Source organism: Puma concolor, chromosome B2, assembly GCF_028749965.1.
Source record: "Puma concolor isolate L17-30 chromosome B2, mPumCon1.1.hap2, whole genome shotgun sequence".
NCBI classification, from domain to species: Eukaryota; Metazoa; Chordata; class Mammalia; order Carnivora; family Felidae; genus Puma; species Puma concolor.
The window spans coordinates 31,301,059-31,569,434 of NC_141671.1; the positions used below are offsets into that span (position 1 = coordinate 31,301,059).

General features: G+C 51.8%; 20 protein-coding genes and 2 long non-coding RNA genes across 54 annotated transcripts; 11 read left to right on the top strand and 11 right to left on the bottom strand.

Annotated features, from left to right (window-relative positions):
- Positions 1-627: 627 nt before the first annotated feature.
- On the bottom strand, positions 628-3,268 carry ZBTB12 (zinc finger and BTB domain containing 12). The gene is made up of 2 exons (XM_086705852.1): positions 2,896-3,268; positions 628-2,379 (listed from the first exon to the last, which is right to left on the bottom strand). Exon 2 carries the CDS (start codon positions 2,357-2,359, stop codon positions 980-982), a length of 1,380 nt encoding a protein of 459 aa, XP_086561978.1. The 5' UTR covers positions 2,360-2,379; positions 2,896-3,268; the 3' UTR covers positions 628-979.
- Positions 3,269-28,736: 25,468 nt separating this feature from the next.
- On the top strand, positions 28,737-40,553 carry C2 (complement C2). Its single transcript, XM_025917057.2, has 18 exons — positions 28,737-29,035; positions 29,168-29,374; positions 29,986-30,171; positions 31,902-32,075; positions 32,162-32,260; positions 32,457-32,590; positions 33,686-33,824; positions 34,432-34,572; positions 35,229-35,318; positions 38,182-38,322; positions 38,448-38,542; positions 38,639-38,750; positions 38,868-39,033; positions 39,143-39,219; positions 39,361-39,452; positions 39,657-39,783; positions 39,944-39,993; positions 40,147-40,553. The coding sequence occupies exons 1-18, from the start codon at positions 28,771-28,773 to the stop codon at positions 40,321-40,323; spliced, it is 2,472 nt and encodes an 823-aa protein (XP_025772842.2). The 5' UTR covers positions 28,737-28,770; the 3' UTR covers positions 40,324-40,553.
- Positions 40,554-40,806: 253 nt separating this feature from the next.
- Positions 40,807-47,296, top strand: CFB (complement factor B). Its single transcript, XM_025917080.2, has 18 exons — positions 40,807-41,113; positions 41,215-41,448; positions 41,854-42,039; positions 42,185-42,358; positions 42,602-42,703; positions 42,804-42,940; positions 43,239-43,377; positions 43,704-43,835; positions 44,386-44,487; positions 44,576-44,713; positions 45,191-45,288; positions 45,413-45,530; positions 45,777-45,930; positions 46,036-46,112; positions 46,310-46,422; positions 46,527-46,659; positions 46,740-46,789; positions 47,087-47,296. Exons 1-18 carry the CDS (start codon positions 41,050-41,052, stop codon positions 47,240-47,242), a joined length of 2,307 nt encoding a protein of 768 aa, XP_025772865.1. The 5' UTR covers positions 40,807-41,049; the 3' UTR covers positions 47,243-47,296.
- Positions 47,297-47,298: 2 nt separating this feature from the next.
- NELFE (negative elongation factor complex member E) lies at positions 47,299-53,329 on the bottom strand. Its single transcript, XM_025917239.2, has 11 exons — positions 53,157-53,329; positions 52,633-52,715; positions 51,155-51,224; positions 50,906-51,051; positions 50,342-50,416; positions 50,182-50,219; positions 49,663-49,994; positions 49,399-49,543; positions 49,190-49,244; positions 48,842-48,944; positions 47,299-47,610 (listed from the first exon to the last, which is right to left on the bottom strand). Exons 2-11 carry the CDS (start codon positions 52,705-52,707, stop codon positions 47,513-47,515), a joined length of 1,137 nt encoding a protein of 378 aa, XP_025773024.1. The 5' UTR covers positions 52,708-52,715; positions 53,157-53,329; the 3' UTR covers positions 47,299-47,512.
- Positions 53,330-53,341: 12 nt separating this feature from the next.
- On the top strand, positions 53,342-64,668 carry SKIC2 (SKI2 subunit of superkiller complex). The gene is made up of 28 exons (XM_025917059.2): positions 53,342-53,477; positions 53,557-53,660; positions 54,275-54,384; positions 54,480-54,597; positions 54,685-54,799; positions 54,917-54,991; positions 55,275-55,328; positions 55,428-55,618; positions 55,797-55,925; positions 56,150-56,295; positions 56,870-57,016; positions 57,148-57,232; positions 57,422-57,528; positions 58,093-58,239; positions 58,317-58,413; positions 58,597-58,809; positions 58,892-59,002; positions 60,738-60,968; positions 61,682-61,819; positions 61,986-62,123; positions 62,268-62,372; positions 62,716-62,863; positions 62,959-63,085; positions 63,236-63,446; positions 63,602-63,712; positions 63,787-64,005; positions 64,198-64,338; positions 64,427-64,668. Exons 1-28 carry the CDS (start codon positions 53,456-53,458, stop codon positions 64,625-64,627), a joined length of 3,741 nt encoding a protein of 1,246 aa, XP_025772844.1. The 5' UTR covers positions 53,342-53,455; the 3' UTR covers positions 64,628-64,668.
- A 57-nt stretch (positions 64,669-64,725) lies between these two features.
- On the bottom strand, positions 64,726-67,133 carry DXO (decapping exoribonuclease). Of its 3 annotated transcripts, none has more exons than XM_086705868.1 (7): positions 66,840-67,133; positions 66,224-66,592; positions 65,818-66,053; positions 65,510-65,729; positions 65,257-65,392; positions 65,021-65,115; positions 64,726-64,938 (listed from the first exon to the last, which is right to left on the bottom strand). In XM_086705868.1, the coding sequence occupies exons 2-7, from the start codon at positions 66,577-66,579 to the stop codon at positions 64,788-64,790; spliced, it is 1,194 nt and encodes a 397-aa protein (XP_086561994.1). In that variant the 5' UTR covers positions 66,580-66,592; positions 66,840-67,133; the 3' UTR covers positions 64,726-64,787. The 3 variants fall into 3 exon arrangements, with proteins under 3 accessions (XP_086561994.1, XP_086561995.1, XP_086561993.1); XM_086705869.1 differs by having other exon boundaries at positions 66,812-67,133; XM_086705867.1 differs by having other exon boundaries at positions 66,741-67,133.
- A 6-nt stretch (positions 67,134-67,139) lies between these two features.
- On the top strand, positions 67,140-73,102 carry WHR1 (winged helix repair factor 1). Of its 2 annotated transcripts, XM_025917355.2 has the most exons (7): positions 67,142-67,351; positions 67,484-67,620; positions 70,787-70,882; positions 71,216-71,355; positions 72,171-72,268; positions 72,376-72,523; positions 72,669-73,102. In XM_025917355.2, the coding sequence occupies exons 1-7, from the start codon at positions 67,252-67,254 to the stop codon at positions 72,712-72,714; spliced, it is 765 nt and encodes a 254-aa protein (XP_025773140.2). In that variant the 5' UTR covers positions 67,142-67,251; the 3' UTR covers positions 72,715-73,102. The 2 variants fall into 2 exon arrangements, with proteins under 2 accessions (XP_086562010.1, XP_025773140.2); XM_086705884.1 differs by lacking the exon at positions 70,787-70,882 and having other exon boundaries at positions 67,140-67,351.
- A 543-nt stretch (positions 73,103-73,645) lies between these two features.
- Positions 73,646-88,611, top strand: LOC112853684 (complement C4-A-like). Its single transcript, XM_025917248.2, has 41 exons — positions 73,646-73,803; positions 73,943-74,141; positions 74,601-74,802; positions 75,012-75,082; positions 75,163-75,251; positions 75,463-75,545; positions 75,727-75,823; positions 75,984-76,089; positions 76,190-76,322; positions 76,811-76,926; positions 77,032-77,208; positions 77,360-77,542; positions 77,676-77,861; positions 77,977-78,135; positions 78,412-78,538; positions 78,716-78,790; positions 79,069-79,266; positions 79,358-79,469; positions 79,561-79,631; positions 79,907-80,046; positions 80,162-80,371; positions 80,619-80,670; positions 80,787-80,876; positions 81,013-81,222; positions 81,401-81,476; positions 81,639-81,795; positions 81,895-82,011; positions 82,118-82,289; positions 82,488-82,720; positions 82,794-82,961; positions 83,333-83,392; positions 84,388-84,481; positions 84,561-84,747; positions 84,870-84,960; positions 85,097-85,171; positions 87,034-87,136; positions 87,297-87,386; positions 87,470-87,568; positions 87,669-87,752; positions 88,034-88,166; positions 88,330-88,611. Exons 1-41 carry the CDS (start codon positions 73,739-73,741, stop codon positions 88,469-88,471), a joined length of 5,232 nt encoding a protein of 1,743 aa, XP_025773033.1. The 5' UTR covers positions 73,646-73,738; the 3' UTR covers positions 88,472-88,611.
- Positions 88,612-91,210: 2,599 nt separating this feature from the next.
- CYP21A2 (cytochrome P450 family 21 subfamily A member 2) lies at positions 91,211-94,549 on the top strand. Its single transcript, XM_025917287.2, has 10 exons — positions 91,211-91,689; positions 91,774-91,863; positions 91,967-92,121; positions 92,211-92,306; positions 92,421-92,522; positions 92,621-92,707; positions 92,863-93,063; positions 93,279-93,457; positions 93,535-93,638; positions 93,729-94,549. Exons 1-10 carry the CDS (start codon positions 91,491-91,493, stop codon positions 93,992-93,994), a joined length of 1,479 nt encoding a protein of 492 aa, XP_025773072.1. The 5' UTR covers positions 91,211-91,490; the 3' UTR covers positions 93,995-94,549.
- On the bottom strand, positions 94,024-152,398 carry TNXB (tenascin XB). Of its 9 annotated transcripts, none has more exons than XM_086705785.1 (43): positions 152,193-152,397; positions 141,113-141,523; positions 138,911-140,749; positions 138,310-138,425; positions 133,603-133,759; positions 133,157-133,420; positions 131,561-132,310; positions 130,024-130,392; positions 128,658-128,951; positions 126,587-126,877; positions 125,927-126,232; positions 123,693-124,052; positions 120,330-120,632; positions 118,779-119,078; positions 117,040-117,327; positions 116,469-116,777; positions 115,630-115,938; positions 115,210-115,512; positions 114,465-114,815; positions 112,620-112,943; positions 111,875-112,225; positions 109,966-110,262; positions 107,856-108,185; positions 107,111-107,461; positions 104,737-105,069; positions 102,879-103,202; positions 102,141-102,491; positions 101,255-101,542; positions 100,591-100,866; positions 99,062-99,349; positions 97,939-98,262; positions 97,304-97,639; positions 96,894-97,016; positions 96,632-96,775; positions 96,372-96,491; positions 96,125-96,268; positions 95,897-96,027; positions 95,632-95,764; positions 95,384-95,535; positions 95,187-95,283; positions 94,934-95,095; positions 94,691-94,854; positions 94,024-94,317 (listed from the first exon to the last, which is right to left on the bottom strand). In XM_086705785.1, the coding sequence occupies exons 2-43, from the start codon at positions 141,510-141,512 to the stop codon at positions 94,213-94,215; spliced, it is 12,957 nt and encodes a 4,318-aa protein (XP_086561911.1). In that variant the 5' UTR covers positions 141,513-141,523; positions 152,193-152,397; the 3' UTR covers positions 94,024-94,212. The 9 variants fall into 9 exon arrangements, with proteins under 9 accessions (XP_086561911.1, XP_086561910.1, XP_086561918.1 ...); XM_086705784.1 differs by having other exon boundaries at positions 107,856-108,206; XM_086705792.1 differs by lacking the exon at positions 131,561-132,310.
- Positions 152,399-157,825: 5,427 nt separating this feature from the next.
- Positions 157,826-167,110, bottom strand: ATF6B (activating transcription factor 6 beta). Of its 6 annotated transcripts, none has more exons than XM_086705837.1 (19): positions 166,958-167,110; positions 166,501-166,580; positions 166,289-166,367; positions 165,947-166,038; positions 165,286-165,421; positions 163,602-163,694; positions 162,840-162,925; positions 162,562-162,697; positions 162,342-162,473; positions 162,063-162,196; positions 161,206-161,391; positions 161,022-161,113; positions 160,420-160,599; positions 160,142-160,252; positions 159,878-159,959; positions 159,599-159,669; positions 159,264-159,375; positions 159,039-159,123; positions 157,826-158,510 (listed from the first exon to the last, which is right to left on the bottom strand). In XM_086705837.1, the coding sequence occupies exons 1-19, from the start codon at positions 167,061-167,063 to the stop codon at positions 158,281-158,283; spliced, it is 2,223 nt and encodes a 740-aa protein (XP_086561963.1). In that variant the 5' UTR covers positions 167,064-167,110; the 3' UTR covers positions 157,826-158,280. The 6 variants fall into 6 exon arrangements, with proteins under 6 accessions (XP_086561963.1, XP_086561962.1, XP_086561961.1 ...); XM_086705836.1 differs by having other exon boundaries at positions 159,599-159,666; positions 166,949-167,097; XM_086705835.1 differs by having other exon boundaries at positions 166,949-167,097.
- A 464-nt stretch (positions 167,111-167,574) lies between these two features.
- Positions 167,575-169,182, bottom strand: FKBPL (FKBP prolyl isomerase like). The gene is made up of 2 exons (XM_025917307.2): positions 168,994-169,182; positions 167,575-168,737 (listed from the first exon to the last, which is right to left on the bottom strand). The coding sequence occupies exon 2, from the start codon at positions 168,646-168,648 to the stop codon at positions 167,599-167,601; it is 1,050 nt and encodes a 349-aa protein (XP_025773092.1). The 5' UTR covers positions 168,649-168,737; positions 168,994-169,182; the 3' UTR covers positions 167,575-167,598.
- A 14,123-nt stretch (positions 169,183-183,305) lies between these two features.
- On the bottom strand, positions 183,306-187,105 carry PRRT1 (proline rich transmembrane protein 1). Its single transcript, XM_086705883.1, has 4 exons — positions 186,781-187,105; positions 185,343-185,881; positions 184,533-184,718; positions 183,306-184,390 (listed from the first exon to the last, which is right to left on the bottom strand). The coding sequence occupies exons 1-4, from the start codon at positions 186,797-186,799 to the stop codon at positions 184,214-184,216; spliced, it is 921 nt and encodes a 306-aa protein (XP_086562009.1). The 5' UTR covers positions 186,800-187,105; the 3' UTR covers positions 183,306-184,213.
- A 495-nt stretch (positions 187,106-187,600) lies between these two features.
- Positions 187,601-197,212, top strand: PPT2 (palmitoyl-protein thioesterase 2). Of its 7 annotated transcripts, none has more exons than XM_086705882.1 (10): positions 187,622-188,515; positions 189,058-189,307; positions 189,447-189,640; positions 189,893-190,046; positions 190,508-190,603; positions 190,692-190,799; positions 191,555-191,638; positions 191,758-191,842; positions 194,641-194,695; positions 194,869-195,689. In XM_086705882.1, exons 3-10 carry the CDS (start codon positions 189,455-189,457, stop codon positions 195,010-195,012), a joined length of 912 nt encoding a protein of 303 aa, XP_086562008.1. In that variant the 5' UTR covers positions 187,622-188,515; positions 189,058-189,307; positions 189,447-189,454; the 3' UTR covers positions 195,013-195,689. The 7 variants fall into 7 exon arrangements, with proteins under 7 accessions (XP_086562004.1, XP_025773110.1, XP_086562008.1 ...); XM_086705879.1 differs by having other exon boundaries at positions 187,625-188,515; positions 188,874-189,108; XM_086705880.1 differs by having other exon boundaries at positions 187,625-188,515; positions 189,058-189,108.
- EGFL8 (EGF like domain multiple 8) lies at positions 196,627-199,386 on the top strand. The gene is made up of 9 exons (XM_025917259.2): positions 196,627-196,703; positions 197,190-197,317; positions 197,529-197,651; positions 197,754-197,863; positions 197,962-198,057; positions 198,165-198,335; positions 198,409-198,488; positions 198,571-198,724; positions 198,994-199,386. Exons 2-9 carry the CDS (start codon positions 197,217-197,219, stop codon positions 199,077-199,079), a joined length of 921 nt encoding a protein of 306 aa, XP_025773044.1. The 5' UTR covers positions 196,627-196,703; positions 197,190-197,216; the 3' UTR covers positions 199,080-199,386.
- Positions 199,306-206,622, bottom strand: AGPAT1 (1-acylglycerol-3-phosphate O-acyltransferase 1). Its single transcript, XM_025917274.2, has 7 exons — positions 206,357-206,622; positions 202,312-202,520; positions 201,961-202,094; positions 201,492-201,667; positions 201,260-201,355; positions 201,063-201,135; positions 199,306-200,548 (listed from the first exon to the last, which is right to left on the bottom strand). Exons 2-7 carry the CDS (start codon positions 202,509-202,511, stop codon positions 200,364-200,366), a joined length of 864 nt encoding a protein of 287 aa, XP_025773059.1. The 5' UTR covers positions 202,512-202,520; positions 206,357-206,622; the 3' UTR covers positions 199,306-200,363.
- A 2,433-nt stretch (positions 206,623-209,055) lies between these two features.
- RNF5 (ring finger protein 5) lies at positions 209,056-211,464 on the top strand. Of its 2 annotated transcripts, XM_025917092.2 has the most exons (6): positions 209,056-209,279; positions 210,212-210,230; positions 210,326-210,438; positions 210,549-210,603; positions 210,679-210,796; positions 210,903-211,464. In XM_025917092.2, the coding sequence occupies exons 1-6, from the start codon at positions 209,140-209,142 to the stop codon at positions 210,998-211,000; spliced, it is 543 nt and encodes a 180-aa protein (XP_025772877.1). In that variant the 5' UTR covers positions 209,056-209,139; the 3' UTR covers positions 211,001-211,464. The 2 variants fall into 2 exon arrangements, with proteins under 2 accessions (XP_025772877.1, XP_086562018.1); XM_086705892.1 differs by lacking the exon at positions 210,212-210,230 and having other exon boundaries at positions 209,180-209,279.
- A 184-nt stretch (positions 211,465-211,648) lies between these two features.
- AGER (advanced glycosylation end-product specific receptor) lies at positions 211,649-214,812 on the bottom strand. Of its 3 annotated transcripts, XM_086705848.1 has the most exons (11): positions 214,529-214,799; positions 214,247-214,353; positions 213,923-214,115; positions 213,677-213,741; positions 213,446-213,533; positions 213,163-213,345; positions 212,920-213,047; positions 212,578-212,719; positions 212,284-212,307; positions 212,044-212,170; positions 211,649-211,920 (listed from the first exon to the last, which is right to left on the bottom strand). In XM_086705848.1, the coding sequence occupies exons 1-11, from the start codon at positions 214,578-214,580 to the stop codon at positions 211,821-211,823; spliced, it is 1,209 nt and encodes a 402-aa protein (XP_086561974.1). In that variant the 5' UTR covers positions 214,581-214,799; the 3' UTR covers positions 211,649-211,820. The 3 variants fall into 3 exon arrangements, with proteins under 3 accessions (XP_086561974.1, XP_086561973.1, XP_086561972.1); XM_086705847.1 differs by having other exon boundaries at positions 211,649-211,945; positions 214,247-214,812; XM_086705846.1 differs by having other exon boundaries at positions 214,247-214,810.
- Positions 214,813-215,137: 325 nt separating this feature from the next.
- LOC112853778 (G protein-signaling modulator 3) lies at positions 215,138-223,251 on the bottom strand. 3 transcript variants are annotated; one of them, XM_086705897.1, is made up of 12 exons: positions 222,848-223,024; positions 222,530-222,638; positions 222,134-222,333; positions 220,047-220,093; positions 219,037-219,110; positions 218,552-218,799; positions 218,263-218,453; positions 217,945-218,080; positions 217,676-217,829; positions 217,195-217,283; positions 217,002-217,088; positions 215,138-216,875 (listed from the first exon to the last, which is right to left on the bottom strand). In XM_086705897.1, the coding sequence occupies exons 1-12, from the start codon at positions 222,887-222,889 to the stop codon at positions 216,783-216,785; spliced, it is 1,470 nt and encodes a 489-aa protein (XP_086562023.1). In that variant the 5' UTR covers positions 222,890-223,024; the 3' UTR covers positions 215,138-216,782. The 3 variants fall into 3 exon arrangements, with proteins under 3 accessions (XP_086562023.1, XP_086562022.1, XP_086562021.1); XM_086705896.1 differs by lacking the exons at positions 215,138-216,875; positions 217,002-217,088; positions 217,195-217,283; ... (4 more) ...; positions 219,037-219,110; positions 220,047-220,093 and adding exons at positions 221,161-221,911; positions 223,119-223,251 and having other exon boundaries at positions 222,848-222,892; XM_086705895.1 differs by lacking the exons at positions 215,138-216,875; positions 217,002-217,088; positions 217,195-217,283; ... (4 more) ...; positions 219,037-219,110; positions 220,047-220,093 and adding an exon at positions 221,161-221,911.
- Positions 223,252-224,546: 1,295 nt separating this feature from the next.
- Positions 224,547-247,250, bottom strand: NOTCH4 (notch receptor 4). Of its 5 annotated transcripts, none has more exons than XM_086705796.1 (30): positions 247,036-247,250; positions 246,136-246,217; positions 245,652-245,944; positions 243,783-244,130; positions 243,583-243,705; positions 243,228-243,464; positions 242,958-243,113; positions 242,455-242,649; positions 240,942-241,055; positions 239,627-239,740; positions 239,417-239,539; positions 238,508-238,667; positions 236,896-237,041; positions 236,462-236,614; positions 236,129-236,246; positions 235,824-235,911; positions 235,316-235,469; positions 234,329-234,513; positions 232,111-232,363; positions 231,771-231,883; positions 230,436-230,959; positions 229,494-229,877; positions 229,213-229,388; positions 228,455-228,674; positions 228,229-228,301; positions 227,987-228,125; positions 227,163-227,458; positions 226,786-226,933; positions 226,159-226,256; positions 224,547-225,787 (listed from the first exon to the last, which is right to left on the bottom strand). In XM_086705796.1, the coding sequence occupies exons 1-30, from the start codon at positions 247,091-247,093 to the stop codon at positions 225,083-225,085; spliced, it is 5,976 nt and encodes a 1,991-aa protein (XP_086561922.1). In that variant the 5' UTR covers positions 247,094-247,250; the 3' UTR covers positions 224,547-225,082. The 5 variants fall into 5 exon arrangements, with proteins under 5 accessions (XP_086561922.1, XP_086561921.1, XP_086561924.1 ...); XM_086705795.1 differs by having other exon boundaries at positions 228,220-228,301; XM_086705798.1 differs by lacking the exon at positions 243,228-243,464 and having other exon boundaries at positions 228,220-228,301.
- LOC147580853 (uncharacterized) lies at positions 225,782-231,409 on the top strand. 2 transcript variants are annotated; one of them, XR_015250738.1, is made up of 3 exons: positions 225,782-225,892; positions 227,990-228,106; positions 228,413-231,409. It is a non-coding gene; the product is annotated as an uncharacterized LOC147580853 (long non-coding RNA). The 2 variants fall into 2 exon arrangements; XR_015250737.1 differs by lacking the exon at positions 225,782-225,892 and having other exon boundaries at positions 227,453-228,106.
- A 17,683-nt stretch (positions 247,251-264,933) lies between the features above and the next one.
- On the top strand, positions 264,934-268,018 carry LOC147580854 (uncharacterized). Its single transcript, XR_015250736.1, has 3 exons — positions 264,934-265,155; positions 266,492-266,691; positions 267,895-268,018. It is a non-coding gene; the product is annotated as an uncharacterized LOC147580854 (long non-coding RNA).
- Positions 268,019-268,376: the final 358 nt, after the last annotated feature.

A 268,376-nucleotide genomic window follows, 5' to 3' on the forward strand; every position in this document is an offset into this window, starting at 1 on the left:
CATGAGGCCTACAGGAGTTGTGCGGAGTGTAGAGCAAATGGCATCAGAGAGAAGCTGTCTAGGGTGGGATAGTCATACACATGCAGTTGCCAGACAGAGTATAAAGAAAAAATAAAGTGTTTTTTTTTATTATTTTTTATTTTGTGGAAAACAAAAGCAGAAAAACTAAAACCCCAAACTCCAGAAAAAATCCTAAAAAATACGTTTTGTTTTCTTAAAAAATACTGTATAAGTCTCTACTCCTCTCCCCCCCTCCCCAAACAGACCTCCATGTATCCTTTCATCTAAGTGCCCTACCCCCCACCCCCACCACTGTTCATCCTTCTTGCTATTGTCCCCCACTTCATATCTACCCAGGACCCTTATCCCCATGTTCTCTTACCTGGCACCTGACATGGTTCTCCCTAGTTTTGGTGAGTCTTTACCCATAATCCCATTCCCCCAGCATGCAAGAACTGTCTCCCTACTTCCTTTTCTGGAATTCAATAATCCTTTCCCCCTACCACTCCCTCTCCCAAGGATCTATTCTATGCAGGAGCACATAAACTGCCTCCTGCCAAATTCCCTCCCAATTCCCACCCCCCCACCCCCCATCTCAAGATATATCAGAACCTCTCCCTGGGCAGCCTTAACCAGGAATAAAGCATTTTTGTCTTTTTTTTTTTTTTTTTCCTCATTCCATAAGACCCTTTCCCTCCCTCCACATATCCATGCACGTCTAAGAGAAGAAAATCTTTCTCTGGGAGCCCATATTCTCTTGGTCTTCTCAAAGAACCCTCTCCCTCTCCATTCTTTTTTTTCTGAAAAGGCAGGGGTCCTCTCTCCAAGAAATCTTCAGCCCCTCCCTCAGGATATATCCGCTCAGGTTCCCCACGTACCTGCCTGTTCCCGACCCTCCCACCCCCCTACCTATTCTCCTGGGCCAGGGAGCTCCCTTCAGCCCAGGGACCCCCGCCTCCTGGCCCCCGAGCCTGCCCCACTAGCGGATGAGGACGTTGATCTCTGCCACACTGGCCTCCAACACGTTCTCTGCCGTTGTCTTGCCATGCTGCTCCTTGAGGTGCCGCCTAATGGCAGGCTTGTGAGCGAAGCGCACGTCGCAGTAGGAGCAGCGATAGGGCCTCGCTCCAGAGTGTAGGTTGAGGTGGTCGTGCAGCGTGGACTTCTGTGTGAAGCACTTGCCGCAGATGCCACACGAGTGCGACTTGACGCCGCGGTGCACGTTCATGTGGCGGTTGAGGTTGCTGCTGTGGTTGAACTGCTTGCCGCAGCGTGGGCACATGAAGATGAAGTGCTGCGCCCGCATGTGGAAGACCAGCTTCTCCACGCCCTGGAACACTTCCGGGCACTTGGTGCACTTGATGTTCTTTAGGGGGTTTCCACTGGAAAAGCCCCCGGGCAGGGGTCCCCGGCTGCTCCCTGCCCCCAGGCTGCCCCCCGCCCCCCGGGCAGCCATGGCCACCGCTGCTGCCTCCACCAGGCCCGAGGTGGCCCCCACGCTGGCTCTGCCTCCAGGGATCAACAGCAAACCCTCCCCTTCTGCGTCCTCGGACAGGCTATAGCAGGCTTTCACTACACCCTGTGGTGGGGCCACAGTGCTGGGGGGCACGCTGCTCTGGGCCAGCTCCCCAAGGTGGCTGCCCACCGAGCCTCCGATGCTCAGGCCTCCTCCCAAACCTCCGGGAGGTTTGAGCCGGTGTGCCACCTCCAGGGCTGACTCCACTTTGACAATGCAGATGTCAGACACGTCCTCGTCCTCGTCCTCATCTTCTTCCTCGGCCTTCAGCTCCAGATCCTCATCCAGAGGGAACTCCAGTTTCACAGGCCGTAGGAGTGGAGGGGGCAAAGGGGGTGGGGGTGGGGGCTTGGGGGCTGGCTTTGGGGTCCTAGCAGGAGGGAGCAGGGATTTGGTGGCACTGACACTGCTCACAAGGCTGGCATCGCTGACCCCATCCTCTTTGAGGCCTATTTTGGGCTCAATGAACTGGCTGAGGGCGTTCCTGCATTTCTCCACCACGTGCTCCATCTGCAGGTAAGAGGCAGCCGTCAGGTAGTTGACGATGTCCCTGACGGCGAATTCCAGAGCGCCCGTGTAGCAGGACAGGAGCAGGTCGGCCACGATGCGTGCACTGTGCATCAGTGAGACCTGCAGCTCAGAACTGGGGTTCAGTAGGAACTGGTCCCGCAGGAAAGGCGAGCAGGCGGCCAGGATGACCTTGTGGCCACGAAACTTGAGGCTGTCGGCCACAATTGTCACGTCGCAAAACCGCTCCTCTGCGCGGAGCTGGTTCATGTTCCGCAGGGTAGCGGCCTCGTGGCCCGGCAGCTGGAAGCGCAGGACTTCCACCCCAGAGGCCATTGTGGCGGGGGTGGGCAACCCTGGTTGGGAAGGAAACCGGTCAGAGACAAAGGTCTCTGGTTCACCTAAGCCAAGGCTCCAGGCCCCTCGCTCCCATTCTTGCCCAGCATCCCAGCTTCAGATCTCCCAGTCTTCAGGCCCCTTCCTCAGTTTCCCCAGTCCCTGGGGAAGCGCTCTCCCTCCGAGAGAACGGAGGCGTGGTTCCCGGGGGCGGGGCAGCGGCGTCCACACCCCCCCCCCCCCCACGCCGGACCGCCCGCGAGGATGGGGCGAGCCCGCGCGCCCAAGGGTAAGGCTGGAGAAACCTGGAGCAGAGGCCTGGGGCTCTGGGCTCCGGGGTGGCCCGGGCTGCAGCCTTTTCTCACCCCGCCCCCTTTCCCCGCTGCTTCATTCCTCCGCCCCCCCTTTGCACGTTTGCACGCGCCTTTCACGTCCTCCCCCCGCCGCCTGCACGCTTCGTGCACGCCCCCCCCACGTTCAGAGCTCCGTGGCACGCCCCCCCAAGCCCCACGACCCTGAGTGCACGCGCCTCTCACCTGGCCCGGTTCCGCGCGCTGTTTTTTCCCCCCCTATCTCCCCCACCCCCCCAGGGTCGGCAGCGCCCCCAAACACGGGCAGAGCCTGGGCAGCGCGCAGGCGCGGGGGTGCACGAGGCGCGCGCGCGGGGCCAGCTCCGCGTGGGCGTAAGGAGGGAGGGGCGGGGGCGGCTCGTGCAGTGTGTTCCAGGCCCCGCGCGCCTCGGCGTCGGCGAGAACTCGGGGAGGAGGAAGAGGGGAGGGAATTAAAGGAGCAGGATTCGCCCCTTCCAGACCCCCCTTTCTTCACCAGCCCCCCCCCACGCGGTTAAAGGGCCGGATGGCCTGGCCTCCCCTTTGGCCGGTATTATTTGTCCGCCAGAGCGGAAATACGTTCCACACCCCCCTTTCTCGCTCCCCCTCCTCTGTGCCTCCGGGCCCCGCGGCACGTCTGCGCGTGCGTGCCAAGAGCCGCGCGGAGGCCCGCTTGCTCGGGCCCGCCCCCCGTTCCCGGCTGCCTGGGGCGCCGTCCGCTCTGCGCCCCGCAGAGCGCGCCCCCGCCCGCGCTCCCCGCCAGCCCAGCTCCAGCAGACAGTGCTGCCACCTGCTCCCTGTGGTAGCGCCGCTCTGGCCCAGCTGTGCCGAGCAGGACAGGGTTGCAACCGCAGCCCTTCCCGGGAACCCAGACCGCGCCGCGGCTATCGGAGCTGTTGGTCGCTGTTGCCCACGCGTGCATCCTCTTTGGTATGTTCATAGTTTCTCCAGCCACACTTCAAGACTTTTTCAACTCTTCTGAAGTTAGTGACCACTCTAGCCCTCCTGGCCCAAAAGATTATTTAACTTCCTACTGAAACAATGCAGTGTTCTCAACTTTCCTTCGTCTCACAGTCGTGTAACATCACACCCACCCGACCTTCCCCTCCATTCTCAGAATTGATCCCACTTCTTGCCAAGGCAAACGTCTTCCACTTTTATGTATTGTCGATGACCTCGCCCATTTCACCCCTACTGTGTAATTAGCTCAAGTATTAATTTTTCTAATTATGCGATTATTTATGTCAGTGTGATTTTACCGTCTTTAATCTTTCCAACTGCAGCCGTCCTTCTAATCCCTTCCCTGCTCCTCCAAGGGACTGGCAAGGTTAGAGCTCCACCGCCTTAAACAAAACCTCCCATCAACTCTGCACCTCTCTCTTCTCTTTCTGTGTCACTCGCAAACTAACCTGCAGTCTCCACAGATTTACCAACAGCATTTATTAGCACCTCAAGGACTGCCCCCCTCTTTCTTGCACTCTCACTTCCCTACCCATTGAAGTCCAGGTGAAAAAGCCTCTGCTTCCCACTGATTGGATTGGTTTATCACATACTCCAGGAGACTAGAGCATTTTTCTTAGCATCAATTCTGATGAAACTGCCTGTTATATAATGGGTTCGACCTCTGGCTTCCTTCATAGATCGTAAACTTCTTGATTGCAGGAATTATGTCATGGGTTATATTTTGCAAATAAAAGGTATGCAATAAATGACTGACTGCTGAAGTCATTCCTCTTCAGTTCAGCCAGCATCCACCCATAAAAAGTTTGTTCCTGACTTAAACTGAATTCCTGAACTCAAAGGGACACCCTTGAGTGGGAGAGTGGGGGCAGTGTTTAGGTGGTGCTTGACTCTGCCTTTCCCTTTTAAATTCTCTGCCTTTTATGCCTGCACTCAGTTCTCTTTATTCTAAAATGCCCTGTTTGTAGAACTCTCCTTTGTAGTCAGGCCATATGAATCTGAGAAAGAACTTTGGCTTTTGTGTCAGACACACCTAGGCTCAAAGCTATATTCCACTCCTTTTTTTTTTTTTTTAAGTTTATTTATTGAGAGAGAGAGAGAGAGGGAGGAGGGAGAATCCCAAGCAGGCTCCACGCTGTCAGTGCAGAGCCTGATGCAGGGCTCAATCCCATGACCCTGGGATCATGACCTGAGCTAAGATCAAGAGTCACATGCTCAACCAACTGAGCCATTCAGGCGCCTCGAGGTATGTGTATTTTTTGTGTACATCTGGGGAAAGTGGTCTAGGACTAGCTAGCTCATGGCTTACAGCACCATTCTTGGTTACTGATGGAGGCAAACAGTGGTCTAGATAATCCCAAACAGGAAGAGTTACACATTTCTCTGAGACATTCCAAGTAGCTTTGGCAGTGGATGTACTTTTGCATTCTGCGTAGCCTAGACTGGAAAAATTTATATTCCTTGAGCTACCAGTAGGAAAGGAGGAGGGAAGTTAGTCTGGACTTTTAATCCATAGGCTTGTACAACTTTTCCTGTATAACAATAAAACCTCCAACTTCTTTTTCTTTCTTTGACCCACACTCAGCTCTTGCCCTCGCTGTAGGAACCCTGAGTCCTGCTCGGCTGCTACCTACCTCTCCTGTTGTCTGAGCTACTTCCAGGCCTGTGGTACCTGCCTCAGGCCTGCCGGTGTCCATGCAAATGACCCAATCCATACCCCAATTAAAAAACAAAAATGGTCCAGTGTATTTTATGTTTTCTTAGAATTACTTGCATGGTTCAGAATTCAAAAAGTGTATTTATTGAACAAGAAAGGGAATCAATACGAAATGGGGATTCCTTGCTTGATTATCAAGATAATACATTTGATATTCCTTTGGGAGAGCATTTTTACCTTGGTGGGGAATAAGGGCTCAGAGCACATGATCAAAAATCTTTCTATCGCCTTGGGAATTTTGGCCAGCGAAACGGTTCAAGTAATAGCTCAACAAAAAGTAGAAACCCACCTTGACGAGATTAGAGGACAAGACATTTGGCTGCAACAGATTCCTACCGAAGTCCCAGGAACAAAATGGGATTGGTATTCTGGTCTGTTTTTCTGGATTCCTTAAGGAATTCGATCAATACCCTGGGCATTAACCCAAGCGGGATTATCTATCTTGGCTATCCTTTTAATGATTTATCTACTCATAAATGTGGCATGAGATGCTGCTCAAGGCAGCAAAAGCAGAAACTAATTAATGGTTGTCCAAAGCTTTGAAGTTAGGCCAGGCACCAGAGTACTTACAGTTAGGAGCAAAACACTTTCTTTTTTTTATTAAATTTTTAAATGTTTATTTATTTTTGAGAGACAGAGACAGCGTGAACAGGGGAGGGGCAGAGAGAGAGGAAGACACAATCTGAAGCAGGTTCTAGGCTGTGAGCTGTCAGCACAGAGCCTGATGCGGGGCTCAAAATCACGGACCTTGAGATCATGACCTGAGCCGAAGTCGGATGCTTAACCAACTAAGCCATTCAGATGCCCCAGGAGCAAAACACTTTCATTCCCTATGATCCTGACCTCCACCCCTCCTCAGCAGGAAGTAGCTAGAGCAGTCATTGTCCCTATCCCTCAAAGCTCCCTCAATTTAGACATAGCTGCCTCTGACCAGTCACAGAGCTCTTGGTTACTATTAAAGAAACCTGTAAACTTGCCTTAGGAAGTAACATCATGTTGCCTCCTGAGAAGTCTGTGGGGTGCTGTTCTGCCTGAGATGTCAAACATAACGTGCCACGTGTACAAGAAAAGAAATAATAATAGTTTGCAGCTTAGGAATAGTCCTGGGATATACAACTTCTGCCTTTGTACTCTAGAGATGATATCACTGAGCACAATCTGCTGAGAAGGTCTTGCAGTTCCAGGCCCCTAAAGAGGAACAGCCAAGCCCCTGCAGCAGAGCGACCACCTCACTGCACTCACAACAAAACCTGACAAGGAGATGCCGAGAGGGAGAAGATGGTCAAGAAAGGAAATATTACAGTCGATCAATTGGCATGATCCAAGACCCTAAGACCCTTACCCTGAACTTTTACCCTTTAAGAACCCCTGCTTGTAAGCCAACGGGGAATTTAGGACGTTAAGCACTAGCTCCCCATTCTCCTGGGTGGCACCACACCAATAAATAGCCGATTTTTCTTCCTTCCAAAAACAAAGCCAAAAACCAAACCAAACCAACCCAAGCCAACCCCCCCAACAAAACAACCAACCAACTAAACAAATAAAACACCCCAAAGACCACAAATTCAAAAAGTGTAAAAGGGTACAGACTGCCCCACTCCCCATGAGGCCTCTGGGCATCTTGAGCATCTCCCCCTTTCTGTTACGTCCCCTCCTTCCCTTTCTCACATGCAGCACTCAGCTGCTCTGACTTTAGCGGCACCCTTCAGTTAGGTTCCGGGGGGGGGGGGGGGGATGCTTTATGTACCTGGAAGAGCCCCTTCCCCCACCACGATGCCCTTCCTACCTGCCCACTCTCCTGAGTCCCCTACCCCTCTCCTGATCAATCCCCTTCTCTCAGCAGACTGGAGTGCTCTCCTTCACACCCCAAACATGCCTTTCTTCATCCTTATTCCCCTTTCCTTAACGTCAGAGCCTGTTGAAAGCCCTCCCTTCCCTCCTATATCCCACTCTTAATCTTGCCTTCTGTTTCTTGCCCTCCTGGGCTTTATACTTGCCCCTTTACTTTAAACCCAGACACATCTTTGCTGTCTTAAGAGAAAAAAATCTTTCTTCAGCTTGATCCCTCTCTTGGCTGCCACCACACTCCACCCTCCCCTTCCCAGCGCAGCCAGCATTGCGATTGTTTACTCTCCTTGACTCGCTTCATGCTCATTCTCTCTCCTAAGAACCTGTATTGTGAAGACATTATACACATTGAAGAGCGTATAAAATGAGCACATATAAAGACAAATGAAACAAAATATTTGGGTATCTGACCGTAGCTTAAGAAATAAATTCCAGGGGACACCTGGGTGGGTCAGTTGGTTAAGCGTTTGACTCCTGATTTTGGCTCAGGTCATGATCTCCAGGTTCATGGGTTCCAGCCTGGAGTCTGGCTCTGCGCTGGTGAGGCAGAGCCTGCTTGGGATTCTCTCTCTCTCTCTCTCTCTCTCTCTCTCTCTCTCTCTCTCTCTGTCTCTTTCTCTCCCCCCCTTCCCTGCTCTTGTTCTTTCTCTCTCAAAACAAACAAACAAACAAACAAACAAACAAACAAACAGAAAGAAATTCCCAGGACCTTAGATGTCTCTTGGGTTCCACACTGACTGCATCCCTCTCCCTTCCTGCAGGGTGACCACTACTCTGAATTTCTCAAATATAGATCCATTTCTTGTCTTGAAATTTCCTTTGTGCACGTTGTAGGTGTTCCTAAATAGCATGCTGTTTAGCTTTGTGTGTTAGATCTTCACATAGATGGAATCGTAGTTTATGTGTTTTTTAACTCGTTCTGACTTTGTTGAGTTGTAATCTTCTTTCTTTTTTTTTCTTTTTTTTTTATTTAAAAAAAAATTTTTTTTCAACGTTTTTATTTATTTTTGGGACACAGAGAGACAGAGCATGAACAGGGGAGGGGCAGAGAGAGAGGGAGACACAGAATCGGAAACAGGCTCCAGGCTCCAAGCCATCAGCCCAGAGCCTGACGCAGGGCTCGAACTCACGGACCACGAGATCGTGACCTGGCTGAAGTCGGATGCTTAACGACTGCGCCACCCAGGCGCCCTGAGTTGTAATCTTCTTTCTATTGGGTGCTTACACCTAGTTAATCCTTTGTCCTGTTGATGAGCATTTGTGTTATTTAAATTGGTGGTTATTACTACAATGCTGCTGTGAGCCCTCTTTTAGTCTTTTCTGGGTATGACATGTAAGCTTCTCCAGGGCAGCAGGCTTCAAACTAGGAACGTGTATCCCTGTACTGCAAGAGGACTGTCCAGGGGGTAGGTGGACCTGGATAGATGTAAGGGAACCCTTCTCAGATCGGACTCTCCCAAAAGGGATAGGGGTGCTGATGGACCTGAAGAGGCCCCTGTGAAGGAGAAACACGTGTCCCCATCCCCTTGCCCAACTCTCCCTTACCACAGAAACTAGGCCCCAGGGGGAATCAGGAGGGTGAAAACACCAGGGCACCAAAAGGGACAATTCCAAAATCTATGTTGGTTCTGAGAAAGTGAGTGACCTAGTGACATCATTCTACAAGTCAGCTACTTTCTCTGTATTTCAACAAAGTTACGTTATTATTTTATCCTTTTTATTATTGAGGTGAAATCTACATAACATACAATTAACCATTTTGAGGTGAAAAATTCAGTGGCATTTAGTACATTCACAGTGTTGTGCAACCCCAACTTCTATCCACTTTTGTCTCATTCCAAAACATTTTTATCACCCCAAAAGAAACCTTGTACCCATTAAACAGTTGCTTCCCTCCTTCCTCCAGCTTCCAGAAACCACCAATATGTGTTCTGTTTCTGTGGAATGATCTATTCTGGATATTTTGTATAAGTGGAATCCTACAGTATGTGGCCCTATGTCTGGCTTCTCTCACATGCATAATACCTTTTTTTTTTTTTTTGGTATAATTTGGTTTTTTAAAAGTTTATTTATTTTGAGAGAGAGAGAGAGAGAGAGAGAGAGAGAGAGAGAGAGAGAGCGCATGTGAGCTGGGAATGGGAAGAGAGAAAGTGAGAGAGAAAATCCCAAGGAGATTCCACACTGTCAGTGCAGAGCCTGATGTGGGGCTTGAACTCATGAGCCATGAGATCATGACCTGAGCTAAAATCAAGAGTCAGACGCTTAACCAACTGAGGCACCCAGGCGCCCCTGGCATAATGCCTTTTGAGTTCATCCATGTTGTAGCATGTATCAGTACTTCATTCCTTTTTTTTTTTTTTAATGTTTATTTATTTTTGAGACAGAGACAGAGCATGAGCAGGGGAGGGGCAGAGAGAGAGGGAGACACAGAACCAGAAGCAGGCTTCAGGCTCCGAGCTGTCAGCACAGAGCCCGATGCGGGGCTTGAACTCACAAACTGTGAGATCATGACCTGAGTTGAAGTTGGACGCTTAACCAACTGAGCCACTCAGGCGCCCCAGTACTTCATTCCTTTTTACGGCTGACTGATACTCCAGTATATGTATAGACCACAATTTGTTCATTCCTCTGTTGATGGACGTTTGAGCTGTTTCCACCTTTTGGTGATCGTGGATAGTGCTGTTATGCACATGTATTTGTTGAGTGCCTGTTTTTAATTTTTTGGGGTATGTACCTAGGAGTTGAATTTCTGGGTAATATGGTAATTCTATGTATAGCTTTTGAGGAACCATCAAACAGTTTTCCACAGCTGTTGAATCATTTTATATTCCCACCAGCACATTGTATGACGGTTCCATTCTCTCCACATCCTAGGTGTCACTTCCTAGTGGGTGAAGTGGTATCTCGTTGTGGTTTTGATTTGCATTTCCCTAATGACTAACGATATTGAGTATCTTTTCATGTGGTTGTTGGTGCCACTTGTATATCTTCTCTGGGAAATATCTGTTCAAGTCCTTTTACCATTTTCAAATTGAGTTGTTTGCCTTTTTGTTGTGGAGTTGTAAGGGTTCTTTATATATTCTGCATACTAGATCCTTACAGGATATATGATTTACAAATATTTTCTCCCATTCTGTAGGTTGTCTTTTTTACTTTCTTGATAAAATGTCTTCAGATTGGGGCACCTGGCTGGCTCATTCGGTAGAGTGTGCGACTCTTCAGGCTGTATGTTGGGTGTAGAGCTTACTAAAAAAAAAGCCTTTAGATGCACACATATGTATATTTTTTTAACGTTTATTTATTTTTGAGACAGAGAGAGACAGAGCATGAACAGGGGAGGGGCAGAGAGAGGGAGACACAGAATCTGAAACAGGCTGCAGGTTCTGAGCGGTCAGCACAGAGCCCAACGCGGGGCTCGAACTCACGGACGGTGAGATCATGACCTGAGCCGAAGTCGGCCGCTTAACCGACTGAGCCACCCAGGCGCCCCAATATTCATGCTATTTAAAATAAAGCATCACTGTGTATATGCCATTAATCAGCACATACTCTCCATCCTAGAGGCTGCCTTCTGCAGCCAGTGGCACATTTGACCATGCTTGTTTGATACATTGCCTTCCTTCGGTTTCTGACACCTCTTTCTTTGGGTTCCCTTCCTTCTACAACCTCAGCCTCCTCTGCAACCCCTCGCTCTTCTTCCTTTGTCCATCTTTTTACTATTGGGGTCCTTGGCCTTTATCTTGTTCTCCCTGGGTGATACCTTGTGCTTTTAAGAGGTTGGTTACCACCTTGATGACTCTGTGATGGTTAGTTGTATGCGTCAACTTGGGTGGGCCACAGTATCCAATTGTTTAGTCAAACACTAATCTGGATATTTCTGTGAAGATATTTTGTAAATATGATTAACATCTACACTCAGTTGACTCTGAGTAAAGGAGATTATCCTTGATAATGTGGGTGGACGTCAACTAATCAGTTGAAGGCCTTAGGAGCAAAAAAACCAAGGTTTCCCAGAGAAGGAATTCTGCTTCGAGACTATAACATAAAAATCCTGCTTCAGTTTCCAGCCTGCCAGCCTGGTCTACAAATTCCAACTCAAGACCACAACATCAATTCTTCCCTGAGTTTCCAGCCTGCTGGCCTGCCTTATGGATTTTGGACTCAGCAGTCCCCATAATTGCATGAACCATTTCCTTAAAATAAGTCTCTATGTATTTATGTTTCTGCTGCTCTGGAGAACCTGGACTGATACAGATTCTCATGTTTCTGTCTCCCACCAGACCTGCCTCCTGTTTCCAGTCTAGAACATCTGTTTCCTCCTGAGTGTTATAAAGGTACTTAAAGCACGGTGTGTCCTGGATAGAATCTGTTCTCTTTCTCCCCAAACCCATTTCTTCTCCTATAGGTGTCACCATCCATCTTATCAGCCAAGCTAAAACCTGGGATTCAATATGGACTTCTCTTTGCACTTCATCCCTCATATATAGTTAGCCACCAAATCCTTTCCCCATCCATTTAATAAGTATATAAGTTTCTACAATGTCCCAATGGTGAGCTAGTGCTGGTGGTTCAAAGGAGAGTAAGACACATTTGCTGAAACCCTTGTTAATGGGAATATAAAATGGGACAGCCACTATGAAAACGGTACGGTGTTTCCTCAAAAAAATTAAAAATAGAATTACTGGGGCACCTGGGTGGCTCAATTGATTAAGTGGCTGACTCTTGAATTTCAGCTCAGGTCATGATCACGCAGTTTGTGAGTTTGAACCCTGCAATGGGCTCTGCACTTACAGTGGCAGAGCCTGCTTGGGATTCTCTCTCCTCTTTCTTTACCCCTCCCTTGCTCTCTCTCTCTCTCTCTCAAAAATAAAATAAAAATAAAAATAAAATTACCATATGATTCAGAAACTCCACTTCTGGGTATACAGCCAAAAGAATTGAAAGCAGAGAGATAGTAGTACATCCATATTCACAGCAACATTACTCACAGTAGCTAAAAACAACCCAAATGCCCATCACCAGATGACTGGATAAGCAAAATGTGGGTACACATACAATAGACTATTAGTCTTAAAAAAGATGGAAATTCTGACACAGGCTACAACATGGATGAACTTAAGGACCCTGTGCTAAGGGAAATTAGCCAGACGCAGAAGGACAAATACTGTATGATTCCATTTATATGAGATACTTAGAGCAGTAAAAATTATAGAGACAGAAAAAGCAGGGTACCAGGGGGATACCAGATACCAGGGCTGGGGTGGGGGCGGGGAACAAGGAGTTAGTGTTTAATGGGTATAGAGTTTCAGTTTTACAAGATGAAATGAATTATGGAGATGGATGGTGGTGATGATGCATGACATTATAAATGTATTTAATGCCACTGAATTGTACACTTGAAAATGGTTAAGATGGTAAATGTTATGTGTATTTTACTGCTTAAAAAAACTTCTAAAGAAATGAGAAATAAATTGATTTAGTAGTGAATAATCATTTTAATACAGAAAATTGTCCTGTCAAATAATAATTCTTGAAAAAGAAACCTATCTCTTTAGTAGCTAAAAACCTGTATCTGTTTATTGGACACATTTTGCTTCTCTTGTTGGTTTCCCAGGAAGCTAAAACCTCTCTAATATTTCACTGCCCTTTAAATTGAATAATAAAATGTTAATTTGTAAAAAACCAAAAAGACATTTCCTACCCTCAAAAAGACTACGGTTAAGTCAGAGTATGCTGGGGTAAGTGCAGAGATGCAGGCAGCTGGGTGTCCACGGAGCTCAGCGGAGAGCGCAGAGGGGCCTCCGGGGTCTTTTCCTCACTTGTCCTGGCTCTCCTTCCCCACTTCTCTGCTTCTGTTTAGGCCCTTGTCTCTTGCAAGGATTATAAATGTCTCCTAACTGGCCTTCCAATTCACCATCTATACTGTTTCCAGAATAATATTTTTGAAATGCAGATGAAATCCTATCACTTCCTTTATCTAAAATGCCATAGAACTAATTGCCTTACAGGGTACCAACCTGGCTCCTGCATAGGGCATGCTCTCCTCCACGGTCTCATCTTACTGTGGCCTCCCCTTCCCTCTCTCACCCTAAAACTTCCTAAACGTCCTGCAGTTCCCTAACTGTACTCTGGGGTTCCAGACTCCAACCGGTTACTCACGCAGATCGCTTTGCCTGGACTGCCCTCTCTCTTCCTTGTTGGGTAGTTGAATATATTCATCTTTAAAAAAAATTTTTTTTTAATTTTTTTTTCAGCGTTTTTATTTATTTTTGGGACAGAGAGAGACAGAGCATGAATGGGGGAGGGGCAGAGAGAGAGGGAGGCACAGAATCGGAAACAGGCTCCGAGCCATCAGCCCAGAGCCTGACGCGGGGCTCGAACTCACGGACCGTGAGATCATGACCTGGCTGAAGTCGGACGCTTAACCGACTGTGCCACCCAGGCGCCCCTAAAAAATTTTTTTTAATATTTATTTATTTTTGAGAGACAGAGCACAAGTGGGGGAGGGACAGAGAGAGAAGGAGACACAGAATCCGAAGCAGGCTCCAGGCTCTGAGCTGTCAGCACAGAGCCCAACACGAGGCTCGAACCCACAAACTGTGAGATCATGACCTGAGCCAAAGTTGGACACTCAACTGACTGAGCCATCCAGGCCCCCCTGAATATATTCATCTTTTAAAGCTTATCTCCAGTTTCTTTAAGAAACTTTTCTGAACCTCTGAGAGATCTGATACCTTCCTCTTTGCCTGTCTGTGAACTTCAGATGCACTCTTATCTCAGCTTGTATCAGTCAGAATGGCTAAATAATGCTGCAGTAACAAAGACCACCACAATCTCAGTAGCTTAACACAACAGTTTTGTTACTCATTCATGTTACCTTTTGGGCCAGTGGGGTGGGGTTAGGGGGCCTCTGATCACTGTAATCACTTGGGGATCCAGGCTAAAAAAGGCTCCACCCAAAGAAGGTGCTTCAGTATCTCCGGTTGCATTGGCAATTAGCACTCCTGTCTGGAAAGAACAACACACAAGGCTTATGCTCACATTTCACTGGGGAGAGCAAGCTATTTGGCTATACTTAACTTCAAGAGTGCTGAGAAATTCAATCCTACCATGTGCCTGGAAGAAGGCAGAAAATAGGAAAATTGGTGAACAGCCTTAATGACTACCACAGCTTGGTGCAGTGCTTACCTGCTTCCTTCTCTCCTACTGGACACTGGGGATCCCAAGCGTATCACAGGGTCCCTGCCCTTGACCAGTTGGTGTTCCAGTAATGGGGAGAGACCAGTAAACCAATGGATTGTAATTCTCTGTGTTAATGTTACAGTCCAGGTTTGACCTGGTGTGTTGGTTGAGGAAAGCCAGTGAAAGGAGAGCAATGGATTATGGGAGAGGTGAACGGGGAAAGGGACAATTTTTGTGACCCTGAAAGCAGAGGCTGAGATGTAGGTGTAGGCAGTTAATTTAGGTGATTCCAGAAAGCAGAAGTGAGGCTGTGTGATATCATGAAGAAGGAAAAGCCAATTTAGGGGATAATAGCGAAGTTACTGTTGTGTGAGATGGAAATTTGATTCCACTGGAACTTTCTGAAGAGAGAAACAGAATGTCTCTGGAAATTGCCCACTGGAAGGACAGGAGACAGGAGCATTTAGCCACCAGTTCCATTCTCTGATTGATTGCAGGTTGGCTCTGGGGCATTACTTTCCCTGCCTTTCCCATTTGTGCTTGCCCACTGGGCACTGAGGCCCTGGAAAGGGCCCAGGTTGGGATGATTTAGCACAAGGTGAGTCTGAGCTCCAAAGATCTGTCCACATCAGCCATAGCTGAAATCAGAGAGGGGCAGAGAAGATACAGGACCCAGGAAGTGGCTGCTACCCAGGAAGTGGCCTAATGTTTATTGAATTAGTGCTTCCTGTCAGTTGCTATGCTAGGTGCTAATTTATGTAACTTACCCTCATTTAATTTTTTTTTTTCCAACGTTTTTATTTATTTTTGGGACAGAGAGAGACAGAGCATGAACGGGGGAGGGGCAGAGAGAGAGGGAGACACAGAATTGGAAACAGGCTCCAGGCTCTGAGCCATCAGCCCAGAGCCCGACGCGGGGCTCGAACTCACGGACCGCGAGATCGTGACCTGGCTGAAGTCGGACGCTTAACCGACTGCGCCACCCAGGCGCCCCTACTTACCCTCATTTAATACAGCAACCTTATGAGGTAGGTTTTGTGGTAATGTATAGAAAGATGGTAGCATGTCATCTGAGCAAGTATAATAGGTGCTCTGACAGGGTGGCTCTACCTTCATTTGGTCATTTCAAAAAGGTCTATCTCAGAAATGGGATTTTAAAAATGCAGATATGACTGGGCTCCAAAGAACTGACTCATGCTAATAACACTCATGAAAGACTAATGTATGAATGGCTCATTTATTAATTTCAGTGGTAGGTGTAACTTGCAAGATGATTCAATACGTTCCCTGAGCTTTATTATTTATTTATTTTTGATATTTTTGACAGTGCTTATTGTGGCAGGGTCTTTGTATCTTACCTAGTCTTTTTATTTGTTTGATCTGAGTGGTCAAAGGGGGTTAAATTTTTTTATATTTTAACTTTGTATTATGGAAACTTTCAAACATACACAAAAGCAGGTAGAATAACCTGCAGATAACTCAGCTTTAATCATTTTTGACAGTTTTCCAGCCTTGCTTCATCTGGCCTTCCCCTTCCACTGGAGGATTTTAAAGCAAATGCCAGACTTCATATCAGTTCATCTGTATATACCACTGTTTGTATACTTAACATCAAAAGAATTTTAAGACAACATCACCCCAATGATCATACCTAACAAAATGAACCATAATCCATAATATCATCTGCTATGGCCTCTCTATGTTCAAATTTTCCTGAGTCTCAGAAATGTCCTTTTACAGTTGATTTGTTAGAATCAGGATCTAAGCAAGGGTCACACATTGCATTTGGGTGATATGACCCTTAATTCTTTCAGTCTGTAACAGTCCTCTTCCATCTTTTCATGACAGTTATTTGTAAAGAATCCAGATCCTTTGTTCTGTTATTCCATATACTCTAAAATGTGGAATAAAATTCTAATTCAGAGAACAATTAAACATTTTATAAAAAATGTTCAAAAGAGGCATTTCATTTGGGAGAGGCCGAAAAGTAGAAAGAAATGTTTTAAGGGAACTAAAAGACTTGAGCTTTTACATAAAAAATTTATAATGAAATTATGTTTTAAAATTAAATTTTGGGGAGAGGGTGGGAAATGGCTGGAAAGGGCATAAGAGAAACTTGTGGGGTGGGAAATGTTCCATATCTTTTTTTCCTTAATATTTATTTATTTTTGAGAGAGAGTGAGAGAGAGCACAAGCAGGAGAGGGGCAGAGAATCCAAAGTTGGGCTCTGTGCTGACAGCAGCGAGCCTGATGGGGGCTCAAATTCAGGAACTGCGAGATCATGACCTGAGCCAAAGTTGGACACTCAACTGACTGAGCCACTCAGGTGCCTCAGTTCCATATCTTGATATGAGTTGTGGTTACTCGAGTGACAATCCGTGTAAAAAGTCAATAAGTTGTACACATAAGACTGTGCACTTTATGTGTGTTATATCTCAATAAAGAAAAGATAATGCAAGTAGTGTGTCAAAGGTGAAGAGTCACATGTTATTAAAAATAGATTTGATCATTTCATGTAGGTTTTCCAATTTGCTAACATGGTTGCTCACAGTACTTACTTACAATCCTTTTTATTTCTGTAGAATCAGGAATAACGTCCCCAATTTCATTTATGATTCTAGTAATTTTTGTCTTCCCTTTTTTTCTTAGTCTGGCTAGCTAAAGGCTATCAATTTTGTTGGTCTTTTCAAAAGAACAACTTTTGGTTTCATCGATTTTCTCTATTGTTTTTCTAGTTTCTATTTTATTTATCTCTGCTCTGATCTTTATTACTTCCTTCCTTCTGCTAGCTTTGGGTTTAGTTTGTCCTTTTTCTAGTTCCTTTAGCTGTAAATGCAGGTTGTTGATTTGAGAACTTGTTTTTTAAATGTAAGTGTTTATACATTTCCCTCTTACTACTGCTTTTGCTGCATCCCATAAGTTTTGGTATGTCGTGTCTTCATTTTCATCCATCTTTAAGTATTTTCTAATTTCCCTTGTGATTTCTTCTTTGATCCATTGGTTGTTTAAAAGTGTGTTGTTCAGTTTCCACAAAGTTATGAGTTTTCCAGTTTTACTTTTGTTGTTGGTTGCTAACTTCATCCTATTGTGATTGGAGAAGATACTGTGTGTGGTATCTACCTTTGGAATCTATTGAGATATAATTTATGGCCTAACACATGGTGTATCCTGGAAAATGTCCCATGTGCACTGGAGAAGGGTGTGTGTGCTGTTGCTGTTGGGTAGTGTTCTGTACATCGTGTCTGTTAGATCTAGTTGGCTTGTTGTGTTGTTTAAGTCCTTTGTGTTCTCACTTACTTTTTGTCTGGTTGTTCTGTTTATTGTTAAGAATTGGTTGTTGACATCTCCTGCTGTGACTGTAGACCTGCCTTTCTCCCTTCAATTTTGACCCTTTTTGCTTCATATATTTTGTTGGTCTGTAATTAGGTGTGTAAATGTTCTGATTGTTATATGTCTTTGCTGTATCGAACCTTGTATTTATGTGTAATGTCCTTCTTTGTCTCTTGTAAACTTTTTAAATTTATCTTTTGATTTTTAAAATAGTCTTAAAGTTTTTTTAATGTTTGTTTATTTATTTATTTATTTATTTTTGAGAGCGAGCACAAGCAGGGGAGGAGCAGAGGGGGGGAGACAGAGAATCCAAAGCAGGCTCCATGCTGTCAGTGCAAAGCCTGACATGGGGCTTAAACCCACGAACTGTGAGATCATGACTTGAGCTGAAGTTGGACCCTCAACTGACTGAGCCACCAAGGCGGCCAAACATTTTTTTAAGGTTTACTTACTTATTTTGAGAGAGAGAGCAAGTGGGGGAGGGTCAGAGAGAGAGGGAGAGAGAGAGAATCCCAAGCAGACTGCAACTGTCAGCTCAGAGCCCGATGTGGGGCTTGATGTGGGGCTTGAACTCACAAACCACTGTGAGGTCATGACCTGAGCCGAAATCAAGGGTCAGACGCTTAACCAGTTGAGCCACCCAGGTGCCCCTGTATTTTTTTAAATCCGGTCTGCCAGTCTCTGTATTTTGATTGGTGAGTTTAATCCATTTACATTTAAAGTAATTACTGATAAGGAGGGACTTCTGTCATTTTGCTATTTTTCTTTTTTTTTTAAAGTTTTTTTAAAAAGTTTATTTCTTTATTTTGAGAGAGAGAGCACAAGCAGGGAGGGGAAGAGAGTGAGGGAGAGAGAATCCCAAGCAGGCTCCACACTGTCAACATGGATCTGGATATGGTGCTTGAACTCACGAACCATGAGATCATGACCTCAGCCGAAACCGAGAATTGACCTCTTCACTCACTGACCCACCCAGGTATCCCTTGTTTTTTCTTATCTGTATGCCTTATAACTTTATTTGTCCTTCATTTCTTGCATTACTGTCTTCTTTTGTGTTTAGTTGATGTTTTCATAGTGAAACATTTTAAATTACTTTATTTCCTCTTATGTATATTTTAGAGTTATTTTCTTTGTGGTTACCATGGGATTACTTAAAAAATTTTTTTTTACATTTACTTATTTTTGAGAGACAGAGCACAAGTGGGGAGGGGCTGAGAGAGAATGAGACACAAAATCTGAAGCAGGCTCCAGGCTCTGAGCTGTCAGCACAGAGCCTGACGCAGGGCTCAAACTCATAAACCACAAGATCATAAACTGAGCTGAAGTCGGATGCCCAACTGACTGAGCCTCCCAGGCACCCCAGCATGGGGATACTTTTAATACCCTAAAGTTATAACACTAATTTGAATTTATACCAGCTTAATTTCAATAACATACAGACTGCTCCCTTATGACTCTGTTCCAACTCCTTTTGGTTGGTGATGTCAAAATACTATATGGATGTATTTATTACCACTGAACTGTAACTTAAAGATGATTAAGATGGTAAATTTTGTTATGTACATTTTACCACAGTAAAAAATTTTAAAAATAGATATTGCTAATTTTTTAAAAAGTGGGATAATTGGAGGCATCACAATCCCAGACTTCAAGCTATACTACAAAGCTGTAATCATCCAGACAGTATGGTACTGGCACAAGAACAGACACTCAGATCAATGTAACAGAATAGAGAATCCAGAAATGGACCTACAAATGTATGGCCAACTCATCTTTGACAAAGCAGGAAAGAACATCCAATGGAATAAAGACAGTCTCTTCAGCAAGTGGTGCTGGGAAAACTGGACAGCGACATGCAGAAGAATGAACCTGGACCACTTTCTTACACCATACACAAAAATAAACTCAAAAAGGATGAAAAACCTCAATGTAAGACAGGAAGCCATCAAAATCCTTGAGGAGAAAGCAGGCAAAAACCTCTTTGATCTTGCCTACAGCAACTTGTTACTCAACACATCTCCGGAGGCAAGGGAAACAAAAGCAAAAATGAACTGCTGGGACCCCATCAAAATAAATATTCATCAAAATATTCATATTTCATCAAAATAAATATTCATCAAAATAAAAAGATTCTGCACAGCAAAGGAAACAATCAGCAAAACTAAAAGACAGCCGACAGAATGGGAGAAGATATTTGCAAATGACATATCAGATAAAGGGTTAGTATCCAAAATCGATAAAGAACTTATCAAACTCAACACCCAAAAAACAAATAATCCAGTGAAGAAATGGGCGAAAGACATGAATAGACACTTCTCCAAGGAAGACATCCAGATGGCCAACCGACACATGAAAACATGCTCAACATCACTCATCATCAGGGAAATACAAATCAAAACCACAATGAGATACCACCTGACACCTGTCAGAATGGCTAACATTAACAACTCAAGCAACAACAGATGTTGGCGAGGATGCGGAGAAAGAGGATATCTTTTGCATTGTTGGTGACAATGCAAGCTGTTGCATCCACTCTGGAAAACAGTATGGAGGTTCCTCAAAAAACTAAAAATAGAACTACCCTACGACCCAGCAATTGCACTACTAGGCATTTATCCACGGGATACAGTTGTGCTGTTTTGAAGGGACACATGCACCCCCATGTTTATAGCAGCACTATCAACAATAGCCAAAGTATGGAAAGAGCCCACATGTCCATCAATGGATGAATGGATAAAGAAGATGTGGTATATACATACAATGGAGTATTACTCGGCAATCAAAAAGAATGAAATCTTGCCATTTGCAACTACGCGGGTGGAACTGGAGGGTATTATGCGAAGTGAAATTAGTCAGTCAGAGAAAGACAAAAATCATATAACTTCACTCATATGAGGACTTTAAGACACAGAAAAGATGAACATAAGGGAAGGGAAACAAAAATAATATAAAAACAGGGAGGGGGACAAAACAGAAGAGACTCATAAATATGGAGAAGAAACTGAGGGTTGCTGGAGGGGTTGTGGGATGGGTGATGGGCTAAATATGTAAGGGGCATTAAGGAATCTACTCCTGAAATCATTGTTTCACTATATGCTAACTAATTCACTATATGCTAACTAACTGATGTAAATTTAAAAATAAATAAATAAAAAGTGGGATAATTGTATTATTGTTGCATTCTCAAAAAAAGGAGTACTTATCTTGTAGAGATGCATACCTATGTATAGTAACAGGTGAAATGTAATATAATGTCTTGGGTTTGTTTAAAAGTAATCCCAGAAGGAGTGGGTGGGTCTACAGATTGTCCATATATTGCTGATTGTTGAAGCTGGGTGATAGGTACATGGAGGTTCATCATATTATTCTCTTTTCTTTTTCTTTTTCTTTCTCTTTTATTTTGTAAAACTTCAGTCTGCAGAGAGGGTGCATAAGGGTCTCCTGTTAGTAATACAGCAAGGTGGCTCTTTTGGTGTATTGGAACATTTAGGTAGATATTCAAATCATTTTTTCCTGTAAAATGACTTTTTTTTTTTTTTATATACTGGGAACAAGACTGAGGATGCAAAGAGGTGCTGAGACTCCCCAGAGACCCTCTTCAAGAATCTTCCTGCCTGGTTCCAGAACTTTCTTCCATGGCTCCCTATGTTTCCCTTCATCTGTTTGAATATGTACCACATGTACCCAATAAAAAGTGCAAAGAGAAATGAAGGGGATTCCCTGATGAGTAAATCTCTCTCCTTGCCCCACACCCTATTTTCCAGCCCCCAGTTCTCCCCAAAGACAAATCTTCCATCCAGTTTTTTTGTGTACCTTTCCAGAGAAATTGTATACATGTAAGGAGCATATGTTGGAAAGAGAATAGGACTGGGAGGAGGTTCTGCTGAGGTATAATCTTGAGGCTGGGGTGTAACCATGAGCCTTGATGTTACTCATGGAGCTCGTTGTTTCATTAGACCCCCTTGTGTCCTTTCTCTGGGGAGGCTGAGGTGAGCACACAAAGAGCTAAAAGGCATATGCCCTGTGTGGGCCCTATAAGAATCTGTAGGACTGAGAGAGCTTCCTGAAGGATGAAGGATTGGAGGAGAAGAGAGAAGGTGTCCCAGGAGATGGGATAGAAAGAGGCAAGCGTTCAGGAGATAGAGGACTTGGGGAGGTACAGTGCGAGGGGGTGGGTGGGGCACGGCCCTGGAGGGGGATTGAGGAATCTCAGAAGAGCCACTTCAGAGAAAGTATTAGGAAGAGGCGCTGAAGCATTGGCTATGAGTGTGGACTCAGGAGCCATGCTGCCTGGGTTTGAACCCTGGCTCTGCCACTTAGCACCTGTGTGAATCTGGGGCCAGTCATTTAACCATTTCTGTGCCTCAGCTTCCTCATCTGTAAAGTGGGGATGACAACAGAATCTGGGTCATAGGCTTTTTTGTGAGGGTTTAGTGAGCTTCTACATATAACGGGTTTAGAATAGTGTCTGGCATATAATGGGTCCTGTTAATATGAAGTCTTCTCCAGAAGCAGCCCCCAAAACAAGGATTCAAGGGCAAGTAGTGCATTTGAGAGGTGGTGCCAGGAAACATGGGTAGGGGAGTGGGGCAGTGGGATAGGGAAGGAAAGGAGTCAATAAAAGACAAGCAAATTTACCATTGCAGATGAGTGGAGATTAGCCCCAATGAGGAACCCTGGAGTTGTGTAGAACAGCATAATTGTCCCATGGGGGCAGCGAGCCAGCTGGGATATTTATATGCCCATTTCTTGTAGTCACAGGTTGAGGGTGGCTTTCAGGGGGCCTTAGTTCTCTGGCATTCCCAGCTTTCTATACACAGGTGAAGCAGGACACCAGAGAAACCTTCAGGCAAAGAGCTGCTATTGGAAGTCATTGTCCCTCCCCAATGGTGGGGCCCAAAGGATGTGAGTGAGGTAAGGACAGATCCCCTACAAATATAAAGAGGCATGTTGAGTAATATTGACTCCACAGCTAAAATCACCTGGTAGCTATGAATCAGGCCAAATCAGCCTAGTTTCCAAAACTAGGGGGTGATCTGGAAATGAGAATTGGCACTACAGTCACCATGGAAGGTTGAGGGTGGCAGATCCTAAGATGTCAGTTAGATCCATGTTTAAGTGCCCAGACTGGACAAGGAATAGACTGTGGCCAAGAAAAGACACAACAGGGGCCCTGCCTGGTTTGCCAGCCTGTTTACTCTTTATAGGAAATTTTCAAGGAGCTGAGCTCTCCATGGGAGTAGTAAGGCATCTTGAAAGGACATCACATCATCATTTCTTATTTATTTATTTATTTATTTATTTATTTATTTATTTATTTATTTATTTATTTAGAGCATGCATGTGTGGGAGAGAGAGAGAGAGAGGGAGAGAGGGAGAGATTGAATCTTAAGCAGACTCTGCGCTCAGGGCAGAGCCCACCTGGGGGCTTGATGTCACAACCTGAGACTAAATCAAAAGTCTGACACTTAATTGACTGAGCCATCCAGGTGCCCCTGTCATTTCTTTTTATTTAACCTGTGATAGGAGATAAGTCACAGAGAATGGTGTGTTGCTTCCTCCCTTTAGAATTGGTTCCCTGGAAGTAAGTATTAGAAGCCTTGAATTGATGAGAAGAAATTTGGACAAGAGGGAAGACGCTGGCAGGAGTGGAGGGGCTGTCATTTTAAGCATTAGTTACCTCCTTCCTTCTATCTGGGGTGAAAACAAGTGCATTTGCCAGGCTTTTTAATGATGCAAAAAATAGATTAGCCAGGATCACCTTCACCAAATGGGGATCTACTGAAAATCTACTTGGGAGTCTAAAGAAGGGAATAAAGATCTGATGTCTTCAGGTCCAGAGCCTCTCAGGTAATGGTCCTCCCACACTAGACTGGGCCTCATGGAGAACTGGAACAGGGACCCAACTCCAGTGACCCACTTTTTTGTTCGCCTTGATTTGCCACTAGGCTATGTGGTGTTTCCACGAACAGTTTCCCATCATAGTTGACCTCCTCTGTTTTGCATGTTGTTGTCTCCTGAAATCCATTCTCTTCCAATATAGTAGTAGAGTTCCAACTGTGCACATGGTAAGCAAACTAGAGGCCACATTTCCCAGCCTGTCATATAACCAAGTTTTTGCCCACAGAATATAAGTGGAAGAGTTGGGTGAATTTCCATGACCTTACTTGTCCTCTATTTTTTTCTTTTTTTTTTTTAGGAGTATTTTTTTACTTTATTTATTTATTTGGAGAGAGAGAGAGTTCAAATGGGGGAGGGACAGAGAGACAGATGGAGAGAGAGAGAGAATCCCAAACAGACTCCTCACTGTCAGCATGGAGTCCAATGTGGGGCTCGAACTCTCGAACCACGAGATAATGACCTGAGCCAAAGTCGGACGCTTAACTGACTGAGCCACCTCGGTGTCCCCCCCCGCCCCCCATTTTTTATTTCATTCCACTTACTTGGGACTGGAAGACTTTGACCATGCAGACAAGGACAATTCTCAATGGTATGGCAGAGCTACCCGATGGAAGGAGCCTGAGATCCTGAGTGATACTGATGAGCAACAGTGCCCTGCCAGCCAAGGCCACCCTTGCCATATCAGCCCTGTCTGCTTACACTGAGGCTCTTATTTGGGAGAGATGTAAACTTCTACCTTATTTAAATCACTGCATTTTGGGCTGTCTTTATGTACAGCAGTTTAGATTAGACCTTGATAAGCACATGTCTGTGGGTGGTGCCTTTGGCTCTCACATTGATTTCTGGCTAAGTGTATTAGTTAGAAACATGTTTGGCTGCTAAAACAAAGGCTAGAACAACAGTGGCTTACATGGGCTGAGCATAAGTGATCCAGGGGAGTCATGGTAGGCCTGCAGGATTGGGGAGCAGAACTTCTTTAATTCCGTTTCTTTCTCATCATCAACATGTGACTTCCATCTTGTGGTCTAAGGTGGCTGTTTTGGCTTCTACCCATCTGTCTGCATTCCAGCCAGGAGGAAGGGGAGAAGAAAAAATGGAGGAGTACATCCTGTAAAAAAAAAAAAAATGTTTATTTATTTTTGAGAGAAAGACCAAGGAGGGGGGAAGTGCAGAGAGAGAGGGCGACAGAGGATCCAAAGCCAGCTTTGTGCTGACAGCAGAGAGCCTGATGTGGGGCTCAAACTCACAAACCATGAGATCATGACCCGAACTGAAGTTGGATGCTCAACTGACTGAGCCATCCAGTGTGCCCACACACCCCTTTCTTTAAGAGCATACTCCAGGGGTCCAGTGGAAAACTTGCAAGTTTTAATACTTAAGGAAGAAGGGATAATGGGTTCTGACACACTGCTAAGTTTATTTAACTTAACAAATGCTGAGAAAAAGTCACAAAAGAAAGACACCCTATTACTTAAAGGCAGCTATTACATATGAGCTGGGTGGATGTGTTAGTCTGCTCGGGTTACATAACAAAATACTCTAGACTGAGTGGCTTAAACAGAAATATATTTTCTCACAGTTCTGGAGACTGGAAGCCTGAGACCAGGGTGTCAGCATAGTTGGTTTCTGGCGAGGACTCTCTTCCTGGCTTACAGACAGTCATCTTCATGTGGCCTTTCTTCTGTGACACATGGGGATGGGAAGGAAGTGTCTAAGATAGAGAGAGAGAGGGGGAGAGAGAGAGAAGGAGGGGGAGGAGGAAGAGGGAAAGAGTGAGGGAGGGAGAGAGAGGGAGAGAGAGAAAGAGCACTCTGGTGTCTCTTCTTATAAAGACACTTGTCCCAGGGCACCTGGGTGGCTCAGTCGGTTAAGTGTCTGACTTCAGCTAAGGTCATGATCTCGTGGTTTGTGAGTTTGAGCCTCACATCGGGCTCTGTGCTGACAGCTCGGAGCCTGGAGCCTGCTTTGGATTCTGTGTTTCCCTCTGTCTTTGCCCTGCTCGTGCTCTGTCTCCCTCTCTCTCAAAAAATGAATAAACATTTAAAAAATTTTAAATAAAGACACTTATCCTATTGGATCAATGCTCCATATGGTCTTATAACCTTAATTCTCTTTATAGACCCTATCATCTTTAAATATAGTCATATTGGGGCTAGGGCTTCAGGATATGAATTTTGGGTGACGTGATTCAGTTCATAGCAGTGGCCTAAGGAAGGTACCCCAAATTCAGGGACTAAGTATTCAGTCAAGGTGAGGGTTCATTATGTTCTGATAACTAACAGCTCCCAAATTTCACTTGCCATAGTGGTTTGCAAAATGTGGCCATAAATCTCTCCTATTCTAGTGTGTATGCCTCTTTGCAATATGACTTTGCTATTCTTCTCATCATGAGGTAAAGTTTCCCCCACCCTTACTAGCCCTGTGATTTGCTGTCACCAGTTGAACATGGTGGAAGTGACGTTGTGTGACTTCTGAAGATAGGCCTCAAGAGACTGTACAGCTTTTGCTTTGGATCTCTTGGAATGCTTTCCTGAGACTGCTTATGCTCTGCAAGGCTAAGGATGAAAGACCATGGGAGAGAGAGAACTCTGGGTGTCCGACTGTTCTTGCTGAACTCAGCCGTCACTGCATGATGTGAGTCCAGGCAAGAGCAGCAGCAGAATCACCAGGCCAACCCACAGAATCATGAGAAAGAAGAAATCATGTTTTTAAGTGCCTAAACTTTGGGTGATATCTGTTTTTTCCAACAGCAGTGGTAATGTAATAGATTAAAACAAAGATTTGTTTTTTGCTCATATTATGTACATATCCTATGAGGGTCAGCAGAGGAGTGCTTTTGGTGTCAACTCAGGAACGTGAGCTGGTGGAGCAGCCACCATCTCGAATGTTGCCATACAGGGGGAAAAGAGCACAGTGAGGACTGCACTGGCTCATAAAGCTACCATCTAGAAATGATACATGTCACTTACATTCATATTTCATTGGCCAATGCAAGTGGATAGGGAATTTCAATCCTGCTATGTGACTGAAGGGAGACAAAGCCAGAATCTTTGTGAACATCTCCCTTAAGAGAGTTTATTTCTCTGTTAACAATATGAGTAGTAGGGCAGGGCTGGTATGACATCAACACAGTGTCAGGGACCCAGGCTTCTCTGTCTGCTTGCTCTGCCATCCTCTGGATGTTGTGCTTGAATCACCATCAGATAGATATTTTATTTTATTTTTGTTTTCTTTTAAAGTTCATTTATTTATTTTGAGAGTGGGGGAGGGGATCCCAAGCAGGCTTTGCATTGTCAGCACAGAGACTGACGCGGGGCTCAATCCCATGAACTACAGGATGATGACTTGAGCCGAGATCAAGAGTCAGGCACTCAACAGACTGAACCACCCAGCGCTCCTACCATCAGGTGTATATTTTAGCCTACGGAAAGAGGAGGATACTCCCCTTTTATTTTAGGGGCATAACTTGGAAGTTACATGTATCAGTTCTGCTCAATTCCTATTGGCCAGAACCAGGTCACCAGTTACCTAGCTGCCGGGGTAGCTGGGAAATGTAGTCTTTGGCTAAGTGACTATGTGTCCTGCTAAACATCTTACTGTAGAAGGAGGGAAAGAGAACAGATACTGGGTGCCAGGGAAGCACCAGCAGCTGTGCCACAGCAGCAGCTTTGGGACCCCCAACACCGAGGGTATCATGGTCTTCCTGCATTCAGTCAGTTTTGTCCAAGTGTGAGCCCTATTTTGCATATGTATTTAGAAGAAGTTATTTGTGTGTATGTATGTATATATGGATATATATATAATTTTAAATTCTATTTTTTTTTTAAATTTTTTTTCAAGGTTTATTTATTTTTGGGACAGAGAGAGACAGAGCATGAACGGGGGAGGGGCAGAGAGAGAGGGAGACACAGAATCGGAAACAGGCTCCAGGCTCCGAGCCATCAGCCCAGAGCCTGACGCGGGGCTCGAACTCACGGACCGCGAGATCGTGACCTGGTTGAAGTCGGACGCTTAACCGACTGCGCCACCCAGGCGCCCCTATTTATTTATTTTAAGAGAGAGTGAGCATGTGGTTGCATACGTGTGAGTGAGGGAGGGGCGGGGGGTGGGAGAGAGAAAGAGAGAGAATACCAAACAGGCTTCATGCTCAGTGCAGAGCCCTACTTGGGCTTGATCCCATGACTCAGATCATGACCTGAGCTGAAATCAAGAGTCAGACACTCAACAACTGAGCCACTCAGGTGCTCCATTTCATCCTAATTTTTTTATTTAAAATTTTTACTTATTTATTTATTATTATTATTTTTTTAATGTTTATTTTTTGAGAGAGAGATAGCCCATGTGAATGAGTAGGGGAGGGGCAGAGAGAGAGGGAGAGAGAGGATTTGAAGCAGTCTCTGTGTTAACAGCAGAGAGCCCAATACAGGGCTTGAACTCATGAACTGTGAGATCATGACCTGAGCCGAAGTCAGACGCTTAACCAACTGAGCCACGCAGGCGCCCCTCATCTTTATTTTTAATTGATCTTATTTATTCATATCCCACATTGTTTGACAAAGTATTAAAGAGACTTCTGTGGATGGGGGGGTAACATGTTAGCTTAGAGTTTCTTTCCTTCCGGCATTTCATACAACTACAGGGTGTAATTTAAAGACATATCCAAAATCCCCAAATACTTTTGTTCCTTTGGGTAACCAATCCCAGACTTATTTATTTTATGAGTGGGAATTTTTTTCTACTGGATTTCCCGTAGAAGTGTTTTACACATCTTGCAGTCTCCAAAACTAAGCATTGATTTCATTTTTACCTCCACATTTCACTCTAGAGGTTGCAAGGAAGAACAAGATTGTGATTCTTCCAATTTATCAAGACTGTCTGAGAAAATTAGCCTCCATTCCTTGGAGATTTATGTTCAAGAACACAGTGCTGTCCCAGGCTCTCAGGAAATAAAGTCCACTTGGACACCCAAGAGAAAACTGAAACTTTACTTAAATAAACAATTTTGCAATATCTTGGATGGTTTGTGGGTTTGCGTGCTTGAGACGACGCATGCAAGAGCATGTGTGTGTGCGTGTGTGTGTGTGAGGGGTGTGCAGGCTGAGAGCGGTAGGAAAAGCTTATAGTGCAGAACAACTGACTAGGATATGTGGGGATTAGGGAGATGGGCAAGGGATTCACCCTCTCAGCTCAGTCTCCAATCCCTGATTTTTTCCATGCTAAGAGCACATCCCCCTTGCCACTCCCTAGTTGTCCTTCTCTGGCAGCAAATAAAGCAGCTGCTGAGCCAGCTCTGGGTTTCGGGAAGTCAGATGACCTTTTCCCTCTGCGGGCTCTCTGCCTCTCTCTGCCTCAAGGTGGACACCATGGACCCACTGATGGCTTTCCTTTGCCTGTTGTCCCTGTACCCAGGTAGGAGCAGGGGAGGGGAATGCTGGGGTCCCTGTGCTGCCCAGGTTGAGTTCCCACTTGTAAATGGACAATCTCTCTTGCTTTCCTTTTCTCATCTTTTCTCCATTTCTGTGTTGTGTCCCACACTCACAGGCTTGGCTGCAGCCACCCCCTCCTGCCCTCAGAACGTGAATATCTCTGGTGGCACTTTCACCCTCAGCCATGGCTGGGCCCCTGGGAGTGTCCTCACCTACTCCTGTCCTGTGGGCCGCTACCCAGTCCCAGCATCGCGGTTGTGCAAGAGCAACGGACGGTGGCAGACCCTGAGATCCACCCAGCTGACAAAGGCGGTCTGCAAACGTGAGGCTCTCTGTGGGCCTTGCTTGGGGTGCCCACCAGTGGCTTCTCCAGATCTTCCATTTAGGAGTTGCTCAGGGTGGGGCTTACCCTGACTAGGTGATGTGCAGGGATGGCCGAGATGCTTTTCCATGGGGCTTTTCAACATAGTGGGAAAATGCCCATTGTCCATAGCAAGGCGTTAGAGGAAGACTTTGATGGAGATTGTGGGGTACTAAAGCCGGATTTTTTTAAACACTTGGGATGATTTTTTTTTTTTAATATTTAACAATTGACTGCATAGTCCCAATCATTCAGAATATGTGCCGGAGTCCCTTGTCGTGCCAGGTGTTATGCATTTGGTTGTCCACTTGTGGGACATCTGAGGACCTCAGGGGAGAGGCTGGGGTGACCATGCCCTCAGAGGGCTGAGAGAAGTGGTTATTTATCAATCTATTAGGTTGAACTGTGTGAAATTGCCAAAATTCAACCAATTGCCACAAGCAGCGATTTCACATACAACAACCCAATATTTTGACAACCAGTTGGCTATTCCCATGCACCCAAAATGAGCATCCCTCAGCCCAGGTGTTATCCATCCATGCCTATATTCTCATTCCCTTCTCTCCCTCCAGCTGTTCGCTGTCCAGGTCCTGTTTCCTTTGAGAATGGCATGTTCACCCCACGGCTCGGGTCTTACCCTGTGGGTGGCAACCTGAGCTTCGAGTGTGAGGACGGCTTCACACTGCGGGGCTCGCCTGTGCGCCAGTGTCGCCCCAATGGCATGTGGGATGGGGAGACCGCTGTGTGTGACAATGGTGGTGAGTGCCCTGACTGATGGCTGTATGGCGGCTGGGGTCTCCTGGGAAACTTGGAGTAAGATGTGTGCCCGGGGGGCCTCTGTGGGGACAGGCGCCTCGTGTTTCCGATGCCAAAATAATATTTCCTGAATTTTGGTAAATTGAGGTCTACAGGTCACACATCACCAGCCTGCAGGGAGCCTGGCTGAGGCAGGTGGTGCTAAGCCTCGGATCCGACATGAAGGCTTCACACACTCTGTCCAGCTTTTCCAAATACCTCAAAGCAAGACTAGTGCTGTGCTTAGTGCCTGCCCCTGCTGCCAGTTTGGGCCCAAGCCTGGCTCTGACTTGGGCAGCCTTTGGCCAGGTTATTTAACCTCTCAGTGCCCCAATTTTCACATCTAAAATGGAGATAGTAAGAGTGGCCACCAGATGAGGTTGCCATGTGGATTAAGTGAGTTGATGTTAGTAAGTGTCTAGAAGAGTCCCTGGGGTCTGGTAAGTGACACATATACTTTTGTCATGGTTATTAACGGCCCTGTCAATGGTGAGGAGGCTCTGCTTGATAGAAGTGGGGCTCCCAGGAGTCTCTGGAGCCACATTGCCTGTGGGTTTTGGGAGCTTCCTGGGTGATAGTTCTGAGCACATAATACAGAAGACACGGAGTCCACGAGATGGTAGGACCATACCGTGACCCAGTGGGCCAGCCATTGGCTCTCTATTTATATTCATGACTCTGCCAAATAGCCATTGATTCAAACATAAATAGAATCGATTTGAAAATTGAGGTGCAATCTACCTAAAGTGTACAAATCTTAAGTATTCAGCTCTGTGAGCTTTTGCACATGTACCCACCAGTATAATCACCATTCAAGGTAGAGAACACGTCCGGCAAAATAGGAGGCTCCTCCTGTCCACTGCTGACAGCAGGGTCACCATTCTGACTTCTGTCCCCATAGTTTATTTTCGTTCATTCTTACATTTCATACAAGTGGAATCACATAGAATATGTTCTTTTGGCATCTGGCTTCCTTTACTCAACATTCTGCCCGTGAGATTTATCCATTTGTTATTTTTTATTGCTGTGTAGTTTCCTTATACAAATAGATTATAATTTATTTACGCATTCTCTTGTTGATGGGCATTGGGGTTCTTTCCAGTTTGGGGCTATTATAAGTAAAGCTCTATGAGCGTCCTTATACATAACTGCTGGTGCACATATGAACTTTCTTCTCTTGAGCATGTTGTCTAAGAGTGGAATTGTCCACTCACAGATTGGCATTTGTTTAGTTTTAGTAGAGGCTCCAGCAATGTATCTGAGTGCTGGTTGCCTGACATCCTCTCTGACACTTGGAATTATCTAAGTTTTAGCCATCTTGGTGGGTGTGTAGTGATGCCTCACTGTGGTTTATGAAGTGCAAATAGTATCTGTGGTGGTGTAGGGCTTGTCAGCTAGCATCTTCCCTGGGGCTCTGGGACGGATGCAGGCTGAGTCCCTGGGTTGGGACTGGGATGCTTTAGCTGGCATCTGAGGCCACTGAGTTCTAAACATTTTGCCCTATTAAGATTTTCCACACATACCCTTGGGAAGCACAGCTGTGGTGTCTCCCAAGGAGGAGGCCAAATGACCCACAGAGCCTCCACAGGTCTGGAGAGGAGGAAGAGCCCAGAGGGAGAAAGTGGGTGAGCGGGGCCAAAAGGCTGAGGAGGGGTGCCCCTGCTCACTGCCATCTTCCTTTGTTCACTCACAGCTGGCTACTGCCCCAACCCGGGCATCTCGGTGGGCGCCGTGCGGACAGGGTCTCGTTTCGGCCTTGGAGACAAAGTCACCTACCGCTGCTCCTCAAATCTGGTGCTGACCGGGTCTGCGGAGCGGGAGTGCCAGAGTAATGGGGTCTGGAGTGGGACGGAACCCATATGCCGCCGTGAGTAGCCAGCTGCCCTGACCCTCCAGAGATTCCCTGGGCATCCTACCCCTGACTCTGAGTGACCTCAGTGGCTCTTCCCACAGAGCCCTACTCTTATGACTTTCCTGAGGATGTGGCCCCTGCCCTGGGTGCCTCCTTGTCCCACCTACTTGGAGCCACCAATCCCACCCAGAAGAGAAAAAGTGAGTGTTTGGGGTGGGGACAGTAGGGTGCTGGGCCTGGGATTGGAGGAGCAGTCTTCCCAGAAGATGCTCAGAGCTTCCAGAAAGCTCAGTGGCGGCTGAACTGACTGGAGGGGAGGCAGGGAGGCCCTATCCCTTAGCAAGAGGGCTGGTGGGAGGTGACGATGTGAATCAACCCCTTCCATGTTTCTCACAGAAAGCGTGGGCCGTAAAATCCAAATCCAGCGCTCTGGTCACCTGAACCTCTACCTGCTCCTGGATGCCTCTCAGAGTGTGGCCGAAGATGACTTTCACATCTTCAAGGAGAGCGCCAGTCTCATGGTGGACAGGGTCAGGAAATCGGAGTCTGTTTACAGAGGAGGCCTTCCTATGCCCACTGTCTCTCTCTGGTTCCTTCCCTTCCTCAGAGTCCCACTTACAGCCCACTTCCTCCAAAAAGCCCTCCTAGAGTATGGGGTGGATTCAATTTATAGGATCGCACAAATACTCCTGGGATACTTACTATGTGTCAGGCACTGTGCTGGGTGCTGGGTGCTGGGGGACATCAAAGATGAACAAGGCTGAGGTTCTACTTCCCAGGAACCCATCATCTAGAATGGTGGTCTCCACAGAAGGGTATACAAAATAATCCAGTGCGGTATGGTAGACAAGTACTGGTATCCTTGTTGAATAATTTCAATTTAAATTAAACCGATAACTTAATATTTAAGATTTTCCTTTAAAAATTCCAAATTTTTAAATATTTAAAATGTGTATAATATATTTGAATGGCATGCTTTATAAATATGAGTCACTTTTTAGAAATATATATACCTATATTTAGATATGTGCTCAAAATGTTTTTAATGATGAGATGCACGAACAGGAGAGTTTGGAAGCCACTTAGTATAGATTCTTTGCCAGCACTTTGCCTGGTAACTTTTCACAATAGTTTATGTAGATATATGTTTTCCTTCCCACCTACAGTAAACAAGGCAGTTTACCTACAGTAAACAAGGCAGTTTTTATGCTCCTTAGAGTCTCTTAAGATCTGTAGTATCTCACTAAGCTGTGGGGCAGCAAAATCTGCCAGTTAGAGAAGTGCCTCAGATTCATGTGGACAGGTGCAAATTCGACCTCCACTTTGCACCAGTGGTGTGATCTGGGGCAAGGCAATAAGCTTCAATGTCCTCATCTGTAAAATAGGGCCTTCTCACCCCCTCCCAGAATTGATGTAAGGATGCATGAGGAGTGAGTGAGCCTATCAAAGACAGTAGATGGTCCACAAATGTCAGTTTCCTGGCTCCCTGCAATCAGCAGTCTCTTAGTAAGTGACTACTTGTGGCCCTTGCCTCTGTCAGCCTTGGTCCAGGCTCTCTGCCTCCTCTGGAACCTTGGCTTGCTCTCTAACCCTCTCTTCTTTGGCCTCTCACTTGCCCTTCACAGATTTTCAGCTTTGAGATCAATGTGAGTGTCGCCATAATCACCTTTGCATCAAAGCCCAAAATCATCATGTCTGTTCTGCACGACAACTCGAGGGATGCGACTGAAGTGATCAACAGTCTGGACAATGTCAACTATAAAGGTACGGGTGTCATCAAATGAAGGCGATGAGGCAGGGGGGAGGATAAGCTGTCTGCGCCTGCAAAGAGATTCGGGACAAATTAGAGAGCGAGGCCTTTTGGTGACATTCAAGTCTCAGGGCTCTGGGGCTCAGGTTCCTCAGGTGGGGATAGCTTCCAAGTCAGGTTCGTGGTGGCCGACTCCCAGCTCCCACCAGCTCATGGCTTACTCTAATGTGCTACATGTCCAAATCCTTCACACAGGTCTTTGGCTCCTTCCTCATGCCAGAACTACATGGGCTGGCTTTCTTGGCTCACCACTGGAGTCTCCCCCATGTCATTATGAAACTACCCGGGTGGTAGAGACCAGATGGCTACAACCACCCAGGTTCCTTGGAAACTCCATCTTTGAATCTTGAGAGTATAGAGTGGCCACTGGGTTATGCAGTCTATCTAAGGGGAAAGGTTTTTAATGTTTGAACAGGCAATGATGCCAAACCTTTGGCTAGCTAAGGTCCGAGTTTATCAAGCCAGTTGATAAATGCATTTCCAATGGTTGGGAGAAGAGAGTGATTCCCTTCTCCCAGGTGGGAAGTGTTTAAGACAGTCCTTCCTCTTCACATAATCCAGACCATGAAAATGGAACTGGGACAAACACCTATGCAGCTTTAGATAGTGTCCATATCATGATGAATAACCAGATGCAACGCCTTGGAATGAGCACGGCGGCCTGGCAGGAAATCCGACATGCCATCATCCTTCTGACAGATGGTGAGTATGGTCATCTCTGCGAGTGAGTCTGGCACAGTGGAAGGAGCACCGATGTAGTGTCAGGACACCTGCATTCTGGCTCTCCCTCTGCCACTTTGGGACTAAGTTTCTTGTTTGTGTAGTAGAAATAGTGTTGATGGTGACAATGGAATGACAATGATGATGATGATAGTCATAGCTGCCCTCCTTCCCTTACACAATGTTTATGGACAGCAATTGAAGTACTTTGTGTAAAAGTGCTTTGTGATTACAAATATCAATTATTGTTACTACCTGGGAGGTTGCCTTGATTCAGCTGGTGGGGGAGGGGGTTGGCTTTGGGGCAGGAATGTCAAGGCGCACAGATAGGACAGACTGTGTAGTGGCTCTGGGCTATGCCATTTATCTCTTGATCGTGTCCATAGAACTTGGTTTTCTTGCCTGTATAATTAGGATACCTACACTACCTGAGGTTTCAGGAGAATCAAATGAGATACAGTTTATGAAGCTCCTGGCCCAGTGCCTGGAATGTAGAGAATTTCAGTAAATAACATATCTTGAAACACACGCGGGAAGTGGTAAAGGTTGAGATTCCCAGGCTGAATGCCCACTCCTCCGAGACTATGGGGAGTCCGGACATACACCCCAGATGGACAATTCTTTTCCCTCCGTTCTAGGAAAGTCTAACATGGGTGGCTCCCCCAAGCTGGCTGTTGACAATATCAAAGAGATCTTGAACATCAACCAGCAGAGGAACGACTACCTGGGTGAGCCTCTACCCCGCCCCTAGCTGTGCTGCCCCTGCAGGGGCACAAGTTGGGCAGCCAGCAGTCTGGTCCACACCTTGGCTTTGTTTCCAGTGAGACCCCAGGCTGTGACGTTCTGTGTGAAGGCAGCTTAGAGTCATACCGAACAATCTGGAGTCAAATGGCCCCGAAGTTTTAGCCTTTGAGTCTTGGTTTCATATTGGGTCGGCCGTGGCTGTGGGCAGTTTCTGCATTTGCAGAAACTAGAGGGGGAGGGTGCTAGGACCTACCTAGCACCTACCTCAGAGGCAAATAGGGGCGAATGCTCAGCTCTTACCTGGTACAGGGGAACAGTGTATGTGAGTGGCCACTGCCACCATTGTGGCCATGAACCTCTCCAGAGAGGAAAAAGGCCTGGATTCCTTGTAGGGACTGTCCCTGGCATTTCCTCTTTCAGGGGTACAGATAACTAATGCTTTGGCAGTTGTAGGTTTGAAAGGAATAATTCCTCAGGTTCAGACTAAACACAAATTGCACTGATATTTGACCAGAAAAGAATTTCAGACAGAAGTGCTCTGGATAAGTGAGGATTATCTTTTGAGACTCCAAGTTTCACTTTCCCCTTGGGTCCTCTCTTTCTTGTTCATGCCACCAACCCTACCTGCCCAGTAGGGGCAAGCGGATTCCTTTTTAAAACTCTAGCTTCGGGAAGGCAAAGCCCAAACTCTCCTCCCAAACTCCTTAGCGTCACTGGGCTAGAGCTAAATGTAGAGAATTTCAGTAAATAACATATCTTGAAACACACGCGGGAAGTGGTAAAGGTTGTTCAAAACACCTTATTGAAAAGAAGCAGGAATTGAAGGGATGTAGTCACAGAAAACACATGGACATAATTGTCCAACCCTCACAGTGACCACTTCTGGCCTGCCTGAGGATAGATTGCTTCCTGAGAAAAGCCTTATCCCCCAGTCTATCTGAGCATCTCACTCTTTGCATGCCATCCAGGATCCTCTGGGAGTCAAAAATGGCCAAAAGGGGTGCAAAGTGTCGTAGACTCTGGGTCTAAAGTTCTCTCTTGTCTAGCAAAAGAATGGGACGCAGGATTGAAAGTGAGAGATGGCTAATGTCCGGGAAAAGACCAGAGCCCTGAATAAGGTCCTTGCCCCATTTTTATTAGGATCAGAAGGCTTACAAACATGGCAATGGATGTGCACAAAGAGACAATGAATCTGTGAACATTAACTTGTGGAAGTGAGGGAAAGGGGGTCTTGAGGATATTAGTGGTTGGGGGTTTGGGTTAATACAAAACAAAATCCGGGTGCCAGACAGTCGGGAGGAGGGTTGTTTACAGCCGATGTGAGGCAGCACCTCTGTTTATCTTAGCTAGCCTAGGGAATGAGACAGGTAGGACAAATAACCTCAGGGTTGACAAGGCACCTTTTCTTTTGTTAGCCATCTCTGCTCTGGGCTGCTTTGCCTGCAGTGCAGCGGTCCATAGTCCAATTCACCAGTTTACCTAACCCGGCCCTATCCTTCTGTGAAAGCAGCTTTCTGCTATAGTACTAAATTTGGGGTGCTTTCACCCTGAATATCTAATCTTGTTCATTTCGTATTCCTATGTATTGGGCACCTTTGTGCCGTTTCTATTTCAGGCCTTTGCCTCTATTTTGGGGGCTCTGCACCCCTATTTTGTGGTACCTTCGCACCACCCTATTTCTGGCACCTTTGCACCTCCTTATTCTCAGGGTGCCTTTGCACCCCCCTATTCTTGGGGTGTCAATCTGGTTTACCCAAACTCGGGTGTGAGCACTTTGACTTTGTATTTCTTTATGCCTTGTCAACCCATTGGTGTAAGCCCAGGGGATTCCTAAGCTTATGTCCCACAGCAAAGCATGGGGGAAGACTGGAGTCTGTGGGCCACCACCCCAAGGCAGCTCTGACTGGCACCCATGCTGGCTGGGAGGGAGGGCACAGATGATTGTGTGGGTCCAAATTCTCCAGTGGGAAGAGATGGCTCCAGGCCCTTCTCTCAGAGCCTACACTTTACAGAGGAACCAGATCTGAAGTTTTGCCTCCATGCATGCTCATGAGCTCCTTATTCAGTCATATAAATGTGCTTACTGAAAGTCTCTCCTGGACACCATTCTAAGGATGCAGCTGTGAACAAAACAGACAAAAATATCTTGCTGGGGTTGTCATCCTGGAGGGGCCATGTATTAGTCTTCTAGGCCCGCTGCAACCACAAGCTTGCGTGGCTTAAAATAACAGAAACTTATTCTCTCACATTCAGAAGCCTAGAAGTCCAAAATCAAGGTTATCAGAAGGGCCCTGCTCCCTCTGGAGGCTTTAGGCAAAGACTCTATTTCCAAATAAGGTCACATTGACAGGTACTAGGGGTTAGGACTTTAATATATCTCTTTGAAGGACACAATTCTACCCACTGTAGGCATTAAACAAGACAAATAAGGAAACTATATGGCATGGTAGATAGTGACACATGTCAAGGTATAAAATGGAGCAGAGAGGGAATGGAATTGTCTGAGGCATTGCAGTTTTAGACAAGGATCCCAGGGAAGGCCTTGCTGAGATGGTGACATTTGAGCCATGGGGACAGCCTGAGAAGGAGTGAACCAGGCAGACGCATAGCTTATACAAAAGGCCTGGGGTGGGAGTGTGCTTGCAAATTTGTGGAACTTTGAGGAGGCTCTATGGAAGGGAGTGAAGGGTGAGGAGTGGTAGGAAGTGAGTTCAGATAGGTAGTAGGGGGTGAGGGTCCAGCTCATTTAGGGCTTTGTAGGACCCAGTAAATTCCAAATGATAGTTTCCTGTCTCACAGGGTAGCCCTTCAGCCACTAGATTCTGGTGATTTCCTTCTTCTCATCAGACATCTATGCCATTGGGGTGGGCAAGCTGGATGTGGACTGGAAAGAGCTGAATGAACTGGGGTCCAAGAAGGATGGTGAGCGCCATGCCTTCATTCTACAGGACACAAATGCTCTGTACCAGGTCTTTGAGCACATGCTGGGTGAGTGCGCTTTGCCCTCTTCAGAGTGGGGTGGGTGGTGAGGAGCCAGCAAGAGCTCCAGGTGGGGAACGTGCTCACAGTGCCCCTCACATACCTCTTTCCCCCTTTGCTCCCAATACCCACAGATGTCTCCAAGCTCACAGACACCATCTGTGGGGTGGGGAACATGTCAGCCAATGCCTCTGCCCAGGAGAGGACACCCTGGCATGTCACTATTAAGGTACCAGGAAGGAGGGATGGGGCTTGGATCCCAGAGGTGGAAGAAGCCATGGGCCAGAGACATAGCAGTTCCTGAAGATCACCTGTTTCCCTGCAGCCTAAGAGCCAGGAGACCTGCCGGGGGGCCCTCATCTCAGACCAATGGGTCCTGACAGCTGCTCACTGCTTCCGCCATGCTGAGAACAGCTCTCTGTGGAGGGTCAATGTGGGTAAGGCAAGGCCCACACCAGGTTCCTGAGCCCATGGCCAGGGCTGTCACCCTTTGTTCCTAGTCCCTGGCCCCTTCAGGGGCCCTGGGCCAGCCTAATCTGCCATATTATTCACAGGGGATCCTAACTCCCAGTGGGGCAAAGAGTTCAGTATTGAGAAGGCCGTGATCTCCTCGGGGTTTGATGTCTTTGCCAAAAAGAATCAGGGAATCTTGGAGTTCTATGGTGATGACATTGCCCTGTTGAAGCTGGCCCAGAAAGTGAAGATGTCCACCCATGCCAGGTGCTGGAGTCTGGGATGAGAGGGCATCCTCTGGGGGAGAGTGCTCTGGGGAGTCCCAGAGGAGGGGACATAGAGAATGCGCCTGTGTGACCCTTGTCCTTCTCCCCAGGCCCATTTGCCTTCCCTGCACAGTGGAGGCAAATCTGGCTCTGCGGAGACCTCCAGGCAGCACCTGCCGAGACCATGGTGAGTGCTGGGGCTTAGGGTGCATGAGGAGCTAGGACCAGGGCTTAGGAGTGATGACATGGGCTGTGCAACAGCCCCCAATCTGGAGCCTGGATGCTGGGTAAAGGGATCAGCACCACACCCCTTTCTCCCTGACCACAGAAAGTGAACTTCTGAACAAACTGAGTGTTCCTGCTCATTTTGTGGCCTTGAATGGGAGCAAACTGAACATTAACCTCAAGACGGGGACAGAGGTGAGGATCTCAAGTCTGGGATGCTGTGGGAGAATGGGACTCCTCTGTGGCAGCTCCTCAAAAGTCTCTCTTTGTCCCTTCCTCCTCCAGCTCTGGCCGCTTTCTCCATCTGACCCTGTGTTACCCCTCCTCCAGGCCTAGTTGAACTTCTCGGTTTCTCCTGGGACTGCTCATTCTCTCCTCTCTGTTCCACCCCTGCCACAGTGGACAAGCTGCATCCAGGTCGTCTCCCAAGACAGAACCACGTTCCCTGACTTGACGGATGTCAGAGAGGTGGTGACAGACCAGTTCCTATGCAGTGGAACCGAGAATGATGACAATCCCTGCAGGGGTGAGCCCCTCCCACCCCCACCCACGAGCCTGGATTCCTGAGGGAAAGTCCACCAATGTCCCTGTGACCAGCATGCATGCCAGGGCACTGGTGCACTGCCCTGATAACAAGGGAGCAGGGTGAGTGAGGATGACAGTTTCTTGCCCCTCCTTTCTGACAGGAGAATCTGGGGGAGCAGTTTTCCTTGAGCGGAGATACAGATTTTTTCAGGTGAGGAGAGAAGGGGGAAGGAAGCTCATGGGACTCGGGCTACAGAATCTTGACCTTGAAGGAGGCTGAGGGAGGCCTTTGGATGAGCCAGGGAGGTTGAAGCTTGGAGCTGGGGCTGTGACAGCCTCCCACCCCATTCTCTCCTTCTTCCAGGTGGGCCTGGTGAGTTGGGGTCTCTACAACCCCTGTGGCAACAGCAATAAAAACTCCCGCCAAAAGGCCCCCAGGGGCAAGATCCCACCACCACGAGATTTTCACATCAATCTCTTTCGCCTACAGCCCTGGCTGAGGCAGCACCTGGAGGGTATCTTGAACTTTTTGCCCCTCTAATTGTGGTTACTGACTCCTCTGTTGTCTTGCCAGCATCTGTCAGTCTCCCACTCTTGAACTTCTATCAGACCCCATGACCTATCTATGCTCCCAGTTCTAGGACTCCGTGCAGCACATCCAAGCTGCGGAAACCCCAGGGCCCCACCCTCTGCTGTGCTTGGCTCACTCTCCTTTCATTTTCATGTGGAATTTCCCAGTTTTGAAATTAATAAAAATTGATGATTTCCTCATCTGTCTGTGTCTCTGCCTGGGGGCTGGCCAGGGGGCAGAGGATTCCAGAATGATTCCAGGAACAACAGGGAGGCAGGTCAGAGACCCTGCTGGACAAATAGTGGGTGGACTCTGCTCCATAACAGAGTCAACAGGGAGTGAGCCAGCCTTATTTCTGGTCCCTAAGGGGGTGGTCTGGGATTACTGGGGAGGAACTGGAGCTGAGAGGTGGTATTGAAAGGGTAGGGCTTATGCAGTTCCTATTTCCTTGACTGGCACCTCGGTGGGGGCCCTCCCACCTGGACATTCCGGAAAGTGATGTGGGTAGGTGGGGTTAGCCACAGGTGCCAGAACACAGATTGCATAAAAGGCTGGAGGTTGTGGGGGGCAGGGGAAGGGTGTGCGACCAGGCCCAGGTCTGAAGTTTGTTTGGACATCAAGCCAGCAGACAGGCAGCACAAGCCGGGATAGACCATCTTGTCCCCATACCTGGTTTCTCTCCTGCCTTCCATCGCTATGGGGAGCAGTCTCAGCCCCCAACTCTGCCTGGTATTCTTGGTGCTGGGCCTCTTGTCTGGAGGTAAGAGAGAGGGTCACCACTCCCCCCCTCCCCACTTCCTGCTGCCCCCAGTATTCCTCCTTGGCCTTGGGAGGCTGGGCTTCATCAGCCTTTTTCTTTAGGTGGGAGCATAGCACCATTGACTGTGGTTGGGCCCCAAGGCTCCTGCTCTCTGGAAGGAGTAGAGATCAAAGGTGGCTCCTTCAGGCTTCTCAAGGAGGGCCAGGCACTGGAGTATGTGTGTCCCTCTGGCTTCTACCCATACCCTGTGCAGATTCGTACCTGCAGATCCACAGGGTCCTGGAGCACCCTGCGGACCCAAGACCAAAAGATTGTCAAGACGGCAGAATGCAGAGGTTGGAGGGCAGTGAGGGTGGGTACGGGTCAATGGAGGGGTGGAACAGGTGGTGACCAGGGGCCAGACTAGCATACTATTAGAGTTGCATTGAGGCCAGGCAGGTTAGCAGGGGGAGCTGAGCAAACACAGGAGCTGTCTAGGGCTGAAGGAGGGAGAGAGGGAGGAGGAAGGGAGTGAATCTTCACTGAGCATCTACCCTGTGTCAGGCAACCCTGGCAGTAAAAAGAACACTCAGAAATTGGAAGCGAGGAGAAGCAGGAGTCATCATAGGTTGAGCGTTGATGCTGTCTGTGGGACCAAGAAGGCACTGTTTCTCTGTGACAGGGTCTCTGAGACCAGGAGGGAAACTCTCAAGTGAAGCCCTTCCTTCTCAGTAACTTCTACTTGTCTCCCTCCCCCAAAGCAATTCGCTGCCCAAGACCACAGGGATTTGAGAATGGGGAATACTGGCCCCGGACCCCCTACTACAATTTGAGCGATGAGATCTCTTTCCGCTGCTATGATGGCTACACTCTCCGGGGCTCTGCCAATCGCACCTGCCAAGCAACTGGTCGGTGGGATGGACAAACAGCCATCTGCGATGATGGAGGTGAGAAGCGTCCCCTCCCCTGGTGATGGTGTCTTCTCCCTGACCATGTTCCAGCCTGAGGAACCAGCACCACAACTCTTGTGCTCTACCGTGCCATCTGGGCCTCAGGATTTGGCCCTCACCTCCATGTTTCATGCTTCTGCAGCGGGGTACTGCCCTAACCCAGGCATCCCCCTTGGCACAAGGAAGGTGGGCAACCACTATCGCCTTGAAGACAGAGTCACCTACTACTGCAACCGGGGTCTCACCCTTCGTGGATCCCAGCAGCGAACATGCCAGGAAGGTGGCTCTTGGAGTGGAACAGAACCTTCCTGCCAAGGTGACTCTTGACCCATGCCCAGGGGTCAAATCCTGCTCTTTTATCTTCATATCCCTACACCAGTTCCCCCTAATGCAACCCAACTCCTTCCTCACTTCTAAACCTGCCTGTAGAACTTCCTCCACTACTGAGCCCTTCCCATCCTGGAAACCCACCATCCCACCTCACTGGCCACTGTGTCTCTGACCCTCACACCCTTGCCAACACCCCCAGACATTTTACCTGATTTCTGACCTCTCCCAGACTCCTTTATGTATGACATCCCCGAAGAGGTAGCCGAAGCCTTCCTGTCTTCCCTGACGGAGACCATTGAAGGAGTAGATGCTGAGGATGGGCATAGCCCAGGTTTGGAGGCAGAGAGGGGAGGGAGGCAGGAAATTGGGGGAGGATGAAGGGCCAGGAGAACCATGCATGCTGGAGCCTGAATTTCTCTGGTGGCACCCAGGGGAACAACAGAAGAGGAAGATTATCCTGGACCCCTCGGGCTCCATGAACATCTATCTGGTGTTGGATGCATCAGACAGCATTGGGATCGGCAACTTCACAAGGGCCAAGAACTGTCTCAAAGACTTCATTGAGAAGGTGGGTCCCCTTCCCCCCTGAATGTGAACTCACTGCCCAGCCAGGACTAGTTCCCTGATGTTTCCAGACCCTCTGAGACACAAGGTCCCAGAAAACCTCTGGTCCTATTCTGTCTTCCTTCCCTTCCTTTTACTGGAAGCAGTTTCTTGACCTTTAACCCAATCATCCATCAGCCTCAGGGTGATCAGTCAGCCCTTGAGTCTCTGACTGTAACTTTCCCTGTCCCAGAAAAGCTGCTGACCTCTCCCAACCATAGTATTCTTTCAATGCCATGACCCGTTGCTCCCCTAACCCACAGGTGGCAAGTTATGGGGTGAAGCCAAAATATGGTCTAGTGACCTATGCTACAGTCCCCAAAATTTTGATCAGAGTGTCCGATGAAAACAGCAGCGATGCAGACTGGGTTACAAGGGCAATCGACAATATCAACTATGAAGGTCAGAGGTTAGGGAAGGGACTGGTGGGGAGTTCACTTTGGGGTCAGAGAAGTCAAAAGGTTCAGGGTTGTTGTGAGGAGGAGGTAGTGAGACCAAGTGGGAAGGCAGGGTGGACCACTTTGCAGTCTATGGTTGGACAGCAGGCTCATTGAGGAATATGGATTACTGGGAACTTGGGGGCTGAGAAGGTCACTTTGTGGTCAAAGGGAAGTCAGTGGGGTGACAACTCAAAAAACTGAAAAATGTGGTATCTCAGTTGTGATAGGCCTTGAATGTTCATAGATGACTTGGAAGACCAGGGAAGGTGAGATCTTCCTTTTTCACAGATCACAAGTTGAAGGCAGGCACTAACACCAAGAAGGCCCTCCAGGCAATTTACAACATGATGAGCTGGCCGGGGAACCAACCCCCTGAAGGCTGGAACCGCACCCGCCACGTCATCATTCTCATGACTGATGGTCAGAAGGGACCTTTTCCTGCCCCAGGCGTCCCACCCTTTCATACCAGTGTATGGCTGTTTGGTCCACATATAACACTAGACTCATGGTTGGGGCTCTGAGCAGCACTGAGGGCCCCAACCATGTTGATCTTTCCTGTGACCCTTTACAAGGAGACACCCTTCTTAAGTCTCTCTGTCACTTCCATCCCCTTAACCTGCTTACCCAGGGGTACCTGGGTGGTGTGGTTGGTTGGGCTGAATTCGGCTCAGGTCATGATCCTGTAGTTCGTGAGTTGGAGCCCGGTTGTCAGGCTTGGTGCTGATATCTCAGAGCCTATAGCCTGCTTCAGATTCTGTGTCTCCCTCTCTCTGCCCCTCCCCCACTCTCTCTCAAAAACGAATAAACATTAAAAAAAATTTTAAATTAAAAAGCTGAAATTTTACCTTCAGCCATTAAAAACAAAAAAACAACCTGCTTACCCAGCCATGTGTCACTACTAGCCAATTTATCTTCCTTGACCCTCTTCTTTACTTGCCTCTCACCTTCACGGTCCCTGTCTCTTCTGCAGGCTTGCACAACATGGGTGGGGACCCAGTCTCTGTCATTCATGAGATCCGGAGCTTGCTGGACATTGGGAGGGATCGCAAAAACCTAAGGGAGGATTATCTGGGTGAGTTTTTGGCCTTGGACCCAGCACCTTGCTTTCTCAGCTCCTGCCCCCAGGGCTTGGACACTCACCCTCCCTCTTTCTCCCTCAGATGTCTATGTGTTTGGGGTTGGGCCTCTGGTGAACCAAGAGAACATCAATGCTTTGGCTTCCAAGAAGGATAAAGAACAACATGTGTTCAAAGTCAAGGACATGGAAGACCTGGAAGATGTTTTCAAACAAATGCTTGGTAGGAAGATACCAGGAGGGTATAAAGAGGTCAGGAAGTCCCCCAGGTATCCCAAGGTCACTCATACTTCCTCTCCTCCTGAAGCCTTGGCAGTCTGGGATGGCTTTCTCATTGCTCCTTCTCTACCTCAGTCACACTCTGGTCTCCTGGCATTATCCACTTCCTGATCTTAGAATCACCGAGTTCTGAACAACATTGGAGATCTTGTCAAGTCTCTCATTTCACAGATGTGCAAAGTGAGGCCAAGAGCAGCCCAGGCACAGCAAGCAAGCAAGCGTTGGGCCTGAAAACAGCCAGGTCTCCCAACTCTTAGTTCCAACTTTTTTTCACTATACTGCCACAGTTCCTTGCCCCCAATGTAAGAAAACAAATGCCCCTTTCTTTTCCTTATGGGCTTCTGCTCCTCATAGCTGTGTAGGCGGGCCTCCCTGAAAGGCCGAGCATCCCAGGTTTCAGCACATTCTCCTTTCTTGTTAGATGAAACCCGGACTCTGGGACTCTGTGGAATGGTTTGGGAGCACAAGAAAGGTAGTGATTACCACAAGCAACCGTGGCAGGCCAAGATCTCAGTCACTGTAAGCACAGCTTCCTGGTGGTGGGGACCTGTGGGAGGTGAGGTCAGGTGGAATGGGGGTAGGGGAAGGGCAAAATGTGGTGTTTGTGGAAGTTAAGCTTTCCCCCCTGCCATTCTGTTCCCAGCGCCCTTTGAAAGGACATGAGACCTGTATGGGGGCCGTGGTGTCTGAGTACTACGTGCTGACAGCAGCACACTGTTTCACGGTGGATGATCGGAATCATTCAATCAAGGTCAGCGTGGGTAAGGATGCAGTGAATCAATCCTGAGCTTCAGCTGTGCTCCCTGGGCAACACCTTCTACTTCCTCAGGAGCCCACCCTTCCAACCCCCCCCCCCTCCCCTGGTCCTCAAAGCAGCCCCCTCCCTTGCACACTGGGCTGCTTGGGGGCAGGGCAGAAGACTTGGGAGTTAGGAAGAATGTGGAGCCAGAAGCAGGAGGCTGCCCAGAGAAGTAGGATGTCCTGACATACCCACTCTCCTACCTTAGGAGGGATGAAGCAGGACTTGGAAATAGATAAAGTCCTATTTCACCCTAACTACGACATCAATGGGAAAAAAGCAGAAGGCATTCCTGAATTTTATGACTACGATGTGGCCCTTATCAGACTCAAGGAGAAGCTCAAGTATGGCCAGACTCTCAGGTGAGCCCTCTGAACCCCTGAGGAGAAAAGTCTGGGCAAATTGGGGCTACAGGCCTGGGGCAGGTCAAGTCTGCTGTCCCTGAGTTTCCCCATCTCCCTTAACAGGCCTATTTGTCTCCCCTGCACCCAGGGAACAAATCAAGCTTTGAGGCTTCCACTGTCAACCACCTGCCAGCAACAGAGTAAGACATTCAGGGAAAGTAGCACAAGGGAATGATGCCAAGAGACAAGTGGGGGCATGACAGGGTGCTGCAGGAGCCAGCCTGGTCTCCAGCCCACAGAAAAGGGTTGAAGGACATTTGCTGAGTGACAAAGGCAATAGAGAGATGGTGGGGGGCAGAGAGAGTGCTAAAATGACCCCTACTGTCCATTTGTTCAGTGGAAGAGCTGCTCCCTGCAAAGGATGTCAAAGCTCTGTTTGTGTCAGAGTTGTCCAAAGATAGGAAGAAGTCGATGATTCGGAAGGAGGTCTACATCAAGAATGGGGAAAAGGTGAGGAATATGGGATCCTAAGCAGGTCCTCTAGGCCCCAATTCTTCCTAAGCATGCTCTGTTTATCACCCCTTTCTCCTCCGTGCTTTATACCTCACCTACAGAAATCCAGCTGTGAGAGAGATGCTCAATATGCCCCAGGCTATGACAAAGTCAAGGACATCTCTAAAGTGGTCACCCCCAGGTTCCTTTGCACTGGAGGGGTGGATCCCTATACTGACCCCAACACTTGCAAAGGTAAGAGAAGGCTCTTTGGTTGTGCTACATGTTCCTAAAGCCCAAGAATCGTTTTCCCTACAGCCTCTCCTCTCCTGTAGGTGATTCTGGTGGTCCCCTGATTATTCATAAGAGGAGTCGCTTCATTCAAGTGAGTTTCCCCTCTCCTGTCTGTGGGGAGATGCCAAGTGGTCAGCATGGGCCCTAAAGCAGGAAAGTTCAACGCATGTGGCTGGAAAGGGAAGGACAGAGCCTGCCTCCTTACATCTACTTCTTGAAATGGCCGGGTTGGGGCAATGTCTGGCCTGTGTGCTAGAGAGCAGGACTGAGCTGGGTCCCCAGTCTAATTCTTCTAGGTCAACTCAGATGCACTTGGGAGTAGTTGAGCTTCCTGGGATTAGGAAGGAATTCTACCAGATGATTGGTGGCATCCCCTTGCCCTCTCCAGGTTGGTGTGATCAGCTGGGGTGTAGTGGATGTCTGCAAAGACCAGAGGCGGTGGCGGCAGGTACCTGCTCATGCCCGAGACTTTCACATCAACCTCTTCCAAGTGCTGCCCTGGCTCAGGGAGAAACTCAAAGAAGAGGATTTGGATTTTCTATAAGGGATTTCCTGCTGGAAAGGGGGATGAGATCAAATTAAAACAGCTGCGACAATACCTGTGTTCAAGATCCTTTTGGGGTAAGGGGGAGGGGAACGTGCACTGGCCATGTGTTACAACTGAGATAAAATCTAACAGCCGTTTTTAAAGGCTCGACCCCAATCCCAAGTGCTGAAAAACCAGAGGCTGAGGGAGATGTGTGAGCTTCCACCTCAGTGTTTTACTGAGACCAGTGTTGGCGCAGATGAGGCACACGGAATCCAGCTCCATTCCCTAGAAGCCATCCACAAGGTTCTCCTTGTAGACATCATCACTGTAGACAATCTGGGTCCTCTTGTCCCGGTGGCAACCCTTAGGGCTGTTCTGGACAGCTAGGGAGGGAGGAAAGGATTGGTTAAGGTCTGAAGCATTGCATCTGAGCACTGGTGAGGCCAGAGGCTCAGAGTCTGACCAGCTCTCTCCTTGCCTTTGGCCCTTGGAAGCCCAATTTCAATGCTGCCCTCTGGTGGCCAGGCTGGCCTGTCCCCTTTGGCTCCCTTAGGCCAACCCATCCCCATGGCAAGGAGCACATGCTGTTATTGTGGCATGTGCAGATACTCCAAGGAATGTTTTGTTCTTAGAACAGCTCCCAAAGGTAATCGTTGTGATAACTGAATGATGTTAACCCACTACATCAAAATATTAAAAATTAGAAGATCTCTGTAGCCCTTTGTTGACATGTTAGTCATTTCTTGTTCCTTCTTTTAGTTTGGAGGGCCACTCTTGCTCTGAACGCCCCTTTCTGCCTAACTCCTTTGCCAGGAAAGCCAACAGGTATAGTGGGCTATTCACACTAAGAAATGCTACTAGCCTCAATAGGGGAGCTCATTCTGGGTGTGGCTTTGGCCTAAAACATTCTTCGAGCCTCAGGTTGTTCCTTCCCCTTTTTTTCCTCCCTACATCGACATGTCCCTCTTGCATCTCATCTCGGAGGATTCTATCCCTGCCATTCTGGGACTACAGTCACTCACCCCACACCAGCTTCCATTCTCTTGGATCTTTGTACCTTGACACTTCTATCACTACCCAGGTTCCATAGTTTGTGTTCTTTGGTTTTAATGGCCTCTGATGCTGCTCCCTGAATATCCCCCAGGCCCAGGCCTGCGTAATTTTTTTCTTCAAATTCAATCTTCCCTGAGATTACTACCATTTCGCAGCCACTCTGTGATACAGAGGACTGTGATCCATGTTTTCAGTCCTCATTTCACACACAAGTTCCAGATCTCTAATTTCAAATGCTTATTTTATAAAGCCAACTATACTCCATCTCAAAATAAACACGGTCATGTTCATTAACCTCACTCACTAACCTCACTCACTTCCACTTTCTTCCCTGTTCCAGTTATTACTGCTTCGGGAGTTGTTCTCAATCCTTCTCTCTCCTTCACACTAAGAAATCTTCCTCCATCTCTAACTGACAGAGAGTCTGACAATTCTCATTCCCATGGCCTCCACACAGATCCAGACATCTATCAACTCTAGGGAATCCTGGGACATGCAGGGGAGCAAAGAGAGGAGGCGAGCTGTGGGAAACAGGATTAAAGAGGAAGAATCCATTCTTACCAAGGGAGCCCCAGACAGACTTGCCAGTGGCAGCGTCCAGCATGGGCTGTTTGCGGGCAATGCTGACTTTGAGCTGTACGGACTCCACCTGGGTCCCATTGAGCTGGGGAAGAAGAGGGGTGGAGGTAAAGGATGGGGGGGGGGAAACATTACAGACAAAGAAAAGGAGAATTTTCAAGAGTTGCCATCCTAGGAACAGACTAAGGATCTAAGAATACATTTCTTGTGTGGATAGAAAAAGACTTCCTCTATCAAGAGGAAATGATTTCCTCCTGGCTCCCAGTGTTTTAAAGAGAAAACATGAGGATGGCAGTAGGGATGGGAAGAACAGGTCTGGGAAGTCCCAACCTCAGCAACGGCCTGATCTGCTGATTCCATCTTTTCATAGGTGACGAAGGCACAGCTAGGATGAGAGAAAACAGGATCAGTAGAGGGCCTATGGGCTCTTGTGGACCCAACCAAACCCAGTGCTCATAGGCCACCGGAGATAGGCTGGTGTTCTCCCTCAAACCCAGGTCCTCCCAGGACTTATCATCTTGTCCCACTACCATCCTTACTTTCTGGGTGGGTCCATGGAGAGGTCAATGATGTTTCCAAAGGGAGAGAAGGCCCCACGGAGGAGGGTGGGTGTCATGTCCTCTCCATACACATAGAGAGTATTCCCCTTCCGAGGGGCCCTGCGTTCAGGGAACGAGTCCGACCCTGTGGGGTCAGGAGTCACAGTCACAACGTGCAACCCATCTCAGGCTCCACTTTAAGAGGCCACTTTAGTGGGACCTGCCTAAATCCTTTCACTTTTCCTACCAGCCCAGATCACTCACTGCGGAAAGGGCCCTCTCGTTCTCGATCACGGTCCCTGTCCCGATCGCGGTCCCTGTCCCGATCGCGGTCCCGTTCCCGATCTCGGTCTCGATCCCGTTCCCGATCTCGGTCTCTGTCTCGGTCTCGATCCCGTTCCCGATCTCTGTCTCGGTTCCGCTCACGACTGTGGTCCCGGCTGCGGCTTCGGGGAGGGGAGGCTGAGGAGCGGGCACCACCACGTTCTTCATAGCCCCAGTCAAAGCTTCGAGGAGGACCGTCACCAGCCCCTGGGCCCTCTGCCTCTTCCCCATCTGGCCCTAGTTCCCGAAGCCGATCACTGGAAGACACAAAACTGGGGAGAGGCAGACAGTGAGGATCAAAGGGGCCCTTTACTTCATCTTCCCAGACCCTGTGGAGACTCAACACTCCCTCTGCAGCCCCAGCTCCTTCCACTCCAGCCCTAAACCTCCCAAGGATCCAGGCAATTGACCTCCCCTACTCCCCCAATTGGGACTCAGTCCTCTCTCTAGCTCTCTAACCTCTCATACAGAGATTTCCTCTGGGGCCGTCTGGATGACTGCAAAAGAAACCAAGGACAGTTAAGATGAGTCCTAGTTGATGGCATGTGACCCCAAATATGTGGGTCTCTCATTTTCCTCATTCCCCAACCTCTCAGGGACAGAGAGTTGAGAACCATACCTCCTGCAGATCGTCGTCAGCAGATATGCTTCTCTGGAACGGCTGGAAAGTGGGGACTGGCCCCTTCTCAGGGTCCTGGGAAGGTCGTAGAGGTCTACTTCAATGTGAGAGCAGAAGGCTGCCTAACCATGGGACAGAAGGGATTCCTCTTCCCTCACCCTCTTCTTGGCTTTCCTCTGGCCTTTTATCCTCCCTTTTAATTCCTTTGCGCATTTATTATTTGATTATGTGGTGTTTTTCATAAGCGACCTAATATATACATAGAGTATTTAGCTTATCTGTACATTTCTTGGACCTGCTGACATCTTCAACCTGTTCAACTTCTCAGAACAACAAGACCCAGGAGCTCGAATATGTGCCACAGAATGTATGAGATACGGAATTTGGAAGTCAGTCAGTGTCTTCACATTTTACAGATAAGAAACCTGAAACTCGGACTGGTACGACAATTTTCCCAGAACTGAATAGGCATTACTTTCCCCCTAAATGTTACCTCCACTCCAACTTGGAAGGACGCCCTCTGAAGTCAAGGGTCCCCTGAACAATCCTTCTGCTTGTGCTCACCTTTAACTTCCCCTCTAGGGTTCGAGAACGTTTGAAGCCCGAGTTCTTGGTCTCGGCCTTGATGGCACTGATGGCTCCTGACTTCACCAGCTGCTTTGCCTGCTCTGTTGCCGTGGCTGTGTCCACCACAGGCTGCTCTGACAGTGCTGGAGTGGTGAGGGAAGGAGGCATTATTTTGGCCACGCTCTGAGAGAGGTCAGCGCCATGTTGCCCATTTCCAGTCTATCCCCAGTTCCCCCCGTCACTCACAGCGTTTCACACCGCCTTGGCTGGCTGTGCTGCTACTACTTTGCTTCTTCAGAGCCAACAATGCCTTTTTCTGGGAATGAGAGCGAGAAGAGAGGGGTTGGTGAGGGCCAGTCCCTGGCTAGGTCCTCTCCCAAGGTCCCTGGACACTTCACTCCAGGGGACGCCTTTCTCAGAAAACAATGCAAATGGTGTCCCTGGAGTGGTGCACTGAGGCAGCCCTACCACTCACACATGATTCACTGGATCATCTACAATACCAGCGATACGTAATCTAGCCAAACCATTGTATTCAGAGGCTTTCCCAAGCCTCAGTTTTTGAAGTGGAAGAAAAGGAATTTGACCATGGACCAGAACCCTAAGATATGAGCTATAAGTAAGCATAAGCCTACATGCCTTTCTCAGGGGGCTTCATCCATTCATTCCCTGCATATTTAACAAGGACACGCCATTACTTTGTAACAGGGGTATGCAAGAGTATGAGACATTGTTCCTCCCCTTAAGAAGTTTACAGTCTGAGAAATAAGACCATTAGACACAATTATCAAGAGCGATCGTAAGAGGCGCAAATTGCTTGTAGCTGAGAGCAAATAAGATTATGTGATGCCAAATGACTATTAAACTGGACCCTGGGTAGAAACTATGCAAAACAGATTGAAAGAAAAGGGCATTTTAGACAAAGAACACAGACTGGAAAAGATGTGGAAATAAGAAGGCTTTGGGAATGTATGTTTTGGGACTAGTGAATAGTTCTACCTGACTAGAAAGAGATGCCAAGGTAAGGCTGTATTGTATAGACAATGGGAAACCACTGACAGGTTTTGAGAAAAAGAGAGACAGAGTTTTTTTGATTTCAGTGGTTCATTTTAATAAGAGTGAAGGAAGTCTGTCCAAAAACATACTGAGCAGCTTCTTGAGAAACCATTACAACAGACTACGTGAGCGTCAGCAAAAACCTGATCTACGGAATACGCGGGAAAAAATAAACAAAAGACATTACTTCAGAGTAAGAATCAAGAAGACTTGGCAAACGTTTGGCCATGCAAATAGTGGAGATGTCAGAGAGGAGATTTTGATTCCAAACACATGGGAAAACTGAATATAGTCAGTCCTATATGGAAGGTCAAGAAAAGGAACTAAGTTAGAATAGATAGAAAGATGATAGCTAGCTGCAACACTGGGAATCTGCAGGCTGTCAGCAAGAGCTCGGATAGAATTGAAAAAACAAACCTGGAGATTACCACCCCTGTGGTGGTACTAAAAGCCATGGAAAAGTTAGACAACTCGATGGCAGAATACACAGAAAAGAGAGAAGGCATACATCAAGACTTGGGAAGAGCCCCCTTGTGAGGCTTCGCGGAGAGGAGGTATGTCTCCAGGTATGAGCTGGAAGAACCCCCCATCCCTCACACTCACCCCAGGTGTTCTCAAGAGTGTAGAGTCTGTGAAAGGTTGGGCCACGCCCCCACACACTCCCTCACCTTTTTCTTGAGTTTGTTGAATTTCTTCTGCAGAGCCTCCTCCTCCTCGCTCAGTCCGGGGGGTATCACCAACATGGTGGCTCCTGGTTCAGGGGCAGGGCCCAAGACATCTTTCTCCACTGTCACCGCCCAGGGTTCACACGCCGTCCACACTGCACCCAACCACACCCTTCCAGGCCTACCTACTCCTGTCTTTTGCCTCTCCCTACCCCTTGCTTAAACCAGGCTGCCATCCAAGCCCCCGCTCGTCGGATTCAACCAGCATTCCCTCTTCTCTCCAGGAATCACGGCCACCAGCGCCTTGAGGGACCAAGTGGCCCGGGAAGGGAGAAGCACCCCTTCCGTCGCCAAGACGATGGCATCAGACACCCCCTACCCCCGCTGGGGTTAGTATGGCAACCGCGGGTTCCAAACGGTACAGGAGGCAGTGGAACCCCCGCAGCGCTCTCAGAGCAACGAAAAGGGGAAGAAGAGAGAAGGAGCTCGTTAAAAAGGGGCGAAGGGTGAGAAGGAGAACACCTTACCTGAGGGGGCGGTAACCGGGGTCCCACGGTCTCGGGCGGCGCCCGCGCGGGCAACGGAGAGCTGGCTCAGAGCGATGACGTCGCGAGGGGTGGAGAACGCGGTAACCAAGACGGCTCAAGGCTACACACTTCCGCCCGGCACTTCCCCGGCTCAGGTCAGCCTCTCGGTAGCGCTCATCCCCACCCCGGCGGGGGTGTGTGACGGAAGTCGCCTCCACTTCCGCCCGCTTTGGGGCGGGGCTTACCCCTAGGATTCTCGTTGCACTTCCGGTCTGCCCTGCAGCTGCTTGGGCTCCAAGATGATGGAGACGGAGCGACTTGGTGAGGGGGAGGGGGTGGAAAGAACGAGTGTTAAGGGGGGGTGGCCCTTGACCTTTGACCTCTGACCTTCCCTCTGTAGTGCTGCCTCCTCCAGATCCCTTGGATCTGCCCCTTCGGCCTGTGGAGCTGGGATGCACAGGGCACTGGGAGCTGCTGAATGTGCCTGGGGCTCCAGAGAGCACAGTGAGTGACTTTTGACCCTAACCTTTGACCCACTTTGAGCTTAAAACCTCCTCCACCATCCTTACTGTTGGACCCTAGCATAACCTCATTCTCCTGTCTCTGGATTCCTGTCATCAGGGCCTGCCTTGTGCTGGACAGACCCCAGCCCAGTGGATTGTGCTTCCAAATGTGTTTTTTCTTTTTGGAGTCACCTGTCTCCAAGCACCAGGGCACTTTGTTGGTGGCTAGGCTTTGAGGCCCTGACTCTCATCCTTAGTCCTGGGCCCCCTTTTCCTAAAACTAGTGGTTCTCAAATTTAAGTGTACATCATAATTAGTGGGGATGGGGGATTTTTAAAAATACATATTCTTAAGCGCAGCCCCAGAGATTGTGGAATGATTGTATTTCATGTTGTATCGTACTGTTTTAGTAACCACTGCTCCAGGTAAATCAGTAGCAGGTAGTTTGCCCTGTAAAGCAAGATAATCTTTGGAAAACATTGCTTCAGCTTGACAGTCCTAGTCGGTCTAGAATGTCTACCATTTCTGGTTTCAACACAAATCACATCACTGTCTTTTTTGTCTATGTCTTCTGTTCTCTCCTTACCTAATGCCTTTCGTCTTGTCCTTTACCAGCTTCCCCACGGCCTCCCTCCCTGTGCCCCCAATCTGCAGCAGGAAACAGAGCAATTGTTTTTATCATCTCCAGCCTGGTTGCCTCTGCATGGTGTGGAGCACTCAGCCCGGTGAGGGGTCTGGAGGGGCCTGGACTAGGGAGATAGGCCCCTGAAGGAAACTGGGAGAGGAGAGAAAGAAGACCTGAAAAGTGTTTTCATTGCAGAAAATGGCAGAGGAAGATGGATCCCTGGTCCCTCCTGGCCACACTGGGGGCCCCTGTCCCCTCAGACCTTCAGGCCCAAAGACACCCAACCACAGGCCAGATACTGGGCTACAAAGAGGTAAGAGGTCAGGGGCCGTAAGAAGCAGAGTTGGGAAAGGGTCCGAGGCAAGCTCAGCCTCACTGGGGCTGTGGTCTCTTGCCTCAGGTCCTGCTGGAGAATACAAACCTATCAGCCACCACCTCCTTGTCTCTTCGCCGGCCCCCAGGGCCCGTCTCCCAGTCCCTGTGGGGGAATCCAACACAATACCCTTTCTGGCCAGGTGACTTGTGGAAAATGGGATGGTAGGAGAGGGTGCCCTCAGTCTCCAGGAAAGGGTTCCCCACCCATCTCGTATCACCCCACCCCATGAATCCCTGTTTGTCTACCCTCTCCCCAGGTGGAATGGATGAGCCTACCATAACAGATCTGAGCACTCGGGAGGAGGCTGAGGAAGAGATAGACTTTGAGAAAGGTGAGGCGGTGCCAGGATGGACCCTTGGGAGTAGGGCTGTGAGTCAGCCCTGAGGAAGAGGGGCCCAAGCCTATCAGTGGGCCACTGTTAGTCCTCTGTGTCTTTGAGAAAATTAGGGAAAGGCACCCTTGTCATAACAGTCTTTACTGTCATCTGTTGGAAAGATGGCAAAGAACCCCATTTTCAACGTCTCTGCTGTGAATGGCATCCTGTAGCATTAGGTATCGTATGACTTATATGACTCTGTGCACTAATGCTGATTCTCTTTGTCCTTGTTTTTCAGATCTTCTTACTGTCCCACCTGGCTTCAAGAAAGGTGTGGACTTTGCACCGAAGGGTGAGTTTTAGTTTTGAGGTGGAGTGTAGGAGTGGTGGCCTTCTCCAGTGGAACAGAGATGGACATGACCAGGTTTCACTTTTTGCCTTTGCTCCTCAGATCACCCGGCTCCAGCTCCCGGCTTGCTCAGCCTCAGCCGTTTGCTGGAACCTCTGGATTTGGGGGGGGGCGATGAGGATGAGAGTGAGACAGTGGGCCAGCCAGGAATTCCCAGAGGAGACACTGTTTCAGCACCCCCCTGCAGTGCTTCCCTGGCCCGAGCAAGCAGCTTGGAGGACCTAGTGTTGAAGGTTGGTGGTTTTGGGCAGTTGAGGCAGGAAAGAAGAGGCCTTACTGGGGGGCTGGGGGTGGGGGTGGGGCGGCTGGCTTGGTTGGGTCTAAGAGGAAAACCGGAGCATCTTTGGGGAGGAGTGGTAACAGAGAGCTCTCTGACTGTATCTTTATCACCTCTACCCCTGGCTTTTCCAGGAAGCATCCACAGCTGAATCCCCCCCAGAGCCCCCCAAACCCCTGCCTCAGGAGCAGTGGGCTATTCCCGTGGATGTCACCTCCCCTGTTGGTGATTTCTACCGCCTCATTCCCCAGCCTGCTTTCCAGGTAGTGTGGCCCAGTCCTCACATGCTCCCCTACCTCCTCCCCGCTGCTCCCTTCATCTCCTCTCCCCACAGAGGCCAGATGCCTTCTATCTTAGTCTTGGGCCTCACTCCCAGCCTTGCTTCGCTCTGGCATGCCAGAGCCACCTTGCATGCCCTTAGAACTGGAGGCAGGAGGGCCCCTTTCCTTTTTCCGGCCTGGCCCCCATCTATTTCTCTCTCCCACAGTGGGCATTTGAGCCGGATGTGTTTCAGAAACAGGCCATCTTGCACTTGGAGCGGCATGACTCTGTCTTTGTAGCAGCTCACACATCTGCGGGGAAGACGGTTGTGGCTGAATATGCCATTGCCCTTGCCCAGAAACACATGACACGGTATAGGTCCCCTCCCCAGCCTCTTCCTTCACCAGCTGGCCCTGTGTTCTCCTGCACCCTTTCTAAGTGTCATCTCTTCCCCACCGCTACCTCATCCTTCAGATGGGAGGTTTGGGGAAAGACTGAGATAGGGCCAGGAGTGGAGTGGGAAGGTGTGGCGGGGAGAGCAGTTAGAAGACCTGCGTGGGGTGCCTGGATAGCTCAGTTGGGTAAGCATCCAACTTGGGCTCAGGTCATGATCTCATGGTTCGTGGGTTTGAGCCCCACATTGGGCTGACAGTGCAGAGCCTGTTTGGGATTCTCTGTCTCCCTCTCTCTCTCTGTCCCTCCCCTGTTCGCACTCTGTCTCTCTCAAAGATAAATAAATAAATGTTTAAAATAAAAAAAAAAAAAAAAAAAGGAGACCTGGGTCAGCTTAGGAAGAGTTTTTGTGGGGTCGTGTCATGAAGGAGAATGTGAGGCCAGTTCAGGGGGGGAAGGGAGGCACCTGGGTTCTGGCATGCTTCTGTGGGGGCTTGGGGTGGAAGGGCACTGCTGACCAGGAGGTGGTGCTGACTTCATGCCCTCTTCCCAGCACCATCTACACTTCGCCCATCAAGGCCCTGAGCAACCAGAAGTTCCGAGACTTTCGAAACACTTTCGGAGATGTGGGGCTGCTCACTGGGGACGTACAGCTGCACCCGGAGGCCTCCTGCCTCATTATGACGACCGAGATCCTTCGGTGAGAGATAGGCACTTAACACGGGTGGATTTTTGGTCAGGAAGGTTAGGCTGCTCTGGACAGCACGTTGACTGAGAACAGGGTGGAGACAGGAGTCACTGGGGAATCAGCCTTTGGCCTCTTCTCCCCAGCTCCATGCTGTACAGCGGTTCAGATGTCATCCGGGACCTAGAGTGGGTCATCTTTGATGAGGTTCACTACATCAACGATGCTGAGGTAAGAGGCCTGGGGGCCCCACACCCCAGTAGTCCTCTCCTGTGGGTCTAGATCGCACATCCTGGTGCACACACCTTTGTGGACCTTAACTGCCTTCTTTGCCCTCAAATGTAACCCTGGGCGCTTCCCCAGGGGCAGAAGGGCAGTCCCCTCTGAGCTGACAGTGACCGGTCTTCTCTCTCTGCCCAGCGTGGGGTTGTGTGGGAGGAAGTGCTTATCATGCTCCCTGACCATGTCTCCATCATCCTTCTGAGTGCTACCGTCCCCAATGCCCTTGAGTTCGCTGACTGGATCGGGTGAGATGCGTGCCCTGGGATGCTTGGATGAAGGGGGCTGCAGCATTCCTTGGTTAGGGGTGGGGGTGAAGACTGCCACAGCAAGGAGAGTGTCTTGGGGGTGGAGAGGAGGGAGGGTTGGGGCTGGGGCACGTGTCTGACTCAGGCGACTTCAGGACCCCACTTGGACCCAGATCATTTTGTGTCTTGGGAGATGGGATGATGGGGCCACCTTGCAGTCTGGCTCTCAGAAAAAACTGGGTGAAGCTTGGGGTGCCTGGGTGGTTCAGTCGGTTAAGCGTCTGACTTTGGCTCAGGTCATAATCTCATGGTTTGTGGATTGATCCCCATGTCGGGCTCTGTGCTGACAGAGCCTGGAGCCTGCTTCAGATTCTGTGTCTCCCTCTGTCTCTGGCCCTCCCTTGCTCATGCTGTGTCTCACTGTCTCTTTCAAAAATAAACAAACATTAAAAAAAAACTAAAAAAAAAAAAAAAAGACTGGGTGAAGCTGGAGGGGGAAGGTGGTGGGGATGTGGGTTACTTCTCGCACTCTTGCCACTGACCTGCTCATTTCTACCCATTCAGGCGACTGAAACGGCGCCAGATCTATGTGATCAGCACTGTTGCCCGTCCCGTACCCCTGGAGCATTATCTCTTCACGGGGAACAGCCCCAAGACCCAGGGGGAGCTCTTTCTGTTGCTGGACTCCCGAGGTGCCTTCCACACAAAGGGGTAAGCTGGTGATGGGGCAGAGTCAGGGCTGAGTCCGCCGGGTGTGACTGTGATCAGTGACCCTCCCTGTGTGCCAGGTACTATGCAGCTGTGGAGGCCAAGAAGGAGCGGATGAGCAAACATGCCCAGACCTTTGGGGCCAAACAGCCCACGCATCAGGGGGGGCCTGCACAGGTGAGAACCAGTAGGCTTTGTGCCTGCTGCCCCCTGTTTCTCCATTCTTCCCTCGTTCCCCAGAGGTTTGGACTTGAGCTTTGAGTACCATCTGACTTGATACTGCTTTACCTCCCCTCCCCTCACTTTGGCCCCGACTGGTTCAGGGACTCAACCTTTGCCGCTTTCTGCCCCCTTCCCCAGGACCGCGGTGTGTACCTATCCCTCCTGGCCTCCCTCCGCACCCGTGCGCAGCTGCCTGTGGTCGTGTTCACCTTCTCGCGGGGTCGCTGTGATGAGCAAGCCTCGGGCCTCACCTCCCTGGACCTCACCACAAGTTCAGAGAAGAGTGAAATTCACCTCTTCCTGCAGCGCTGCCTTGCTCGCCTCCGTGGCTCTGACCGCCAGCTGCCCCAGGTGTGGATGGGGGTCTTGAAGACTGATGGGGATAGGATTCTCCACCACCCTATCCCTGATCATGGACCTTGGCTCCCTGCAGGTCCTGCACATGTCTGAGCTCCTGCACCGTGGCCTGGGTGTGCACCACAGTGGCATCCTGCCCATTCTTAAGGAGATCGTGGAGATGCTTTTCAGTCGAGGCCTGGTCAAGGTACACACACTGGTAGAAGAGGGACTCTTCAGAGCACTCGTTGCTCCCTTACGGGTTGCCCAGAGGGTAGAGGGGCAGGGCTCAGATAGGACCGTGCGGTGGTTAAGAGCTTGGGCTCTAGGTCCAGATTGCCTGGGTGTGCATCCCGGCTTCTCTACTTACTCACCGTGTGACCCCAGGCAGATTACTTAACCGTCCCGAACTTTAGCTTTGCTATCTTAAAATGGAGATGCACAGAATAGGCACAGGTGGTATTCAGAAGGGAAACCCAAAAAGTTAGCAAGCATACAAAAAGTTACCAGTCATCAGAAAAATGCAAATTAAAATAGTCACGAGAGATGACGTTATAGCTACTAGACTGGTAAAATTTAGGAAACTGTCTAAGGCCAAGTGTTGCCAAAGACGTAGGAGACTAGAGGATTATGGGAACTCTTATATAGGTGTAGCCTGTCTGGAGTGCACCCTGGCATTCATGAGGCAAAAATATGTACGATGTACTCTTTGATCCTAAATTCCATGTCTGGATATATACTGCGAAGAAGTTCTCACCCTAGTCTCTGAGGGAACATGTCCTCTCTCCTTTGTTGGCTGTAATCTTGTGGTAGGGTGCTGGCGGTACCAAGGTACCCTTCACTGGGAGAGCAGGGAGGTCACTGTATGGGATGCATGCCACGGTGCTCTGCAGGAGCTGGAAACAATGGATTAGGTATAACCACAGGAATGGGGATGGGCATTGAAAACACTATGTGGAGAAATTAGCTAATTAATTAATTAATTAATTATTTTTGTTTAGAGTGTAGTTGACACACAATGTTTCATTAGTTTCAGGTGTACAACATGGTAATTCATTGTCTGTTTATAAAATAAACATAAGTTTATGTTTTATGCTGTATTCACCACAGTTGTAGCTGCCGTCTGTCACCATACACCGCTACCAGGATATCATTGACTGTATTCCTTATGCTGTGCGTTTTATGCCTGTGACTTACTCATTCCTTGACTAGAAGCCTGTATCTCCCACTTTCCTTCACCCATTTTGTCCATTTCTTCTGGCAATCATCAGTTTGTTCTCTGTATTTATAGGTCTGATTCTGCTGTTTGTTTCTTTATTCATTTGTTTTGTTTTTTAGATTCCACATGAGTGAGATCATATGGTATTTGTCTTCTTCACTCTGACTTATTTCACTGAGCATACATTCTGCCCTATTTGTCTGTCCATGTTGTCACACATGGCAAGATCTCATCCTTTTTTATGGTTACATAATACTCTAACATACACACTGCATCTTCCTTATCCATTCACGTATTGATGAATACTTGGGTTGCTTCCATATCTTAGCTATTGTAAATAATGCTGAAATAAACATGGGGGTATGTATATCTTTTTGAATTAGGGTATAATGGCCTTTAACACAAGTCATGAATTATATGCACCCAAAACAAGATACAATCTGGAAGAATACATTCACACAAAAAGATACTCTAAATACATTGGGATGATTGACGGTGGGGAGATGGGAATTGGATATGGGGGTTATAAGAAAAGAAGTAGGTAGCCAGATAGACAAAGTGAAAATGATAGTACTTGCTCTATAGTTTTGCTCTGAGAGTTATTAAATGAGATCCTGTGAGTTAACTGGGACCATGCCTGGTGCCTACTCAGCCTTGGCTACAGAGTAAGGTACACTTGGCCAGGTCTGTGTGTAGCCCCTTTACTGATCTTCTCCCATCCCAGGTCTTGTTTGCCACGGAGACCTTTGCCATGGGTGTTAATATGCCTGCTCGAACAGTGGTGTTTGACTCTATGCGGAAACACGATGGCTCCACCTTCCGGGATCTGCTACCTGGAGAGTATGTGCAGATGGCAGGTCGGGCAGGCCGGAGAGGCCTGGACCCCACCGGCACTGTCATCCTGCTCTGCAAGGGCCGTGTGCCTGAGATGGCAGACCTGCACCGCATGATGATGGTGAGTCAGGGCAGTATGAGGCTGAGCTGGGAGGGCCCCAGCTCTGGGGACCTGCTGGATTCTCTCTTCCAACCCTCTTCCCCTCACTCTTCTTTCTATGGTTGATCCTTGAACAGTGTAGGGTTAGGGGGTACTGACCTCCTGCACAGTCAGATATCCACATACAACTTTTGGCTCCCGAAAAACTTTACTGCTAATAGCCTATACTGTTGGCTGGAAGCCTTACCAATAACAGACAGATGATGAACACCTATTCGTATATGTGTTATTTGCTGCATTCTTATCATAAAGCTAGCGATAAGAAAACGTTGTGAAGAAAATTATAGGAGAGAGAAAATACTTAACAGAACTGGACAGTATTTATTGAAAAAAATACGCGTGTAGGTAGACCCCTATTGTTCAAGGGTCAACTGTACTTTTTTCTTTTGCCTGGGAGAAACCAAGGTCAGAGCAAGCAAATCCAAGGATTAGACTGAATCTCACCCCTTGTGGTCTTTTGTCATTGTGAAGACAGAACTAGGTAAAACCTTTGAGGGTCTATTTATTTAGTTTTGTTCCCTTATTTCGCAGAGGAGGTGAGTAAGCAGTTTGTCTAGGGTCCCATGGTCACAGCATGGGGACTAGATCTGTTACGAGCAGAGCCGATCCCCAGAGGGCTGGCTGGGGGGCAGCAGGTCCCACGCCAATCTCACTGCTTCTCTGATGTGGCTCAGGGAAAGCCATCGCAGCTGCAATCTCAGTTCCGCCTCACATACACCATGATCCTGAACCTGCTGCGGGTGGACGCCCTCAGGGTGGAAGACATGATGAAGAGGAGCTTCTCCGAGTTTCCATCCCGCAAGGACAGCAAGGTGAGGAGGTTGGGATGACCAGTATACCCGGCCGCATGTTGGGACAAGGGAAGCCAGGCTGAGAGGTGGATATCTAGAGACCACCTAGAAGGTGGGATGAAGGTGGGGAGCGTGGCGTCCTGGGCCTGGAGACTCTCCTTTCATACCTTGCCACACTTCCACCCAGGCCCATGAACAGGCTCTAGCTGAACTGACCAAGAGACTAGGGACCTTAGAGGAACCTGATACAACTGGCCAACTGGTTGACCTGCCTGAGTATTACAGCTGGGGGGAGGAACTGACAGAGACCCGGAGCCTGATCCAGGTGAATGAGTGTTGTGGGAGTGATGGAGGAAGGGAGGAAGAGAATGCCACACACTGGGTGCTCCTGAACCTAGTCCCAACCTATTCTCAGTGTCCCTGTGATGCTTCCTTCATTATCCCTTTTGTGCATGTCCCCCCTCTTCAGCGACGCATCATGGAGTCTGTGAATGGGCTGAAATCTCTCTCAGCAGGAAGGGTGGTGGTTGTGAAGAATCAGGAGTATCATAACACATTGGGTGTTATCCTGCAGGTGAGGGCAATGGAAATTTAGACCCCAGAGGGAGGGAGCCACATCTCCCATCTTCCTTACTTGGTGGGGGCAATTGTAGTCACAGCAGTGCACTCATTTTCCCCTCCTGCCCTCCTTTCTCTCCCATTGCCACCACTTCATGCCTACCTCCTTGTCCTCCCTGCCCCCACTACCCTCCTCCCTCCCACCCCTGAAGACTGTTCAGATTGACTTGGCTACTAGTCCAACCCAGAGATGGGCTCTGCAGTTGCTCTGTGGTCCCTGCCTGAGGGTGGGGACCTGGTCTCTATCTTTGATGTCCACTCCTCACATTGCCCTGGCCTGGCCTCCCCACCTACCCTAGGTCTCCTCAAATTCCACCAGCAGGGTGTTTACAACCCTGATCTTGTGTGATAAGCCTGTGTCTGAGGACCCACAGGAGAGGGCACCAGCCACCCCAGATGTGCCCTACCCAGATGACCTTGTGGGATTCAAGCTGTTCCTGCCTGAAGGTGAGCATGGGGCAGATGTCCGGGTTCCTGACAGCAGTGTAGGCAGGATGTTTGGGTCCACGGCAAGGGTTGACCCTGCTCTTCCCTTTTCACAGGGCCCTGTGACCACACAGTGGCCAAGCTCCAGCCAGGAGACATGGCTGCCATCACCACCAAGGTGCTCCGGGTGAATGGGGAGAAGATCTTGGAGGACTTCAGCAAGAGGCAGCAACCAAAATTCAAGTCAGAGATGGCTGGGGAGATCCTTTTCCTGGGGAGGGGACCGTGTAATGGAGTGTAGGGAGGGGTGGTTGGGGTGTCTCCCCAGCCAGAGAAGGCTTCTCTGGAAAGGAACACTTTGCCCTAGGTCTTAAGACCTTGCTCCTTCCTCAGGAAGGATCCTCCCATTGCGGCTGTGACCACTGCTGTCCAGGAACTGCTGCGTTTGGCTCAGGCCTACCCAGCAGGACCCCCTACCCTTGACCCTGTCAATGACCTGCAGCTCAAGGATGTGTCAGTGGTTGAGGGAGGGCTCCGGGCCCGGAAGCTGGAGGAGCTGATCTGGGGGGCTCAGTGTGTGCACAGTCCCCGTTTCTCTGCCCAGGTAGGGTCCTGCATGCCAGCTCCCAAGCTCAGAGGGGGAATTTTCCCTTCTGTTCTCCTCTAGACCAGCCACCCCATCTCTGCCCTTGTCCTCAGTGCCTTCCTGCCTTGGGGCAAGAGGAAGGCTAACATGCTTCTGCTGCTGGCTTTCTGCAGTACCTGAAGCTGCAGGAGCGAATGCAGATACAGAAGGAGATGGAGCGACTACGTTTCCTGCTGTCAGATCAGTCACTGTTGCTGCTCCCAGAGTATCACCAGCGAGTAGAGGTGGGAGGGGCAGGGGTGGGGGCAGGGGGCTAGTGACAGAGAACAGGCTCCCAACACCTACCATCTTTCTTCAGGTGCTCCGAACCCTGGGTTATGTAGACGAGGCAGGCACCGTGAAGCTGGCAGGGCGGGTGGCTTGTGCCATGAGCAGTCACGAGCTGCTTCTCACTGAGCTCATGTTTGACAATGCTCTGAGTGCCCTGCGGCCAGAAGAGATTGCAGCCCTGCTCTCTGGCCTGGTCTGCCAGAGCCCTGGGGACCCTGGGGAGCAGCTCCCAAGCACCCTCAAACAGGTATGGGACACCCACCCCACTTTCTCTCCCTTGGCTGTGGCATTCCCAATCCCCACCCCCAAGTATTCCCCAGGTGAACCCTCCAGCCCTGTTAAGTGCCTCAAAGAGCTGGAATGGCTTCTTCCTTGATCTGGGGCTCCGCACTCCTAAAGAAGGAAGGCAGGGTCTGAGCCTCTCCTTGGCCATCTGCAGGGAGTGGAACGTGTCCGGGCTGTGGCCAAGCGGATTGGTGAGGTCCAGGTGGCCTGTGGCCTGAACCAGACTGTGGAGGAATTTGTCGGGGAGCTGAATTTTGGGCTGGTAGAGGTGGTGTACGAGTGGGCCCGGGGCATGGTGAGTAACTGGGGCTTTGTGGATGGCTGGCTAGGGGAGAGGCTACCCAGGTCTAACACACTCAGTCCTCACCCTGCTTCCCCCACAGCCCTTCTCTGAGTTGGCAGGGCTGTCGGGGACTCCTGAGGGCCTGGTGGTCCGTTGCATCCAACGCTTGGCCGAGATGTGTCGCTCGCTGAGGGGGGCGGCCCGCCTGGTAGGAGAACCTGTGCTAGGTGCCAAGATGGAGACGGCAGCTACTTTGCTGCGGAGGGACATCGTCTTTGCGGCCAGCCTATACACTCAGTGAGTGGCCTGTGTAAAAATGTAGTAATAAAATAGCAAACCACCTGTGTGTACTTCAACTGTTGGGCAGGGACAACTCGGCGCAAAAAACACAGCAGGAAGAACCACCTAGAAATAGGCTTTTATCTGTGCACATGGAAGACAGGACCAGCCCCTCTGAAGTCTCAGTTCTTGGGGGAAGGCGTCTTGGGGGGTGATGGGAGGTCTTGTGTCACGGCTTCCACATACCACGTGGGCAGGAAGGCATAGGGTGCATCTTGATGTTTCGACACTGTGACTGGGCTGCCAGGCTCCCAGGAGAAGAGATAGACGAGCCTAGGGGGCACATGGAGTCACAAGTTGAGGACTGGAGGCAAACTTCTAGGACCCGGAGGGCAGGGACAGATGAATGCCTCACCTGGGGTCATCCTGGACAACTGTGTTCTGGGCAAAGCTAAGGAAGGCGGCACAGAAGTTCATGCACACGGAGGGATTCCAGCCATCACGGTCATTCTGCAGAGGGCCGAGGAGGAGGCAGAACACAGGCAGTGAAGGTGAGGCCAGAGAAGGGGCAAGGTGGACTGTGACCCGGGACACTGGACCTGTGGTCTTGGTGTGGGGGTATAGGTGGGAGCTGTAACACCACTGCCTTACCCTGACATACTCGAACATCTCCATAGTAGGAAAGGTCTTGAGGGAACAGATGAAACCCTCTGGGTTACGGAAGCCAGCAACAACATTTGGGATGCCCAGAAGGAATGACTGAGCCCACCATTTCAGAAGCTTGTGTCTGTCAGGAAAGGCAAGGGGTCAGTAGGACCCTTCCTCCACCGTCCAGCCTCTTCCCCCAAGTCCAATTTCCAGCTGTCTGTTCTAGGTTCTCACCCTGCCCACCCCCATCCTGAACCTGTAGAAGCTCCTCCATTGGCCAGGGCTGTGCATCTCTTTGGAGGTCTTGAGCTCCACATAGCAGGTGGGGGGCTGTGTGGATGGGGCCTGAGGGTCTATACAGTCTACCTCCCCTGAGAAGAGCAGAGGGTGGTTTCCCAGGCGGCTGCGTAGCACAGAGCAGAAGGCCACATTGGTGTTAACCTCCCCAGAGGGGTCCGGGGAGCTTCCAGGTTTGTCTGCACAAGGAGAAAAGCAGCAACAGGGGTGGGGGCTTTCAGTCTCTGGGGAAGGGGGAGGGGGCTACAGAGCAGGGGCAACTCTCACCTGCGCACATGTATTGCTCAAACTTGTACCCCATGTACATAAGCTCTCGGAGGAGGGGTGGCCGGGCAAGCCTCTGGGCCCGAGCTGCCGGCGTCTCTACCTCACTCAGGTACAGTGTCCCCTGGAAGCGGGAGGCCGCCAGCTGCCAGCCCTCCTGCCGCTCATACGGTGTCGTCAGCAATTTTGTCAGGTGCCCTCGCCATGTCACTATGGCCCCTGCCAGCCAGCCTGGACCCCTGAGAGGGAGGAGTTAGAAGCTGAAGGTCTGACACAAGGATTAACTCAGATGACTTCCCCAAAGAATATCCTAAATTCTTTCCAAAGACTGAACTCCAGTTTTCACTCTCCTAATTTTAGAGGGTAGGTGCAGGTCTCTAGATCTACTTGTGTGCTATGCTTTGCTCACCCCTCCAGCTGGCCTCGGTGATCCAGGAGCCAACGTAGCAGGTGATCCAGCCCCTCTCGGATCTCCTCGTCCCTGGGCTGGTATCGATCAGGGTATCCGTCTCTGAGGTCAAAGTTGGGGCCTTGACCATTGGTAGGGGGTGGGCTGTAGTAGCGCAAGGCTTGAGCATCTCCATGGTACTGGCGTTGTGCATCCAGGGAGAAGCAGCCCAGTTCGGAAGGGCGCCGGTAGAAAGGGAAGGATCCAGAGTACAGGGCGGGGTCTGTGGGCATTGAGGGTGCTGGGCCGGGGAGTTTGTTCCGAGGCTCAGCTACCTCTATGTTTTCCCCTCTTCTCTTGGTCCCTCTGCGATCCATGAGGTCCTGAGAACTGGGGGGTTGGGAAGTTACCCTTTTACAAAGGAGGCCCGGAAAAGGGGGACTCTGGTTCAGGACTAAGCTGGCCTCCGGATGGCCAGGCTCTGGTCCTGAAACAGAACCAAGGCTAGGTGCACATCCCACCTTTTCCCTTGACTTACACCCCCACCTCCAGATGCTCCAAACTCAGCTGAGGAAGGCTGCCTGGGCTTCAGATCGAGGATCTGGTTACCTCAGAGCCCGCCAACCTGGACCTCTACCTCTGTGGAGCTAAGACGTCACGGCAGGTGTGTCCAGAAGTCGGGGAGGTATGCAAGGGTGGTTTCTGCACTCCTAGACGCAATCATTCGGCGACAGGGACGGGCAGACCCCTCGGGGGCGGGCAGGGGGTGCGCTTTACCCGGGGAGGCGGACCACGACCCGGCCGCCCGCAGCCAGCCGCGCCGTCCCGGAGTGCCAGCGGAGGAAGCCAATCCGAGCAGGCGTGCGGCGGCCCTCCTCCTGGCTGGGCCGAGACGGCGAGTTGACACCTTCCTCGTCCCACGTAGTCCTTCCACCCGGCCGGCCGGTCTCCAGGGAGCCCGACGTCACTGCTCTGCGCCGGAAGACGCCGTCTTCGCGTCCTCTTCCCTCAACACCGATCTCTTCCCTGGCAACCTGAGACCCAGGGATATGAGCCGGAAGAGACATCGCCTGGTCCCGGACTCCTTTGGGCTGAAGAGGCGGCGGGAACAGGGGCAGGCTGAGGCGGACCCCCTCAGGGGCGAGTCAGGTAGGCGTGGCAACCCTGTTGCCGAGGCGGAAGGGCCCCGCTGGGAGCCGCCTCGCCCGCCGGCTCGCTTGACGGGAGCGCCGCGCCCCCCCGCCCCCCTTCCCGTCTCGGTGACCGGCTCTCTCCGCCTAGGGTCCGCGCGCGCGGCCGTCGCCGAGCTGGTGCAGCTGTTCCCGCGCGGCCTGTTCGAGGACGCGCTGCCGCCCATCGCGCTGAGGAGCCAGGTGTACAGCCTCGTGCCCGACCGGACGGCGGCCGACCGGCAGCTGGTGAGGGGCGTCGGAGCGACGGAAGGAAGTCGCTTCCCTGCCTCGAGCGCGCTCCCGAGGGCCCCCAACACTCAAGACACCTGGGCGGTCAGCCAGCCGCTCTGCGGTTCTGCAGGCGTCAGGTCTCTCCAGGCCGGGCACTACGGGGCCTAGGAAGATGTCACAGACCCTGTTAAAAGACCCGCCGGCAGTAGAGAGCACGCCACATCGTGGAAGTGGAAGAACTAATCTCTTGGGGAAACTGAGTCACCGGGCATAGTTGGAGCTTTACAGCGCTGGGAATGCAGGCAGACGTCAGATTGCGGCAGACCTTGTGCATCAGTGTTGTTTCTGCCTTACACCGAAGGCGAGGAGCTAGGAGAGAATGTTAACCAGCAGAAGGAACGGGTGTTGTGTGGATTGGGGGAAGTGAGATGAGGCAGGGAGATGGGCTCGGAAGACAATGCGACAGAGAACTGGTGAAGTTCTAAATTAGGGAAGTGTAGTAGGGAGGGCGAGGATGGGTGGAGGTGAGGGATGTGGACAGTGGGAAGAGGAGTCAGGGATAACTCAGGTTTTCTCGATGACAGACATGAGTGGTGAGTGAACAGAGTAGGAGGACGCTGAGTTGTTGGGGCAGATGACATGTTTGATTTTGTAGGAGTTGGAGGTGCATGGGGAACATCCAAAGGCAAGTGTGTTGGATATGAGGGACTGGAGGGAATTCTGGGCCAGTGCTGTAGAATTGAAGTCATTGAGATGTGAGCAGTGGTTCAGTCTGTGTGGATGTGGGTGAGATTGGGTAGGAAGAGTGAGTAGAGGGGTAACTTTTAACCTTTTTATAAACTTTAAAAGATAATGAAAGCTATGGCTCTTTCTGTCTAGAAAAATGCATATATGCCCCATACATACAAGGTGTATGTGCGGTTTTTGTCGGGGCAGGGGGGTTGTTTCACAGATCCTCTGGAGTCCAAGGTTAAGGACCTCAAGTGTAGAGTGAAAGGTCCAAATCTATAAAGCTGAGAGATACCCACATTTAAGGCAGTGTTTCTCAAAGTACGTCCTGAGTTTTACCTGTATCAGAATCACCTACTATTAAAAAAAAAAAAATTAACTGGGCTGCTTATTCAAAAATACAAGTTATTGGGACTCATCTAAGGCTAACCGATTAAAATCTCTTGAGGTAGGACCTGGGAACCTACATTTTTGAATTACTGTCCCATGTGATTCTTAGTGATGTAAGGGGAAAGCAGAGGAGGAGGAGTCGGTGGAAAAGGCTGAGAAGGAATTGCTAGAGGTAGGAGGAACCCCGGAATAGGCCTATTGAGAAAACAAATAGATTTTTCAAGGAGGTGGAGTAGTTGGCAGTGTTAGAACCTGTGGTTTAAGGCAATGGTTGGTAAAGAGATCAAGTAAAATAATATCCAAAGTCTGTCCATTGGATTTAGCAGGCGGAAGATTAATGGCAACCTGTCAGGAGGAAAAGAGGAAAGAAAAGGAAGATGGAGACTAGCTCCAGTTTCATGAGGAAGTGAGTTAGATGGAACCACTCCTTATAGAGTATTTGTTCTTTTTAATTTACTGATGTTAGCCTAAATTTTAAAAAAGCTTTAAAAGTTGCACAAAGGAAAATATACACACACACACACGCTTTACAGAATGTTTATAAAGCAGATACCCATTTAACCATCACCCAGGGCAGACTACAGAATATAGTCTACATATTCTACAATATAGACTACAGCCAATATCCACATACATCACTCTCCAGTCAACATGACTTTTGTCCCTGGGAGGTAACTGTGATCCTGACTGATGTGATAATTGTTCCTTGGATTTTCTATATACCACCTATGTGTTTACCTGTAAACAACATAGCTCAGTTTTATTCATTTTGGATCTTGATCTAAACAAAATCCTATTGTATGTATGTATTTATATCTTATTAGATGAATACTTTTGAGATTCTTCTCAGTTTCACATAGCTACAGTTAATTTCATAGATTTCTATTTTATAAATATGTCCCGTTTTTTTCTGTTCTAGGGAAAAAAAGTTTTATGTTTATAGGAATTTAATTTATGATCTGAATTTTCAGATTTATTGGTGTAAAGTTCATTTTATTGACTATTGGATGTGTAGTGATTACCCTTTTCTCATTCTTTTTATTGACTCTCTGTGCTTTTTCTAGTTCCTTCCCCCATTTTCTTGATCAGTCTCACCCGTGGCTTACCAGTTTTAATAATCTTTCAATGAATTAATGTTTAGCTTTGTTGCTCTCTCATATGCATTCTATTTTATGAATGTGTCCCCTCTACTGTTGGTTTATTTTACTTTTTTCCCCCATTAGTTTCATCATCTCCTCCTTTCTAGTATATGCTTGTCAGGTTGTAGTTTATCTTAAGTACATGCAGATGTATATAGTTTGGGCACATATTTTAGTTATTATTCAGCTTAAAATATGTTTTAACTTCTTTTGTGATTTTTTTCTTTGACCAAGAGTTAATTATAAATGTATGTCTTAATTTGAAGCATTTTCATATTACCTCGTTGTTACTGATTTCTGACACAAATGGTATTGTGGCCAGAGAACATACACAATATGATTTCAGTCATTTGAATTTTATTGAGACTTGCCTTGTGCTATGTGGTCAGTTTTGCTAAATATTCTATGTATATTTGAAGAGAATATGTTTTCTATAATTATCAATTTCTTAGTAACTGAAGGTAGTAATGAAAGTTATTTCTGTACTGATTATTTTGTCTGTTTATGAGTTTATGAAAGGTAGATTAATATACTTATGCGATTATGGGTTTGCTATTATCTCTTCAAATATTTTCCCTACTTTCCCACCTTCCCTCACCCCACATCTAGACTGTTAATTCCTTGAAGACAGGGCCTATGTCTTAATCACTATTTTATTTTAGTGTCTGGGATATGATTGGTCTTAGAAAATATGTATTGATTGTTTGATAGGCAACGGATGAGGAGGGTGGATGGGAAGGTGGGTAACTGATTTGAAAAGACTATTTAATAATCTACCTGATTCTCTCCCCACACTTTGTCCTTTGCTTAGAGAAAAACTCCCCAGTATTGGCAATAAAATCTCCCCACCCAAAAGTGCCCAGAGTATAGCAGAGTATCTTACCCTGATACCCTTCTTTTTACTCCTATCTCTCTGGAGACAGAAGGAGCTTCAAGAGCAGGGGGAGATCAGAATCATCCAGCTAGGCTTTGACTTGGACGCTCATGGAATTATCTTCACCGAGGACTACAGGACCAGAGTGCGTGTAACTGTTTTGTGTGCGTGTGTGTGTGTGTGTGTGTGTGAGAGAGAGAGAGAGAGAGAGAGAGAGAGACAGAGACAGAGAGACAGAGATGGGTGTGGGGGGTAGGCAGGGAAATTGGAGAGTGGAAATAAAAAGAAAAAGAGACAATTCTACTCCACATCTCACAGAGAGGGCACAGGGTTCTGGTAATATGAAGGAGAGGAAAAGGAGGAAAAGTATGAGAAGTAGAAAGATGAGCGAAAGAGAAAACAGGAAGAGTCACGTCCTGGAGGTGGAGGTCCGTGGCCGAGGGTGGAGCCACACCACATCTCCCATCTCTGGTTCCAGGTCCTCAAGGCCTGTGATGGCCGACCATATGCTGGGGCAGTGCAGAAGTTTCTGGCTTCAGTGCTTCCAGCCTGTGGGGATCTTAGCTTCCAGCAGGACCAAATGACACAGACCTTCGGCTTCAGGGACCCAGAGATCACGTGAGACTTGGGGCATCAACAGAATCAGGCATCTGACATTTCTCTGCCTCCCTCTGATCCCATCCTTTTCCTTCTGGTGCACCTACCAAAAAAAGGACTCTTATTTTTAGTATAATGCCCTAAATTTGTACTCCCCCAAGAGAGGAGGCCTATCCTACCTGGGGCCTTGAACTAAAATTCAGGCGATCTGGGTGGCTAATCCAATGAATTTAGAGGCCTGGCAGGCACCATAAATGCCTATTGTGGATCTTGCTGAAACTAAGAGAATGAAGAAATGGTAGGAGCTTAGATGCCCCTAAAGCTTTCACATTAAAAAACAATGACCGGGCAAGGGTGAAGTAAAAATACCATTTCAGGGGGCCTTATCTGGCTCAGGCTCCCTATTTTGCAACCCATGGTACATGGGAAAGCATTTTATAAACCTTTTAGTAAGATGGAGCCATGTTGAGGCATGTGTAGGCAGGGGCAGGAGCACAGAAGAAAGGCCCTCATTTCTCCCTGGGGGTTGGACTGAGAGTGTGTCAGGGCATGTGGTCAAGGAGGGCTTCTGCGAGGAGAAGCTGCTTTAGTGAACAAGTAATACAGAAGAAGAAAGTCGGGGGGGGGGGGGCAATCCAGGTAAGGGGAGTGGAGGCAAGGGCACGGGGCACTGAACGGCAGGGTGTGGGCAGAGGAGCACTCCAGAGTGGGCTTCTGTTATCTAGTCCCCTTGCAGGGTTGCCCACGTTTTTGTGGAGACTTAGTGTCCAAACATCAGTGGGCAGGGAGATGGTTTTCATAGCTGAGGCCTCCTCCTGGCTTCCCACCCTTCTTAGGCAGCTGGTGAATGCTGGAGTCCTCACTGTCCGAGATGCTGGGAGTTGGTGGCTAGCTGTGCCTGGAGCTGGGAGATTCATCAAATATTTTGTTAAAGGTATTCCATTCGCAGCTCAAGCCCTCAGTCCCTCAAGAACAGCTTTCAGTGGCTCCTCAGGGCCCAAGCCTTACTCACCTTTCCCCTCTCCTCTGCCACTTCTCCAGGGCGCCAGGCTGTCCTCGGCATGGTCCGGAAGGCCAAGTACAAAGAGCTACTCCTATCAGAGCTCTTGGGCCGGCGGGCGCCTGCAGCGGTGCGACTTGGCCTCACCTACCACGTGCATGATCTCATTGGGGCCCAGCTGGTGGACTGGTGAGTCTACCCCCAGCTTCCGGTAGATGACAGAGCAATGGCCCAAGGTCGGATTCCCTTCTGGGACCAGCCCAGACCAAGTTCTGAGTTTTCCCCAGACTGTTGGCCTGAGTATCTGGTTCCAGCCCTGTCTTTTCTTTTACAGTGTCTCCACCACTTCTGGAACTCTCCTCCGCCTGCCAGAGACGTGAGGATTCTGCTCATCATTGCATACCTCCCTGGAGTGGGATGAGAGGGATCCAGGAGTACTGTCCAGTGGTGCCTGAGACAGGGTCACCTTGGGAGCCAGGATGGGTGTTGAGTTTGCATCTGCACAAAGGGTCAGATGTGACTGCTGCTATTTACCTGGGCTCTGACCCAGTGGTGGGGTTTGGGCAATGGTTCTCTGCCCTTCTGTGGAAGTGGAGCCAGAAACCATGCCAAGGCCATGGCTGTTGCCTTTTATGCAGCAAAGTATTGCTGTTACTCTCTTGGGATAGGAAAATGGAATTTCTGGGGAGCCTGATAAGGGAGGGCAGAGTTCTCTTTTCTTACATGTTGGGTTAACACTGCAAATAAAGTACTTCTCTGCCTGTGCTATTTCTTGGATGTCTTTTGTTTAATGTGATGTATATTTGGGCGCCTTGTTTGGGGGTAGAGTTCAAGCCAAATTTGGGCCTGAGCTTTGCCTCATTGTTCAGAGAAATAAGTGCATTAAGGTCGGTTCTCCCTGTAGGATGGTGAAGGTATGCCCGATCTCCTAAACCACAGAATTTCTGTTAAGGCCTACACAAAGCAAAGGCCTGGTGTCATTCAGGTTTTGTGGAGGTTGTGGTATGAGAGAAGTGTCTTGTGCCCCCTCGTGCTGAGCCACACTGGTCTCTACTCTACCCATGCCTACTGGACCATCTCTATATATACATGTACGCAGATACATGCAGTAGGGGGGCTGCCCAGGGCTCTGGGGTGAGAGGGGTTAACAGGGAAGGACAATATGTAACTCCAAGCCAGGATTTCCTCAGATTCTCTCAGAGACCCAGGTGCCCGGGGTGTGTGCCCTACCCGCTCCAAATACTGGGCCTAGGGCCAGTTGCATTTCTTGCCTGTCACATGGTTTCCCAGCTTAGTTTGGCCAGGGGAGGAGCAAGGTCCAGAGTCAAATCTGCTCCAAGCTCTGGGCTGACTAGAAAGGAGCAGGCAGACAGACGGGTCTCATCTCTCTTGGATCTTCCAGCCATGAGGCTCCTCTGGGGGCTGATCTGGATGTCCAACTTCTTCGCCTTGTCTCTGCAGAAGCCCAGGTCCTGGAGGAAGAACACTGTAGTGCTTGAGTGGGACAGGGCTGGTGATGGGAGAGCAGGCGTGGGGGACCTAATTGTGGAGTGAGGGGTGGAGGGGCCCGAGTGTCACTGAATGCTGACCCCTTCCTGTTCTCCCTAGGTTGCTCCTGTTTTCTCCTTCTGTGGTCCACCTGGGGGTTCCTCTATCAGTGGGGCTACAGCTCCAGGATGCTCCCCGGGGACAGGTAGTGACAGGATCAGTGTTCCTGAGAAACCCATCCGGCTTGAAAGCACTCTGCTCCCCACAGGTGGACTTCACCCTCAGCTCAGAAAAAGACTTTGTGCTCCTTAGCCTCCAGGTAACTGGACTCCACTCCCTTCTACTGCTTCTTAGCACTTCCCACCCTGTCACCCTGTTCCCTTCTGTCTTCTTCTTCTTCTTTTTTTAACATTTACTTATTTATTTTTGAGAGAGAGAAGAGAGAGAGAGCGCGCGCACAAGTGGGGGAGGAGCAGAGAGAGAGAGGGAGACACAGAATCCAAAGCAGGCTCCTGGTTCTGAGCTGTAAGCACAGAGCCCGACTTGGGGCTCAAGCCCACGAACCTCAAGATCATGACCTGAGCCGAAGTCTGAGGCTTAACCCACTGAGCCACCCAGATGTCCCCGCCTCTGTCTTATAAGTGCTTTTGCCTTCTCACTAGCCTCCCTCCCCTCCTCTTCTCCCCCCATCTCCACACTGTTGCCTTTCCTGTTTCTGTCTCGGACTCTGGCTTTTTCCTTCTGCTCTGTGATCTGCTCCCTCTCCGTCTCCTGACAGGTCTCCCTGAAAGATGCAGAAAGCTGTGGCCTCCACCTCCTCCTTGGTGGCCCTGAGGTCCAGCTAGTGGCCAAGTCACCGTGGCTGAAGAATTATCTGTCCAGAAATACAGACATTCAGGGTGTCAACCTGCGTTTCTCCTCTCGCCGAGGGCATCTCTTTCTGCAGACTGACCAGCCCGTTTATAACCCTGGCCAGCGGGGTGAGTCTGAGCCCCAGGGCCTCTACCTTTGTCACCCAGTCTGCTCAAGACACGTTTGACACCCTGTAAATGAGATAGCCTGATCATGCCGCACAGGAAGGCTGCTTAGCAAATATTTGTTGTCCTTCCCCTCAATCCCTGGAAGCAATGGGGGCCGGACCCACCCTTTGCAAATGGATTCCTGCTCACCTCTTGCCTTCCTCTCCTAGTTCGGTACCGAGTCTTTGCTCTGGATCAGAACATGCGCCCATCCACTGACACTCTTACGGTTACAGTAGAGGTGAGACCCTGACCTCTGACCTTCTGTTCAGCAGGGCTGCTAATCTGACCTCCCTCTCATAACCACTTCTCCCATTGCAGAACTCTCATGGCCTCCTTGTGCGGAAGAAGGAAGTGTACACTCCCTCCTCCCTCTTCCAGGACGACTTTGTGATTCCCGATATCTCAGAGTGAGCTCCCCCGACCTGGAGATGGCCCCTCCCATTCCTATTTCCCTTGGCTGTCCCCCTCCAGTGCCCAGTCAGACCTCGAGTTCTCCCCCACATCCCCCAGTTCGGGTCCCCCCCACCCCCTGCCAGTCAGTCCTCCTCCCGGGAGCCAGGCCTCTGGCTGTCTGTGTGCCTCTTGCACAAGTGGGCTGAGTCCCTCTCCCACTTGTAGGCCAGGGACATGGAAGATCTCAGCCCGGTTCTCAGATGGCCGAGAATCTAACAGCAGCACCCAGTTTGAGGTGAAGAAGTATGGTAAGAGCTGGAGACACGAGGGACAGGCAGCTCCTTTCCTAAAGGAGATATGGATAGAAGGAGAGGTGGTGGGGGCAGGGCAGGAGCAGGGAGGTATGGGTACCACAGCCCTGAGGGGAGGGACGTCTTTGAAGGGTCCTTTCGCTAGAGTCTGACCTGCCACCCCTTCACCCCGGGTCAGTCCTTCCCAACTTTGAGGTGAAGATTGTTCCCGGAAAGCCCTACATCCTGACAACACCTGGCTTTCTTGATGAAATCCAATTAGACGTCCAGGCCAGGTAACTCTCCCATCCCCCACGTGGGGCACCCACGGCTCGCCACTCAGTATGAAGGAACTGTGAAGCCCTGCCTCCCCCTTGCCTCAGCGTGCCCCCCTCCCCACCGCGGACATTGCCCTTATTTCTTAGACCTAACTTCTTGATCTCTCTGTGGTGGCAGGTACATCTATGGGAAGCCAGTGCAAGGGGTGGCATATGTGCGCTTCGGGCTCCTGGGTGAGGATGGTGATAAGACTTTCCTTCGGGGGCTGGAGAGTCAGACCAAGGTAGGAAGGAGGGTGGGGGTGTGGGGAAGGTGAGGAGGGTGTGGGGGAGGTGAAGTGGGAGACAAATCGCACCCATACCCTGTTTTCTTCTTTGCCCCAGCTGGTAGATGGCCAGTGCCATATTTCCCTCTCAAAGGCTGAGGTTCAGGGTGCCCTTGAGAAGCTTAAGGTTAATGTTGCTGACCTCCCGGGGCTGCGCCTCTATGTTGCAGCTGCCATCATTGAGTCTCCAGGTGAGAGGTTTCCCTGATTATGATCCCAGACCCTTGCCTCTGACCTCTGAGCTGACCCTCTGTTCTCCAGCATCGACACCATCCTCTGTTCCTCTTACCCTTGTCTTATACCCGAAGCCAGGGAAGATCCAGGAGACTGTCTCTCCCCAGCTGTGTTTCTGGGTGGTTTTGGGAGAAGATGTCTTCCCCCCCCCCCCCCCCGCTTTTTTCACTCATCCTTCCATACTTCCTTCCTTCCCTCCCTCCCTCCCTCCCTCCTTCCCTCCCTCCCTCCATCCATCCCTCCAGCCAGCCAGCAGACATATAGTAACACTATCTGTGTGCTGGGTCCTGTGTTGGCTTCTGCAAACAGAGATGAATATAAGATGACCTGTGCCCTAAGGGGTTCACCGTCTGGTGGGCAGGAAACACTTGAGCTGTGTTCCCCCTTGCTCTCCTGTTTCTCTCTCCTTGGCTATGGCTTTCTGTCTTCCACCTCTGTCTTGCAGGGGGAGAGATGGAGGAAGCAGAGCTCACATCTTGGCGTTTTGTGTCATCTCCCTTCTCCTTGGATCTTAGCAAGACTAAGCGACACCTCGTGCCTGGGGCCCCCTTTCTGCTGCAGGTTTCATCTGGAAGGGGAGGATGAGTTGGGGGAGGGGATGTTGCCAGGAGGGCACACGGCCTCACTGGCCACTCTCCTTTGCCTGTCCCACCCTCACTCACCTAGGCCCTGGTCCGAGACATGTCTGGCTCCCCAGCTTCTGGTGTTCCTGTCAAAGTTTCTGCCACGTTGTCTTCTGGATCTGCTTCTAGAATCCAGGACTTTGAACGAAACACAGATGGGAGCGGCCAAGTCATTATTCCCATTGCTACCTCTCCGACCATCTCAGGAGTGCAGCTCTTGGTAGGACTCCCACTCGTGAGACAGGGTAGCAGAAGGAAATAAAGGCTGGCTGGCTGGCTGGCTTTCTAAGAATCCATGTCCCAGGCTGGGGGAAGGAGCTGGGTACCGGGTCCTTGCCACTGACCTATGCCTGCCCTGCTCTTCTTTCCAGGTGTCTGCAGGCTCCCCTCATCCAGCCATAGGCAGGTTTGCTGTGAGAGCCCCACGCTCAGGCTCCCCATTCCTGTCCATTGTGCGGCCAGATCCTCGACCGCCTCGTGTCGGGGACACTCTCAACCTGAATCTGCAAGCTGTGGGCATCAGTGGGGACAGCTTCTCTCATTACTACTACATGGTGTGCATAAGCTGGGTTGTCGAGAGGGGTGGTGGTGCAGGGAGGATCTTAGGCAAGAAAGAACCCTTGGGGTTGGAGGGAATGGTTTCAGGATTGGGGATGTGCAGTGAAGAGGAAACAATTCTTGACCCAGATCCTATCCCGGGGCCGGATCGTGTCTGTGAATCGAGAGCCCAGAGGGGAACTGACCTCAGTCTCTGTGTTTGTGGACCGTCACTTGGTGCCCTCCTTCTACCTTGTGGCCTTCTACTATCATGGGGGCATCCCAGTGGCCAACTCCCTTCGAGTGGACGTCCAGGCCGGGGCCTGTGAGGGCAAGGTAACTGGCATTGGGAGAGGTGGTGTGTCTGTGTGTTAGGGGGTTAAGAGAGAAAGAAGAGGGAATGAAGAAGCTCTCCCCACTCTGACTGCCCCCTACCTCCTGCCTCTGCCAGCTGGAGCTGAATGTGGACAGCAGCAAGACATATCATCCTGGGGAGCCTGTAAAGCTCCAGTTGCAAACAGATTCTCCAGCCCTGGTGGCACTGGGAGCTGTGGACATGGCTTTGTATGCTGTGGGTGGGAGGTCCCACAAACCCCTCAACATGGGCAAGGTTTGTCAAGACCCTCTGTTCTCCCCAGCCTTCCCTCCTCTCTGTGGCTCATTCTCCTGCTGTCCTGAGCCCTGAGCCCTGGTCCCAGCCCCTAGATCTCATTCAAGCTCCCCACGGACTACCCCCAGTCTTCCCTCAAGCCCAGCCCCTTGTGGTCTCTATTTCCCTACTCTCTGTATGTCTTTCACGGTTGCTCATACCCTGCCTTCTCACCTGAAGCCGAGCGCCAGTCTGGCCCCTCAACTTGTCTGCAACATCCCGGCCTTTTCTTGCCAGGTCTTCGAAGTTATGAACAGCTATGACCTTGGCTGTGGTCCTGGAGGTGGGGACAATGCCCGTCAGGTGTTTGAGGCAGCTGGTCTGGCCTTTTCTGATGGAGACGTATTGACCTCAGTCAGAAAGAGTGAGAACAGAGGAGGAAGGGGGAGTTGGGTGGTAGGGAAATCAGGAAGGAGGAGGGGTCTGAGGGTGTAAAATGGGAAGAGGATTGGCAGGATGGGCTGGGCCAGTGAAAGGGGGCAGGGAGGGGAGGTGAGAGGCCATACACCCTACTCTTGGCTGCACTTCTGCTTTCTACCAGGTATGAGCTGTCCCAAGGAGAAGAAAACCCGGAAAAAGAGAAACGTGAACTTCCAAAAGGCGATTCATGAGAAGCGTGAGTTGTGGGTGCCTATGTAGCTCTCCACTTGGGCCCAAGGGTCAGGGTGAGGGGGTTCTGCCTCTTGGCTGCTCTGCTACTGAATGAGCCTGTATATGGTATTTGGGGCCAGAGACCTGAGTTCTGGGGTTGAATGTGGATGGAGGCCCTCTCCACTGGCCTCGTTTGAGTTCCTGATCTCTCAGGGTGAGTCCTTGTGTATCTGGAGGTCAGGGTGGGGAATGGGATGTATCTCCTTCCGGTTCCCCCACGTTTACCCTCACCTGGCCCTGCAGTGGGCGAGTATGCTTCCCAGGAAGCCAGGCGCTGCTGCCAGGATGGGCTGACACGGTTGCCCATGATACGCTCCTGTGAGCAGCGGGCGGCTCGTGTGCGGCAGCCAGGCTGCCAGGAGCCCTTCCTGTCCTGCTGCCAGTTTGCGGAGAGCCTGCGCAAGAAGTCCCAGTCCAGGAGCCAGGGGGGCCTTGCCCGAGGTGAGGCTCTGGGTGGGGCTGGGGGACAGGAAGGAGCACCTGGAAGGGCAGAATGGTCCCCTCCTCATTCCCCTCCACTGTGGTTCCCTAGCCCTAGAGGCCCTGCAGGAGGAGGACCTGATCGATGAAGATGACATTGCTGTGCGTAGCTTCTTCCCAGAGAACTGGCTCTGGAGAGTGGAAACAGTGGACCGCTTCTACCAGTGAGGGGGTGCGGTGGGCCTGGCCTTATCTCTGCGCTGTGTTTGCAGCCAGCCTAGGGTGTGACAGGGCTTCTCTCCTTTCCCACCACAGATTGTCACAGGTGCTTCCTGACTCTCTGACCACATGGGAGATCCATGGTGTGAGCTTGTCTGCAAGCACAGGTGAGATTGCCCTGCCTGGACCTCAGGCCTCCTGCTTCTGTCTCCCTCCAGCCTAGGCTCCCCACTTAGCCCTTTGCTCTTAGTATAGGACTCAGGGCAGAATGCTGGAGAAGTCTGTGTTGGCATGCACTGGGGCTGGGAGGCTAGAGTGTGGCGGCAGGTGGGGGGCAGATCTGGGTCATCCCCTGCCCCTCCTGCCTGGGGCCTTGCGGCCATGGTGCCCCCTGCCTCTGGTCTCTGCCCCCTCTTCCATCCCTCCCTGCCTTGTCCTTCAGGCCTGTGTGTGGCTACACCGGCCCAGCTCCGAGTGTTCCGTGAATTCCACCTGCACCTCCGCCTGCCCCTCTCTGTCCGCCGCTTTGAGCAGCTTGAGCTGCGACCTGTCCTCTACAACTACCTGGATAAAAATCTGACCGTGAGGCCTTGCAGGAGCCTGAGCACACAGGGGAGTGGGTGGGAGCTGGGGCAGGTGAAGGGTGAGGAGCCTAACTGGGCTGAGGCTCTGGCCATCCCTGTCTTCCTGCACCCAGGTGAGCGTCCATGTGACCCCAGTGGAGGGGCTGTGCCTGGCTGGAGGGGGAGGGCTGGCCCAGAGTGTACTGGTACCTGCGAGCTCTGCCCGGCCTGTTGGCTTCTCTGTGGTGCCCATGGCAGCTGCTGCTGTGTCCCTGAAGGTGGTGGCTCGAGGGCCCTTGGAGTTCCCTGTGGGGGATGCAGTGTCTAAGGTTCTACAAATTCAGGTGAGTGGAGCACCTGAATCCAGGTCCCCAGGCTCCCAAATTTATACCCCCACACCCCTGCGCCCTCTCTGCTGGCCAGGCCAGAGACCCAACACCCAAACCCAATGCCTTGGTCTGTTTACATCTTCTACGATTCTGATTCAACTCTGTCCCTGAAGTTCAAACTCTAAGTCCTGGGGAGTATGCCCTGGGAAGGGCAGGCTGTGGTACTATGTGACCTCTCACAGCTATGTTTTCCCTGAGACAGAAGGAAGGGGCCATCCACACGGAGGAGATGGTCTATGAACTCAATCCCCTGGGTGAGCAGCCCCCTGCCTCCAGCCATTAGTGTCTTAATGGGGTTGTAGGTGGTGGGGGCGGGGTGGGGGGCGGTATGGGCAGCAAAACAGACTGCCAACTTCCCCCATCTCCACAGACCACCGAGGCCGGACCTTGGAGATTCCTGGCAACTCTGATCCCAATATCATTCCTGATGGAGATTTCAGCAGCTTTGTCAGGGTTACAGGTGGGAGCTGTCCTCCAGTCTCTTCCCGGGAGCACCCTCAGATTCATGTGAAACCCACAGACCCCTGTTTGATCCCATGATCCCAATGGGTTCCCAGACCTGCTCTCTGATCCTTAACCCTGCACCTCCCCTATAGCCTCAGATCCATTGGACACTTTGGGCTCTAAAGGGGCCTTGTCTCCAGGAGGCCTTGCCTCCCTCCTGAGAGTTCCCACCGGCTGTGGGGAACAAACCATGATCCTCTTGGCTCCAACACTGGCCGCTTCCCGCTACCTGGACAAGACAGAGCAGTGGAGCACACTGCCCCCCGAGACCAAGGACCATGCTGTGGATCTGATCCAGAAAGGTTCTGGGCACAGGGCAAGCAGGCATGGGGCTGAGAGAGGGCAGTTAAAGGAAGAGGGGCAACCCAAGTGGCTAGAGGGGAGAAGAAGGGAGGCACCTGGTGGGAATGGGGAGTGTGGCCTCGGACACATACAGTGGGAGAGTGAGTGTCGCCTCAGCAGCTGCCTCTCCTCTCCAAGGCTACATGCGGATCCAACAGTTTCGGAAGACAGATGGCTCCTATGGGGCTTGGATACAACGGGACAGCAGCACCTGGTGAGGTTGGGAGAGTGTTTTTGGGTCTCAGAGAGGGGCTGGGGCTGGTGGGGGCAGAGCCAGGTACCCTGGGAGGGTGAATAACCAGGTGTCTGAGGGAATGGGGATGTGTCCCCTACAGGGACCAGTCACTATTCCCCACTATCCCTTCCTCCCCTCTAGGCTCACGGCTTTTGTGCTGAAGGTACTGAGTTTGGCTCAGGAGCAGGTGGGCGGCTCACCTGAAAAGCTGCAGGAGACGGCCAGGTGGCTGCTGTCCCAGCAGCAGGCTGACGGTTCATTCCAGGACCCCCACCCGGTCATACACAGGGCCATGCAGGTTCGGGGCTGGGAGTTTGGAGAGGAGCCTAGGTGGGAGGACTCTCCTTGCCCCTCCCTGCTCCTAGTTGACATCTCCTTTTCTACCCCTTTCAACTAGGGGGGCTTGGTGGGAGATGATGAGACTGTAGCACTCACGGCCTTTGTGGTCATCGCCCTTCAGCATGGGCTGGCCGTCTTCCAGGACGACAACGCAGAGCAGCTGAAGCAGAAAGTGGTAAGAGCACCTAGGGGTCTGCCCTTTCCTGTTCCCCAGCTCTCTCCCTTTCTCTTCAGGAACCCAGGTGTCCAGCTCTGTGACCTGCCTTCCCACTTTCTCCTAGCAAACCTCCATCTCAAAAGCAAATACTTTCTTGGGAGAGAGAGCAAGCGCTGGGATCCTGGGGGCCCATGCAGCTGCCATCACTGCCTACGCCCTGACTCTCACCAAGGCTCCCGAGGACTTGCGGCGTGTTGCCCACAACAATCTCATGGCCATGGCCCAGAAGACTGGAGGTGAGTCAAGTTTTGGCAATGAGCCAGGGACCCCTGAGTGTGCCCAAAGGGAGAAATTGAATGAACACCTCAAGAAGGAATGAAAGCATAAGCAAGATAATTGGGGTAGAATCCGGAGAGCCCGACACAGAGAGCGTCACAGGGCCAGGCAACAAGGACCTGGCCCCCATTCACCTGTGGATCTCCCTTCACTTCCAGATAATGTGTACTGGGGCTCAGTCACTGGTTCTCAGAGCAATGTCGTCCCACCCACCCTGGCTCCTCACAGCCCGGCAGACCCCCTGCCCCAGGCCCCAGCCCTGTGGATTGAAACCACAGCCTACAGCCTGCTCCACCTGCTGCTACAGGAGGGCAAGTCAGAGACGGCCGACCATGCTGCAGCCTGGCTTACTCACCAGGGCAGCTTCCAAGGGGGATTCCGCAGCACCCAGGTAGGGGCTGCCCTGGGGCTCTGGGGTAGGTGGCCCTGAGACCAAGTACCTGAGTCCTGGTTCACCTCCCCAGGACACGGTGATGGCCTTGGATGCTCTGTCTGCATACTGGATTGCTTCCCACACCATGGAAGAGAGGGGGCTCAATGTGACTCTCAGCTCCATAGGCCGCAATGGGTTCAAGTCCCATGAGCTGCAGCTGAACAACCACCAAGTTCAGGGCCTAGAGGAGGAGCTGGAGGTGAGCCACTCCCTCACCTGGCTTGCCATGACACCTGGGCCTACTGCGGCCAGGCCAGAAGCCATCCCCAGCCCACCTCCCCCCTTGTGGAATCCCCATGGCCTCTCTTGCTGATATCCTCGTGGTAAGACTTGCAGTGTGACCTGGAGAAAGTCACATAACCTCCGAGCTTCATTTTTCCCACCTCAAAATTAATAAATGCAGAGGGTACCAAACAGCGTTTTTAAGAGGCTGAGGTGAGACTGTACATGAAGATGTGTGAGAGTGTGAGGTGGAAGAGAAGAGGTGGTTTTCAGGGAGGAAGTAAATTGGAGCAACGTTGTGCCCTCTTGTGCCTTTCTGACATCCTTTCCCTTTTCTGTTCCTGCAAGTTTTCCTTGGGCAGCAAGATTAACGTGAAGATAGGAGGAAACAGCAAAGGGACCTTGAAGGTGAGAGCCAGCAGCACTGGATGCCTAGGGCCCAACAGGGAGGGGCTGTGGTCTTGAGTGGGAGGCCTGAGGGCAGAGCTCATGGTTGGGGAAAGAGGGAGACACCACAGGGTTGGTGGCCCCCCTGCTCTTTCCTGGGCATTTTCCCTCACTCTGGTCTCTACCTTCTCTGGGCACCTGCTATTTCCTTTTACCCTTTAGTGCTGACGGTGCACACATGCAGCACCTCAACCCAGGCTGCTCCCCTGAGTCACAGGCCCATGTGTCCCACAGCACCTCAGACATGGCACGCCCCAAACCCCTTCTTCCTCCTGTGCCCCTCATCTGGCTGACAGAGCCCCTTCCCCACAAGAGCCCAGCCACCACTCTGGAGGCCATCTTAAGTGTCCCCGTCCCAGCACTTCCTTATGGTCCCAGTAATTCCTCCTCTGCTCCCCTGCCACCCTGGGCTCTTGTCACTTGTTTCCTGGACTCTGCTAAGATGATTTGGGAACTTCTCCCTACCCCCATATCTTACCCCTCTGATCCATTGTCCACACTGCCATGAGATCAACCTCCTGACAACACTAGTCAGATTAGCCTTGGAGAAAAGTCAGACTCTTCCACATACACGATCGAACCCCTGCCCACCTCCCCGGTCAGACAAAACCACTCATCTACATAGTTCTCCTCGCTTTCAGTGTCCTTACGCTGCTTTTTCCCCAAGTGACACATTCATTCTTCTCCTTCAAGCTTTGGCCAGAAGCCTTTCCTGAGCTTTCCATCCCAGCCTCCTCTGTGCACCGTGTAGAGTGCTTGCCCCTGAGTACTGGTCCCTGCTCCCCATGACCCACCAGCTAACCCAATTCCCGGGCCTCCCATGTTTATGGACTGGTCAGGAGGGGTGAGAGGGGCTGAAGGCCTGGAATCCTTCAGCCCAGGAGATGCCCCAGCTGTGGCTCTGGAGAAAGGCCTGGGCCCCAAATGTCCTCTGTTCTCACTCCTTGTCGAGCCAGATCCTTCGTACCTACAATGTCCTGGACATGAAGAACACAACCTGTGAGGATCTTCAGATTGAAGTTACGGTCATGGGCCATGTCGAATACACAAGTGAGTGTTGGGGTTGGAGGCTGTGGGGCCCTCAGGGGGCTGGTGACAGGGGCCAAGCCACAATGCCATCCCTGTGCAGTGGAAGCAAATGAGGACTATGAGGACTATGTGTATGAGGAGCTCCCAGCTAAGGATGAGCCAGACACCGGTTCCCAGACCGTGACACCCCTGCAGCTGTTTGAGAGACGGCGGAGCCGCCGGCGGCGGGAGGCACCCAAGGTGGCTGATGAACAGGAGTCCAGAGTACAGTACACCGTGTGCATCTGGTGGGTGCTGGGGGCTGCACCCGACATGGGGGAACTGCTGGGCTGGGAGACGGAAGCAGGACCGAGGCTGGGGCTGGGCATCTGCAACCCAGTGCAAGTGGGACCTGGACATGTCTCTGCAGGCGGAAAGACAAGGTGGGGCTCTCGGGCATGGCCATTGCTGATATCACCCTGCTGAGTGGATTCAGTGCCCTGCGTGCTGACCTGGAGAAGGTGCGGTCACCTGCCCAGAGGGACCCCTTGTGCCCTCTGGAGCCCTGCTCCATCCCTGAAGCCATTCCAGCTGCTGAGCCCTGTCTTGTACAGGGCCCGGGGCCACCTCCCTGTGACCATCTCTCCTTCCCCACAGCTGACCTCCCTCTCTGACCAATACGTGAGTCATTTCGAGACTGAGGGGCCCCACGTCCTGCTGTACTTTGACTCGGTGAGCAGGGAGAGGTGACGCAGGGAATAGACCACACTAGATTTACTGAGCATGTGTTACGAAGTTTCCCAGGAGACAGCTGTATGAGCAGCCAGTGCTCTTAGAGAGAACTTGGGATGTGAGCAGGGAGACAGGACAAAAGTGTGCCAGAGCAGAGTCAGGGGCAGGCCTGGGAGTCTGCGTTGCCTGTAGGCGATGGGGCTGAGCCCCTAATGTGGCGTGGGGGCCAGTGCCAGTCAGCAGGAAAGGACTTGAGAGTCAGCTGCTCATAAAGCTGAATTGGTTCAACTTGAGGGCTGCCTTTGTTTTTTGTTGTTGACCTTCCTAGTTTTTTCTGGTTTTGTTTTTGTTTTTTAAAGTTTGTTTATTTATTTTAATTTTTTTAAACCTTTATTTATTTTTGAGAGAGAGACAGAGTGCAAGCAGGGGAGGAACAGAGAGAGAGAGAGAGGGAGACACAGAATCCAAAGCAGGCTCCAGGCTCCAAGCTGTCATCACAGAGCCCGATGCGGGGCTCAAACTCATGAACTGTGAGATCATGACCTGAACCAAAGTTGGATGCTTAACTGACTGAGCCACCCTGGCGCCCCTAAAGTTTATTTATTTTTGAGGGAGACAGAGAGAGAGAGGGAGAGAGAGAGAGAGAGAATGCACATGTGCACACGAGAGCCAGGGAGGGGTAGAGAGAAAGGAGAGGATCCCAAGCAGGCTCCGCACTGTCATCTCCAAGCCCTAGCGAGACCATGACCTGAGCCAAAATCGGTTAAGCAACCGACTGAGCTACCCCAGCGCCCCTGGGGTTTGTTTTTGATATTAAAATGTATTTTCTTTTATAAAGTGATACTGGTCTTGGATGAGTTTTTGTCTTTTCGTGCCATTATTTGGCTAAAACAAAGAATTATTAACCCTTTGAGTGCCCTCAAGCGTTTTTTGAACATCAACTGTAATCTCTTGGGGAAAATGTGAAAAAGCTGTGTCAATACTGTAACACCATTAGCCAGGTGTGTGTGGGTCAGGGAAGACAGACCTTGTTAGCCTGGGAAGCCAGGCAGAGGAGTTTGGTTGAACACCATCGAAGATGAGGAGCCAGGAAGATTTCTAGGCAAGGAGTTGACCTAGGCAGCCCAGCGCAAGAGGGAAAGGGGCAGGGTAGGGGCTGCACTGGACCAGTGTGTGCGTGAGGAGAGGAGTCTGGGTCTAAGCTGTGAGCTGCAGCGTCATGGAGCATGGGAGAGTGACAGCAGCTGCCGTTAGGGTGACAGATAAAGGAGGGCCCAGTTGCATCGGTGAGGAAGCAAGGCTGTCAGGAGGGTGGGTAGGCTTCGGGGGCAGGCAGAGTGAATTTGAAGAACTTATAGGTCCCACAAAAATCCTAATGCAAGAATGAGGCTGAATGTTTAGTGTGGGAATCATCAGTCCGGAAGGGTTTGGTGAAAGCCAGGGAGTGGCTGAGACCTCCTCAGGGAAGTGCAGGGGACAGGGGGAGCCAGGGCCAGGGAATGCGCCTCTGGGAAGGAAGAAGGGGGATGGTCAGGAATGGCGAGGTCAGAACCAGGGATGACCTTAAAAACCTTAAAAACTAACCTTAAGCTTGGAGAGTTTCGTGCAGAATATGTCCATTATGTGGGACTCTGCCAAGGGGCCAGGGGCACTGGAGACTGGAATGAGGTCACTGTTTGGCAGTGAGGTCAGCAGAGACCTTGGGGAGCAGTTCTTAGAGTTCTGGCAGCCGGAAGGTAATAGAATATGATGGACACTGGAGATAAGACCAACGAGTACCAGAGACAGGTCAAGGATATGCAGCACAGTGGCCTTCAGGGTCCAGGGTGTGCGCCCCTGACCGCTCCTCCCCACTGTGCCAGGTCCCCACCTCCCGGGAGTGCGTGGGCTTTGGAGCTGTGCAGGAGGTGGCCGTGGGGCTAGTACAGCCGGCCAGTGCAACCCTGTATGATTACTACAACCCCGGTGAGGACTTGGGAGACACTTGGGAGGTTTGCAGTAGGTGTCCCCATATGGGACATTGGGACCTGGGGCAATGCAGGGTGGCAGGGGTGTCCTGTGGCTCCTTGGGACTGGGGAGGCAGTAAGGGGGACCTACATTCTAACTGCCTTCTCTCTTCTCCAGAGCACAAATGTTCTATCTTCTATGGGGCACCCACTAAGAGCAAACTCTTGTCCACATTGTGCTCTGCTGACGTCTGCCAGTGTGCGGAGGGTGAGAGCCAGGGCCTGGGGCAGGGGGTGGGAAGACAGCGAGGCTGGGGCCTACACTGTCTCATCTGGGCCCCCTGACACCAGGGAAGTGTCCTCGACAGCGTCGTGCCCTGGAGCGGGGCCTGCAGGAAGAGGCCGGGTACAGAATGAAGTTTGCCTGCTACTACCCCCGAGTGCAGTACGGTCAGTCTTCCCTCGCACCCAAGGCCTCTCTGCCTGGGCCTGCTCCTCTCGGCCTCAGGTGGGACAAACCTGTGCTCCTGTCTCTTGAACTCCCTTGTAGGCTTCCAGGTTAAGGTCCTCCGAGAAGATGGCAGAGCTGCCTTTCGCCTCTTCGAGACCAGAATCAGCCAAGTCCTGCACTTCAGTATGAAGGGAATAGTTGGGTGGGTGGGGCTGGGGGGATCTAGGGAGCTGAGGTCAGGGTTTGCGGCCTGGCTGCTTGGAATAGCTCAAGTTCAGAGTCTGAGCTCAAAGCCCCTCAGCATCTTAGAAGCTCTGGGCTTGTCCATAAATAGGAAAGCAGTTGCATCTCCCCATTAGGCACAGTGAGGGCAAAATGAACGGGTCCGTGCATAGCCCCTGGTCCCTGCTTGTCCTGTACCTTCTCTTCTCCTCTGACAAGCCTCATGCACATTATCCTCTCAGCCAAGGACACCAAGGCCACTGCTGGTCAGACCCGAAACTTCCTGGTTCGAGCCTCCTGCCGCCTTCGCTTGGAACCTGGGAAAGAATATTTGATCCTGGGTCTGGACGGGGCTACCTATGACCTCAAGGGAGAGTGAGTTCTCCGGGCCCCTCTGTCTCTTGCTCTCCTCACACCTCATGAGGGAACAGATCCCCAGCACCCAGACCCTGCCCCCACAGAAGCCAGGCGCTTCATGCTCTCCTCTCCCACCAGCTTATCCTCCCCACCCCTGCTGACCGTCCCTTTGCCCCTACAGCCCCCAGTACCTGCTGGACTCGAATAGCTGGGTTGAGGAGATGCCCTCTGAACGCCTGTGCCGGAGCACCCGCCATCGGGAAGCCTGCGCCCAGCTCAATGACTTCCTTGAGGTGTATGGCTCTCAGGGGTGCCAGGTGTAAGGGCTGCCCTCCCATCTCCCCCAGGAGGAGCCCGAGCCAGGGAAAGGTGATGCCTAGATTGTTGCTGTGCCCGGACCCCTGGACGTGGTCCCTGGGAAGGACCAGGGACTCAATAAAGGTCTTTGGCGGCAAAGTGTCAATGTGTGTCTCCAGGACTGACTGCAGTGCCCCCCTCCAGGGGGGCCCAGGCCAGGATTTGCATGGTCTTAGGCTGTCAGAGCCTGGATGACCCTTGGGGTATCCAGCTCTCCCTGAACACTCCCAGATGACACCCTGCGAGCTCAATCCATCATAGGACCACCCCGAGTAGACTTGTGACCCATCAGCCTGCACAGGATCCAGCACCACACCAAGGCCTCTCTTCTGCTGTGCCTGTGGGGCGCTCCACTGTCCCGCTGTAGCCAGTCACTGTGGCCTCACGCAGGGCTTGTGCTCAGCTTAACACCTCAGCTCTTCTGCCTTATGAATGGCTGTCTGGCCACATGTTTCCCGCTCTGCCCTTGTGCAGTTGGGAGTTCTGGGGTTTCCCGCTTTTGGCTGACATCTGGTCTCTTGAAAGCCTGTTGATGTTTGGTCTTGTTACCAGTGGCATTAGGTAACTTTCCCAGTGTTATGCATGTCAGTACACTAAGGAGACTGCTCTTTTACTGGATGAACCCTTCTCACCTGCCTGCCTAGCTGCCCCCTGTGTGGGGGCACCCCTTGGGTCTTCAGGGCCGACCTAGAAATCCTTCTAGAGAAATCTGCCGAGATCAGTTTTGATGGAAGCTGAGTCTGTTCAGCAGCCTGCTATTCAATCGTCCAACAGCAATTTGTGGGCCTCTCACTCCCTGCCACACCTTCCTTGTGCCAGGTCCCCATCCCCTGTGAAGTGTGTGATGCCCGGGAGCTGAATGGTCCCAAGTGGCACACAGTTGGGGCATCTGACCCGATCTGGGAGAAGTGAAGAGGGACAGGCTTCCCGGAGGAAGTGACATGTAAGTTGGGTTCCGAAGGCTGAGGAGTCAGGCAAAGAGACTGGGGGTGCACGAGGGGCATTTGAGGCAGAAGGAAGAGAATATAAAAGGCCCAGAGGCCAGGGGCAGGACTGGGCACAACTGGGGGCACTGCATGTAATCCGTTATGTCTGAAGCTTGGATTTGGAGGTGGGGGCTGGTGGAGGGATGGGGCTGGCAACAATGCCATTGGTAACAAGATCAAGCATCTACAGGCTTTCAAGATACCAGATCTCAAGTCAGTTTGTGAAGGTTTGTTCACAATCATGCCAGCTTTCCAGGTCACTGTTCTTTTGAATGGAGTCCCCTCCTATTCCATGCAACTTTGAGACATTCTGGCCTTCTTTGGGATTTCAGAGGCTTCCTAGGGCTCTTGTCTCCATGGCCCTGTAGTTGCCCATCAGATCTCTCTTCCCAAACTAGTCAGCATGGGTGGCATAAACCCACTTATGAGAGCCAGGGATTCAGCTGCAGTTGTGGCAAAATGCAGCCTGGGTCCAGGAGGTCGACTAGGAGGAAGGGAGCAGCTATTACTGCCTGCCCAACCCTAGGAATCCCACCCCTGCCTTCTGCCTCCCGGTCCTGGGCATGGGTCCAGGCTGAGCCTGAGCCTCTTCCACCAGGACTTCCTGCAGTTACCTCTTTAAGCTGGCGGGTGGCACAGCCAGTGTCTCTACTCAGGGTCTCCAGCCACATAGCCTGTGCTCTGAGTAAAGCTCGAGGGGAGAAGGTCTAATGAATCCTGGGTGCTGGGATCAGTTTACAGAGCCAGGGATGGGGAGTTGGGGGATGGTCTGGGCCTTAGGTCACCTCCCACCCCCCCACCCCCCCAGGCAGCCCTGACGTCTCGGCACTGTCACCCCTTCGATATGCTCTCTCCCCCAAGCCCCTCCTTTGAGCCCCTCAACTGCCTCCTCACTCAAAGAAGGTGTTCCTGATTGCTCTGCCAGGTCCCCACCCCCTATGGCAACAGCTTCCAGGAGAGGGCTGGACCCATGATCCCAGCTATGGCTATCTGGTTCCTTCCTGGGGACTTTGGCATCTATGGGGGGCATGTTCAGTCATACCAGGAACCCTCCCTCGCCCTGGGGCTGGACCTATAACCTGTGGCCTCTGACCCTGAAGGCAGCCCCATTCTGCCTGTACCTGGGGTCACACACAGCTGGACCACAGAGAGAGACCAGAGGGTGGGCGGCAGACAAGGAGGAGGGAGGAGCGACAAGTGAGGAGCTGGCCCCTCTCTTCAGCTTTTCCTTCCCCTGTCCCTGTCCTTCCAAGGCCAGTGAGGTCCCCTCTCCTGCTCTTCATTCAGTTCTCTGAGATACCACTGTGTTTGGAGAATAATTCTTATTTTTGGCTCAAGCCAGCTCTAGTTGGTCTCTTTTCCTTGCGACCAAAGAGTATATCAAGTACATAGCAAGAGCTCCAAATTGGGGGACCACATAATTCTTCATCTTCTTCAACTTTTGAGGCTGAGATACGGCACAGTGAATAATTACACTGGGACGACCCAGGCAAAGCAGGCCGCGTGGCCACCCCATCTGTAAGTTAAAAACACGCAAACCACTTTCAACTCATTTTGTTCCTCAGGCGATCCTGGACAGCATATAGGTAGGGACGGCCATTGTCTCCCCGAGACAAAGTCCGTGGCAGTAACGTGGTCCAGGGTGGGGTGGTGGTGGGCTCAGGCCAGACGAGAGGGCTCAGGCCAGAGAGTGACTACGTGTTTCTGCCTGGTTGACCTGCAGCCAGAAAACTGATTCCAGCTGTGGGAGAAAAGGTCAGGGTTGCATTTCCCTTCCTTTCTTCCCATCCTTGATGGATGAGAAGCTTGCTCTTTAAAATGTGGACTCTCCAAGGCCAGGTCGACTGGTGTCTTGCCAAGACTGTGTGGGTGGGACAGTGGGCAGGGACCCGAGGGAAGGAGACCAAGGAGGCCCCAGAAGAGCCCGAGCAGCGAGGTGGATGAAGGGCCTCAAAAGCTATAAGTGGCCGCGCCAGGGCCTGTGCCTGGGTCTCTGGCCATGCTACTCCTTGGGCTGCTGCTGCTGACCGCGCTGGCCGGTGCCCGCCTGCTGTGGAACAAGTGGAAGTACAGAAGCCTCCACCTCCCACCTCTTGCCCCCGGCTTCCTACACCTGCTGCAGCCCAACCTTCCCATCTATCTGCTTGGTCTGACTCAGAAACTGGGCCCTGTCTATAGGCTCCGCCTCGGGCTGCAAGGTGAGTCTGCTTCCTCCCTGGCCCCACCACGGCGGGGAGGTAGGGGCCTCTCCCTGCTGACATATTGCTTTGGCTGTCCCCCAGATGTGGTGGTGCTGAACTCTAAGAGGACCATTGAGGAGGCCATGATCAGGAGATGGGTGGACTTTGCTGGCAGACCCCAGATGCCCTCCTGTAAGCATCGGGGCATTTCTTGAGGGAAGTACCAGTCTGGGGGAGGCAGGAAAGGTCAGGCCTGTGGCTTCCTTGGTCAGTTCGACCCCTCCCCTACTCGCAGATAAGCTGGTATCTCAGCCCTACCAGGACCTCTCACTAGGGGACTATTCCCTGCTCTGGAAGGCTCACAAGAAACTCACCCGCTCGGCCCTGCTGCTGGGCATCCGCAACTCCATGGAGCCACTGGTGGAGCAGCTGACCCAGGAGTTCTGTGAGGTGAGGCTGGACTCCCACAGGCACCCCGGGTCAGCTTCGCTTCTCCCTGGAGCTCCGTGGCCCGTTTAGTTCCCGCTCCTTCTCCACAGCGCATGAGAGCCCAGGCCGGCACCCCTGTGGCCATCCAGAAGGAGTTCTCTTTCCTCACCTGCAGTGTCATCTGTTGCCTCACCTTTGGAGACAAGGTAAAGGCTCTCTTGCTCTCACCTATGTGCCTGGGCCCTTCCTTAGCCCCTCCCTGGTCCTCTCTGGTCCTGAACTGAAAGGATTGCCCCCGCCCCCCTTTTTTTTTTTGGCAGGAGGACACCTTAGTACATGCCTTTCATGACTGTGTCCAAGATTTGATGAAAAGCTGGGAGCACTGGTCCATCCAAGTTTTGGACATAGTTCCCTTTCTCAGGGTGAGGAGGTGGAGCCCAGACTCCCTGGGTCCTGGGAGGAAGGGCTGGGAGAGCAGGCTTCCTTGCCAGCAGCTCCACTCTCTTGCTCCCTGCCCCAGTTCTTCCCCAACCCAGGCCTCCGGAGGCTGAAGCAGGCCTTGGAGAACAGGGACCGCATTGTAGAGAAGCAGCTGAAGCAGCACAAGGTGGGAACGCTGTGTGGACCCGGCTGCCCCCTAGCCCGCAGCCAGGGATACCACTGCCCCAGAGCGAGGTGTCCCACCAGTCCTGGACCCGTTGCCCCCCTGAGACTCCTCTCCCCAAGCCAGGCACTCAGGCTGGTTTGCCTTCCCCCCCACAGGACAGCATGGTGGCAGGCCAGTGGAGGGACATGACCGACTACATGCTCCAAGGGATGGGGAAGCCAAGAGCGGAAAAGGGCCATGGACGGCTCCTTGAAGGACATGTGCATATGTCTGTGGTGGACCTTTTCATTGGTGGCACTGAGACCACAGCGACCACCCTCTCCTGGGCTGTGGCGTTCTTGCTTCACCACCCTGAGGTGCACCCTGGGGGCAGCCTGGCCGGGGCCACAGGAACTCAGCCCCCGGGGCGCCCACGCAGACTCTGTTCACCCAGGGGGCGGTTTCTCCTAGCTGGCAGGAAGGTTCCGCTGGGTTGCTTCAGGGAGCGGCCGGAGCCTGGGAGGCCGGGCGGCTGTGGGTCAGCTAGCACAAGGTTCTGGCCCCAGACACCAGGCTTGCTCCCATTTCCCAGATTCAGCAGCGACTGCAGGAGGAGCTGGACTGTGAACTGGGCCCTGGGGCTTCAGGCTCCCGAGTCCCGCTCAAAGACCCTTCACGGCTGCCCTTGCTCACCGCCACCATCGCTGAAGTGCTGCGCCTGCGGCCTGTTGTGCCCCTGGCCCTGCCTCACCGCACCACGCGGCATAGCAGGTGACTTCCGAGAGCTGAGGATGCATGGGATGGAAAGGGGGAATCGTGGCGGGTCTCTAACTTCACCCTCTCGTCAGCATCTTAGGCTACGACATCCCCGAGGGCACGGTTGTCATCCCCAACCTGCAAGGCGCCCACTTGGACGACACAGTCTGGGAGCAGCCACATGAGTTCCGGCCGGGTGTGTGGCGGGGAGGTCGCCCGTGGCGTGGGGGTGGCAGAGGCTAGTCCCGGCGGCTACCGAACCCTGGGTCTGTCCTTCTGCCCACAGATCGTTTCCTGGTCCCAGGCGCCAGCCCGAGAGTGCTGGCCTTTGGCTGCGGAGCGCGAGTGTGCCTGGGTGAGCCGCTGGCACGCCTTGAGCTCTTTGTGGTGCTGGCGCGGCTGCTCCACGCCTTCACGCTGCTGCCCCCCACGGGCCCGCTGCCCTCTCTGCGACCCAGGTCCCACTGTGGCATCAACCTCACAATGCAGCCTTTCCAGGTGCGGCTGCAGCCCCGGGGAGCAGTGGCCCCAGGGCCGAGCCAGCACCAGTGACAGGGCAGGATGCACGCCGGACACATGCCTCAGTTTCTCCTTTTATTACTCCCATACAAACCCCTTCCCTCCCCCCCTGTAAACATGGTGCTGTGAGATCGCTGACGGAGAAGGCTCCCTCCGGTGGCTGGAGAGTGAAGGTGGCCCCTGGCTCTTCTCTCAGCGCGACCCCTCAGTGCTCGGCAGTCATACTGGGGCGCCGGAGAGGTGAGCAGTGGTCAGCCTTCCCGGGCCGCTGGGGGCCGGTAGCTTCTTGGTCTCAGCTTCATTTCCGTGAAGGGTACAGAGAACTCGAAGCCTTTCCAGTAGTACCAGCTCACCCCCTGGGCGAGGAGTTGTTGAGACGGAGTCAAAGGCAGACATCCCATTGGCTGCCACCACCCCCTTCTCCGCCCTCCCCCCCACCCCCCGCCCCTCCGGGGAGATGGTTCCCAGAAGTCAATCGCCCTTCCTCTCCCCCACCCGCTTCAATGATCCTCAACCGCAAAGACTGAGGCTTAATCTGGGCTGGCCCTTCACACCCAATAAAGCGTGCTCATTTCCCCCTTCAGATAACTTGGTGAGATTGGCATCATTCTTCCATTTCACAGATGAGGGCCCTGAGGCGCCAAGCAGCTCGGTAACTTGTCCTGCCACACCCCAGCAGGTTGGGCCCCAACCCACTCCCTGCTCTGGGCTGCCTCCCAGGCCCCTCACCTGGTGGTCCACTGTGCTCCCATAGAGCCCGTTGAGGTTGGCATAGTGGCAGTTCCTGTACCACCAGGCGCCGCGGTATGAGACGGCGCAGGAGATGAGCAAGTTGTTGGGGTCTCGATCACGGGCAGAAAAGACACTGCCGCTGTGGTAGCTCATGGAGTCCCCTGCACAGGTGTAGAAGGAGCCGTGAGGGCCTCCCCTCCCCCTGCCCCACCTTCCGCGGCCCCCAGGCCCACCCCTCACCTGCTGTGCCATGGTAGCCCTCCAGATGGAGGCGGTAGTACTCGGGAGCAGAGTCTACTCGGAAAGAGTCGTACTGCGCAAACACGGCCTCGTCCCCAGCCCGCAGGTCCACGCGCATGGAGTAGTCGCCGGCTTTTGTCAAGCTGTGCAGGGCCTCGTTGCCTGGGGGTAAGGGAGAGTGCTCTCATCAGGGTTCTGGTGCCCACAGGGCCTCCACCCCTTCCCCGGTCCCCAATCCCTGTGAGGCACTGACCCAGCCAGAACTCCCCAGAGATGTTCCCAAAGCCATGGGCATAGTCCTCCCAGTCCCTCCAGAAGTCAGTCTGTCCGTCCATGCGGCGCTGGAACACCTGGGAAGCAGGGAAGCAGGTGGAGGCACCGTCAGCCTACGGCTCCTGACTCAGCAGCCCCCACCCCGTGCAGAGCCTCGGGGGCCCGTCTGCCACCCACCAGCCAGCCGCCCCCGTCGGTCTCCATGTCACAAAACACATTCAGGGGCCGCTCGCGGTTGCCATTGAGGAAGATGGTGGTGGCCCTTGAGGTGCTGGCTCCGTTCTGCATCTCTTCCCCACAGTCCCGAGGGAAGGGAATCCGGAGTCCACCTGAGAAGAAGAGAATGAGGGGCCGAGTCCTCTTCCCAAACCCTAGACCCCTGCTGCCTGCTCAGCCCCTGACCTTAGGTCCCAGTGCCCAAATACCGGTGGTGAAGGAGGTGGACACAGGCGGTGTGAGGCTCTCGCCCCACATAGCTCGGAGCCACACGCTGTACGGGGTGGAGGGAAAGAGGCCCAGGAGCTGGTGAGAGGTGACCCCTCCTGGGAGCAGGATCTCCTGTGGGACACACAGGGAGCAGGTCAGGGGAGAGGGAGGTGGAGCCCCACTGGGAGAAGCAGAGGAGGGGGCAGTACCTCCTGGAGGGGGGCCCGGGAGGGGAGTCGGCCAGTGAGGGAGGGGTGGGGGCACCTGGGTCTGTCCACCAGGGGTGTTGAAACTGAGCAGGTAGCTAGTCGGCGGGACTTGGGGCTCAGTCCAAGTGAGCAGGGCCGTGCGGGGGGTCACTTCCTTGGCCTCCAAGTCTTGGGGGGCCTCCAACCCTGGGTGGGGAAGGTGGGAACAGAAGATGGAGACGAGGCCCATCCTAGCTCCCCTGGACCTTCCCTCCCCCTGTCACGCACACCTCACAGGCCGTACCTGTGGTGAAGGTGATGCTGGCCGGGGAGGTGAAGTTGGGGCCCCGAAGACCCCGTACCGTCGCCGTGTAGTTGGTGTGGAGCACAAGGCCACCCAGAGGGTAGTCCACAGCACTGCCAGGGGTTGAGCCCTGCAGTGGGGGGGCTGGGAGTGGGGGTGAGCATCAGCATCTGTCCCCTTCGTGCCCTGCCAGAGCCCCTCTCCCCACCCTCAGCGAGTCTTCTCCAGAGGCCTCAGCCTCGCTCACCCCCTGGGGCTGTAACACGGACGTCATATGTGTCCACAGGGGTCTGGGGGGGCTGCCAGTGCAGCAGAGCGGATCCCTCCGTCAAGTTCAGCGCACGAAGCTGGGTGGGGCCGTCAGGAACTGGGAGAAGGGAGGGGGCTCAGAGCTGTCCCCTGCTCCTCTCCCCACCCCTCACCTTCCCAAGCCCTGTTGGCCTCACCCCCTTTTCCCTCCCCCTTCATTCTCCCCCTACCTCCTGCCCGGGTCTCAGTCCATTCTACCTGTGGTGAGGAAGCCTGTGAGTGGCTCGCTCTCCTCAAAGCCACGGACGGAGACCACCGTCACCTCGTAGTGAGAGCCTGGGATCAGCCCCTTGAGTTTCTGGGTCCGGGCTCGGCCATCCACCTGCACGCTCTGTGGCTCCCCTGCAAACATGTCGGGCTTGGGAGTTTGCCCAGGGAATCAAGGAAGGGCTGCAGGGTTGTTAGAGTGCAGGGAGCAGGAGAAATGAGGGCAGGTGAGGACATGGCAAAAGGGTGTCACCTCCGTCTGCCAGCTGGTAGGAAACTTTGAAACTGTCCACTCTGGATGGTGGAGGCGTCCAGCTGACCAGGGCCGAAGTTTCCCTGATTTCGCTGAATTGAAGGTCACGGGGGCTTTCCAGAACTGAGGGGGGTGGGTGCCAAGGAGTGGCAGTGAGGGCACGGGGCAGGGGGCCTCTGGCCCCAGGATCCGCACCGCTTCTTCCAAGGCCCCAGTGGCTCCAGACTTGCTCACCACCACCCCTTTCCTCTAGATCTAGAAGAGGAAGTCTCTGTAGATTCCTCCAAGCCTTCCACCACTCACTGACCTTCCCTCTGGCTGAGGCACTAGGTCCCACCCTACAAAGTACAAAGACCCCCCACCCCACACTTTGGGGCAGCACGCGAACGTGCCCAACGCGGGGGCCTTACCTGGGCTAAGGGTGCGGGCCGTGCCCTGGATGCTGTCGGCCTTGTGGGGCCCACGCAGCCCATACAACGTAAGGGTGTATAGGGTCCCTGGACGCAGGTCCCGTAGCACCGCTGAGCGCCGTGTCCCTGGTACCATCAGCTCCCTCTGCAGCAGGGGACGCAGGTGGGGCTCCAGAGTGCTTGGTGATGGGACCCCAAAGCGGAGCAGGAAGGAGTCAAAGGCCCCAGATGGGGCCTCCCAGTTGAGCCGCAGCGAACTGGTGGTCACATCAGTCACCGACAGCTGGGACAGGCGGGGCCCTGGCTCCCCTGGGGTCTGACCGGCAGGAGCAGGCCCTGCACAGAGTGGGTGAGAGACAGAAGCACACCACCTCTGTGGCCTGGGGCAGTCTCTTCTACCACCCCACCACGGCCTCCCATTTCCCATCTGCGAAATGGAGTTAATGTGGGGCTGGCACTGACAGGTGGGAGCCACAGTGAGCACGCGTGTGTAGAGCCAAGGACTGCTAGTGCACGCCTTCCTCCCTCTATAGTACCCTGCTTATGTGTCACCACCTCTGGGCACCCCCTTTAGCCCTTTCAGTCCCAGACTAGAGGTGGGGAGGCCTAGATACAGGGCCCTCAACCGGCAGTACCTGTGGTGCCCTCAGCTGAGATGGGCCCCAGGCGCTTCCCTTCATGGAGGCCATAGAGGAAGAACCTGTAGGAGGTGCTGGGCTCCAGGCCCGACACTAGGACCTTGTTCTGGTTGCCATCCACGAGCAAGGCCTGAGGCTGCCCATCCGTGTCCTGATACTGGACCACGAAGGAGTCAAAGGGGCCCTGAGCCACACTCCACGAGAGGTGCAGGGAGTCTGGGGTTATGTCGCTCACTGCCAGTGTCCTTAGCTGGGGCCCTTCAGGGTGTTCGGGGGCCTCTGTGGCTGGGCGCCAGGGGGCTGGCGTGTCCTCTTCTGGGGCTGTGTGGAAGAAGCCCAGGGGAGATGCTGAGCAGGGGTGACTGAGGCTCTTCTGGCATCTTCCTTCTCTTGACTCTGTCATTTCTCTGCCACCCCTGGGCCTCTCTGAGTCAGCACTGTGGTCCCATTACCCTCTGTTGGCTCCCTTTCTGTGTCTGAATCAGGGGCTTGCTTCCCCTTTTCTACCTGTGTGTCTTCTTACGCCTCAAGATGTCTGCACAGCCTGCTCCCTCCCCACCCTCCCTGGGTGCCTAGGCTGATGGTCTGCGGTGGGAATAGCTGCTCACTCCCCGAGCTCGGGGCACGTGGTCCTCCTGAGAAAAGCTGAGAAAGGAGCTGGCTGGTGAGCCAGAAAGGCAAATCATGCCCGCCATGTTGGGCCCAAGTGCCCCGTCCCGCTGACCTGAGCTGGGTGTTAGTAACTCCCGAGGAGGAGCCTGCTCCATCATGGCAGCCACTTCTACGGGTTGCTATGCCCCTTGCCTACTTTCTGTTCCAGTTATTTTCCATTTGACAAAAAGTGTTCCTGACTCACCCACAGGAGGGGTCTGCCCCTATCTGGCAAGGCCACCCTGCGGGGAGGAAAGAGCTGCCTCAATAGAGTGATGGGGCACAGCTGGCGGCGCTGAGCAGGGTGGGGGCCGGGACGCTGGGGACCGCTGCCAGGGCCTTTCCTCACGCCTGCCCTGGTTCCAGCTTTTGATGGGCTCCTTGGTTACCATCAGAGCTGGCCCCACTGCATTTCCGTTCCTCCAGAGCCCTCGGCAGGCCTCCTTACGCCCCAGGTCCTCCTGCTCACCTGTCACTCCCAGGACGGAGATGGGGCCCAGGCGCTGTCCTCCGTGGATCCCATAGAGCAGAAACTTGTATTTCCTGCCAGGCTCCAGGCCCTCTATGGTGACTTCCCGCTGGTCTTCGGCCACAGGCACTGCCCGGGGCTGCCCAGCTGTGTCCCTGTACTGGACCACAAAGGAATCAAAGAGGCCCTGGGCCACTGTCCATGAGAGGCGCAGGGAGTCTGGGGTCTCATCTGTCACTGTCAGCTCCCCCAGGCGGGGCGGGCGCTGCTGCTCCTTCTGCAGGGGAGCTGTGGAGAGTGGGAGGAGAAACTCTTGGTCAAGAGCTGCCTTTACCCCAGCCCTGGCAACTTCGGGGAGGCATGAGGGTCTAGGAAAGGGTCCCTGCAGTGTGGCTGCAGTCTGCCCAAAGGAAGGAGAGCGAGCAGCTTGATCTCTCCTCTGGAGGCCACTGAACAAACTCCTTCCTGCTCCCACTCCCTCCTCGGCGTGATCAGGGTGCTGTAAATGCATAAAAGATCACCTTGTGAGGTAGGGTGCCTGGGGGTGTAGAGAAGGGCCTCAGTTTCCCCCTGGCTCCTAACCCCTTCAGCAGGGATGTGGCTGGAGCTGAAAAAGGCTCCCAGAGGGTATCTGGGTTGTCAGGGAGACACCCCTAAATACTAAGGGCTGGGCTGGGCTGGGCAGCCAGCACTTGGCCAGGACATCCCCCTCTCTTGCAAGCAGCCTGGGCCGTCCTTCTACCCACTTCCCCAGCCCTGCACTAACACCACTGGACCAGGGCAGCCGGGTGGGGCAACACTGGGAGAACAAAGGGCAGAGCAGAACACAGAAGAGACCTGCCCAGTGGGGATGGGTATTGGATGACGGGGTCAGAAGAGAAGACTGTAGTCACTCCCCATAGTGAGGGTTTGGGGAAGAGAATTATGCAGTCTGACTGTCCCAGGCCCCAAGTGACCATGTGCCCCATCCCTGTCTGGCCAGGGTGACTCATGGTCCTGGGAGTGGAGTAAGGGTCAGTGACCCACCTCCACCCTTCCTCAGGGGGCTGAGTAATGGGCACAATGACAGCAGATTTTTTCCATAGTCTTTTTGCAGCCAAATCCTTCCACATTTTCCACTTCTTGCCTCCGTTGGGACACAGGGAGGAGGATGTGATCATTTATTAAGTGCCAATAGGTATTATTATTCATAAGTATTATGCAGGTGCAGAAACTCAGGTTCAAGGGAAAGAAGTGGCTTGCCAATGGCCACAAAACTGGCAGTTGGAATTTGAACACAGGTCTGCTTGGCTCCAAAGACTGGATTTTCTTTATTACATCAGCGGTCGGTGAATGAAGGAAATAATGCATGTAAAATACTCAGAATAGTGTCTAGCATGTGACAGGGACTCAGTAAATGTTTGCTTTTGGTGTTATAAGGCTGAAGGCAGGAGAATTAAACTGCATGGATAGGCAGGGGTTCGGGGCAGCTCTGGGGGCTTGGATAGGAGGCAACTCTAGAAAAGGTGGGGTACAGGGCTGGGACTCACCTGTGGTGCCATCAGCAGAGATGGGGCCCAGCCGCTTCCTACCGGCCAGCCCATAGAGCAGGAACTTGTATTTCCTACTGGGCTCCAGGCCCGAGATGGTGACCTCGCGCTGGTCTGAGGCCACAGGCACCACCTGGGGCTGCCCGTCTCTGTCCTTGTACTGGACCACGAAGGAGTCAAATTCACCCTCAGGGACTGTCCATGAGAGGCTCACAGAGTCCGGGGTCAGGTCTGTCACTGTCAGCTCCCCCAGGCGGGGAGGTTTTGTGTCTGGGGCTGGAAAAGAGAGAGAGGTGTATGGGAGAGTGACAGAAATGGTGACAGAGGCAGACAGAGCTTCCTCAGGGTGCTAGGGCTGTGGGAGCTGGTTCCGGGAGCTAGAGGGAATGGCTAGGCCACATGTTAGGAAGTGGGGCGGCAGAGGAGTAGGGATAAAAGATGAGCCGAGGAAGAAAGCAGTGTCCCTCGGGATGTAGGAAAAGTAGGGAGAAGGATGAGAATGAAGGCTAAGCGGGGAGCCCTAGACCTGGATTTCACTGGACTCAGTAAATAAATAGGTCTGGAGCGTGGAGCACGGAAACAAGGAACTCTAACGGTCACCACAAGGGGGCGAAGGACACTGGGAAGGCTCCAGTGCTGAAGGTGGCCTCCAGCCTTCACTTACGGGTCTTTGCATCTGCAGCTATAGGGCCATGCCGCTTCTCATCCTGGAGTCCAAAGAGTAGGAACTTGTACTTCCGGCCGGGGGCCAGACCCGGAATGGTGATCTCACGCAGGTGTCCACCCACAGGCACTGCCTGGGGCCGCCCCTGCACATCCTTGTACTGGACCAGGAAGGAGTCGAAGACGCCCTGGGCCACGGTCCATGACAGGTGCACTGTGTCAGAGGTCACGGCTACCACGGCCAGCTCCCCTAGGCGGGGTGCCACAGGGGGCTCTGTGGGCTGGGAGGCTGGAACAGAGCAGAGGAGGCCGAGGGGTCACTGGCAGGACCCTTCAAAAGAGAGAGAGGGACTGCCTTGCTCAGGCTATGAAATGAATGTTTTGTACCGGGTACTTCTAGAGTGCTTAATGTGTCCCAGGCATTGCTATTAGCAGCTCACAGAGTAGCCTCACACAACAACGTGGGTGCCAATATCATTATCCTGCCAATTTTGTGTGGCTCTGCAGCACAGAGAAGTTAAGAAATGTTTGTGAATTCACACAATTAATACGTTCAGAGCAGGATTCAAACCCAGAGACCCTGGTTGTGCAGCCACATTCTGAGTCACTAAAACACCCAGCCAGGGAGCTTGAGGAAGCCATATAGGAAAAACTAAGCAAGTCTGAGGTTCCATATCAGGGAACTTATGAGGTAAAACTTAAAAGCACAGGGTACATGCCTACTGACCCTAAACACAGTCTCTATCATCCTCATTCAATGAAAGCATGACGCAAGATCACCAGCACCATATGAGGAAAGAGAGGGGCCTAAAGGACCATTTGTGAGGAGTGCTGATCTCTAAAGGGAGAAATCAAAAGAGCAAAGAAAGGCCCCAGCTCTCACTCACCAGTCACACCCACGGTGGACACGGGGCCCCAGCGCTGCCCCCTGTGCAGGCCATACAGGTGCATCTTGTACTTGCGCCCCGGCTCCAGGCCCCCGACGGTGACCTCACTCTCCTCACCCCCGACACGCACCACCTGGGGCCGCCCGTCCCTGTCCTTGTACTGGACAGTGAAGGAGTCGAAGTGGCCCTGGGGGACGGTCCACGAGAGGCTCAGCGTGTCTGGGGACGATCCTGTCACTGTCAGCTCCCCCAGCAGGGGCTCCTCGGGGGACTCTGGGGCCTCCGTGCTGGGCTCTGTGGGGCTGGGGGTCTCCTCCACCTCAGTAGAGGTTGGGGTCTCTTCCTCTGCAGCTGAAAAGGAGACACACAGAAAGGATGAGGCAGGATCCCCAAGAGATGTTCTTGGATCCAAGGAGAATGGAGAGCTGTGACCATGTCTGGGGGCCCCAAATTCAGTTCAGAGAAGCCCATGCTTGGGGCTGGCTGGGCTTGCTCAGCTGAAATCTCAAAAACATGCAGGAGAGTCTCCAGGATCAGCTGTGGGGAACCCTAGAGAGCCACCAGCACAGCTCATGGAGGCCCTTCTCTGCCCAGGAGGACCCCTTGGTCCCCAAGGGGAGGCACAAAGGGCACCATGGCTCAGCCTCCAGCTAAGGGACCTCCTGCACCCACTCACCCATCACCTGAGGTGACCCCCCCCCGGCTGACCCCACCCTGGGGCTTCCACCGTCCACTCACCCGTCACCCCAAAGGCAGAGACAGGGCCCATGCGCTGGCCACCGTGGAAGCCATACAGGTTCATCTTGTACTTGTGGTCTGGCTCCAGGCCTGAGATGGTGACCTGGTCCTCATTCCCTGGCACCCTCACCGCCTTGGGCTGCCCATCCCCGTTCTTGTACTGGACCAGGAAGTGGTCAAACTGGCCCTCGGGGACAGTCCAGGAGAGGTGCAGGGAGTCGGGGGTGGCGTCTGTCACTGCCAGCTGCCCCAGCCGTGGCTTCATGGTAGGCTCAAGGGCCATGGTGGACGGGGCTTGGGTGGTCATGGCTTCATATTCTGGAGCTGCACAGAGACACACAGGGACAGGTGAGGACAGGCAGGCAAGTCAGAGTATAAGCAGGTGTATTACAAACATAAGATAATGAGGAACACAGCATCGCTGGCCACAGTGGCTCTAACTCATTGAGGGACTCTTCCCAGTCCCTCAATGTTGGCCTTCTCTGCCCCTTACCCTCATCTCGCCCTGCCCTCACCCACCCCTACCCACACCCCGCCACCTCTCCCAGTTTTTCCTGCACCCACCTCCCCTGCACACTGTGCCCTGGGCCTCCCTCCACTGGGGTCTCCTTGGCACCTCACTCCATTTAACTCATGTTGAGTGCTCCCAAACAGCTCAGAACCCCCTTCCCCAACTGGAAGCCTGGAATCTTCCTGGATCTGTTCCTGTCCCCAGCTGCCATCAGACTCAACAGTGTGCAACTCACTCTCAAGTTCCTCCTGGGTCTCCTCACTCACCACACCTGCAGCCCCACCAGCCTGGCTTGCCTCACCTGCACTCCCCCAACACCGTTGCCTCTCACCTGAATCTCCACGTCCCTGCTGGGCTCCCTGCCTCCCAGTCCCACCCGTTCCTCACAGGGGGCCAGGATGAGCCTTTCAGTGCACATTTGATGGTGTCAGCCTTAGCTTAACTATGCAACAACCCTCTCTATCCCCGGGAGAAATCCCTGGCTTCTGAGCTGCTCCTACCGCCCACCCCCATCTCAAGACTCTCTTTCTAACTCAGAAGATCTCACACAAAATCCTCTTGGTCCCTCTCATGGGCCACTAGTTTCCAGTCCTTGGCACCAGCTATGATGTGGATCTGACTCCAACACTGTCAACAAGCTAACTTCTGCCCAACTTCGGTTCTCAGCTGTCCTGTGGACACCTGCGGGCAGGCTGGCTTAGGCATCCTCTCCAGTCTGGCCTGGCCCTGGGGCTTCCTGTCATACAAATATCCCCTGTTACCTGACTGCTGGTTCACAGCCTGTCTCCCTGTGCTTGGGAGCCCCATCACCATAAGAACTTGTCTCTCTGCCATGATCAGGCTTACCCCAGGGAACTCCCACAGTGCTTGGCTCAGGGCACCCAGTCTTGTTGGCCCTTGGGAATCCTAAGTCTGGTAATACCCCAACCATGGGGCCCGGAGGTGCTTCCATCAGCATGCTGCGTCCTGAACACCCTCTGTCTCCCCCTCCCCCTCAGCCTCCAGTGAACTACAGAGAGGCTGAGCCTCTGGGAGAAATCAGGGATGCAAGTACAATTCTGTCAAAAAATTCTAGGAAAGCATCCAATTGCTTTGTTGTGAGTGAGGAGTTCTGCTACTCAAAGTGTGGTCCTGTGACCAGCAGCATCCTCATCACATTAGAATGAGAATCTCTGGCCCCAGCCCAAACCTGCGCCATCTGAGCGTGCCCTTTACCAAGATCCTCGGGCCATCTGATGTGCAGCAGAAGATGTGTTGTGTCGAGTATTTGTTTTCATGCAGGTGGTAATAATGGGAAAGTGTTGTAGGGCCTTCTTCCCCACCAGCCCAGCTCTCACCCTCACTCACCAGTCACGCCCACAGTGGACACGGGGCCCCAGCGCTGCCCCCTGTGCAGGCCATACAGGTGCATCTTGTACTTGCGCCCCGGCTCCAGGCCCCCGACGGTGACCTCACTCTCCTCACCCCCGACACGCACCACCTGGGGCCGCCCGTCCCTGTCCTTGTACTGGACAGTGAAGGAGTCGAAGTGGCCCTGGGGGATGGTCCACGAGAGGCTCAGCGAGTCTGGGGAAGATCCTGTCACCGTCAGCTCCCCCAGCAGGGGCTCCTCGGGGGACTCTGGGGCCTCCGTGCTGGGCTCTGTGGGGCTGGGGGTCTCCTCCACAACCTCCTGGGGGGCTGAGAGAAGACAGGGGAATGGGGGCTTAGTTGTCAGCTTCTCTGCTGCTGATGCCAATTAGGACAACAAAATGCATCCAGTGGTAACTCCTCCAGCCGTGGAGTAGAGGCTGGAGAGCCTTTGGATTAGCCAGCTAGTAACTCGTTGATGGAGAGTGCTGAGAAGGGCTCCCAATTCCCGTCACGCATGGACTGGCAGGCAACATAAACATTCAGAAGGTCATTCAGACATGTGCCAGGAGCCAAAATAATTCTCATTTACTTTGACCCAATAATCCCATTTCTGGGCAGCGATCCTAAGAAAATTATGAAAAAGCAGGAAAAAGTTGTGTCATGGGGGTCCATTACGGGATTACTCATAACAACAAGATGTGTCAGGGACCCAAATGGCCCACAGAAGATGATTAGCTTTGTTGTGGCGCTTTTACCATGAAGCATCAAATAACCATTAAAATGATGATTAATTCAGGTTGTGCAGCCGCAAAATAAATGCTCAGAATATAACCGATGTACAAAAACAAAGGATGAGCCAAGAATCATATGACCACTCTGTAATGTGAAAACATGTGCTGTATGGGAAATGCAGAGAGAGGACGTGTTATTGATATTGTTATTAATGGCAATTATTGGGTCAAAAGGTGTTCTCATGAGAGACTTTTTCCCCTATTTTTCCCTATTCCATACCAACATATTCTATAATGTTGATATTATTTCACCAGAATAATGTAGACTTAGAAAGAAACCCTGGACTATAAAAATTCATCATTGGATAGTGGGTGTGGGGGGTAGGCCGTGGGTCCCTTACACTGTCCTCCTTACTTTGTGTATGCTTGTGATTTGCTGTGACAGAGGGCAACAAAATTGACCAGTGGATCAAAAGTAACACATTCCTTCAGGGCGGGAGCTGTTATCATGTCCACTTTCTGATCATTCCCGTTTTCCCCATCCTGCTACACTCCTAAGAAGGCACATAGAGAAAGAGGCCCATCCCCCAGGAGTCAGAGAGGCTGTGTGAAATCGCTCCTTTGTCTGGAGTATGTTCAGGAGAGGATAGTGAACCTCCCAGAGCCGCTCACTGGGTGTCATAAAGGTGGTGAGCCCCACGCCCACGGAGAGGCCTTCACACGACGGCCTTTGGAGCAGGCAGATGATCTATGTGAAGGGCTCTCACCAGGCATCAGCATTGGGCTCACACTGATTTAGAAAAGCCACCCTGACTGCCCTTTTAGAATTTAATTCACCTTGTGATTTGCCCCCCTAATTTCTTACATTAGAAATAACTTTTTCAAAATTAGGAATGAAAGAAGTGTGAGAGTGATGGGGAAGAGACGAAAAGAGCACAAAGAAGGAGAAGATATTATGTTTAAAGGAAATATTCCCTGACTATAAAAGAAGTACTCATTATTTAACAAAATTTGGGCAACACAGAATAGAATAAAGCAAGAAAAGGGCTGGAACATTCTATCCTGCCCCACAAAACATGCATCTTGTGAGACGTGTTTCTTTCCAGTTTTCTTGCCATGCCATGTTATTTTCCAGTGGCTGTGATTAGCATCCTTACAAAACCTGGGGGCTCCTTTTTCAATGTAATATTATCAAGTAACTGTCTTATGTCGAAACATTTCAGTGATGGCATAAAAGCTCATCTTCTAGATGATGCCTAATTACTTAATCGTCCCAATGTGATTGGATGTTGTCGTGTTTCTTTCTTTCTTGTGTGTGTGTGCATGCTTGCGTGTGTGCATGTGCAAATGCACCTGTACACGCATGTGTGTACGCGTGCTTGGCCTGTGCCTAACACACTTCTTAGCAGCCCAGGGGCTGACCATCAGAAGGAGGTCATGCTGGTGTGTACGATGAAGCTTCATGTCAGCAAATGCCACACTACTAACCACAGGCCACAGACCATAGAGGAAAGGCATGAATGGGGGCCAAGGTCTGGATCCTCAAGGACTAGCAAAAGAGCAGAAGGCTCATCCAGGTTACTGATGACAAAAGGTAGCTCTCCCTGAAAACCTCTGATCCCTGCCCCATCACTCACCGGTCAGGCCCACAGTGGACACGGGGCCCCAGCGCTGCCCCCCGTGCAGGCCATACAGGTGCATCTTGTACTTGCGCCCCGGTTCCAGGCCCCCGACGGTGACCTCACTCTCCTCACCCCCGACACGCACCACCTGGGGCCGCCCGTCCCTGTCCTTATACTGGACAGTGAAGGAGTCGAAGTGGCCCTGGGGGACGGTCCACGAGAGGCTCAGCGAGTCTGGAGACGATCCTGTCACTGTCAGCTCCCCCAGCAGGGGCTCCTCGGGGGACTCTGGGGCCTCCGTGCTGGGCTCTGTGGGGCTGGGGGTCTCCTCCACCTCAGTAGAGGTTGGGGTCTCTTCCTCTGCAGCTGAAAAGGAGACACACAGAAAGGATGAGGCAGGATCCCCAAGAGATGTCCTTGGATCTTAGGAGAATGGAGAGCTGTGACCATGTCTGGGGGCCCCAAATTCAGTTCAGAGAAGCCCATGCTTGGGGCTGGCTGGGCTTGCTCAGCTGACATCTTAAAAACATGACGGGGAGTCTCCAGGATCAGCTGTGGGGAGCCCTGGAGAGCCACCAGCACAGCTCATGGAGGCCCTTCTCTGCCCAGGAGGACCCCTTGGTCCCCAAGGGGAGGCACAAAGGGCACCATGGCTCAGCCTCCAGCTAAGGGACCTCCTGCACCCCACTCACCCATCACCTGAGAGAGGTGACCCCCCTCCCTGGCTGACCCCACCCTGGGGCTTCCACCGTCCACTCACCCGTCACCCCAAAGGCAGAGACAGGGCCCATGCGCTGGCCACCGTGGAAGCCATACAGGTTCATCTTGTACTTGTGGTCTGGCTCCAGGCCTGAGATGGTGACCTGGTCCTCATTCCCTGGCACCCTCACCGCCTTGGGTTGCCCATCCCCGTTCTTGTACTGGACCAGGAAGTGGTCAAACTGGCCCTCGGGGACAGTCCAGGAGAGGTGCAGGGAGTCGGGGGTGGCGTCTGTCACTGCCAGCCGCCCCAGCCGTGGCTTGATGGGAGGCTTGGGAGTCATGGTGGGTGAGTCTGTTGGCGCTGGCATTTCTTGGTCCTTTCCTGGGGCTGGATCAGGAGATAAAGAGACTGTGTGGAAATACCTTGTGGGTTCCCTTTTCATAAAAGATATTGGATTTCTCCCAGGCACACCAAGGCATCTCCCCAGGGTTAAGACATCATTTCCCTGGTTTGAATGTTCAGTAACCAACAGACAGAGCAGAGCATACTCTTGTGGTGACACCATGGTGGTAGGCTGGGACTGCCATGATACTCAACACATGCATGCATTGAACCCTTGGGAGCTGCAGAGCAAATCTGTGCATAGAGACAGAACTAAGGCTTTATAATACCACCAAGCATAGCAGATAAGTCACATCAGAAGGTACATCTACTCAGGTTTGGAAATTCTACTTTGTGAGTATTTTCCTTTAATACCTCCTTTGATTTAGAAGGCTTCTGAGCATTTTAATTTTTTTTAACATTTATTCATTTTTGAGAGAGAGAGAGGGACAGAGCATGAGTGGGGGAGGGGCAGAGAGAGAGAGGGAGACACAGAATCCAAAGCAGGCTCCAGGCTCTGAGCTGTCAGCACAGAGCCTGACACGGGGCTTGAACCCATGGACCGAGAGATCATGACCTGAGCTGAAGCCGGATGCTTAATTGACTGAGCCACCCAGGTGCCCCTACTGAGCATTTTTAGAGATGAATTTAGATTTCACAGTTGAGGCCAAAGAGATGAGACCACATGTGATCATCTTTGCAATTGGGTTGTTTTGGACCTTGTATTAGCTCTCTCAGTAATTTATGGTACAGATGACCCATCACGCCTTTAGATTTTTCGTCTTTTCTGTTCTGCATAGGGTTTCATTCTTCCTCTTTTTAAAAAAATTTTTTTTAATGTTTATTTATTTTTGAGAGAGAGAGAGACAGAGACAGAGACAGAGCACGAGCAGGGGAGGAGCAGAGAGAGAGGGCGACACAGAATCTGAAACAGGCTCCAGGCTCTGAGCTATCAGCACAGAGCCCGACACAGGGCTCGAACTCAAAAACTGTGAGATCATGACCTGAGCCAAAGCTGGATGCTCAACCGACTGAGCCACCCAGGCGCCCCTTCATTCTTCCTTAATCGTTGAATTACAAAAGCATCTTGTTTCCTATCTGTTCTGTTTGGAAACTGGGTCTTAAGCATTGAAGGGTAATAGCTCCAAAGGACCTTAACAAAAGCAACGAACAGCCCTGTTAGTGAGTAATGAAGGAGGCGAATTGCCTTGTGAAGTTGCACATTTGACTAATACTCACCATTGAAGTAATAGCATCCATGCTGGCAGGATTCTCATAATTATGAGAGTTCATTCTAAGAATTTTCAGAGACTAATTTTCTTCCTCTTCTTTCATTACAGATGAAGAAAAGGAGGCACTGAGACATTCAGTGACTCTCTTAGGGTCACACAGCTCAAATAGGCTGAGGCTTCAAACCCAGGTCTGCCTGAGTCTATGTTATTTCCCTGATCTCCTGCCTCTTCAAGGACCAAAAAGCCTGTACGTAGGGGCACCTGGCTGGCTCAGTCAGTAGAGTGAGCAGCCTGTGATCGCGGGGTTGTGAGTTTGAGTCACATGTTGAGTATAGAGTTCACTTAAAAAAAAAAAAAAAAAAAAAAGCCTGTGTGTAAAGGCTGAGGTGTCTGGGTAACACCAAAGACTTGGAGTAGAGACACTAGCAGAACCACTCTCAGGAGCTTGGGAGGCTCAGTCTCAGGGACAGTGGGACAAAAATACCTGAATACTAACAGTGAAAGAGAAACTGAGTCCAGCTAGGGCAGGGCCCAGTGTCCTGTTGCACACTCACCAGTTAAGCCAACAGTGGAGACGGGGCCCACACGCTGGCCACCGTGGAAGCCATACAGGTTCATCTTGTACTTGTGGTCTGGCTCCAGGCCTGAGATGGTGACCTGGTCCTCATTCCCTGGCACCCTCACCGCCTTGGGCTGCCCATCCCCGTTCTTGTACTGGACCAGGAAGTGGTCAAACTGGCCCTCGGGGACAGTCCAGGAGAGGTGCAGGGAGTCGGGGGTGGCGTCCGTCACTGCTAGCTCTCCCAAGTGTGGCTTCAGAAGGGTATTGGCAGGGGGCTCCCCTTCAGGATCTGGGAATAGATGCAAACAGAAGCTTTCCTATTGCTATAAGAAGTAGTTGAGGCCCCGGCTCTCCTGGATTCAGACCAGAAGGTGGGCCAGCTCTATAAGCCTAACTTGAGACCCATTTCTGCTTATCATCAAACTTCTTGTGGTCTCCTTATGGTCTGTCAAACTTGGTAGGCAGCCTCTTAGCTCAGGGCCTTTGTAGTGACTATCCCCTTTGCATGAATGTTCTGACCCCAGATGCCTGCATGGTTCATGTCCACACTTCCTTTAACTCTTTGTTCAAATGTCACCTCTTCAGGGACAATCCTGATCACCCTATATAAAATTCCAATTCTCCCAATTGCAATGTATCCTCCCGTTTTTGGACCTGATCCCAGCAACAAATTGCAAAACAACACTTATGAGACAATCAGGAAACTAACACTACCTACATACGTAATGATATTAACGAATGTTCATTTTTAAAGAAAAAATAATAGTGTGGCTATATTTAGTCTTTAAACATTTTTTTAAATTTTAGTCTTTAAAAAAAATTTTAATGTTTGTTTATTTTTGAGAGAGAGAGATAGAGCATGAGCAGGGGAGGGGCAGAGAGAGAGGGAAACACAGAATCCAAAGCAGGCTCCAGGCTCTGAGATGTCAGCATAGAGCCTGACACGGGGCTCAAACCCACAGACTGCGAGATCATGACCTGAGCCGAGGTTGGAGGCTCAACCAACTGAACCACCCAGGTGCCTCTATTTTTAGTCTTTTTGAAAAGAGTAATACACTTAAATATGAAGCAATGAAGTATAGAGTGTCTGGGATGAGCTTACAACAGTATATCCATACACTGGAATACTATTTGGACAAAAGGAATGATGTACACCTACAGGTTACAACATGGAACCTCAAAAACACGTTCAGTGAAAGAGGCCGGACACAGAAGAACACATATTGGGTGATACCACGTGTCTATGTTCAGAAAAGGCAAATCTACAGATATAGAAAGTAAATTAGTGGTGGCCTGGATCTGCACATCTGCACACCAGTTTTCTTCTTGGGCCGAAGGAAAGTTCTAAAATTAGATAGGGCTGATGGTTGCACAACTCTGTAAATATACTAGAAATCATGAAACTGTATACTTAAAACAGGCGAATTTTATGGCATGTAAATTATATCTCAATTAAGCTGTTAATAAAGAACATATTCTGGTGGGGAGAGGGCAGAAAGAGAGTGGGATGAGCCAGGCTGGCCAGGAGGTAACATTAGGATGGCAATGGACACATAGGGTTTCATTTGCTATTTTTTTCTCTTTTGTGTGTAAATTCGAGTCGTGTATAGTAAATATTTGCTGAATGAATTAGTATTTCATGGCATTTGTTTCAACCACACACACAAAAAAGATCTTTCCAGAGTACCCAGGCAAAGCAGAAAGCCACAAATGGGTCAAGGTATCACTGCCTCAAAGGCTTCCACTCCAGACACCACATCACACTTTCCTGAGATGTTACTGGACAAAGGGTGGGTTAGGTGGGGTTTGAGGATCCTGGCTCTCCAGTGTAGGACACCCCAGAGCTCTACCAATGGAACCTTACCTGACGAAACCCAGGAGGCTCTTTAACCCTCACTCACCAGTCACGCCCACAGTGGACACGGGGCCCCAGCGCTGCCCCCTGTGCAGGCCATACAGGTGCATCTTGTACTTGCGCCCCGGCTCCAGGCCCCCGACGGTGACCTCACTCTCCTCACCCCCGACACGCACCACCTGAGGCCGCCCGTCCCTGTCCTTGTACTGGACAGTGAAGGAGTCGAAGTGGCCCTGGGGGACGGTCCACGAGAGGCTCAGCGAGTCTGGGGAAGATCCTGTCACTGTCAGCTCCCCCAGCAGGGGCTCCTCGGGGGACTCTGGGGCCTCCGTGCTGGGCTCTGTGGGGCTGGGGGTGTCCTCTACCTCAGTAGAGGTTGGGGTCTCTTCCTCTGCAGCTGAAAAGGAGACACACAGAAAGGATGAGGCAGGATCCCCAAGAGATGTCCTTGGATCTTAGGAGAATGGAGAGCTGTGACCATGTCTGGGGGCCCCAAATTCAGTTCAGAGAAGCCCATCCTTGGGGCTGGCTGGGCTTGCTCAGCTGAAATCTCAAAAACATGCTTGGGGGCTTCCAGGGTCAGCAGTGGGGAACTCTGAACAGACACCAGCATAGCTCATGGAGGCCCTTCTCTGCCCAGGAGGACCCCTTGGTCCCCAAGGGGAGGCACAAAGGGCACCATGGCTCAGCCTCCAGCTAAGGGACCTCCTGCACCCCACTCACCCATCACCTGAGAGAGGTGACCCCCCTCCCTGGCTGACCCCACCCTGGGGCTTCCACCGTCCACTCACCCGTCACCCCAAAGGCAGAGACAGGGCCCATGCGCTGGCCACCGTGGAAGCCATACAGGTTCATCTTGTACTTGTGGTCTGGCTCCAGGCCTGAGATGGTGACCTGGTCCTCATTCCCTGGCACCCTCACCGCCTTGGGCTGCCCATCCCCGTTCTTGTACTGGACCAGGAAGTGGTCAAACTGGCCCTCGGGGACAGTCCAGGAGAGGTGCAGGGAGTCGGGGGTGGCGTCTGTCACTGCCAGCTGCCCCAGCCGTGGCTTCATGGTAGGCTCAAGGGCCATGGTGGACGGGGCTTGGGTGGTCATGGCTTCATATTCTGGAGCTGCACAGAGACACACAGGGACAGGTGAGGACAGGTAGGCAGGTCAGAGTATAAGCAGGTGTATTACAAACATAAGATAATGAGGAACACAGCATCGCTGGCCACAGTGGCTCTAACTCATCTACTCTTCCCAGTCCCTCAATGTTGGCCCCTTACCCTCATCTCGCCCTGCCCTCACCCACCCCTACCCACACCCCGCCACCTCTCCCAGTTTTTCCTGCACCCACCTCCCCTGCACACTGTGCCCTGGGCCTCCCTCCACTGGGGTCTCCTTGGCACCTCACTCCATTTGGCTCATGTTGAGTGCTCCCAAACAGCTCAGAACCCCCTTCCCCAACTGGAAGCCTGGAATCTTCCTGGATCTGTTCCTGTCCCCAGCTGCCATCAGACTCAACAGTGTGCAACTCACTCTCAAGTTCCTCCTGGGTCTCCTCACTCACCACACCTGCAGCCCCACCAGCCTGGCTTGCCTCACCTGCACTCCCCCAACACCGTTGCCTCTCACCTGAATCTCCACGTCCCTGCTGGGCTCCCTGCCTCCCAGTCCCACCCGTTCCTCACAGGGGGCCAGGATGAGCCTTTCAGTGCACATTTGATGGTGTCAGCCTTAGCTTAACTATGCAACAACCCTCTCTATCCCCGGGAGAAATCCCTGGCTTCTGAGCTGCTCCTACCGCCCACCCCCATCTCAAGACTCTCTTTCCAACTCAGAAGATCTCACACAAAATCCTCTTGGTCCCTCTCATGGGCCACTAGTTTCCAGTCCTTGGCACCAGCTATGATGTGGATCTGACTCCAACACTGTCAACAAGCTAACTTCTGCCCAACTTCGGTTCTCAGCTGTCCCGTGGACACCTGCGGGCAGGCTGGCTTAGGCATCCTCTCCAGTCTGGCCTGGCCCTGGGGCTTCCTGTCATACAAATATCCCCTGTTACCTGACTGCTGGTTCACAGCCTGTCTCCCTGTGCTTGGGAGCCCCATCACCATAAGAACTTGTCTCTCTGCCATGATCAGGCTTACCCCAGGGAACTCCCACAGTGCTTGGCTCAGGGCACCCAGTCTTGTTGGCCCTTGGGAATCCTAAGTCTGGTAATACCCCAACCATGGGGCCCGGAGGTGCTTCCATCAGCATGCTGCGTCCTGAACACCCTCTGTCTCCCCCTCCCCCTCAGCCTCCAGTGAACTACAGAGAGGCTGAGCCTCTGGGAGAAATCAGGGATGCAAGTACAATTCTGTCAAAAAATTCTAGGAAAGCATCCAATTGCTTTGTTGTGAGTGAGGAGTTCTGCTACTCAAAGTGTGGTCCTGCGACCAGCAGCATCCTCATCACATTAGAATGAGAATCTCTGGCCCCAGCCCAAACCTGCGCCATCTGAGCGTGCCCTTTACCAAGATCCTCGGGCCATCTGATGTGCAGCAGAAGATGTGTTGTGTCGAGTATTTGTTTTCATGCAGGTGGTAATAATGGGAAAGTGTTGTAGGGCCTTCTTCCCCACCAGCCCAGCTCTCACCCTCACTCACCAGTCACGCCCACAGTGGACACGGGGCCCCAGCGCTGCCCCCTGTGCAGGCCATACAGGTGCATCTTGTACTTGCGCCCCGGCTCCAGGCCCCCGACGGTGACCTCACTCTCCTCACCCCCGACACGCACCACCTGGGGCCGCCCGTCCCTGTCCTTGTACTGGACAGTGAAGGAGTCGAAGTGGCCCTGGGGGACGGTCCACGAGAGGCTCAGCGAGTCTGGAGACGATCCTGTCACTGTCAGCTCCCCCAGCAGGGGCTCCTCGGGGGACTCTGGGGCCTCCGTGCTGGGCTCTGTGGGGCTGGGGGTGTCCTCCACCTCAGCAGAGGTTGGGGTCTCTTCCTCTGCAGCTGAAAAGGAGACACACAGAAAGGATGAGGCAGGATCCCCAAGAGATGTCCTTGGATCCAAGGAGAATGGAGAGCTGTGACCATGTCTGGGGGCCCCAAATTCAGTTCAGAGAAGCCCATCCTTGGGGCTGGCTGGGCTTGCTCAGCTGACATCTCAAAAACATGCAGGAGAGTCTCCAGGATCGGCTGTGGGGAACCCTAGAGAGCCACCAGCACAGCTCATGGAGGCCCTTCTCTGCCCAGGAGGACCCCTTGGTCCCCAAGGGGAGGCACAAAGGGCACCATGGCTCAGCCTCCAGCTAAGGGACCTCCTGCACCCCACTCACCCATCACCTGAGAGAGGTGACCCCCTCCCCCGGCTTGCCCCACCCTGGGGCTTCCACCGTCCACTCACCCGTCACCCCAAAGGCAGAGACAGGGCCCATGCGCTGGCCACCGTGGAAGCCATACAGGTTCATCTTGTACTTGTGGTCTGGCTCCAGGCCTGAGATGGTGACCTGGTCCTCATTCCCTGGCACCCTCACCGCCTTGGGCTGCCCATCCCCGTTCTTGTACTGGACCAGGAAGTGGTCAAACTGGCCCTCGGGGACAGTCCAGGAGAGGTGTAGGGAGTCAGGGGTGGCGTCTGTCACTGCCAGCTGCCCCAGCTGTGGCTTGATGGGAGGTTCTGAAGGTTCATCCTCCTCTTCCCTTGGGACTGAACAGAGACAGGAGAGAGAGAGACAGAGGGGGGGGGGCAGGATGACCATGGGGACACTGCTCTCCTCTGCACTCTCACAGCCATTTGGAAGGTAGCAGAGCTCTCCTTGCTCACCTGTAAGGGCCTCAATGTGGGCAGGACCCACACGCTGCTGGCCATGGAAACCATACAGGGTCACCAGGTATCTGTGGTCAGATTCCAGGCCAGTAAGGATGATGTCATTCCGGTCACCATCTACTTTGACTACTTGGAGTTGCCCATCTTTGTCTGTGTACTGGACCTCAAAGGAGTCAAAATCTCCCTCCATCACTGTCCAGGAGAGATGCAAGGTGTCTGGCATGGCTTCCTCCACAGTCACCTCCCCTAGGCGGGGCTCAGGCCCTGGAGGACCTAGGGCCTCGGTTTCGATATCTTCTCTGGAGGCTGGTTCAGAGAGACAGGGAGAGATGGGTGACCGGTCTGTCATTGCAAGACTCTCCAAGAAGAGAGAACGAGGGAAAGAGTGAAGGACGTGACGGCAAGAGTTCAGCAATAAAAAGGACCAACTATGATACAGGGGATGAATTCCAAGGGATTGGAAACCAAGCACAGAATATGTATTGTACGTTCTGTTAAAAGAGATGCTTACAAAGGCAAAACTGTAAGGAGAGAAAACAGTTAGTGGCTGCCAGAGGCTGGGTTTGGGAAAACTGATTGCAAAGGGGCATGGGGAAATGGGTTTCTTGGGTCAATGGAAATGTTTTATATCTCAGTTGTTGCAATGGTTTCATGACTTAGACATTTACCAACACTCATTGTTCACACAAAATTGTATGTAAATTATGCCTCGATAAACCTCATCCCTTCCCCTAAAAGAAGGGAAATGGGAAGCTCAGAAATCCCCTGACTGGGTCAGGCCAGGCGAGCTGAAGCCAGAAGGAGGGACGGCATACTCTGGCCACAGCCTCACTCACCAGTCATGGCGATGGCAGAGATGGGACCCACACGTTTGCCCTGGTGCAGTCCGTACAGCAGGAGCTTATACCTGCGGTTTGGGTCCAGGCCCGGGATGCGGACCTCCCTGAGGCTGCCCTCCACAGGCACCACCTGCGGCTGCCCGTCTCTGTCCTTGTACTGGATCACAAAGGAGTCAAACTGGCCCTCAGGGACTGTCCACGAGAGGCTCACAGAGTCTGGGGTCACGCTGGTCACCTGTAGCTCCTCCCCAAGACGGGGCTTTAGGGGATGCTTTGCTTTAGCATCATCCACCGCACTCCGGATCTCTGAGATGGAGACAGAAAGGAAAGAGCTGCGTGTTTCTGGTGGCCTGGGTGACCTCAAAGGGCAGGACTGAGAGGTCTGCAGACAGGGCTTTGCCACAGCTGAGTCCTATAGGGCCAGTGCTATGGGATTGTGCAAGGAGAATAACAACTGTGATGGCAGCCACCACAAGTGGCCACCTGCTTCCCTGGCCTGGCAGGTTGCTGATGCCTTCCCTGGGGGAGTCCCAGGAGTAGAGCCTGGCCCTGCAGGGCATGTTCTCACCTGTGGTGCCTTCGGCAGTGAGGGGGCCATGGCGCCTCTTGCCCAGGAGCCCATAAAGGAGGAATCTGTACTTGCGGCCAGTGTCCAGAGGGGTGATGGTGACTGAGCGCTCATGGCCCTCCACAGGCACCACTTGGGGCCCGTCCCTGTCCTTGAACTGGATGACAAAGGAGTCAAAGTGGCCCTCGGGGACTGTCCAGGAGAGGCGCAGCGAGTCCAGGGTGGGATCTGTCACCCACAGCTCCCCAAGGCGGGGTGGGGCCCCAAAGCTGGCGTCACCTTGGGCAGCTAAAAGAGAGGAAAGATTCTTACGTTTATTTTTTTCCAGGATGACTCTTTGACTACTTCCCGCTAGAGCTGGAAAAACCCAGGACTGCCCAAATGATCAGTGCTTCCCCAAAATATTTCCATCACCCTCCCATCTCTGCTACCGTCCCCAACTGGCTCATGCCTCCCCCCACTTAGCCAGCGTGACATCTCCGGGAAAAAAGAATCCCTAGCTTCCTGCTTATCTTATTCCTCCGACTTTCCAGACTCTTCCCGCCTGCTAAAGACTGTTTTCCTAGTAGGGTGCATCTTGGTTTACTTATTTTCTTTTACCAAGAAGCCTACCCTTTGTGATTTGACTGGCCCCTGGGGAAATTCTGAGGGTCCTGGGGACATCAGAGGGGGCACAGGATCCCCAATGAGTGCAGACAGCAGGTGGGAAAGCAGGATGTTATGATGGAGGTGGCCCTCACAGGACCTGGGAAAGTAGTGGGGGCTGCCAACTTGGGGTGGGGGGAGGAGAAGGGGAGCTCACATGGAGAAAGGATCTGGTGTCTGTCCCAAAGCCATCCTGAGGCCTGAGAAGGAGCTGGCCCACTGCCTTCTTGGCCAGAGAGGACGCTGACAGCATTGTTATTGCTAGAGTTTTCTGGCATCAGGGAGCCCCCAGGGGCAGGGGAGGGCCTGGACTGAAACCCAGGAAAGGGGCACAGCTGGGCTGGAATTGACTGAGACTGGCTGGGCAGCCAGCCCTGGGCTCCTCTGGTTCCCAGTTTCTGAGGCTCCAGGAAGAGGCCACAGGAGGGAAAGGGTCCTCTGGGGGCTGCAGATAGGGGATGCAATGAGCATAAGCCAGTAGCATAAGAAAACTGGGTGATGGCAAAACTCTCAGGAGGTGACGGCTGCACAAGGTTGATGGCGGCAAGACCCAGGCAGGCAGAAAGGGCTCCTGGCTCCCTTCACCCCTCCCCCGGCACCCCCAGTCTGTCCCACCTTCCAGGAAGTGTTCTGAAGGGGCTTCCCCCATTCAACAGAAGTGGAAATTATGAAAAGAGAGAAAAAATCAACCGGCGGAGCAGACCCAGGAACTGGGCTCGTTTTCCTTGAACTGGGGCAGGCAGTGTGGCTTTTCTTTTCTTTTTTAAGTGTTTATTTATTATTTTGAGAGAGAGAGACAGATAGAGCGTGAGGAGGGGAGAAGCAGAGAGAGAGGGAGACACAGAATCTGAAGCAGGCTGCAGGCTCTGAGCTGTCAGTCAGCACAGAGCCCGATATGGGGCTCGAACTCACAGACTTCGAGATCATGACCTGAGCCAAAGTTAGACTCTCAACCGACTGAACCATCCAGGGGTCCCACTGTGGCTTTTCAAATGAATCAAAAGAGATGGACAGAGGGCAGACCAGCAGAAGGAAAGAGATAAGGCAGTGTGAAAAATGGTGGGAAGGCCGCTGGGGGGCTGGGGGGCTCTCACCTGTCTTTGCCTCCACGGAAACTGGGCTGCGTCTTTTCCCATCCTGAATCCCAAAGAGCAGGAACTTGTATTTCCTACTGGGCTCCAGGCCAGGGATGGTGACCTCGCGCTGGTCTGCGGCCACAGGCACCACCTGGGGCTGCCCATCCCTGTCCTTGTACTGGACCACAAAGGAGTCGAATTCACCCTCAGGGACCGTCCACGAGAGGCTCACAGAATCCTGGGTCAGGTCTGTCACTGTCAGCTCCCCGAGGCGTGGCTCCTGGGGGGACTCTGTGGTTGGGGCTGGAGGGAGGGGAGCTAGGATCCAGGAAAACAAAGAACATGGCTGAGGTCTTGGGCAGGAGAACTTCCCCCTTGAACTCCTGGCCTCCCAGGGCCTCAAGGGATCCTTAAACTAAGATAAGAAACAGTTACATCCATATTTTCCCTGACGTGTAACTGAAATGTAGCATTTCCTTCAATGATGAATATAGGTGACAAACCACTGAGGTACCAGCAGTACTTGTGATTCTACTGGATTGTGATTCTATTAGGAATCAACAGATGTTTTTCCATCACCTTAGAATTACTACAGAAACTTCAAAATACCGTTTACTCTCATGACCAACTACTTCTAAACGTGGGTATGTTATTATACAATCCTCTAACTCTTATTATTTAATGAATAAAGACGTTCCTGTATTACTAAATCATAAATTTGAATTTAAAATATTTTGATAATTGAATATCAATACAATTGGCTTCCTCTGTAATCCTATGCCTTTATTTTATGTATTTTAAAACACTGCTCTGAGGGGTGCCTGGGGTCAGTCAGTTGAGAGTCTGACTTCAGCTCAGGTCATGACCTTGAGATCACGGGTTCGAGCCTCATGTCAGGCTCTCCGCTGTCTACATGGAGCCTGCTTTGGATCGTCTGTCCCCCCTCTCTCTCTGCCCCACCCCCCACTCACTCTCTCTGTCTCTCTCAAATAAACTTAAAAAAATAAACTTAATTTAAAAAAGATAATAAAACACTGCTCTGAGAGGAGTCCATGGGTTTCACCAGACACTGGCAGAAGAAACGGCGGCAACCTGTGCCCAGGAAGCTAAGAGCAAGGGCCACTTCTGGGAGGAAGGCAGGCTATAGCACCCACGGTGCTAAGGGCCTCTGAGAGGAGAGTCAAGGAATGCGTGCCATTTAAGCTCAACTAGAAAAAAAGGACATCAGGGGAAGGTGGCAGCTGTGTCCAGGTCACAGCAGGGTTGTAAAGAGAAAGGAAGGGAACAGCTGTGGGCAATCAGGGGAGACAAACAGTCTGCAACTGGATTTAGATCAAATGGAAGCAAGACATTCCTGCCTGGGGGAAAGGGCAGAATGGAGATGGGGACTGGGAGGGCAGGGAAGGTTCTAGCTGGGAAGACGCCAAGGGGCCAGGGAACAGAGTAAGGTGCTTGTGACCTCAGGAAGGACCTGTGGAAGCCTCTGAGGCAGGATCTCAGAGAGGGTTGTGGGGTGGGGAGGATTCTGGGTAACCAGGGATGGGGACTGCCTCATCCCTGCTCACTCACCAGTCACAGCTACCACAGAGAGGGGGCCCACACGCTGGCCACCATGTAGCCCATAGAGGTTCATCTTGTATTTGCGTGCAGGCTCTAGGCCGGGGATGGTGACCTCACGCTGGTCTGAGGCCACAGGCACCACCTGGGGCTGCCCGTCCCTGTCCTTGTACTGGACCATGAAGGAGTCAAACTGGCCCTCTGGGACTGTCCATGCGAGGCCCATGGAGTTGGGGGTCACATCTGTCACTGTCAGCTCTCCCAGGTGTGGCTCCAGGGGGGGCTCCGTGGCTGGAGTCTCTTCCGGTTGTGGAGCTGACAGAGACGGTGGGAGACCGTTAGGAAAAGCCCCTCTTTCCCTTGTTAGTAGTTATGTCTGTTGTTTTTGTGGTGTCCACGAGGTGGTTCTGATTAAAACTACCCTAATTTGGCAACATCTGTCTGGCCACAACCCCTCACTCAGTCCCTGCCAGGATCTAGGGCTGTGCTGGGGCTGGGGAGGGGTGTGCACCATCACTGAGACCCTGGTAAAGTGGCTGAACTTCCCTTGTGTGTCAGTGCTCCAAGTCCCCTCTCCCGGGACCCGCAGACTCAGTGTTTGCCTGGCATCTTCGTTGGGTGCCTGGTCTGTGTCTCAAACTCATTAAGTCCAAAACTGGGCTCAGAGACTCCCCCCCCCACACACAACTGCTCAGTCCGCAGCCTCCCCACCTTGGCAAAGCCACAACTTCATTCTGGGCATTGTCCGAGTCCTCTCACACCCCACATCTAGCCTGTGAGGAAGTTCTATTGTCCCCTTCAGCAGCTGATGCCCCCTCACTAACTCCGCCCTGCTGCCTCCATCCCCAAGCACCAAGTGCCACCGGCTCTTACTGGACTACCAGAGTCTCCTAAATCATCTCCCTCCTCCACCCTCATCCTGACTCCGATCAATGTTAGTCAGAGCCTGTTCCCAAAATGACTTCCATCTCACTCAGGGCAAAAGCCTCTGAGGTCCCAAGTGATTGATCATCTCTCACATATCCCCCTCCCCCCATTCCAAACATTCCTGGCTTGCCCACAAATGGTCAGGGCACTTTCCCTCTGCCCTGGATCTTCTTCCCAAAGGCCCGCGTGCCTTGTCCTCTCCCTCCTTCAGGTCTTCCCTTAGAGAGGCCATTTCCTACCCCCTTTCTACCCATTCACCATATCGCCTGCTGGACTTGGCTTTTCTCTCCAGGGCTAATCACTGTCACGTTCAGTAGCACTGACAGATTTGCGCAGTTTGGTGTCTGTTTCCCTCTGCTAGAATGTGAGCTCCATGGGCAGGGGCTTAGCCTTGCTCACGGCTGTGTCCCCAGGCCCTGGCACACTGTGGGTGCTCCACAAATGCTTGCTAAATTACTGAGTGGTCTGCACGACTCTGCTGGGAAAGGCCGAGCTCAGAACCTGTTGGTCCCCACTGCCCCAGAATCAGCTGAGTGTGGGCGGCATTCCTCAATAGTGACCAAACCTGGAAGGAAGGTGGTCCCAAGAAGTAAAACAGTGGAGGAGGCTGCTGGGTGTGGTTCCCAAGAGCTGTTTTCTCTGGCGTCTGCAGGAAGATAAGACTAAGCTCCAGAAAGATAAAACCTGCTTTAAAAATGGGCCGTTGGTGAGGCCTCAGAAAGACAAATGATTCTGAGCAGGGAGGGCAGGGCTGAAGGCAGCTTAAGGTGGGTGGGAGTGGCTGCATCTACTCAGTACCAGGTATGAGAGCTGGTATTGTATTTCATGTTCCTTCTAGCTCTGATAGGTCCTGTAGCATCCGTTGCCTGCTCATTTGTGCCCTGTCTGTACTTCTTTCTGTAAGGAAGAGAAACTATCCCTCACTGTCAAATAAGCCTTACTGTTGTGGCTTGGCTTACCTGGAAAAGGCAGAACTACAACTACCCATGGGCATGGCAGTACCATGCTGCATTTGATGTAATCTTTTTCTAATTTAGAAATGTTTCTTTTCTTCCTTCCTTTCTTCCTTCCTTCTTTCTCTTTTCTTCCTTCCTTCCTCCTTCCCTCTCTCCCTGTCTCTCCTTTCTGTCCTTACTTCCTTTCCTTCCTTCCTTCCTTCCTCCCTCCCTTCCTCCCTCCCTTCCTCTTTCTTTCCTTTCTTTTTCTTCCTCCCTCCCTCCCTTTTTCTTTTTTCTTTCTTTTTTTCTTTCGTTCTTTCCTTCCTTCCTTCCTTCCTTCCTTCCTTCCTTCCTTCCTTCCTTCCTTTCAGTAGGCCTCATGCCCAGCAGAGCTCAATGCAGGGCTCAAATTCATGACCCTGAGATCAAGACCTGAGCTGAGATCAAGAGTCACACACTTAACTGACTGAGCCACCCAGAGGCCCCTAGAAATGTTTCTAATAGGCTGTGGACATATTTTCTCCTGGCAGTGGTACAGCATGTGCTTTATGCCAGGCACAGCCCCTTGGTCAGCTCAGCAGGCTCCAGCTACCCATCACTTTTCCTACTCTGACAATGGAGCTAACTGAAGAACAAAAAGAAATTAGGAGTAGAAGGTTCTGTAAACTAAGCCAGCCAAGTCACTGTAAGGTTGGGCTTCGTGGGAGTACAGACACCATGCTCTGAAAACTTGTTTTTCTGCTTTTAAGTGTTTAATCTTTCTCTTTATACTAAAAGTTGTTTTGAAAAAGGTGTGTCTGTTTCAGTGAGCAAAGGGAAAAGGGAGGCCCCTTCCTGTGACCGAGGTGGGCAAGTCAGCAGGAGAATAGCCAAGTCCCAGAGGTCTGCCTTGGTTCTGGTCCCCAGCTGCTGAGGCCCTGGAGGGATTCCCCAGGCTGCTTCCTCTGTGGTGCCCAGGTGGTCCCAACCTGGGCCCGAGGCAGGGAGTGGAACGGATGTCCCTCTTTGCTTCAAAGTCACTCACTGGATGAGTGGTAAAGAAAGTTTCCAGCTACTGATGGAGAGGCCCAATGCCTCATGCACATCTGACCACCTAAGCAGCTAAACCAGCCAAAGAGGACAGAGCAAACCCCAGACTCAGGATAATTATAATCATCTTTGTGGCAACACTGGCAGCATGTGTACTCTGTGCCTGCCCTTTCTTAGTGCTTCCTGTCTGTTAACTCATTTAATCCTCACTACAATTCCGTGGGCGGCTGGTACTGTCCTCATTTTACACATGAGGAAACAGGCACAGAAAATTTAAAATTGTTAAAGGTCACAAAGCTGGTTATAGCCCAATCCCTGGCGAACTGCTCTTTTTAGGTCCTCCCTCAGTAAGGGGCAGGGTAGGAGGAGGTGGTGGGGGCAAGGGGTCATACTACCACTGCAGCAAGGGAGAGCAATGGCCACAGGAAGGCTGGGGGCCACTGGTGGGAGGAAAAGGAAGCAGGCCCCAGCTCTCACTCACCAGTCACACCCACGGTGGACACGGGGCCCCAGCGCTGCCCCCCGTGCAGGCCATACAGGTGCATCTTGTACTTGCGCCCCGGCTCCAGGCCCCCGACGGTGACCTCGCTCTCCTCACCCCCGACACGCACCACCTGGGGCCGCCCGTCCCTGTCCTTGTACTGGACAGTGAAGGAGTCGAAGTGGCCCTGGGGGACGGTCCACGAGAGGCTCAGCGAGTCTGGGGATGATCCTGTCACTGTCAGCTCCCCCAGCAGGGGCTCCTCGGGGGACTCTGGGGCCTCTGTGCTGGGCTCTGTGGGGCTGGGCGTCTCCTCCACCTCGGTAGGGCTGGGTGTCTCCTCCACAACCTCCTGGGGGGCTGAGAGAAGAGATGAGGATATAGACTTACAGCCTAACTTGCTTTGTTGGCGAATTATGACAATCAAGTATATCCAGCAAATAAAAACCTCAAGCCATAGGCTTTGGGGTTCGGGTAGCATTTGTATCAGCCATTCAGTAACTCATTGGAGAGAGTTGAGACAGGCCCCTGAACCCTATAGGTCCTGCTGGCAGGAATTGTACTGGTGGATTCTGTGGGGGTGGGGGTGGGTGTTCCCCACCCCCACCCCCACCCCCACCGACCACAGTCTGAGAAAAGAGCTGAGATGGGAGGAAAGGAAATTCTGGGGAACTTTCTCCCATGTCCTCTGACAGTGCTGAAATCGAGGGGGCAGTAAGGCGTCTTCACATTTGCCTTCTTCCCTTTCAGCTCCAGCACCTCCCTCGGGCTTTCCAGCTGCCCCACCCCACTTACCAAGACACCAGACAGAATATACCTTGGCTAGGGCCTCCCTGGACAGTCCTGTCCCTCCTTCTACTTCAGACAAGAGTGGGAGAAAGATTCGGGGTAGAAGGCTAGGGAAGGCCATGCTCTTCCCTGGCGGGGTCTAGAATCACAGCCCTGAGGGTACCTATCCACTGTCTGGCAACTAGGTCTCTGCTGAGGCTCCATGGAGACGGGAGACTGGCTTTTGTAACCCACTCCCTGGTCCACAGGGTGTTACTCAGGGGACAGAAGATTGAAGAGGGAGGAGGCAACAATGGGGAAGTTAGGGAGATAAAGGAGACAAAAAAGGATACTGGGAAGGGAGAGAATCAGGGAGAAATAGCAGCTCGTTCTTTTTTTTTTTTTAATTTTTAAATGTTCATTTATTTTGAGAGAGAGAGAGAGAGAGAGCAGGGGAGGAGCAGAGAGAGAGGGGAAGACAGAATCTGAAGCAGGCTGCAAGCTCTGAGCTGTCAGCACAGAGCCTGACGCAGGGCTCGAACCCACAGACCATGAGATGATGACCCCAGCCAAAGTCGGATGTTTAACTGACTGAGCCACCCAGGCATGCCCCTAGCAGCTCATTCTTATAGGTTTCGATGTGCCAGGCACTGTTCTAAGTATGTATGTTTGTACGTTAACTGATTTAATTCTAATGACTGTGTGAAGCAGCAGTGACCGTTATTATCCTCATTTGACAGATGAGAAAGCTGAGGTACAGAGAGATTTAGTAATTTGTGCAAGGTCCCATAGGGAATAAACTGTAGAGCTAGGATTAAAATCCAGGCAGTTGGATCCAGAGCCCATGCTCCCACCCGTGATGCTACAAAACCACAGAAATGGTGCTGACCCAGGGCGGCGGGTGGGGGGGCTGGACAGGTGGGAGAATGAGGGCAAGTAGGGGGACTGAGAGGGAGCCCTTTGCCCTGCTCCAAGGTGGCTGGGAACCAGGGATGTGGGGGCCTGGGAAGAGGCCTTTTCATGCCAGAAACATGGGAAACATGGGACTCTTGTCCCTTGGATCTGCCAGCTCTGAACAGGGCAAGCAATGGCGGGAAGGTGCAGGGAGCCCACAACAGAAGCTCAGAAATGACAGCACCCCAAGCCAGGCCATGATAGGGGAAGGAACACAGTGGCTGAGGATATCTGTGGGGAGGACAGCCTGGGGCGGAGGGATGATTCCAGGCATTCGGAATAGGAAAAATGAGGCCGGTTCTTGGAGATGGAGAAGCAGGGCTGAGTAGAAGGTCAGGGGCTGCTGGCTGGGTGAGAAGTCCTGGGATGTGGGGAAGTCCAGGGTAGAGGCTTGGCAGAACTGGAGCCCAGAAAGAGAAGGTGGAGAGAAGTACGAAGGAGTCCCGGGGCCAGGTCCTGCCCAGAGGACCGGGGGCTGGCAGTGGAGGGAGGCCTGTGTGGCCCTGACTCACCTGTGACGGCCACCACAGACACAGGCCCCACACGCTGCCTGCCATGAAGCCCATAGAGGTTCATCTTATACTTCCGGTGCGACTCCAGGCCAGGAATGGTGACCTCATTCTCATCACCCCTGACGGGCACTGCCTGGGACTGCCCCTGCGCATCCTTGTACTGGACCATGAAGGAGTCGAAGGAGCCCTGGGTCACTGTCCAGGACAGGCGCAGGGAGTCTGGGGTCGCATGAGTCACCATCAGTTCCCCCAGCAGGGGCCGCTCTGGGGACTCTGGGTGGAGGAGCTCCTCTCTCTTCTCTGAGGCTGTAAATAAGAGGATCCACTGAGGGCTATACTGGCAGCCCCAGATTGGTGTTTGGGGTTTGGAGGGGTTGTCATACCTGGCGGGTGGGTCACTAATCAATCAGCATGAGTGCTGAACTCCTGGGAAGTCTGGCAGAGCCAGGGTATGATACATCTTCTGGGCCTCGGGGAACAGCTGAATGGGATGGAAGGGACCCAGCAGTACAGGGGAGGCTGGCTATCCCTCAGCCTGGGAGTGGGGCCAGGATTCAGAGTCCACCATCTCACTGGGAGGCCCCAGCTGGTTCCTGGCTGAGGGCAAGGGTGTGGAAGGCTGGGAGGGGTCACGGGGGAGCTTAGGTAGTTGCCCCTCACCTGTGGTGCCATCAGCTGTGAGGGGGCCGTGCCGCTTCTTGTTGGCAATCCCAAACAGAGTGAATCTGTACTTGTGGTCAGGGTCCAGGGAGGAGACAATGACCGAGCGCTCAGGCCCTTCCACGGGCACAAGCTGGGGCTGTCCATTCCTGTCCCTGTATTGGACTACGAAGGAGTCAAACTGGCCCTCAGGGACAGTCCAAGAGAGGTGCAGTGAATCTGGGGTGGGATCTGTCACCCACAGCTTTCCCAGGCGGGGTGGAGTCACTGGGCTGGGATCACTCTGAGGCACTGGGAGGAGGGGTAGAGAAAAAGGAGGAACACAGGTCAAAGGAGAAGGGAGATCCATCTCCCACATTGGGATGCTGGGTGAGGCTGTGCAGGCTGTTCCCTGCACAAAGGCGCATGGCTGAGGAAGGACCAAGAGACTAAAATTCAGCCAGCCTCTCCTTGCCAAGCTGTGTGCCCTGGCATGGGGCTACGCTCACCTAGAGAAGGGGTGCCTTCTTCTAAATGGCACAGAAGCACCTTATGGACTAGTGCGGCCCTGAATCTATCCGCAGCCTAGTGACGGACTTCAGAGAGAAGGGAGCCCCGCCATCCCTTTCTGTGTCTCCGTAGCCAGGGAAGCCTTCCAGGACAATCTCTACTGCTTCCAGGCTTAACTACTAGCTGCTCTCTCCTCCAAGAGAGGGAAGTGCGATCTTTGGAGCGTTTTACTGTGGGAGAGCCTTCCACACCTGTGCTCTGGGCCCCACTTCCTCCTTTCTCACACCGCACCACCAACCCCTCACTCCCTGCCACTGTGCCCTCAGCATTGACAGGAGCTCCTCCTCTCAGTTGCTAGCTCTCTCCAGCTTCCACCCTCCCTGCTTGCTCTCTCTTCCTTGCCCAGATTCCAGAAAGAGACGTCTATACTGGTTGTAGCCATGTCCGCACCTCCATCACCCTTTCAATCCGGCTCCACCTTCCACTGGCAGCTCTCCCCGGGGTCAGTGGTGGCCTCGCCATTGCTAAGTCCTGCGGACGCTCTGTAGCCCTGAATCACTCTTATGGAATCTGACATGTCTGGCCACACCCTTAATTTTGGCATCCAGGTCACCACTCTCTCTGGCCATGCCCCTCTCCCCAGATCACCTCCTTGGGCTACCTTGCACACTCCTCTTTCTCTGCTCAGGCCCTGAGTGCTGTCCATCTCCAGGGTTCCAGCCGCCCCATCTCTTCTCCCCCTACAACCTCACTCTGGCTCCTGCCCATTGGCACTGAGGACACCCAAGCACCCTCTTCAGGCCTTCTCTCTGCCCTCCAGACCTGTGAGGGCAGCAGAGATAACCCCTCAGCCCACCACTTTCTGCTTGAGTGCCCTCTCCCTCTCAGTGCCTTGACTCTCCTCATCCATAAATGGGCATGTCTCATGGGGCTGCTGTAGGCAGTAAGTGTGATGACGCACTTAGAACATCTTAAACACATTTGACAGTTAAATGCTCACGCTGTGCTGTTCCTCACCTCTGCTGTCCCTTGCCTCAGGGAATGGAACTGCCTGATCTAGAACATGGCAGTTCTTGGGCCTCCTCATCATCCTTCACCTCCCACACCCAGCCTCACTGCCACCCTTCCAGCCAGGCCAGCATCATTTCCTGCTGGCTCTTAACTCACTTCTCCATCTATTCTCTGCAGCGGCCTCAGTGTTATTTGTAAGATAAGCATGAAATCATGTCACTCCCACTTAAAACCCTTCAGAGGCCCCCTGGGGCCCTCAAATGAGTGCCAAGCTCCTCAGTCAGACACACAAGACCAGTCCCTTCAGCTCTCCAGGTACCCTGCTCTCCATCCAGAGGAAACAGATTGTACAGGGCCACACTCACTGCCACCTCATTCTCCATGGCTCCCTCTGTCTGCACTGCCCTCCTCAACCTCTCTGCCTGACCTGCCACTATTTTCCCTTCGGGATTCACCTCAGGCACCACTGCCTCCAGGAAGCCTTCCTGGAGTTCCCAAAGCACTGGGAAGACCTCCTTCAAGACTTTGCACAGGGGCAGAGATAGGAGTGTGTGTGAAGGCTCTCACTCACAGATCTTGGCTTCAGCCACCAGGGGGCCATGCCTCTTCTTGCCCAGGAGCCCATATAGCACAAATTTGTACTTGCGGCCAAGGTCCAGGTTGGTGATGAGGGCTGAGCGCTGGGACCCCTCCACAGGGACAACCTGGGGCCCGTCCCTGTCCTTGTACTGGATCACGAAGGAGTCGAACTCGCCCTCAGGGACCGTCCATTGCAGGAGCAGGGAGTTGGAGGCCATGCCAGTCACTGTCAGCTCGCCCAGATGTGGCGGGGCCAAGGGCTTCCCAGGCTTTGCCCCATCCCTGTCTGGAATGTGGGGAACAAAAGTAAAGCAGGTGGATTCAACCCCTGCCTTGTCCCTGGTCTCCTTCCCTTTCCTCAGCCCATTAGGTCCCTCCTTCCTGGACAGCTCCCTCCCTCAAAGCTTCCATTTTCCTACTCTCAGCCCTCTGTGAGTAGCCAGCCATCTCTGTTCCAGAATGAGAACTTTAGCCCTTCCCTTGTGCTAGCCTCCCCGCCCCTCCCTCTCCATACCAAGACCTTTGAGGGAGTTTCAGGTCCCCCCTGGTTCTTCCTGAGTCAGAACCTCCTCATTGCTGTTTTGGAGCAGCTGAAGACTCCTCCACCCACTTGGACTTTTCTCTCCCTCACCACCCTCTCTCCTAGTGCTGAGCTTGATCTGGAGTGGCAGGGAGAGCGACTTACCCTAGTCCCGTAAAGAGGGACCAGGAGGGAACACGAGAGTCGGGAAGCCCAGGCCCTATCCCTCACTGTTTTCACAAACCTCACCCATCTCTGATGCCCTGCTGGCTGTGGAGTCCCCCACGCTAAAGAACTTCCGTCCCCGGGAGAAACTGGCTGATGGGACCATGGAGCACTGTCCACTGCAGGCCAGGCTCCCAGGGCGGTGGGCTACCATCCCAGTGAAGGGATGGCGGGGGCTGTGGGGAAGAGAAGGGGAAGAGGGGGCTAAGGGTCAGTATCCTCAGGGCTAGAGGCCTTCCCACACCTACCCACAGAGATCTATGGGGTGGGAGGGACAGAGGGGTGACCAGGAATTGGGGAGGACACAGGCAAAGAAAGCTGCAGGTGGAGAGCCAGAAGCCTACAGCCTCTCTCCTTGACTCCCTGTCGTACACTCTGACCTTCCTCCCATCTGCTATTCCCCTCCCCTACCCACCTTGTCATTGTTCTAAGACCTCCTCCATTCCTCTTTCCTCTGAACCCTCAACTCCAACCTTTTCTCTTCTTGTTTGCTTTTACCACTCCAACCCAAACACCAGCGCTGCCCTTCAATCCTCTCCCACCTCAGAAGCCCCGATGGCCCAGCCCCTCCCCCGCCCTCAGGACACTAATCTGAACAGAGTTTAGGATATACCCATAATGCCTTGGTAGATAAGAGGGGCAGAGGACTCGCCCTCCGGGGGGACCCCACGAAGCGACAACTCATAGGGGACGCCGGGAGGTGGTGAGGGCACCAGAGCCTGGCGGACGTCCCCTGGCAGTAGTTCCTCATGTGCCCCTGGCCCCTCGGGCACCCGGAGGCGCAGCTGGAAGTGGGCAAACGTGTCAGGCTGAGCAGTCCAAGCGACGCGGAGGTGCCCTGTCTTGTCTTTGCCCAGCACCCTCAACTCTCCTAGTTCCTGGGGGCGCTGCTGTAGTTCAGGGGCCCGGGCCCCTTGAGTGGTTGAAGGGCCTGAGGGAGGAGGCTCATCCGTGGCCGCCAAGAGGCCTGAGGGAGAGGACCCTGGGAAGGGGCAGGGAGAGAAAACAAGAGAGTCAAGAATGAGAGCAAGAAGGGAAATCCCAGCCCCCAGGTTCTGCCTTCTAGCCTCTCAGAGCCTATAGACCCTCCCTCTTCTGCTTCTGAGTCCACTCGCTGGACCACCTCATCCTTCCAAGGGTCTGCCCCATCCTCCCAACACCCCTGTCCACCCCATTCTTAAACAGACAAACCTGCAGGCAATAAATAAAAGAACTAAATCTGGCCATCCCTCCCCTCACAAGGCTCCTATGACCCCCAGCCCCACAGATTTCCATGTCCTTCCCTAAGTACATCCCCTTCCCTACTGGGTGGTGGTCGTGGCTTCCATTAGTGCTGCAGTGAGAAGCCTGGAAGAAAGGAGGAGATGTGGTGTTAGGGAAGGCGGATGCAAGTAGAGAGTGGGTAGTGAGGAGAGAGGGAAAAGAGGGTGTGTATGGGGGGTACATCCAGCTCAGGTGGCATCTGGGCCCTAGGGGGGAAGAACAGGTCCACAACCCTCCCCAGGGCAGCCAGAGAGCACCCCTCCCCTGAGCCCGGCATCGTTCCTGTGGAAGAGACAAGCATGAAGTGAGCCAGGAGGTCTGGAAAGACAGCTCAAGAAGCAGTGGTTTCACCTCTCACAGACACAAGCTGCCTGATGGTTTCAAGGCCATCCCCACACCGCAGTCCCCATGTGTCCCTTTGAGGTCAAGGCCAAATTGTGGAAAATAGTAACCGCTGACCACAGTCTTCTGCCACCCTCACTACAGTGAGTCAGAGTTGGGGAGTGCTGGTTTCATTCCGGTGCCCACCCCAACTGCTCCAGTGAGTTTTTGCAGACCCTCCCATCCCCCTAAATGCCCCTTCCCTTGCCCAGGATGGCAATCCTGACAAAGTGTCTGGGGAACCTTAAAGACCAGGTCTCCCTGGCCCCCAGTATGCCCGAGGGCCCTGGGGTGGAGATGGCTTCTAGGAACACAGAAGGGCATGCTTTGTTGTGGCGTCCCCTGGAGCCTGGACCGGGAAGGGCTTGAAGGCCGAGGAGCGTGTGGGTGGGGGTGGGGTGGCAGTCTGAGCAGTGAGGCAGTGGGAGGAACTCTTGGATGCAGACTCCAAAGGCAGGTGAGGCTGGGCAGGGAATGGGTGGTCCCGCGGCCCCAGCCCATGCTACCTGGAGTGGTGATGAAGGCGTAGGACTTGGAGGTCTGCCCTGCCCGCACCCCGTGGACCTCCACGTGGTAGGTGGTGCCGGGCCTGAGGTCGGGTAGGCTGACGGTGCGCGTGGTGCCCGGCACGGTCAGCTCCCCGCCGGGGCCCTCTGCCGGCGGCTGGGGCCGCCAGCGCAGCACCACGCGCTCGAAGTGGCCGCGAAGCCCGTCAAGGGATACGAGTAGTGCGCCGTCCGCGGAACTGCCCAGGACCTCGGGCTTGGGGTGGCGGGGCGCAGCCACCCGATCGACGCCTTCGGGCGAGAGGCCGTAGATGCCCTGGTTGGAGTCCCGCTTCCAGGTGCCGGGGTCGGGGCTGGCGGTGGGGCGGGGGCGACGGGGCGGGGGGGCCGGGGAGCCGACGGGGGCGGCAGCCGCCCGACGCCGCTGCAAGTATTCGTGGATGTGGCGCGCCACCGACGCGTAGGTCTGGTTGGCCCGCAGTGGGTAGCCATGAGCCCGCAGGTGGCGCTCCAGGTCTTGCACGGTGCCGCGGAAGCGGCCCAGCTCGGCGGTCAGGTTGCCCCACGCCCGCCGGGGGGGCTGCGGCAGGCTAGGCCCAGGCCGAGGCTCCTCCTCCCCATCCTCCGCGGGCCGCGAGGGCCTAGCGGGACGTGAGGGCCGAGGGGGCCGCGGGGCCGGAGCAGGCCGGGGGCGGGGCTTGGGGGGCGGGGCTGGGGGGCGAACCTCCGGGTAACTGTAGTGGCCGGGTGCTGCCGGGGGCAAAAAAGGGGGAAGGGGAGAGCAGGTCAGTGGCAGCCCGCCTCCCCACCGCCCCTGCGCTCCTCCCCAAGGCAGCCCCGCACTCCCCCCCCCCCGCCCCGCCCCAACCGGAGCCAGAGGCCTCTTGCTCGTGCCCCAGCCCCACCTGGAAAGAGAACCAGAGAAAGGAGTCAGTGTCCCAGGAGCCCCTCCCCGCTCGCCCTCCAAGCCCGCCATTGTTGCTGCCCTAGAAAGAAGAGAAAAGCCAGCAGGTGGGGCCCTGTGTCTGAAGGAGAGAAAGGGGAGTGGGAGGAGAGAATGTGAGCTACAGCGAGGTGGGCGTCCCTCTGTCACAGGAAAAGAAATTAAATATCCATCTGTTAAGAGACCTTGAGGATTAGTGGAAAATTACTGCTCTGAGACCAAATTCCCCCCAGCCCCAATCCTAAAGTCAACAGGAATGCGGATCTCTGATCTGCCCAATTCCAGTCCCTACAAGGTCTGACCACCGACTGTGAGCACAGGCCTGCGTCTAAATTTCAAGCAAAATCTACCCCATCTGCGTGAGTCAGACATCATCTTCTATTTACTGCTTCTCTCCATGGGGCAGGTTCCTACCCCCTCCCCCCCCCCCCTTACTCCAACCTGCAGCCTTCCTACAACAGGCCTCCAAGCACCCTAGGGCTTTGTCTTCCCGTGCCCCAGTTACAGAGCAAGTCCCCAGCAGGTGATTTGTGACTACCCCTGCCCTGCCCAGGTGCATTCAGAGGAGCCTGTGAACCCTAGATATGGGCTCCCAAGGAAGGGGCTGCTCCACAAAGAAACTGGGTCCTTCCCTAACCCCTGGCCAGGCATACCTGTGTTGGCCCTGACAGAAGCCGGGTAGCTTACTGCCCGGCCCCGCTCTGCAGTGACAGTCACTACATATTCCACGCCTGGCATCAGGTCGGTCAGCAGTGTTCCATCTGCCTCAGGGGGTACCTCCAGCCGCACCCTCTGGTTGCCGGCACTGACATAGGACACCACGAATCGGTCCACTTCAGCCTGGGGTCGCAGCCAGCTGAGCTCCAGTGTGGTTGGTGTCACAGCCACCACTCGGAGGTCCTGGGGGCCGTCAATCACTAGCCAGGTTAGAGAGAAGAGGGATCAGGTGGGAGTCTAGTTCTTCAGTCACCAGCTTTCACTCTAAGAGCTCTGTCACCATCCAGTTCCTCCCTTCTGCTTTCCTGGGGGACAGATTCCCAGCCACCCCTCTCAAATCCAAATCTCCAACCAGGACCCTTCCCTCAGCCCCAGCTCTCACTGGTGGTGATGGTCTTGGAAGCAGGAGGGCCCCAGTTAGTCCCTCGAAGGGCACGGACAGTGACCTGGTACTCCTGGCCAGGAGCCAGTCCTCTCTGGTCATAGGCTGAGGCAGAGCTGGGTACTCGTGCTGTGAATGGGGGGCTCACCCCCTCTGTCTGCAAGAAAGAGAGCACCAGGTGGTTTAAGGCTGATAGTCTCACCCCTGCTGCCCAATCTTCCTTATCTCTTCTTTCTCCAAACTCCAGTTGCTGTCAACACGGAATTGTGTAGAACTTGGTCCTGTGCAGCTGGGGAGCATGGTGGTAGCAGCAAACACATCTAAAATGCTTAGTCCCAGGGCACCTGGTGGCTCAGTCATTAAGTATCTGACTTCAGCTCAGGTCATGATCTCAGGTTCATGAGATGGAGCCCCGCGTCGGGTGAGCTCAAGCCCTGCTTCTCTCTCTCTTTTTCTGTCTAATCTTCGCTCACTTGCACCCTTTCTCTCTCTCTCTCTCTCAAAAAATGAAATGAAATAAAATATAAAATAAAATAAAATAAAATAAAATAAAATAAAATAAAATAAAATAAAATAAAATAAAATAATATATAAAATGCTTAGCCCGTACCAGGTGCTATTCAAGGCAACTTGCGTATATCAACTCACTTAATCCTCATAAGAACCGTATGAGGTAGATCATGTTATTCCCATTGGACAGATGAAGAAACCAAGGTACAAAAGGATTAAGTATCTTGCCCAACATTTGTCCCAGCCTCAGCCTCCCCACAGACACCCGCCCCTGGCTGGGTAATGTGGGTGTGACCCTTGTCATGACGCATTAGGCACTTCTCTGGTCTCCTGAGCAGGGTTGGAGGCCACTCAAAAACAAAGTCCACCTGCTCTAAATTCTTTACAAACGTTTCCCAATTTTGTACCTGGCATTGTGCTGGGCATGATGAAAGACATGTCCCCTGTCCTCAGCTCATGTTAAAGCTGATTAGATCTCTACCCAAATCTCTGTGGCATACATGCCTGTGAGTGAACCACTGCTCCAAGTGCACACATAAGGTATTATGATTATCTGTGGTGACCCCACAGGAAATATACCAGCTCCAGAAGGGTCTCCTGGAGTGCCAGCCACTGGGGAAACAGGAGGAATGGACATCTGTGAGCAGTCTAACTGCCCCGAATTTCACTGGGCTGTCTAGCTAGGACAGCTAATAAGGACGCTCTGTTCTGTTTAGCTATGTTGGCCATGATGAGGACACCTCCATCCAGCCAAGTAGGATTGGAAATTTCAAAAGGTACTCTCCTAAACCAAGAAAATTGTGGGGAAACCAACACAGTAAATAGCAAAGTACAAAACCAGATGAGAGGCCACGTAGAGATTTCTGGGTTGAGGATGAAAGAAAGCTTTGTCAGAGTTTTGTTGGTTGAAAATTTTTCCGGGCACACAGGACCCCTGCTCCTCTCCTACTCACCCTGCCCTAGGATACCCCAGTCTAGGAGGCCTTTGGATGGGCTTCACCTGAAGACCCGTGAAGTCCTCATCCTTCCTAGAACTTTCTCTTTCTCTTTCTTTCTCCCCTTATTCCCCCAACCCAACAACACACACACACACACACACACACACACACACACACACACACGGCCCTTGGGTGCTCCCTGATGATGTCTGGTCCTTCCAGCAAGACAAGCCATCTTGTTCTTCAGACCACCTTCTCCCTTCAGACTGCCTACGTGAACCTTTTAGACACCTCTTAGTCCCTGCTAAGATCAATTTGGGAATCGTCCCCTGAAAGTGCCACTGTCAGTCTAATCGACCTCTCTCATTTGCCTGGTCTGAGACAGGCTCTACCAGATGCTGGCGTCCCTTGCTGCTTACTGTCCTTGGCGAGTTTCTAACCTTATTTCTGATACCAACTTCATGGTTCCAGGTGGGGGTGCCACCCTGCTTGGGCGCTGGAGTTTCCCCCACCATCTTCCACCTTTCAGACCAGACCTCAAACACAAACTTTTCTAAGGCCATGAGGTCTTGTGTCCCAATGAAAGCGTGGTGTAGTCCAGTTTCTAGGCTGCAGAATACAGCCAAATCAAGAATGCTGGGCCCTCCTCTTCAAGGGCTCACCTTCCTGAGTTTCCTCATGCTTCCTCTCACATTCAGAGAGGAACCAGCCTTTTGCAAAATAGCAACATTCCTTGAGTTAGTGGTCCTCCCTCAGGCTTGGGGTGTATCAGAATCCCCCGGAGGGCTTGTTACAGTGCAGGTTACTGGGCTCCAGGCCCAGAGCTCCTAATTCAGTAGCTCTGGAGCTGGAGTCTGCCCGTTGGCATGTGTAACAAGCTCCTTCCTGGGTGATGCTAATGCTTCAGGTCCCGGGAATATGCCTTGAGAACCACTGAGTCAGAGTAGCAATGCCACGTATGCATGGAGAAGGAGAAGGAGAAGGAGAAATGTTTCTTCCATGTTCTGAAAACCATTCCAGTGACTAGGTGTGTCCCTTTGCCAGCAACAGCAGAGGCTGGGCTTTGCGATGGAGTGCTTCTGGAAAAGGGAGTGGATAAGGTAGAGATAGGCTTCTAAGAAGATAGCAGTGCCCGAGGACAGCCAGCTACCAATACTCTGTGCCAACAGAAATGGGCAGAGAGCGCTGGCCAAGGCAAGAGGCAGGATTCCAGAGGCCAGCCACAGAAAGCTTAGAAAGCAGTCTGAAGGCCAGTAGCACAGGCTAACGTGGAGTCCAAGAGAGGTGTCGGGGACCAACTTTACAGGAGCATTTTCCACACCCGGGCTCAAAGGGAACCCAGAATGTGACAGAGGTTCATACCCAGAGATGAGTTGAGCTGGACCCAGGCCAGCTCGACCTCACCTGGCCCCATGGTGAGGGAGGAAGCCTAGAGCTTTGGCTGGGAAACTTCTTGGAAACACTTCTTGAAAACACCCGAGGATGGGTTTGTATTTACTAAGAGCAGAGGACAAAGCTTTCCTGCAAGTCCCTTCTATCTCAAGTGTTTAATTCTTCTTTCCCTGCAGTTGCTTAAGAAAGTTGTTCCTTTTAAAAGTCCTATCCTCTCAAGATCAGAGCTATGTAAATAATATGCACACAGAAGAGAGTGGGAGCAACACTTAAAAATGTTAACAGTGCTTGTTTTAGTGTGAAGCAGCCAAGAATTATTTGCTTTTTCCTCTAGTTGCCAAATTCTTGTCTTGTGATTATATTATTTTTATAACAAAAAACAACAACAAAAACACTTCACAGAAGAAAAAAATCTAAGCTGTACTGGTTGCACTGCAAAGCTGGGATTTCTGCCTCTGTTTCTACCAGACAGTAAGGAGAGACAGAGCGTGGCAGGGGTCTGGTCTTGCGGCTATAACAAAAGGACTTAGAATGAACAGCCTCTCCCCCTCCCTTGCCAAAAAAAAAAAAAAAAAAAAAAAAAAAAAAGAATGATCAGGTCAATTAGGGTGGGGTTGACAGCCAGCACCTCTGAACTGTCCCTTCTGTCCTTGACCCTTCCTAGGGTTTAGGCCCTGGGAGTTTTTCATTCTCCCAGAGTTCTGGCCAGGCAGAGATTGGGATAAATGGCCTACTCACCCATGGCATTTGTGGGAAGATGCAGGAAAACATGAGCTAGACAGTAGAGATGTCAAATGATTTGGAGCTGGGAGGCCAAACATATCATAAAAGCCCAATCTGCATAAAAGGAGGTCTCTAATGAGAGGCCATGAGGCTTTGACCTTAGGGTGCCCCCAAATATTTTAAGAGCGAGTTGGAAGGAGACAGAGAAAGAATGCTTTGCAGTGCACTGATGACACGGAGGCGGGAGAAGCAGTTCACAGACTCAAATTATTGCAACAGCCTAGACAGCTTGGCCCAAACCAGAAAAGATAACACTGAACAGAGCCGCATGCAGAGGCCTATATTTAGGCTGAGAAAGTGTATATAGTTGAATGTCATCTTTTTATCCTTTTTTTCTTTTCTTCTTTCCTTTTTTCCATGTTTACATTTTCTAAAGTTTCTACACTGAGCCTACATGACCTTTATAATAAAAGTTACTTAAAAACAGTTTTGATTGAAAACAGCTGACAGTTTTTGTGACCACAAGTTAATACACACCGACTCGGAAAAAAAGTGCCCGTGTCTCCAGAGTTAGCCAGGAGAACTACTGGACTCCTCCTTGCTCCCACATTTTCAGGGCAAATGCAAAAAGTACGAGGCACTAGAGGAGGGAACCCAGGAATTGTGGGATTCGGGAAACAAAGCCTTAGGGAAAAGGGGTGAAGAGACCAGTGGGTCTGGCCTGGAGAGAATGAAGAGTGTGGTGATCACTGATGTTTCCAAATACCTGAAAGCCTGTGGTAGAGGACGTGGGGAAAGCAATGGCAACATTCTGATGCTGGTGGAGGCCCAACTAGGGCCAATGGATGGATGTCAGAATGGGGCAGATTTAGATTCAGCAACAACAGAAAGAACTACCAGTGATGACCAACAACGGACTGGACAGCCTCTGGAAGTAGTGAGCTCACTGTCACCAGAGGTATTCCAGCAGCAGTGAACTGATGTTGCAGAGGCCTTCTGGACCCAGTGTGGGGTAGGACGAGAAGGTCTTCCATAGGAGCTTCAGGAACCTAGCCACCTGACTACCTAGAACTTCCTGCTTGAGGTGAGAACTCCCTCCCCCGAGGCCTGCCCACTCAACCTCCTCCTGCAGCTGGGCTCTCACCGTGGGAATGAACTGAATTTCATAGGCATCCACAGTGCCAGGAGCCCGGGTCCACTCTGTCCGAACCGTCGTCTCCTCCAAGAGGTGCATCCTCATGCCCTCGATGGCTGGCACCTCTGCCCAGGAGAATGAGATACGGGAAGGTGGTTAGCCTAAGGCAGCCCCTCACCCCCTACCCCTATCACACCCCCCCCCCCCCCACTCAGGGTCACACCAAAAGATGGATCCCAGTTCCTGCTCCTCTCTGGAGGTGGGGCAAAGCTGGCAGAGGCCTCAACAGGCCCTGGGGTCTCCTTCACCTCCCCCCCCCATCTCCGGGAAGACAGAATCTCTCTAAAAGCAACTAAAGGAGCTCCAACCTGCCCATTAGAGATTTGAAAGCAGGTCCTGCCTGCAGGACCCCCCTGCCCCCATGGTTCTGCTGCTCCTGGTGGACACTGGCTCTCTGTCTTCTATGACTGCCCCCCACCCCAAACCCCAATAACTGACTTCCTTCACACTTTCTCCAGTCCCTGGGTTCCTAGGCCTCAGGCTCAGGTCTTCCCACGGGCTCTGGATCCCAGTTCCTGACCCATCCTACTGGGGAAGGCTGCCTGCTCACCTTCCCCGCAGTCCTCCCCTGCATAGCCATCTTGACAGACGCAGCTGCCCTCACGACACTCTCCCCTGCCGCGGCAGTCCCCGGGGCACGTCTGAATGGCGCAGTCCGGTCCTCGGAAGCCCTCGACGCATACACACTGGCCCGCACGGCACAGTTCCCGGGGCCCACAGCCCCCAGGGCAGGCGCTGGCGGGAGGCTCCTCCTGCCCACAGTCCTCGCCGCTATAGCCCACGTGGCACACGCACGCTCCCTGCACACAGCGCCCACGGCCCCGGCAGTCTGCCGGGCAGGTGCGGGTGGCACAGGAGGGCCCAGTGTAGCCCGAGTCGCACACGCAGCGCCCGTCCTCACAGCGGCCGCGCTGGTGGCAGTTGGAGGGGCAGGTACGAAGGCCACAGTCCTCGCCTGCGTAGCCCTCCCAACAGGTGCACACACCGTCCTGGCACAGGCCGTGCTGGCTGCAGTCGCGCGGGCACCGCCTTACGCTGCAGTCCTCGCCTGAGTAGCCATCGTCGCACACGCAGCGCCCGTCCAGGCACTGGCCGCGACCGTGGCAACCTCCTGGGCAGCTGCGCACGCCACAGTCCTCTCCCTCATAGCCCGCGTTGCACACACACACGCCGTCCTCACAGCGGCCGCGACCGCGGCAGTCCCCAGGGCACCGACGGCTCCCGCAGTCCTCGCCCGCGAAGCCCGGGTTGCACACGCAGCGGCCGTCCACGCAGCGGCCGCGCCCACGACAGTCGCCGGGGCAGGCGCGCGTGCCGCAGTCTCGACCTGTATACCCGGGCCAACACACGCAGCGGCCACTCTCGCAGCGGCCCCGGCCGCGACAGTCACCGGGACAGCTACGCACCCCGCAGTCCTCGCCGCTGTAGCCCGCGTTGCACACGCACACGCCGTTCTCGCAGCGCCCGCGGCCCCGACAGTCGCGGGGGCAGGCGCGTGAGCCACAGTCAGGCCCCGTGTACCCCGGCCAGCACACGCAGCGGCCGTCCTCGCAGCGGCCCCTTTGGTTGCAGTCGCCCGGGCAGCTGCGCACTCCGCAATCGTCCCCGCTGTAGCCTACGTCGCAGATGCATTCGCCGTCCTCGCAGCGCCCGCGGCCCCGGCAGTCTCGCGGGCACGTCCGGGTGCCGCAGTCCTCGCCCGCGTACCCAGGCCAGCACACACAGCGGCCGTTCACGCAGCGCCCGCCCTCGCCACAGTCCCACGGGCAGCTCCGCGAGCCGCAGTCGTCGCCGGTGTAGCCGGGGTCGCACACGCAGCGCCCGTCCTCGCAGCGGCCCCTCTGGCTGCAGCCCCGGGGGCAGCTCCTCACCGCACAGTCCTCGCCGGTGTAGCCGTGGTCGCACACGCAGCGTCCGTTCTCGCAGCGTCCCCTCTGGCTGCAACCTCTAGGGCAGCTCCTCTTCCCACAGTCGTCGCCAGTGTAGCCGGGGTCGCACACGCAGCGCCCGTCCTCGCAGCGCCCCCTCTGGCTGCAGCCCCGGGGGCACGAGCGCAGGCTGCAGTCGTCGCCAGAGAAGCCAGCCCGGCACACGCACACGCCCTGCACGCAGCGCCCGCGGCCGTTGCAGTCCCCGGGACAGGAGGGCCAGCCGCAGCTGGGGCCGCTGTAGCCAGGGAAACACACGCAGCGCCCGCGGACACAGCGACCCTGATCGTTGCAGTCATCTGGGCAGGACCCGGAGCCTGAGGGTGGGGAGGATGGGGGCACCCCAGCGCCTGTAGGGTCTGAGCAGGTGGGCCCACCCCAGCCTGGTTCACAGGAGCAGGCACAGCGGCTCAGGTCAAACACGCCATGGAGACTGCAGAGGCTACGAACGTCTGTCTGGCCTGGAGGAAGAGGGAGAGGCAGGCCTCAGTCTCTCTGGGGAGAGAGATGGAGCTCATGCAGTGCTCCCCTGGCCAGGAGGGCCAGGCTCGTTTCATAAGGTCATCTTTGTGTCCAGGTACTCCTAGTCAATATATGTGGCTTCTGGAGGCCCCAGCATATGCTTGGGGACAGGAGAGGGAGGTGCTGACATCAAGCCTGGTCGCTGCTCTCTCCGACTTGTGCCCCGAGCTGCACTCATCACCCCCAAGGGGGAAGATGGGATGCCTTTTTCTAATTCATACCAAGGTCCTTTAGGGACTAGTGATGCCCCACTTGCCCACCTTCCTCTTTTTTTGTGCCCCCTCGCATGATCATCTGCTCACCTGTGCCAGCCTGGGCAGCGGCAGGACAACATGTCCCAGTGCACTGTTCCTTGAGGCCTTTCACCAGCTCCTCCAGGATCTCTAACCGGACCTTCAGGGCCTGCACCTCTGAAGCAGGGACTGGGGGCTCCGTGCCCGGGGGACAACCACAGCCAGATGAAGGGGGCAGGTTGATGCGGTGGGTAAACACCACCTGCTTCTCCCCTCCTTCCACATTGTGCTCATAAAGCCGAGAAGAGGGGCTTCCCCCTATTGGCTCCACTGTGCGGCCTCCTGGCTGGGGAGGGGGGCGTGGGGCTGGGAGTGTCACATTGGACCGTGGAGAGAAAGGGCCTGCTCTGACTGTGCCCAGCAGTACCAGGAAGGCCAGTCTGGAGATTAGGAACCATTGGGCTGGCATCACTCAGGAGGCTGTGAGGAGGGAGGACACATGTGAGCAGTTCTCAGAGAAGGAGAAAAGATGGCTCCCCACCTCCCTCAATATACACATCCACAGTCCCACCACCCACAACCAATCTACCCAACTCACATGCATGTAAAACTCCACATTCAACCCAACCTAAGGGATACCCTCCTTGGGCAGAGGGCATCCTTTTTTTTTTTTTTTTTTTTTTTTTTTTTTTTTTTTTTTTTTACAGTTCCATCCACACTGGTCTTTTGTTTGTGCCACAGATACTACAAGCTTACATTAGCCCAAGGACCTTTTAGCTGTACGTTCTCTGCGTCTGGGATGCTCGTCAAGACTGGCTCCTTCTTGCTCAAATCTTAACTCACATGTCTTTGATCCCAGAGACCTTCCCTGCAGCCCAGTAGGAATGTTTTCCATTACTCCCTATCACAGTATCCTGCCTATGTTCTTCATGGCATTTACTGCTGCCTGAATCACCCGTTCGTTTAGGTACTTGCCTGTTATCTTTCTCCCACCACTGAAGTGGGAACTCCATCAGAACAGGGACCTCGTCTGTCCTGGCACTGCTGTATACCTGTGCCTGACACCCAGGGGCTGCCCAACACATTTATGTCGAACAGATCAGCAGATAAGTGTGTGAGGCCAATCCTTCCACAAGCATCTGGCTCTCAGCGTCCACTGTCTTCTTAGGTGAATATTACCCTCTCTCTCCCTTTTATTCAATCCCTCACTCTCCACTAAATCCTTCCCATCAATTTTCATAGGAGCTTGGGGCGCCTGGGTGGCTTAGTTGGTTGGGTGACTTCAGATCGGGTCATGATCTCACAGTTTGTGGGTTCAAGCCCTGCATCGGCCTTTGTTCTGACAGCTCGGAGTCTGGAGCCTGCTTCGGATTCTGTGTCTCCCTCTCTCTCCCTCCACCCCCCCTCACGCTCAGTCTCTCTCTTTCCCTCTCTCTCTGTCTCAAAAATAAATGAATATTTAAAAAAAATTTAACTTTCGGGGCGCCTGGGTGGCGCAGTCGGTTAAGCGTCCGACTTCAGCCGGGTCACGATCTCGCGGTCCGTGAGTTCGAGCCCCGCATCAGGCTCTGGGCTGATGGCTCAGAGCCTGGAGCCTGTTTCCGATTCTGTGTCTCCCTCTCTCTCTGCTCCTCCCCCGTTCATGCTCTGTCTCTCTCTGTCCCAAAAATAAATAAACGTTGAAAAAAAAAAAAATAAAAAAAAAAATTTAACTTTCACAGGAGCTCAAATATCTCCCATTGTTTAAAAGAATCCTTCTACCTGAATGTGAGACAGGAAACCATCAAAATCCTAGTGGAGAAAGCAGGAAAAACCTCTCTGACCTCAGCCGCAGCAATTTCTTACTTGACACATCTCCAAAGGCAAGGGAATTAACAGCAAAAATGAACGATTGGGACCTCATGAAGATAAAAAGCTTCTGCACTGCAAAGGAAACAATTAACAAAACTAAAAGGCAACCGACGGAATGGGAAAAGATATTTGCAAATGACATATCGAACAAAGGGCTAGTATCCAAAATCTATAAAGAACTCACCAAACTCCACACCCAAAAAACAAATAATCCAGTGAAGAAATGGGCAGAAAACATGAGTAGACACTTCTCTAAAGAAGACATCTGGATGGCCAACAGGCACATGAAAAGATGCTCAACGTCGCTCCTCATCAGGGAAATACAAATCAAAACCACACTCAGATACCACCTCACACCAGTCAGAGTGGCTAAAATGAACAAATCAGGAGATGCTGGCGAGGATGTGGAGAAACGGGAACCCTCTTGCACTGTTGGTGGGAATGCAAACGGGTGCAGCCACTCTGGAAAACAGTGTGGAGGTTCCTCAAAAAATTAAAAATAGAACTACCCTATGACCCAGGAATATCACTGCTAGGAATTTACCCAAGGGATACAGGAGTGCTGATGCATAGGGGCACTTGTACCCCAATGCTTATAGCAGCACTTTCAACAATAGCCAAATTATGGAAAGAGCCTAAATGTCCATCAACTGATGAATGGATAAATAAGTTGTGGTTTATATACACAATAGAATACTACTTGGCAATGAGAAAGAATGAAATATGGCCTTTTGTAGCAACATGGATGGAACTGGAGAGTGTTATGCTAAGTGAAATAAGTCATACAGAGAAAGACAGATACCATGTTTTCACTCTTCTGTGGATCCTGAGAAACTTAACAGAAGACCATGGGGGAGGGGAAGAAAAAAAAAGTTAGAGAGGGAGGGAGGCAAACCATAAGAGACTCTTAAAAACTGAGAATAGGGGCGCCTGGGTGGCGCAGTCGGTTAAGCGTCCGACTTCAGCCAGGTCACGATCTCGCGGTCCGTGAGTTCGAGCCCCGCGTTGGGCTCTGGGCTGGTGGCTCGGAGCCTGGAGCCTGTTTCCGATTCTGTGTCTCCCTCTCTCTCTGCCCCTCCCCCGTTCATGCTCTCTCTCTGTCCCAAAAATAAATAAATGTTGAAAAAAAAATTAAAAAAAAAAAAACTGAGAATAAACTGAGGGTTGATGGGGGGTGGGAGGGAGGGGAAAGTGGGTGATGGGCATTGAGGAGGGCACCTGTTGGGATGAGCACCGGGTGTTGTATGGAAACCAATCTGACAATAAATTTCATGTAAAAAAATAAAAATAAAAGAATCCTTCTTCCTCAGTTCATACATTACCAAAAACCTTGCAATTAGAAATGTGCAAGGAAGGATAGAACAGAATAGTGTCCAGATACAGACCCACATGCATGTGGTCGGTCACCTGACAAAGGTGACACTGTGATTAAAAACAGATGCTCTTTCTGATAAATGAGAAAAGATCCAACTGGAAAAAAATCTGTCTCTACCTTATGTCCACCAACAGAAATTAATTTGAAGTGAATCTCAGGGACCTAATTATGCAAGGTAAAGCAATACCTTTCAGAACAGTATCATATAGAAGAAAAATAGGAGAAAATTTTTGACAAGCTTAGAGTAAGCAAAGATTTTTTAAAACCTGACCACACAAGATATAACCATAAAAGATTTCACACAAAACCTAACCATAAAAAAGAGACAGATACATTAGGACTCATGAAGTTGATCACTTCTGGCCATCCAGGGACACCATTTAGAGAATAAGAACACAAGCCATAGACTGAAATAAAATACACGAGAAATGCGGGGAGGTAGCGAGGGAGGGAGAGAGGTAGAGATGGATATTGATCGAGAGTGAGAGAGATGATTAAAATCTGAGATACAAAAAAAATCTGCAAAACAAAAAATAACAAACAAAAAGACAGGCAACCCAGTCTTTCAAATTGACAAAAGCCTTAAATAGATACTCTAGAAAGGAATATATCCAAAGGGCCAATAAACATATGGAAAATAAACATATATATGTACATAACAAAACTAGCAAACAGGGAAATGCAAATTAAAACCACAATGAGCTGCCATTATTTTGCCGTCAGAATGGCTAAATTAAAGGGCTTGTTGTTGCTTGATATTGGCAAGAATGTAAAGCAAATGGAACTCTCATCTATTGCCAGCAGGAGCAAAAATTAGTGCAACCACTTTGGAAAACTGTTAGGCAATATTTGCTAAGACATATAGCCTATAACCCAGCAATTCCACTTCGGTAAATATCCAACAGAAATGACTGCATGTATCCTCCAAAAGACATGTACAAGAATGTTCATGAAGTTTTTTCATATTAGCCAAGTGAAACAACTTAAGTGTCCATTAATAGTACAATGGATAGGGGCGCCTGGGTGGCGCAGTCGGTTAAGCGTCCGACTTCAGCCAGGTCACGATCTCACGGTCCGTGAGTTCGAGCCCCGCGTCGGGCTCTGGGCTGATGGCTCAGAGCCTGGAGCCTGTTTCCGATTCTGTGTCTCCCTCTCTCTCTGCCCCTCGCCCGTTCATGCTCTGTCTCTCTCTGTCCCAAAAATAAATAAACGTTGGAAAAAAAAATTAAAAAAAAAAATAGTACAATGGATAAACAAATTGTGGCACAATCATACAATGGACTATTATACAGTGATGAAAACACCCTCCTGCTACATGTAACAACATAAACAATTTCACACACATAATGCTAGCAGAAGAAACCAGACATAAAAAGAGAACATTGTAAATGATGTTGTTTACATGAAGTTTGAAAACAGACAGAGTTAATCTTTACTAGAAGACAGGATAGGATTACTGAAAATATTTTGTACTTGATCTGGGTGGTGGTTAAACGGATGTATACATATTCAAAGATTAATTGAGCTATACACTTTAGATTTGTGCATTTCACAATATGAAAGGTACATCTTTTTTTTTTTTTTTTTGAGAGAGAGAGAGAGAGAGAGAGAAAGAGAATGAGTGGGAGAAGGGCAGAGGGAGAGAGAATCCTAAACTGGCTCCACACCCAGAGTGGAACTGACACGGGGCTTGAACTTATGGCCATGAGATAATGACATGAGCAGAAATTAAGAGTCAGACATTCAACTGACTGAGCCACCAAGAGACCCTGAAAGTTATGTCTTAAAGCAACAACAACAACAACAACAACAACAACAACAACAACAATCTCATCTCCCTCAATCTCATACTTCTTCCAGGCAGCACATATTTTGCTCCCCAACTTCATGGCCTCAGTTGTCAAAAGATTTACCTGTACTGGAAATGCAAGCTGGTGCAGCCACTCTGGAAAACAGTTTGGAGGTTCCTCAAAAAGCAAAAAATAGAACTACCCTATGGCCCAGCAATTGCACTACTAGGCATTTATCCAAGGGATACAGGTGTGCTGTTTCAAAGGGACACATGCACCCCTATGTTTATAGCAGCACTATCAACAGTAGCCAAAGTACGGAAAGAGCCCAAATGTCCATCGATGGATGAACGGATAAAGAAGATGTGGTATGTATATATACAATGGAGTATTACTCAGCAATCAAAAAGAATGAAATCTTGCCATTTGCAACTACGTGGATGGAACTGGAGGGTATTATGCTAAGTGAAATTAGTCAGAGAAAGACAAAAATCATATGACTTCACTCATATGAGGACTTTAAGAGACAAAACAGATGAACGGAAGGGAAGGGAAACAAAAATAATATAAAAACAGGGAGGGGGACAAAACAGAAGAGACTCATCAATATGGAGAACAAACTGAGGGTTACTGGAAGGGTTGTGGGAAGGGGGATGGGCTAAATGGGTAAGAGGCACTAAGGAATCTACTCCTGAAATCATTGTTGCACTATATGCTAACTAATTTGGATGTAGATTTAAAAAAAATAAAAAATTAAATTAAAATTAAAGAAAAAAGATTTACCTGTACTTGCTGTTTCCATTTCTCCAAATCCCATGAATGCCCCTCTGCACTCCCCTCTGGCTTCCCCACCTCCTTTCAACCTATCAAACAGCCCTCCCTAAGATCTCCCAAAGATCTCAATGTCACAGAATCTAAGAAACATTTGTCTTCATCTTACTTGACCTGTCTTAAAAATCACTGGACATAGTTCACCACATCTTCCATTTTAAAACATTCTGTTTCTGTGCTGTTAATATGGTAGCCAGGAGAGCTATATGGCTCTTGAATACTTGAAATGTGCCTAGAGTAACTGAAACACTGATTTTACTCAGTATTTAAAAATTTTTTAAATGTTTAGTTTTGAAAAAGAGATGGGGCGCCTGGGTGGCGCAGTCGGTTGAGCGTCCGACTTCGGCCGGGTCACGATCTCGCGGTCCCTGAGTTCGAGCCCCGCGTCGGGCTCTGGGCTGATGGCTCAGAGCCTGGAGCCTGTTTCCGATTCTGTGTCTCCCTCTCTCTCTGCCCCTCCCCCGTTCATGCTCTGTCTCTCTCTGTCCCAGAAATGAATAAACGTTGAAAAAAAATTAAAAAAAAAAAAGAAAGAAAAAGAGAGACATAGTGCAAACAGGGGATGGGGCAGAGAGAGAGAGAGAGAGAGAGAGAGAGAGAGAGAGAACCCAAAGTAGAGTCCAGTCTCCGAGCTGTCAGCACAGAGCCCAATGCGGGACTCAAACCCACAAACCACGGGATCATGACCTGAGCCGAAGTCAGACACTCAACCGACTGAGCCACCCAGGTGCCCCTATTCAGTATTTTTTAAAAGCTCCCCAGATGATTGTAATGTGCAACCAGAGTGGAGATCTACTTCTCTAGTCACTCACCCAGTACTTTCACCCAGACCCATGATTTTAATTTCCAAATTATACCCCAGTTTATAAATTAGCCCAGTCCTCTCCTCTTAACTCCAAGTAATATATCTAATTGCCTACTTGCTTGGCATCACTTCTTGAGCACCTCATATTCAACATGTCCAAAACTGAACTATGGTCACCCTTCCTATGCCCCATCCCTTCTCCACTGTGTTCTCCACCACAGCTCACGGCGCCACCTTCCATCCAGCTTTACAACTAGAAACCTAACCCCCATCAACACCACCATATTTTGACATATTTGCCCTTTGTTTTTTTTTAATGCTTATTTGTTTATTTTGAGAGAGAGACAGAGAGAGAGAGAGAGAGCTGGGGAGGGAGAGAGCGAGAAAGAGAGAGAATCTAAAGCAGGTTCCACACTGTCAGTTCAGAGCCCGATGCAGGGCTCAAACTCATGAACGAATGGTGAGATCATGACCTCAGCCAAAATCAAGAGTCAGATACTCAACTGACTGTGCCACCCAGGTGTCCCTCTCATTAACATCTCTTTAATTTGCTCGCTTCTCTCCCTCTTGACATTGTTAGAATTCAAGCCATCACCTGCCCTTTGCTTGACAACTGTATTCGCCTCCTAGCTGGTCCCTCTGCTCCCCTGTCACCCCATACAATCTCACAAAGACAACTAGGATGTCCCACTCCCCCTAAAAACTCTCCAGTGTCTCTCTTCTGAATTCCTTTCAAAGGCTGACAAACAGCCCTGCCTCATCTGGCCCCTGTTGACCTCTCCCACCTCATCACCCATAACACTTCCCTCCCTCTCTCCATTCCAGTCCCACTGACCTTACATCCCTCACCCTCTTCCCAGACTTTTGTATAGGTGAAACCCTCTTCCCTTCCCTCGTGGCCTCCTTATCCCTTATGTCTCAACTTCATGTTGCTTCCTCAGGGAACCTTTCCTGCCCAGGTCAGGTTCCCCCTCACATCAAAGCACCATGTAACTCCCATTTGTACCATGTATAACAATTTATAATCATATATTTATTGGTGGGATTATTTTAATACTTTTTTGTCTACACTCAATCTTACCTACTAGATTATAAGGTCCATGAGGGCAGGCATGGCCCTGGTTTTTTTCTTGGCTGTTGTATCCTTGCATCTAGACGTATTAGGTGCTCGATAAATATTGACCATATGAGTGAGTGAAAAGTTCAGTTTAAGCTGAGGACTAGCATCAGGGCTAGAACCAAGAACAGGACCAAGGTCAGGGCTAGGACCACGGACAGTGTCTGGGACAGGAAGTTGGATAGAAACCACAGCACAGGCAGAAACTGGCTAGAGAGGCCAGGTGTGGATTCTGGCAGGGCCGGATAGTGCAAGCACTTTAGAAAACCATTTTGCAGAATCTATGAAATCTACCAGAGCTCTCCGAGAACCCTATGATCCGCCAATTCCACCCCCAGGAATATACCCATCAGAGCAGTACTACTCATAATAGCCCAAACCGGGAACTACCCAAATATCTCACCTCAGTAGAATGGATTAAATAAAGCATGGTTTATTCATACTGCAACTATATGTAGTAACATGGATGGATCTCACCAATATGGGGTTGCGCAAAAGAAGCCAGACGCAAGAGAGAACATGCTGTAAAATTGTATTTATATGAAGTGTGAGGAGGGACAATGTTAATCAGTAGTGTTACAGGTCAGAGGTGTGGTGCTCTTGGGGGAATAGCGACCAGAAGGGCATAGTGGGGAAATTCTGAGGTGCCAAGAATATCCTGTGTCTTGATCTAGGTGCTGGTATCCAGCTGTTTGTGGAATCCACTGAAGCAAGGATTGGGCTGCACAGAAAGACAAAGGTGTTCAGGGTGAGCCAGGGCAGGGGGCTGCGGCAAAGGGACACAGAGGGTTCAGTCCAGGTGAAGGGTTAAGGAGAGGTGTAGGCAGGCACTCAGCTCTTCTGGACCAGAGACTGGAGAGAGGAGGGCAGGGTGAGTGTGGAAACGCTGACCGGCGAGGAGGGAAGGGACAGTGACCAACACACACACATTTCCTGGCTTCCTACCCATAAACTTCTTGAGTCTGAGAAAAGGGAGTTTTCAGGGCTCCCCGCCACCAGCCCAGAAGAGAAGGAGGGAAAGCTGGACAACAGTGAAAGAGCATTTCCACACTAAGAGGCACCGTGCCGGAGAAGGTCCAGGCAGAGAGGCCTGGCATGCAGACAGCTGCCCTTCCCTGGGCCCCTTGGCCCTTCTGTCAGCTTGGAGTGTAGCCTTGGGTACAAGGTGGGCTCTGACCTACCCTCAAATCCTGTCACTCTGTGTCTAAGGCCATGCAAACCAAGGGGTGCATGCACACACAAACACATGTACACATCCAAATATACCGGAGTGTGCACTCATCCACAAATACAAGTATGAACACACTTATACACAAATAAACCTGCATCTTTGCAGGCACGCATGTGTGAGTGTGTGCACAGGTGTGTGTGCGCACAATCTCCTCTTCACGTCTCCTCCACACGTATTCATTGGGTGATGCCTAAGAAAGCTGATTTCTCACTGGCTCAGGGGGCAGCTATGTGAGGCAAAGAACATAGTTGGAACCAGATGGGAGGCCCTGCTCTAAAGGGAAGCAGCAGATACCTGGTGCCCCACACCCCTGGGGGCCTTTGTCAGTTGTCCGGTCCCCCTCCCCACCACTGGATCCTGCATCTTTCCCTACTCAGTGGTGGGTGGGGGAGGGGGACAGGTTCCCTGCTGCAGGAAGGAGAGAAGCTGGAAGGTAGCAAGGCAGGCCTGAGAGGATAGGGGTAGCCTCCCCAGTTCACAGCCTGGAGCCTCCTTCCCCACCCCCACTCCTGCCCTGTCACCACCTCTCCACTCCCCACCTCCAACTCTGGGAAGAACTCTGCTCTTCTCTCAGCACTAGGAAAGCAAAGAACTTGGGTGTTTCTTGTGTTTCCCCCTCATCATCCCCCCCTACTGCTGTGTCTGGGGCGCCTTTCTGCAGTGGGGAGGGGGGACATGGCTTCCCCCTTTTGGCATCCTCCTCACAGTTGGAGGGCTGGCAGAGATGGGGGCATCCTCCCAAGCTGTGACTCAGCTTGCCTGGTATTCATGTTGTGGCCAACTTTGACACTTTGCTCATCAGGGACTGTTGGTCCCAAGAGGTGTGAAGAAGGGCCGGCTTCCATGAGGGATGTTCCAGAGTTGGGCGATTTGGGCCCCACCCCCCTGCCTCCCTCTGCCCCTCATGCCACCTGAGTGATGAAAGTGAGAGGAAGGAGGGAGATGGGGGGTGGATGGTTCCAGATATTGGGTTGAAACCAGAAGGTAAGGAGGTGCCAGGGAGGGGGAATCTGGGGGGATCCAGATGCCCTTTATTCTGGGGAGCTAATGGGCCAGAGGAATGGAAAAAGTAAGAGGATTTCTGGGCCCCCAGTGGGAAAGAGTCAGGGGGCAATGAGAGACAGGAAGTCGGGTTCAGGTCCTGCACTGAGTGACCAGGACGCAGGGGGAAGGAAGTCTGAAGAACTAAGGTGCCGCGTCTTCAAGGGAGTGGAGACAGGGGAGAGAAAGAGGGGAGGGAGCGGGGATGCGGGAAGCGGGTGGGGACTGGAAGTGGACAGCCGGCAGCTGCGGTGTTTCCGACTTGCTTCCCAGTAGTTCCTCCGGTTTCCATTTCCAGTTGTTTCCAAGCCATTAAATTCTTTCCAGGCGAGATAAGGGGCCCGCCCGCCCCACCCAGGGCGTGTCACGTGTAGGGGGCAGGGGGAGGTTTAGACGGACAGAAGCAAGGAGAGCCTGGAAGGGGGACGGAAGGAAGACGGAGCTCCTGTGCCCCTGGAGGCATCTCTTAGTCAGCCCGCCCCGCTGAACCGTGAGTCATGGGTGCAGAGCTCTCAGCCAAGAACAAGTTTTAGGATCCTTTCCGCAAGCTCTGTGCTCTTCCCAGACCTGGGAATCCTGACTTTGCTTCATTTCAGAGTTTCTTAAAGGCTCAAGACCCCCAGACCTCCCTCCCAGATCCTGTAACCCACATGCTGAGAGGCTCCCTCTGGCACCTTCCCGGAGGTCTAGCCTCCGCTGCTCCAACCAGAGCACTTGGGGTCCCAACCAGAGCACTTTACTCCTGAGATCCAGCTGGCCACTGGTTCAGCCTCCAGCCCCTTGTTTCCCCTAGTGAGGGCACCTCCGAGTCCTACCTCATCGATAACCACCTTCACCCTGGTGCCACCACCTGATCCCATCCAAACCCTGCGCGCGCGCACGCGCGCGCGCACACACACACACACACACACACACACACACACACCCTCCACAGGGAGTCTAGTCCCCAGTGCAACGTCCCTTTTCCTCTGTCCCAACAGAAAGTCTCTGCTCTGCGAGGCTCTCCTGAGAGCTCTCCCGTCACACCTTCGCCTGGGGTGTAGGGGTAGGACAGAGTCCCCACCGCTCCCAGCTCTTCCCTTGTTCTCCCCAGAGCTCTGCTGCTTACCTGGGCAACAAGCGGCTGCAGTGCCTCTGCACCTGCTCTGTCCCTGACCTTGGGAGGGGAGTTCTCAAGACAGGGCAGAGCTACCGTGTCTTGGCAGCCCTGAGCTCCCTGGAGGTCCCCTTGCTTGTTCCCTGCAGCAGGGGCTCACGGAGCTGCGACCCGACCGTCGATCTCGGCAGCGACAGCAAGAAGGAGGGAGCCTGCAGTGAGCAGGGGGAGGAGAAGGGGAGGACCAGCATGAGGTCAGGGAGGGGAGCGGAGATAGGGCAGGTCCTCCCACCCCTCCAGTCCCTGCCAGGCCTTCCCAACGTCATCGAATGCCACCCCTCCTCCCCTCCCTGTCTGGGATCACCGAGTCTCACAATACCGTCTTGCCTCCTGCATCCCTGGTCCTACCTCCCACACCCTTTCCTTGTCCCATTTTTACTCTTCCTCCCCACCCTAGTTTTTGCCCAACCTGACATCCCCAATCCTTTATGCCATTTCTCCTTCCCCCCCACCATCTCCCCACCTGTTGCTCCTGCTCTCTCACTGGGTTCTCCTCTCTACCAGCACCCTTCCTCTTGGCCAGCCCCTCTTCCTCCTCCCTCCCTGGCACCTCCTCTCCCACCTCTGCCCTGCTCCCACTTTGCTCCAGCTTGGATCCTGTCCCTCCTGCCTGTTGCCCAGCACCGGTTCTTTCTCTGCTCCCCCACCCCCCCTTCCCCACCCCAGCCACTGCCATTCTTTCCTGGGAGTGTGGGGCAGGGGCAGGGGTGAAGGAAACCCCCCTCGACCCTTTCCTTCCTGGTCCCTTTGCTTCCACCTGCACCTGTCTCTTCCTCTCCTATCTTTTCTGCTGGCCCTGTCCTTACACTGCCTCTCCCATCCGTTCTGGTCAGTCCACCTGCTCTCATGGGATCATTGCCCCCTTTTCATTCGCCTACCTCAGCAAATTCTAGAGAAATGGCAGATGAGGCTTGAGTGCTTGGCTGAGCACCAAGATATAGGACTTGGGAAGGAAGTTGGGGTTCAGGAGAGACAGGGAAGAGAAGCTGGAAATTTAGGAGAGAGGCTTAGGGAGACTTAGCTCCCTTAGCTAGAGGCGGGAGGCAGATATTGGGGGGGGGGTAATGAATGGGAGGGTGTAGTCAGCAGAAAGCCAAAAGGAGCCGATGTTGTTTGGGTGCTACAGGGGAGCAGGAGCAGAGGTAGGAAGAGTTGGGGGCTCAGGAAAGAAAGCACTTTGACCTCAGGCAGAGACAGGAAGACTGATGCCAGAGGACAGGGCAGCAGACACTCCCACATAAGGATGGCTCTTTCTCTGACTCCATATCCCTTTGTGCTCCCTGCCCTTATGATGGGCTGAAAAGAAGACTTTTGTCACAGAAGTATCCAGGGTGAGGCAACCCCACCAGGTTTCACAGGGATTGAGTTCTTGCTACCCCGCTACCAACCTCATCATCAGGGAGTAGCTTGGCCTAGTCACAGGTGATGGGTGAAAGGGACCTGGAGGAGCCTGTATGTGCCCATCTGCCACTTAGGTTGGGGCACAGGTGTCAGCACCCTAGACTGGATCCCCCTGGTTACAGGTGTGTGTTGTTCCTGCATCAGGGCACACTGGCACAGTGTATGGCTGCCACATGCCCAGTTAGCTCCCTGTGGCCGAGGGCAAAGGCTTGCACGGACCCTCGCGTGGGTGTCCCCGTGTGTGTCTGGGTGTGTGTGTGGCTGTTTTTTTCCTGGCTTTGATGGGGAGGATGAAGTCAGCATCTTGGACGGAACTGGGCTCAGCTTCCTTCCTCTGCCTTGGCCCAAAGCCCCCAGAGCCTGGAGTGGGTAATAGCTTCCCTCTGATTGGGAGGGCTGGGGGGAAGCACATGAAAGGGTGAGGAGGGAGAGTCTGAAACAGCATTATTTGGGGAGAACAGACTGCACAGAGGATGAATTTTCTCTCACATCCCCAGATTTTGGTAATTCCGTCTCATGGTTATAGCCATTGTTCTTCCTATGTCTTATTCTTGGTTTTATGATTTACTAAGTATGGCCACCATAAGTATACTTGTCCCACAGAGTGGCCAGGAGCCCCTGGAGATGTGAGAACTCGAAGGATGGCTGTGGGGTGTTCTGGAAGTCCACGACTAGGAACAGATGGGATACGAATCTCAGAGAACAGAATGGGATTGCAAACATTTACAAGGTTACAAGGCATTTGGAGAAGCGACTGTAGGCTTAACAGACATAATTCCAGTTTCTGAGATCATCATTGTCTAAAATTTGATTCACCCCCTGGATTCCAGCTCTTGGAGGAGCTCCCGTCTTACATGTTTGCATTTCATCAGTAAAGCACAGACATTGCATTGCGCAGGTGCCTAATGAATTCTTGTCACTGTTGAGTTATGAAAAGACTGGGTGAGAAGGATGGGGAAAGGGAGTCTGGCAGGAGCCCCAGACCTAATGGTCAGAGCCAGTTGCCTTCACTGAGGTGTTTCAGGTGACGGTAGAAAGATCGGTGTTGCTGACAACTGTCCACATGCTCTGGCTTGTGGTCTCAGAATCCTAGGTCCAGGTGTCTTCAGCTCTGGACGCCCATCCTTGAAAGAACCTCCATGTCCCTGTCCTGACCTCAGGAGGATATGGGAGAAAAGATACAGACAGGAAGGAAAGGAAAGACCAGGAGAAGGGAGGGAAGAAAAAGAATGAGGGCAATTAAGGGCAAGGACCTGAAGGAGAAGAGAAGGAATGAAGAGAGGCCAGGGGCTGTGATCCAAGGGAGCAGTCCCAGAGAGGGGGAAGAGAGAAAAACAGTTGTACTGGGCTTCCGTTGACAAAACACTTTCCAACACAGTGCAGGCATTTGATCAATCCCACTTTGTGGCTGAGGAAATGGAGGGTCACAGACATTAGGTGACTTGTCCAAGGGATTTTGCTAGTGGTGATAAAGGTGAGCCTCAACCCAGGTTTCCTGATTCCAAAGCATGTATTCTCTCCCCTTCCCCAGGAACAGCCTTGGAAAGATGCAAGGCTTAGGGCAGAAACAAATGAAGGGGCTTCTGGAAGAACATGTTTGAGAAGGAAGGGTAGAAGATCTGGATTTCTAGAACTTTTTTTCTGCATTCAGTTGCTATGCAGATTTGGTAAGAAACCACCAAGTTTAAGATAGGGGACTCAACATTCCACTACTGAGGGGTGGGACTGGGAGATGGTGAGGAAGGGGAGCTCAGAGAGAGGAGACAGCCTGACATGAGATGGAAGAGAACCACGAGGCTGGGGCTGAAAAGGGGGCCACAGAGCCACAGAAGGAAGGATTTGGACCCATAAAACTTCCTTTGCCTGGAGACGCGGGTGTGGGGAGAAGGGAGGGGGGAGGACATTTCTATCTCGTGACAAAAGAAAGTCACACAATTGTTTTGTTCTCTGCTCTGGGGCGGGTGGGCGCCTGTATTTACCAGAGGGACCGAGGTCGCTGTGGCAACCACACATCTGGGCCCCCGAATCCAGATGTGCTGTATCCAGAAGCCATAGCAGAACGATGAGGCAAGCATTAGGCTCTCTAGTCCTGGCCCCCACGGCTGGGAAGAGGACGGGGGATTGCAGTGGTGAAGGGGGAGGAAGGGGGAGAGGGCTGAAGCGGGGGAGAGGAGAGGAAGTCGCCCCACAGGACAAGGAATGTGGACAGAGGAACAGGAACGGGGAGGGGGTGGCATGAAAAGGGAGGAGTTGAGCACAGGGTCAGCAGCAGGAGGAGGTGAGAAGAACAAGTAAAAAGAAAGGGAAGAGAGAGTGGAACAGGAGGGAGGAAGGGCAAAACACAAAAGGGACAAGAAACAACAAGATGAACATAGACTGAAGAGTCCAAAAGAGAAGGTGAGGGCTCCCAGTGGGACAGAGGGCAAAGAGAGGTGGGAAAGGAAAGGAATTTGGTGCAAAGAGGCAGAGGCAATGGGTCAGGGAGGATAAGAGGAACAAAAGGCCGGATCCTGAGGAAGGAAAGCAGCCCAACAGAAAGACAAAGTGGGCCTGGGACAGGAGGGGCCAACAGGAGGTGCAGGAGTGACAGTGGCCATACACTGAGGTGGCCTGGGATAAGGCTGTGGCTGCAGAGCCACATGGGCCTGGAGGGCGGCAGCCAGAGACTGACCTGCCTTCACCTTCCTGCCTTGCACACCCCTGCTCCATGCCTCTCCTGATCCTTTCCACCACTCCACTCACTGGGCCAATAGTGTCGACTGCCAGTTCACATCAAGGTGCCAGCTGTCCCCTGCCACTCAGCCAGATGCGCTGCAGGCCCCACCTCAGGGCCCCAAGTCTGAGATGCCAACACTCAAGCACTTTCCTGAGCTGGGGTCAGTACAGAGAGAGATGGGACAATGAAACAGTGATGAACCCAGTTGGGATTAAGAGTGGAATAGAGGAGGAAAGGACAGTGTAAATGGAAAGAGAAAGGTGTAAGGAACAAGGGACAGGTGCACCTTCCAGGGACCAGGCACTGTGAATATCTTTTACCCTTACACCAACCCCGAGAAGTAGGTAGGAGTATTCTGCTTTACAGATGAGGAAACTAAGGCCCCAAGTGTTTAAGTTACATATCAAGGGCATCCACTAAATGAAAGGTAAAGCAGGGAATCCAACTCAGGTGATCTGTCTCCCAAATCCTTGCTCTTGCACTGGGCCTGGATAAGCCTCGAGGGATGTGGGGACAGGGAAGCCGAGAAGCTAGGGCTGTGCTCCGGAGGGAGGAGAGGCCTAGTTCCTGGGAGCCCTGGTTCCAGGTTGCCATAGTTACTCAGTCTGTTTTCACCCCAAACACAGTAATGGGGAGTGGGGGAGCCTGGCTAGACACGTGAGGTTCACCCCTCCTCCTTCAGGCCTGGGCTTGTGGCCCGGGCGGCCCCTGTCCAGTCATCTGGGCGTTGAGCCCAGGCCCAGCCCACACCCTCTAGCTGACCCAGGACACTCCTGCAGGGCCAGGCCTGAGGCGCTGCTGGACAGGAGCCGCCGATGGGATCCCCCCAGCTTGAGTGAGATTTGGCCCCTCACCCTGTCCTCTTCCCCTTCCTCCTAATTAGAAGCACAGCCTTTCCTGCCAGGTCAGTTCTCATCCTTTTCTTTCACCTGGACTCACAAGTCTCAGTCTCCCCAAGTTTAGGGCTAAGAAGATGCTCTTGAACATCTCCCCTTCCCTCCAAACACTGCCCCCTTCTCCACTGTGGCCCCTCCTTTCTGGCTCACAGCCTTCTGGCCCCAGCTCTGCTGTTTGTTCAAGTTGCTCGTCCTGGAAATCAAGGGAGGGGAGGGAGAACCTGCTAGAATGCAGGAGACCCAGGGACGCTGCTTACCCCAAAGGGCGTGGGGCCCCCTGTCCTTCCTGTTTACTCAGACACATTCCAGGGATCTGTATCCTCAGGGCTGTCATGCCAGGAGACATCCCACCCTCATCCCCCCCGCCCCCCGCCGCCCCCACCGCTAGACACAGACATGCCCCAGTGTTGTAGGGGCGGGGACAAGGGAATGACATGAGGTCTGGGATCCCACACCCATCCCACCCCAGAGCCAGCTATGTCTTCAGTGCTTGGTTGTCTGATATACTGTCAGTACAGAAGCCACTTTCCCCCAATTCCCCGTCCTGAGCCAGGAAGGCAGTCACCAATTCCTTCAACTCCCTCCAAGTTGTTTATTTAATAATAAAAAAGAAGATATACATATACATAAACCTGATCTCCACCACCATCCCTCCTTTACTCCCAGTAACTAGCTCCAAAATGTAAAAATGTCCCTTGTCCCTCCCGGGGACCAAATTCCCACCTCCACCCCCTAAACAGAGAAACAAAAGAATAAAGAGTGTGCAGGAGTCCACCTACCCCAAAACTTAATCTCGAAAGAAGCAGGAATTAGGGGTTCAGAGAAATGAGAGGAGCCCTATATTCCAAAAAGGGTGAGAAGAGAGGTAAACCCCCTCACCCCCAAATAAGGGCTTAACCCCACACCCTGTCTTTCCTTTACCAATTGCCCCAAGCCCAGGGATCAGAGAACTTAGAAAAAACCCACTTGGTCACCCCCCACCTCCCGTCCCCCACCACCAGCTCTAAGTCAGTGTGAGTTGCACAGGTCAGGGGTGATTGAGGTAGAGGGGCTGATGGGAGGCCTGGCGTGCCTGGCCGGCTGCAGAAGCTGGCAAGGGGCCACCTGTGGCATTGCCTGGGGTCGAGGATGGCTGTTTTCGGAGCGAGGGAGGCACCGTGGAGGTCTTGATGTGAATCACCCGGGTGTCCATGACCTCACACTCGATCTGCATCATCTCCTCATAGTCTCCTGGAGCCCCCCGGCCTGACAGGGTCTCTGTGAGAAGGAGAGAGTTAAGAAAGAGGAGAAGCGCAGGCAAACAGAGAGGAAAAAAGTAGAGGTGGGCAGGGAGGGAGGGGCAATGGTGAGGAGACGGTCCATAGCAGGAGTTGAATGAGAGGGTAGGGATGGGGTTGGTGCAGGGAGAGGAAAGGGGCAGGAAAAGCAAATGACATCGATGAGTCACAGAGGACACATATGATTGAGGTCACAGAGGAAAGGACAGCAAGAGAACACAGAAGGTGAGAATCTGGCCATTCCCAGCCCACCCCCTCTGCCCATACCTCCTTGAGCACCGTCACCAAGGGATGGCCTGCACCCTCGTCTTCCTCCCAGGTCTCCTGCATTCGGTTTTTCTCTCCACCCATTTCCTGCATCTTCTCATCCAGGAGTCTAGTCTCTCTCTGGAATGGCCCACTCCTCTCTCCACTTCCCCCTCAGCTCCTCATGCTGGATCTCCCTATCAGAACCTCCCCATTCCTCGATTTCAGGACCCCTCCCCAGATCTGGCAGGGAGAGAATTACCATTGGGGGCCATGGCAGGCATCACCAGGGACATCTTGGGCCGAGAGGTCTTGTTGTGGCTGATGGCAGGGAGCAGCAAGTGGTCCTGGGAAACAAAGGGGCCGGGCCAGAGGGCTGGAGGAAAAGATGTGGACAGGCTCTCCCCACCTCTACTCTATAGCCTCAGCCTGAAGACAGATTGCTGGAGAGCGCAGGGTGACAGGGATGGGGCAGGGAAGGACTCACCCTTCGGAAGGACACAACATAAAATGTGTCTTCTCGTCGGTCAATTGCATCCAGGAACTCTGGCTGCGAACGGTCTGGGTGGCGATATAGCTGCAGTTGGCCCGCAGAATCCCTAGCCAGGAGGGGAAACAGGATTTGGGAGAAACTAAGCCCCATGCCCAGTCCCCACCGGGGAAGATGGGAGAGGGTAAGAGAAAAAGACACGAGACCCCAGTGGATGAGGGAGGCATAACGCCATTGGTGGCAATGATGACAGACACAGGATAGCTCCTGGGGGTGTAGCTCTTTAGAGTGAAACCTCCCTTAGTAACAGACAAGCACCCTCATAGACTCACCTTTCTGGGGGCCCAGGGGGTTGGGTGGGAACTGCCTTAACTGGAGGCGACTTCTTCCAGAGCTGAGACTTCTGGAAGGAGAAGTATCTAAGGATTTGAAGAGGGTGAAGGGAAACGGGAAAGAGACAGACGGCCCCTGGAAGCTGATGCCACCTCACACCCACCCCTCCACTTCCCCCAAATGATCCCTCAAACCTCCACAATGAGATGCTCCCTCAAAATCCCCAGGACATTTAGTCTTCCAGTGGCCTTCCTTGAACCAGCCCTAGCCCCTCCTACCTGTTTCTCCTGGGCCCTCTGAGGGATCTTCCGCCGGCCTCTCTGGTGACGCTGGACCCAGCCGCTCAGCTCGTCCGCAAGCCTAGGGAAACAGAGGGGTAACACCTCTGGAAGGAGCCAGAGCTCCCATTTTCCTTGCCTGCGCACAGGAGAGGGAAGAGACGGCAGGGAGAGCTGGTACTTCAGTACACAGGGATAGCCAGGCCGCCTGTGGAGGGGGCCTCAGAGGACAGGGAAGATGCCCCAGCTGGGGATCCCCCACACCTCAGGGACTCGGTTCGGTTGAAGTGCCGGCAATCAGAGGAGAGGAAGAGCTGGTCCAGGTCTCTCAGCAGCAGCTCCTTGGCACTGCCCCCCGGGAAGGCTGTCAGGTTCCTGGAGTGAGGCAGGGAGGAGGCAATGGTTAGAGGCTACCCCACGCCCCTCCCCCAACAGAACAGGCAACGATGGCAGGAGAACTCTGGTTCCCCTAGGAAGAAAAAGTAAGTTTTGGAGAGGAGATACACTCAGCATCCCCAAAAGAGAGAGGGCCCTCTCCTTACCTGAAACTTGGCCGGCCTGGGGGGCTGGGCTGGGGCTCCTCAGGGCCCAGGGAGGAACCCTGGAGGGGTTCAACTCCACGAACCGGCTCTTGCGCTGAGAACTCCAGCAAGTGTCTCCGGGGTCGAGGCTCCTCTCCGCTCATCCGAGGAGAGATGGGAGCTGGAGGAGGGTCACTGATGCTGAGGATGAGGAAGGATCGAGTAAGGAATTCCAGCTTGGTCCAGGGGCTGGTTAAGATCATGGGCTCTGCAGAAAGCCTGCCTGGCTTCTAATCTATCCTGCAGAGCGAATCCCTTCATGTGTACAACGGGAATGAGAACCATCGCTACCTAATAAAGCCAGGAAGCACGAGGAGCTCAGCAAGCACTTAAAAGTCACTATCTTTACCATTGTTATTACCACCATCTGCTCCAGGACACACCATTTGAGAGAAATGATGGAAGGAGAAGGGACTGGCTGGATGCCCCATGGGTGCTGAGGACAGCTGTGCTGCCTGCGTGTAAGTGGAATGAAAGGGCCTGTGCCAAGGCAGGCAGGCAGGCAGGCAGCTGTGAGGGTGGGCTCTACCCAGAAGCTTTGGGGGAGGCAGGGAAGGTCTCACCTGACAGGTCCAAAGTTGAAGGCAATGAAAAGAAGGAACACCATGATGCAGACCACCTTCCTGTTTCCAGACCCTAACTTGAGCTCGCTGTTCTAAGGTGAGAGAGAGAGATGAGAGAGGGGGTGAGTCATCCCCAAGGAGTCTGCCTGTATTCCCAGGAGCCTCCTGGGACGGACCGTCTTACTTCGGCCAGCAGGGCCTCCAGCCGCCGCCGGAGGGCAGCATTCTCCCTGCGGAGCTGCTGGTTGTCCGCCAGCACAGCCTGCAGCCGAGCCTCCAGCCCCTGCAGATACTCCTTCTTCTTCCTCCTGGACTGGCAGGCCGACTCCCGGTTCTTGATCATTCGCTGCTGCCGCTTCAGCAGCTTTGCCTAGGGTACCGGGAGGATCAGAAAAGGAATGACAGAGGGGTGGGAGAGGGGAACTATGCCTCCCAACTTCAGGAACTGATTACCCAATGCTCACACTGGCCACTCTATCCCCTTCCTGACCTCTACCGACACAGCCAGAGACGGGTTATTCCTCTCTGCTAAAACGTTCCACAGAAGGAGCCCTTCTCTCAACCACTCCCTGCTCCTGTCCCTCAGAGCTGAGAGAAGTCAGACTGTAGGAAGGACTTCCTCCATCCTGGTTCCTGGTGCAAACTCAGTTCCTTTCCTTGGTGGGTGGGGTCTTCCTTCCTCTCAATTCTTTTTAGGGCCCACACTTTAACTTTGCCATAATTAAAGAACACTTTACCTGGTTTTCCCCTAGGAAACAGCCTCCCTCTTCCAACTACTGCCACAACCATAACACAGTATGGGTCCCCTGCCTTAGATTTACTGACACCAATGCCATTTCTTCATCTTCAGTGTTAGCAAAACTAAGAATCCTAAAATTACAGAGTTGATACTCATATATAAACAGGGATCCACTCTGACCTTCAGGATCATCTATGGCTTTGCTTCCTCACTTTTCGATCCCTCCTCATTCCACAATTCTCTCTTCCATGGCAGACTTCCTCCCCATTACTAGTCTTACTCCTCTCCTCTCCAGTACTTACATCCACTTCAGGTGGGCAGGAGTTCCCAGGCATAGGAGCTGGAACAATGCTCTTCCTCTCAGGCCTTGGAGCAGGGGGGGCCGGCCCCTCAGGCTGGACCCGAATAGCACCTTGGATGAGGACAACTGGTGACACTGGGGCAAGTGAGCAGGAGAAGGAGGTGAGAGCTGTTCTTGTGTCCATACCCGTACCTGAGCACCCAAGGGCTGGGAGCCTCAATGGCTGTGAGCTCCCCGAGAAAGTCAATCCAGTCCGGCTCCTTCTCTCCTATTTTAGTACCTGGGGGTGGTTGGACAAGAGGCTGCAAAAGGATGGTGGTGCTAGGAGGCACAGCTCTGGGTGGCATTGGGACAGTGGTTATCACCACAGGTTTGGGCTGCAGCGGTGGCTTCCGGGTGGGCAGGGCTTTGCCTGAAGGAAGGGAAAAGGAAGAAAGGAAGGAATGTCAGGACTAGAGGCCTCTTGCCGGGGATCCCAACATATCAGCTTGCCCCATTACCTAAGGAGCCATCAGAGGATGGGCCCATGCTGATCTGGACACCTCCAAGTGGGGGGCCTAGGACATCCCGCAGGAGACACCCTTGAGGGGATGGTGACTCTGTCTTCACTTCCAGTACCTCCTCTCCTATAAAACCCTGTGTTGGGCATTCCAAAAGATATGTGAGTCAGGAGGGATATCAAGGAGAAGGAGCTGAAGAAGAGAATGCTTTCATACCTCTGAGAGGCAGAAGGAGCTCACTGGAATGTCTGGAGAGAGTAAGAAAGGTTGAGGCTCACCTGGTTGGGGGACTCTGCTGAGAGCAGGGAAGCCTCAGAGTTGATGGAGGAAGATGGAGAGACAGGCTCTAGCTTGGTCTGGACATCTGTGGGGTGTCAGGATAATATAAAATGCTGGGTATCAGATAAACACTGAAGGAGAAGAGAATTAAGATAGGGGATGGAAGACATGGTCCTTCCCCCTTGTACCAAAAACTAAGACTATTCTGGCCCTAGGCATGCAATCCAGAAGGCAGAGAACTATGGGGTTGCTGACCTGCTGGCTCTCTTCCTACCTCTTTGCCCAGAACTTTCCTTTCTCCTTCACTGGCTCCTGAAGCTGTCTCTATGCTGACAGCAGCCAAGTCTGAATTTCTACCCTTGACTGCTCCCCTGTGTCCCAATCCTGACTCCCAAGGTGCCTGCTGGCCATTCCTTTCTTGTGCCCCACCACCCACCCAAATTCAAGCTGGCCTTAAATGGGGCTCACAGCTTGTCCCTTCACACAAATTCCCTTTTTACTCCGTCAGGCTCCCAGGCACCAAATCACAAAGCCTCAGTCACCTCTGAGCCTTCCTGGCCTCTGTTAAATCCATCTGTGAGACTTGCTGGTCACCCCATGTGGGTGAAATAAAAGTCATCTGAGGGCCAGATTCAACCCCAAGGTCAACAGTCTGCCGCTACCTTTGGTCCATACAACTCTTTTGGGTACTTAATTATAGAACTGCCAATATTGCTATTTAAAAATTTCAACTTATGTTTATGAATAGGTAATATACTCACAAAACTCCAAAGGACCAAAAGGTAATTCAGTGAAGTGGATCTCCTTCCCTTTCTTGTCTACCAGCCACCTGGATCCCTCCTCAGAGATGATCACTATTTGATTATTAACCATGTGTTATGACACTCATGAGACTCTCCAAAAGCAAAGATTATGCTTTATGCTTCCTGTCTATCAAACTGATGGGTAAAGCACAGGCCCTCAGAAGATAACCTAAATACAAGGGGAGAATCGACTCCTTTGCAAAGTCCTCAACAGTCAAGGTTTATATCCTTATCTTGTTGGCGAATGTGATCTGTTTCTCTCTCCAAATCCATTTTCTATACTAATCTGCCCCGCCCTGAGGCTGGGGAGGAAAACAGAATGGACTGCATCACTGGGCTCCCTTGCCAAAGACAGGCAGTGCCAGGAAACCCTGAAGGCGCTTTGTAACCCACAATGAATTCAGCACATTCCCTGGCCTGGGGGCTCGTGCTCTTGCAATACCTATCTGCCCTAGCATGAAACTCTGGCATCAAATCCTACACAGGAAGTCACTGCAATTCTTCCATTCTATGTCATTCTTTCTGCCTCTTTTCAGAATCCAAATATCTTTCTTGAGGAACTGTATCCAGTCCTGCCTCTCCATGATCCATTCTCTCTACTCTGTCACCAGAGTCAGCTTCCTAATCACACTGTTCTCCTGCTCGATTCTTCAGTCTCCCAACTGCCCATAGGATAAAAGCTAAGAGTCCCTTAGCACGGTTCTCACTTGGCCTGCAGCCTCTGCAACTTTCTTGCCATTTCCCACTCCCTCCTCACATCCACTCTGAGGAGATACAAGCTCCCTAGATACACACACACACACACACACACACACACACACACACACACGTGTGCGCACATGCCACAGTCCCCACATTCATCTTGTGCCTAATTTCTATGTGTCCTTCAAACTCAGTTCAGGAAATGCTTCCTCCAGGAGCACATCACTGATCCAGCCCCAATAGGGTGAGCTGCCCCTCTTATGAGTTTTCATGGCACCTTGCGATGTCTATCCTGGAGTTCCCACACCTGCAGCAACTGGTATCTGTCTTTCCCCTCCCTCCACACTACAGGATTCTTGGGTCAGCATGATGCTCACATCTTCTTCATCTTGCATTCCCAGCACCCCGTCCAGTATGTGGCATGGAGTAGGTGCTCTATAAATGTTTACTGTGTAAACACCTAAGAGTAAATAAACTTAGTAACACTTAGTGAAATAGTGCAAGTAATGTTAACTGTAGGATCTAGGAGTTGAGTATATGGAATTTCAACTTTTCTGTATGTTTGAAAAATTTTTATAATAAAACTTCAGGGGTGGGAAATAAATAAATATGCCCTAAAGTACTGTCCATTAAGTTTTTTAAAAATGCAAAGCAACGGGGCCGGGGCAGGGGGGACAGGTGCCTGGGTGACTTAGTCAGTTAAACGTCTGACATCAGCCAGGTCATGATCTCAGGGTACCTGAGTTTGAGCCCCACATGGCATCAGGCTCTTCCGGCTCTCCTCTATCAGCACAGAGTCTGATTCAGATCCTCTGTCCCCACTTTCTCTGCCCCTCCCCTGCTTGCTTTCTCTCTCTCTCTCTCCTGCTGCCTTGGTAAAGCCCCTCTCCCATCTACCCTGCCTTGGTAAAGCCTGGGGGTGGTAGCAGGCTGTTATTACCTGAGGGGTCATCAGAGGTGGGACCCACATTGATCTGGACCGTTTCAAATGGGGATGCTGGATCATCTCCTAGGAGGCAGAGTGGGGGTGCCAAGGACTCTGTCTTTACAACCAGCACCTCTCCCACAGCAGGGACCTGGGTGAGAGTTGGGTGAAATGGTGGGGGGTCAGAAAAAATAAAACAAGGAAGGTGTTGAGAGCAAGAGTAAAAACAAAAGTTTTTACTAATTTTTGACTAGCTTTTACTAATTACTAATTATTTGACATTCTGGTTTTACTGAATATCTCCTTAAGTTGTCTCTGGCCCCTCGTTTTCTCTATATTATTCCTGGGAGGGTTGATGAAGTCTCATGATTTCGAATATTGCCTTAGAATGGACAACTGGGGCAAGAGCAATTTCAGAATTCTCAGCAGTTAACAACTCTCTTCTTCCTGGCCCCACCATGGCTGCCACATATCTCTATTTATTAAAATGACTCCATCTTCACTTACAGACAACCACAGAGGAGACATGGAAAATGAGGATATTAAAGAAATCCAAAGGCACCACCACTACTCCATGACCCATAGCACACAAAACATTTTCTCAGCACCTATGCATGAAGGGACTGGAACACCATCCCTGCCACAAACAGCAGAAGGAAGGAGATGGTTCTCTCACCTGGCTAGAGGGCTCTGTGGAAAGACGCGATGATTCAGAGCTGAGGGAGGAAGAGGAGCAGGGGGAGGACGGCTCAGACTTCACCTGAAGATCTGGAAGAAAGGGGTTGGGGAATAACCAGGAAGCAGAGCCTGAAGAGTCCAAAACGTGCCCAAAGCCTTGGAGGTGAGGATCCCCTCACCTGGGGCAAAGGGGAACGAACACATAAGGGGCTGAAGGAAAGAGGAGTGCACAGGCACTTATGAAGAGGAGGTGTGAGGATATAGGGGAGTGTGTAGTTCCTGGAAAACAGTGGAAAGAGAGGGTTTTGTAAGGATGAAGGAATCACAAGGGATATCTTACCTGGAAAGATAGGCAGGGGGTCCCAGGGTGGCTCAGGAGGGCTGACATCCATCCCCACGTCCAAGGAACTACTGCCAAACTGAATAAAGAAGGACATTAGACGGCAAGAATGTGAAGGCAACGGCTTCATGAGCTCTGGCTTGGGGCTGAGTCCTTGTTCCGGGGCAACTCCCGACCCCCAAAGGTTAGAGACAAGGCTAGAGAAGCAGTACCGGGACATCCTGCTCTGGGCAACGGAAGAGCTGCGTCTGCTCCTCCGCGACATCATCTAAGCCAGTATACAAGGTGCTGTCTGCAAGAGATGAAGAGCATCAGGGGGTCGTCCGGTGGCCCAGCCTACAGATCTACACACAGCCCTGGGCCCATCCCTCATTGGCTCGGCTCGGCCAGACCTACCGCCCGCCCACTTGAAACGTGATACAGCCAAAGAACTTCAGCTCCTCCTTCCCCCACCCCGGAACAACTCGATGTTTCTGCAGGGAGCAGAGGTCTTTCCCAACTCCCGCATCCCCCCGAATGCACAACGAGCCCCCCTGCTCCGCCCTCTTTCGGGCGATGGATTCCGTATTTGCCCAGCCTTCCTCTATGGACCTCCGCTTCCTCCCTGCGTGCCTCAAAAGCATAGTATGCCACAGCCCTCCTCCCTCCCCCAGGCCTCACTCCGCAGACCCCAGTCCTCCGGGCTCAGCAAGTTATCGGTGAAAAAACGTGTTGGGTCCGCAATCTCGCTGAGCAGCATCAGTTCCGCCATCTTTCCCTCCCGCCCCCCAGCCATGAGACGGTCCCCAAGACCCGCCTCTCCCCATCATCAACTAATCAGTTGACTCTTAAAAAAAGGGGGCGGTGTCCCGGAAGCTCTACCGACCAGTAAGAGACCTGGGTGCTGAATACTTGAGATGGCTGGATAGGGCGGGCCAATGGGAGCACGGCAGAAGGACAGCACTCCCGCTGAACCGGGCTGTATAGTTTGCGCATGCGCCGGGCGGGACCCAACGAGAAAGCCTGGGAGATGTAGTTCCCGGGATTTAAAGGCCCGCCATCTCCCCCAATCCTAAATTCAGAAGTTTATGTATCGTCCATTTATCCTCGGATATGAATAAGCCCCCCCAAAATGTAGCACAGGTGATCATATGGCTTTTAATGGTAAAAGAGGGAAGGAGGCGCACTGAGTCCACTGTTATCTCCCCTAAGAAAGCAAAAGCTAGGAATGAATGGGACATGGCTGAAACCCTCCCTCTTGGTCCCCTCAAAATCTCACGGCATAAACCACAATTCACAGGTTCCTGTCTCTTTTAAGATTTAACTTTTAATCAGCCAAACATCTTGCGCAGACCCTGAGCCAGCCCTGCATCTTGTTTCTTCCCCTGAATGATCACCTTTCCCAGCTCTTCCTGGGCTGCCCGGTTTTTGGGGTCTACCGCCAGCACCTTCCTGAGGTCAGCAGTTGCTTTTTCAAGGTTCCCAAGGGCAGCCTGGGCAACCCCCCTTCGGTACAAGGCCTTTAAATGGCCAGGTTCCCGCTCCAGCACTCGGTCACAGCTCTGGGCTGCCAACTGAGGCTGCCCTAGCAGCAACTGACAGGCAGCCAGATTGGCATGAAGAACAGTTCGTTCTGGAGGGCCGGGTGGGGGTAAAGTCAGCAGCAGCCGAAGAGCCCGTCCATAGCATCTGGCAGCCGCTTCAGGGTTCCCAGCTCGAAATAATTCTGTGCCCCTTGCACGTTCTTCCCTGGCCAAGGCCTCCTTCTCACTGGCCTCCAGCTCCCAGGAGTCCCTGCCCTGAGTGAAGGAGGCCAGTGTGAGCCTGAAAGGAGGTCCAGAGTGTTCAGAGAGCTGAAGCTCTGCCTCCTCACCTTGACACATGGACTCCAAGCATTTCTCTATGAGTTCCCCCCAAGTCCCCTCCCTCCATGGGCCTAACCCCATAGTTAGCTCGGTCCATCCCTCTGGCAGGCCTGACGCAAAAGGAAACCCAAACGCCAGTACCCGGCAGCAGGAGCCCAGCTTGGGTTTGTCCAAGCCATGGCCACGGATTATGATCTTTTTAACAAAGCTCCCATCCGGACAGTACCAGAGATCAGAAGCTTGAAGGGGCTCTGGCATCTCACTGGTTGATCCACGAGACTTAGCAGAGTTTCCTTGAAGTCCAGCGGCCAGTTTTTCAGTTCCTTGAGAATTCTCTAGAATTTGGCTGGCTTGATTTGGGCTCACTCTCAGCTCAAGGATTTCAGTAGGAGGATCTGGGGACTGCTGCTTGATCTGGGTAGTTGACTCAAGGTTCTCCTGGGGGTTCTTTTCCCATTGTTGTTGCGGTTGAGAGGTGTCCTTCTCTCCCACTGGATTGACTGGTGGCATCTCCATTTGGCTGCCTGGTCCCTTCCACCGTGGGTGAATCCACCGTGGGTGAACAGTTTTGGTCAGAAAGGGGTGGATCAGTTTCAGGTCAGCACCTAAAAAGAACACCAAAACAATGCTAATGGCAGAATTCTTACTTAGACGTCCTTTTTGTCCTCCCCTGTCCTGGGACCCAGGCCCCCAGTCCTCAGTCTTTTTTTTTTTTTTTCTTCCTCCAAAAATCCCTGTCGGACTAGAGCCTCCGGCCCACCCAAAACTAATCCAGAACTAATGCAGAACTATAAATTCCACAAATCCCTGCGGTTCGGGTAGCCGCCCCAACTACGGACACCCGATCGAGTCAAAAAGTACCTGGGCAGCCGAAACGCCTAGCCTGGTGGCAATATCCGGACCATTCGGATCACCTCTCCTTCCGAAGCTAAGTGCTTCCTGAGTACTGTCCTCAGAGTCTTGCTCCACGGGGAGAAGACAGCCGTGGGCCAGGGGCATCTGGGGACAATAACAGCTAACCCTGAGCCCGCGAGGCTGCGAATCTAATCAAATTCCTGTCAACCAATCCGGCGGAGGGAGAGATCTGGTTAGCCCGCCTTTTGGACGTGACATCATTCCCCCCGCCCCCTCCCTCCCCCCGCCGCAACCGGGAAGCTGTAGGCCTTAGCAACCGAACCTGGCCGAATCAAACCGAGCTGGCGAGGTCCGACTGGTCAGGTCATTGAGACTAAAAGTCTGGAGAAGTCCTGAAATGGGAGACTGGGGCTCAGGAGGGAGAGCGGGGGAATGACGGAGCTAGCGGTGACTGATGGCGGTAGCAATCTTTTTAGGTGAAGACCCCAGGCCCACCCGTGCCCTATGTTCAGGGCTCCCAGCCAGAGCCATCCAACCTACTCCTTAACCCATTCAGTCCAGGGTGCTGCAAGAGAAACCCCCAGGCCTCTTTTTCCTCATTTGCCCCTATGTCCTGGGATAGGGATTCCCTGGGATCACCTGAAGCTTCTTACCTGTTCCCTCATACTCATCACTGCCTTTCAAGTCTTCTTCCTGAAGAAATCTTAGTCCTTTTCAAACTTTGATGTGCATACATATCATTTGGGGAAACTTAAATCTCAGGTTTGGATTTAGGAAGTCTGGGTTGGGCCCTACATTCTGCATTTTTCTTTTTTTCTTTTTCTTTTTTTAAATTTACATCCAAGTTAGTTAGCATATTGTACAATAATGGTTTCAGGAGTAGATTCCAGTGATTCATCCCTTATGTATAACAACCAGTGCTCATCCCAACAAGGGTCTTCTTTAATGCCCCTTACCCGTTTAGCCCATCACCTCACCCACAACTCCTCCAGCAACCCTCAGTTTGTTCTCTATAGGTAAGAGTCTCTTATGTTTGGGGTGCCTGGGTGGCTCAGTCAGTTAAGCATCTGACTTTGGCTTAGGTCATGATCTCATGGTTTGTGAGTTCGAGCCCCGTGTCAGGCTCTGTGCTGACAGCCCAGAGCTTGGAACCTGCTTTGGATTCTGTGTCTCCCTCTATCTCTGTCCCTCCACTGCTTGCACTCTGTCTTGCTGTCTCTCAAAAATAAATAAAAACATTAAAAAAAATTTTTTTAAGTCTCTTATGTTTTGTCCCCCTCCCTGTTTTTATATTATTTTTGCTTCCCTTCCCTTATGTTCATCTGTTTTGTATCTTAAAGTCCTCATATGAGTGAAGTCATATATTTGTCTTTCTCTGACTAATTTCGCTTAGCATTATACCCTCAAGTTCCATCCACGTTGTTGCAAATGGCAAGATTTCATCCTTTTTGATTGCCGAGTAATACTCCATTGTATATGTATACCACATCTTCTTTATCCCTTCATCTGTCCATGGACATTTGGGCTCTTCCCATACTTTGGCTACTGTCGGTAGCGCTGCTATAAACATTGGGGTGCATGTGCCCCTTTGAAACAGCACATCTGTGTCCCTTGGATAAATACCTAGTAGTGCAATTGCTGGGTTGTAGGGTAGTTCTATTTTTAATTTTTTGAGGACTCTCCATACTGTTTTCCAGAGTGGATTCACCAGTTTGCACCAGCAGTGCAAAAAAAGATCCTCTTTCTCTGCATCCTCACCAATATCTGTTGTTGCTTGAGTTAATTTTAGCTATTCTGACTGGTGTGAGGTGGTATCTCATTGTGGTTTTGATTTGTATTTCCCTGATGATGAGTGATGTTGAACATTTTTTCACGTGTCTGTTTAGCCATTTGGATGTCTTCTTTGGAAAAGTGTCTATTCATGTCTTTTGCCCATTTCTTCACTGGGTTATTTGTTTTTTGGGTGTTCAGTTTGATAAGTTCTTTATAGATTTTGGATACTAACCCTTTATTTGATAAGTCATTTGCAAATATCTTCTCCCCTTCTGCCGGTTGCCTTTTAGTTTTGCTGATTGTTTCCTTCACTGTGCAGAAGATTTTTATGTTGATGAGGTCCCAATAGTTCATTTTTGCTTTTGTTTCCCTTTCCTCCAGAGACATGTCAAGTAAGAAGTTGCTGTGGCCGAGGTCAAAGAGGTTTTTGCCTGCTTTCTCCTCTAGGATTTTGATGGCTTCCTGTCTTAACATTTAGGGCTTTCATCCATTTTGAGCTTATTTTTGTGTATGGTGTAAGAAAGTGGTCCAGGTTCATTTTTCCGCATGTTGCTGTCCAGTTTTCCCAACATCATTTGCTGAAGAGACTGTCTTTATTCCACTGGATATTCTTTCCTGCTTTGTCAAAGATTAGTTGGTCATATGTTTATTGGTCCATTTCTGGGTTTTCTATTCTGTTCCATTGATCTAAGTGTCTGTTTTTGTGCCAGTCTTGATGTTTACATACTGTCTTGATGATTACAGCTTTTTAACACATCTTGAAGCCCAGGATTGTGATGCCTTCTGCTTTGGTTTTCTTTTTCAGGATGGCTTTGGCTATTTGGGGTCTTTTCTGGTGCCATACAAATTTTAGGATTGTTTGTTCTAGTTCTGTGAAGAGTGATGATGTTATTTTGATAGGGTTTTTAATTTTTTTAAATGTTTATTTATTTTTGAGAGAGACAGAGACAGAGCATGAGCAGGGAAGGGCAACGAGAGAGGGAGACAGAATCTGAAGCAGGCTTCAGGATCTGAGCTGTCAGCACAGAGCCCGACGCAGGCCTGAACCCACGACCTGAGCCGAAGTCGGTCACTTAACCAACTGAGCCACCCAGGCACCCCTACATTCAGCATTTCTAACAAGCTCTTGAATGGTGATGCTGCTGGTCCATGAACCACACTTTGAATGATATGATTCAAGAATAACCTCATCCCATTCTCCACCCTTGCTCTGTGCCCCTTCAGTTGGTCCTGTATTTTGTATATAGAACTAGCATAACCTGTTCCATTGGGCGTGTCACTGGATGGAAAACTGGTCCTCTTCCTCCTCCTAATAAAAGAAGTAGGTCCCACACAAAAGTGTGATTCAGCCTTGCTTGACCAGCTCCCAGCACTGGCTGGGCCACCACAGCTCTTCAGAGAAGGAGAATCCCATTCTCAGTACTTCACTTTGGCTCCTTCTTCACTTTACTCTCTAACAACCTACCATTGTGTCCCAGACTACAAAGACCATGCCAGGACAGCCAGGAGGGGAGGTAGTTTCCTCATTAGGCACAGAATTGTGTCAGAACAGTCCTCTCCATTTTGTGTTGAGACTTAGGTCATTAACCTAGACTTTTTCTCAAGTTTTACTTCTGGGTTCTGGGTCAGAATAACCTTAGTCCACTGCTATCTTTTCCCCTATGGCTAAATAGTCTGATTCTTGTAATCCCAGGCTCCCTTGTAAGCCCAGGCTCCTATTGAAAATTAATCCACATTTTCTCCCTCTCTCCTTCCCCCTTTCCATTTCTAGGGTTTTTTGAAAAGGCAGGAAGTCTAGAATGAGTCGCAAAAGTTTGATTACACCCTAATCCACGGACAAAGTTTGCTAATTTGTGTTGTATGCCTTAACTGAGAGGGCCACTCTGATGACCCTTCAAAGATCAGCTTCTCTCAGTGAAAAGAAACTGTATTCTGCTACAAATGTATTGCTTTGTAATGTTCTCTTATTGTTTTGTGTGTGTATGTTTCAGTTCCAACAGACTCCAGAGGGCAGAGGCCTTGTCTCTATATTTTTGTGTTTCCCCTTCCTTCCTTCCTTCCTTCCTTCCTTCCTTCCTTCCTTCCTTCCTTCCTTCCTTCCTCCTTCAACAAATGCTTATTGAGCACATGCTATGTTCCAGGCAGCATGCTAGGAATTGAGGGTACATAGATGAATGAGATAGACACAGTCTCTGCTCTCATGGAACTTCTAGTCCGTCAAGAAAATAGTAATTACAGTAGCACGGAGAAGTGTGAGATGCTATGAGAGTGGATGAAGGATTAGGAGATATTCCTTAGGGATGAGACATTCTTACTGCCATTCAAAGAATGAGTTAGAACTACCTCTCAGTTCTATAGAACCCATATTGAAAACCACTGAATTAAGTGGTTGACTTTGTCTCTTCAGGTGATCCCCTGTCACCATTGTGACTATAAAAACAAATACAAGCATAGGCACATAAACTAAAGAAAGTAATCCAAATAATCCAAAATGAAAATATTTTTGTATATTTTTAAATTTTTATTTATTTTTTATTAAAAATTTTTTAATGTTTATTTTTTTAGAGAGAGAGACAGAGGGTGAGCAGGGGAAGGGCAGAGAGAGAGGGAGACACAGAATCCAAAGCAGGAGCTGTCAGCACAGAGCCAGACATGGGGCTCAAACCTACAAACTATGAGATCATGACCTGAGCCAAAGTGGGACACTTAACTGACTGAGCCACCCAGGTGTCCCGAAAATATTTTTTTAAATAAATAAAATTTGAATTTCATCAAAATGAAAACACATTTAAATTTTATGTAAGAAGACTCGGAATTCTCAGAGGAGGAATCCATGGATCTTTAGGTTTCCCCGGTCTCAGCTTGAGAAACAGAGGAGTAGGAAGGGACAAAGATGTGAAGACTCAGAAATGGGGAAAAGCATAGGTTCTTCCCCAAAGTGTTGCTGCATGAATGTTAACTGACTCACTGCTTGCTCTCTCCTGGTTCCCTGCCCCTTGAGCCTCATCATGCGGGGGCTCCGCTCTCTAGGGATAGTCACTAAGGAATGGGGAAGAAGTGGGGAAACACGCTAGGAGGATTATATCCCCAGGCCTGACTAGAGAACATGGGATCTGAGTCTGAGGAGGACACAAAGAGGATGACAAGTGAAAATTTGCTTACCTGTTGGGGTAGAGGCTTGGACTGAAGAGTGAGGAAGGAACACTATTTCTCATCTTTCTCTTTCCCCTAAAGATTTGAGAATGAACTGGAAGAAGAGCAGCCTTGAGGGAAAGAGATGAAAAGGAACTTTCTTCTCCAAGTGACTAGATTCAATCCCAACCTCCCACTACAAGTGTCTCCTGCTCTCCCTCTTCTTTTGGTGTTTCAGGGACTAACCTCACAGCACCAAATTGTATGGGTGCTTTGGAACATGACTTACCTTGTGTCTAAGACATTTCTCCTGTCTCAGGTGAAAGGGATGGGAGGGAGTAGCACACAGGAACCTCTGGAAAGGAAATGAGATCATAGGAGACTCTGTGTTAAGAAAGTCAGAGAGGGGCGCCTGGGTGGCGCAGTCGTTTAAGCGTCCGACTTCAGCCAGGTCACGATCTCGCGGTCCGTGAGTTCGAGCCCCGCGTCAGGCTCTGGGCTGATGGCTCGGAGCCTGTTTCCGATTCTGTGTCTCCCTCTCTCTCTGCCCCTCCCCCGTTCATGCTCTGTCTCTCTCTGTCCCAAAAATAAATAAACGTTGAAAAAAAAATTTAAAAAAAAAAGAAAGTCAGAGAGACATCTTGGGAGAATGGAAGGACTTGGGGTGGAGGTGGGGTCACTGCTTTTGCAATCTGTGATTATAGACAATAGACCCTATTCTGGAATAATTCTTCCTTCATCCAAGTCATTATAAAGGACATTTAATGCCTTGTTGAAGATCATTCTGAGGGAAATCTCCACATATGACAAGTTTGTGAGGATTTACCTGTAAATAATTGTTTTTAAACCCCACCTGGTGTCATTTCTGTCCTGTCTTTCTTTTTTCTTCTTTCTTTTTTCTGAGTCATCTCTTTTCAAGGTAACTCAGAGTATCTGGCCATATTCTGGTGCTCTCCTTGCCCTATCTTATAAGGGCATTTGTGTGTGTGTGTGTGTGTGTGTGTGTGTGTGTGTGTGTGTGTGTGTGTTTTAATTGAAGGATAGTTGACACACAATGTTACATTAGTTTCAGGTGTACAATGTAATGACTGGACAAGTCTATATGTTATGCCACGCTCAACCACAAGTGTAGAGCCCGTTTGTCACTATACAGTATTATCATAAAAGCATTGACCGTATTCCCTATGTTGAACTTTTAATCCCTGTGACTTATTCATTCCACAACTAGGAGCCTATATTCCCTGTCCTTCATACACTTTGCCCATCTCCTTGCCTTCCTCCCCTCTGGCAGCCATCAGTTTGTCCTCTGTATTTATGGGTCTGTTTCTGCTCCACGGGGGCGCTGTTTTGCCGTCATCAAAGATCTAACCTGATGGCAGAAGCTGAGAGAAGAGGTTCAGGAACTGGTGCAAGATAATTTGTGAGCTGGTGGTTGTTCCTTGTTGTCTCCATACACACAAAGCATATGGCACCTGCCCTCTAAATGGGTGAAGTAAGATTCTTATTCATTCAATAATCTTTACTGAGTACTCAGAACTTGTCAATGGAACACAGAGAGAAATATAGAGAGATCCCCACCAGCAGTCTAATAGGGTAAGGTCATAGTTAACAAAAGCTCCAGAGGCAAGCATACAACTGATAAGTGGCAGGGAGGTTATTTCCAACTGGGGGGTGATCTGAAAAGGAGTCCAGAGGGTTGAGTCATGGAGGATGGACATGATTTTGACCTGCAGAGATTGCAGGAGTTTGTTTATTGCAGGTGAAGGAAGCAATACAAGTCAGGAGAGATAAGGAAATGAAAGCCACTTTACATCCAGTATTATTCATCTCTGGCTTGTCAATCTCAGCTTTCTCAGAGATCTCAATATCCCATGCAGGCTGCCCTGTCACCAGGCATCAAGCTGGTTGGAATTTTTTATACCCTCACATTCCCCTGCATTCCATACTCACCACATGGCACCATATGCTGCAGTTACTCTCTGCGATTTATCATCAGCATGAGAGACAAAAATTCTAGCTTTCCAAAGGCTAAATAAATTTCCCCTTCTGTTTAGCTTTGGTGGTTTCTGTGGTTTTAGTTCTGCTGGGATTTATGTCAAAATTGTTCCTCCCTCCTCTGCTCCCAAAGCATTTTAGGGTTGTATTATAGGCAGGGTTTTCAGGCAGGATGAAGCAGTGAAAGGCAGACTTTTCCACAGTGAAATGTTTAATGATAAGAGCTGCTCTTCACCGAATCTTGGCCATGCATTATGACCACAATACCAGGCACAGGGCTGTTTTTTATTTATTTTTTAATGTTTATTTATTTTTGAGAGAGAGAGCATGGGAGGGGCAGAGAGAGAGGGGGAGAGAAGGATCTGAAGCAGGCTCCTTGCTGACAACGGTGAGCCCATTATGGAGCTTGAACTTATAAACCATGAGATCATGACCTGAGCTGAAGTACGACAGTTAATCGACTGAGGCCCCTTGTGCTGTTTTTAATCATGATGAGGAGAAGCTTCCTTGTAGAGGTGATATTTGTGCAAAGACATGAATGAGCAAGGGAGCAGGCGTGCAGATAACTGGAGGAAGAGTGTCCAGGAAGACAAAAACAGGAGTGCAAAGGCCTTAGGCAGAAAGGAATTGGATTTTTATGTTAAATTCCTAGCGGCTCAGAGACCAGCAAGGAGGCCAGAGTGGGTGAAGCAGAGTAAACAAGGCAAAGGGTGGGAGGGGATGAAGTCAAGGAGGTGGGGAAGAAACAAGGTCTGGTAGGCTTCATAGGCCAACATATTTTGGATCTTATTCTAAGTGTATATATGGTAGCCACCAGAAGGTTTGAGCAAGGTGAGTGATAGCATCTGGTAATTTACAAGATCACTCTGGTGCTCGCTTGGGCAAGATGTATAATAAAAGATCACTTTGATTTCTTTTTTTTTTTTAATTTTTTCTCTTTTAACGTTTATTTATTTTTGAGACAGAGAGAGGCAGAGCATGAACAGAGGAGGGGCAGAGAGAGAGGGAGACACAGAATCTGAAACAGGCTCCAGGCTCCGAGCTGTCAGCACAGAGCCCGACGCGGGGCTTGAACTCACGGTCCGTGAGATCTGACCTGAGCCGAAGTCGAACCTTAACTGACGGAGCCACCCAGGCGCCCCAAGATCACTTTGATTTCTGCATGGAGAATGGACTGTATCAGTCAAAAATGGAAGCAGAAAATCCAGTTAAGGGGTTAGTCAAGGGACAATGGTAGCTGTGGGAGCTTGGATTAGGCAGAGGATCAAGGGAAGGGTCCTGAAGCCCTCTAATATGTAGGTGTCTGGAAGAGGAGTAGGAGCTGTCAATGAAGACAAAAGGAGCAGCAAATAAGGAATTAGGGAATACAATACTTTTTTTTAGTTGGATCCAGAAAGAATATTAAAGTGAAGAAAGCATTTCAAGGAGGAAGAAGTGTTCGACTGTGTCACATATTGCTGATGGTCTAGTTCAGCATTTCTCAATCTCGACACAGGTATATTACAAAGTAATTTAATGACCATCATGCAGCTTAAGAAATAAAATCTCCCTGGGGCACCTGGGTGGCTCAGTTGGTTGAGAGTCCGACTTCAGCTCAGGTCATGATCTCATGGTCTGTGAGTTCGAGTCCCGCGTCGAGCCTCAGCAGGCCTGGAGCCTGCTTCAGATTCTGTGTCTCCCTCTCTCTCTGTCCCTCCCCTGCTCATGCTCTGTCTCTCTCTGTCTCAAAAATAAATAAAAACATTAAAAAAGATTTTGAGAAATAAAATCTCCCTGCCATTGTTAAAGTTCCCTGTGTGTCCCTCTCCAATTGGATTTCCTCTCCTGCCAAGGGGTATCTACTATTCTGAATGTTGTGCTTTCACTGCATAGGTAAATAGAAAATGAGAGGTTTGTTTTTTTTTCTTCTCAAACGTGAGCTGTATTATTACAGCATCTTTGTATGATGATGGGAATGTTTCAGTAAAGAGGGGGAAACTGATTATGTAGGAGAGGTAGGAGATAATTTTAAGAGTCTCATTTCTGAAAGGTGGGAAGGGACAGGACCCCAGTGTACAGATGGGGTGGCGACTGGGAGCAGGTCAGCTTCTCTGCAGTAACAAGAAGGCAATAAATACAGCTGAAAACCAAATGAACTAGTAGATTTGAGGGTGGAACCAGGGGGAAGTTCTCTTCTGAAATTTTCTGTTTTCTCACTGAATAGGAAGGAAGGTTGTCATCTTGTGAAATTGCAGTCTCAGACTTGGGGGATGTGAACAGCTTGGGGCAATGTGAGCTTGCAGGCCATACTGAGGGCTGATAGGAAGTGAGACCAGACCAGTCAATATGACTGTGTATTTTCCCCCAGACATATTCAGCTGTTGGTGGCAGGTGCGGAGCAGGCAGAATTGGATTTAACCAGGACTAAAATGTGTCTGAATGAGAGGGGCCAGGAATAAAAGGGCAAGGGCTGAGAGGTGATGACAGTATTGAACCGTGAGATCTATACTGGGTAATGAGGGAAGCGAAAAATTGAGGGGAACAAATATGAAAGAAGAGTGAGAGAGTCAATGGATGGAAGGTCTGGGTGGGATTGAAGAACTTTTGGAATGAGGTACTGAATGGAAGAAGGGGTGACATGCAAAGACTGAACAGATTTGGGAGGGGTGGCAGTTATTGATGGTAACCCAGCTGGAGGTAGGACACAGAGAGAAGAGTGGCTAAGGAGTGGGGGAAAACCTTGGTGGAAGTGATGAAGCCCAGGAATTGATCAGGGTGCTGGATGGTTATTTACAGGGCTATTCAAGCCCCCCCCCCCAAAGTAATGACATGACAGACGTGGTGGTAAAGAGGAAGGAAGGCAGTAACCTATGTACTGAATCTTCAATGAACGAGGGGGAATGATGACCCAGAATCAAATGATTGGGGGAATCAGACCTCCCAAGTAGATGTTAGAAGGGTCCAGAGCCTCTCCTAGAGGATGGGATCTCTGTCTGTAGTGGTGCAAGAATCAAGAGCACCACACAGGGAAGGAATTCAGGTAAACTGGGAGGGAAATCAAATTGGAATACACTTCAGGGAGGAATCTGGGTGAAGAGATCTGGAGGAAGCCATTGTCATTCATTTCTTCCTCTGCCTAATTCTTTTCCATTCAATTGAGTTCAAAGAGTGGTACAAGAGGTTTTATCTGATGAGGATCTGAAAACCAGAGCTAAACCAAATTTGGCTCCTGCCTTCTAGTAGCTCACAAAGTGAGATGTTTACATCAAGACCTCAGGTGGGGGGTGCCTGGGTGGCTCAGTGGGTTAAACCTCTGGCTCTTGGGTTCAGCTCAGGTCATGATCTCACAGTTCTGGGGTTCGAGCCCCGTGTTGGATTAGCACCTGCACAGCCTGCTTGGAATTCTCTCTTCCTGCCCCCACCCCCAATAAGTAAATAAACTTTCACTTATTTTTGTAAGGATTTTTAAAAGGTTTATTTATTTATTTTGAGAGAGAGCGCGCGCGCATGAGCAGGGGAGGAGCAGAGAGCAGGACAGAGGATCTGAAATGGGCTCTGCACTGACAGCAGTGAGCCTGATGTGGGGGTCCAACTCACAAACCATGAGATCATGACCTGAGTCGAAGTCAGATGCTTAACTGACTGAACCACCCAGGTGCCCCTAAGTAAATAAATGTTAAAAAAAAAAAACCCAAAACAGAAACAAACAAAAACAACAACATCTCAGGTTGGAAGACATGGGAAAATGCAGATAAAGTGAACAATGTGTAGGTTTTAGATCTGCATACCTTTCTCTTAAAGAAAGTTGCTCTAGGGGCGCCTGGGTGGCTCAGTCGGTTAAGCGTCCGACTTCAGCTCAGGTCATGATCTCGCGGTTCGTGAGTTCAAGCCCCATGTCAGGCTCTGTGCTGACAGCTCAGAGCCTGGAGCCTGTTTCAGATTCTGTGTCTCCCTCTCTCTCTGACCCTCCCCCATTCATGCTCTCCGTCTCAAAAATAAATAAACGTTAAAAAAAATTAAAAAAAAAAAAAGAAAGTTGCTCTAGTTGAAGCCATAGGCTCCCCCTCCTCCTCTCTTTGTGGTCCCTAAACTTCCTCTGAGCCTATGGTTTGCAATCTTGGCTGCCCTTTGGAATTACCTGGGGATGTCTAAAAAAATATTGATGCCTGAGTCTCACCCTTAGAGACTGTGATTTAATTGGTTCAGGATGTGACCTGGGCTTTGGGATTTTTAAAAGCTCCCAGATGACTCTAATGTATAGCCAGGGGTGAGAATCATTGCTCCAAGGAATGCCTGGAGCTCTGTTTAGAAGTGATTGCTTTAGTCACATCCATAGGAGAGAAATTCCTTCCTGCTTGAGTTGGGGTGAATTGATCTGAGCCATAAAGGATAGGTAAATTTTGGCCAAGTGGAGACGCAAATGTGAAGGGAGAACATCGTGAGCTCAAGCTTAGATGTGGTCTGAAACACATGACAAGCAGCAAACAATTTGGTTTGTAAGAGACAGAGTTTAGAGAAAGAGGGCTGAGATTTGAGAACAGCTGGGCAAAAACCTGGGGGTGGAATGATGAGTAATGCAGTTTGGTCGGAGATTAAGATGAAGAGAGAAAGCTGGATGGTTTTAAATTATGGAAGGGAGTGAAGGCCAGATTACAATTTTATAAATACTTGAGTAAGCAATAGGGAATCTTGAAGGGGTTTTGAGAAGTGGAGTTATAAAAAAAAGCATGTTTAGGGAGGGTAACCTGACAGCAGTGTTGAGGGAGACTTGGAGCTGCGAGAGGTAGGAGAGGTAGGAAGTAGGGAGATCATTTAGAGGAGCTGTTGCAGCAATCCCAGATGAGGTCATTATTCAGACAAGCGCTGGGGAAAAGTTACAGATTCAAAAGATATTGTGACGATAAAATTGATTTAGCTTGACAGCACACCAAAAAGTAAAGGCAGGAGAAAGATGGAGGGAACATTAAGTTTTCAGATAAGGGTGATGGGGAAAATGGTGCCATTGAGAGAGACAGGGAAGCAGGTTTTCAGTAGCATCTCATCATTTTGGTTTGGAACATGCTGAGTTTAGAGGACAAGCAGTATGGTCCACGTGGCCGTATTCCACAGGCACTGGAAGAACGTCTGCATATACATATATAGGTTGGAGAATGTCTCTGACAACTCAGACTGCTGTAACAAAATACCACAAACTGTGAATGGCTTATAAACAACAGGAGTTATTTCTCACAGTACTGGAGGCCGGGAAGTTTAAGATCCAGGTGGTGGCAGATTTGGTGTAAGGTGAGAGCCCCCTCTGGTACATGGAATGCTGTCTTCTCACTGTGTCCTCATGTGGTGGAGCTCTCTGGGGTCTCTTTTTATAAGGGCACTAATCTTTTTTTTTTAACATTTATTTTTGAGAGAGAGAGACAGAGTGTGAGTGGGGGAGGGGCAGAGAGAGAGGGAGACACAGAATCTGAAGCAGGCTCCAGGCTCCACGCTGTCAGCACAGAGCCTGATGTGGGGCCGAACTCATGAACCATGAAATCATGACCTGAGTTGAAGTCGGATGCTCAACCAACTGAGCCACCCAGGCGTCCCAAGGGCATTAATCTTATTCATGAGGGTCTGTCCTCATGACTAATCACTTCCCAAAGGCCCCACCATCACGCTGAGGATTAAATTTCAACTGATCTAATTAATTTGAGGAGAACACGAACATTTGGTCCATGGCAGAAAAACATTTAGTTAGAAATTATCTCTGAATTTGGAGTGGATGGGAAAGTCTCAGAAAAGGGTAAAATCTAGAGATAGACACTTAGGGGAAGGGAGGGAAAAAAAAAAGAGGGAGGGCATGATTTGAAGTATGTACAGAGGTGGGGAGGGGGGAGATAACATGTCCGTAAACTAGGTGAGTGGAGAATCTAGGGACAAGGGACAAACATGGGAGGGTTCAGAAAGGCACTGCATATATACTGTGCAAATGCCATTGATTTTGGTTCCTAGTAATTTCTGGTAACTTTGGTTCTTGGTAACTTCTGGTATTTGAGAGAGCAGTTTCAGTAGAGGAGGGAGTGGAAATATGTTTTAAAGGGTTAAGAAATAGTGGGTATGAAAAAAAGAGAGACACAGACACATCTCTGACAATACTTATATAAGGGAGGGGGGAATGAGTAGGTGGTGAGGAAGTGGAAGCTGCAAATGTGAATTCTTTTTTCAAGATCTTTGGTGAACAAAACACATTAAATCTGAAATGTCCAGAGGGGAACCCATGATTTCCATAGTCCATCTCATCCTTCTCCCATGTCTCCTATCTCGGTGCATGGTTTTCCTTCAGATTCTCAACTCCATGAGGTCGGTGTTCACATCTATTGTCTGGGTAGATGTCTTGCCAGCATCCTGCATGGCGTCTGCATGTTGTATGAATGCACAAATTCAGCATAGAACCCTATCCTGCAGGTGTACAGATGGATACCAAGTCCACTGCTTATGCACCCCTATACCAGAGGCCTCCTGGTTGACCTCAGGGTACCAGTGGGCAACTAGCCCTAGCTGGACTTGAGAGCCTAGTGACCTCTTCTCTGGGGCTCTGCTGTGGTCTGAATATTTGTGCTCCCCACCAAATTCATACGTTGAAATCCTAATGCACAATTTGATGGTATTAGGAGGTGGGGGTCTTTGGGAGGTGCTTAAGGTCATGAAGGTGGAACTCTCATGAATGGGATTAGTGCTTTTGTAAAAAAGACCCTATAGAGCTCCCTTGCCCCTGCCACCATGTAAGGATACAATGAGAGGTCTGTAACTCAGAAGAGGTCCCTCACCCAACTATACTGGCAGCCTGCTGTCAGACTTCCAGCCTTCAGAACTGTGAAAAATAAATTTCTGTTACTTATAAGTCACCGAGTCAATAGCATTTTTGTTCTAGCAGCCTGTGTGGACTGCGATGGCCTCCCATAGCACTCTGCTCCCTTTGCCTTGCCCATGCAGGTACAACATACCATGCAGGGCTCTAATCCAAGTTGTTTACCACCCTCCAGCCTGAAGGCAGGAACAGCTGTAAGCAGTTGGCATCTTTTCCCTGTCACCCTATTAGAATAGTCTGTCCTTTTCTCCCGATTTCCTGGAGTTCTGGGATAGATACTTGGGTCTACTTGTAAATTCCCTCTCTTCAAAGCCCTAAGCCCAGTCTAATAGAAAGTGAAAAATGTGTGCTGGGGGAAAGAAATCCCCACCAAGAATGGACCCCATACCAGATTTCCCTGGTAGGATTCCTAAGGAGCCTCCCCTCCCCCCTCCCATGATTGTGTCTGTCTCTGTGGTGTCTTGGGAATCTGTCTCCTCCCACATTTGTCTCTGTCAGTTTTCTTTTATCTTTCTTTCCCTCGGAAGGGAAGCTAAGAGGAGGTAAAAGAGGGAACCAAAGGAGGAGGGTCTTTGTAAGGCGGCAGTCTTCGGAATTGCGGGTGATAAATCCACTTAGTCTCTTTAATATTCTTTCAGAAATTCACACACACACTCACGCACAAATCAGAACAAGGTAGGGACTGCCGAGGGGAGCGGGGAACGGGGCTGGCTCCTCCTGACGTTGGGAGGTCCTACCCTGGGTTACCTTCTGCCCGGCTGCCCACTGATTGGAATAGGTGGAAGGGAATATTTACAGAGAACGGGGACGTTCGTCATCCCGGGGTGAAAGGTCCTAAACTGGGAACCTCCGAAATCTCATTCCAAAATTACCAAAAGTAGAGGTTCTGGGATTAGCAAGAAAATAGTAAGAGACCTGGGTGGAGAAGACAAAACTGTACCACCAAAAATGAGAGAGCGTGGGGGCGTGACTACCTCGGGGCTAGGTCCCCGCGCCAGGAGAAGGGGAGGAGTGTGTCAGTCTGGGGGCGAGGCCTAGCGCCACAACCCAATCACCGGACGCAATTACCTCGCGGGGAAGGAAAAGAAGGCGGAGCCTGCCGCCCTGGAGGCGGGGTTTTGACAGAGCCAGGGCGGAGCCTATAGAGGAGGCGGGGCTTTGGGGACCGGTCTCCCAGCTGCGAGCGGAGACCCAAGGAGCTCCGCTGGGGTCGCTGCATTTAGAGGCGGCGGGGTACTGGAGTGACTGAGGGCCCGGCATTTGGCGGGGATCCCGGAAAGTGGCATCCCTGGGGGGGGGTGTGGGTTTTTTCGGGGTTCCTGAGGAACTGGATTCGGAGCGTGCCCGCAAGGCGAGAGGTTCCGTGGAGGCAGAGTTTAGGATGTATCGAAATTCGGTGGCCCCAGAGGCAGGTGTGCGGGGCACCCACTGGATCCGCTGCGTGGCTGCAGAACGCGCTTGGGAGGTTGAGGGGCGCGGGGCGGGGCCAGGCCGGGTGCGTCCTTACGGATCCCAGTAGTTCTCATGGTGCTGAGCGGCAATGATGATGACTACGGTGAGGATGGTACAGAGCACCATGGCTGCGATGCCCACCGCTAGGGAGATGAAGGAGAAGTTCCGGGCCTCGCGGGAAGCGATCTCGGCAGACACCATGTCTCCGCGGGCCAAGGCCGTGCGCACCTGCGGGAGACGGGCGGAAGAAAGCTGATCAGAGCTGCTGCTCCCTCTGAGATGCTTCCCAGAACATTCGGCACTCCCTTGGAATAAGAAAAACCGGGTGAGGGCTCCCTTCCCAGATGCCCGCCCTCTCCCCCACTTCCACCTGCACTGCCTTGAAGATGGCGATGATGCCTGTAGGCCAGAAGCAACAGATGGTGGTCAGCACCGCGATGGGCATGTAGTCGTGCGGCGGGCGCCTCGGCTCTAGCAGGGCCAGCCCTGGGGCCTGGGGCGGCGGGGGGAGCGTGGAGGTTACTCCCGTCCCCCCCGGGGTCCCGCCTGTATAGGGCTGTGTAGAGAAGGTTGGGGGGAGAGAATGTCATTCCCATCGTCTCTGAGCCCACCAACATTCTGTGTCTGGCACGATGGTTTTTAAAGCACAATTCTTGCACGTTGCTTCTCAGAGAAACTTATCATCCACGACCCTTCCAGGACACCCATAAATTCCACTAGGTTCTTCTCTCTTCACTGCTGTCATTAACCCTATATTCTTGGTGATCTCCACACTCCCTCTCCCAAGGTATGGCCGCACCAGGGCTGCCCTGGCCTCACTTCAGGCCTCGTTTCTTCTCTCCAAATATCTGCCTGGCCTTCCCTATTCAGTCAGTTCCAGGTTTACTCTCCCTCATCCTCCTCCATGGTTCCCAGGTTTCGTTTCTTCTCCCCCTCTCTCCAGGCTGTTTCCTTCTTTCAAACCTCCTCTGGACTTCTAGCTCCCTTCCCCTTCTCTGACCCCAAATGACAACCAGACCCTTCAACCCCCCGACCCCCATTCCCAAGCCTTTCCTAGTCCCTCCTCTCTCTAGGCCTTGTCCTAGGAACGCCGCCTGGTCCCAGGCCCTGTTTCTCTATCTCACTAGCCCCCTGTGTGTCCCCACCCCTTCCTCCCAGGCCCCATCCGCCCTGTACTCACCGTGCCCACTGGGTAGACCGGCACGTAGGCAGTGCAAGGCTGCAGCTGTAAGGGGTAGCCGGGGGCTACATAGCCCCCCAGTGGCAGCGTGCCTACCGCCCCCGTGTGCGTGGGCACTACGAAGCCCGGAGCCTGGGCCGTATGGGAGGGCGCCGGCGGGGGTGGGGCGGCGGCGGCCGGCGGCGGCGGGGGCAGTGGGCCCTCGAAGCGAGTCTCCTGCAGGTAAGGGTCGGGTGGCATGCGGGGCAAGGTAGCGCAGCCGGGTGGGGGCGCCCCGGCGGCCGGGCCAGGTGGAGCGTGGTGTGGCGGTCGCGGCAGGGTGGCGGAGGATGAGGGACCGCGCTGACCAGTGGCCACGGAAGAAGCCAGGCCGCCTGCCCCCAAGCGCGGGAGGGTGGCGGTCCCGGACTGGTGGTAGTGGTGGTGGTGGTGATGGTGAGAGGAAGGGGCTGCCTGTGGGGGTGGGGCAGGGGGCTCGGCCGGGGGCTGGGGGGCATTATAGGGTGGTGGAGAGGTGTGAGGGACTGAGTCTGAGAGGCCTGGGGGCAGTGAGCACAGGAGAGGGTATGGGGAGAGAGGCAAGACAGGCAGAGAAGAGATAAGGGGGTAGGGGGAGACACAGGGCCAGGGATGGAGAAAGATAATGGGAGAGACAGAGGAGATGGGTGAGAAGCCATCTCTTGGTCTTAGGGGCAGGAAAGGGGTTGTATCTAAGCCATCTGCCCACCCCCCTTGTTTCTTTCAATCTAGTTTTGAAGTGGAAACCCTCCTCTGCTCATCTCCCCCTTCAGCAACGGTGCCCACAGCTTTCATCTGCACACCCAAGCTATGGCTGCCTTGGGCTTGCCCATCTGAGCTAGTCCTGTGTGTGCACGTGTGTAGACATGCAACACTGTGTTAACATGTGCTCAATTCAACAGTTGTATAAACACATGAAGGATGACATATTCCACTCTGTCTTCTTGCACTGAGGATGGGTGCCCTAGCCTCTCTGGGAATCTCAGCACCTCATTTAGGGCAGATGAACAAGGGTCTTCTGGATTCTACTCCCCTGACAACCTCTATCTCATCATGTTTTTATTATTTCCCAACTGAATGTCTCCATGTGAGCCAGTGTCATCTGTCCATCTGTCACTCCCAATGATGCTATCCCTGCAGTACCTGGCTGATGCTAAGCCACTCTTGTACTTCCTTCACCCTTTCAACCTGTCCCCTTTCCATGTTGTTGGCAAGGGGACAAGGCTGAGATTGGAAGGAGAGGAAGGAGGGGAATACAGAAAGAGAAGGGGATGGGGGGGTTGAGAGCTGGACCGAAATGAAATGAAATAGAATCACCCCCCCCCCCCAACGGAGGGGTGAGGGAGGGGGTTGGGGCCAAGGATGGGGGGAGAGTCTGGAGATGGTGGAAAGGGCAGGAGGTTTTGTTGTTGTTTTTTACCTGACTTTTCCGATGACATGCCTGTGGTGTCGCTGGGACAGGGTGTCTGCAGCGGGAGTCGGGGTCCCTGGCTGGCGTCAGAGTCTTGGTGTGCGGATTGCGCAGCCGGTGGCGGCGGCAGCACAGAGATGGAGAGATGAAGACAGCGGCGGGGGGCGGAGGGAGAGCCGGGAAGTGGGGGGGAGCTTAAAGGGGCCGAGGAGAGGGAGGGGGAGAGTTTCCGAGGTACCCTCACTAGGTCTCTCCTCCTCTCACCCTGGCATTCAGGCCCCCAGTTTGGGCTCCCTTGGAGTTGTCATGGAAACAGGGAGGCGAGCAAGACCAGGCAAGGCGGGTGGGACTAAGGGAAGGAGGGAGTGGGGGGGGGGGAGGGGGGAGAACTCTCTAGAGTCTTCCCCTCCAAGACTGGCTACAGTGATTATACTGTGGGAGGAAGTGAGCAGGTGCTCGGTGGATTCAATACCCCAGTCCCCACCGGATCTGGTTCACCCTAGTCAGATGTCCCCCTCCTCAGCTTCCCTCAGAGTCCCTGCAAGTTCTCAGGACCTTCTCCCCAATGCTTGGCCTTAGCTGCCCCCACTTTAAGAAAGATAACTGCGTGAGAGAGAACTGCAGAGTTGAGACCCGCGATGACCTGAAAGAGTTCCCAGGGTTATGGTCTGGGTGAATTGCAGGTAAAATGGGGGGTTGGGTCTAGAGTATTTCCAGGGGAGTTGGACCTGCGGTTAGGGGGGGTGGGGGTGGGAGAAGGACAGAGAGTAAGTTTGGGGGATAATATATGCTCTTTCCACACTTGATTATCGGGCTTCTTAGAGTTCCTGGGCCCCTCAGTGTTCAGATCCATTTTTTAAAATCCCACCCATCCACCCACCACCTCTGCCAAGACGCAACGCCACCTCCTGAGTCGACGGGAGTGCGAGGTTCAGGGCACAGCAGTAATTGCAGTCTTTTATTTGTTCATTGTATCTTGGGGGCACGTATATGGGGAGGGGAGGTGAAGACAGGCCGTCTACCGAGACTTACAGGAGTTGGGCTTTTTGCAAAAACGCAGTCGGGGACCCTCCCCTACCTCCACCTTCAGATTAGTACTGCCCAACCCCCACCCGAGGCAGTCGCCCTCCCGGGCTGTGTCCTCGCCCTCGCGTCCAAGTGGAGCCTACAGAGCTCCAGACATTTAGGTCACAGCCCCAAGCTGGTTGTTCCAGTTTCCAAGGCGTTTGCCTGAGCCCCCGACCCCCCACTGCCACCCCATCCTCACACTACACAACTCGGGGCACAGATTGGTTTTATTGAGAGACTTTAGACCGGCAAAGACCTTGTGAACAGGAGGGATTCAGACAAGCTTCGAAATCCTTTTCTCAACGGAAGCGTCTTTCAATGCTAAGCAAAAGCCCACCTAGGTATCGGGTAGGGATCAAGGCGGAGTTGCGGGACGTCTGGAGCTCGGAAGTCTGGAAGGGGTTCGAAGGTCTGAGTCGGGAGCCGCACACAGGAACTCCCGGCTAAGGGCCGATTGTGGGGGTCTCTCAAGTTGAAAGACTGGTGGAAACCACGCACGCGTGAGTCAGCGCTGCCCCAGGGGCCCTCCGCCCCTTGGAGGTGGGTCGTGTACCAGGAGTGGAGTAGAGTAGGCCAGGAGAAACTGGGCCAGGCTGCACTTTTAGCTCGAGGGGCCTCGAGGACTCTTCGCGTCTCTGGAGACAAGGGCACTACACCCACTTCATAATGAAGAGTTGTAAGACGCTGACCTGGGGCCTGCCGGCAGGCGGGTGGGGATGGGGAGGGGTCCGCTTGGGCTGGCTTCAGCCCTGATCCGGTGGCCTGAGACGAAATGCGGAGGACTGCCTTTCCGCAGCGCCCTCCCACCTCCCGCGGGGGCAGGGGAACTTCACGTTCCGCAGCGGAGCCGGACGCCTGAATTGGGAAGTGGGGCGAATCGAGACCAGGAATTCGGACCCTGGTGTCGCTGGTGCCTGGCAGGGCCAGAACTGGCCTTCTCATGATTCCCAGGATTTGTTTGATGCTTCTTCCTCTCCCCACCAGTCTAAAATGGATCGCTCTGTCTTTTTCCTCCCCCCGCTCGCGGAGTGCAGTGGAATGTTCCATTGCCCCTCCAGTCCTGGGCCTGCGTTACAGGGGACGCGGGCACGGTTGCCAGGGAAAGCCCCGGACGTGACGGCGAAGCGCGACCCCTAGCAGCCTCCCCTCTCCCATCCGTCATTCCCCTGCGCGAGCTCTCTTTACACCCTTCCCCTCCCCCCACCTTGCGGGTTCCAGTCTAGGGAGAAGTAAACAGCTGGCGGAGCCAGGCTCACGGACCTAGGCCAGGTGGGAGCTTGCATTCTCCAGAAGCCTGCGCTGCTGCTCGGGGGTCTTTCTTGCAAAACCCAGGGTCGTGCATGGCTGGGATGGTGCATTAAGAAGATCCTCGGCCTAGGGACCGAGTCCCCGTAGAGTTGGGGGCGGGGCTTCGGGTGCGCGTCCGTGCGTCAATGTGTAGGGGTGTGTGTTTCCCCACAACCTTGAAGTAAGTTAAAAGTAGGCTGTTTTGTGACCTGAACCTAGTGTGAGCACGGGCGGGGAGGGGGATCTTGATGCCAGGCGTCTGCTTCGAGGGGAGGGTGTGTTGTCATCTCTCTCACAGGCCCTCATCGCCCCCTTCTCAGGCGGGAGCATGCTGGGGCTCAGGGGGCTGCGGCTGCCCCCGGCGGGGATCCTGCTCCTGTTGCCGTTCCTGCCGCTGCTGCTGCTGCCCGCAGCCCCCGCGCCCCATCGCGCTCCCTACAAGCCGGTCATCGTGGTGCACGGGCTCTTTGACAGCTCGTACAGCTTCCGCCACCTGCTGGAATATATCAACGAGGTCTGGTAGGGGACACCCTGTTGTGGGGCGTTGGAGGCGTCTGTAGTGGCTGGGGAAAGAGAATGGGGAACCTAAAGTTGCCATTCTGGGCCTGCTCAGTTCCTGGAGGAGCTGGTGCTGGCGTTGGGAGATCGGGGGATGAGATCCCTGGTTCTAGCAGGGCACAATTAGGCATGTGGACACTGCCCAGGGGGGCGGTGTGGAGGGGCTTTACAGTCCATCCCCTGTTGCAGCATTGCCCCCTTCCCACAGACACACCCCGGGACTGTGGTGACAGTGCTCGATCTCTTCGATGGGAGAGAGAGCTTGCGACCCTTGTGGGAACAGGTGCAAGGGTTCGGAGAGGCTGTGGCCCCCATCATGGCAAAGGCCCCTCAAGGGGTGCATCTCATCTGCTACTCGCAGGGTAGGCGCTTTCCCCCTCCCAACTCCTAAGCCCTCTCTGAGGCTTGATCTTTATCTGAGGGACACATTCTAGTGTCCCCTTTTCTGAACCACATTCTTCCAGCCCTGGTACCTGAGCCCTACTTTTCTGACTTCCTTCAGCACTTGGGTCTTATCTCTGTGTCCTGAGTGGGAGGGAGGCTCCCTGCACTGCTGTCCCCTTTTGCCATTACCCATGGTTCTTGGAAATAAGGGATAATGGGGAAGTAAAAAACACCCTACAGTTAGAGTCAGAAGACCCAGAATCTAATCTGGCTCTGTCACTTACATGATGTATATAGCCTTTTGCCACAGGGTGTGCCTGTTTTCTCTGGGCCTCAGTCTCCTTATGTACATTGTGGTGGGTGGAGGGGGGTGCCTAGTGGAGAGGCTGTTGGCCTGGCTGTCCCTGAGTCCCTGTCCAATGTGGTGTTCTGCCTCCAGGGGGCCTGGTGTGCCGGGCACTGCTCTCTGTCATGGATGAGCACAATGTGGATTCTTTCATCTCTCTCTCCTCTCCACAAATGGGACAGTATGGAGGTGAGCGGGGATCGTAAGGTCAAAGGGGGCCCCGAGTTTTGAGGACACAAAGGTTTGGGGCCACTTGATACTGCTGTTCTCTTGCCAGATACAGACTATTTGAAGTGGCTCTTCCCTACCTCCATGAGGTCTAACCTCTATCGGATCTGCTATAGCCCCTGGGGCCAGGAATTCTCCATCTGCAACTACTGGCACGGTGAGTAGGGGATGCCAAACAGGACTCCATGAGAGGGCACCCTGGAGGGTAGGGCCGGCTGCTCCCACCTGTACCATAACCAACAGCAGTGATGATGAAGATAACTTCATGTAATGAGCACTTACTGTGTGAACAGTCGCTGTTCAGAATGCTTTATGTGTGTTACCTTATCACCTCAGAGTATAGTCTGGTGCAGAGATCACAAGCCAGATAGTACATATTTTTGGTTTTGCAGGCCATATGGTCTCTGTCGCAAATACAATTCTGCCACAGTAGTTTGAAAGCAACCATACACCATATGTAAATGCATGTATCTGTGTTCCAAAAAACTTTATTTATACAGGTAAGCAGTGGGCTGGGTTTGGCCCATGGTCCATAGTTTGCAAACACCTAGTGTAGTTTTTAAGACCATGGATGCTGGGTCCAGACTACTTGTGTTTGAAGCTTGACCCTGTCGGGTGACTGTGGACAAGTTACTTAACCTTACTGTGGCTGTTTTCCTTATCTGTAAAATAATAATCTAGTATCTACCCTATAGGTGGTTGTGAAGATTGAATAAATTAACAAATGTAATGTACTTTGAACAGTATCTGACATAGTAAGTGCTGGACAAAGGTGTTTGGTATCGTGTTTACAATTATTATTATTGTTGATACTATTCACCTTACCTGCTATTGTAGTCTCCTGGTCGTTTTTTCAGACTCTGATCTTGCTTCTTTTCCCTGCTTCTCTTTCTAACTGCTGTTTGTACCTAGACCCCCACCATGATGACTTGTACCTCAACGCCAGCAGCTTTCTGGCCCTGATCAATGGGGAAAGAGATCATCCCAATGCCACTGGTGAGACTCCAGGCTCCTGCCTGGGTCCCGTTTTCTGCTTCTCCAACCCCCTGTGTTTCCCTCTCCAACCTGGCCTGACCCCTGTGACTGACTCAGGCTCTTTTCTTCCCACCCTTCAGCATGGAGGAAGAACTTTCTTCGTGTGGGCCGCCTGGTGCTGATTGGGGGCCCTGATGATGGTGTTATTACCCCCTGGCAGTCCAGGTAATATGGGACTGTGTGGCCCAAAGATTGGCTAAGGATACCCCTTAGCCCCAACAATTAATCTCCTGCCTGAAACTGGCCTGTACCTCCCACTGGTCAGCTAATGCTCCCATCCTCCATATATCCTGTCACTCAACAACAAAACCTGGGAGTCATTCCTCAATGCCTTGTATCTAGCCCATCAGACTCTACTTCCCCTCCATCCCTAAACCCCTGCTTTGTAAAAACTTTTAACTTTGAAATAATTACAGATTCATAGGAAGTTGCAAAGATAGTTTAGAGAGGTCCTACATAGGTATCTTTTGCCCGGTTCCCCCAGTGATTGCATCCTATGTAACTACAGCACAGTATCAAAACCAGGAAATCGTCATTGGTAGGATGTGTGTGTATAATTCCATGCCACGTTTCCTTCCACCTCTTTTATATACCTGGACTTTTGTAATAGCCTCCAGCCTTATCTCCTCCATCCGATTCCTCAGGAAAATCTATGGCTCCATTGTGCTATGTGTGGGCCTCTGCTGCAATTCATCATGAGTGATCTGAAATGTCACCTAAGCTCCTTTAGTCATTCAACAAATATTTATTGAGCACTGTATATATGCCCAGGCCCTGTTCTGGGCCATTGGGATGCAGCGGTAAATGAAAGAGAAGTCCCCACTCTTACGTAGTTTAATGTCTAGTGTGGGAGACAGAAAAATAGATGCAAATATGCATGTCAGGTGGTGATGAGACAGGCAGGGGAAGGGATTAGAGGGTGACTGGACCCTATGTCAGATAGTGGCCAGATAAGTCCTGGAAGACTTGTCATGGGAGTAGAAACTTAAGGAAGTGAGGGAAGGAGCTGTGCAACAATCTGGGGGGGGGAAAGGAGTGGCACCTACAGAGGTCCTGGGGCTGGTGTGAGGAATAGGGTCGCCAGTGTGGCTAGAGCCCAGGGAGCTGGGAAGAGGGTGGGAGAGGAGATGAAAGAGGTAGCAGGGAGCCAGAAATATTGACCCTTTGTAGGGCAAAGTAAGGCCCTTGTTTTTTATTTTTGTTTTTTCCTAAAATATACAGAACATAAAATTTACCATTTTAAGTGTGCAGTGCAGCGGCAATGAAGCACATTGATATTCTTGTGTAACCATCACCACCATCCATATTCAGAACTTTTTTTTTCTTCCCAAACTGAAACTCCATAGCCATTAAACAAGAACTCCCCATCCCTGCCTCCCCCCAGCTCCTGGCAACCATGGCCCTTGATTTTTTAATCTGAGTGAGATGAAAAAGGCATTGGAGGGTTTTAAGTGAAGGAGTCATGTTCCTTATAATAGCAAGGGTTGGGATTTATTCTATCTCATTTTACATCTATGACCCTCTGAAGATTGTAATAGCTCACAGTTATATAGTACCTTTTATGTCCCAAGGCACAATTCTAAGTACTTTTCAAATAAATCTCCTTTAATCCTCCTTTGACATATAAGGAGACAGGGTTCATGGTAATTACTATTATCCTCGTTTAACATGTAAGGAAACTTAGGTGCAAGGAGCTTAAATAACTTGTCTCCATTCATAGAGTTAGTAACTGGTGAAGTCAGGCTATCTAACTTAACCAGGGTGTTTCACTTCCTCTCTGAAAAGGAAGTATTCTTAAATAGGACAAAGAGGATAAGTAATATGCTCAACCACATACATTTGGGAGTGTGTGGCAGAGCTGGAGTTCACATCCAGGTCTGTGTGCCCCTACTGCTCTCCTATACCTGATGAAATCCAGCCCCTCCATGTGGTCTTCAGGCCCCCAACCCAGCTCCCCCATGTGCCCAGCTGGGCCTCACCTCTGTACCTTTGCTCCTGCTCTTCTGTTTGCTGGGGGATCAGCATTCCCTAGTGGAGAGTACCTCACTGGGAAGGCTTTGTTGGTGCTCTAAAACCAGCGGGGTGGTCTTTTTTTGTTCCCATTGTCCCTTGGACTTAGCACTGTTAACGTTTGTTGTTCATGGTCAGTGCCCACTCACTGCCCATGCCAATTAAATATTACTTTTCAAAATTTTAAGACCTTTTTATTTTGAAATAACTTCATACTTAATAAGTTGCTTAAGTATTACAAAACAATTGTATGTACTCTTCACCTAGATTTTCTAAAGGTTACCATTTTGCCATGTTTATGTCCTCATTCTTTCTACACATCTAAATATGTATACGGGGGTATAGGTGTGTTTGTGAACCATTTGAGAGTAGGTTGTAGACATGATGTCTCTTTACTCCTAAAACTTCAGTGTGTCAGTGTCTGTTTTGTGTATACAGGACTTCTCTTTACATATCCACAATATAATTATCGAAGTCAGGAAGTTAACATCAATAAGATACTCTATAGACCTTATTCAAATATTTTCCAGTTGTCCTCATAGGGGAAAAAAAAATGCAGTGCAAGATCTAACCTGGGATCATGTGTTGCATTTACTTGTCCGTGTCTCTTTAGTCTCTCTCTTTTTCCCCCCTGGGATATTTCCTCTGTCTTCATCCATTACATTGATATTTTTGAACTATTTTGTAGAATGTCCCTCAGTTTGGGTTTGTTGGCTGTTTCCTCATGATTAGATTCAGGTTTGCATTTTTGATGGGACTCTGTAGAAGCAACGCTGTAGCCTCTGTGTCATCTTGTGAGGTACATGATATCCACTTGAATATTGTGAGTGTCTTCCTTGCTGCCTATCTCCCAATAGGCCATGAATTCCTGAGGTCCCTCCCCTAGCCTACCTTGATTTTCTCCCGCTCTCCTGATAACCTCCTCCCCTACCCGCCCTCAATCTCTTTTGTAGCTTCTTTGGTTTCTATGATGCAAATGAGACGGTCTTGGAGATGGAGGAGCAACCGGTGAGCCCCCTGGGATGACTTCCCCTTTCTTCTGGCACAGCCCCACCTCAGTCTGTAGCCCTCCCTGCCACTGACCCCTTGAGCTGAAGGGTTCACCCTGTGGGGAGGGGACCTGGGACACCAGGAGGAGCTCACTTTGTTTCTCCTTTTATGACTCTTTGCCCACCTTGAAGGTTTATCTGCGGGATTCTTTTGGGTTGAAGACTCTCTTGGCTCGGGGAGCCATAGTGAGGTGTCCGATGGCTGGGATCTCCCATACGGCCTGGCACTCCAACCGTACCCTTTATGAGACCTGCATTGAACCTTGGCTCTCCTGAGGATGTCCTCAGGGATCCCTCAGGAACTTCCCAGCCCAGAGACCAAGCGGTGGCCTTGGAAAGCAGAGGTCAGCTCCGGTGTGCCTGCAACCACCCCATTGCTCCCACACTGCCCCCACCAACCAGGGCTCCCAGGACTCCCTTCCTGTGCTCCTCTGTAGATGACAAATCCTGGTCTCCTCCCACCTCATGTTTGGGGTTTGCTCCATGCTCTCTCACTCTCCCGAGGCCAAGGCCGAGGTCGGGAAGAGAGAAACCAGGTTTTTATCTCGTGGCTGCTCCTGCTGCTGTGGCTGCTCTGTCTCTGGCTGTATAGGAGAACCCAGCCCCTGCCCACTACAGGGGTCTCCTTCTAGGCCACTCAGGACATTTTTAGCTCCTGTTCTCCCCATGTTCCCTTTTCCCTTCTTCTCAGCCCTCCCAACTCCCAGGAAGGACTACCCATGAGAGTGGGGTTCTGAGGCTCCCCTATGGGGACAGTTCCGTTCTTGAAATGTCAGTGTTGGGGAATATCTATGGCCTGTGAGGCCCATCTCAGGTTTGGGGATCCCCCAGTCCCTCTGTTCAGTGTTGGGGTACCCCCTGGGAGCCTAGTGTCTTTGAGGCCCCAGCCCCTTTTAGCTACCATTGAATGGGTGTTAACCCTGTATTTATGGAAATAAAAGTCCATTTCCTCAGTGTGGTTTGGCTCCTTTCCAGGTGAGGGGGACCTGGCTCCCCAAGGAGGGTGGGGATGGAGAGCCTGAGGTCTGGGTGCCCGGATGCCTGGTGTGGGGTGGGACCCCCTTGGTGTTTCCGCTCTCTAAATGCCCATTCTGTGTGGGTTCCTGATTCTCTGTGGGTTCTTTCCTGCAGAGGACAATTCTCTTCCTGTTCCAGCCTAAGCCTGGGGGGCTGAGCCCAGGGCTTCAGTGGTTTGTGCCCTAGCCTCATGGGTGGAATGCGTCTGCCACCCCCAGGCTAGACGAGGGGGCTAAGGGTCAGGGTGGGCATTTGTTGCACCCCTTTTCGACCTTTGTAGGCCTGAGTTGGGTGAGGGGCTGGACAATGAGCCTCCTCTTCCTCAAAAGAAGGAATTTTGGTGGAGACAATAGGGCCCTGTCTGCTCTGGTATGGGGGGCGGTGGCTGACTCAACTCTGCCCCCCACCCCCAGGCCCTAACAAATGTCATCATCAAATGGGGGCAATTTCCCCTTAGTGCCATGGGCTTCCCACCCACCCCCCTTGTCCCTTTGTGACGATTTGCCCTCCTTTCTTTCCTCATTGAATCTTGCTTCTTCTCCCATGACCTGACCCTGCTTTTCTCTGCCAGCTCTCTCTCCCTGTTCCTCAGTTCTCCCCGAGTCTGTGTTGGGTTGAGGGGTGTGTCAAGAGCCAGGGGTACTGGTGGTGTTACAGAGCTGGTAGCCTCTGCTGATCTGGGGAGTCCAGAAATAAGGGGGTTCGAAGAGTTTGGAATTTACTTCTAGGGGGCCCTTTGCTGGGGTGGTGGTGAAGGTAGTGGGACTTAGACCCCATGGAGCTGATCAAGCAGGAGCTGTGAAGGAGGCTTGTGGGAGGGGGCAGGGATGGGAGGATTCTGTCTGGCCCAGCCCCTCCTCTCCTTTCCAGCCTGCCCAACCCGCCCACCAGTCTGAGCTGCTGTTGCTGAGGCTGGTCTGCTGGAAGTCTCCGGGAGAGAGGGAAAGACAGGTGGGGAGACAGTGTCAACGGGGAATGAGCCTTAGCGTGAGTGTGAGTTGGGGAGTGTGGTAGGAGTGAGGGTGTGGGTATGTGGGGTAGTAGGAATGTGTTTAAGGTGCAGTTTCCAGGTGCATGGGTTTGTGTGCAGGGTGTGAGGGGGTGTAATGGTGAATATCTGAGACTTTGAAGGTAGAAAAATTAAGATAGAAGAGGGTTTGTTACAGATAGGAAGGTTATGGGCAGAGTGTGTGTGTACAGAAGATGGAGGGAGTGTGTTGGGGTGTGCAATTGCATGATGCATACTTGGACCATGCTGTGCTGGATGAAGGGGTCGTGTTAAATGTACACGCAGGTGTAGACAATCCTGGTGGCTAGTGCAAATGTGTACAAGTGAACGTACTAACTCCCTTAGAGGGTACTAGCAGACTGCTCTTGGAGGGGCTGGAGCTGGAAAAGTTATGGGAGAGGGGAATGGCCTCCATTAACCTCTTCTTGCCTGCAGTTTGGAGTCAAGGAGAATCATGGGGTCCAGGGATGAACCGTGCAGTCTCTTAGGCGGACTCTCATTCCTCCTGCTACTGATGTCAGTCCAGGGGGCCAAGGGTGGATCCCTCAAAGAGAGGTGATGAAAGGGGGGCGGGTCCAGGGGTGAGGTCTTCAGAAAACCTGCTGGGGGTGGGGCGTCAACAGGTGACAAAACCATGAAGTTTAGAATGGGGGTGAGGTGGTCACCTCCAGGGAGGGCAGGGCCTCAGTGGAGACTTAAGGGAAATGGGACTCCTGACCGCTCCCAGGTCACTGAATGTGTCTTACCTTCTCTGGCATGGGTGCAGCCAGGGGGTCTGCTCCAGGCAGATGCTCGTGGTCCCCCTCCATTACAACGAGTCCTACAGCCAACCAGTGTATAAGCCCTACCTGACCGTGTGTGATGGAAGACGCATCTGCAGCACCTACAGGTGAGGGATAGGGAGGCTGGACTCTGGAGTCTTTCAAGAAGAAATTCAAGAACCCAGACCAAAACCCATAAAGCAATGTTCAGAGCCGGGTCTATGTTCCAGGACCACATACCGTGTGGCGTGGAGGGAGGTGAGGAGGGAGGTGCCGCAGACCCACGTCGTGTGCTGCCAGGGCTGGAAGAAGCGGCATCCAGGGGCCCTCACCTGTGATGGTGAGACTGGGTCTTCCCAGGCCTGGGGTCAGGGTGCCCCGCAGGGCTGGGGAGGCAGGCAGTGGGTCTGGTTTTGAACCACCCTTCTGTGCCCACAGCCATTTGTGCCAAGCCGTGTCAGAACCGAGGCGTCTGCGTTAGGCCAGAGCAGTGCGAGTGCGCCCCAGGCTGGGGTGGGAAGCACTGTCATGTGGGTGAGTCAGCTCGCCCTGCACCCCCATACAGTGGCACCAGGACCTCATACCTTTGGGGTGCCAGCTCGCCCCCACCCTTCAGCCCCCATCTTCTCTCCCATAATTAGACGTGGATGAATGTAGGACTGGTGTTGCCCTCTGCTCGCACCGTTGCCTCAATACCGCAGGCAGCTTTACTTGTGGCTGTCCTCAAGGCCTGGTGCTGGGTCTGGACAGGCGCACCTGCACAGAGGGCGCCCCGGAGCCCCCAACTGGTGCCAACATCCTCAGTGTGGCAGGTGAGTGGGAGCATGGGTGGCAGTGAGGGCCTGCACTCAACTGGGCAGTGGGTCATGCCCTCTTTTGTCCCAGTTCGGGAAGCAGAACAAGATGAGCATGCCCTGAGACAGGAGATTTGGGAGCTTCAAGGGCGCCTGGAGCGGCTGGAGCAGGTGAATGTTGGTGCCTGGGTCCAACCCCTCTTGGCAGGGTGTGCTCCACCCCCAACACTCTGAAGCGTCTCTTCCTTTGTAGTGGGCAGGTCAGGCCGGGGCCTGGGTCCGAGCCATGCTGCCCATGCCACCTGAAGAGCTACAGCCGGAACAGGTGGCAGAGCTATGGGGCCGCGGCGACAGGATCGAGTCTCTCAGCGACCAAGTGCTGCTGCTGGAGGAGAGGCTAGGTGCCTGTAAGTCCTCATGCCCTTCTCTGCTTGAATCCCCATCCCCATTAGCTGCCCCCAGCTCTCCCGGACACCCTTCCCTGGTTCACTTTTCTCTTTTCCCCAAACCCTTCCCCAACACTCAGTCTCCGCATACTGTCCTCAGATACCCATATTTCACCCCTTCTTCTGGTACCCTGTCCCCAGTCCACTTATTGCTGGGTGAGAGTGTCTCCAGTGCCCTGGCAGCCCCAGAAGTCCACAGCCAATGTGTCTGCCTCCTTGTCATTCACCAGGCTCCTGTGAGGACAACAGCCTGGGCCCAGGCCTCAATCTCAATCGGCGGCCAATAAGGAACCCCTCCAGAGCCCCTGCCCCCTAATTTATACAGAAACTGGCCCCACTAATCCTCTGGGATTGGCCAGCTGGGGAAGCGAAGATAAGGTTATCTGCCACTAAGGAGCAATGAGTGACAGAAACTTACGAGAGCTGAAGGAAGGGGGAAAGATGGGTGCCTTGGGCCCACCCCTGAGTCTTCTGGCTGGGGGAGGTGGCCTAGGCGAGAACCACTTCTGTGCCTTAACAAATGCAGCCAGAAAGTGCCCAGATCTCTCTCTCTCTCTCTCAATCTTTATTCTCGGGTTTCTTGCTGTTATCCAGATAATTAATAAAAACCACACAAAACTGGGTCCCACCCTCTCTTTTTGCTCCCAGCCCACCTTCCCAGTTGTGGGCACAGGTCTGGGGTGGGAGGCAGGAGTGGCTAATGCCACAGGGAGGAAATGAAAACTGGCTCAGAGAGGGGAAGCCTCAAAAGAAAGAGAAATAAATTAAAAGCCCTCCCATCCCCTCCAGCCAGGGTTCAGTTCCTTTCCCCAACTTCCCAGGGAGCAGAAGTGAGTGCAGCACCTAATGTCTGCCTCTTCCCCTTGTGTCTGGTTAGAATGGTACAGCCGGGCTGCAGGGGACTGGGTTGGGGCCAGGACCACTGAAGAACTGTACCACAGGGATGGGGGGAAGCAGAAATGTGGAGACCAAACTGGCATCTAGGAGTATGCTCACCCCTGGGCACCTGGGTATGGGCAGGATGAAACCTCTGAGTGAGAAGAGTCCAGCCTCCACTGATAGGAGGCTCCATGGGAGGGAGGGTGAGGGTGCTGAGGAGTGTTCCCAGGATAAGCCAGGAATGTTCCAGGCATTGCTTCTAGCCACAGTGTGAGGAGTCCTCACAAACGGATAAGTCCACTGAATCCATGGACTTGTGGTAGGGTATTGTTCCATAGAATGGATGAGTCCACTGGCCAATGTGGGGTGGAGAGGGAGAGAAGATCACAAAAGAAGAGGGTCCCCTGGGGAAAGGATGGTGTGTTCCCACCCTTGTGTAGGTGAGCCACTGGAGATGAGGGGGAGGCAACCGTCCCAAAGACAAGATGGCACAGGAGGTGGGTGGGGGTCAGAGTGGAGACTGCACCGAGGCAAGAGAGTCCATGGGGGGAGCTGGGAAGGGGCAAGGAGCGGTGCTATATCCACATTCACTTCAGAAATTGAAGATTCCAAAGAGGAGAACAGTGGGGAGAGGAGAAACAAGGAAGTGGGCTTGGCCCTGCTTCAGGGCCCACTGGGTTGGTAGGTGTGGGAGGAACATGGGGGTAGATGGGAAGGGAGCTCAGAGCCGGGCGTCGCCCACCCCTCCAGGCTTCTTCAGACAGTCACCACCGCCCCGGCCATCAGTGGAGATTTCCCGGAAAACGGTGAGCATGGAGTGCCGGACTCTGTCAGCCAGAGCTGGGACGTCATCTGGTGTCAGCCCTTCTGTGGGCACCGGGGGCAGCACCCGTACCTGACATCGCCCTGGGAGGGGGTGAGCACCATCAAGGGCTGTCTACCTAGGCCTTTGCTTACAGGCAGGGCCCAGTTCCTGAGCTCTCCTGTTACTCCCTCCCCAACCTTTCAGTTCTTTTCCCCCTACCCTGGACAATTGCCCCTCTGCTTGCCAGCTGCTATCTGTTTTAAGGCCCTCTTGCACAAAGCCTTCCCAGTCCGGACACCTCCTTAGCACCCTTCCAGCCCCCATCATCTAGGATTAACTTTCACTGCCAAGTGTTATTACAGCTTTGCACACACAGGTCTTATCTTTCCCTCTGGGCAGTAATGGCCCCTGTTGGAGGGATCAAGTGTTACCCATGTAGCAGGGTATGGTGGGCGCTTAATAAATATTTATTAGTTGATGTGGGGTCACTGGATGATCCTTTGGACATCTCAGTTCTGACACTGACCAATCCTCCTGTCTCATGGGGATGTCTACCCTCTCTCTCCCATGGCCTTTCTAGCCACCCCCAGCCCCAGATCTACTCAGAGCCCTCACCCGAAGTGAAGCGACGCTCCTTCTTGCAATAGAAGTCTTGATAGGAGGACATGACTATGGGGACAATGGGAACCTGGGGAAGGGAAAAGCAAACAGCCCACAGTTCCCTTCCAAGGCCCCCATGACAAACCTCTGCCAAGAAAGAAAAGAATGGTGGAAGCTGGGGGCTCAGTAGCAGAGGGGGAAATAGTAATTACCTGGGCCTGTACTGCAAGGTGGAAGGCGCCACGTTTGAAGGGCAGCATGGAGCCATTGTGGTTTCTCGTGCCCTCTGGAAAAACCCAGACCCGCACCTGAGGAAGACAGAGGTCAAGAAGACATACACAGAGGGGTCCGAAAACGGTCATGAGGCTGTAATGGACCTTTGAGGGCTGCTGGCCCTGCTCTACTCCCCAGTGTTGCCACCCCCCTTTGCCACAGGGGACTCACGTCCTGGGTGAGCAGGGTCTGGGCAACTTCAGACATGACACTGATGGCATCCCCAGTGCGCTTCCGGTCGATGAAGATGACTCCTGCCAGCCAGCAGGCCAGTCCAGCAGAGCCAGCCCACAGCAGCTCACGCTTGGCAATGGGCACACAGCGGCCTGGCAGTACCTCCATCATCCCTAAGGCAAAGGTCGGGGGTGGGAGTGAAGATCAGGGTAGAGGTAAAGCGTCATGGGAAACAGGCCATCCCCCACATTCTTAAGGACGGAGATGGGGGAGAGGGGGCGGGAAGCCCTGAGGAGGATGGGGTGATTAAGTACATATTAGCCTACTTATGAGGGTAAGAAGGACTGGGGGAAAGGGAAAGGGAGCAATGTCCAGACGAAGGGGAGTTGCGGACCCCTAGCGGAAGAGATTCTGGGGAAAGGGGAAGGGCATAACTGGGGGAGGTATGCCCTACCAGGGGTCTCACCAAGCAGGTCGAGTGAGCTCTGGTGGTTGGAGACCACGACGTAGGGCTGTGAGGGAGGGAAGTGGTGGGCCCCACGCACCTCCACTCGGATCCCATACAGGTATTTGATGTGGAGCAGCATCAGACGCAAGATCCTGTGGGGTCACGGCAAGGGGTTCCAGCAGGACCCACTGATGTCCGTCAGCACGCCTCACCCGCCCCCCGCCACTGCCTTTCTGGGCATCTGCAGTTCTCTCTCCTTCCTTGTCCCTGGGCCCTCTCCGTCTTCCTTACACATCCCACAACCTCCCCACCCACTGCTCACTTCGGACTCTTAGGTTCTCTCATCACCCAAAACCCCTTGGCCCTCACTTCATGTTCTCAACGTTGCGTCCTCGCACAGCACACACAGGGATGGCGAGCACCGCCAGGAAGAGGATCCAGCCATTGTAGAAGGCCATCTTGAAGAAGTATTTGGCACTGGGGCTGCAGAACCACAGGGTGGGCAGCAGGAAGAGCAGCAGCAGGAAGAGCAGCAGCAGCACAGGCCATATCCCCGGCCACAACTCCATTCTGGCCACCTGCAGGGGACAGGCAAGAGACAGTGGGCCTCGTTCCTGGAGGGGAGTGGGACAGGCAAGGCACAGAAGGCACGGTTTGGGGAGCTAGGAGGACAAGGGCCAGAGACACAGGATGGGGTCAGGGCTCCCATCAAAACCTGCCCAGACAGCCTCTCTAGGATGGGGGTGGTGGGAACAGGAGCTCGGGACTGCTCACCCAGCCCTCTCTCAGAAGCCTCCAGAAATATTCACAAAGACAAGAGACATGACACATGAACACCCACAACTCACAGACATGTGATAATAGGACAACAATAACAATAACAAACACTTGTAGCTGGTAAGGGTCTTAGGATGGTCTATACCTGTCTAATACAGTAGCCACCAGCCACATATGGCTACTGAGCACTGGAAATGTGGCCTAGTTTGAACTGAATTGTGCTGGAAGTGTAAAATATGTATCAGATTTCAGACTTTGAATGAAAAACAGAATGTCAAATATCCCATTAATAATCTTTTGTATTGATTACATTTTGAAATCAACCTTTCTGGATACTGAATTCAATAGATTATTAAAATTAATTCCACCTTGTTACTTTTTATGTTTTAATGTATCTTCCAGAAAATTAAAAATTACACCGTGGCTTTTATCATATATCTGTTGGATTAGGGTTGATCTATAGACTATGTTAACCTTAAATATGAACCACATAATTTACATTTTTCGGAGATAGGCCCAGAGAGGTTAAAGAACTTACCTGTGGTGATATGGCTCCTAAGAGGCACTTCCTAGTTGAAACCTAAGTGGCTTGTGTTCCTAACCACAGTTATGCTGCGGCCAGTATGTATGCACACAGGTGGACACACAGCAGACAGCAAATACAGTGAAAGGCACAAAACACCCACAGACATTCTCAAGGGCAGACTGGCAAGAATAAAGGCTCTGTCACTAACAAAAACACAAACACACAGTCATACGAAGACTGACCCACTGACACACACATGCAAACTTACAATCACACCCAGTAACAGATAAAGGAAAGTAAATGCATAACTAGAAAAATCCCTCTCCACCAAGGTGTCCAACCTCCCTCCCCTTCCTGTTTCCAGATAAACCCATGGACATACCAGGAGTTGCTGCCTCTATCAATCCTGCCTCCGCAGGCAGGCAAACAAACCCTTACTCCTCCTTCTTTCCCTTCCAGGGACACCGGAGGCGACCTGGTCAGGCAGGTATATAATATGTTAAGGCCTGACCAAATGAAAGAAAGAGGGGAGAGAGTAAAAGCGACTCACACCATCTGCCCTGGGAGAGGAAAGAGTTGAGGAGGAAGAGGTGCAGGCACACAGAACCTGCCTTTTAGGTTCTTCCTCCTTCCTCCACTCTGTCCTACTGCTGGGGGCAGGGTCACAAGTCACAAAAAGGTGTTCAGGCAAATACCTGTCACTTTCAGCAAGGCTACAGTCACTGTCTTCTAATGACAGGAAGGACTGTGTTCAAAGGTAAAGGCCATTGCCAACCAGTGAAGGTTCAGAAGCAATAGAGGAAACAGGAGACTCTGCCAACTCTAAAGCTATAGGCCTTGATTTGCTCTATCCCACTGCCCTTGTAAGTCTGGACCAGCATTTCTCTCCCCTGGACTATTTGCGACAGGTTCCTAACTCTGTTCCTCCAATTCGTCATCCACATGGCAACCACAGAGATTTTTCTGTAACACAAATCTGAGCATTTCTCCGTCTTCTAAAAGGCCCTTTCGACAAGTTGACTTCTGCTTACATCTTTGGCCACATGCCCACAAGAGTCCTTTTTGCTCCAAATTGATTTACTTCAGTTCTTCAGACACACCATGATCTTTCATGCTTCTGTGCTGTGAACAGGCTGGTCCCTTTGGCTGGAATGCCCTTCTGCCTTTCACTTGCCTGACCCAGCTCAGCGTCACACTTTGGAAGTCTTCTTGAACCCCTCCTGGCCTGAGTTTTCATTACACTTTTATCTTGATCACTGGTTCTCAAAGTGTAGAAATACATATTCTTGGACCTCACCCCAGATCTCCTGAATCAAATTCTGGGCCTTAGGCCCAAGAATAGGTATTTTAACTCCCCCAAGTGAGGGACAGCCCTCCAAGTGAGTCTGATGTGCACATCAGTTTGAGAACCACTGATCTTGACACCACAGTGTAAGTAACTGCTCATTTTTGTTTCCTTCCCCAGTCTGTAAGCAGCCTGAGGGCAGGAACTCTGTCATTTCCCCAATACCCAGGACAGAAGGAGGAGATAGTGCTCAATAAACATGCTGAACAGATTATAAGGCTGTATACACAGCCTGTCATAATTAATGACAGAGCCAATCATGAATCAGATAGCTACACTCTTGAGGACTATTAACTATGAAAAGAAAAGTCATCAATAAAGCAATGAACACAACAAAAAGCCTAACGGTAACCTACTGTGAATATACACATACACTATATGGTCACACTGAGGGAGGCAACAACATCAAGATGGTACATCCCATCTCACACAAAAGAGAAACATACAGAATGGGGATTAACATGCCACCAGGGAAAGATGCTGCTGTCATCAAATACATGCCAACAGTGCAAAAAGAGTGAGGGACAGATAATGTGCACAGCAGGGTTGACCTGAGGCATGCATTGAGCTCCATGAACACAGACTGTACACAGCCACGAGAGAGATAATGTATGTGAAAAGACATAGACCAGGAAGGTCAGCAAGGTAAGGCATATGGGAATGGTTCTCTGGGGACATGGAGGCCCAGTTACCTTTCTCTCTAGTACGTGACATTAAGTGACCCTCTCCGGAGCAGAAATGTCAGAAGATTTATAAGCACTGTGAAGTGCCATATGGGTTAATGGGCATATGACTCACAAAATATACTGTCAATAAAATTATTAAATAAATAGAATGTGTAACCAGAAGCACACATGCTGCGGTCATGTCACATCAGCGTATCATGCGAAGGAGCATGTGTATGTGCGGTGTAAACCGTGACTGGGAAAACATGCAGCAAACAGGCCAATCCGATCACATCATGAGTGTGCACTAGTGAACTAAACCACAGGATACCACACATGAAGACTTGCATACGACAGGATCATGGACATAACATACGAACCAAAACAAGGAAGGTATAACCTTTACACGCAAAAAGTAAACACGCAAAAGCATAAAATGTGCAAGAAACATGAAACCACATAATAGATGCAATATATAAAAACTCACACATTTCAACAATGTCAAGACTGGACATGAGATATGGACATAAGATATGAGAATGGGCAATTCTGATGGAAAATAACACATCATCTCTCCACAGTCCATGGATAGCATAGGGAAAAGCTAGCCGCACATAAGCCATTAAACATGTCAAAGGCACACAGATTCAGTGTAGAAAACATGGCCCCCCACAAAGCATCTGTGTGTCAGTAAGGATCTAGCCCAGTGTGGATGGCCACTGAGAAAGGTCCTGTGCCTAGACGGAAACAGAGGTGTCTGAGGGCATTCCTAGGAAGCAAATTCTGCTGGGGGAAGGAGGGCAATAAACCGCCTTCTCCCGGCCACAACCCCCCAAGAGTCATGTGGGGCCAAAGGGCAGGAAAAGGAATTGGGGAAGGTGTCGGGAATTCCCTCTTCAGGGCCCTGTCCACACCCCCATCCCAAATTCGCAGGGTCTCCGCCGTGTCTCTTCCATCCTTCCTCCCTCTCAGGGCCCCTCTCCTTTCCCCAGCAACCCTCTCCCCAGTCCGCCTCCCAGACCCAATCTCTCCCCCATCCCCTCCTCCAAGTCCCTCTCGGCACCCTCCTCCCGCCTCCTCCCATCCCATTCCCGCCCCCACCTCAGTGGGGTGGGGGGCCCGGGGGGCTGGCCCCCTCCCCAGCCAGGCTGCGGCAGCGGTGGTGGCGGGTGGCTGTCTCTGCCTCGGTCGGGGTGTCGGTGCCAAGGGGGCGACAGGATTTGGGGGTGTCCTAGCCCCGGCCGATGGAGGGGAGGTGAGAGTGGGAGGCTGGGCCCATTGCGGTAGGAATGGTGGGGGGGGGGTTGTCCCCCCAGCTCCCTCCCTCCCTCCCTTCCTGCTGTCTCTCTGAGGGCTGGGGCTGCTGTTGCCGCTATCCCCCCCTACCCCTCCCCAACGCCTGCCGGTTTCCGGGGCTGGCCAGGAAGTAGAGGGCGGTGATGGGCGGCCTGTTTTGCCAATCGACTCCCAGGGACCCACGCATCTTTTCGCCGCATCGACCAGTGGGCTCTTGGTAGCTCCGCCCCGCGAGCGCTCCGCTGGGCTCTGCCTCCGCCTCTGGCCTTCTCTGGCTCCAGCTGCATCCTTTTTTTCCTCCAATTCCCTTTCAGCACACACGGCTTGTGTGTCCCTTGGTGCTGTATTCCTTCCTTTGCCCATTCCTTCTTCATCAGGTCTCCTCTTCCTGGAAATTTCACTGGGTTTCTTCCTTTCTCCTTAACTCCCTTATCCGCTGTTTATTCCAACTCTTCTCCAAAAACCTCTTTCCTGTCCCCCATTCATTTCCAGGTAGTTTCAAGCACCTACTAAATGCCAAGCACTGAGTTCTTCACCTGTCTTCTCTCAAGGGCCCCATCTCACCTCACCTGGCCCTCCAGCTCTCTACCGGTTCTCTTTGACCTTTGCTCTCCCCACCCCTTCCCGCATTAGCTCCCAGCATCCCGGCTCCGTCTTCCAGACGCCTCTCTGGTCTTTAAAGAGAAGGGATACTTACTTTCAGGCCCTCTCCCTGCCCCTGTCCTCCCATGCTCTTTATTTAACCTCAGTACTTTTTCTTTTCTAGTTCCTTCCTATCCGTCTCCCTAGTCACTGAGGCGGTGTGAGACAGCCTCCCTCCCCAACACAGAGTCTGGGTGCATCTTTTCTTCCAATGAAAACTGGGTATTAGGGTTGCTTTAAAAAAAAAAATGAGAAAGAATGCTAGATTACTCTGGGGTGAGCATGCCTCCTTAATTTTGTAGCCATGTATCTGTTCCCTCTCCAGCCCTCGATCTCCTCTTTCCCATACTTCCACATCCCTTTACCAGGATCATCCATCACTCCTCTCCTGGTTTCCACCTCTCTGTAACTTTTTTCCTGAACCTTGACAGGCCTCCGGTACTTTAACCTCCCCCGCCCTCCTCTAGGGAACTCCCAACTTCTCACCATGCCTCACTTGAGTCACGTGGGACCTTTTATCTGGGTGTTGCTGTACTGCCCTCAGCCTGTGTCTGTCCCCGCTGCCAGACACACCTTCGCCCTGCTTGAATTTACTCTCCCTGAGGTAGAGGATGCAAAGAACACTGGGAGTGGGAAGGCTGTTACCTAGTTCTGCTCCTTGGGCCACAGTGAGGGTCACTGACTGTAGAAAAGACCCAAACTCGTACAATATGCCCCCAAGCTCTGAAGCACCTTGCCCAAGTGCCAGGGGTCCAACCCTGGAGGAAGACCCCAGTTCTGCGGGACACATTATAGGACGGAAGGGGCGGGCCTAACCTCATTCCGCCTCGGGTCGCCCGAAAAGGGGCGTGCCTTGCCCCCTCGGTACCCACTCACAAAGAGGGTTTAAAACCTGCTTTTAAGGTTTAAAACGGGAGCCGAGGTTAACTCTGTCATACTGTGTCACATTAAAAAGGTGTGGGCCTTTAGTTCTGTTCTGCAAATCACCTAAGGAGGAGCGGGCTGAGTCCTCCAGCCGAGGGAGATGGGCTAACACCAGCTCCGCAAATATGTGTTCGCACAATCCAAACGTCGGGCTGATCCCAGTTCTGCTCCCTTCTTCACTAAAAGGGAGCGGCGAAGCCAAGCTCTGCTCTCTACGTCACCGAAGGAGGCCGGAGCCATTTTGAACCCTGAGACCCTAGCACTTGCTCTCTTGCCGAGCTCTTCGCCGTCTTTTCCGATCTCGGCCAATCAGAGGTGAAAGAAACGGCCCAATCAGCCTGGAGAGACCACAGCCAGAGGCCCCGGATGAGGCCGAGCCAAAGTCTTTGAACCTCAAACCCCGCCAATCGTAGAGCAGTCACCATGGCGACAAGCTAGAGGTGAAGGGGTGGGACCAGAGAAGGCTTAACCTTCACAGGATTGGCCCACCTCTTCCCGCCGCCTGCAGCTCATGCGCACTTTCCTTAACCACCATTTTCCATCGAGTTCCAGCCAATCAAGGGCTTTGGAGCCCTAAGCTCCAAAGTCCAATAGGAATCCGGACATTCTCTGAAAGGGGAAGTGAAGGAAAGAAAGGGGACTTGTAGTAGGCGAGGCCTGTGTAGTCCCGAACCAATTGCTTATGGCCTTTGCTTATGATTGGCAGTTACTCAGACGAATAAAGCTCCCCCGGGTCGGGCGACCGGACGTATCGAGTTGTTACCAATCCCGTCGCATTGCATACTGACTGAGACTGTATCAGCCAATAATCATTGTGCAAGGGCGGGACTGCGCGAACCTCACTCCTACCTTTGGACCAATCCTTTCTTTTGAACTGTGTGATTGGCGGGCACTCAGGCCAATAGTGCCTAGAAAACTTTGAAGCCCGCCCAAAGATCGTGGGCCGGAGGCGGTTTCTTGTTGGGGCGTGTGTGTGTTTTTGAGGGGATTAAGGGGTACGTAAAGGCGAAACAGAACAGTCCATGGCGGCAGCGGAGGAGGAGGACGGGGGCCCCGAAGGGCCAAACCGCGAGCGGGGCGGGGCGGGCGCGACCTTCGAATGTAATATATGTCTGGAGACTGCTCGCGAAGCTGTGGTCAGTGTGTGTGGCCACCTGTACTGGTGAGAATCCGGGAGTGGGAGAAAAGTGGGGCTCACCTCCATACTAGGGAGGCATACAATCATACAGATAATAGAGGTCACGTCCCCATAGGTGAGGCCCGAGAAGGGGACTCAATGTCTCTTTGAGTATGTGTGGGCAAGAGAGTCACGTCTGTACAGAGGAGACCCATAGAACGGAGAGTCATTGGAACTAGGAGCTGAGAGGTATGGTGTGTTAAGAAGTGGGGCCGGACCGGGGGTAGGGCGGGGACAGCACATCTGTACCGGCGAGACCCGAGCTACCTTACCCCAGAAAGTGAGGGGTCTTAGCTGTACAGGTTAGACTCAAAGGTTAGGGGTGGCACACGTTGCTTGAGTAGGTTGAGACCTAGGGATGTGGAATCCCATTCAGATGAGATATTGGTAAGCAGTGGTATGACAACCTGAGGACAAGGGCACTGAAGGAGCAACCCTGAGAAGTTAAAGGTTTGTGGAAATAGGGACTTTATTGAGCCTAGAAGAGAGGAAAAGGAGTAGTGGAAGAAGGTGCTAGTAAAAGGGGGTCTGGTTTGGGAGTGATAAGGCCAAGGACAGGGCTGGGACTGAAAGAGGAGATCTGGAAAGCTGTGGTTGAAAAGAACTGGAAACTAAGTCGAAAGGCAGAGAAGGGAGGAGATGGGTGTGTGTGTGTGTGTGTGTGTGTGTGTGTGTGTGTGTGTGTCTTTGTGTGTTTGGGGAGAGGAAAAGGTTGAGCATGTTGAGGATGGATATAGCTTTAGATGTTGTAAGATCAGAGAAGAAGGAAGGCCAGATTGGCATGGTAGAGGTTGCAGAAAATGGGAAAAGAAGCAGGTAGTACCTGGGAGAGGGGGTGAGATGGGACTCTATGAGGTTGGATCCTTTGTCTCTTTTCTGTAGCTGGTTTGACCTTCTTTTTTTTCCCCCCCATCCAGTTGGCCCTGTCTTCATCAGGTGCGTACTCAGAGGAGATGAAGAGGGAAATGGGGAGGTCTGAGGAGTTCAAAGACCCTGCTGTGTACTGGAAACCACTTCATTTTCTCCCCCAGTGGCTGGAAACACGGCCAGAGCGGCAAGAATGCCCAGTGTGTAAAGCTGGGATCAGCAGAGAAAAGGTTGTCCCTCTTTATGGTCGAGGGAGCCAGAAGCCCCAGGACCCCAGGTGAGAGAGAGGGGCTGGTGCTGAGGGAAGATGGAAGGCTTCTGCCCTGGCAGTGGGGTGTAGAAGGGGAGAGAACACTTCTTCTTGCTAGTCCCTCTCCTATTCCTCAGATTGAAAACTCCACCCCGCCCCCAGGGCCAGCGACCAGCTCCGGAGAGCAGAGGGGTGAGTCTTGTCTGATTGTGTTCTTTCCTTGCAAAGACCTGCCCTGTTCCCCTCTGACTTTCTCCACCTTCCTAGGGATTCCAGTCATTTGGTGATACCGGGGGCTTTCACTTCTCATTTGGTGTTGGTGCTTTTCCCTTTGGCTTTTTCACCACCGTCTTCAACACCCATGACCCATTGCGTCGGGGTACAGGTAAGAGCCTTCCCTCAGCTCCTAGCAGGGAGCCCTCTGAACCCCCTCAGTCCCCTTCCCAACGTAGGAGTGGATGCTTCTTCCACAGCTTTCCTCTCTCCTACAGGTGTGGATCTGGGACAGGGTCACTCGGCCTCCAGCTGGCAGGACTCCCTGTTCCTGTTTCTCGCCATCTTCTTCTTTTTCTGGCTGCTCAGTATTTGAGTTTTGTCTCCTTCCTACCCACCTCCGGCCAGAGGAGAATCAGTATTGGGGGTCCTTGCTGACCCTTCCTGACTCCTGGCCCCTCCTCCCCAACCACTCCATTTGTACTGGCTGAGGCCAACCCTGGCCACTTTCTAGGAGGGTGCGGGGAGGAGGAGTGACAGAATATGGAAGAACCTTCTGCTCTGAACTCACTGAGTAGCATCATAACTCCCAGCTCTGGGATGGGAGGACAGACAGAAGAGAATGTCTGTTTCTTCTCTCTACTGATCCTTTGCTTCCCCCCACATTTCTTGATTGGGTGTGGAAAGATGGGCAAGTCTCCCTCTGATTCTCCCCTACTTTCCCCTTGTTGATTTAACTTAATTTTTCTCTCCCCAGTGTCTATTATGGGTTCTGACTTAAGTGCTTCCTTCCCCTCACTACCTCCTTTATTATAAATTGAATAAACAAGGTGAGATGTATTGATGGAAGCTCTGCCCACCTTTGTCCTTACCTCCTTCCTTCCAGAACAGGAGCAGCTTCTCTCTAACTTGAGTAAATATCTGCGTGGTGTGGGGAAGCATGAGGGTGAGCCTCTCTCCTTCACGGCTTTCAAGGGTTCAGGGGTGAGGGCATCTTACACATACACATACACACACACACACATGAGCAAACAGGGCAAGGTGTTTACTTCTCACTGTTGGGAGGCTCTGGTTGTGGAAGCACATTTGGTGAGGTGGGTACAGTTACACAGGAAAGAACTAGCGTGGGGCCAGAACAGAGCAGGGGTGGGGGGAAAGAAAATGGAGGTGATGGATGGAGTCTGGCTGTGCATCCCTCAAGGCCCTGCTGCACTGCCCTCAGCTGCCTCAGGCTCCTCTGACTGATTCAGCTCTTCGCGCTCCTCCTCCTCCTCCTCCTGGTTTTCTGGGGCCTTCCTGAGGAGGAAGATGGGGGAGAATACTGCACATGGTTCCCAGCACTCCATCACTGCTCCCCCTTACCTCCCTTCTTGCTGCCTGGAAGTCTCAAGTCTGAGGTCTCTGGCTTTCTCCACTTACCTCTCCTCTCCTTGGCGTCGCTGTCTTTGCCATATGATGGCCCCAATGAGCAGGGCAGCTATCCCCAGGCCTCCCAGGATCCCCAGGGCTAGGGCTACAGTTCCCAGCCTCTGCCCTTCCAAAGAACCTGTAGAGAGATGCAGAGAAGTGAGGGCCTGGCCCCTCCCACTCACCATTCCTTTCTTGTCAACCATCCCCCCGACCATCCCCCAGTCACTTTGGCCTTTGGGAAAGCCTCACCTGCAGTTGGCCCCTCCTCTGTTTCTGAAAGACAAAGTCAGAGCAAGTTAGAAGGGAAGGTCTCAATGTGAGAGAAAGTAGGCTATTTAGTGGGAGCCCCAGTGGAGTCTTTCCCTTTCTTCAGTTCAGAGGAGAGAGGGGACAGGCTGTCTTGGTGTGGCTTGGGTGGGGCAGAGGAGGCCTGGGTATGGGTACATGGAGGGGACAGTGCCAGGATGGAGTAGGGAATTCGAGTCTGCACCATCCTTTAGCCCAGCCCCAGGGTTCCTGGGATTTGGAGAGAGGTCTCCTCACCGATGATGTGGACACTGACAGCACGGCTTTCCTGGGGCCCATGGCTGGGATGGGTGGCTACACAGCTGTAGGTTCCCTGGTCCTGAGGTCTTACCTCAGAGAGGAGCAACACAGGGTTGGGGGTAAGGGGCAGGGGCACGCCCTGTGGGGAGAAGGGGGATAGGAGACTATTACAAAGTGTAATACGTTTCCACACGTCCCATACTCCTATCTTTGTCTCCATATCTTCTGATATTCTGTCGTCTTCCCCAGGTCCTTGCCTGCCTCTCTATGAGCTTCCTGTCCTCCTAGTTGCCAGTGATGTGTCTGTCTACTTCCCAGCCCCCTCTCCAGGTTACTCACGTCCTTGATCCAGTGGATTTGAAGGGAGGACTGGGCAGGGGTTTCACAGGTCAGGGTCACGGTACCACCAGGAGCTACTGTTCCACCTTCTGGCTCTACCACCAATTGGACCTCCAGAGGCACAGGCTCTGGGGGTGGGGGCATGAGGTTGAGAGTTATACCTATGTGTGGTCCCTGTGGCCATGGGCTTCACTCTTCCCTCCTTGAGGGCCAAACTTTCAGGCCCTCCCCACCTCCACTCACCCCAGACGCTGAGCTGGATGGGGGCCGTGTGTAGGGCTCGGCGCCGGGGAAGGCCAGGACTGAAGCTACAGGAGAAAGTGGGATGGAGAGCTCCTCCCCGGGCTGGGGTCACCATCAGTTCTGACTGGAGTGTGAAAAGCCCTGTTTCAGGGTGTCTCCTGGTCTCTTCCTGCACGGACACTCCTATGGCGGGGAGGAGAAGGGAGGACAAGGCAAGACCTCTCAGGGTGGATATGGGAGGGGTCAGAAAGAAGGCAGCAGGAGGGGGAACTTTGGGACTTACCTTTGCCATCAGGTATGAGGGGTTTCCCATCCAAGTGCCAGTTAAGAGTTCCGGCAGGGTAGCCCCCCTTGGACAAACATGTCCCCACCTGGGGAGAGAGTAACCATCATCTTTGAAAATAAGAGACTACACACACATGTGCACACAAACGCATATACCTACACGGACACAGCTTACACCCCCTTCCTCTTCTCAGGACTGCTTTCTACTTCTCCCCTTTTCTTCCACTACCTTATTGGGGACACCAGCCATGAGTTCAGAGGCAGGATCCATGATTTCTGGCTTCCCAGGAATCTCTGAAGGAGGGAAAATTTCAATCAGAGGCTGCAGCTCTGAAGACTCTCATACCCCAGGTGCGGGAACTGGGGCATCTGAAGTCACAGGTTCTCACACACCAGGGCCAAGGAGTCAAGGGCTGGGGTTGAAGACTTTTCCTTAGATGAAAGGTGGGCCATGGAGAAGGCCCTGAACTCTTACGGTAGACTCGGACTTGGTAGGTTGACCTCGTCTCCTTTCCATTCCTGCTTTTTGCCCGGCACCGGAAAGTCCCCTCATCCTGGATCCCTACTGCCGGCAGGAGGAGGGAGCCATTGGGGAGCACTCGAGCTACACTATCCCAGGGGCCTCCCTGGGGAGACAGGACCTTCCAAGCTTCTGTTCGGCCTGTGTTCTGGGGACAGAGGAGAGGAGCCTGAGCAGGGCAGGTTCTTTGGGAAAGGACTCCTGAGGCAGGGAGGTGGGGATACAAATCATCACTGGTCTCTCTGGAAGTGGGGAAGCTGTGACAGGAGCCCTGCTTACCAGTTTCCATTCCAACTGCTGGGGTGGTTTCTTGGGGGCCCCCCTACAGTTCAGCACCAGTGGCTTCCCAATCCGGGCTGTGACGTTTCGGTCGCCTACTACTGCCCCTGGGAGACAGTACAATGGTGGAAGGGTAGGAGGGAAATGGGGGCTAATAAAACTAGGACAAGGTGGGTGAGGGAGCTTGAAGAGCAGTGCCCAGGTTCCAGGAAAGTTCTGGGCAGATTTGGGGAGGACAGAGTGCTTTCTGCAGGGAGGATTGGTGTGAGGGGAGTGGCTCACCCCACAGACTGAAGACCAGCACCCAGGCTCCAGCTGCTGCCCCTGCTGCCATCCTGCTTCCTTCCCAGGCTCCTTGCTCTGTCTGCCCCTCACTGCTGTGGCCACCGCCCTAGGTGGGGCTTGCACCTTCTCCCCTACCCCCATCTTCCCGTCCTGTCCCGTCACAGGGAATGCTAGGAATTCATGCTTCTTGGACAAGAGTACTTCAGATACTAGGAGAAAGTTATCACCCCACCCTTAGGCACTGCCAGTCTCTGGGCCCAGCCATATCCATGGGGGTGGGGAGTGTACCTCCTAGGGTCTCTTCTCACTCAGGACCCCCAACCCATCCCGTCAGTCCACGGAGGGCTTGCCTGGTAGACAACTGGAGACCACTGAGGGCTTGCCTGGTAAGACAATGGGAGCCCCATATGGCTTAGGCAAGGTTGCTAGGCAACAGGGTTCAGGCCAGGCTTTTTCCCTTGAGGAGGGGGTGAGGGTGAACCCTGGGGCCTGGGTGGTGAGGGCAAGGCTGGGGGAACTTGGGAAAAACACCTGTTTGGGGCTTTATGAGAAAAAGATTTTTTTTTCTGGGGTTTTTCATGTTTTTGAAAATAATTCTCAACTAAACCCAGGGAAAAAAGAAAATTCTTTATTTAAAACTGTGTGTGTGTGTGTTGTGTGTGTGTGTGTGCGTATGTGCGTATGTGTTTTCTTTTTTCCTGTGAAACTACAAGTTTACAAGTGAGGAGAGAACTGCCCCCAGCCCGTGCCTCCCACCCACCACCCATCACCCATCTAACCTGCTCCCCTTCAGTCCTGCCTGGATCTTTGACAGAAGAGGTTCCCCACTAGGACAGTCTCGTAAAATCCTGAGGATGTTTGAGGGGTTCAGATGGTAAGAGTTCTGGCCAAGGATGGGACATTGGTGATTTTACTTTCCCACATACCTGGCTTTTTGCAACCTCCCTCCTCTCTCTCCCCACCCTCCTGATTTTGGACTGAGAATAAAAGATGCCACATTTCTGGGGAAATGGAGGGAGATAACATAACACAAGCACCCAACCCACATTAACATATTTGGCAATAAGCCCCTCCCCATTCTTCCCCCTCCAATCTGCAAATAGTAGTTAAAAAAAAAAAAAAAAAAAGATTTAAAGACGTGTCACTCACAGGGAAAGGTGGCATTTCCTCAAAGTTACTGAGTCCAGCCCTGCCCAAGGATTGAGGGAAGTGGGGGGTGGGGACAGGTCAGCAGAGCAAGCCCCTGACTATCTCCACAGCAAATGCAGCAAAGAGCTGCCTGCATAAGCAAAGAACATCCAACTAAGTGATTTTAGGGGTGCAGGCTTGGTGCCCTGCTAAATGTACTTTCTGGTGGACAGGACTGGAGCCAGCTGGGCCTCTTTACAAGTTCTATTTGTTCCCCTTTCTCTTATCATGACCCCTTTGGCTATCACCCCTAACATGGGAAAGCAAGAAATTAAAAAAAAAAAAAAAAAAAGTCAATATATTTATAAAAACATCTACTTCCCCAAACTAAAAATTAAGAACCAATAACAGCAACAAAAACTTTTCAAAATACAGATGGATCCCAGGGTTTTGTTTCTTTCCTTAACAAAACAAAACAACAAAAAAAATTCAACCCCAAAGCCCAGTCAACAATTCCCTAAAGTAGCAGAAACTCCCTCCGAGGTAGATATCTGAGTCAGACACTCTAGTCCACCGAGCGATTCTATTGGTTTAAGATGAGCTGCGTATGAGGTAATAAAGCCATCTGGAGGGGCAGGGGGTGGGGAGGCACAGGGTTCATGGCCCATGTCCTCTGTCCAGAAGGTGTGTCCCCAGTTTTGGCATCTCTGGTTGGGCAGGGCTGGCTTCTCCACAGATCCCAGAGCAGATAAGTGGGGTGGGGGAGCCCAGAGAAAAGAGAGAAATGGAATACAGTACGGGGTTGGAGGGGGATGGAAAGACAGCAGAGGGAAAGGGATCTGAACAATAGGATTCTGGGTTTTGTGACAGAAAGGAAGAGAAAGGCTGAAAAAAAAGTTAAAAAGAGGGAGACAGACCCCACTCTCCCCTTAGGGGAGCCCATTCTCCCTGCCACGTAGTCAGCACCCCCAGCACTGAGAGAGTCTGGTTGGGGAAGGGATGACCCCATTTGCCCTTCTCTGTCTTGTGCTTCTCCTGTGTCTGGGGTTTGTCCTCTGGATGCCTGTGTCCTCTTCAAGAGTCGCCTTGTGAGCCCCCACCCCTGTGGCCCTGAGGGGCAAGATCAGTTGGAAGTGTCAGAGTGAACGCTCCCTGGTCCCTCTGTCGGGGACGTCACTGAGGATGGGGTTACAGCCTCCTGCCAGCCACCGTTTGCCTGAAAAAAGAGAGAGACGGTTGGGGCAGGGCTCTGGGAAGTCTAGTGTGGGGACAACACTGCCAGCAAAAAGGCCCTCTTGTCCTGGTGAGAGTTGGACAAAGAGAGCTTCATGTATCCACTCACCCTCATTTCCCGAGGGCTGTACATCTGGCCTCCCCCAAGGTTATCCCCGTAGCCCCCTGGCCCCATTGAGTGTCGGAGTGATTCCACCTGCAAGCAGCAAAGAAGGATATGACACAGTGACGAGTCTTATACCTTGAAGAAAGGGAAACCGAGTTTGGGAAAGCCCTACTCAAGGGGAGATGGGCCACCTGACCTGGGAAGCAGAGTAGGAATCTCCGTTGAGCCCGGGCATCCCCAGAAACATGTCTCCGGATCCTGAGAGATTGAAAGAGCCGCCAGAGCCTTGGTGGGGGGAAAGTAGAGAAGGGATTAGAAAAGAGTATAACACAGCCTTTGACGGCAGACAGGATTCTCACCACAGCTCTGGTTTCCAGAAAGCTCTATGAACTAGTTCTGGGGGTGCACCGCTATGCAAATTATCCATAAGACAACACTGCAACACTCAGAAGGAGCAGGCAGTTTCTGAGCCTCCCCCCTCCGTCCCTGGCCACTTGCTGGAAGATAGAAGTAACTTCGCTGGAGTGGCCTCTGTCCCCTGACATCTCCATCCCATCTCAGCTAGGTCCTTCTCACCCCCAAAGGCCCCCTCTCAGCTGTGATCCTGCCTAGATAGGAAGTGGGAACAAAAGCAGGAAGCGTGCAAGACAGCCAGCCAGGATGGCAGTGGGGTCCACCTGCAGACGAAGGGGGTGTCGGGGAGCTGGTGCGGCTGTGGCCCCCCTGGGTGACTGACACGGCGGTCTTGACAGCATAGATGTTTGCTTCCTCTTGGAACTTTCCAATATTTTTCTTATACCGAATCCGCTTGTTGCCAAACCAGTTGGAGACCTGTGGGGTGTTGGGCAGAAAGCAGGGTCAGGTAGAGAACTTTATGTTAAGTCCCTCAGTCAGTAGAATCAGAGAGCTTTTGACCTGAAAACTCCTCCCCAAGCCTCCCCAATACCTGAGAGACAGTGATTCCGCACTTCTTGGCAAGCTCCTCCTTAGCCTCTTCACTAGGATATGGGTTACTCAGATGCGAGTAGAAATACTCATTGAGGACCTCAGTGGCCTGTTTGCTGAAGTTGCGGCGTTTTCGTCTACAGAAGAGGGAGAAAGGTGGTGAGGAGGCCGGCTGTTCGGGCAGGGCCTCCATCTTGCCTAACTCTGGAGAATGCCACTGCTATAGGGTACCATGTTGTGTTGCACGGTGGCCCAGGGGCTTGGAGAAGAATGGGAAGGAGCCCAGGGTTGGGGGCTGGCCTGGGCCTCTGAGCCCCACCTGGCATCCAAGAAGCGGGAACGCAGAATCATGACAGCCTCACAGGTGCTCTGCTTGAGCTGCATCTGGATGGCGCTGAACTTCCGATGGATGATGCTCACCATGCGCTCCATCTCCTTGGGTGCCACAGGCCGTGTGCGGCTCTGTTCCCTCAGCAGGTTCATGACGTGGGTTGTGAACTCGTTACACGCCTATAGTGGGAGCCAGTGGGTTGTGAGGAGGGGCCCTTTGGCCCTGGGATTCCCCTCAGGAGCCTCTCCTTTCACCCACTCCAGCCTTGTCTCCTCACCTGCTCATATTTCTCCAGCTCCGAGTGGTAGATGTGGCGGATCTGAGCAAGTTTGCTGCGATAGTCCGAGTGTTCGATGGAGTTGTCAGGGGACACGCCGCCCCCGGAGGCTGCTGCGGCCGCAGCTGCTGCCGCTGAGCCCCCTCCTTTCTCAGGCCCAGCCACACCCTCTGCCAGAAGCATGTTGTCCAGGCGCATCAGCTGTGGGTCCACCGGCTCCTCCTCTTGGGAGCTTCGAATGCTAAGGCCTAGCATACAGGCCAATGAACTTAGGGACCCAGGGAACCCACAGCCAGCTCTCAGCCCTCCTAGTGTCTTCCTGGAGACCCAAGTTTCCAGGTTTTGGTTCCCTCCCTAGTTCCCCTTAGCAACTTCTCTACCCCCTACTGTTCTCAGGGCCCCAGGTTATCAAACTCTGAGCCTGAGTCCTATAAAGAACAGGATTCTGTCCCCAGAAGGGAGAAATCAGAGGGGGTCCCACATACCGGTTTTCTCCTTGATTTCACACAGGACACTAAAGAGAGCAGGCTTCATGCGGTGGCAGTTGAGGGCGTGTTTCCTTGGGAGGAAGGGGAGAGAAGAGTTGAGGAGCTATAGAAACAGAGGAGGGATTGAGTGAGGGAGACCATGAGGGTGAGAGGGGAGCCTCTGAACCAGCAGGGAGGTACAAAGTGGGGGTGGGGGCAGAATGGAGTTGGGGGGTTCTTGGGAAGAGATCAGCTCCCTGAGTGTGGAAATGTGGGGAAGCTGCTTGGCTTAAGGAAGATGGAGGGAAGATGCAGGCAGCAAGATAAAGGCACTGTGGGCATGCACGGGGGCTGTGGGAAATGGGTCTACAGGGGTAGGGGAGAGTTTGGGGGTGCCTGCTGACAGGAGGGTGACTAGGTAGACTGCAGAGGAAAAGAGATGCAGACTGCAAGAAGAGTCAGAGTTTGAGGTGCCAGAGAGGGGTTGGAGGAGTTGAATATAGATGTGTGTGGAGGGTCCTGGGACTGAACAAGGCAGGAGGCTCTGATGTTCCTAGTGTCCCGCTGAACAGGGGCCAAGGGTGGGGGAGGACCCTTGAAGGCTGGGCCATGGTGGAGAGGAGCGGTAGGAGCTTTGGGAAGGGCTGTGGAGGTCCCCAGGCCTGGAGAGTATGGGGGTGGGCTGGGAGGAGAGTTAAGACAGCATAGCAGTTTCTTAGTCTGAGAGCCAGAACAGGGCTCTGGAGATGGAACATGTTCGAGGGAGTATGGGGGTCAGTGGGGAGTTTGGGGGGGGGGGGGTGAGGCCACCCTGGGTTCCCCTCTTTGAAGGTTTCAGGGCCTGGGGGTGAAGGGAGGTTCGTGAAGGAGGGCTTATCTTGGAGCTCCCAGGAGTAAGGAGAGAAGAGAGCTTTAGGATCCTGGAGCCGATCCTGGAGTAGGGGGTGGGGGCGACTCCCAGAAGATTCAGAGCTTGTGAATGGGGTTTCTGCTGGGTCTGTGTGGGGTCCCGGGGTGGGGGCACTCACTTGGCCTGGGCCTCGTCCAGGCTCTGGTCGGTGATGGTCATTATCTGCTGCAGAATGTCCCCGATGTCTTGCTTCCCTCGGCCTCCCGGGACCCCCCCGCTACCCCCACCGGGGTCTCCGCCACCGGGAGGCTCGCCAGGGCCCCCAGGCTCCCCACCCACCAATCCCAGGCCCCCCCGGCCCCCACCTGGAGGGGGCGGCCCCAGCAGCCGCTCGTCCATAGTTGGGGGGGGGGCCCTGAGGCCCCCTCCCTGCTCCGCCCCTCCCCCCGCCTGGTTACTTCCCCCCCCCCACAAACTCGGTGGGGCCGCTGCTCCCTCCGCCCCAACCCCCGCCCGTCTCCCCCCTCCCGGCTCTCCCGGAGGTTCACCCCGGCCCTGAAGGGAGACCTGGGGTACCGGCTGGGCCCCCCACAGGAGACCCCGGCCCCCGGCGGCGGAGAAAATGGAGCCGGAGAGAGAGAGGAGGCCCAAGCGGGGGTGTGTGTGAGAGAGAGAGAGAGAGAGAGGGAGGAGGGAGAAGGGGGGAGCGAGGGAGGGAGGCGGGGGGGAGGGGAGCGGGAGAGGAAGAGGAGGGGAGAAGAGAGGAGGAACAGGGAGGAGCTGGGGGCGGAGAAAGACACATAGAAACAGAGGAACTAGCATCGAGTGGAGGAGGGGAGAGGGAAGAGGGGACGAGGGGAGGAGACTAGACCTTGTTGGGGGGGGGATATGCTTAGGCCAGGGGGTTGGACTTCGGTGGCCTCGGAAGGGCGGGGTGGGCGGGGGGAGGCGTATTGGGGCTCAGGGGCCGCAACTTGGGTTCTGAATTAGGGAATCTAGGTGTTGTGGACTCCGGCCCCTAGAATCCCTGGGTTCACAGACAGCTCAGTTCATATTTCTTCTCCTAATGACTCCCCTCCCTGTTCTACTTAATTAAGACCAGGAGAGGGGGGGCTGGGGGGTATAATTAGGGAGGTCTCCAACCGCTGCTTAATGAGCCAGTAATTAACCAGCCAGGGAGGGGAGCTGGCCTCTCGCCAAAGTAGGGAAAGAGGCGGCCTCTTGGCCTCACCTTCCTATCTCCCCCCGCCCCCCCCAACCGCCTCGCAGCCCCAAACACCAGTCTTCGTCAGTCCAGAGGAGAATTACATTTATTCATACAACCAAAACATCGGACTCGGAGCAGCAGTGGGGAGGGAGGGTGGGCAGTGCTAAGTGTCCATTCACAGCCTGTAGGCCCCTCAGTCCTGGGGTGGGAGTGCTGGTGGTGGGGTGGGCGAATGGTCTTACCTTTTTGTAATGCCCTCTCTCCCTTTCTTCTTACTGGGAAGGAGGGTGGAACTGTCTCTCAGGCCCTAACTTTGGGAGATTTGCCTTCTCTTGGGAGATGGAGGCCTGAGCCCTCAGATCCTGCCTAGTGGCTAGATTACTGGGGGTATCCCCACAGCTCAGGACCAAGACTTCCAGCCACTCCTTGGGATCAGGGGAGGGGGGGGGGTGTTCCTCAGTGGCTGGGATCTTCTCACTGCTTCAAGCTCCCATGTACTGGGGGAGGGAGTTAAATGACCATCCTACCCCCAGGACTTTCACCTCCTCTGTTCCTCGGGAAGGTGGATGAGGATGATGGATATTGAGATTTCTCCTGGGTCTTCCAGTCTCTGGTGCCCCTGCCAAGCAGGGGTTGAGGGCATGCTGCCCAGCTTTGAGCCCCAGGAGTGTGGAGGGGCTGGTGGAGGGGCTCACATCTCAGCAGGTATGTGTGGGGGGCCGGGACCTTTGCTCCTCCATTCGACCTCCACCCTGAACTCTCAGCAGCAACTCCAGGAGCTCCTGTCCCCCTGGGGGTAGGGGAGGCTCTGACCGCTGGGCTTCCATCCGCTGGCACTAGAGGAGTGGAGGGAAGGGAGTGTTGGTGAGATTTTAAGAGGGGCAGGCCTTGCAAGGAGCCAAGGCTGGCGAGAGGGTATGTAGGATACCTGTGATGGGGATGGAGGGACCGGGGCCTGGCCAGGGGGTAGATGGTGGGGAGGAGGGGTAGGGCCCAAAAGAGAACAAAGGCCAAGAGACCAGAAAGCCTGGGTCTTGCCTTCTGGGGAGGTGTCTCACCTGGTGACTGAGGATAGTGCTGTAGAGCTGTTCTCTGTCCTCAAGAGGCCGAAGTGGGGCTGGGGCTATGCTTGGGGGGTTCTGGGGGATGTGGAAGGTGGCTCTTTGCTCCTCTAGGCGGCGGGACTGGGCCTCAGCCACCAAATCCAGAAGGAGCTCAGTCTGCAGGGAGAGCAGAGAGGCCGAGCGGGGCCCCAGGGCTGGGGAGAGGAGGGGTAGGGCTCAGAGACCCAGAGAAGGTGGCAGACAGGAGGGGTGGTGGTGCTAGATGACTTGGAGTGAGAGCTGAGGGGGTGCAATGAGGAATCAGGAGGAGGTGGGGAGAGGGCCTTGGTAATGGGATCAGGAAGGATGTGGGCACCAAGGTGAGGGAGCTCCCTGGGCGAGTGAGGGTACCTGTGTGGTGGGTCCCTGGAGGAGGAGGGGACGGAGGAGCAGATCGCCAAGGCCGAGTGGTGGTGTTCACAGGGGGCCAGCCATGCTCATCCTGATGGGGGCCCTGATGCTGGGAGACATCCGGTCCAATCAAGTGGGGGTGTGGTGGGCAGGGGGCTAGGCTGACAGCCTATTTCCTCTTTCTGTGTCTCTGTTCCTGCCTCAGTTTGCCCAAGCCCTTCCAAGTCCCCCGAGTCCCCTTTCACTGCGTCCCTGCCCCACATCCTCTTACCTCCCTCTCTCCCAGTGTCAGCCTTCCCAGCCCAGTGCGCAGCTCACCTGGTCACCATTCTCTTCTTCCTGGGGTCTCTCGGCCTCCATCCCCTGGAGGGGAGAAATTGATGGGGGTGGGGTAGCTGGGATTTGGGAGGAGGGCTGGAACCCTAGGTTCCTGAGGGGAGTGGGGGCTGGAAGGGGTGGGGGTGAGCCAGGGGCTGGATGCCTGGGTACTGAGCAGGAAGCTGGGTTCCTGGTCAGCCCCCCCACGGGCCCCGCCCATCCCTGTCAACTTCCTCCAGTTCTCTTTTCCCACCCAAACTACTTGCTCGACCTCTCTCGCCCCAGGGGAGCACAGAGACTGGGAAAAGCGTCTCCAGCTGCAGTAGTGGAGGGGTTTATCATAGAGAATGACTCTTGGCCTTCACATCTCCAGAGGTTCAGTAGTCCCTCAACCCTAGGCTCTGTTCTTTCCACTCCCCTCCTCCCCTTCAGCTCTTTCTGTCAACACAGGAACTAGCTACACAGGAAGTGGTTTTACTCCTCAGAACCCCCCCCCTCCCGCCCACTCCCCCAGGTCCCCTTCCTAAGAGGACCCTGATGTAGGCTTTGTCCTTCTGTGTCCTAGCTTCCCACAGACTTATGGGGACTGGGAGGGGCATGGTTCCAGTGGGAAGCAAAGTACTCAGACCCAGGGATGTTGGGCCCTCAAACATGTACATATACCCCTAGCAGTGGCTCCAACACACAGTAAGTATTCAATAAATATGTGTTGGATAGTTATCCCTGCCCTCTAGGTGCTTATAGTCTATTCAGGGGACAAGATATGTACCAAATATGAGACAAGGGGCAGGGGAAACTTTCCTCTGGTTATGAATGAAGGGTATAGAAATGGAAAAGGGAGATGACCTTCTCCCTGGCTTGGTCTCAATACTGGTCAGGTGCGCTGGCACCAGGGTGGGAACAGGATAGAGATATTTGGAACCTCTAAATGGCAACCTGCCATATTATGAAGTTTACAGGTGAGTGACTTGGAGCATGAAGTCAACTCTAGTGATCAAGAGATCTAGTTCTACCACTTAATGCCTTGCAATCTTGGGCAAATAAAATCTCTGTGCCTCAGTTTCTCAAAGAGTAAAATGGAGCTTTAATAGCGCCTACCTTATAGAATTGATGTGAGGATTAAGTGCGATAATTTGGCATATAGTGAATGCTCAATAAATGGTAGTTACTATTAGCTTTCAAAATGCCTCATGCCTCCATGTCTCAGGCCCATCACCATTAAAGAGGTGTAACCGTGTTTCTGAAAGGTGTATATTTGAGATGCTCTCTCCATCTGCCTTAACTTGAGGCCTTAGGAATCTCCTAAGTGCTCATAACTAAATGCCCTTTGAAGAGGATAAAGGGTATACATAGTTATGTGTGGTTTCTCCCTGGGCTACTAGAGACTCTTACTTTCAGGTGATACTCTAAAATAACAACAGTATCCCGCAAATCTTATTCTCGCTCTTGAACTGTACTCAAAGCCTCCATCCAAAGAGATGACTTTTTTTTTTTTTTTTTTCCTACGTAGGCTTCACACCCAGCGCAGGGCTCTGAACTCATGACCCTGTGATCAAGTCAGACGCTTAACCAACTGAACCACCCAGGTGGCCCCTAAAGGGATGCCTTTGTTCTTAGAGCACAAAATTCTGAAGACTCTTTGCAGCCATTCCCATGAGTGGAATTTTTTCCCATTCCACTCAACTCTTCCAAAAAAAGGTTAACACTTCAAATAAGCTTTATTATGGGATGACAGATTTGAGGTTCTTAAATAGATAGTGGTGGCGAGAAGAATGACGCTTCATCCCTGGGATGGTTTGTTGAGGAGGGAAGTGGGTAAAGTGCAAGGAGTCATCAGCTGGAGTGGCCCTTGGCTCACACACTTCAGCACCTACACAGTGCCTGGCACATAGTAGGTACTCTGTAAATATTTGTCAGCTATTTGTGGATGACAGAGGTTTCCTTTGGATACCGTATACAGGAAAGAACTTACATCTTTTACGTTTGTAGTAATTGGTTCCACTCCACCCTTCTGTAGCTCCTCACCCTTATTTTCTGGGAGAAGGGCTGGGCCCTCTTCATTCAGGGCTGCAGCTTCTCCACGTGTAAGACGAGGAGGAGTGGGTATAGTCACTTTGGGAGGGACACAATACTCTTGACTCCTCACTTTTGGGGATCCAGGATCTTAAAATCTGGAGTGTTTCCAGGCTGTCCTATAATGGGTGCTCATTTTTAGAATCCCTGTCATGTAGCGTCCTATTTTTGACCCTCGCCTCCCGCGTTTAAAATTGTTACTTGGTGGGTTGGAGGATCCCAGGCGACTTGAGGGGATCCCCGCTCCGGGGACGGCGTAAGGCAAGGAGGCGGGATTGGAGTGTTGGAGCCGCAGGCTCTCAGGGTCACCCAATCGCAGGGCCAATCGTCGGCTGAGGCCCCACCCCCGCCCCCGGAAGCGGCCCCGGATCTTCCTGGCACTACAGCCGGGTCGGGCCGAGGCCCGCGCATGCCTGGAGAAAATCTCCGGCCTCCGGGGGACAGGCCGCCTCCTGCTCCTTTCGATGGGCTCTGGCAATGCGAATAGGCTCCACCCACACGCGCGGCCCATTCTAATGACAAAGTCTGGGTTTGCAGACATGCTCCGCCCCCACGCGGACCAGCCCCAGCTGACAGCGTCCGGTTGCGCGGCACAGCCCCGCCCCGACGCGGGGGCAAGCTTCCCGACGCGGTACGCGAGCGCGGGAAGGCTTCCGCCCCGCGGCCGGGCGTGGCTTTGTGACGCACTTCCAGTGACCCCGCCCCCTCCAGTAGCGTCAGCAGATCCCAGTGGTTACGCTGGCGAGCGATGTCTCCGGGCGCTAGCCCGGCGTGGTCCCGCAGTCCTCGGGCCGCTCCTAGTCCCAGCAGCAGTTGAGCTACTTCCACCGCCCCTTCTCGGGCCGCCAGGAACAGCGGCGTCTGCTCCTGTACCGGAAGAAACAGCCAGAGGGCGAGATCAGGGAGGGCCACGCCCACAGGGCTGGCCCTTCCGGACTCCACTCTCTTGACGACTGGCCCCTCCCCATTCAGGTTGCGTGGCATTCCCGCTCTTTCTGCCTCTCCCACGCTCGTTTTCTTTTCTTTTCTTTCTTTCTTTTCTTTCTTTCTTTCTTTCTTTCTTTCTTTCTTTCTTTCTTTCTTTCTTTCTTTCTTTCTTTCTTTCTTTCTTTCTTTCTTAATTTCTTTCTTTCTTTCTCTTTCTCTCTCTTTCTTTCTTTCTTTCCTGTCTCTTCCTTTTTCTTTCTTTTCTTTTCTTTTTCTTTTTTTTTTTGTAGGGAGCCCACTCTCGGTCTAACCCTGCCGTCCTGGGCATCTTTATCGGCTCCGGCCTGGAGAAGGGAGCGGGCGGCCCGGGCGTTGTTCACGGCGGCGGCCCAGTGCAGCGCGGTTTTTCCTAGGGGACGACATGGGAGGTTGTTACCCAGAGGCTGGGGACCAGACGCCTGGGTTCCTGTTTCCCACGGATTCTGGTTTAGAGGGAAGGACTTATTCGGGCTGGCTGGGTTACTTCAAAGGCGGAAGCGTTGCCTGGGTGACCGCCGGTTGGCCGGAAGCCTTGCTTCTAGTAACGTCACCGGCGCGCGGGAGGGACAATGGGGCATTGTTCTGGGCACGGTGGGACCGGGAGACCTCCCCCCACGAGACCCTTCCCCCTTCTCGCAGACACTTCTTCCCCAGCCTATTTTCCAGTGGATTAGGGCAGTGTGTGTATGTTGTTCAGGATGAAAGGGGAAGACGACGTTTTATACTGACACCACACCGCAGGTTTACCACCCTGACAGCTAGGTGGGATGGAATCCCCCAGCCTCCAGTTGGTCCTTCAGCTGCTTCCTTTTTTTTTTTTTTTTTTTTTTTTGCCTCTTACTCACACCCCATCTGTGCAAATTCTCCATAGCACAACTCCAACCTCTCCGGATTCATACCCCATTTATCTCTGGCCCCCACATCTGCTTGGGCTGCAATCAGTTCTTCAACCAGGTCCTCCACCGCCAGCCTAGCGGCCAGCATCAGGGCTGTGGTCCCGTCCTCTGTCCGTGCATCCACTGCAGTCTGTCTGCTGCGGAGCAGGAGCTGGGGGGCCAAAGAGGGGCAGTGATCCCTGGTATGTTCTGGACTGCTAGCTCAGGTCCCTCACACTCTTAACCACCCCCAAACCCATATTCAGTTATCTGTTGTTTTTCCTTTCAGATCCCCAATCTCATATCACCTTCCTCTCTGCCAAACCCTAGGGGATGCTTTTGCCCAGGTTTACTTATGAGTTTGCCCCCTGTTCCCTTTAGCGATCCCAGTGTGCACTGACCTGGCAAACCTCCCGAGCGTCAGCAGCCACAGCGGTGTGAAGAGGGGTGCGCCCTGCTCGGTCTGGCTGGTTGGGGTTGGCTCCAGCCTCAAGGAGACGGCGGGCAGCGGTTGGCCGGGAGAATCGGGCAGCCAGGTGCAGGGGTGTCTCCCCAGTACCCACAGTGTGAGCCTGGGGACAGGCCCCTCCACCCAACAGAGGTTCCCAGGGTTCAGGGCTTCCCAACCATGACCCCTGGAAGGTCCTGGACTCCACTCCCCCACAGCAAACTGCTGACATCAGGGCTGTCACCCCATCTGTGGGTGAGAGATATGAGGGATGGGAGACAAGTCAATCAAAAGGATGTAACTGGGGTAGGAGGAGAACTTGGAGGTTAATGGAGAATCATAGCCTCAAGTGTCAGGAAGCCCAGCTCTGGCTCTTGATTTTATGTGGCTTTAGTCAAATGACTTTTCTACTTTTCTCTGTGCTTCAGTTTCCTCATCTGTAAAAGGAGCCAGTAGGCATAATTCTTTAACATTCTAGGGCAGTGGTTCTCAAACTTGAGTCTGGATCAAACTTACCTGGAGGGCTGGTTAAAACACAGATTTCCCAATATCTTGAATTTCTGAGTCAATATCTCTGGAGTGGAGCCTGAGAATTTGTATTTCTAACAATTTCCCTGGTGAAACTGATTCTTCTGTCTGGGGACCACACTTTGAGAACCACAATTCTAAGGCACTAACTCTAAGGTTAGTTTTTTCAGCTCGAATATCAAAAGGCTTTCTGATTCTAGAAGAGTCAAAGGGAGTTTTCCTTTTCTTGATCTGGGTTGTCTTACATACCAGGCCCACGGGTATCCACGTCAGGGACATCCATCTCAGATTCCTGGGGAGGAGTCAGCATGGCTGCCTGGGGGAGCTCCTGACAGTCACCCCTCAGAGGACAGAGCTGGCACTTGGAGGGTGAGGCCATTTCCTCAGCCTTGGGGATCAGAACAAGGATCAGTGAAGGAAAGTTGACTTGTCCCTTTAACTCCACCATCACCTCAGGACCATTTCTGTCCCAGTGGTTTCACCTGGCCCACCTCTTCGCCTTCTTTGGTGCCTGAGCACATCACAACTCCATCCTCATCAACTTCTGCCTCTGGCTTCAGTGCCCTGGAAGGGGGTGTGTGGGTAGGGGACCTTCAGGGTCCCCAGGATTTCCAGCTGCCTTCCTTCCCCCCTCCCCTTCCTCTGTCATCAACTTCTGATCATCAATCTCCACAGGAAAGAGTCTTTCCCAGAGCCTGGGTTCATCCTCACTCTTACTTGAGGCCGATGCTATCTTCACCCAGGGGAGGCCGGCGTCTGCGGGGAGTGGGCTGAGTTCGAGGCCTTCGAATGAACCCAGGGGGCAGCCAGAGGGCCCCATGCTCACGGCGCCGCCGCCGGATGAGCTGAAGGACGAGAAGAGCCCCAAGGGCCAGGAGGAGCACCCCAGCCACTGGTGAGCACAACAGAGGCCAGGGAAGCTGGTTGGTTGGTGGTGCTGGTGGGAGAGACACAGTCACAAAAAGAGACCATTTCTGGTGAGGCTGAGTACTACTGTGAGACCTTCGGGCAAGTGCAGTAACTTCTTTTTGTTTCAGTTTCCCCATCTGTAAAGTGGGAACAATAATTGTACCTGCCTCGTGGCATTGTTGGAAGGATTAAATGAGTTAATGTTATAAAGCGCTTAGAGCAAGGTCTGGCACCTCATAAGTGCTATAGGAGTTCTTTCATGTACTGTGAGCTGTTTGGCAGAGGGATGATTGGACTTAGTAGACAGGATAGACCAGAACCCAAGGTTTGTGGGAGGTCTATGGTAAAGGTTAGGATAAAGTACTTCGGGAAATAAGGGAGGAGACTGGAGAGCAAATGGGTCATGAGGAGATCCAATTAGAGAATGAGAGGTTCATGAGGGTAAAGTATCCACACAGAACATTTGGGGTCCTTGCAATCCCATGTCATTTGGCCTCCATTGCTCGTTGCTGGCATGAAAGGGGGTCTGGGATCAAAGTCAGCGGAAATGACAGGGGGTCACCTACCAGTGCCAGCACGAGGATGGGCAGCCAGCAGCGGTCCTGGCAGTAGGTGCTCCAGGGCCCCCACTGCAGCCATTGCAGCAAGGAAGCGGAGCAGGAGCCCAGGGTCCCAGGGACAGCGGGATGCAGGGTGGTCAGGGCCACAGCGGGACAAATCCACACCCATCACTACCACAAACCTGTGGGGGAGGCGCCTTAGAGTCCTGTGTGTTGCTTGCTGGCTCCCTTCCCTCCACCCGTTAAAACACTAGTGTCTGACCCATCCTCCTGCCCGGCCTTCTTACCCAGTGCTGAGAGAGTCTGTCTCCTTGCCCCCAGGCTGTGTTTGAGGGGCTGCTCTCTCCTGATGAGAGGGATCCAGGGTTCCTACTAGCTCCTCTTCGGCCTGGGCCCCAGGATAGGGGTACACCATGTCCTTGCCATCACTGTCCTTCCTTACCCAGAGCCCCACTCTCAGAGTCAGGGATAGTACCCGGGCCAGGGCAAGCAGCTGCTGGTCCAGGGCTGGGGGGCTCAGCACCACCAGCAGGGCCAGGGAGGGCCCCCATTCTGAATCTCCATCTTTGGGCCTGCAGTCACCCCCATCCCAGCCACATTCTGCAGTGTTGCAGCCTTTCTCGCAGTGCTCGTTGTGGAAGTGATCACGGCAGTACTGGTCATAGGCTGGACTGTGGGGTGAGGAGAGAGGGACTCAGGATCCCCAAAGAAACTTGACCCCCTTCTTCATTCCAGAGAGATGCCTGATATTCCACTGCCTCTAGGGCACAGGTTGCTAAGTGGGTACAGCTCCAGAACAATGGGCTTAGTCAGGCCCTGGGTGGTAGGTAGTTGAGACGCTCTAATGTCTATGACGCCCTTGTTTCCTAAGACTGTCCCTTCTCCCTACCCTCCCAAGCTCTCCTATCTCCCTGAAGGAGAGTCCAAAGACCTTTTCCCTCAGGGGTGCTGGTTGTTAGGGGAGATACTCCATGGCAACAGGTCTTAGAGAGGCTTGAGGCCAGAGCTCTCACAACTCTTAGGAGCCCAGACAGAGGCAGTGCCCTCCTTCCTCGTCCCCATGTTAAATATTGATGCTGCCCTAGTCCCCTGGGCTGGAGCCTAGTGTCTTCCACCCCTACTTGGCAAGGGTTATCAAGGGTGGAAACTGCCTGGAGCCTGAGGCTGTGGTCACACTGTAACTTAGAGGCCTCCCCACCCCCAACCTGAAGTCAGGGTTTTAGGCTCACGTGCAGGCTGGAGGAGTCTCACAGTCGTAGCCATCAAACAGACACTCTGCAGAGTCACACTGTGGGTGGCACTGCCCATCCCGGAAGAGAAGCCAACACCGGGAGTGGGAAGGACAGCCCTTCCAGGGGTCCGGGACCCCCAGGGAGCAGTCTCCCCCATCCCAATTTCCTCCAGGGCCGCTGCAGCCAGCATCACAGGCCCCATCTCCACCTCTGCCCTCACATCCCTTTGCTCCAGGCCTCTGACACCGGGGCCCTGGAGAGCTGGGAGGGCAGGAGCATCGGAAGGCTGGGGACCCCAGCCCAGGGATCTCTGAGCAACTGCCATTGTGTAGGCATGGAGAAGGAGGGCCACAGCCATGAGGAGCAGGTGGGGTCAGGCAGTCAGGGCCCCCGTAGCCATTGAGGCAGGCACAGCGGGGTGGGAAGCCAAGCTTGGGGGAGGGCAGACACAGGCCACCGTGGTGGCAGTGGTGGTGGCCACAGGAGGGGGCTCTGTGGTTGCAGGTGGGGCCCTCAAAACCCTGTGGAGAGGAGAGAGATGTTGGGGAAGGCCCTTGTATTATTCTTCCCACTCCCCCCCAAGCAAACTCTCGGGTTAAGATAACACAGATGGTCCTAGAATCTCATATCTGGAAGGGGCCTCAGAGAACATCAGGTTTATATCAAGTCATTTTATAGATGTTGAAACCATGGCCCATGGTTTTTTCACATAATGACATATTACACAGTGAAAACGGACGAACCACCGGTGTGTGCAACAACCTGGAAGACTAAACACTTAATAGAGTGGTATTAAATGAATATTATCTTAATTCTTGGACATAGGGTGATAAACTCTCTTTCTCTGGAAGGGGAAGAGGATAGAGGAAGACATAAGTACATGTGAGTCATCGTTACTGTTGTAATTCTTAGGTTAGGTTCCTGGGTATTATGTTGTAAGAATAATAAAAAGAAGGCCATGCACAAACCAACGATGATAGTGTATCATGAACAAAGGCTTATGATTAACCTGATTTCATGCATCTGAGGTCCACGCGTGCGCGCGCGCGCACACACACGTAAAAGAACTTACCCAAGGTCACCCAGCTTGACTCTGGGGCCTTACCTTAGGCAGTGCCAATGATTTCTGAAAATCCATTCATGCTAACACCTGATCCTGCCTGCCCCCTTGAACTGCTTCTGAGAGCCACTCATCGCCATTAACATGGGCTGGTTCTCATCAATAATTCCCACTCCAGTGCTCCCTAGACTCCCCTCTAGGATCCCACTCAGGCATTCTCACCTGGCACCAGTTTTGGGCGAAACAGAGAAGACTGCTTTGTGGTTACTTACCTGGAGGCAGTGGCAGGTGAAACCCAGGGGTGGTCCTGCTGTTGTCTCACAAGACCCTCCGTTGGAGCAGGGCTGGCTCTGGCAAGGGTCTGTCTCCACTTCACACCACTGGCCTGTGGAGGGTGGGGTTAGATGTCATACGCTACTTCAATTATTGCCCCCTTCCTACCTCATTACTGGGAATTGACCCAGTACTACCTGCACAGGAAGGGATCCTGGGGCATATTCCCTGGGGTGGGGAGGCAGGGGGATGGACATGATGAGTAGGCTTCCTTGTGGGTGGGGGTTGTCAACTCAGCTGTGCCACAGAGATGCCTACACACACTCTCCCAGGCCTCACCCGTGTATCCAGGCAGACATTGGCAGTAGAAAGCATTGGCCAGAGAGTGGCAGGCTGCAGTGCCTGGGGGGTGGCAGGGCTGGTCCAGACACTCATCTACGTCCCCTTCACAGCGCAGCCCCACAAAACCTGGAGGGCAGGTGCAGTAGAAGCCTCCAGGTTTGGGGGTGCAGGTCCCATGGTTGTGACAGGGCTGGGATTGACAAGCGTTGGATTCCTTTGAGCAGTTCTGTCCATTGTAGCCTGGGGCACACTGCGGGCAAAGAGGGTCAGACGGGGAACCAATAATCCAGCCCATCTCAACAGTACAGGGGAGCCAGCTCAAGACAGTCTGCCCAATCCCTTCCCTACCTTCCAGTTCAGAGTATAACTCAACTGATCATCCATCACAGCCCTGCATAGCTTCACCCTTGTATCTCAACTCCATGCTATACCCTTGTTCAATAGTGGGCAATTTAACTGCTCCAGCAGTCCCAAACCATCTTATGATGCAATGCTATTAAACATAGTTCTGTTTTGGGTAAGACCTCCCTCCCTCAATCACACGCCTGACAGCCAGGCTCTGTCATGCTTTCTTAATTAATTTGTAAGTGTTTATTGAATGCCTGCTTCGTGCCAGGCACTGTTGTAGGCACTAGGAACATGAAGAAAATTAGAACTCATCCCTGCTTCCATGACGTTCTCAGTAAACCAGAGAGACAGCTAGCATTTATTGCATGATTTCTATACATAAGCTCATAAAACCCTCCCAACAAACTTGTATGTGAATTATCTCATTTGATTCTCACTTTAGAGAAAAGGCAAATGATTCCTGGAAAGACTGCATGACTCGGCTAGCAGGTGGCAGAGCTGGGATTCAGTGCAAGTCTGTGACTTCATAACCAGTACCCTTAGCCATTTTCCAATTGTTTACCTTTCTGCTAGTGGGAGAAGGGTCATCGATGAGGTCTGTACCATGTGCTGAGTTCTTGCAAGAGGAAGGAGAGCATGTAAGAATGCAGTACCAGGCTTCAGAAAGGTGGAGCAAAAGGGAATTACAGAGAGTGTGAGGAGTGGCTGGAGGGCTGGGAGAAGCGGGTGAGGGGGTATCTTGGCGATATCGGAGGGAAGGAGTCTCAGGAAAGGGGAGGTAAAGCTGAGTGTTGGGTGAAGGGGTGTTTGCTACTAATTAGTACACTGCTTTTGTGTATGTTTGAAAATGGTCATGATAAAAAGTTAAAGAATAAAATTAAAAAGTTAAAGAGGATGGTTGGGGGATTTGCATCACACCTTTTATCCAAAGTCAGCCTTCTGAGTACAGGCATCAGGCTGCTTGGACTTGAATCCCAGCTTTGCCTCTTCTGCTCAGTGATCTGAACCACGAGGGAGAGGCCCACACCCAGTCTGGAGAGAAGTTAGGGACATTTCCCTGAGGAAGGCACCTCTTGAGCACCATCCAGTGGAAGTGGGTGGGGAAGGACAGTGGAGAGCCAGTATAAGGGGTGTGTAGGGAAGCCAACAGCAGCTGGAGCAGAGAGTAGGAGGGCGGGGATGTGGGGACATGAGACCTAAGAAGCAGGCAAGGCTGGGTCACGCTGGCCTTAGATTTCACTATCAAAGAGCCACAATGGGGCGCCTGGTTGGCTCAGTCAGTTGGGCGTCCAACTTAGGGTCAGGTCATGATCTCACGGTCTGTGAGTTTGAGCCCCGTGTCGGGCTCTGTGCTGACAGCTCAGAGCCTGGAGCCTGCTCTGGATTCTGTGTCTCCCTCACTCTCTGCCCCTCCCCCGCTCATGCTCTGTCTCTCTCTGTCAAAAATAAATAAACATTAAAAAAAAATTTTTTTTTTTTTTTTTTAAAAGAGGTGGGCAGCCACTGAAGGGTTTTAAGCAGGGGAGTGACAGGTCAGCTTAACGTTTTCAACAGAGCACCCTGGTAGTGGAGTAAAGGTTGAGCCTATAGGTGGACAAGTGGGGAGGCAGGGACAATAGGAGGGTGCTCCATGTGTGGAGGAGGGCGGAAGGCAGCAAAGGCCTAGACTGAGGCAGTGGGACAAAGGGTGAAGGAGGAAGGACAGAATTGAGAAAGATTTAGGAGGCAAAATGGTATGACTTGGTGGTTGGTTGGGTATGTGGGTAAAGGAAAGGGAAATGAATACATCACTACACGCCCCCTCAACTGCTTTTCCCACATCCACCCACGCTTGTCTCCCCTACTGCTCTCCTCTAGACCGGCTTACCTGGCAGAGATACCCAGTGGGCTGGGCCATGCATGTGGCCCCATGTTGGCAGGGCCTGGACTCACATGGGTTCACCCTGTCCTGACATACGCTGCCTTGGAATCCAGGGGGGCAGTGGCAGAAATAGGAGGAGCCACTGTCGATGCAGAGACCTCCATTCTGGCACAGGGAAGAAACTTCTGTGCCTGAGAAGAAAGGCAAACAGGGATAGATAAAGCTAAGTTAGGTTCTCAGGGGCCTCAGACACAGAGCAGAGAGGCTCATGGGGCTCACTGCCATTCCTGGGGTGGGTGAAGGCCACTTGGAGCCTGAGGAGTCAATAAATTCTGGTGCTGAAGAGATTAAGACATCAAGATCCCCCTCCTGCCTGTTCTGCCAGAATGGAGAGAGATACCGCTTGTTAAACTTATTAGAGCATTATAAGCAACTGTATTTTTGGCTTTAAACAAGTCTCAAGGAAGAAAGAACTCAGCGGAAACTTTAGGTGCCTAAGTCTGTCCCCTGAATTGGCATCCTGTGATGTTCTCTCACTGTGATTCCCATCCCCTAACCCCACAGTAGTCTCTTTCCTGAGTTCTGCTCATATTAAACCTCATTTGAATGAGGGGGGGTGGTATTCTTTCACAAGGGGTTGGCATAACATGAAAATGATTGGGAGCAGCAGTTGAGTGAAGTTGGGTTAAGTGTGATCCATTCTAGCTGAGTTATGATGATGGTGACAGAGTTGAGTTGCTTCACATGGAGTTATGTCTCAGTGGTTGTGATAAACTGGAGTCTTGTTGTCTGGGTTGGTTGGTGTTGTTTGAGTTGCTTTGAGCATGGTGATAGGAGGGCTGAGCTATAGAATCAGCAGTAGTGGTTGGTCTGTGTTACTTTGACTCTTGGTTGTTTTGGTCAAAGGTTGTATGTGGATGCCCTTAGGGATCGGGTGGAGAGGGACACCCGTTCTCTCTTCATCTGTTCCCCAGTTGGTCCTTGGGTTAGTACCTTGGCTCAAAGCGGCCTTCTGGCAGGAGGACAGCGGAAGGTTGCAGAGAGGCCCGGTCCATCCCTGGAGGCACAGGCACTGGAAGGAGGGCCCAGTCTGGAGGCAGTGGGAATTGTGTGGACAGGGCTTCTGGGCACAGATGTCCACCAGAGTCTGAGGTTTAGGAGAGAGCATGGGGCAAGACTGAGTGTCATGTGTTCAGGCCCAGAGATGGTCTTCTGCCAGCTGCTCAAAATCCTTACCTGTCAAGCTCTCTCCTGAATGGTCTGGGGCCAGGTGATAGCCTCCCTCCCCCACCCCCACATCCCAGAACAGTTCCTGGGATCAGAAATCCTTTCCTCACTTCTACTCCATGCAAACCTCAAGCTAGAGCTCACCTCCCAGATGCCACACCCCCTTTCATGTGGTTACCTTCCCAAGCTCCCTGCTCTTCTAGTCCCTGAGACCCTCCCACTAGAGCCCTTCAGCCACCGCCCTCCTCTGCACACTTGGCTCAGCACCCCTCACCTGGCAGCTGTCTCCTGTGTAGCCAGGGGGGCAGAGGCAGTGGGGACCCTGAGGGCCATCTTGGCAGGTTGCCCTGTTCCTACAGGGGCTGGACAGGACAGAGACAAGGCATGGTGGGAGGCAGTCCCGGCAACCAAAGGGGAGGGAGTGTGTGACGCGGTGATGAGATAGGAAACCAGAAAGGGAGTCATGGTGAAAGGATGTGGGATGTGGAATTCAAGGCAGCCTGGAGCCCCAGAGGAGATGGACAGGAAGGGTGGGAAGGCTGAGGGGCCCCTTCCCTTCCTCTAGGGGTCTTTGCTCACTTGTCTGCACAGCTAGGACGGGTCCTTCCCTCACAGCGTGGGCCTTGGAAGCCCGCAGCACAGAGGCAGGAGGAGGTGCCAGGCCTGTTCACACAGGTACCCCCATTGAGGCACGGGGCTGGAGAGAGGAGGCTGTGAGGGGTTGGGTTCCTTACCCATACGTGGGCTGTGACCTTAGTCACACCCCGCACAGGACATACACGCACTCCCTGCTGCCCCCATCAAAACTGCAGCTCGTGGTGGCCAGTTGATTTTTATCAGACGGCACCAACACACCCTGACCAGTTCCTCCATCCACCTGTGGCCCAGCCCCAGAACATGGTAGGTACTCACCAGAGGCACAGTGGTCAGTGCTTGTCTGGCAGCGGGGCCCAGTGTGGCTCCGAGGGCAGGTGCAGGAGTAGCCCCCAGGGCTGGGGCTACAGGAGCCACCGTTGAGACAGGGCCCTGAGTGACAAGCCGTTAGCTCCTCACTGCAGGTGGGGCCTGAGGGAAATGAGTGGGGTCTGAGAAAGGGCATCCTCTTCTCTCTGTCTTCCTCCACTTATCTCCCCTTCCTTTTCCTCATCCCCATCCCTTTTGTCTTCCATCCAACCTCTTTTCTTTTCTTACCACCTCCTGCGTATTGCCTGTGGTCCCTGCAGCACATGCCCAGTTCTCCTTGGTAGTGACCAAGACCCAGAGGCCTAGGACACATGCCTCTACTGGTCTTGCTCTTGATTAGAGGTGGCCAGCCCAGAATGTCTGTGGTTTGGGAAGGGCCTCACCTGTGTAGCCTGTGGGGCAGGTACAGTTGTAGCCCGAGGGCTGGGGGTGGCAGGTCCCCCCATGCGCACAGGGCGTGGAGATGCAGCCCCCCAGCTCTGCTTCACATTCTGGTCCTGTCCATCCCACATCACACACACATGAGGATCTGGTCATAACGAGAAAAAGAAGGGTGTTTTTCTTCTTCTGGTGATTTTTTCTTCTCCCCTCCCCACCCCTCATCATTGGTTAGACCCCTATGACTTTCTTTTTTTTTTTTCTTTTTCATGTTCATTTTTGAGAGAGGGAGAGAGAGAGAGAGAGAGAGAGAGACAGGGTGTGAGTGGGGAGGGGCAGAGAGAGAGGAAGACACAGAATTTGAGGCAGGCTCCAGGCTCTGAGCTGTCAGCCGCGAGATCACAACTTGAGCCGAAGTCAGATGCTTAACTGACTGAGCCATCCAGGCACCTCTTCTGTTTTTAAGTAGGCTTCATGCCCATTCCGGCGTCCAATCCAGCCTGGAGCCCAACGTGGGACCTGAACTCAACACCCTGAGATCACATCCTGAGCTGAGGTCAAGAGTTGGACACTGAACCAACTGAGCCACCCAGCCCCCTGATCTCTTCTTTTTTTTTTTTATTTAAAAAAAAAAATTTTTTTTTCCCACGTTTTTATTTATTTTTGGGACAGAGAGAGACAGAGCATGAACGGGGGAGGGGCAGAGAGAGAGGGAGACACAGAATCGGAAACAGGCTCCAGGCTCCGAGCCACCAGCCCAGAGCCCGACGCGGGGCTCGAACTCACAGACCGCGAGATCGTGACCTGGCTGAAGTCGGACGCTTAACCGACTGCGCCACCCAGGCACCCCTGATCTCTTCTTTTTTTTGGCCCTGAGACTCTGGTCCCCTTCTTCAGTGGCTTTGTTCTCAGCATTGTCCCCCTTCCATACATGCCTCCTGCTTGTTTTCTCCGACTATATGTATGAATATGTATATACATTTCTTCTATAATTTGTTTGTTATCTGTCTTTCCTCATTAGAATGAGAGCTCCATGAGAACAGACACTTTGTCTCTTTTGTTTTGTGCTATTCCTCCAGTGCCTGGAAAAGTATCCACACATAGTAGATGTTCAATATTTGTCTAATGTATGATTTTTTTTCAAATTTTTCAATTTTTTATTTTTGAGAGAGAGAGAGAGAGAGACAGAGTGAGAGTGGGAGAAGGGCAGAGAGAGAGAGGGAGACACAGAATCTGAAGCAGGCTCCAGGCTCCGAGCTGTCAGCACAGCTTGGACGCGGGGCCTGAACTCATGAACTGTGAGATCATGACCTGAGTCGAAGTTGGACGCTCAACTCACTGAACCACCCAGGTACCCCTCTAATGTATGATTAATTGGCCCTGGGATTTCATGTTTTTCTTCCTGTTCTGATCCTCTAGCCCTCTGTTTCTCCTGTTATTTATGAACTCTCCCCTCACGGGATAGCACTCACTAGTGGATCCCTCACCTTGGCTTTGACCTCAGAACTTGGCCATTTCCTTCTTCTTCCCTATTGGTCATTTCTTGCAGACTCACCCCTCCCTGGTTGTCTCCCCCTGGCCTAGCTGAGGAGGACCCAGAGGACAGTGGAAGGTTACCTCTGGCAGTGTCCGTGGTGGCAGGTGCAGTTGTCCTCAACGGGGGCACAGCCAGGGCTTCCGTCAGGACAGAGGCAGTGGGCCTTGTCTTCCTGATCTTGGCATTTTTGCTTGGGCTGGCACAGGTTGGGGGCACACAGGGGAACCTCACAGAGATGACCTGGGGTGGGGAGATGGGTCAGAGGGAAAACAGAGTCCCTCTGTGTCCTTGATGGGGCCAAAGCCACTTTTTACATATGACTTGCTCACTCCCCACGAACCTGTCCTTCAGTGGCTCCCTGTTGCCTCAGGATACTGTCTAACTTCCTCAGAATGGCACACAGGGTCCTGCATGGCATCATTTCGCAATGCAGTTACCTGCAGCTAAAACATGTAATCATTCTGTCTTGACAAACTCCTACTCATTCTTCCAGACTAGCTCAGCCATTACCTCCTCATGAAGCCTTCTCATCTCTAGTCTGGTTGGCTGGTCCTTTGTGCTCTTATAGAATCCTGTGCAGTCTCTCTCAGAGCACCTGTGGCCATAACCAACAGGAGACTTCTTGGTCTCTCTGCACTAGATTTAAAGCCACTTGAGGAGAGCAGGTCTCTTACCAACTTGTGTCTGTGTCTGGTTGTGCATAGTAGGCACTTAATACATTCTAAATAAGCAAATGAATGGCTTCCTCTTGAACCCCATCCTGTTTCTGAGCCCTAATCACACCATTCATGTTGGGTCCAGTGTGGGCCCTGTAAATAACACCTGCTGTCAGCCTCAGGTTGTGCAGGTTTTGCATTGAATAATTTGAAGGGGTTCCATTCTCATTCTCTTTTTACAGTCCAACCCTTGAATATCCAGCAATGACCTCTGCTCTACCCCTAATGGACTCAACTATCCTGCCAGTCCTTTCTAACACCTCCCCTGCTTACCTGTGAAGCCAGAGGGGCAGAGGCAAAAGAAGGCTCCTGGGAGATCCAGGCAGCTTGCTCCAGTGGGGCATGGGCCACTCAGACACTCATCCACCTCGGCCTGACAGCGAGGGCCTTCAAAGCCTATGGCACAGCAGGAGGGTCAGGGACCTGCAGGGGAGTCTGCCCTTGGCCCCCACTCTTCCCTGCAGTGTCTGAGCACTGGTCTACCTGGAAGACACTCGCAATGGAATGATCCAGGCTGGTCCTGGCACTGCCCACCGTTGGCACAGGGAGAGCTTCCACACTCATCGATGTCCTCCTCACACCGGGAGCCAGTGAATCCTGGGGGGCAGGGAGTAAGTGGGGAGAGATGGTAAAGGTTATCTTTCATTTCCTTTCATTTCCTTTCGTTTCCTCTCCTCTCCTCTCCTCTCCTCTCCTCTCCTCTCCTCTCCTCTCCTCTCCTCTCCTCTCCTCTCCTCTCCTCTTTTGTGACTTTGGATTCCTTTTGTGACTTTTGTGACTCCTCTCCTCTCTTCTTTCTTTTGTGACTTTGGATTCATCAGGGAGTTTGTTACAAATATTTGTGACTGAGATGTACAGGTATGATTTCATGGATTCAAACAAGAAATTTAGAGTTAATGCCGATATTTAACCTTCTATTTACACAGACAGAAATATCATTGCTATGAATTGCAGTGAAGAGAATCTTGTTTCAAATGGCTTGGTTTGGAGATTCATCTGCATGTATCATTATATAATGAAGGTACCAATCTGGGGGCTGCTCAAAGAGTGATTTGAATTTCAGAACATAACAGCATATCTTAGTAACTTCATTCTTTATATAAAGAAGGTATAACTGGCTGTGTGTGTGAATGGTGAACATACTATGTATCAAAAGCATAAATGCAAGTCGTGGCCCCTCCCCTCACCAGGAAAAGTGAATCTGGGTGGCTTCCCAGAGAAGACACCTGGGGCAGGTGGAGGTGACAGGAGGATGATGTTCAGCACCTGCCAATTGTGTGACTTTGGGCAAGTTACTCAAGCTCTCTAGGCTGCAGTGTCCTCTTCTGTAAAAGGGGAATAATAGAACCTAATTTATGGTGTCATTGAAAGGATTAAATGAGGTAATGCCTGAAAAGTACACAGCCAAGTTCCTGGCCTGGAGCAAATATTCAAGAAACATCTGTTATCATCACATCAGGGAACAGAGGGATCGATAATGGTGGAGAAGGAAGGCGGGGGGCAGTTTTCCCTGCATCCAGGGTGAGCAGTGCCAAGACCAGCCTGGGATCCCCATGAGCGGACTCTGGAGGAGGGCCAGAAGGGACGATTTGGGTAATTGGCAGGACAGAGATAAAGGTGGATGAGTAAGCGAGGAAGGTTTGGGATGTAACAGAAGAGAGTTGGGGGAGCAGAGGAGTTGGGAGAAATGGGAGCCTCGTTGCCCAAGCCAGGGTGAACTTCAAAAGTTTGGGATTGCCGGGCCTGCACTGTGGTTCAGGGGCCTGGGCTGAAGGACTGGAGTGGAATCTGTACTCACCAGGCAGGCAGACACAAAGGAAGCCGTTGAGGAGGTCCTGGCAGTCAGCCTGGTTCAGGCAAGGAGCAGAGGCACACTCGTCTGTCTCCACCTCACAGAGCTGCCCTTCTAAGCCTGGGACATGGAGATGTGGTGCAGGCTGAGCCCTGCCTGGGCTGCTCACCCCTTCTGCCCAGGAGAACCAGGGTTCTAGAACCCTCCCAGGGTGCTGTGTGCCTGAAGGTTGGGGCGACGAGCCCGCGGTCCTGCTGCTCTGCTGTGTGTGGCTCTGCCCCCTTTAAATGTGAAAGCTCAGGGATCAAGGCACCTGCTGGGACCCGAGGGGGCAGCAAGGAAGTACCTTTGGGGGCCATTCTCTGTGCCCAGACGGCCGGCTCACTGGGCTGGGCTAATGAGCCTGGAGGTCCTCAAGGTCAAATGAAACAAATGGCCATGTGCTTGGAGGTGTGTCATGCCTCTTGTTCTACCCCAGCAGGCTTCTGTGCCAGGGAGACCAGGAGTCCCCAAGGGGGGGTATTTGAAGGGCATTTGGGTAGCTTGTTGGTCACATATTTGTCCTGTATCTTTGGGCTTGTCCTGGTATCCGCAGTGTCACCCTGAACTGAAGCTGGATCAGCCTCTAGACCTCGGTGCCTCCCACTTCTTGCCTGGGGATTCGGCTTCTGAAGTTCCTTAGTATCTATGACCTTGTCCCTTGGATGACTGCATGGTTTTCTCAGCTTTTTTCCTTGGATGCTGCTCAGTTTAGGAAGGCTGTTTGGTGTAGTGGTTAAATCTACTGAAGCCCTGGGTTTGAATCCCGGCCATGCCACTTACTGGCTGGACAACTCACTTAATCTCTCTGTGTCTGTTTCTTGTAAAATGGACACAGTAACAATACTGACCTTAGAGGCTTATTGCCAAGATGACAAAATGCATGTAAGATGTTCAGGTGATACTTGACATAAAGTAAGCTATTATTTTTTTGGTTGCATTCAGCTTCCTGATATCGGGTTTGTCACTATACCCCTGGGGAGACCTGTCTCCCTTAAAAGTGACTTGGAAGTAGGTGCAGCCTTGTGGCACTTTTTTTTTTTCTATTGTACCAAATTCAAGCATACAGGCCCTTTGGGGTTTTAAGGGTTTACTCAATCTCTACAGGGGAGAGTTTCTGTGATTAGGAGGAACATTCTGAGTTGGCATGAGCCGAGGCTGCTGTTGTTCTGCTCTTCCTTGATGGGCCTCTGTGTACAGTGGACCAGGCTGCGCACTTTACAATGACTATGGAGTGAATGCTTTCCTCTCACCCCCAGAGTTGAGCAGTGTACAACCTCAGTACCATCTGTGGGTGCCCTTCTCCTAGAGGCCATGGGTTTCCCAGAGTGTTCATCTTGGGTGGGGAGATGAGAAAGAGGTATTCTTTGATAGCTGATCCCAACCTGCCTGGGGCTATCTATGTTCTGGAGGGGTCATGCCTAGTGGGTTCAGGATTAGTCCCCTGTGTCCTCTACTCAGGGCCCCATCCATCTAGTACCTGGTGGGCAGAGGCAGTGGAAGGTGGCAAGCAGGTCCAGGCAGGTGCTGCCTAGATGGCAGGGCTGGGACAGGCACTCATTGTGATCAGCCTCGCAGCGGGAGCCCGTGTAGCCAGGGGGACAGAGGCAGTCAAAGGAGCCAGGGGTGTTGAGGCAAGAGCCGCCGTGTTCACAGGGACTGGGGCCTTGCTGGGCTAGGAGGAGAGGAGTCAGAAGTTCACAGGGGCCCAGGGCAGAAGGGCAAGGAGGCCAGACTGCCAGGGAAGGCATGAGGGCCTGCTTGTGGCAGAATGAACACATCGGAGAAAGGGCTGGTGTCTTTAACACAGACGAGGACTAAGTGGGGCCCGGAGGGCTAAGCACTGGTGAGAAGACCGTGTAGGGAAGAATTGCCGACTCTGGACAAAATTGGGACAAAAGAGATGATTGTATTTTTAATTTGAAAAACAATTTGCAGAGGCTGTTTGGGACTCAGAGAGGATCTGATGTGGGGGTGCCTTACCCATCTGACACTCGTCCAGGTCCTGGTGGCAGGTGGGCCCCGAGTAGCCAGGCTGACACAGGCAGAGTGGAGAGCCTGTCAGGGGATTGGTGCTGCACTGGGCTTCCCCGTGGCATGGCTGGCTCAGGCACATGTCCTCCATGTGGCACAGGAGTCCTGGAGGGCAGGATGGGCATGAGGCTCTTGGGCCGCTTGAGGATCCCAGCTGCCCCCCTTATGCTTCTGTCACTTGCCATCCTCACGGCCACCTCCCCGAGCCCTCTGTCACACCTGTGCGGCCAGGTGGGCAAAGGCAGGAGAAGGAGCCCACACGATCGATGCAGGTGGATCCCGGGGCACAGGTGGCAGCAGCACAGTCGTCCAGGTTCTCTTCACAGCCTGTGCCTCCCCAGCCGCTCACACACACACAATGGAAGCTGCCAGCTGAGTTCTGGCAGGTACCCCCATTTTGGCAGCGAGGGGGACCCTGAGCCTCACATTCATCCACATCTTCGGAGCAATCCCAGCCTGTGGGGGATGGGATGGCAAGGGGACAAAGGCTGGAGTTGGGAGCCCTGTGAGGAGGGGAGGCTAGGGGCTGATCATATGGGCCACGGGTGCCATGGACTTGGCTTAAACGACTCACCTGTCCAGGCCTCTGGGCAGAGGCACGTGTAGGTGCTCAGCCCATCCAGGCAAGTGCCCCCGTTCTGACACTGGTGCCCAGCACAGTCATCTGGATTCACCTCACAGCTCGGGCCTCTGAAACCTGACAGGGTCATGGGATTAGCGAAGGGAAGGGGACCTCCCTGCCCCGAGAGAGGGGTGGCAGACGTGAGGACGCACCTTGGGGGCAGAGGCAGAGGTGGAGGGTGGAGTCTCTCCCTGGAACCAGCTGACAGGTGCCCCCATTGGGACAGCCCGTAGGGGGGCAGGGTCCTGGCTGGAGCTCACAGCGTGGACCCTCCTGCCCAGTGGGGCAGTGACACCAGAAAGATCCCAAGGTGTTATGGCAGGAAGTGCCTTTGGGGCAGGGCCCTGGGTCCAGGAAACACTCATTGATATCATGTTCGCAGGCATGACCCTCGAAGCCAGGTGGGCAGCGGCACTGGATCTGGGGGTATGTGGCCAGACACACCCCTCCATTGACGCAGGGATTGGCTGAGCAGAAGTCCCGAAGCTGGCACTGCTCACCTGAGGCAGAGGACAGAGGGCGCTGTTCAATCCCCGTCCCCTGCTCCGCTGGGAGAATCCAGCTCTCACTCTGGATTATCTGTGTCTGATTTTCATGTTGCCTTCTCTTTGTTCCCATATGCTTTTTGCCCTGCTCCACCACCCCTTGCCTCAGTTTTGGCATTCTGGAAAATGGGAGCTGTCGTTGTTGGTGGGAGTATTGCAGGCTGGCCCTGCTGAGCAGACCTGAGACACAGTGTCCTTCCAAATTTGGTGGCCTTTCCTTGGTGGGGAGGAGAAAAGCAGCTGGCCTCCAGACTCGGCACCTTGCTGTGCCACCACTGCTGTGTGCCCTCAGGTGTGTCTGGCCTCTCTTGTCTGGATTTCCTAATCTTTAGGTGGGTACAGTGTTGCAGATAATGATAAGGAGACAGACGTCTCATCTGTTCCCCACAGTGGCAACGGCGGTGGTGGCGGCTGGCACTGGGCTAAGTGACCACCTCCTGAACATCACTCCCTTTCCTCCTCTCGACAGTGTTATGAAGTGTGGACATCAGCTGGCAACTGAGGATGCAGAGAGCTTAACTACCTGATGCAAGGGCGCGCGTCTCATCGGTGGCAGAGCTGGCACTGGACACGTGGGCCGCTGCTCTGAAGCACAAGGCCTGGCAAGTTGCCATTGACAGTCCTCCTTGTTGTCATACCACGAGAGGCTGGTCTCCCACCCCCAAATCCTCAGAATTACCCAGGCACTCAAAATATCTCCATGCCTGGGCCCACCCCAGACCCACTAAAGCAGCCTTTCTGGGACGTGGGCACCAGTATGTTGCAGGCTTTCCAGGTGATTGCTGTGCCTTGCCACGTTTGAGAAGCCTTGCTCTTCTAGTCCACCCCTCACAGATCACTTTCCTCCCCGTGTGGTCTTCACTGCCCTGTCCAGTCCCCTCCCTCCTGGTAGATCAGGGGAGCCTTCCTCTCCAGGGGCTCTCACTTCTGTCCCATACCCCTGACTGCTTCCCCAGGCTAGGACACCCTGCCCACCAGGGGTCCCACACCCTCGCCCCAGGGTTGCACCCCTCTTCATTGCCTTGATACCCGTTCCTCTCTCTGGGTCAGATCCCTTCCACCCCCATTCCACCTCCCACCACCACAGTCTTTCCAGGTGTTGTTATGGGCTCCTACTTGGAAGAATAAAAGCCAGATGCCCATTATGCAGAATCTAGGAGGTTCCCCTCTCCCTGCCTTGTGCTAGGCATTAACCCTCTAGCTACTGGGTCGAGGGGCCAGGCTGGGGCACTAAGGGGGCTATGGCAGTAGCCATTTACTAACGGGTTGGAAAACATTTCAACATTTTAAGCATTGGTACAGCCATGCTGGTGAATGTGTCTTGGATCAATGGTCAGCAAGAGGGCTTGTTGATTCTCACAGCCTCTGTCCTCAAAGGAGCTGGCTGTTTTGCAGACTCCAGTTCCATCTTTCCCACCCCATTTCCCAGTCCAGTGTTCCTGCCTGTCCCCTCCTCCCCACCACTGCAGTGCTCACCTGTCCATCCAGGCAGACAGGAACATCGTGGGCGGCCTGAGGCCTGGATATGGCAGCGGCCCATTTTGGAACAGAAGGAAGAACAGGGGTCCTTGAGTTGGGCCTGGCACCTCTGGCCAGTGAAGCCAGAGGGGCAGGTGCAGGAGAAGCTGGGGGCCAAGGGAGACGGAAGGCTGGGGGAGCCTGGGAGGGCGGGAAGCAGAGCTTGGCAGCTGCCCCCATTCTGGCAGAGCTGGGCATCCTGGCAGGGGTCAGGAAACTGGCATGTCTCACCCAGGAAGCCAGGGGCACACCTGAGCAGGGGAGGGGAGTGGAAAACTTAAATCACTGGGTCCTCTTTGCCTTCTCTCCCACCTCCCTTCCTTTGCCTTCATTTGTTTCCCTTTAGTGCCTTTACCTCCTCCCTTTCTCCTTCCTTCCCAGTCCCTCCACCTCCCCAGCTCTCCCTCCCCATTTCTGGTATCCCACTCCCAGGAGAACTCACTGGCAGCTCCCTTGTCCTTGAGATAGGCTCAGGCAGGTGCCTCCGTTGGCACAGGGTTCTGGGAAGTCCCCACACCGAAGCACTAGGGGTGGAGATGAGTAAGGCATAGGAGTGGGGAGCGCTGTGTTCCCAGATTTCTCTGGGTGCTTTGCTGCCTGCAGCAGCCCCACACGTGCTCTCAGCCACCACCACTTCTGCACTTGCCTGATCCCTACCGGAGTGGTGCTCTTGCCCTCAGAGTGGTGCCCTTGCCCTGGCATCGCCCCGCCCCCATCCCAGGCCTGGGGATCCTCTCAGCTCCTAATCCCCACCCCCTTTCCTGTTTATTAGCCAGCCTTCCAAGTCCAGCCTCAGGCTCCATCCCTTGGAATGGAGACAACAGGGCTCAGGAGGGGGGCCCAGGGGACTCCTGGAAGGTGAATGGCTGAGACATTGAAGGGATTTCCTCCCGGAAGGGCCCAGCATTGAGCCATCCGGGGGTGGGGACAGCTGGACCGGGAAAGGGACTTGGTCAGCCCTTGACCTTCCCATGTCTCCATCTCCTGCTTTGTTCTCATCGCCTTCCCTAGCAGGTGGCCAGTCTTTTCCCCTCTTTACCTCCTAAATGTGATTGCAAGAGCCTGCTGTCCGCCAGCACTAAGGCCAACTGGGTTCTCCCTGAGGCAGGCACCCTCCCACCCATTCCCCAGACAGTCACCGCCCCTGGCACAGGCCCCAAAGCCTTGGTTTGTGCAGCTGCAGCAGCAGAGTCTTTTCTCCCTGCATTTGGGGGGTGATGGTGGTGAGATTCTCTTCCACCCAGTGTCCTCTCAAAGCATGGGGCTTGGCCCTCCGCCCCCCACCCATCAACACCCTCTTAAGGAAGATGGGTCCCGTCACCTCTCCGACCCCATGCCTCACCTCTGGTCTTGACGACTGAGTGACACAGCAGCAGCAGCAGCAGTGAAGGGGGCTGCATTCCAGAGCACCGCCCCACACCCAGATCCTCTGCCTCCTCAGGCAAGGACCCTCAGAGCCCTCACCGAGGCAGGAGCCACCTCCTCTGCTCCCACGGCCCCTTCCTCCTCCTCTGCCCACTGCAAGCCTCACGTCTGAGCTGTTTCCTGAGTCACACAATGTCCTGGACACCCTAGTGATGGGAGGGGGAGGAGTGGAACAACATTGAGGGGGATGAGGGAGGGGCCTTCTGTCCCTGACAACCCCTGGGGAGAGGGGGAGTGGGATGGTGTGGCAGGTGAACAGGACGGGAGCACCGGGCTCGGGGGGGGGGGGGGGGGGGTTCTGGGTTCAGTCCCAGCCCTTCTATTGTTGTGTGGTCTCCCCTTTCTAGAGATGAGAATGACAAGGTGGCCTACCCTTGCCCTGGGAGGGTCAGGGCCTGGAACAGAGGTGTGGGGTGTTGAGGCATCTTCTGTTCCAGGTTAGTATCCGTGCTTCTTGGTCAATCTGCAACTTTCTATAAGTCGAAACCACTAACCTTGGCAGTGGGAATGCACGGCACTCCTAGCCATTACCTTGGCCCTTGCTGGGGACTTAGTTTTCTCCCTTGGGGGAATGGGCAAGTTACTGGGCTGGTTCTGGGGGAAATCTTGGCCTTCCTTTGTTGGCAAACGTATAAAACCAATATCAATGATAAATGGACGTTGTCGGTACTGAAATGTGCAGTCTGGATTATCCAGCGCAAACTCTATATTTAGGTAAGTTCCCTTCCCTTTCTCTACCACAGAGATCTCTGAGATGTACGGAATGTCAGTTTCTGAGTTTAGAACTGGAGTAAATAAAACGACAAAAGAGAATTCATTTCCCTGACTCATCCTACCTTTTTCGAGTCAACCCAGGACAGCTCCAGGGTCAGTCACACACTGAGTTTCCTTAGTAGCACAGAGAGCTGAGAGTCTGGGGTGGCTGGAGGTGTTATCAATAGCCATGCACAGCCCCAGCACTGTGGTACCCAAAGCTCAGCCTGGTGTGCCCGGAGTACCTTCCCTTTTTAAAACTCTTTTTTATTAGCATAAGAAACTCTTAAAAACTGAGAACAAACTGAGGGTTGAGGGGGGTGGGGGGTGGGAGGGAGGGAAGGGTAGGTGATGGGCATTGAAGAGGGCATCTTTTGGGATGAGCACTGGGTGTTGTATGGAAACCAATTTGACAATAAAGTTCATATATTAAAAAAATAAAACTTTTATTTGGAAATAATTTAAAGCTCACAGCAAAGGGGCAAGAATATAATTCTAGGATACACTTCACTCAGATTCACCAACTGGCATCATGACCACATCTGCTTTATCATTATTTCTCTAAATACACAGTATTTTTTTCTGAACCACTTGAGAGTACGTTGTACACAAGGTATTCGTTTACTTATAAAAACACGGGTATGAATGTCTTAAGAACAAGAACATGTTTTATGTAACTACAGTACAACTATCAAAATTGGGAAACTTAAGTTGAGACAATAGTATTATCTAATCTACTGTCCATGTTCCAAATCTGCCAATTGCCCCATAATGTCCTTCATACTGAATTTTTTTTCTTGGTCCAGGATCATGCCTTGCACTTAATCATCATGTCTTTTCAGTATCCTTTCATATGGATACAATTCCTTAGACGAACTTTGCCTTTTATTATATTAACAGGTTTGAAGAATACAGGTCAGCTATTTTGTAGGTGGTTTCTAAATTTAGGTATGTCTGATGTTTGTTCAATTTACTCATTTTGGGCCAGGAATACCACCAACGTGAGGCTATAGCCTTCTCGACGCAGCACACCAGAAGACACACGGGCTAACATCATTCTTAATGGTTGGCAAGTATCCCACTGCTTGATGAACCCTCGTTCATTGAATCCAGTTTCCCATTGTGGGGGCATTTAGTTGGATCTCAATCCTTAAAATTATGGTAAGGCATGCTGCAGTAAATATTCTTGAACATACATATTTGCATGGTTGCCTAAGTGATTCCATAGGCCGAATTCCTAGAAGTGAAACCACTGAGTCAAAGCGTCAAAGGATAGCCTTATTTTGAAAGGTTTTGGTATCTAAATGTTGCCGAGTCATTCTCCAGAAAGCAGCACAGGACCGCACCTGGGCCGTAGTATCTGTGTATGCCCTTATTCTCGCCGACCCTTCTGATCAGAATCGGAATACCTACCACTTTGACAGGTGAAATGGTGTCTCATTGTTTTCAGTTGTGCTTGTTGGAGAGCTGACATTATTTTCATGTATTTAGTGGCTATTCTTGTTTCTTCTTCGTGAGTTTCCTGTGTGTGGTTCTGTCCCGTTGTCCTGTTTATGTCATTGCCACTTTCCCATCATCTTTGTTAGTTGGTGGCAGCTCTGAGGATGGAGTCTTGGGCAGAAGAAACCTAGTGTGAAAAGTCTCTCCTTTTGCTACCTTCTGGTTTGTTGACTGGTGGACGGGGTGGGATTTGATGTTTGTGAGAAGGGAAAGGAAAATAAGAAGGGACACTACGCTTCTCTCGGAACTATGAAGACCTGAGTGGAAAAAATGAAACTCTCCATTTCTTCCATATTCTTGACCCCACATTTTGTGTGTGTGTGTGTGTGTGTGTGTGTGTGTGTGTGTGTGTGTGGAAAAGGAGGCTAGTGCACTAGGCTTCAGCTTGAGAGAATGAAAGGATAACAGAGACAGAAAGGGAGTTGTTGGGTAGAAGGGGGACCTGGGGTGTGATAGGGCAGAAGCTGAGTTTAAAGACAGTGTCAGTGGGGTGTATGGGTGGCTCAGTTAGTTAAGTGTCCAAATCTTGATTTCAGCTCAGGTCATGATCTCGTGGTTCATGAGCCCAAGTACTGTGTCAGGCTCTGCACTGGTGGCTTGAAGCCTGCTTGGGATTCTCTGTCTCCTTTTCTCTCTGCCCCTCCCCTGCTCGCTCTCTCTCTCTCTCACACACAAAAATAAGTAAACATAAAAAAAAAAAGATGGGGCACCTGGATGGCTCAGTCAGTTGAGCACCCGACTTTGGCTCAGGTCATGATCTTGTGGTTTGTGAGTTCGAGCCGTGAGTTGGGCTCTGTGCTTACAGCTCGGAGCCTGGAGCCTTCTTTGGGTTCTGTGTCTCCCGCTCTCTCTGCCTCTCCCCCACTTGCACTCTGTCTGTCATTCTCTCTCAAAAATAAATAAACATTAAAAAAGAAGACATTGTCAAGAAAGTGCACAGGCCACTTCTTGCCTTATCCCTGCCTAAGGAAGACAGCATGCACCTGTTCAGGTGTTATGAGCTGTGCTTGGGTCACAGATACTCTCCCTGGCCTCTAGGATCTTACTGTCTAAAAGAGTATTGATGCTTTCCTAAGAGCTTGTTTCTCTGTCCCAGGAGACACAGAAAGTTCTTTCTGGTGTAAAGTGACCTCATTCCTTACAACATCCCATCAAATAGAGGTTTGTTGTACTCAACTGACTCTTCTTATATTGTATATCCCTGAGGAGAATAAACTTGTCAATCATTCACACTTTAGTCCTGGGGACTTTTGACTTTAAGATAGGATCCATCTCTGAGCTGGGCCTTGATAATGTGACCAAACACAGAGAAGATGCTCACGGTAGATGTAGAAATGCACAACAGTTGGCCCACCCTGAGAGATTACTTGTGATTATATAGCTCAGGAGACTTGGAGCCTCTCTTGTTCCCTCAGACCTCCCTTCCCTGCTGGTGACTTCTCGTCTCCTCAACTTTGTACCACAGTGGTGTCCATGGTGCACTCTCTGGGCCTGTTCTATTTTTCATCTGTCCCTGAGTGATCCCATCCAGTCTCATGTCTTTGCCAGATTTAAATATCACCTAGGAAGACTACCTTTGTGTTGATGACTCCCAAATTAGTGTTTCTAGATCAGACTACTCTCTTAAACTCTTAATGTACACTTCCAGGGTCTCATGAGTCCTTCAGACTGGTCATGTCCAGAACTGATCAATCTTCCTCTCCAAACCTTCTCCTTCCTCTCAATGGACTTGGCCTTTGCCTATTCTTTTAGTCGTTCAGGCCCAGATCTTTGGAGACATTGCTGACTCCTCTCTCTCATACTGTATATCCAATCTGTCTTAAATCCTACTGGCCTACACTCACAATCTTTCCAGAATCTGACCACTTCTCATCTCTTCTCATCCCCACTGGTAGCACCCTAGTCCAAACAACCATCATCTCTTGCATCTCCTAACTTGCCTCCTTGCTATTGTCATTGCTCCCTTGGCTATTTGTCTATACAGTAGTCACAGTGAATCCGCTAAAATATGAGTCAGACCATGTCGCTCCTATGCCCAAAACTCTCCAATCACTTCTGCATTCACTGATAGTAAAGCCAAATTTCTTAAAGGGCGGGCAACGCCCTACATATTGGCTCCTTTCCTCTCTTGCCTTGTTTACCTCTCTGACCTCATCTCCTATTACTCCTCCCCTCCACTGTGCCACACTGGCCTCCTAACTGTTCTGTAAACAGGCACACTCACACCTGAGGACCTTTGTACTTGTTCTTCCCACTCCCTGGACTGCTTTTTCCCCCCAGCTACCCGTATGGCTTGCTCCCTCAACTCAAAAAACTTTCATAAAATTCATAGGAAATATGAAGGACTCAGAATAGCCAAAACAATAGATTTATATTTCCCAATTTCAAAAGTTACGACAAAGCTTTGGTAATCAAGGCAGTGTGGTATGGACATAAGTTTAGACATTAAGCTCAATGCGATAGAATTGATTTATGGTCAATTGATTTTCAACCAAGGTGCCGAGAGAATTCAGAGGGAGGAAGAAAAGTGTTTTCAACAAATGGTAGTGGGGGGCACCTGGGTGGCTTGGTCAGTTAAGCACCAGACTCTTGCTTTTGGCTCAGCTCATGATCTCACAGTTATGAGATCAAGTCCTGCACTGAGCGCTGAATGTGGAGCCTGCTTGGAATTCTCTCTGACTCTGTCTGTCTCTGTCTGTCTCTGCCCCTGTCCTACTCACTCTCTGTCCTAAAATAAATATTTTAACATTAAAAAAACCCACAACCAAATAGGGACGCCTGGGTGGCTCAGTCAGTTAAGTGTCCGACTTCGGCTCAGGTCATAATCTCTCACTTCGTGAGTTCAAGCCCCACATCAGGCCCTGTGCTTACAGCTCAGAGCCTAGGGCCTGCTTCACATTCTGTGTCTACCTCTCTCTCTGCCCCTCCCCCGCTCTTGCTCTGTCTCTCTCACTCTTAAAAAGGAAAAAATGTTAAAAAAATTTAAAAACAAACAAACAAACAAAGAAACACCAAATAGTACTGGGACGATTGGTTCTCTATATCCAAAGAATGAGTTTGGACACTTATCTCACAAAATACACAAAATTTAACTCAAAATCAATCATAGACCTAAACATAATAGCTAAAGTATAAAAATGTTAAAAGAAACCCTAAGAGTGAATATCATGATTTTGGATTGGACAATGGTTTTAACATGTGATACCGATGCCTAGGCAACAAAATAAAATTTTGATAAATTGGACTTTATCAAAATTAAAAATTTTTGTGCTCTGAAAGGAGCCTTAAGAAAATGAAAAGACAAGCAACAGAATGAGAGCAAATATTTGCAAATCATATATCAGATAGGGGACTTGTATCCAGAATGTATGAAAAATTCATAAGTCAATCATGAGACTCAGAAATGGGCAAAATATTTGAACAGCTTTTCCCCCAAGAAGATGTACCAATGGCTAATTAACACATGGAAATATGCTGTTTGGGATTCACTCAGCTTCTTTTTTTTTTTTTTTTTCCTTTTTCTCCCCCAGGTAAAAATTGAGACATACATTTATTTATTTATTTATTGCTTTATTTATTTTTATTTATTAATTTAATTTAATTTAATTTAACTTAATTAATTTAATTTTTTTAACGTTTATTTATTTTTGAGACAGAGAGAGACAGAGCATGAACAAGGGAGAGGCAGAGAGAGAGGGAGACACAGAATCTGAAACGGGCTCCACTCTCTGAGCTGTCAGCACAGAGCCCTACGCGGGGCTCAAACTCACAGATTGTGAGATCATGACCTAAGGCGAATGGGACACTTAACCGACTGAGCCACCCAGGCGCTCCGATTTTTTATTTTTTTAAAATTTACATCCAAATTAGTTAGCATATAGTGCCACAATGAGTTCAGGAGTAGATTCCTTAGTGCCCCTTACCCATTTAGTCCATCTCCCCTCCCACCGCCCCTCCTGTAACCCTCAGTTGGTTCTCCATAGAGTCTCTTCTGTTTTGTCCCCCTCCCTGTTTTTATGTTATTTTTGTTTCCCTTCCCTTATGTTCATCTGTTTTGTATCTTAAAATCCTCATATGAGTGAAGTCATATGGCTTTGTCTTTCTCTGACTGACTTTTCACTTAGCGTAATACCCTCCAGTTCCATCCACGTAGTTGCACATGGCAAGATTTCATTGTTTTTGATTGCCGAGTAATACTCCATTGTATATATATATCACATCTTATTTATCCATTCTTCCATTTACCCAAAAGTAAAAAATATAGTAGAAAAAAATTAAAAATACTTTTATTAAAAATTGAAATTAAAATAAATTTTTTCTGTTTGTGCATTCAAGAAAAAGAAAAGAAACGAAAAGAGTAAAAATAAAAAGGAAAAAGAAAGAAATTGAACAGATGGACCAGGGAACAGACTGAAATATGATTGAAATTAGTTTGTTTTCCCCTCCAAGTCAAACTATGAAGTGCTTTATAGTCTGTAAACTAAGCAGGCAGAGAGACTTGTGTTCCTGGAGAGTGAAGTTGGCCCAGTTGGGTGGGGCTTAATGTAATGGCCTTGTTCTCCACTAGATGGCTCTGCTTCGCTTCCTGGGGTGGATTGTTGTGGCGCTTTTAGGGGTGTATGTGCATGCGCCAGAGTGGTGAAAGTGGTGTCACCCAGCTACCCAGTCTCTAGTATCGGAACCCTGTTTTCCCTGATCAGCAATCACTCACCTATCCTTTGTCTTTGGCTTCTGTCCACTCCCCAATTTTACACTGTCCATGACCAAGGCCCAGGCAGCACTTCCCTCCTGAGTTTCATCTCAGATGCAGCTGTGTTTCCTGACCCCTTAATTCTGAGGGCCTGTTTCTTTGACCCATTCTGTCCCTCTGTGGGAGGGTCTCACAGAGCAAAGGACAGGTGCCGGCTGCACCCAGAAACGTTCGTGGGACTGTGCTGCTGCCAATGCCCAGAGACTATGGCTGGGTGCCAGCCTGCTCCAGAAAGAGTTCACACGATAGTGTAGTAGCACTGTGTCAGGGATTATGGCAACTCACAACATGCATCTGGCACCAGGCTTCACCCCCAACAACGTTGTTCCAGCACCAGTAAATATGATTGTTCTCCCGTATCCACTGGAGCCTTTGCCTTGGGGGGGGGGGCACACAGCTTCTACCAGATGTCCTCCCAGCAGGGGAACCTCCTCTCCCTGTGTGGCCTGAAGATCCCCGGACTTCACTCTGCTCCTGGGGAATTGCCCTTCACACCAGAGCACCACCAGGTGTCGGGCTGTGGAGTTTCAGATTCTGTACTCCCCCTGTTTATAGAGTTTTAATGGAATTTAAACCCTCTCGTTTCTCCTTTCTCCCTTTTTAGTTTAATCCCTGTGACTGTTTCCACTTTTCCCCTTTCTCTCCAGCTGGTTTGGGGGGTTGCTTTTCCCATATTCTCCCCCGCCCCCCGTCTCCATCCTTTCTCTGCATGCAAAAACAGCTCCTTGCCCTCCGTGGCTTCTGTCTCCCCCAGTTCACCTCTCCGTGCCATGTACCTGCTGAATTTTGTGGTTCCGGTTATGCAGATTGTTGTGTTAATCCTCAGATCAGTTTTCTAGGTATGCAGGATGGTTTAGTGTTGATCTGGATGTATTTCATGGACGCAAGACACAAAAACACCTTCCATGCTGTTCTGCCATCTTGGCTCCCTGCCATTTGCTTTTTAGGATAGGAAGTATACCATGTTTGTTTTCTTGTGGGTGTGATTTTTCAGAGGGAAAGGCAGCATTGCAGAAGAGGGAGGGTTGCAGGAGGAATGTCCTTGAATAGGTGGGAGGGGCTGGGGTTCATTGACCAAGTGGAGGAGTTGGTTATCAGTTGAAAGTGGAGGGGAGGGAGGGTGTGTAATGAAGAAGAAAATGTGAAATAATTGCCTTGAAAGTTTGTGAGTGAGTAAACGGGAAAATTCTGTGTCCTTTTATCGACGAGCTTGAAGTTTGTGATTATAAATATTCCATAGGTATGTTTGAGTATTTTTATCCAATCACTTAGCTGCTTGTATTTAGACATGGAGTAGGTGGGAAGTTGGATTTAGGCAAAGCTGGATTTTTCCAGGGTGGTATGATGGAGAGAATGCGGAAAATGGGAGTTGAGTGTGCAAGGTAGTTATAATAATGGGTCTGGAAATCTAAGTGGGATATTGTTAAAATCGGGCAGAAGCGGTTGGAAGTCTGGGAAGAGGATAAATTATGGGGGTGGAGCAGAAGAGTGACTTGCAAAAACAGGAGGTGTTGAGCACAGTGTGGGATACTTAAAATTTTTCAGTATTTCCTAAATGACCTCCTTCCAGCTTCAGAGAAGCTTTTCCATTTCCTGGATCCTGGGATCTTGTGAATCAGGCTAATTGCCTTTCTTATAGGGACTGCTCTCCCCACATGCATCTCTCAGCTGCCCTGGCCCTCTCCCCACAGATGACCATTATGCGGTTCTTGGTTCTTGGATATTCTGGAGAATTTATTACATCGAGTGACTGCTCTGTGCTCATGGAAGGTATAGATAGGGCCCTTGGGGCTTCTGGACAGTGGCTCTGAAGCTGACCCTGAAGATGCTGACATCCTTTCATGATGTGAGAGCCCAGAGTAGTACCTTCTGGAAAGTCTGACCTGGGAGGAGGGGTGGGCTGGGGAAATGGTTGCCTCTCTAGGTCTGGGATCCAGAAGGGGCTGAAAGCGGCTCCTGACATAGGACAAAGTGTGCTCTTCCTAAGTCAGTGAACTGTGCCTGTCCCTTTTCCTCAGCACACTACTGGCCCTGGGCACTCAGACCTTGGCCGTGGAGGTTGGGACTAGTGTGGGTCAATCAGTAGGTGCTGGATTAGGAGCATGGGAGGTGCACAGGGAGGTACATGGGTACTTGACCAGTCAGATACTGTCCTAGAAGACCCTAAACTGGAGCTGCTGGGTGGTGCGACATTACGGGTTATCCCTTTGGCAGAAAGATTGGCAATTAAACCCGTAAATTAGATTAACATTTTTACTGGACACACATTATCATAGACTGATTCAGAAAATTCTCCATTTTAAAATTACAAACTACTGGGGCGCCTGGGTGGCGCAGTCGGTTAAGCGTCTGACTTCAGCCAGGTCACGATCTCGGGGTCCGTGAGCTGGAGCCCCGCGTCAGGCTCTGGGCTGATGGCTCAGAGCCTGGAGCCTGTTTCCGATTCTGTGTCTCCCTCTCTCTCTGCCCCACCCCCGTTCATGCTCTGTCTCTCTCTGTCCCAAAAATAAATAAACGTTGAAAACAATTTTTTTAAAATAAAATTACAAACTATTGCATAAGCAGACAAAAGTTAAAGATAGCACAACGACTTATTTATTCTTTTCCTGAAGAGAAGCAGTCTTGTACTGGGGCCTAGTATGAGGAACAAATTTATTTAAATATTAAGGAAATTTAAGTCCACAAGTTGATAAGTATTAAAACAATTGGCAGGATAAGTAAGAGAAGCAAAACTACTACTTGACCTCTAGTAAATGTCTCTACGTCCTAAGCCCCAGGGACCCAAAGGGTTTGTGAATCTGTGTGTTTTCTCCTTTTTTTTTCTACCTCTTTTGCCAAAGTTTACTGAATTCTTGGTGAAGAGAGAGGACTGTTGGATGTGTTTTCCGTGGAAGGGTAGTGCTTTCTCAGTGGTAGGAGGAAGAAGCCCTTAGGCAGTAGCTGGGAGTGGGGTGGTGGAGGGTCTGGAGTGGGGAGGGGACGTGGCTGGGGTGGGGGTGGTGGGAGAGTTGAGGTTAGGATGGGGAGAGGTGGAGTTGGGGAGGTAATGGGGGTGGGGTGTGACTGGGGTGGGGGCAGCAGGCTGGGGCTTTAGGACTTGTCCTGGGGGGAACTGTTTAGAGGGCAGACTCAGTGAGGATGCAGAGGGTCCCAAGATGCATGATGTGGGGGCAGAGAGGTCATCGTGCAGCGAAGGTAGCCAGAGGTGTTGAGATTGGCAGCTAGCTACCTGCGTGGGCTTGTCTGGTCTACTCACAACCCACCCTCCCTGGGTGTTTGGGACAAGACGTAAAGTCTCTGGTCCATGGCCTATGTTGATGGAAAGGCTGGGAATGGCTCTCCTGGGTCCTGGGCCCCAACTGGCACAGTCACGGGGCAAGAGCTGCCCAGCATGGTACCTTCCTCATGGGTTCTCTGGGCCTGACCCAGCTTTAGGTGTTGGGAGGATCTGTCTGCACTAAAGGATCTTTGACCTTCCACTGCCCTCCAGAGGTTCCCAAACTGTGTGGGAGACCCGGACAGTTATAAGTAAAACTGTGGATGTGAAGGGAGGTGGTATGCACACCCCCGTAGAAGCTCAGAGAGAAGCCAGCTGTTCTCCATCCCCACTGCTCTAACCACCATCAAATGGTCCTGTAGCCACACAAAGGATGTTTCCAGCCCAGAACTTTTCTTTTTTTAATAATGCTTATTTATTTTTTGAGAGAGAGAGAGAGAGAGAGAGCATGAGCAGGGGATGGGCAGAGAGAGAGGGAGACACAGAATCAAAGCAGGCTCCAGGCTCTGAGCTGTCAGCACAGAGCCCGATGCAGGCTTTGAACTCACAAACTGCAAGATCATGACCTCAGTCAAAGTCAGATGCTCAACTGACTGAGCCACCCAGGCACTCCAGAACTTTTCTTGGGCTTAAGACCTACATGTTCAACTGTGTCTTCCACTCCCCACCACGATGTCTAACAAAAAAGTCAACAGAAACCCATCTAACCCCAAACTCTTGATTCCCTTCCCCGAAATGGAGTGCTCTGGGCTGGATGTGGGCAGAGGCACTGTGGATTCTGCCCCTCTGGGCACAGGAGCTCCTTGGGTGCAGTTGAGGCCTGAAGACTCTCCCCTTCTGTGACTTCTGGGACTTGGGAAAAGGGGAGGCCCTTAGAAAGGTTCTGGAAGACTTTTCACCCCCATACCCCCAAAGCATATCCTTTGGTGCATGTGACCTGTCACCTGCTCCCTAGGGGGAAGGCCTCCTTGAAGTGTGGGTGCTGGGCTTCTGCCCACTGAGGGTGTCCAACTCTTGGCTGTGGAAAGGGGGAGGAGCAGGCTGACCCCTGTCTCCCAGCAGGTGCAGGTGTGGCCTGTGCCCTGCAGACCTCTTCAGAAGCCAGTGGCCAGGCTTGGCACTCTGGAAGAGGGGCAGTGTACATGTGCTGGGTGCAGGTCTAGGGCATGACAGGACTCTTACCCTGCAATGGGGGAAGGCCCAGGGCCAGGGAAGGCCAGGTTGCCTCAGGGAGAGGCAGCCAGCCACAATCATTGGGAGCCACTCCCTCTGCCCATCTGTATTTTTAGCCAAGGAGAAGGTATCACTTTAGAGGTAGAGAAGTTAGAGTGGGAAATGGTGAGCAAGGTCAGTGGATAACTTGAACCCAAGGGTTTGAACTAGAAGTTTCCAGGGCTCCTTTGGGTCTCCTATCTGACACCTGATGGCAGTGAGTAATTTGAGGAGGGACTGAGAAGAACTGAGTGGCAGGGAAGACGTGGAGGGGCCGGTCAAAGGAAATTGAGGATGGTTGTTGCCCACAGAAGCTAGTCTGTGTGGGTGAGGGTGGTGCACGAGAATAGGGCTGGTGAGTGCAGGAAGGCAAGGTGGGAGAGGGGGAGCTGGGATCATGGGGTTAAGGCACTGGGCTTCCCAGAGCAGACAGGTGTGACAGGAGAGTCCTGAGGGGATGGAGAGACATCTGCAGAGTAAATCTGGGGCATGGGGAACAGCCTCAGAGCTCAATGGGTGAGAGATTTGGGGAGAGGAGGTGGTTCTGGAATAGCCTGAGGCTGGTCCCACTCAGATACTGTTCTTGGCCTCCTGGCCAGGTGTCATTGTATAGGCCTGTGAGAGCCTTGTATTTTGACAATCCTTCTTTTCTGTGTCCTTATGTTTCCTTTTGCATTTCCTATGCAAAGTTCTCTAAAAATGAATCTCTACCTTTTGAGTGTGAACTAAAAGGATGCAGGGGGTGATTCTTCCTGGCCTCTGTGGTGGTGGTCGTGGCAGAAGTGGATGGGGGCTGTCCCTGGGGAAGGCTCCTGGGGGTAAACCTACATAGAACCTAGTCCTCAGGTCTTTTTCAACACCTGCTGGGAGGCTCCCCACCATTCCTAGTCTGGGCTATGACTTTGGGCCTGGAGACATCAAGAATTGTGTTTTGTCCACTCCAGAGCTGCCTGGCAGGCCTCCCTACCTCTCCCACCTGTATATGCACCCAGATTCCCCACTCAGTGGGCTTGTCACTGGTGTCCTTATCTTTGTTGGGGGGAGTGTTGTCATCTGGCAGAAGCAGTAGTTGGATCACTTGGGAAGGTGCTTGTGGCAGAGATGGATCAGGTGGGGATTCTCATGTTAACCTCTTCCCCTGGGTCCCTTTGTCCTTTGTTGTGTTACTCCTTGTCTGCCCCCTCTTCCTTGTCTTTTCTCACCTTTCCCTGCCTCACTCTGTAACTGGGGACACTGACTCCCTGGATTGATCACAGGGAGCGAGGGCTTAGGGACTTGCTGGTGGCTTCTCACTGGGTACAGCCAATGGGAAGCACTAGAGGGAGGCTTTGGTGGAGGGAGAGTAGGTGGGGTATTCTCCCTCCCTCCCTGCCAGTATCTGGGCTCCTCTTCCCTGTCCCTTTAAGGCTGGGAGGGGGAATAAAGGCTCTCAGGTGCCTCAGAAGCCCCTGCTGTTCCCCTGTCCCACCTACCCCCAGATAAATTACTTCTTTACAACTTTGTAATTGAACCATCTAATGGAATTCTGCTTCCTTCTGGGGCCCTCCACCTCTCTTCTCTCATACTGTGGCCTCAGGTGGGCTGGCTAAGAACTGAGTTTCCATGTGGTGGGAGACCCTCTCTCCTCACTCAGCGCTGTGCTTTTCTCACCACAAAGTGTAAGGCAGAATCTTCAGCTTCCTTTCCATCGCTCACCCTCTTGGGATTCAGTCTTTAACTCCCTCCCTCTACCTTGAATCTCTGGTTCCAACTCTGAGTCAGTGTCTCCTCAGCAAGGAAGCTGTCTTCTCAGAGGTGTCACACTTGGACTAGCCACTTCCAGCTTTGTTCCAGGGAATTTGGAGTTTCTCAAGGGGAGTCAACATTGCAAACCTAGGGCACTTCTCCAGCAAGTCTGCCCAGGGCCTCCCTTAGGTGTATCGTATCTTTAGTGTATCTGAGGGTCCACGCTTCTTGCTCACATTGCCTTGCGGTTTCTCTGCTTTGCCATGTGTCATATTAAGTGGCCAGGTTGTGAGAATGTCTGGGGCAAGAGACTTTCTTTGTCTCCCCCAGATGCTTGAAGCCAGCTGTCAATAGATGCCCACTGAACAAGTGAGTGTAGAGATTGTGTCCTATGACCTTTCACTAGGGGCACAGTGAGGGGTGAAAGGGGAGGGGGCAGGTGGAGAAGACAGCTTTTGGTTTGGGGAAATGGCAGAACCAAGGTCTGGCAGTGTGGACCTTTTGCAAAGACAGGATGTAGTGATGTGTGTGTGTGTGTGTGTGTGTGTGTGTGTGTGTATGGGGGTGTCTGTGAAAGGGGATCCTCACCCTACAAGGCTTTAGAGGAACAGTGAGAATGGGGAGCCAAACCAATGTGTGGAGACTTAGCTGGACAGAGATGCTGACATCTGTCCCAGCACTTTCCTGTGGGAACTCAGTTTTGTTCTTTAAAAATGAATAATATTTAAGTACAATATATACATAAAATAAAAATAATAAATAAAATGAATAAGCTACCTTCAGTAAGTCGATAAGTATCAGTTAAGCCCTACCACCCCAGGATAACTATGTGGGGTCCTTTCCTGTCCTAACTACCCCTTAGTGCCCCGGAACCCTCTACCCCCTATGAGGACATCGGCTTTCTGCCACCGCGGATCCGTTTTACCTTCCGTTTTGCCTGTTCTCTAATTTCATCTATCAGGAGTCCTGTAGCCTGCGGTCTTTTGTGCCTGGATTCCTGTGCTCCCATCCACATTTATAAGATTGTATTCTGTCCCTCTGTCCTCCCTCAGGGAAGCGCTCCTTCGGTGCTGTGCGTGCTGGCCACAAGGGGGCAGCAAAGCCTGATGGAATCTGGGAGACTTGGTAGGGTCTCCAGGGTTACTCTCCCCTCACTGAGCACCCTCTGTCTGGTTGCCTCCCAGGCAGCTGCTGCAGCATAGTCCTCCTGCTTCTGTCTCTGAGACCTGCTACTTTAGAGAGGATTTCTGGGCCCAGGGCCTCCAATCTGGTGCCCTCTGTTTAGGGCTCCCCTGAGTTTTGGGGTGGACCTGCCTCAAGTAGGGTTTGGCCCTGGTCAGGTCTCCGTGTCCCCGTGTATTCTTCAGCTTCTGTCTCTCAGCTTTAAAGTGAGGAAAGACTCTCCTCTGAGGATTAGAGTAAGTCATTTATTGAAACAAAGTACATAAAGACCAGAGTGAAATAGCACTAGATAAATGGTGGGCCTGAGTATTTGGTGAAAGTCAGTAGTGAGGTGGGGCCTGGCCTCAGGGCTTCAGCCTACAGCTCAGCCTGTGGAGGCAAGTCTCCCTGACATGGAGGAACAGGGTGTTGGGCATGCTGGGGACTGTTAGAATTAGCCTCTCAAGCTTGGCCAGGCCCCTCCAGACTTTTCTGCCTCGGGCCTCTCTCCTCTGATTCTTTCAAGGTCAGAGGCTAAAGTAGCAGATCTCCAGGCCCTTTTCCCATAACTTGGCAGTCACCCTGCTACAAGGACTTAACTGTTTCAGCCTTGACTGTGGATGGGCCTGATCTACATGGGATTGGGAGAGTGAGTAAATGCTTCCCAGGTTATGACTGGGTCACCTATATGTGGGCGGTACTTGTATTCACTCACTGCAAAACATTCACTGACATCTCAGTGACTAGTGAATGTACTTGAGACACTGTGGGCATACCTGTGTCCCATTCAGGTGTCTTGTCCCCAGATATATCAGGGCTGAAAGCAAGGTGGGGCTTGCACCTTCTCTTTTCCCTTTCCTTTCCTCTCTGCTTGCCCTTCCCTCCCTCCATGATTCTGTTCTCCCTTTTCCTCTCCCTCCTTCACTTCTTTCTTCTTGCTCTTTCCAGTTTTTTTTCCCCTGTTCTTTCCATTCTTACCCCATTTTTCTCTTGGCTTTCTTTCAATTTCTTATTTATCTTTTGCTAATTGATGGCGTAATAAAATTTATTAAAATTTCTATGAGAATGTCTTTCTCCCTGGTCTCAGTCCTTTGCCTTTATATAGCTCAGAGGGGTGGGAGTGATGCCTCTTCATGTCCCCAGGAATCTCAGACTTTGGAAGCAAAGGGACTTGCCCATTCAGAGGGTGCCGGGGCAGGTGCCCTGGCCAGTTGGGCTTTGCCGTCGACCTCTGAGAGGCCTGGGCAGGCCCCACTCCTTGGAATGAGTAAGGGTCTAAGGAATTTTCTGTGGCATCTTTGGTTGGATGGTTCAGATATGGGAAGACAGCCTCCATTAGGAAGGGCTGTGCTCACCAGAGGGGCAGGTGTGCAGACTCAGGGGATACTGATCATCCCCACTGAGCCCTTGGTCTTGTCCTCAGCAGACTCCCAGGGCAGAGCTCAGCCCACCAGCAGGGTCATGCTGGTTAGAAAAGGAAGGAACATTTAGAAGTCTACACGGAAACTATCGCCTTGTGTGTGTGTGTATGCGCATGTGTGTATGTGTGTGTGTGTTTCCTGTTATTTTTCAGTTTTTCCAGATACCAAACAAGCAGGAAACACTTGTATAAACTTTTTTCCTTCAGTGGAAGATAACCCAGTGAACCTTCACCTTCACAGCTTCAAAATAAATTAAGATTCACCAGATTGCAGATTTTTAAAGATGAGGTTTAGTCCTTTCCACCAAATGTCACATTTTAAAATTACACTTCTTTTTATATTAGCCATTGATTTATGGCTTAATATTTATCTGAAAAGTGTTTCAAAAGTACTTGAAACAACTAAAGATAAGAGGCATTACATGGCTGTTAAAGGAGAAAGTATAATATTAACACACTAGCATCGGGATCACTTATATTGAGCAAGAAAAATCATTCATGGCCAGTGGACAGTATTTGTTGACGAACAGCTGGAACATGAGTCTGAGAGCTGGGGGAGGACGGTGAAGTTTGCTGTGTGGTGTCCTTCCTGCAGTGTCCCCAGGTGTCCTTCCAGTGTCCTTCAGGAACATCTTCCCTGTGCTTTGTCATTCCTTCCTCTCCCCTTCCTCCCATCGTGGGATCAAAGGACTGGCCTTCAAGGGAGATAAGCTTTCTGGCCATATCATCCTGGTCCGTTGCTGAGTTCAAGGTCCTCTTCCTGCTCCTCTTTCACCCAGAGCTGTGTGGAGCTAGGGGCTGGGCTGGGCTCGTGGACTGGGTCATGTGGGGCAGTAAGGAGGGGTGCACCTTGCAGGTCCAGCCTTCCCTCCTCTAGAAAGTTCCTGGATTAAAGGTTAATAGAGGGCAGGGCTCATGTCTTCCTTCATCTCTGTGTGCATGTGTGAAAATGAAGTGTCATAAATACAACTTGTGTAGCCCAGTTCCCGGCACTTAGTAGGAACTCAGTCAAATTCTTCCCACAGTCTTTTCATCAAATTTCCCTAATGTGTCTTAGGCATTGAGGAGTCTCCCCGTTGGGCAGGGATTGGTGGTGGCATGGGTGGGGGGGGGGTGGACCTGGAAGCTGATATTGGTTCTTATCTCATTTGTTATTTTTCTTTCTTTTTTTTAAAAAAATATTGACTTTTTAAAAAGTTTATTTATTTTTGAGAGAGAGTGAGTGTGCGCACCCACGTGAGTGGGCGAGGGACAAAAAGAGAGGGAGAGAAAGAATCCCAAGCAGGCTCCTCTCTCAGCACAGAGCCCAACAAGGGACTTGATCCCACAAACTGTGAGATCGTGACCTGAGCCAAAATCAAGAGTCAAATGCTTAATGGACTGAGTCACCCAGCCTCCCCTCATTTGTTATTTTTCCGTTAAGATACATTTTCCCAATAGTCCCAAGTCTAAGTGGATATTGACAGAATAGACCTTTGCGGATGACAACCTGGGATGTGTTCAGATATACTCAGAGGTCTTGGATTTGTGCAAGGTTTTAATATCTCAGACCAGAAATGCAGGCAGAAACCTATCAAGCCCATGCATCATGAGCCAGTCAGGCCTTGTTTCATGAAAACAAAGGAAAATCCAGTGAATTATTCAGAACAATCAAGAGTGAATGAAGGCTGGGTGAGGCTTTGCTGGGTGTGTGGTTGCAAAACTTTGATAGATTTGGTTTCCTCTCCTGTAGAATGAAGATAAATGACAACAACCTGGCAGAAATGTGACCAGGGAAGCTGTAGCCCAAGCTAGTGTCTTAACACCAGTCACTTAACTCATGAACACCTGAGCACTGGGCAGGCTTGAGGGAGTAAGCAAAAGTGGTTGAATCTGAGTTTCTAGCCTGGGGATGTTTCGGTGAAGCATATATATTTGGGACAGGAAGAAAAAACGAGCAGGAAAGATGGTGGGGTTGTATCCACCAAGGGGCTGGGCTGACTTGTTTTGGTCAGAGTTAACCGTCTTTGTGTTTCTCAGTGGAATGAAATGTTTTCCAAATTTGGACAAGGCTGAGTAGCCAATGGGCTGCTGCAGTGAGTCCTCTGCAAATGAGCTCAAGCAAAGTTTATTGTTTACTGTGTCCTGGGCACGTGAGCAGGGCACACAGTGCCTCCCTTTGTGGATGCCACAGACATTCCACAGAAGAACCAATGTCAGAGCTGTGCTGGAGGACAGGGTGCCAGTAAAACTCCAACAAGTACGTGTATGGGGCACGTATGGGGCTGAGCAGGTGGGCTAGGGTTCCTCTGGGGAAGGTCACATTAGGCAAGAATGAGACGTTAAGGGGTTTGGGGGATGAGAAAGAGAGAGAGAGAGAATGAGAGAGCAAGATCATACAATGACTTGTGAGAAGGCCCAAGGCTTCGGAACGGAGGAAGTCACTGGAGGAACTAACTCAGGCCAGTGAGGGACAACTGGCAGAGTGATGGAAAGAGGTCGGAGAGGAAGCTGTGCCCTGGGAATCACAGACAAGAGGTTTTTAGGGGGATCCCTTGAACAGATAAGGCAGATCTGACTTGAGAGGATCATGACCTTGGAAGGAAAATGAACTTGAGGAGGTCAGGCTGGAGGTGGGCAGGGGACACTCATGGGGAAGCAGGGACACCCTGCTTGGGCCAGGGGAGAAATGGGGGTGGCCAGGAACTAGGTACTGGCCACAGATATGGATTTGAGAAAAGTCTTGAACATTTCTGGTGCATTGGAGGTAGACTGGGTGGGAACATGGACTGTGTAGTGGAATGACCCTCCAGTTTCTGGCAGATGTAACTGAGTGAACCAAGGTGTCCTGCTGAGATGGGAACATACAGGTAGGGAGGGGCTGGAGGAAGCCCCAGTGCTCCAGGGTTTTCCTTCAGAGACCATAACATCCATCTTTCCTAGGGCACACTGCAGCCTGGCAGGGAGGGGACTGAATGGTGTATCCAGGCCATGCATACTTGTAAAATACTAACAAGCCACAGGGTGCTGCCCATTCAGCTTGGGCAGGGCCAGAGTCCTGGAACTGGTCCTGGAAGCTCCTGATGCCCAGTAGTAACCTCTCTGTTGCCACACCTATGTGGTCTCCGGGTGAAGAAAAGCAAAGCAGCTACACCAGGGGCTTTTCAAAGACTCTTGCCTGTTGGTATTCACCAACTGTCATGAGTAGTCTCAGTAGTGAACAGCCATGCATAGGGCTAGGTATTAGTCTTGGCTGTGCCATACACACTCTCTGCTTATGGTTTAGAAGTTAGCCAACCTGGAGAGTAGCAGTTGTTCATCATACTAATGCTGAGTCTGTACCTCTGTGTGACTCCCTGCAGGGTGGGTCACTGTACCTGGACCTGCCCTGTTTCTGTGGCTCTGATCACGTTGCTTCCTTACTGATAACTGGGGTACACCATCCAGAGGGCAGGGCAGAGTCTGCTGGGATTGTTTTTTGTAAGCTTTCACTTTCAAATGGTGCAGGAGACAGAGAAGGGTCGATTCTCCTGTTTGGGAGTGCTCTCTGGGGGCCCAGGACCCTGTTTGGGCTCAGACTCCTGTAACCTGTTCAGGTTCTGCTTCCCCACTCATCTGGGAACCACCTGCCTCTCAGGCAAGAAGACCCTATGGCACCCAACGTTGGAATTGGAAGCAGGTTTTGGGGCTCAGAGCAGCTAACTGCAAGTGCAATCTCTGAGAGCAGATTTGGGGTCTGCTGAGATCTCACACTACTGAGTTAGAGACATTCCAGAAGTCTCAGCTTTCTAAGCAGGTAAGTTGGTTCTGAAGATGCTTTTGGCCAATAAAAGGAAAGGTGGGAGCAGCTGGCTTTGAGGAAGTGGCTGAGCTTGTGGTGAGGGTGGTGGTGCTGGGTAATAATGAGGCTCTGAGAAGACCCAGGACAAATACAGTGATGCCTGCACTTCATTCACTTACTGACATTTGTGTAGCACTACATCCCTGCATGTTGGGGTGAGATCCTGTTACTATCCCCATTTGACATTGAGGAAACTGAGGCAGAACAGGTCAATAAACTAGCCTAAGCTGGTTGCCTAGAGAGTGGCTGAATCTGGAGAAGTCAGCAGTCACCTCCGGAATCTGTTCTTCTCAGTACTATTTGCTGCCGGATCCCCACTCCACCCAGCAGTAGGTGGTTTGAAGCCCTTTTTTGTCTGACCAGGATGCATTTTATCGTTTCTGTGCTCTCTCTCTCCTGGGATCCTCTTTTTTTTTTTTTTTTTTTTTTTTTTTTAGTAGGCTTCACACCCTGTGCCAACGTGGGGCTTGAACTCATGACTTGTGATCAAGACCTGAGCTGCAATTAAGGGTCAGATATTTAACCGACTAAGCTACCCAGGCAGCCTCCTCCTGGATTCCTTTGTCCTGAGGCAGAAACTCCTCAGAGTTATAGAGGATGAGGATCAACTTTTCATAGGGAATTGATGGAGCCCTCTATTGGGAGTAAGGCCAGGTCCTTTGTCCTGAGCAACAACATGTGGGGGGAGGTGAGAGCTGAAATTTGGGTGAACTCAATAAGCAAAGGGCTTCAATACAGGATGCGTGTGGTGAGAACCACAATGTCCTTGAGGAAGATGTCGTCTGACTCTCATGCTTCTGAGTGGTTCCCTGGTCATAATTAGGGGGCAGCAGAAGAACAGCACACAGGACCTGGCGGGTCCTTCATGGGCAGGGGCCTGAGTCTGGGCCCGTGTCCCTGGGCATCTCTGGTGGTCTGCGACTCATACAGACTTGGAGGAGGCCCTGTGCTAAGGCAGGAGGGTTCTGGTCCTATGAGCAGAGCAGTCTGCGAAAGCTTTCCGAGGGACTGGGAGGGCTTTCTTGGTACCAGGCTTGTGGGGGCCCCCAGCCCCATCAGCATAATGAGTCTTCTTGTTCTGGGGATTATTATCAGTCTTGAGCCCTTCTGTGTGTTCTGAGGCCCAGAGCTGTGGGCTGGCTCTCCTCATCTCTGTAGGTGTTCTCCTGCCTCCTGCCCTGTGTCTCCCCAGCCCTGAGGAAATGGACGATTGCTGCAGAGGCTCTTTGCTCTCCCCTCTCACCTCCCTGCTTCTCTTCTTCCAGTTGCCTGCTGGGGGGTCTGCAGGTAAGTGTGTCCTCATTCCCCTTCCTGCATCTCCCATGGGTGTGTGAGAGCCTCTGGGAGCCCTCCTGTGTCTCCATCAGGACATGGTAATTGGTGGAGGCCCTGGCTGTAGGAAAGGTCTGGTGATCCCCCAGCCGCTAGTTATAATTAAACATTTAAGAAGAGTCCCAGAACCAAATGCAACCTGGTGCAGCCACCCTAGAAGACAGTATGGAGGTTCCTCGAAACATTAACAGTAAAACCACCCGACAACTCAACAGTTGCACTGCTAGGTATTTATCCAAAGGAAACAAAGTGCTTATTAAAGGGGCACATGCACCCCAATGTTTATAATAGCACTATCAAGAATAGCC

Excerpts from the sequence above, each read along its gene's own strand:
- ZBTB12 (XM_086705852.1), bottom strand. The coding sequence starts at position 2,359 with ATGGCCTCTGGGGTGGAAGTCCTGCGCTTCCAGCTGCCGGGCCACGAG.
- C2 (XM_025917057.2), top strand. The coding sequence starts at position 28,771 with ATGTGGGGATTAGGGAGATGGGCAAGGGATTCACCCTCTCAGCTCAGT. Across the intron at positions 35,319-38,181 it reads GCAGAGGAACGACTACCTGG|ACATCTATGCCATTGGGGTG; the intron begins GTGAGCCTCTAC and ends TCTTCTCATCAG. Across the intron at positions 39,453-39,656 it reads ACCTCAAGACGGGGACAGAG|TGGACAAGCTGCATCCAGGT; the intron begins GTGAGGATCTCA and ends CCCCTGCCACAG.
- CFB (XM_025917080.2), top strand. The coding sequence starts at position 41,050 with ATGGGGAGCAGTCTCAGCCCCCAACTCTGCCTGGTATTCTTGGTGCTG. Across the intron at positions 42,040-42,184 it reads AGCCATCTGCGATGATGGAG|CGGGGTACTGCCCTAACCCA; the intron begins GTGAGAAGCGTC and ends ATGCTTCTGCAG. Across the intron at positions 44,714-45,190 it reads TGTTTTCAAACAAATGCTTG|ATGAAACCCGGACTCTGGGA; the intron begins GTAGGAAGATAC and ends CTTTCTTGTTAG.
- NELFE (XM_025917239.2), bottom strand. The coding sequence starts at position 52,707 with ATGTTGGTGATACCCCCCGGACTGAGCGAGGAGGAGGAGGCTCTGCAG. Across the intron at positions 49,245-49,398 it reads TCCATGGACCCACCCAGAAA|CTGTGCCTTCGTCACCTATG; the intron begins GTAAGGATGGTA and ends CTCTCATCCTAG. Across the intron at positions 47,611-48,841 it reads GTCTGTCTGGGGCTCCCTTG|CTGTCCAGAACAGCCCTAAG; the intron begins GTAAGAATGGAT and ends CTCCCTCCCTAG.
- SKIC2 (XM_025917059.2), top strand. The coding sequence starts at position 53,456 with ATGATGGAGACGGAGCGACTTG. Across the intron at positions 59,003-60,737 it reads TCAGTCGAGGCCTGGTCAAG|GTCTTGTTTGCCACGGAGAC; the intron begins GTACACACACTG and ends CTCCCATCCCAG. Across the intron at positions 63,086-63,235 it reads AGGCAGCAACCAAAATTCAA|GAAGGATCCTCCCATTGCGG; the intron begins GTCAGAGATGGC and ends CTCCTTCCTCAG.
- DXO (XM_086705868.1), bottom strand. The coding sequence starts at position 66,579 with ATGGATCGCAGAGGGACCAAGAGAAGAGGGGAAAACATAGAGGTAGCT. Across the intron at positions 65,730-65,817 it reads TGAGCAATACATGTGCGCAG|ACAAACCTGGAAGCTCCCCG; the intron begins GTGAGAGTTGCC and ends CTCCTTGTGCAG. Across the intron at positions 65,116-65,256 it reads AGATGTTCGAGTATGTCAGG|AATGACCGTGATGGCTGGAA; the intron begins GTAAGGCAGTGG and ends GGCCCTCTGCAG.
- WHR1 (XM_025917355.2), top strand. The coding sequence starts at position 67,252 with ATGAGCCGGAAGAGACATCGCCTGGTCCCGGACTCCTTTGGGCTGAAG. Across the intron at positions 71,356-72,170 it reads TTCAGGGACCCAGAGATCAC|GCAGCTGGTGAATGCTGGAG; the intron begins GTGAGACTTGGG and ends CACCCTTCTTAG. Across the intron at positions 72,269-72,375 it reads CATCAAATATTTTGTTAAAG|GGCGCCAGGCTGTCCTCGGC; the intron begins GTATTCCATTCG and ends CCACTTCTCCAG.
- LOC112853684 (XM_025917248.2), top strand. The coding sequence starts at position 73,739 with ATGAGGCTCCTCTGGGGGCTGATCTGGATGTCCAACTTCTTCGCCTTG. Across the intron at positions 76,090-76,189 it reads GGCTGGAGAGTCAGACCAAG|CTGGTAGATGGCCAGTGCCA; the intron begins GTAGGAAGGAGG and ends TCTTTGCCCCAG. Across the intron at positions 81,796-81,894 it reads TCATACACAGGGCCATGCAG|GGGGGCTTGGTGGGAGATGA; the intron begins GTTCGGGGCTGG and ends CCTTTCAACTAG.
- CYP21A2 (XM_025917287.2), top strand. The coding sequence starts at position 91,491 with ATGCTACTCCTTGGGCTGCTGCTGCTGACCGCGCTGGCCGGTGCCCGC. Across the intron at positions 91,690-91,773 it reads GCTCCGCCTCGGGCTGCAAG|ATGTGGTGGTGCTGAACTCT; the intron begins GTGAGTCTGCTT and ends GCTGTCCCCCAG. Across the intron at positions 92,523-92,620 it reads ACATAGTTCCCTTTCTCAGG|TTCTTCCCCAACCCAGGCCT; the intron begins GTGAGGAGGTGG and ends TCCCTGCCCCAG.
- TNXB (XM_086705784.1), bottom strand. The coding sequence starts at position 141,512 with ATGCCAGCCCAATGGTTCCTAATCTCCAGACTGGCCTTCCTGGTACTG. Across the intron at positions 102,492-102,878 it reads CTCTGCCTTTGGGGTGACGG|CTGCAGAGGAAGAGACCCCA; the intron begins GTGAGTGGACGG and ends TCTCCTTTTCAG. Across the intron at positions 100,867-101,254 it reads AGCTGCAGATGCAAAGACCC|CCCCAGACACAAAACCTCCC; the intron begins GTAAGTGAAGGC and ends TCTCTTTTCCAG.
- ATF6B (XM_086705835.1), bottom strand. The coding sequence starts at position 167,063 with ATGGCTGGGGGGCGGGAGGGAAAGATGGCGGAACTGATGCTGCTCAGC. Across the intron at positions 166,368-166,500 it reads GCCCAGAGCAGGATGTCCCG|TTTGGCAGTAGTTCCTTGGA; the intron begins GTACTGCTTCTC and ends TTCTTTATTCAG. Across the intron at positions 162,698-162,839 it reads CAGCAGAGTCCCCCAACCAG|GGTTTTATAGGAGAGGAGGT; the intron begins GTGAGCCTCAAC and ends TGCCCAACACAG.
- FKBPL (XM_025917307.2), bottom strand. The coding sequence starts at position 168,648 with ATGGAGATGCCACCAGTCAATCCAGTGGGAGAGAAGGACACCTCTCAA.
- PRRT1 (XM_086705883.1), bottom strand. Across the intron at positions 184,719-185,342 it reads CGGTCTACCCAGTGGGCACG|CCCTATACAGGCGGGACCCC; the intron begins GTGAGTACAGGG and ends TTCTCTACACAG. Across the intron at positions 184,391-184,532 it reads CCATCTTCAAGGCAGTGCAG|GTGCGCACGGCCTTGGCCCG; the intron begins GTGGAAGTGGGG and ends CGTCTCCCGCAG.
- PPT2 (XM_086705878.1), top strand. Across the intron at positions 190,800-191,554 it reads CATCTGCAACTACTGGCACG|ACCCCCACCATGATGACTTG; the intron begins GTGAGTAGGGGA and ends GTTTGTACCTAG. Across the intron at positions 191,843-194,640 it reads ATTACCCCCTGGCAGTCCAG|CTTCTTTGGTTTCTATGATG; the intron begins GTAATATGGGAC and ends TCTCTTTTGTAG.
- EGFL8 (XM_025917259.2), top strand. The coding sequence starts at position 197,217 with ATGGGGTCCAGGGATGAACCGTGCAGTCTCTTAGGCGGACTCTCATTC. Across the intron at positions 197,652-197,753 it reads CGCATCTGCAGCACCTACAG|GACCACATACCGTGTGGCGT; the intron begins GTGAGGGATAGG and ends TCTATGTTCCAG. Across the intron at positions 198,725-198,993 it reads GGAGGAGAGGCTAGGTGCCT|GCTCCTGTGAGGACAACAGC; the intron begins GTAAGTCCTCAT and ends GTCATTCACCAG.
- AGPAT1 (XM_025917274.2), bottom strand. The coding sequence starts at position 202,511 with ATGGAGTTGTGGCCGGGGATATGGCCTGTGCTGCTGCTGCTCTTCCTG. Across the intron at positions 202,095-202,311 it reads CGCAACGTTGAGAACATGAA|GATCTTGCGTCTGATGCTGC; the intron begins GTGAGGGCCAAG and ends GTGACCCCACAG. Across the intron at positions 200,549-201,062 it reads GGAGCGTCGCTTCACTTCGG|GGCGATGTCAGGTACGGGTG; the intron begins GTGAGGGCTCTG and ends ACCCCCTCCCAG.
- RNF5 (XM_025917092.2), top strand. The coding sequence starts at position 209,140 with ATGGCGGCAGCGGAGGAGGAGGACGGGGGCCCCGAAGGGCCAAACCGC. Across the intron at positions 210,439-210,548 it reads CAGAAGCCCCAGGACCCCAG|ATTGAAAACTCCACCCCGCC; the intron begins GTGAGAGAGAGG and ends CCTATTCCTCAG. Across the intron at positions 210,604-210,678 it reads CAGCTCCGGAGAGCAGAGGG|GGATTCCAGTCATTTGGTGA; the intron begins GTGAGTCTTGTC and ends CCACCTTCCTAG.
- AGER (XM_086705846.1), bottom strand. The coding sequence starts at position 214,672 with ATGGGGGTAGGGGAGAAGGTGCAAGCCCCACCTAGGGCGGTGGCCACA. Across the intron at positions 213,534-213,676 it reads TGGCTGGTGTCCCCAATAAG|GTGGGGACATGTTTGTCCAA; the intron begins GTAGTGGAAGAA and ends CTCTCTCCCCAG. Across the intron at positions 213,346-213,445 it reads CCTCATACCTGATGGCAAAG|GAGTGTCCGTGCAGGAAGAG; the intron begins GTAAGTCCCAAA and ends TCCCCGCCATAG.
- LOC112853778 (XM_086705897.1), bottom strand. The coding sequence starts at position 222,889 with ATGGAGGCCGAGAGACCCCAGGAAGAAGAGAATGGTGACCAG. Across the intron at positions 222,639-222,847 it reads AAGAAGAGAATGGTGACCAG|CATCAGGGCCCCCATCAGGA; the intron begins GTGAGCTGCGCA and ends GATGTCTCCCAG. Across the intron at positions 218,800-219,036 it reads TGAAATCAAGGAGAAAACCG|GCCTTAGCATTCGAAGCTCC; the intron begins GTATGTGGGACC and ends CCTGTATGCTAG.
- NOTCH4 (XM_086705795.1), bottom strand. The coding sequence starts at position 247,093 with ATGCAGCCCCCTTCACTGCTGCTGCTGCTGCTGTGTCACTCAGTCGTC. Across the intron at positions 245,945-246,135 it reads CAAGGACAAGGGAGCTGCCA|GTGTGCCCCTGGCTTCCTGG; the intron begins GTGAGTTCTCCT and ends TCCCCTGCTCAG. Across the intron at positions 236,247-236,461 it reads CACTGACCACTGTGCCTCTG|CCCCGTGCCTCAATGGGGGT; the intron begins GTGAGTACCTAC and ends TCCTCTCTCCAG.